Genomic DNA, 264,951 nt, shown 5'->3' with positions numbered 1-264,951 from the left:
GGCAAGCCTTGGGTACGGCTTCGAACCCCTCGATTTGGTTTTTAGTCGAGCATGTGCAATAATCCATAACATGCACAAAGGTAAGGTTTCCAATATGAACATCAATGCCTATGCAAACACAATACACGGTGTCACTTATTGATGTTGAATAAAATAAATGTTGAACAATTACCGCGCCAAGAACATCCAGATCGTTCGTTGTGTCGCCTGCTATTTAGACATGACTTCCACTAACATCGATCGACATATCATGGCCTACTTAATGGACAGTCGGCATCTGTGGTGCAATCGTCTGTCTATGAAGGATCCGGACATGCGGCTTGATCGACATAGGTCATCGTTGGGCTAAAGGGTTGAACTTTAATTTTAAAACGATACTTTTAATATGTAACAAAGTAAAATAAAATTAAATCTACAGAAGAGCATGACTAAGAAATGTGCAGGGTATAATGGTTGTTTTCGGATCATGTGATACCAGTCATGTCTTAAAATGGGAAGAAGTTGTGTCTCTCTTTTGGATTGATCAGGTAATAAATTATTATTTTTAATTCACATTATCCTTACCATCAGCATAGCCAAACATGATAAAATAATATATACAAATGCAGCCAACGCCCTTTTATTACTATAATTTCTATAATTATAATCATTAAAACATAATCGTAATTTTAATCTTCAATGACAATTAATGACCATCATTACCAACTCCTCCATTTACAAGATTAATGTAGCATCAAAAATTGTTTCGTTGTCACTATGTTGTCATTACGCAAAATATCTGCACAATTTGTATTCGTATTTTAAGTTTTAGAAAAGGTTTTACAGCGCATTGAACATGTTGTTATCTAATTAAGAGCCGCTAGCGCATTGATTATTCATATTTATGTGTCTATACTCTTTAGAGGCTATACATGTTAAGGTAAGAATGAACATATTGTTTTATCATTATAGTTGCGCCCCTTTAATAAAGGAAGGAATTCCTCTATCACATTCGCTATCGGTCACGTATTCATTTTTTATTAGGGTTTCGGGCAGTAACTGGGATCAACAGAAATCACGAAAGGACACGTATGTTCGTCTTAATGTATAAACAAATATAGTTTATCCTTGTGAGGTCATGCTATCTTTAGGACATGGGAAGACTGTGGTACCACATTGATTTTCACAAACTTGGTTTGCCTTAGGGCGAATAAGAAGAATAATTATTAAATCATGATTATAAGTCATATGTACGGAAATATGTACACTTTTATCGCAAACTTCAACAATAATTCAATCTTACACATAAACCATTACCTGACATTTAAATACGAAAGAGGACTAAGTCTTCCAAATGGTTTGAAATAACCATAGGGGTTGGTCATTGGGTTTTAACGACGAACTTTAATACGTAGGGAAGTTGTAAATTAATATGGGGCATAATTTTGCAACAGCAATGGGTATTGGTCATTTGATCTTTTTGAAAGCTTTGAAAAGCTGTAGTAGAAAAAGACATTTGGAGTGTTTGCACGCATGCGTTAAGATAAAATTTCTATGAAATGAGGTGCATACATTTTCTTAGGTGCAGGTAAGTTTTATGTCATTTGGTCAGTTAATCAAACAACGACTCCTAACATTAGTGTGAAGTTTAAATTTAATACCTGCAGACGAACAAATGATATGGTGTTGTTGCATACAAAAAAAGCTCAGACTTTACGGTGCATTTTTAGTTTAAAAGCTTTTAAAGAGCACAACATATGATGTCAGTTTTCATTTCTACTTCTCATTATTTCATTAATACAATGGTACACTAAGTATAATTCAAAGTCCTTTGTAAGTTTAATTGCTTTAAGTCCTCCTCGTCTTAAAGATGTCACTTTTAGATGACAAAAACGATATGTTCCATCGGTGAACTCGACACTTGCATTGATCTCTGATGCATCTATGAAAAATTGATTTAACATTCTTTTTTTTATGTGAAATCGCTGATTTTGATTGTAAGCGTGTATATAATAATATCGCATTGGTCATAATGCTACAAAAGAGATCGAGTTAAACGAAACAGTTGTGAACACATATATAACGGTTTGTAGCAATTCCTTTACTTAAATTTCTAACTAAACCAGCATTAAACATTTTCAGACCAGATTAAAAAAAAAATCAAAACGGAAACAAAATGTCGATTAAAAATTAACAAAATATGCTTTACCATAGTCAGAACTGAATGGTATTCATTTAAATCTATCACATTTAGACTAGTACTGTAATAGTGTTTGCTTACACACTATTTGAAAATTAATAGTTAAATCAATTTTTGTTTCATAAAATGGAATTTTAATTGAAGATTATTATTAAAATCAGATTTATTGCATACAATATATATTTGTATTACTGTCGGAATTATGGATAATAAAAAATATTTGCAATATTGTAACATGTGATTTGGGGGGCAAACATATATTTCCATGGTTCAAATATACGATTGGCATTTTATTATGTAATGCTGTAACTGCATATACCTGCAAATGCTTTGAAATGCAAATAAATTCATACAGAGTAACCTATAATCCGATTATTAAGAGTTGAGTTGCTAATGTGTGAGTTCATATCATTCCAACGTGCCAACACTGTATTGTCCTGATTTAAAGCGTCTTGCAAATCCGCTTCACATAGTCAAATATAACGACAACACACTAGGGATTTACACGTTGCTGTACATTGTAACAAATAACGAACTTGAACTAGGGCTTATCGCGGGGCCTATCGCGACGGGGCTTATCGCGTGGCTTATCGTCTGGCTTATCGCCTGGCTTACCGCCTGGCTTATCGCCTGGCTTATCACCTGGCTTGTCCCCTTTCTTATCGCCAGGAAAACATGACATTTTGCCACAGCCGTCGTTGCAGCACGGTCGGCTTCGTGGACAGTCGGCTTCGGTGGTGCATTGATCTTTCTTCGGCTTATCGCCACACTTTTTATCAGGTCTTGGTGTCGGACACACTGTTGACAATATTAAAAAGTATTTTACCAAAAAACATTTTATGTATTCAACAATAATATATATATAATATAGTTTTGACATTACTTACTACAACATTGTTTGATTTTCATGAAGTTAAAAACAATCGCCTTTTGTATTGGTTAACGTAAGACGAGTTCGCAGTTTGATAACATGACGCATTTCAAAATAATTTACAACAATAAATGCATTCTCATCAATATTCAATAAAATATTTGTGAATGTACTGACCTAAGGGACAGCAGACCGACTCAATGCACTTAAAGCCCTCAGTGCACTTCCCGTTACCCTTGCATTCTCCAACTGCACCGTCACATAGCCCCGTAGGTACCGTTGCAGGTTCTGCTGCAGATGCTACCCTTACTACTGGTGCTGCTGTAGCTGCTGGTGCTGCTGTAGCTGCTGGTGCTTCTGTAGCTGCTGGTGCTGCTGTAGCTGCTGGTGCTTCTGTAGCTGCTGGTGCTGCTGTAGCTGCTGGTGCTGCGGTAGCTGCTAGTACAGCAGGTACTGCTGCTAAAATCACACTTTTCAATTCAAACTCAAATAGTATCTCTGATCTTCTCTTAGTGACATTTTTTTATCGTAACTTAATGTAAAGCCTTATGAACAAGAAGCGCAAACGTATTCTATAAAAACATTGCATGTCGATGTATATTATGAATCACTTTTGTCATTTAGATATGCACACTCGAATATGACAATTAAATTAATATTGGTAACCGCAGAATGTTAATTATTTCATTTCCTTTGTTGAGTGGAACATTATTAGATATAGGTGTCGTAAACTTCTCCCGTTTATTTTTGACTTTCTTTCGTTGTAAAACTCTCAAATAAAATGTAATACATTTTTAGAACATCTATAATGTATTCAGAATCTATATACACATTATATTGTACGTACCAGATGAGACCAAAAGCGCCAGCAAAAATCCTTCTCGAACAAATCTCGTCATTTTCCACTCGTAATAATCAAGAGAAGTGACGCTACATGCAAAACAGGGCGTTTATATAGTAACTGCATTTGTGGATGTACGCACTTAACGCTTAGTTTTAAATACCATTTTGACATTTGAAGGAGGGGCATATCAAATGTGTCTTGATAGTAAAGTACGACGTTAATAATTTAAAAATATGTTATTTTCAATGTCTTAAGTATCAACGCCCTGATATATACAAAGCCTGGCACTGATTGACGACGCCGGTTCATAAAGTTGAATAAAGTTGAACAACAAAACAACGGATTTTTTTATTTTAAGCATTCTGCAAATTGGATCAGATCATTTCCCCCCAAGGATATCTAAACCCTTGTTAAATATTGCGTTAATTGGTTTAAAAAACACAAGGCCACAACTCAAATTATACCAAATTTGTAGGTTTTCTTAGAAATCATTTGTTGACCAATCTGTGTGAATTTTGTCAATATTTTAAGGCTATATGAGTGATTTTAAAATGGTTCACATCTGTAGAGGGCGATGCGGAAAGACATGCCCGTTAGGGCAGGGGGCGATGCAATAAAACATTACCGCCAGGACAGGGGGCGATGCGGTAAGACATGACCGCCAGGGCAGGGGGCAATGCGGAAAGACATGGCCGCCAGGACAGGGAGCAATGCGGGCTGACATGACCGCTTGGGCGATTCGGGAAGACATTACAGCTATGGCAGGGGGACGATGCGGAAAGACATGTGCGCAAGGGCAGGGGGCGATGCGGGAAGACATGTGCGTTAAGGCATGGAATGATGCGGGAAGACATGATTGCTAGGGCAGGGGGCTTTGCGGGAAAACATGTTCGCTAGGGCAGTGGTCGATGCGGGAAGACATGTGCGCTAGGGAAGGGGGCGATGCATGTTTTTCAGGAAACCATATGTCTTGCCCAATAATCATAAATGTGTTCATAACTGTTGTCTTGATTAAATCTCGGCGGGTTTGAACTCGAGCATAGTTGCGTAAAAAAATTACCATGTTAATACTTAAAAATCACATCATGGTCATTGAAAAATATTCATTAAACTTATTAAGATAAAACATTTATACAAATCATGTTTTAATCTTATCATAAGAACTCGCACCCCTTAAATATAAATCGTGTATGGACAATAAAATACTCTTGAAAAATATATTTATAGATTTATATAATTTGCAATTCACGGAAACAAGGATACATTTCTTATACGGAAACTACACTTCAAACATACTGAAATAGTATAGCGATCGAAAATACTGTATCTTTATTTCAAGAACGGTTTAGACAGAAAATAATGAAAAACACGCACGATTTAAACCGTATTTCATTTCAATATGATTTCATTTTAAAGATCCACTGTAATTGAAAATTAAACAGGAGGCACGCAGGCTAGAATCGTGTTAAGTTTGGACAAAAACAGTCGAAAATTGCAAAGAAATATGTGTCAATGAGATACTTAAATGTACAAACACTAGCTTTGTTGTAGTAACTTTTTATGCGCCGCAAAAGCGGAGGGATATAGAATTTGCGTTGTCCGTCCGTCCGTCACAACCTTTTCAGGGCTTTGTCTCAGAAATTGTATAATTCATCAACATGAAACTTCATAAGTGTATATACATATGAACGAGGTTATGTGTCAGTCTCAAGACCCATTACCTTACTCTTTCTTAAATAAGATTACTTGCACCTTGTTTTTGTATGATGTTGCTTTGTATGTCCATACCTCAGATATCATACAAGATTGCAACATGAAACTTCATGGGTGTATATACAGTGTATATCGATCAGGAAAAATGCCTTGCACAAAATCCATAACTCTACACTTTCTTAACTTAGAGTTATTGCCATTTGTTGCTTTTATGATGCAACATTTTAGGGCTATATCTCAGATACGGTAAGAGTTTTCATAATGAAACTTCATGGTTGGATAGATATCATTAAGGAGAATTTCAATGCATACAAAAATTACCTTACACTTAGTATTGTTTTCGAGTATATCGTTTATCAAAGGATTTTTACCCATCAATAAACACAATTTATTTATCGGGACGTATCAATTCAACTAATTTGCTTGTTATGATGTAAATTGGGAAAGTAATTGCATTTATAAAGAAGGAACAGAAGTAAATGTTAAGTTTATTAGACTTTGTGGAAAAAAGGAATAAATTCAATATCAAAGGAACAAAAGATCGTCATTTCAAACTTGAGTTAAACAGAGATTCTTTAAGCCATAATGCAACTAGGACCCACTGGGACTTAACTTAGGTTGATGATACATTCGACGTTTAGCTAAAATAATAACCCCAGTTTAACGAGACATTTTAAGTTTACCAAAATTGTAATGAGACCAATAATTCTGTTCGTATACAAAACTTTACAGTTGGAGTTTTTATTTGACATTTGATAGTACATTTGTTATTTCGAGACAGATTCACATTTACATTTGTTAAATGATGTAATATTATGTACAAATAATATTACATATTATGTTCACATCTAATATTAAACCATTTATGAGATACTTTTTGCGTCAGTTCCGGGATAGGTTATTTACCAAAAATAAAATAAAAACAAAGAAACCGATGTTATCAAATATTCGATAAAGATGTTCCTTTTAGTTTTTAATATGTATTTCATGCCATAGATATTTATTACAAATGCTATAATTTATAATAAATTATCGTTGCATTCCTTTTGGTGCATTTATACATGTCAATGTTTCAAGCAAGTTGACTGTTTTATATTCATGCAAATGATTCGTAATGAACAAAACATGATTGATATGTGATCTGATTATAGAGGTTTGAGTTGTAAGTGTATATCATCCCAACATGCCAGACAAAAATGTGTGTGTAACATTGAATTTAAAATACGTCGAAATCCAATATTTCAATAACATAATCTGAAGTTTAGTAGATATCGGAGATTCCACTTTATTTTTAATTAATAAATGGCATTAAACATCTATTTGTGAACATGCCTTTGCACAGTATAAGGGGGATATCCGTGCATCCAGTCCCCTTAATTTATATAACTACAATATATAAGTGAAAGGATTTTAACACATCCGTGTTTGACATGTAATTCCATGTTAAACTGTTTATTTTCGCCCATAACAACTAAACAGTAGTTGAATCTTCCATATTTTGACAAATAAATGGCTTTATTTAGCTCCACGTAGTAATATGCATCATATAAAATGTTTCTCATCGTTACGGCCCTTCTGATTGGTTGCTAAGGTGCGTTACTAGGAACATGTGCTTGTTCTATAAATAGTATCTACATGGAAACGCAAAACTTTGCTTATGTTTTTCTTTGAATAATTTCACAATAACGCACAAATCATAGACCAATAACATATCAGTTAAACCCTTAATCTCACAAACAATCATGTGACGACTAAATTTCAATATCATCGCACTAGACGAATTTAAACATAATCTAGTTTCAACTGAACACCCAAAATCACAATAGGTAGACTTAAAATTTGTAGCATTTTTAGAAGATTATTTAAAGATATCTCATAAATGCAGCTATATTTTAAGTATGATTCAGATTCGTGATTTGTAATAAGCCATTTGGGGTACATCATTCTTTAAGTTTTTGTGTTTGTGAAAATAATCATTTCGACAGTCTGTGAAAACTTTGCAATAAATCAAGACGGTTTTGTCTACAATATCAGCAACTGTCTTATTGTGTGAACTGTTGTTGTTCCTTCGCCGTGACGCTCATCACTGTTCTGGGTTTAACATTCCAAGCTTGTCAAGGTAGGACACGAAATAACAACGTGTGGTTTAGGTACAGCGATTAAATGTAAATTACATTAATATTCAAAAGTAAAACACGACGGCATGCTCTCCCTCAATATTTGTTTTGTGCGTAGCAAAACACATCAGCAATACGAAAACAAACATTGGAACAACCAAGCTTAATAAAAGTTGCTTTATTAGAAGATGTACCATAATTATTTAGCATATATTGGCAGCATTTTCGTTGATGTACAACGAATAATAAAAACTTAGAATGCACTTATAAAATATATAAGCACAACGTTGATTGGTTACATGACAGCTCGTAACCTATAATACTTTGCATTGCATGTGTTATTTGTATTGCCAATGCTCATATAACGTTAACGTATGATGATATTTTTTTACTCCAGTCTTTACAGAAAGATGTCAAACAACTTAGTTTAATTGACAAAAATAATGAAGAGAAGTCAATAAAAATTTGTAAGAATAGTTTATATGAATGAACACATGTAAATATAAATTAACAATTTAGTGTTAAGATATACCTCGGCTATTCTTTGTACGCATATTGATACGTTGCATTTTCAAAGTGTTATCTGTTTTGTATAATATTGGAATAAATAATTCATGGCAACGTGTCATATACTTTTAACAACGGCATTAATAACAACGCCACTTTACCTGACAGATCTTTCAATGAGTGGAAGATATATTTACACGACTTATTTGCTTACAGTGCGAATAATGCTCATAACATACTAAGGCTCAAACATGCAGGTCACGGTGTGTATATCAGGTGGTAAATATATTGCTCCTCTAAGAAATATCTTGACAACAAATTTGACTGCAGTTCCCAATTTAAGGATGGGAGTTTTTAAATAGTATACATCATTTGAGATAACAGCACAGGTTGTATAACAAATAAAAAGGGGGGAAATATTATTATATTAAATACTTTAAATAAGAAACTATTTAGAAGTTGATAATCGAATTATTTATTAAATATGAAAAATATAAATCTGGTTTAGACTAAGATAAAACATGCATTTAATTATAATGATGATATTTTTTATTTATTCATGTTAACAAAGTTTGCCCGAGTAATGAGTGAGACAGGATCATTATTCTATAAGTTCATTTTATATTCATTTTTTCATGTTTTGTGTTTTGCAATCCGTTTTAAATCAATCGATTTAATCGACCAATTATGTAATCATCTTAACAGAAATTGAAATGAATAAAAACCAACTTTTAGTATTTGGATGTCAATAGTTAAATTACAATTTTAATTTCCATATTTTGCTTAATATTAATGTTATTGTCGTAAATAAACAAACATATCCTTAAAAAAAATATCGTACAATATTCTGTCACATGAAAAAGTGACTTCTAGTATGTTGTTTAGTCAATAAAAACAAGTAAGAATACTACTTATATCAAAGATTGTGTTTTAATAATGTTTATTTCATCCTTTGTCGACATAGAAATTAAAAAACAAACATTTAATTACTGAATTATTAGCTGTTTAAAATATGTATAAACAATTTTACAAGATTTAAAATAAATCTGGAAAATATACCAAATGTAAATGAATAATATCTTGTCAAAATATAACTCATTTCAAACTTCTTAATAGTTTACCCTTCAACCTCGTCAGAAAGCAAAAAAATGGAAAAGGAAGTACTATCGAGCAGGCTATAACAATTTCGCTTATTTATTGAAAAGCATGCCAAAATTTACCACTTCATGTTATATACTTGTAGCAACAATTAAAACACAGTTTTTGGTCTACACGTGAAATAATGAAGCGGAAAAAATGCAATCATTCTTTCAAAACTAGTTTCAGCCAAACTTTCCTGTTTTGAAATCAAATACCTTCATTCCCTTTGACAGTGAAAGTGAGATCCACCCAGGAATTAAAGAGTGGTTGGAAAAACAAAATTGTGAGACAATATAATGTATGGTGAACAGCAAACAGACAAACCATTAAAATACTGCCAAACTCGTAGGAGCAGCACCCTATTAAGACTATTTTACTGTGAATGAATTGAACATGCTGTTAGCTGTTATAATTAAGAGCCGCTAGCGCTTTAATATTTCCTATTTATGTGTCTATACTATTTAGAGGCTATACATGTTAAGGCAAGAATGAACATATTGTTTTATCATTATAGTTGCGCCCCTCAAATAAAGGAATGAATTCCTCTATCGCATTCGCTATCGGTCTCGTATTCATTTTTTATTTGGGTTTCGATCAACAGAAATCAAGAAAGGACACGTATGTTCGTCTTAATGTATTAACAAATATAGTTTATCCTTGTGAAGTCATGCTATTTTTAGGACATGGTAAACTGTGGTACCACATTGATTTTCACAAACTTCGTTTGCCTTAGGGAGAATAAGAAAATTGATCATTACATCAAAATTATGCGTACACATATTATAAACAATAACATTTCTACAAGATTCATATTGCGGATGTTATTAAGGTGGGTAATTTCTGTCCAAGATTTAACTACTAGACTATAACTAAACAGTGCTTAATATATGGCATATTACATGAAACTATATGTATTTTAGAAGACCAATAGTGTTATTCTTTTTTTTATTTATCGTCACACCAGAAACGCAAACATGTTGAAGCCAACTGGATTCAAACGTTATTATATACCCTTGTTAACATTTTTAAAGCCTGCGACAATAATTCAAAATATGGTCGTTGATAAAAAAAGTTAAGCGTCTTCTTATTGGTATTGTATATTTAAATGTTTATGTCAGATTAATGGCATGTATTTAATATAACACAATCAAGAGATAATAAATGAGAACAAAAATTAAAACAAAACAACAACAGAGAATGGTCTGTCACATGCTACACGTCAAATATGACATCAAGCAAGTTGCTCTGTTTGTTTTTTTCGGTTTTAAACGCGCTCATTGTTCACGTATTTATTGCAGCGAACAAGCCTTTAACACGCTGAACGCGTGGTTAGGCAGATGTGTATGGTTAATGCTAATGCATATCAGTTTTAATTACGTCAGTTGTCGGCTTAATCTTTTGTTTTGTAAACTGCACTTTCCATGCATTAGTTTAACCTGGTTTTTAAGCATGGTCAAGTACCATACCACTGTTGATGTTTGTAGTTTAATTCGATTGAAATAAATGATATGCTCTAAATTCAAGACTCTTCTCGGATCCCATTAGATACTGTGTATTAAAATACGTGTCGTTAGTATTTAAAAAGTGTAAATTGAATATAATTCCGATTTATTATTATACATCTTATATGAAGAACACATTTAAACATCATTTTAAAACGTAAGAAACATCAACCGAGGATGTTGAAAGGAAATTTATATTTATAACCAATTCAGTATAGAAAGCGACCGCATTTCATCTATAAATTATATTCTTAGCATAATAAAAGGTCACAGCAATTTTGCCAAATTATTTACGTTTCTATAGTCATAATATAGATATGCAGATTACTTTATTTAAACCGCTTGATTTAAACAATTGTGAAAATATTTTTACTAAAAACGTATGTCACTTGCATATGTGAAACTATTTCAATAAGTTTTCTGGTTCTTAAAAAATATATGACTTTCCACGAAACACGCTAATTTGCAGGACTGCGATTCTGACACAAGCTGGAATGTCCGTCAAACTATACTTAGTGAGCTTACTTTTGTCAAGCAAATGGCTTTAATGTTTATTAAATTATAAAGGTATGCTTTTTCTACTTCACTACTGCTTTAAGCAATGATCATTTATATTTTTTGGAACATTGTTCCACTGTTCATGATGTTTTGTTGTTACTATGTTTTCGACAAGTCGGTAACGTTCTTCTCCGTTTATGTAAGTGACTTTTTTTCTGAAGTGGGTCTACGAACTTGTGCTGTGGAGTTATCGCAATAAGTTTCGTTTTATTATAAAAAACAAATCAGTCGAATGCTTAAATAGTTTATCTACCCAGCAAAGTCATGTCCCATGCTGATATTTTGTTCATTTTGATTCAATCATATGTCATATTGTCTTTAATAAAAAAGGAATTTGTACAAATTGAGCTGTAAAGTCATGTCGTTCTTTTTAACAGGAAATGATGCAACATTGGCACATGTTTGCATGTTGTTTCTTTTAATTTCATCCTCTTTAAACATAAAAAACATTAAGCAAAATACCACCATTAAATTGTATTTGTTTAGCAGAAACAGTTTACTATGTAAATATATTTTCTGTAACGGTAAATATAGATAGACTTTAAGCCGACCCTAAATGCAGTCTTAAGCTAGGTATAGTGCAAGCCTAAAATACAGAAGGAAATTTCAACTTTGGTCGATGACAACCCAAATTATTGAACGGCAAACACAAACCGTAACATATTAAGTACAAAATTGGTATTATTGTGCTAAATTGTATTTCAGAGAAACAACGCTTGGTATATGACCATATTCACTAGCCACACAGACGCACATTAATCATACATTAAAACTTTAAACGATGTAGAGAAAATGAGTTGTTGCACGCAAACGTTTTTAAAGAAACAAAATTCTGCAAAGTTGTAGATTAGTTATAAACCGTTGGCAGTGTCTGTGCATGATGACCCCAATGACATGTTTGAAGTTTCCTTGAATGTATGTAGCTGTTACTGGGATGTACAATTGCTTCATTCATAGACGCTTATTGCTGGTAACAATTATAGCCATTGGTCAATTAATATTTAAAAAGACTCTTAACATATATATGTACATACAGACCAAGTTTAATATATGTAATTTAGGAGGAGACATGGGGATTTTAAAAGTAACTGTTAACCTTAAATAAAGAGACATAATGTTGTTTCACTGCAGTTCAGAGTGATGGGTCATGGTATGTGACCTTTCGATATTGAAATGCGCCCGGTTTGAATATATGCAATATTTACGGAAATATGTACACGTTTATCGCAAACTTCAACAATCATTCATTCTTGCACATAAACCATGACCAGACATGTTTAGTACGAAAGAGGACGTAAGTCTTCTCAACGGATTGAAATAACCATAGGGTTTGGTTATTGGGTCTTGACGACGAGCTTGAATACGTAGGGAAGTTGTTAAGTAATATGGTTCATAATTCTGCAAAATGGCTGGTAACAGCAATTGGTATTGGTTAGTCGATCTTTATGAAATCTTTGAAAAGGTTTGGGACATTTAATGACACAAGCTGTAGTAGAGAAAGACATTTGGAGTGTTTGCACGCATGCGTTAAGATGAAATTTGTATGAAAAAGGTACATACATTTTCTTAGGTGCATATAGTTTTATGTCATTTGGTCATTTAATCAAACAACGACCCCTTACACATTTTTTAAGTTCAATTGTAATACATGGAGGCGAAAAAATGATTTTGTGTTGTTGCATGCAGACCAGCTCTGACTAATTTGTGCATTTGTTTAAGTTGAAAGGTTTTGAACCAGCAGTTAATATGATGCCAGTTTTCATTTCTGCTTCTCATCATTAAATTAATAAAATGGTACCCTTAGTATAATTCAAAAGTCCTATGTTTAATTGCTTTAGTTCTTCCGCGTCTTAAAGACGTCACTCTGAGATCACTAACACGATATGTTCCATCGGTGGACTCGACACGTGTATTGATCTCTGATGAATCTATGAAAAATTGATTCAATATTCTATATTTTTTAATACAAAATAGCTGATTTTGATTGTAAGCGTGTATATAATAATATCGCATTGGTCATAATGCTACAAAAGAGAGCGAGTTTAACGAAACAGTTGTGAACACATATATAACGGTTTGTAGCAATTCCTTAATTTTAACTTTTTAACTACACCAGCATTGAACCTTTTCAGACCATAATTTTTTTAAATAAAAACGGAAACAAAACGTCGATTAAAAATTTAAAAACAAAATGCTTTACCATTGTCAGAACTGAATGATATTCATTTAAATATATCACATTAAGACTAGTACTGCATTAGTGTTTGCTTAAACACTATATGAAATTTAATAATTGAATCAAATTTTGTTTCATAAAATGGAATTTTAATTGAAGATTATTATTAAAATCAGATTTATTGCATACAATATATATTTTATTACTGTCGGGATTATGGATAACATAATATAATTGCAATATTGTAACATGATTGGGGGGGGGGGGGGCAAACATATATTTCCATGGTTCAAATAGACGATTGGCATTTTATTATGTAATTCTGTAACTGCATTTACCTGCAAATGCTTTGAAATGCAAATAAAGTCATACAGCGTAACCTAAAATCCGATTATTAAGAGTTGAGTTGCTTATGTGTGAGTTCATATCATTCCAACGTGCCAACACTGTATTGTCCTGATTTAAAGCGTCTTGCAAATCCGCTTCACATAGTCAAATATAACGACATTACACTAGGGTTTACCACGTTGCTGTATATTGTAACAAATAACGAACTTGAAATAGGGCTAACCGCGGAGCCTATCGCGGCCGGGCTTATCGTCTGGCTTATCGCCTGGCTTATCACCTGGCTTATCGCCTTTCTTATCTCCTTTCTTATCGCCTTGAAAACATGACATTTGGCCACAGCCGTCGTCGCAGCACGGTCGGCCTCGTGGACAGTCGGCTTCGGTGGTGCATTGATCTTTCTTCGGCTTATCACCACACTTTTTATCAGGTCTTGGTGTCGGACACACTGTTGACAATTTCAAAAAGTATTTTACCAAAACAATTTATGTATTCAAAAATACTTATATTTATGACATTACTTACTACAACATTGTTTGATTTTCATGAAGTTAAAAACAATCGCCTTTTTTATTTAGTTTAGTCTAAACCTATTTATTTAAGCTCGATTGCATAGAAAGTAATTCCTACTTATTTGAAATGCTCTCGAGTCCGTTTCCTGGGCCTAGAACCAGTACTTGGTGTCTATGTGGGAGATCGAAAAAACGCTCCCACAGCGGGGATCGAACCCGTGACCTCCCGGTCGCTAGCCGGACACCATATCCATTACACCACGGCGACCTTTTTTATTTGTTAACGTAAGACGAGTTCGCAGTTTGATAACATGACGCATTTCAAAATAATAAACAACAATAATTGCATTCTCATTAATATTCAATAAAATATTTGCAAATGTACTGACCTAAGGGACAGCAGACCGACTCTATGCATTTAAAGCCCTCAGTACACTTCCCGTTACCCTTGCATTCTCCAACTGCACCGTCACATGGCCCCGTAGGTACCGTTGCAGGTTCTGCTGCAGATGCTACCCTTACTACTGGTGCTTCTGTAGCTGCTGGTGCTGCTGTAGCTGCTGGTGCTGCTGTAGCTGCTGGTGCTGCTGTAGCTGCTGGTGCAGCTGCAGCTGCTGGTGCTTCTGTAGCTGCTGGTGCTGCTGTAGCTGCTGGTGCTGCTGTAGCTGCTGGTGCTGCTGTAGCTGCTGGTGCAGCTGCAGCTGCTGGTGCTGCTGTAGCTGCTGGAGCTGCTGTAGCTACTGGTGCTGCTGTAGCTGCTGGTGCTGCTGTAGCTGCTGGAGCTTCTGTAGCTGCTGGTGCTGCTGTAGCTGCTGGTGCAGCTGCAGCTGCTGGTGCTTCTGTAGCTGGTGGTGCTGCTGTAGCTGCTGGAGCTGCTGTAGCTGCTGGTGCTGCTGTAGCTGCTGGTGCTGCTGTAGCTGCTGGTGCTTCTGTAGCTGCTGGTGCTGCTGTAGCTGCTGGTGCTGCTGTAGCTGCTGGAGCTGCTGTAGCTGCTGGTGCTGCAGTAGCTGCTGGTGCAGATGTAGCTGCTGGTGCTGCTGCAGGTGCTGGTGCTGCTGCAGCTGCTGCAGGTACAATTGGAGCATCGGGACAGCAGGCATCCCCCAATGCACGAATAAGATGTTGGACAAGTACGTCCTTCCAAGCAGTTCCCTCTCGTACCCCCATTCGGACAATATGGACCTCCTCCATTAACTGTTATATTGAGATGAGAAGAATGAGCATGGAAAAACAAAGTTTCTAAAAAGGTATCCGTAATTAAATGTTATCTTTAAATCTTTCTTCAACTTAAATGTTTTCTTTATTATAAAAACAAAACACAAAAAGTTATAAATCCCGATCTTGAGTACAGCTAATATAAATAATGATTATCTTTCTGAGTTGTTTAAGTAACAACGAGTCTTGTTGGCGGTGTAAGCCTTTTGAAGACGAGTCTGATACATAATTGATAGTATTTTGTGAAAATAAAACATACACTAAAACAGGACCGTTTTATTATTGAAAGTAATATGAACGTCATAAATTGAGCTCAACAAAACTTGCAATCATGGATTGTATGCAGAATGTGCCCGTCGCTCTTTATAGTCCTTATCATGCAAAACAACTTAACTGCAAAATTCAATTCACATTCACGTTTAGTGAACATACTCATTAATTCTTATACAAGTCGCTTAAATCACACTTTTCAATTAAAACTCAAATAGTATTTCTAGTTCTTCTGTAAGTGTTTCAACGGCCTGCCGATTTTGAATTTGAAATAAGAAACATCCATGAATCACCTTAAATTATATTCGTTCTAAGTAAACAAAATAATATGTAGCTGACCTACCTTCTCTTATTTATTGGCGATGTTAATGGACACAGTGACATTTTGAATCGTCATTTAACCCATGTATGCCTAGCGTCTAAAAAAGGCCTTGGCAAACAGCGCAGACCCAGATGAGACGCCGCATGATGCGGCGTCTCATCTGGATCTGCGATGTTTGCTTAAAAGAATTTCTGTAAGTAATATTCTAAATATAGAAATAAATATACCAGACATCCCTAATTTTGAAATGAATTGATCCAATTTAGAAGGATGGGAGAGTCCACTCGGCATAAATGGGTTAATGTAAAGCCTTATGAACAATAAGCGCAAACGTATTCAATAAAAACATTACATGTCGATCTATATAATGAATTACATTTGTCATTTAGATATGCACACTCGAATATGACAATAAAATTTACATCGGTTACCTTAGAATGCAAATTATTTACTTTCCTTTGACGAGTTGAGCATTATTAGATATAGCTTTCGTAAACATTTCCCGTTAATTTGTGACTTTCTTTCGGTGTAAAACTCTCAAATAAAATATAACACATTTTTAGAACATCTATAATGTCTTCAGAATCTATATACACATTATATTGTACGTACCAGATGAGACCAAAAGCGCCAGCAATATTCCTTCTCGAACAAATCTCGTCATTTTCAACTCGTAATAATCAAGAGAAGTGACGCTACATACAACTCAGGGCGTTTATATAGTACCTGCATTTGTGGTTGTGTGCACTTAACGCTTAGTTTTGATTACCATTTTGACATTTGAAGGAGGTGAATCTGTCTTGCTAGCAAAGTACGACATTAATTATTCAAAATATGTTATTTTCAATGTCTTAAGTATCAACGCCCTGATATATAAATTGCATGGCACTGATTGACGACGCCGGTCCATAAGGTTGAACAACAAAACAACGGATTTTTGTTTTAAATTTTATGCAGTCTTCAAATTGGATCAGATCATTTTCCCCCAAGGATATCTAAACCCTTTTTAAACATTGAGTTAATTGGTTAAGAAAAACAAGGCCACAAGTAAAATTATAGCACACTTGTAGGTGTTCTTAGAAATCATATGTTGACCAATCAGTATGAATTTTGTAAATATTTTAAGGATATATGAGTGATTTCAAAAAAAGTTCCCATCTGTAAAGGGCGATTAGCGAAGACATGTCCGCTAGGGCAAGGGGCAATGCGTTAAACATGACCGCCATGGCAGGGGGCGTTGCGGAAAGATATGACCGCCAGGGCAGGAGGCGATGCTGGAAGACATGACCGCCAGGGCAGGGGGTTATGCGGGAAAACATGACCGCCAGGGCAGGGGGCGATGCGGGAAGACGTTACCGTCAGGTCAGGGGGCGATGCTTGATGACATGAATGCCAGGGCAGGGGGCGATGCGGAAAGACATGACCATCAGGAAAGAGGCGATGCGGGAAGACATGACTTCAAGGACAACGGGCGATGCGGGAAGACATGACCGCTGTGGCAGGGAGAGATGCGGAAAGACATGGCCGCCAGGGCAGGGGGCTACTGCTAGTGTAACAACATTTACTGAACAGTACATGTCCGTGCTGTCGTAGGAATATTTTCATTTATACAGTGAGCCATTTTTACAAACTGTCAACAGAGTAATTTAGTGCTTAAATTACGCACTTTGCCCGACAGCGCTGAGACCGTACCAGCTAGGCACAAGCAAGGGAGATTACTTTGCAAGTACATTGTACTTGTTAAATGGGTCAAACAAGGGAAATAAATCTTGATATGATAATCTATAAAGTAGTTCCGAAAATGTGTTGTTTTCACCGGTATAAATAACAATTATTTTTTTCACTGCTGTTATTTCACTGCATAAATGTCATATTTTATCATTAGGTATAAAGAAAAATAATTATTTTATGGTACATCTAATAAAGAAGGTTGCATTTACCTCTATTGTTACAACTTTTGTTTTCGTCTTGCTGATGTTGTATTTTTAACGTACGAAACAAATATTGAGATAGAGCATGCGGTTTTGTATTACATTTTAATAATAATGTTCTTTACATTAAAACGCTGTACCTAAACCACACGTTGTTATTTCGTGCCTTAACTTGACAAGTTTGGAATGTTAAACCAAGAAAAGTGATGAGCGTCACGGCGAATGAACAACATCAATTCACGCAATAAGACAGATATTTTAGACAAAACCGTCTTGATTTAAAGCAAAGATTTCATAGACTGTCGAAATGATAATTGTCAAACTTTTTGTCACAAACACAAAAACTAAAAGAATGATGTACACCAAATGGCTAATTACCACTTATGACAAAGACTCATACTGAAATACAGCTGCGTTTATGATACATCTTTAAGTAATCTTCTAGAAATGCTACAGATTTTAAGTTTTTCCTATTGTGATTTTTGGTGTTCAGTTGAAACTAGATTATGTTTATTCGTGTCTGGTGTGATGTTTATTAAAATCGCTCGGCACATGACTGTTTGTAAGATTCAGGGTTTTAAAGGTTTAAATCATATGTTATTGGTCAATTATATGTGAACATTTGTGAAATTATTCAAAGAACAACGTAACAAAAGTTTCGCATTTCCATGAAGATACTATTTAAAGAACAAGCACATACTCATAATAACACACCTTAACAACCAATCAGAAGGGCCGTTACGATGAGAAACGCTATATATGATACAGACGAGCTAAATCAAGCCATTTATTTGACACAGTATTGGAGATTTAACTACAATTTTGTTGTTATTTACGAAAATCAATATTTAAATATAGAATGACATGTCAAACATGGATGTTTTAAAATCCTTTCACTTATAATTGTAGTTGTATTAATTAAGGGGACCGGATACACGGATACCCCTGCTATACTATGAAGTATTACTGCAAAGAAATGTTTACAAGTAGATGTTTAATGCCATTCATTAATTTAAATTATTGTGGAATCTCCGGTATCTCCTAAACTTCAGATAATTATCGCAAACGTTTTATTGAATGAAATATTGGATTTAGACGTATTTTTAATTCAGTGTTAAACACACATTTTTGCCAGGCATGTTGGGATAATATACACTCACATTCTTATTTATAACTCAAACCGCAATAATTACGGTTATTAAACTGGATACAGCGTCATAAAATGGTTTACATTTTGCTTAGTTATTTCAAAATCCGAATATATATTTAAAAGATTTCGCTTACAGAGTACTTTTTAAGATGTTTTGAAACTGTTCTCAAACCAACTTTGACCTTTGATAACCAATAAATTTGATATTGACGTAGATATATATATATATATATATATATATATATATATATATATATATATATATATATATATATATATATATATATATATTTCCATTTATTTAAACACATTTGAAAGGTAGGTGCCGTAGGTGGCGCCTTTTTTGCAGCCGTAGGTAGTGCCGTCGGAGCAGACGCTGGTGACGTTGTAGGTAGTGCCGAATGTGACGCCGTTGGTGGCGCTGGAGGAAGTGCCGCAGTTTTGGCCGTTGGTGCAGCCGTAAGTGGTTGTGTAGCGTTTAGTTTCGCTTTAAGCAGCGAAGATTGTATAAATGTACCAACCGACATTGGTTGACATTACGTTAGTTAATATATAACGATTTTGACCAGCTGAAAAGTATTTTCATTCATTTGTGTTGCATACCTACGCCCGTCATGTTCATCACTCATCGCAAGTTAACATTTCGAGAATGCGAATAACTGCTCGAGCTGTAATTTTTCTTATTGCGACACAAAAAGAGAACAAAGCAGTTTCGAGAATACTTGCTACCAGACCTGTACAATAATATACCAATAATCTTACAACGAGGAAAATGATTGTGAAAAGGATCTAAACAAAATTATGAAAACAAAAATAAATAAAATATCGTTAATGTTCATTTCATGAATACATAAACAAAAAATCTTGCAAAATACCTGATATAAACATTTTGAATCCATGTAAAGGCAATTCGTATAGTTGTTATGCTATTTATACATAAGCTATTTTTACACACGTCTTCTACATAACGTCTTCTTTTAAATATGAACCAGTTAATTGAAAGCCTTGAATATTTCACAGTAAATGTTACACACTTAAACAATATTGTGTTGTGTTTAAATAATGTATCAAACTTAACTAATCATATCTAAGCATTCGAACAGATTGTTCGTATTTATAATGTTCGTACTAAACGATTATTTGTTGTTCAAGCTACTTTGAAAAATAGCGCTTAGTTGTTACGATACATATACGATGTATTACAATCATCAGACACAAAAATGTCCAAGTCAATAGCAACCTATGCATTTGCCTGATACATTTAATCATGAGAATTATTCAAAAAATGGGTTAATCAGTGAGTGTATATACACGTACACACGTTTAAATTTGTATACATATATATCATTTTAATCGGACATGGAAAAACAAAATTGATGCACTGAGTTTGTAAAGCCTTTTGGGTAGAATGCGTTCGCTCCCTTGGCATCATACATTATTGAGAATCAGCTAAGATCTGTTTGCATTTGGTTATAAAAACTATTTTCTCCTATATCAGCTCATTTCTATAACAAGGTTTATTATGTTGTGTCAGATTCGATTAAAATGAAAAATTTATATTTTTGTACATCTCATATATGTAAAACATCTAAATATAACGCAATAAGTAAAGTTTGTAATATATATTTGAGCATATTTGGGACTGCCATTAACGAGTTTGTGTTATGAAGCAGATGTGTGAAACATATTGTATTCGTTTATAACATAACAAATATTCTAAATACTTTCACATGGGTTCACAATGATTACATCAGGTCTGTTGATTTGTTTGTAAATGAATGACCGAATTTAAGATTCACGATTTGATTTTTGTGTGAGTTGTTTTCATAAAGTTGCTGATAAAATGTTCAAAAACATTGTGGTCGGGGTAAGATTTATCGTCAGATAAAAGTACTTGTTTTTCTTAAGCAAGTATTATCGAAACAACTCTGTTTTGTCATAAATAAGACTGATACATCTAGAGAAAAAATGTCAGCTTCAGATGATTAATGTGAATCAAGGATTTAATTAAGCAACAACAATTATTAAAAATAAATTTCAGCATGTCAAAAACACTGACGTGTATGATCAATCAAAGTCTGCTGGTACATATAAAAACGCCGCTGTTTAAAGCGACATTGTACTTGATAGAACCATTTTGAAAATGAAGAATTTTGTTTTCACAGGATTTATTTTGTCAGTGTTAGGTTTCATCCGGTAAGTACTATATATTGTTTATATTATTTATATATATTTCGTAATTATAATGAACGAATTTAAACTTTCTATTAATAGGGTAACATGAATTATAAAATGCGTTGCGAGTATGTCATATACTTTATACTCAATTGCTAAAGAAATTGTTAAGTCGCAATTGTGTAGTGAATCGCCAAATTTAACTTCAATAATACGAAGGAGGCAGAAAGAAAAGAGTTCACATTTTTTATATACTCAATTTCTTTTATAATTATGAACAAAATCCTATGTATAATTTTCTCAATACGGAACAGGTTTTCGTTGCGAGTTGAGTAATGTTGGTAAGATCAGGAAATATTAAGTATGTTTATAAAAGAATTATCGAATACCATTTTTGAAGATATGTTTCTCCGTTATCATACGTCTCTTCCTGAATAACCAGAGCAAGATGTCTCAATCCTAGTGGAAGATGCTTGCCTGGTGGCAGACCTTGTCAAAAAACTCATACATGCCTCAAGGGATTCTGCTGTCTTTATATTTCAGTTGCAACGCAAGCAGCATCAAGTACAGCAGCACCAACAGTACCACCAACAGTACCTGCAATACCACCTGCCATTGTACCAGCAGCTACAGCAGCACCAGCAGCTACAGCAGCACCAGCAGCTACAGAAGCCCCAGCAGCTACAGCAGCACCAGATGCTACAGCAGCCCCAGCAGCTACAGCAGCACCAGCAGCTACAGAAGCACCAGCAGCTACATCAGCACCAGACGCTACAGCAGCCCCAGCAGCTACAGCAGCCCCAGCAGTTACAGCAGCACCAGCAGCTACATCAGCACCAGCAGCTACATCAGCACCAGACGCTACAGCAGCCCCAGCAGCAACAGCAGCACCAGCAGCTACAGAAGCACCAGCAGCTACATCAGCACCAGACGCTACAGCAGCCCCAGCAGCTACAGCAACCCCAGCAGCTACATCAGCACCAGCAGCTACATCAGCACCAGCAGCTACAGCAACCCCAGCAGCTACATCAGCACCAGCAGCTACATCAGCACCAGCAGCTACATCAGCACCAGCAGCTACATCAGCACCAGCAGCTACATCAGCACCAGCAGCTACAGCAACCCCAGCAGCTACATCAGCCCCAGCAGCTACATCAGCACCAGCAGCTACATCAGCACCAGCAGCTACAGCAACCCCAGCAGCTACAGTAGCACCATACGCTACAGCAGCACCAGCAGCTACATCAGCCCCAGCAGCTACATCAGCACCAGCAGCTACAGCAGCACCAGCAGCTACAGCAACCCCAGCAGCTACATCAGCACCAGCAGCTACAGCACCACCAGACGCTACAGCAGCCCCAGCAGCTACAGTAGCACCAGACGCTACAGCAGCACCAGCAGCTTTATCAGCACCAGCAGCACCAGCAGCTACAGCAGAACCAGCAGCTACATCAGCTACATCAGCACCAGCAGCTACAGCAGCACCAGCAGCTACAGAAGCACCAGCAACACCAGCAGCTACAGCAGCACCAGCAGCTACAGCAGCACCAGACGGTACAGCAGCACCAGCAGCTACATCAGCACCAGACGCTACAGCAGCACCAGACGGTACAGCAGCACCAGCAGCTACATCAGCACCAGCAGCACCAGCAGCTACAGCAGCACCAGCAGCTACATCAACACCAGCAGCTACAGCAGCACCAGCAAAACCTGTAGCAGAAGCCCCAGTACCTGTTGTAGGCCCTGCAGTACTACCTGCAATAGCACCCGCTGTAGTACCATCAGTGTCAACTACCACCGCACGTACTGCAGCACCTATCGCCTAATTGAAACTGGACAGAGTAGATATGCCTTGGCTGAAATTAATAACAGCAGCAATTCATAGAGGGCGTTATTGAACACATTATACTAGTAAATGTGACTAGTAAGTAAGTCTGTCTTAAAGCGGGTATATACGATTTTGTCAAATATTTATGAATTTATATAAACTGTGTAATAAACTTATTATATATATATTAAAAAATTGAAAGTTTCAATATAAATTAAAATAAAAGTTAAGAAGATGTGTCGAAAAATGCGAAATAAGCCAGATATTTAATTCTGAAATTGAAAACGTCTGTACAGCCGAATTCGCCAGCATGTATACCATACATGTACGATGTGCATCTAAACTTTCGAAGGGTGTTCCAGAAATTCGTGGATTTTCGCTATAACTTTCATTTGGTAACATAAATGGACAAACAAATAGCATGTTAAGAATATTTCGTCCTTTCAAAATCTGCTCTCCAAATATCATGGAAATACATAAAACAATATATATATATCAGAGATTTAAACATGTGCACAATGCGCACACCGACGCACGTGTAACGTTTCTGTTCAACGTCAATGACGTTATGAAGTTAACAACTGTCAAATCTTTTCCACATAATCACCTCCAACGCGAATGCACTTTATGCGTCGGGAAATCCACTTGTCAAAAGTGTCTCTATACCAGTCAGCGTCAAAAGACGACACGATTCGCTTTGCCGCAACTGTAAGTTCCTGTTTACTTGCAAAGCGAATACCGCGCAACTGTGATTTAACTTCCGGGAAGACGCGGAAGTCCATAGGGGCCAAATCCGGGCTGTAAGGAGGACTTAGGCGCTGTAACGTGAAATTTGGCGTAAATTCTGTTTATCAACGACATTTAAACCAAATTTAAATTCGCGTAACGCTCATACTTATAATAAAATACACGCGTGCGCCGCATGTCGTTACTGAGGTCTCTATGGCAACGCGTTTCAAACGCGCTTTATGGAATTCATGCATTTTTAGCTTATATATAAAGTCCGTGATAATTGGTTTGTATAATATGTAAATTTCATTGACTTTTACCAGCAAACTAATAAGTTATAGCGAAAATTCACGAAATTCTGGAACACCCCTTGTAGTTCAACGGTTTATAATACAAAGACAAATGCTTCGGTTATTGTAGGAAAATATGTACGTCACTATCGGCTCGGGGCGCTAATTTGTCTATGCTGCATTTTATGAAATTCGGCTTTAATGTATAATTTTTCTTGCCTATTTTGTGTTATTGTAACATATTTTATCAATATATTACAATTAAACACATATAAAAAATCGTATATACCCGCTTTAATGATTGACTGCGACCCATTTGTGCGTTTTTATGCTTTACTCATGTAAACATGTTCACTTGTATTGACTTGCTGTTATTATGAGATATGCAATTTTGTGTCATCCAGTCATTGATAAATGTGTGCAATTTAACCTCTAATTTGCATGATGTGTACACTAAAAATAAAGCGTTTGAAACATTATTATGTTTTTTGTTTGTTTTTTCTTTACTACGATTTTATTTCAATTAATTGCAGTCATAGAAAGGTTGTGAAATTACAGTAGATTTATAACTAAACAATTATTTGAGCATTTTACTGGAAGATTAATTGAACAATAGATTTTAAAAAGAAAATGAAATGAAAATGACTTGTTGTTGGTTTTGAACTTTGACCGACCGACTGAGCCAGTGGTGTCGATAATCTGACTTAATAAGAATTTACCTTTTATGGCAGTTATATGTTTTAGTCATCTTATGTGTGTTTGATTTTGTGCTGTTGCAATACCGATTTACGTGCGAAAAATACACGGCCTTGTATTCATTAAATGCCTAAAGTCTTTCTGCTTGAACTGGAATTCCGCAGTTTTTTAATTGAGTAGAATAAGTGTCTATCAGTATATTTACGAATATTAAGGGAAACTACCCTTGAACAAGTGCAACTTCATTGATACAAAAATACAAAAATATAGCCGATCGATACATTGTTTATATTTGTAAGACTTCATCAGTCGGCCCTTTAAACTCAAAATTATTTAAATGAAAACAATCATCACTTTTAAAAAGAAATCTGTTTAATAAACATTTTCAAGACGATATATTACTTTGAAGCAGTGTCACCTCATTGTTACAAAAAAAGCACGTTTTGTGTTGATGCTCCCAATCCGGGCATTACATTGATTTTTGGTTCTAAAATTATTAAGACATCGTATGTATTGTCTTAGCGCCTAACAGCAACACGAGGTCGAAATCGCAGGTCATCAACTACATGATAATATAGAAAACGGTAAAATCTAGCAAGAGCATTCATTAAAATGCTTAATAACGTTCTAACACCAAAAATATACGTTATTACAATGTATATGACATGGCACACAATATCATGAAATGTACATAACCAAGCAGCGTTCAAATACAAGAACGCATCAGAGTGGACAAGTATACCTTAACATCTTTTAAGAAACTTTAATATATAGTATATAGTAAGGATAGTATGAATATATCGATGATTGTGATATATAAACCAAACATTAGAATAATATAATATATTATTCAACGAAAAACGCCAAACAGTTCAACTACGAAATTTATTACCTTAAAGGTTTGGCATAATAATGTCAAGGCTGGGATTCATTGTATTATACAGGTTCCCTCGAGAACGGCAGGAAATTTAAGTACATAATGTCTATCCCCCGTGACAAGCGGGAAGTGTGTTCGTGGAAACTATGCCTTTACATCACTTCTATTCGTTATCCTAAAATGGTGTTTTCAAGGCCAGAGTTAAAACCAGAGATAAAACTTCACTGAATGTAAAATAACTCTGGAAAATTGTACCCGAAAACAACCAATATTAACAAAAGTTTACTGATCAAAGTCTAGCAAATTCTCTTAACACTGGTACAGTCAATTACGCAGGAAACTGTCGTCGGGAGCCGAACTAAGTAGACCATTGGACAGACTGACGGTGTGCCGTACGCTGTTAAGTCCCAGCCATGACGATGTCGGTTTCTAATGGAGCTCGTAATTCTCGACAACACTGGAATATAACAACAATCTGGCAAGCATCGTGTTACAATAAAAATTAAGTGGGAGGGTGGGTGGTAAATGTAAACTTGTAAACCATAGCGCGACCTACCCTGTGATGCACGGAGCTAGTAAAAGAACGACAATTTGCACGGGCAGTGGTTTTATACTTAGTGGACGAGTCTAAGTGTTAGAGTAGACTTGGTAGGATGGGTTATAAGATTGGGGTTTGGGTTTCGGCGATTCCTTAGGAAAATAGCGTTTGCGTTGAATAAGACAGTTTATTCTTGAGCGAATAAACATTATTATTCGACGACAAACGCCAAACAGTTTAACTACAAAATGTATTACCTCAAAGGTTTGGCATAATAATTTCAAGGCTGGGATCAATTATATTATACAGGTTCCCCCGAGAACGGCGGGAAATTTAAGTACATAATGTCTATCCCCCGTGACAAGCGGGAAGTGTGTTCTTGAAACTATGCCTTAAAAGACCACGGCCGCAGGGAGTGGGCCTTCCACCACACAGCGGCCACGAACACACGCCAGCCTTGACAAGCAATAACGATGAATTAAAATCGGGTTTGGAAAAACGAAACCTTGCTCACATAAAAGGCTAGATTGCTTCGGACAGTGTTCAACATAACGATCCTAACTAGAACTTGTGCGTGTCATCGGATTTGAAAAAGACAAGCGATTCAACAATTTAGGGTTTTTAATAAAGCAACCTCCCGCATCTAGGAATAGTAACGCTATTCAGGAATCTATATTTGTTTTCTTATTTATTTATTTATGTTTACTATCAGCATAGCGCCAGTTTATGCGCGGAAAGATTAAGGAGTAAACTTGGATCGCGTCAGATAATAGCTATTTTAGGTAGCCCACTATGTATCGATAATCATGGGAAATGTGTAACATTGATCGGGGTTCGATTTCGTTACCACCATAAGTGGTGGTCGTTAGCACCACAGGTGGTGGTCAAAAGTACAGCATGTTGATATGTTGATTAAAGGGCAATTGCGAATTATAGGATTATTCTATGTGTTCCAGGCGAATTCCGTCTTTTAAAACCCCACGTGATGTTGATCCCTAAATATTGCAAGCCTAGATCAGAACCGTCTGCCACGTCTACTGCCCTATGATAGGCATCTCATATCATCGGTTATCCGATTATTCATACGTTCCTTACGTGAAATTTAAATTCCCGATTAATATACAGGTTCAGACCACCAGGAACTCGGCCGTTGAGTTTCAAACCTTACAACAAAATGACACGTAATACAGTTTTTAAATGTTACAAGTACATACCACGGCGAACTTAAGTTATGAAATATAACAGAACAGTTAGTCATATATATGTTACGGTTGTATGTACGTGTTTTTTTCAAGTAACTTGTACACGAATCGATAAAAACAAACATTTTAAGTCGGGCTTTCCAATGTAGACCACTTGTTTACTATACACAACTTTTATTTAATATTTGATAAACAAGTATATGTAAACAATACGGCACTGCTAGCCAACTATAAAGCATTAAATAACGACCTTTATTCTTCCGGGAGCAAGTCCCAGTTCAGTAGAGATCCACGAATAATCTATTGATTTGTTGAATACATTAAATTCATCACCAGGCTTTTCACCATAAGCCAAATGGCAATCGTTTTACCACAACTTGAAAACTGGAACTGCGTATCTACCAAGAACCGGATATTTATTCATTTACAGACAAAGATGATCAACGGGCATTTTACCATAAGCCAATTGGCAATCATGTATTCTCCGTAATTTCGGAAATATAGAAGCCCATTTATCGCTTCATTCACCAACCATTTTTGCCGACGCCAAGGTGATGACAATAGCTCATAATTTTTTTTCAAAAAATAGATGAGCTAAAAATGAATAAGCACATTTTGTGCACCATCAACCAACCATGTACCATTATATACAAACACCACAATGTTCTTCCGGGATTAAGTCCCGGTTCCGGTAGAGACACGGGAACGGCGTTATCTACCAAGAACTTGATATTTATTTAATATTAACTTATAGCCAAAAGTGATCACCGAGCTTTTCACCATAAGCCAATTTGGGCGATCGTTTCAACACCATAATTTTGAAAATACATAAGCACATTTTAGTGCACCACCAACCAACCATATACAATTGTATATATAAACCACCTTGTTTTTCTTTTGGTATTAAGTCCCGGTTTTAGTAGAGGCACTGGAACTGCTTATTTACCAACAACCTGATATGTGTTTATTTATAGCCAACGTTGATCTTCATAAGCCTATTGGCAATCGTTTAATCACAATAATTTTGAAAATACAGAGGCGCTTTTAGCGTACCACCACCAAACATATACCGAACCTATTCCAATATAACCAGATTGTTTGATCTCACAGGACTAAGCCCCGTTCTATTATTTACTTAGAATCAAATTTGTGTGCGTCTCTTTTAAACATAAGCCCATCGGTTGTCATTTAGGCAAGTTCAAAAATTCACGAAGACGTACATTTAAGGCACCCCAAACGAATGTATATGAATTTGTATTATCGCAATTTATTGTATATATACATTATTATGTTATTAATGTCTTATATTTTGTTATTATTATAATTATTATATGTATGTATTATTATTATTAATTTTGTAACATGGATTATGTTGTAGACGTATTTCATTGTTGTAAATATATTTAGTTCATAAATATATTTATTCTGAATGATATTGAAGTAAATTATTTTTTAAAGGAAACATTGCTCTGATTGTTCAATGGTTGGACAGAGTAGATTTTAACTGTAAACAGAATTAGTAGCGTTCTTTTGTAGTAGTTGATTAGTTTTCAGTATGTAGAGACTGGGTAGAAAGGTGAACTGTTTTTACTAACATTTTAATACGTTAATTGGCTTGTCAAGCATGAGTTTATTCACTCAACCACATCCGTGTGCATGAATGACTATATCGAATGTCATTCTTTGCATATCATTCATGCTGTCAACCTGTATGTTTATGATATTAAATCATAAATATAATATATTTAGGTAAATATGCATTTTATACATCTTTTATATTCATGTCGGTCGGTTGTATTATTGTAACTATTTTGTTTTAATAGTTGTATTTGTGTATTAATTCAGTTGGTATCTTACTGTCGGAACACATCATTTTATATATAATTGAAATGTATACTTATTATAAGAATGTGATTCTTTGCATATCATTCATGCTGTCAACCTGTATGTTTATGATATTAAATCATAAATATAATATATTTAGAAACCCAAACGTGATGTTCGAAGAAAGAACCCTAAACGCCCATACGGCAACAATTATATTACAAGTGCTGCAAGATACGCACCAACGCACATCAATTAATATTGTATGCAGATACAATTGATTGCTTGGAGTTTTGAATAAAGGCTGCGATTATATTTGTTGTTTGTTGATTTAGTCCTCGTTGCAACAGGGACCCGGGAAATTGCGTTTTACCAAGGTATAATAAGCAATTTCGTTTACGAATCGTTTTGAGTATATTAACTTAAATAAATCAGACTCCAAGTGTAATGCCGACATGCATTAATAAGGCTAGACATAAACCTTTTTTTAAAGATATATATAAATACACCCATGGAACCATACTGAAGAAAATACGTAATGTTCCGTTCGTGTTTATTTTATTAACGTCACACTATCTAATAGTTTTGTCGATTGAGTACGTAGCGAGAACAAAAATTAGCATCCACCGATTGTTGGCGCATAATAATATCCTCTCACGAATGTACAACTTTCATGCGTCAGATTTCCACCCATACTTGGTCAAACTGAATGCAAACGAATAAACCATAACGACATTGATCAGTTTTTGACGCACTGATGCATACTAGTACGCAAGTATTTCTCATTATACTGAAACACGTAAAACATAATATTACAGCTTTAAACAAACAGAGAAAAACGATTTGAATTACGTCTACCCTACAAATCGGTGCACGTGGAATTCTTGATTTTCGCTCTATTGGACATGTATCACCTTACCGATAATAAATACATTTATATCTTTCGAACAGCATTTAAACGGATTGAGATATGGGACACTTGAGAATTTGTTCTGAGGTGACTACGTTTTAAACCTTCCAGAATTGTACGCACTACGCATGTTCGCGTACAGCAATGGAAGTTGTTTATTTTATGTTGCCCTACTGTTGGATGAGCGTATTGACGGATTATAAAAGCAATATATTCGGAAATCTTATTGACTGATATTTAATAAAATAATATATTCGGGAATCGTATTCGTGATTTGAAAGAACGCCTCAAACATTTCTTATGCACGCTGATATGATTAATGCGCCCTTACAGCTAGTCCGTAATTAATTTATTACAGAATTAATGTGTTGACACTATTGCGGAATGGTGCTCTGCGCCCTTTGTATATTCAAAGAGATATTATGGGCATGTTTCACTGTTGAATTGGGATTTAAAGAATTATCAGGTCAAAAGAGTTAGCTAAAATATGGTTACTGGCCAATTATCTGCAACTCATCTTGCTTTCAGTTGTTTATAAAAAAATATATATTATATTCGATATTTTACATGACTGGTGAGTCCTCTAATCCGAAATGATCCGTAAAACAAAATAGTGTCTTTGTGTCGTATGAACGAATATGCACTAAAAGCAAATTTAGATTCACATAGTAAATCGAATTAATGCTGTCGCCAGTTGTCAAACCGAAAGTAAGGTTGATGTTCAAATGCATTTATTGTCTCTTTCCGGGATATTGTTTTGATATGTTGATGCTGCATTAAGAAATATAAGTGTATATGAAGTGAAAACACAAACATAGACAACGGTTGCGATAGACACATATCAACTTATAAATGCCCATAATATCACGTTAAAGCGGGTATATACGATTTTTTATATGTGTTTAATTGTAATATATTGATAAAACTAATACAATAACCATATATAGGCAAGAAAAATTATACATTAAAGCCGAATTTCATAAAATACAGCAAAGACAAATTAGCGCCCCGAGCCGATTGTGACGTGCATATTTTCCTACAATAACCGAAGCATTCGTCTTTGTATTTAGGATCGGAGTTAGTGTTCGTGTGTCGTATGAATAGATATCGTTGCAGGAATTCAAATAAACCGTTAAACTAAGTTTAGATTCACATCGTACATGTATGGTATACATGCTGGCGAATTCGGCTGTACAGCCGTTTTCAATTTCAGAATTTAATATCTGGCTTATTTCGCATTTTTCGACACATGTTTTTCTCAACTTTTATTTTAATTTATATTAAATATATATATATAAAGTTTTTACACATTTTATATAAATTCATGAATATTTGACAAAATCGTATATACCCGCTTTAAACTAAAGATCTCAACGTTCTCTGCACTTCGGAGTTTTTATACAGCAATCAAGTATTAAAACCCACGCTTTGCACGAGAATGACGCGACCTTGTCAGCCGATTCGATTGTAAACAGGTAATTAAATTGACCTACTATTTGTGATTTTAGCATAACACAATTTTCATTCTTCGTGATGCAGTTAGAAATTGCGCATATAGAAATGGTAATCCGAACTTTGTTTTAAATGATTATCTTTCACCAAGACAAACCAACGTCAAATTCCGTTGATCTTTGTGTATATATTTCTTGTTATTTCTTAGCTTGACTGCCCATAAACAAAATAAAGATAAAATTATTGTTTCTACTTCCATAAGTTGTACGTTGTATCGCCATATAAATCATTAACACGTTAAACCAAACGTCTGCAAGTTCAATGTCTTAAATGACGCCGGAAGCGCACCCAATAATTTCTCTATTGCAGACTATTTGCTGCGTTATTTCTAGGCATATTTGTTAAAGAGACACCTAGGAAACAAATTTTCCGTTTGAAATGTTTGTCTCGACTGTAATGATAAATAAAACAACATGTTTAACCGACCTTAAAATCCGCTCAGACGATTCCACGTTTCGTTTTATATAACCGACGCCGTTACCTCCGGTTCGGTTTCAAGTCTATTCTCCGTGCCCATGGCTTGAGACGACAACGCTTCCTTCAAAAGACATCTTTCGACCCGTGGTGGCAATATAAAATAAGAGCAACGCCTTGCGGGCGCAGACCGCTCATGTATTTTTCTTTTTAAGGTTCATGTAGAGGCTTCATTTTGAAAAATGTGGGACCCCTAGCATTGAACTCAAATTTGACTAAAGGAAGAGTGCCACATTGAAAATGTATACATATATGCTTTAAAGGATTTTTCCTTCAAACTGCTACCAATTTTGTACATTAACGTATCATAACATCCACAAAATCAATCAAAATACAAAGCGATTTTAACACTAAAATATACATTATTTTCAAAAAACTGAATCATGTTTCATTAATATCATTAATATTAAAAAAGTTAAAGCCAATGTTAAAGTTTCCGGACGGACAGACGCCATATATTTGACATTTGACCTTGAAGGATGACCTTCACCTTCACCTTTCACCACTCAAAATGTTCAGCTCCATGAGATACACATGCATGCCAAATATCAAGTTGCTATCTTCAATATTGAAAAAGTTATGGCCAATGTTAAAGGGGGGGGGATTCGGAGGGGGGGGGGGGCGTGGGGGATGGTTTGGACGGAGTCAATTGTGGTATGTCAGGTAGGAGTTGTTTTGTCAAAGTATCAATCGAATCTAATCATTAATAAAGAAGTTATGGCAATTTTAGCAAAATTTAATAATTTGACCTTGAGAGTCAAGGTCATTTAAAGGATCAATGTAAAATTCAACTTGCCAGGTACAGTACCCTCATGATAGCATGAAAGTATTTAAAGTTTAAAAGCAATAGCCTTGATACTTTAGAAGTAAAGTGAATCTAAACACAAAATGTAACCATATATTCAAAGTAATTAAGTCAAAAAAAGGGCCATAATTCGGTAAAAATGACAACCAGAGTTATGAAACTTGTCCTTTACTGCCCCCTTATGATAGTTTTCCAGTGTTCCAAGTATGAAAGCAATATCTATGATACTTTAGGGGTAAAGTGGACCAAAACACAAAACTTAACAAAATTTTCAAGTATTAAGGGCCCATAATTCCGTCAAAATGCCAGTCAGAGTTACATAACTTTGCCTGCACAGTCCCCTTACGATAGTTAGTAAGTGTTGCAAGTATGAAAGCAATGGCTTTGATACTTTAGGAAAAAAATGGACCTAAACACAAAACTTAACCAAATTTTCAACTTTCTAAGTATAAAAAGGGCACATTATTCTGTCAAAATGCCAGTCAGAGTTACATAACTTTGCCTGCACAGTCCCCTTACGATAGTTAGTAAGTGTTGCAAGTATAAAAGCAATGGCTTTGATGCACAGTCCCCTTACGATAGTTAGTAAGTGTTGCAAGTATGAAAGCATGGCTTTGAAACTTTAGGAAAAAAGTGGACCTAAACACAAAACTTAACAAAATTTTCAATTTTCTAAGTATAAAAAGGGCACATAATTCTGTCAAAATGCCAGTCAGAGTTACATAACTTTGCCTGCACAGTCCCCTTATTATAGTTAGTAAGTGTTGCAAGTATGAAAGCAATAGCTTTGATACTTAAGGAATAAAGTGGACCTAAACACAAAACTTAACCAAAATTTTCAATTTTCTAAGTATAAAAAGGGCACATAATTCTGTCAAAATGCAAGCCAGAATTATCTTACTTTGCCTGCCCATTCCCCTCATGATAGTAAGTAAGTGTACCAAGTTTGAATGCAATAGCATTAATACTTTATGAGAAAAGTGTTCCTAAACGCAAAACTTAACCGGACGCCGACACCGCCGCCGACGCCAAGGTGATGACAAGAGTTCATTTTTTTTTCAAAAATAGATGAGCTTACAATAAAAATAGTTGTGTTAATACAATCGGATAGAGAACAATGATTAGACAATAACTTCAAATTAATGCAAACATAAAATATCTAAGAATAAAGCTTTGTCTAATAATTAACGATAACTTAATATTAAAATTTACAAAACACAATTTTGAGAAGTATACCATCACGTGGTCGGTCTTTCTTAATTCTAAAAAAAAATTCAACAACAACACAAAAACACTTATGCAATATCATTCCCAAAATTTATAATGATTTTTATGTTATACATATACATTTCACTTAATCACTAAAGTGATACAACTGCTCATAATTATACAAGTTATCCATTTAAATTTTATGAAATCACGTGGTCGGTGTAACCGAATTCTAAAAATGCAAAATATTTCATATCTTCGCCAAAATATATACTGAATGTTATTTTACGTAAATACGCCTAACCAGATACAATTGTCTATTATCAAATAAGTTCTCCTTCGAAAAGAAAGAGTTAAAGACAAATTTATGAAACCACGTGGTTTAAAATGTAAACGTGTAAACCATAGCGCGACCTACCCTGTGATGCACGGAGCTAGTAAAAGAACGACAATTTGCACGGGCAGTGGTTTTATACTTAGTGGACGAGTCTATGTGTTAGAGTAGACTCGGTAGGATGGGTTATATAATTGGGGTTCGGGTTTCGGCGATCCGTTAGGATAATAGCGTTTGCGTTGAATAAGACAGTTTATTCTTGAGCGAATAAACATTATTACATAAGTTTTAGCTCTTACGTTCAAATTAGTGCGGTTTCAATTGCATTAACAGAGTGAGTGTTTAAAAAGAAATACATCGTGGTTTAATAATTAATACATTTTGGTATGAATTCATTAAAAGAGATAAATCAAAATTGTTATGATTTTACTGTGTGGTAGAAATTACAATGTTTATTCTTATTAATGTGAACAACTGTTATTTGGGATGTACAAATTGCTCACCCATTATACTCACTGTTAGGAAAAAGTCGGTTGTAAGATTACATTACATTCATATGGATTGAAATTAATAATTAAAACGTATATTTGAAATGGTTTTATATAATTCTTAAACTTTGTGTCTATGTCCGACTGTTGGCCTCAACTATCATTTTGCAATGATTTAATCGTTTATATGCGTGCTCAAGTGATTGAACTTCGCATATGTATAATTATATGACTTAAAGACACTGTATAGTGTTGCTAACTTTTCGTCACTTTTGATACCTTTAATAACTGCTCAATTCACGCTGGGTATGCGGATACTTTGATAACAGATGGCACTTCGATACCAGATAACAACAAAAGCAACGCGCGAGAGGTAAGTTCATCAGTTTTTTTAAGTTATATCATAAAGATTAGTTTTTTAGACAAGGCGCATGGTCGAGTTTATAAATGGTGTATCCTTTACTATTGCAAAGAAAAAAACCACGGAAGAATGGTAGATTTTCCCCAAAAAAATAGAAAATTCGGTCGGAAAACAGCATGAACTGGATGAATAGTAAACATTTCAACAAAATAAAACTTCTTAGAAATATTGCAAGAAATTGTTTGATATTCTAGCATGTAAAGTAATCACTGTGCTTCAAATCCTGAAATTTTGATAGTATTCAATGGAATATAAACGAAGATAGAGCATGTTTGAATACGTGGTATTCATGAAGTTGCTGATACTTTGATTCCCGATATAGGGCACTTCGGAGAACAGAGACTTTCAACAAATTGTGCACAATGATAACCGGAGTTTTATCTTCTACCTGAAATGCATTTATGACACCCATTATATTTGAAGTATGCAAAGCCGAAAAATATCAAGAGGGTCCGCTATAGAAAAACTTAATATATATTTATATATGTGTTTACTACGTAACGTAAGCTTTCTAATGAAATATAATTTGTCAAAATCGGCCGAGAAATGAAACTATAATTTAACAAAAGACGTGAGTGGGTACATCAAAATGTATAACCTCGGCGCTTCGCTGTACGCTAATTGTAAAAGATCGATAGCCACAACACGGTAAAACGCGCGGTGGTAAAACATAAAATGTGTATTTCTTGTGTTTAACTCGCTATAAATCCATTAATAACAACGGGAATATACTAAAAGTTATATTTTTTTAAAGAGGAATTAATAAGCAACAAGATAACGTATAAACCAATAAAATCGGATAAATAGTTTTTGCATAAGATTGAATTTACTACAGTAAGGGTCAAATACTCGATTCATCTCCTATCAATATACACTCCGTGACATAATAAAATCCTTTGTCATTGGTGTTCATTAGAATCGCATCATGCAGACGATAATAATACGTAACCACAAAATTGAAAAGAGATTGGAAAACTCCCTTTATATTGAGCTCTACTTATAGGAAGCACTTCCCTTTACACTTCCCTTTCCCTTTTATTATCATTTTCCAAAGGGATATGAACATGTTTCGGTAATTTGTTTTTAATTTACGTCAGTACATACATTTTTATTTATTGCCTGCTTACTATAACAGTATTCAACCGCGAATTCTGCATTTCTGATTCACTAAATAGAGTGTGTTATATCTGGTTAAAAGTGTCGCGTTATCTGGAATCGAAGTGCCATTGTTTTTCAGATGATCGGTAAAAGAAGTGTCCATGAAAATTTGGCATCCGACTCTGAAAACATTTGAATTTCCTCAAATACGTTAGTTTACTAAAATTTAACATGTTGTAACATTAATCGACATATTGATCTTTTATTCGATTAGTTGGCACGTTCTTGATTCATTTCCAAGTATTTTTATTTTGATGAAATACGTACTGATCATCGAATTCATGATGATTATCGATGAAATTTTATCTTTTTTTTATAATCCACTGGTTTTTTTTTTCACGAATGTCTTGCTCCGCAATACGAAGTACTATACCATTAATCGACCAAACAATGTTACGTGTCTGAAAACCAAATGAACAGAACATAAATGCAAAAAAGCTGAAGAACTAAACTCTCGCGCGTGGCTTTTGTTGTTATCTGGTATCGAAGTGCCATTTGTTATCAAAGTATCCGCATACCCGGCGTGCAATTCATGTCTGAAGGAACTTTGGTTATTTGTTGAATAATTTCGGACTTTTTTTCCCTAAAAATTTCTTCTCTGTCAATACTTCAAATGTGTTTAGGTCAGTATAGTTGTATATTTACTGATAAATGCAGAATATTTTGTATATTTATATATGCATTCAACTTGTAATTGATTCAGTCTGACTTTTATGGCTGAATAATTTTCGCTACAGAACTTATTTTAGGAATTAGGATTCCTATGTTTTGGTTGTTGCAATCCGAAGTCATTTGGCATTGACAAATCCAATTCCTAAGTCATATCACTGGTATGTGAGAATCATTTACTCTAAGTCCTTAGTGATGGTAAATATAGCCCTGACAAACAACATTTTACATGTTACCGTTTAGTATTGTATGATCATATCAACCTCATACGGTTTTATAAGTTTACTGTTTATAAGTGTATTTTGAGAATTTCGTTTTTAAATACATCTTTGTTGGTTCATTTACCATTCCTATGATAACAGCAAATTAGTTGATATCTCAGTAACGCTTATGTTCTTAGTTGTTGTCATTACTTGCATTGATTAAAGAACGACTGGAACACGTTTTTAAAGCACATTTTTGAAATGCATCATTCAAGTTAAATCCAATCTCGTTCTCTAATTGCTTTGTTAAGTATGACAAGACATGAAAATCACCGAAACAGTATATTTGTACGGATTAATTAGCTTCGAAATTACCATAATTGCCGTAATAAACCATTTTAACAACCTTTTGAAGTTTAGATCTTCTAACAGTGTTATTTAATTGTTATGTTCCGCTTTGAAGTAGTTTTCTAATTAATTACTGAGCATAATTTAAGGGTCTTTTAATTTGTGAAAATTATTAATTCTCACAAGTTACTCCTACTTGAATTCAATGTTCTCATGACAATCATATCCTTTATAATTGAAATCAAATGCGTTGTAATGCGATACTTATGTAACAATATTGCGACTAATTGTTTTCTATTTCTTATAAAACATTCCCTTTTTGCCGACAATATTGTATGGAAATATTTATTTTTTAATTACAACTCTCGCGCATGTTTAAATTCATCGCCGTAAAATTAAATTAAATTTCAATCTCAGACTGCTTTTTGGGTGAATAAAACAAAGAATAAAGAAATAAACAAAACAGTACGTTAAGTAATCTGTTTTAAAATAATTAAAATATATACAAATTGATATGAACTATATGCTAAAAGATCATATATGCCTTAATCTGGCTCAGCGACTTCACGAGCCAGCGGGGTCGATCTGAATATGAATATTGTTAAGAGCCTAGTTTACCAGATCCAGAAAAAACAGAGGATTGCGAAACACTTATAAAAATGTATGTACACTTAAATACATTGTTAATATTCTTGGTGTGTGATGCTTACAACTTCCTAAAACGGATTTAACAAACAATGTGCTTAGCATTTGCTTGTTGATGGTTGTTATTTGTGGATTGTGTATTTGTTTTTGATCTGTGACAATAGCTTGTGTACTCGTTAACGTTCGAAAACTAAAGAACATCATTTGCATTACAAGATGAAAGTCCTGAGGATGCAACTGGATTTCCATGTTGTTTATATTGAGTAGAATATGTTTATAATTGTATGTTAACAAATATCAAGAAGCAATAGTCGATTTGGTTTTGTTTTAAAAGTTATATAGCAAGGCTATGAATGTATATATCGATGATTGCAATATATCAACCTGACATAAGAATAATATACATACATTATATTTCATTTACCTCTTACGTCCAAATAAGTGTGGTTTAAACCGCATTAGCAGAGCTCGTGTTTAAAATGAAATGCATCTTAGTTTAAGAAAAAAAAAATATATTTAACTAAGAAAAACATTATTTTTATGATTAAATAAATTATGGTTTCAGAAGAAATACATTATGGTTTAAGGAAGGAGTATATTTTGGTCGAAGAAGGAAATTTTATGACTAATGGAGAATTCATTATGATTTTAGAAGAAATACATTCAGGTTAAAGAAGAATACATAACTGAATATATATATATATATATATATATATATATATATATATATATATTCAGTTATATTTTCTGTATATATATATATATATATATATCTTATATATATATATAATATATATATTATATATAGGTTAAGATATTCAGTTATATGTATCTGTATATATATATATAATATATATATATATATATATATATATATCAGTTATAGTCTTATATAGGATATATATAGAAGATATATATATATAATATAGAGGATAGATATATATAGATATAGATATATTATGAGATATATATATTCAGTTATATTTTCTGTATATATATATATAGATATATATATATATAGATAGATATATATATATATATCTAGATATAGATATATATATATATATATATTCAGTTATATTTTTCTGTATATATATATATATATATATATATATATATATATATATATATATATATATATATATATATATATATATAAATATATATATATATATATATATATTATATATATATATATATATATATACAGAAAAATAGAACAATCATGCTAAGTTTGATTCGCGATTACTTTTCAAAATATTATTAGCTCGGCTGTTTTCGGAGAAAACCCGAGGTATTGTCATAGCCAGCTCGTCGTGTCTTCCGCCGTCCACCGTCCGCGTCGTGCTAAAACCTTGACATTTTGCTCTAAAATCAAAGTGCTTCCACCTACAATTTTGAAACTTCATATGTAGATGCACCTTGATGAGTTCCACACGCCACACCCATTTTTGGGTCATTAGGTCAAAGGTCAAGGTCACTGTGACCTCTAAAAATATTCTGATAAGCTTTCATTTATTCAAAACTGAACCCGCAGCCGAGCGTGGCACCCGTTATGCGGTGCTCTTGTTTTATGTGTTTTGATGTGGAGTATTAATCAACATGTTTAGTATTAATGATGAGGACATAGCGCTCTAGGTAACAAAACCCAGGGTTCCGCGAGACCCTCGTTTTCCTTCTCCAAAGCTGTAATCAGCAACAACGACGAAGGTAGGGGAAAAGCACACAGACAACATACTTCCACGCAGGATCGGAAGACGCAGTAAGTGCGCACGTGGGCAAATTTTATCCACAGTGCAACCCCTATAGGTGTAAATATTGTTGTAATTAAATGTGATTACTTAACATTTTTTCCCATATGTACAAGACTGTTGAGTAGAGCGTGTCGGCTGGGCCAGAGGGCGCGCCTGAAGAGATATCTCTCGCCCGTGCACTCTGGCTCCGTTGACATGACATCCGTGCACTCTGGCCCCGTTGACATGACATACCCAACATGACAAAAATAAAAATAAAAAGAGAATGGTGACGGTATTTGTTGTTGTTGTTTCCCCAACTGTAGCGTAGGCGATGTGTTCTTGTAGTGTAGTGTAAGTTTTTTCCTTGCATGCCTGTGCCTTGTTACGTTTGACGTTGAATTGTAAACCGTGTATTGCTAACCTGCACGTATTACCCTTGTCACTATGAGGGTCAGATCGAATTAGAGGGATGGTCAGCATTAACATCCCAGATCTATTCCCTCCTGAACAAAATGCACAAATACATATAATTGCCATCTGTGTAACCACTAGCAATATAAACAGAAAGAAGAACGTGCGCTCTCTCTCTCTATCATAGAGAGAGCGAGAAGAGAGGAAGGAGACAAGAAAGAAGAAAAAGAAAGAAAGACCAATCCCTCCCTCCGATCCCTCCCTCTCTCTATCTCTCTCCTCTCCCTCTCCCTCTCCCTCTCCTCTCCTCTCTCTCCCTCTCTCTCTAGCTCGTCTCTCCGTCTCTTTCTCGCTATCTATCTCTCAAAAAAAAAAAGGGCGCGTGAAAAGTGTCTCCCAAAGAAAGAAAGTGTAGAACCAGAAGAAATTGTCATCCCTGTACCCCAAAAAAAAAAAAACAACCAAACCAGTCTACACTCGGTCCAACCACACAAACGCGCCCCTTTTTCTCATTTTAAACTTCAACACTCATGCTGACCCTTGCAACATCATTATTTAAAACACCTGAACAATATCCAATAGGCCACAAACAGAGGAGAGCCCATGTGTGATTTACACAAAGACACGGGCAATAGAGAATATCTGTATAATCTTGTTTGTTACTAACAAGTCCTCGCGAGGGACGTTAAACGGGGGTGCAGTGTATCGGTGCTGTACACCGGGCACTTAAAAGAACCAGGGGCGCCTCTGGAATCGGGGCGCCCTCTGTATCCCGCTCGAACCCCCACTAACACCTCTTGGGGCGGAGAGCACAAAAACCACACACAAACTATAAGGAATTAACATTAATGCCAATAAGGATAATGCTAATCTAGAGATAATAGGAATACTGCAAAAACCATTTTGATAAAAGGCAAACCACTACATAATCCAAAAAAAAAAAAAAAAAAAAAAAAAAAGCATCTAGTCACATTAAGGTCTCATTGGCCATCGTGCTATGATGTATAATATGACCTTATTTTCTCCCCTGAAGGGTCACAGGGGCAGGTCGATACAGCTGTAGACGAGAAGACGCTGGACGACCTGTAAATAAATCTCAAATACACACACACACACACACACTGATGAGGACAACTGGTTTTGTTTGATGTGAAAAAATTAATCCATCATTCTCACTCGATGGGAAAGTAAATGTGATATTACATAAGAGCTAAATAAAATGATATTATTAATTTACATGTGGTGTTATAATCGACATAACCATAACTTGAATTCTGAAACTTAATACCACTGCCCTGCTGCCAACCCTAACAAACATCTTGAATCGTGATTTAATCGTTATTATTCGTACCCAAGTGATTAAAATTCGCATATATATAATACACTGATGACTTAACGGCACTATAAATTGTTGCTAACTATTAGTTAATATGGTTGCTCTCGATTATTCAATAATTCCGGAAGGTAACTTGTTTATCTGTTGCATCATTTCGGAACACAAAATCGTAAATATGTATTTCGTCAATACTTCAAATTTGTTGAGGTCAGTATTTTTGTATATTTGTCTATTGACGGATACATGTAAAAGCTTGCGTTTTTATTTATACACTTTAATTGTAATTTATACATTAAGTGCGAAGTTTAAGTTGAAAAATTGGCGCTGCAGGAGTACTTATAGGTTTCAGACATGTTTTGGTTGTTGCAATCCGATGTCGTTTTGATTTAAATATAAAGTTCCTTGGCCATATCTAAAGTTATTGCGAATCATACATTCTTAGTGCTTAGCGACAGCAGTTACATCTGACAATAAAATCTATTACAATAATATCAACCTAATAAACGATTATATTATTTTTACTGTTAAGTTCGTTTATGACCACTTTATACAATATGATTAGTTTATATTGAGAACTGAGTAAGGCCTTGAGTCTTCATGGTTTCATTTACCATCCTTATATAGTAAGTTCATACAACTAAGTTGTTATCTCACTAACGCAGAAGGTTTCTTAGTTGTCACTGCTGGTATATCACGAATAATGACCGACGTCCATTTAAATATCAAAATTATAAAATGAATAAAGTTTTATCTAATTGCTTGGTTATGTATGATAGCAAGGGCCATAAGAACGGATTAATACGTGTGTTAAGACCAATTATCATCAATATCGCCATAAGTGCCATAATCAACCATCTAAAACATCTTTTGAATTTCAAGTCTTCTTTTACAGTGTTGTTGCATAGTTATGTCACGTTTTTACGTAGTTGCTTATTAATTACGGAGAAGAATTTAAGTATCTTTAAATTTATAAAAATCACTTATTCTCGCAAGTTACTCTTACTTCAATTAATTTAATTAATTTTCAAAACATGACATTTCGCTTGTTTGTTGAGAAATCGTGTTTCTTTTTTGTATGACTGTAATATCCTTCATATTTGAAATCAAAGACCAGACACTGCGACGTATATGTAATAATGTTTCATCTAATTGTATTTAATATCTTATTAAACTATCAATTATTACCAATATTTTATGGACTAGGCTATTTTTGGATTAAAGATATCACGTATGTTTAAATTATTCGCCAGAACATGAAATTGAAGTTCAATGTTCGTGTGGTAACTTGCTTTTATAAGTGCACAAACAAACACACACGCGCGCGCGCGCACACACACACACCGGATCTGATCTAACATAGTCAAAGTAAATTTAAAATTGATTACAAATATATATAAGAAAAATGATCAGATAGATGGATAGACTTTTATTTTCCTCCATTCATGAAGAGCTTAACATATAATACAGATTATAAGCAAGGAAGTACAATCGAGTATATACACATACAAAAGATCAAAATGAAACAAATCAATACAGCCATTAGATTATTTACAAAGATAAGTAACATAACTAGAGTATATATATATATATAATTGTTTATTCCTAAGGAAAATAATCAGATTGAAAAGAGCATAGGAGACGTCCCCTATTTTCAGTGTAACTTATACGCCGAGGATATGTCTTAAAGCGAAAACGAAAATGAAGACTTAAGATAAGTAACACATTTATAATATATATATAAAAGAAAAATGATCAGCTGCCCCATACTTTGCTTTACGAAAATTAGTTGTTACTTTCTCAAAATATAAGGTATTCGATATTTCCAGGCGTTATGATTATTTAACAGATACATAAGAGGAAGATTATGAATGACATACATAGCTATGAAAAGTTAAATTGACATTAAAATATACAAGTTATTGTAAGCTTTAAAACTGGACAATCTGAAACATTGCATTTCCGCTAAACCAAACTGAATTTTGAGAAAAACGGGGAATCACGGATAATCTTATTTTCATGCTCAAATAGCTTATTTAAAAAAAAAACTTCTTAATGTTTGGGCTTCAAAAGATTGTAAGAAAGTAACACAATGGAAAAAAAGGGTTTTTTTTAACACTGGGATTCCGATGATATTACCTTTATCTCTGGACCGTTAGATATAGCGTCATGCATATTATGCATTATGTAAATGTCCACGTGATATCGCAAAATATAACCCACATTCATGCTTAATATCATTCAATTTTAACGCATTAAAATCGTTTCACTTTGATACAATATTCCAAATGATGATAAAACTATCAAAGAAAATGGTATTTTTCGTCGTCTTTATTGTCACAACGTTGTCGATTATATTAAATTAACCATATAAAAATTGGTTTATCGGCGAGCATAGTAAGAATATTGTGATTCTTTGAGAATGTCCGCTTGAAATAAATGGTAACTTTACACTGGAGAAAACGAACTATACATTTGATCGAAAAGCATGTTTAATAGTTTGTGAAAAGAGTCAATGGACGTCAGCAAAGGTAAAAGATAGGAATGCTTTACAATTGATTTTCCAATAATCTTCAAAAATACTTTGCCAAATTTTTAAGAGAATTCGCCCAAATAAGCAAGTGCACTCTGTGGATTTATACATGTGTGTCTGCTGACGCGATTCTGTTCCAACACTTTTATGGCTAAAGATAAAGGTAAATTAAAGTCAAAACTTGGCTAAGACAGCTACGCCGAAATATCTCAATCGATAAGTAAGTATATACGTATATTTATATACTAGTTTTTAAATTATGTAGTTTTATTTATTTATATTCACATATATTAACAAAATCCTTTTAATCCACCAGGAAAGAGCTACAACATAAAGTAATTAAACAATATTAACGCAATACTAGATATGATGAGAGAATTTTCCTTCCAAAGGGTGTCCACGAAAAATTAAGTCCGAATGTTGAATGCTTTCCTTAACAACGCCTTTGCTTTTCTCCGGAACTCCGAGCTTAACCATGCGTAGAAGACAGGATTTGCGACGCACTGGATGATAGGTGATTCTCCTAACATTCGTTTGACCAGTCTCACAACGCCGCTATTCGAATCAGGAATAGCAAGTGCAATCCACATAACAATCCAAGAAAAGACGAATATCATTGTAATTATAAACATGGCAAAGGTCATCCTCCTTATCTTCTCATCCGATTGGCGAATCTGCGCAAGGTTTCGCTGTTTAACAATGTTCAATGCAGACTTTGTGGCAGCTTTTGGATCCACTATGTGAGTAGGGTGTGAAGTATTATCAGCGCCGACGACGCCATTGCTTGGCCCTGCCACAGGCGATAAAGTAGAAATATTCTCATTGATTTGCGCAGCTCGAACTTTATTTTTTAGTCTCAGTTCCCTGGCGACAAGTATGTACGTGACAATGGTTGTGAAGAACAAGACAACAAAAAGAATTGTTAAAATGTATTCCAAAATTGCGCCGATTAATTCTTTTTGGCAGTTATAGCGCGTGTCCGAATATGTACGCGAAACAAATGCAGGTGTACACATGATTATAGTTATAATGCTGAAAGCGATACAGAATACATACGCTCTCTGTTTCGTGATTACATTTTTGAGTGGCCAACATGTTTTTATGTATCGGTCAACTGCAATAGCGGTCAGTAAAATGTTAATTCCTATGCTGGTCGAATAGACAAAAAAGGCGTAGAACCCACAGTAGAGATCCGATGCCACGCTTAGCCAAATTGTTTCACGAACTCGGAGTATCATCATTGGTATGGAACATATCCCAGCAAAGAAATTAAAGGCAGCCAATGCCGTAACAAATACGTCTGTGCTCCCCTTGCGCTTGTTATAATATTGAACCAACAAAATAAGTCCATTCCCTACAAATTCACTTATCAGCATAAGTGTTAAGATTACGATATTAGTAACCTCCAAAGCAAGCAGTGTCTTTCCATTTGCAACGATGAAATTGCTGGTGTTAAGTGAAGAAGAATTGCCAGACTGGCTCGCTCCATTCATAATGAGCTCGGTTTTCTTTAGACTTTAAAACAATTATATACACCGTCGGTTGAACGAACAGATCAATATACATGAATGTTAATAAGTATATGTCAATCATCTAATTCAAAAAAGAAAACCAGACAAACCAAAGTTTGAGGACCAGCCAAGTAACCGAAATACCTCATATTTAAAGCATATAGACGCTTATAATATTCAAATAAAACACCCATAATAGTCATTCCATGAAAATATCCACGAAGCACAAACACACTATTAGTCACACGTATTTACCATGGCTTGCGCTACAGTCGTATTAAAAGTCTTACGTACGCAGTACTTACGAGACAGTAACTTTATGATCAACAAGTCGACTGGACAGCCACTGTATCCTCTGTTACAACGCGATGCCAACGATCTTATACGCTGGAAGCGTCATGGTTTAGAAATATATTATTGGCAATAGGCGGATTAAGAGACGCTGAAGGGGGACGGCGTACGCTCCATCTATAATTTGCCAAGGATCGTATAACTTGTTTCAATCACGCTTATTTATTTAATTTTCTTAAAATATGTTTTGATGCAAGTACCTTTCTCTAAATTGCTCCTTTTCGTTGATCATTTTGTTTTGTTAAACATACTCTATAATATGACAGAATATCATAAGCCAGTGTGTTTAAAATAAACGATCAGACCTTACCCAATCCAGCCTCCTACTACCAATTTACTACTCAAACTACTAACTTAAACTACTCTAGTGTGACGCCACTAACAATACAAATCATTAAAAAATTACACGCCCTTGTAAATTCTAAAATACGTATGTAATCCAGCAAAGGTCGTAAATTGTATCTGATTAGATTTGAAAACAACAGGGCGTGATTGAATTGACATGACGCCTTATCAGTGATCGCTCCGCCCACTTAATCACGTGGCTCAGCGGGAAGAAAACCTAGACAAGCTAACACCAAAATGGCTTCTTTGCCTATAGACTGCATATAGATTTACGCGATATTCCGGATGATTTTATGGACTTGTTTAACACCATATTACACTTGTAAAGGGGTTGATGCCATTTAGTTATTCTGCAAATGCAAAAAAATATACGATTAAAGAGAACATCAGCTATTTATAACGGGTAAATCGGTACATTAAACACGCTCTCAAACGCTTGCGCGCTTACCGAAATCGAAGCCGTTATTACGTGCAATGGTGGTATTTGCAATAAATTAACACTTCACCGGTATTTACCCGTGTTATTAACAAAATTATTACCGAAACATTCCCCCCTACCCGTGTATTTGACACGAAATAGCGCTTTATAACTGGGAATTCGGTGAAGTTTTACGCGCTTTCTGACGCCGGGTGGGTACCTTAATCCCACATGTTATTGCGTATAAAAGTGATATTAATCATATTAAACATTGCTTATGGGACATTTATCAATCACTATAATTTAAAGCGCAAAAACAACACAGTTAGTTTGGACATTGTCTGATATAAAATTAGCGTTGTACGAAATGGAATACGGTCAGGCTATTATAAATTAATAAGGCTACCAATATCAGACGCTCGCGCAGGTACCGACTTCCCCGAAGTTACCGCATTTATTTGTTAACTAATATCAGTAATAATAACTCTTTTACAATAGCATTTATCGATACGTCTTTATAAAAATTATAACAAAATGGTTTTCACTTGTTTCTGACACCCACAGAAACGCGATTTTTAACGGGGATTTCGTAAAGTTACACGAATTGGGTACCAAAATTCTCAATTATTTTACATGCACACGTGACATAATACATACATAATAATGCTTAGTTATTGCTTATATGACATTTCAAGTTTGTGAAATAAATTAATGTTCTATACAGGGGATCTCGGTAATTCTTGAAGCTTCCACTCCTTCTTGTCAAGACCGCATTGCCGCGTTGGAAATGGTATAAATTTAATTCATCTAACTTATCTTTCTGGATACCAAATGTCAGAGTTGCATTAACCCTTTTTACACCGTTTTTGCCATATTTCATTTCCGTTTTTTAATCCGAAGAAAATAAACGAAACTCGTTTAAAAAATGAGATCTAGGCATTCGACCCCCTAGTGTGGATTAAAAGCGTTTATTTGGTGACACCACATGAGTGCAAATGTGTAGATACCGTTAATAAGATAATATATCACATGTCACCTTCAAATAAGATGTATGATGTCAATTAAGTGCATTACTATCAGAGTAATAAAACACAGCATGAATTAGGCTTCATGCTGGGTTTTATTTCTCTTTAAGTAATGCAGATGAACCTCGCTTCTGACCTAGTAACTGATAAAACTATTTTTTTTTAAAGTGAAATATTATGTGATAATCAGATCGATAACATAAACTATTTAAATCTGCTAGTATATCCGATAAAAATATATTAAAATTGTCTTTTACAGTGTTGACGTTCAGTTGTTCGTGGTGACGACCGCATGTATTTATACATCTCTTACACTTCTCAAGATCTCTTTTCGGCTTTGGAAACGATATAAATTAAATGCCACCAACTAATCTTTCAGGATATCGATTGTCCGAGTTACATAATCCCCATTGACACCGTTTAACCATTTTTAATCTTTTTTTAAAGAGGAAAACAAAAGAAACTCGTTGGAATAAAAGTGAACCTAAACAAGTAGCTTGTCTAGAAAATGGCGGACAGGTCGTTGCTAACGAGAGCGCCCGATTAATCGATCGCTGATTGGTGGATCAATTCTAGTGGGCGGAGCGATCATAGATAAGGCGTCATGTCAATTGCAACGCCTAAGGACATAATTTCAATGTCGGGCAGATAAATGCTGCAATCGTCCAACTGACAACGGGTCGATATGAGCATCTCTGCTCGAGACAAACGTTCAGGCAAGCGGAAATCTAAATACTGGCTCAATGGGAATGGGTTGGCAAAGCTCGTGTGAATATCATTTCCAAAACAGTAGTTTCTAAATAATGACTTCATTTATATCATGAACTAATATTCTATATAGTATATAGTATTCCTAACATATAATGTACATTTTCAACAATATTTGTCTATAGTATCAATTGATATATTTACTTTATGATAATTATTATGAATGCATTTATACAGCATCATTTTAGGTTTTAAAGAATATTATAACACCAAGCATTTTCACTTATGTCTTACTGTTACTGACATCTAATTGGTGGGATGCTTCATAAGGTGTTAGACGTTATTTTATACGAAATAAATCTCATTTGATTTAAGGGACCTCCAAACAGAATACATAGATTTGCGAACCTCTGATTGGATATGAAAACTGCACATAATTAACAAAACCTTATAGTATGAACCACAACAGGAACCCCATAAAATGGCAAAAATCTGTCAAAATAAATGTAATTTTATAGATAGCATTTCAGTATTTTGTTTATTTTATACCTATTTAATACAGCTCGATTACATAGAAAGCCTTTTGCTCATTTGACACTCTCTGAGTCCGTTTCCCGGGACTTGACCCTGTACTTTGTGTCTAAGGGGGAAAATTTAAAGAACGGAGAGCTCCCACGGTGGGGATCGAACCCGTGACCTCCGGATCGTTAGGCGTACACCATATCAACTACACCAATACGACTGTTTAATTTGTTTACAGGAAGATTCTTATGCTTAATTAATTTAAGAAACCAATAATTAGTATATAAGTTTGGATAAGCATACGCGACAAAGTCGTGTTATTTGACAATACGCGGCCGACAGTGCGGCATCTTCCCTGGAGTGCTATAATATAATACGATTATGAAACTAAGTTGTGCTATATATCTCTCGCTTGTATTGATACTTTAACGCATACGAAAGTTACAATAAAATTGCTTTGCTTAAAATCCGATCATTCAGGAGTGAAATCGCAATTAAATTATACCGTTTTATCCTTTATAGAAATGTAAAAGATAAATTTGTATTTACGCTGACTGATTTGTGAATATTACTTGTCCAAGTGTGAGGTCATGTCACCTTTAACCCTTTGCATGCTGGGAAATTTGTCGTCTGCTAAAATGTCGTCGGTTGAATTTATAAAATTAGCATTTTCTTCGATTTTCTTCAAAGAATACTATCAGAATAGCAAACAGTTTGGTTCCTGATGAGACGCCACGTTCTGTGGCGTCTCATCTGGATCCAAACTGTTTGCAAAGGCCTTCAAATTCGGTTCCAGCGCTGAAAGGATTAAAACGGTTGTAAAGCTTTTCATCAACTAACCTAAGTCTCATTAACTTGTTGTTTGGCATTTTGTGTTTCCTGTGTCTAAAATTATGCCAATTGGTCACCTGCTTCAAATATAGATCTTGTTTTGATAATGGGAATCATATTTTTCTTATACAACTATACTTTTACTTTGTGTTTATAAAAGGACGGTCACTATACTGAATAAATTAATCCTGCCAAAAAATAAAACCAGAATCCCACAATGCGCATTTCTCAATAAAGCTTCAAGAACAATTACAAAGGAAAGAATATCCTTCCGCTTCAAAACGTTACACACACCAAGAGAAAGCATCCCTTTCAAAACACGAACACCAAAAAGCCAGCAAAACCAATAATAGGTTTATTATAGGAAGGTTTTTGTGCGAATGCAGACTTTACATTGCGTATTGCATCAATTTAATAGCCAGACAGAGAAACATTCAACCGAAGGGCCAGTCAGAATTAAATCATATGCACATCCTCTTATTGAACTAGTGTCGTGTGGATAGGAAATCAATTCAAACGACTAAAGGATAGGGTTTTAGATTGTTAGTATCCAAAACAATATGAAGTCCTCAATAATGCTGTGACGGTTCAACCTGTAATCATTGCGGTGTTTGATTGAAAGGAGATTACGGTATCTCAGGTTCTAATGACGTTTCACGATATGGTTTTACTTGATCGGTATTTATTGTAGAGATTCAACAAAATGCAATTTGCTTCGACGCATGAATCATAATGATGCTCTGTGTCCGCAACTTTGATAAAAAGTGTCATTTCCGATACATTTATTTAGAAATGTTCTTCTTTTGGTCATGAAGCATTTAAATCTTAAAACATAACACTTCAGTCTGATGATCAAAATCAATCAATTTATCATTTGCAAATTAAAAATCTCGGTAGCTTGAGGAAAATTATATCGCATTTTTTTTTGTTTTACATTTATAATATATTGTCTCGAATCATGCTTAAAACCCGAAGCTCGATCGCCGACGCGTTATACTTGAAGCAATTAGTTATCAAATTGGATATACACGAATCGCGCTCTGTGAAAATGGGGTTTATTGCATGTGCTTAAAGCGTCGTCCCAGATTTGCCTGTGGAGTCCGCAAAGGCTTAACAGGGACGACATTTTCCGTCTTCCCTGATTAGCCTGTGCGGACTGCTCGGGCTAATCTGGGACGACACTTTACGCACATGCATAAAACCCCATTTTCAAAGAGCACGGCTCAAATGTAAATAAAATGTTAACATGCGCAAGGCATTTTTACGCTGCTCGTAAGTTGTCTTTTTTCAAAATAGTTTTTTGGGCGGAATGGGAAAGGCCATTTAGCAAATGTAAAATTATATTGCAAAACAAGGCAAACATAAAATCGTCACGATTACAAAGACGCGCATTTATTAAAAAAAAAAATTTATATCGTCTTTATGTTTATCTCGTGGTGTCGTGCAAAGTGTTTCTTGTTTATGTTGACAGGACTGACACATCTGAATTAACATGACTTAAGCGTAGCAATTAAATACTTGTTTATTTAAATGCTTGTTGTTGCATTTCATTAACAGCAACTTTGACATGAGTGTTTCATATCAAGTAAGTTGGTAAATAAGCATTTGACAAGCAAACTTTAGTTTTTTGCAAACGAAATTGCACGATTTACATATTGTGTCAATGTTGTTTGACATCTAAAAACTTCATTTCTATATTTGTATTGAAAACTTAGATATGTACTGCGGTTGGGTAGATTATGTGTGCATGGAGCTTTCGTTTATTTTCAGAAATTTTCAGACTAATAATTTAACGACAAAGATGATGATTCAGGCGTCGTTAAACAACATTGAGTTTTTTCGTAAGGGTCGCTTTAGTTAAGAGTCTAATTAGCTTATATATATATATATTTATATATATATATAGAGTCTAATTAGCTTATATATATATATATATATAAGCTAATTAGACTCTATTTATATATATAAATATATATATATATAAGCTAATTAGACTCTTAACTAAAGCGACCCTTACGAAAAAACTCAATGTTGTTTAACGACGCCTGAATCATCATCTTTGTCGTTAAATTATTAGTCTTCCTCTTCTGGTTCTTTATCAACAGTAGTGATAGGATAAACATGATGTGCCTATGTTCTATTGTATAAAATGAAAATAGTCTGGTAAAAAACCATGTGCCGAATGTTTGTAATATGTTTTGTCAAATTAGTGGTCATCCACTAGAAAGATAATGACCAGAATATATTATTTCTACTTGAGGCAGTTTATATCAACAAACGGGATACTTCATAACTTTGTGACAGTAAACAACCTCCGTTTAATATTTATAGCAGGATATTTACATTACTTTGTATGAGAGTCATGTGATTTATTACTCTGACTTGTTGGACGAGAATATAAAGAGCACCATTGTTAATGACCACGGTAAACAGTACGCCTTGCGGTCAACTTTACCGACAATGGATTATGTTGGCATACTTATAATAATTGTCACGTTATTTGCTGGAGGTAAGTTATAAATGTATTTGTTGTTGTGTTTTGTTTGTAATAAATGTGTTTTTTTATTACAACGAGGATGCTTAGAGTATTTAAGTATTTCAGACTCAAGGTTATTGGCTTGTATAAACGATCCTAATTTTGAATAAAAATTGAAATTAATTTATTTTAGGAGAAAAAAACAATACGGACTATGTCTATCATTAAAAAATAGTAACAGGCGTTGTGCCGTGTTTTCTTTCTAATTACATTATATAATTTCGCTTCGCATATAAGTACGTATAAGTCCCACATTTAAATCAATTTACCAATTAATGGTTTTCTTAACCCATTTATGCATAGCGTCTAGAAAAAAGGCCTTGGCAAACAGCGTAGATGAAGATTAGACGCCGCATGATGCGGCGTCTCATCAAGGTCTGCGCTGTTTGCTTAAATGAATTTCTGTAAGAAATATTCTAAATATAGAAATAAATATACTAGACATTCCTAATTTTGGAAATAAATTGATCAAATTTAGAAGGATGGGAGAGTCCACTCGGCATAAATGGGTTAAATACCGTTGTGTTTGTCCTACCTGCCAACATGTTATTTACGACGCTTTGTATTTATCAATTGCTCTTAATGAATATTAATACAAATATTTTATTAAAAGAACAAAAGATCGTCGAAAAACGGATCTATGTTTTTTGTCTATCCCCTATTTCATTATTCCGCTTTATAAATGTCATACAAATTAATCACACACTGATTTTCTTTTGTTAAAGGTCAGTGCAAAATGAGTGCATGTATACTTTGTTGTCAAAAACTTCGTACAGTTTTTTCATAGATCAATACTTATTTTGTTGTCTTTACAGGTAAATGTGGGATTAATAACGGACTACATCCACGTGTGTCGGCCGGAAACCTGCTGCAAACTGGTATGAGTTTGTTCACGGGGTAACACGTGTAAATATTACTAATTTATGTAATGCGCTGGATGTAAAGTTTAACCCATTTATGCCTAGTGGACTCTCCCATCTTCCTAAATTGGATCAATTCATTTCCAAAATAAGGGATGTCTGGTATATTTATTTCTATTTTTTGAATATTTCTTACAGAAATTCCTTTAAGCAAACAGCGTAGACCCAGATGAGACGCCGCATCATGCGGCGTCTAATCTTCATCTACGCTGTTTGCCAAGGCCTTTTTTCTAGACGCTAGGCATAAATGGGTTAATAGTAACGTTCGTACTATCAACTCATGTAAAGTAACCCGATGACAAAGTGAGATTAATAATGGTAATTTGTTCAAAATGGCGCTGAATAGCCATGTAACAAAGAAATGAACAAGAACAACCAGATTTCCGATCAATACATTTCATGTCTAAGCTAACACATGATAAAATCGTTGGACAAATCATCAAATGCCAACACAGGATACGGTTACAGACAATACAAATAAACAATATTAAGCTGAAATACATGTAAATATACATAAATTGAACTGATGTAGATAAATGTAGCACATTTTTTCCATAAACTCCTTCCTAAGAGTATCAATCATCTTGACAATAGACAATCAAAGCGCTAATGGCAAGGCAGTTGTGCCCTATTGCATAACCTACCACGCAATTCATTTTTTAAATTTAGTTATCATTTTTAAAATCGCAAGTTTAAAATCAACACAACCCATTCAACGTTATTGAGAGTGTGTCTAAACGCAAATGTCGAGATGTATGTGCACTGTTTAGCAACTTCTTGATGTTATGGAGACAAAATTACAAAAACAGTTCCCATTTTACACTTTCTAAAAGCAAAGAAAATATGATGACAAATTTAAAATGAGAATTTTTTATATTAAATAAAAAATATGTGCAATCACCATTTAATTGTTATCGTTGGAATATACATATTTTACTACGGAAAAGTGTGCAATCACCATTTAATGATTATCATTTGAACATACGTATTCCTCTACGACTAGAATTCCATTATGGAAATTCCATTTACATAACTTGTCTTGTTTTAATACAATATAAACTCAAAGTACTGAAAGTACTGGTTTGGCGATTTTGCTCAAAGTTTGTGGTCGTAAAAACACTATACACCGTAATGCCAACCAATCACCTTTGTTTAATAAAACAGATTGAATAAAGGAAGGGTGACAGGCTGTCAACATAATATATGATTTAGCTATTGGGGTTAAAAGTAAATGCTGCTTTTTAAAACAAGTCATTGTCGTATGTGCCAATTTATAACTGCGAAACGTTTGTTAATACAATTTTGATTATTATCATTTAAACTGGTGACCTAGGTTTTTACCCTGACTTAGTGTTTTATCATGCCACGACAGCGCATTTACGTTGGAGACGCTGACATGATATTTTAAAGTGTTATCGGATACCCATCCGATAACAGTTTTAAGCTCCGCCCATCAATATCCGTTTTAAAACTCCGCCCATATTTGGTTTACTCAATGATTTTTTTAGCGTTCCATGTTTTAGCCCCGCCCATTCTGAGAACTACTTTTTTGTAGGCGCGGTATGTCGCTTCTTTGATTTAAATGGAAACAAACAGCGATTCATATTTTATTCAGAAGTTAGAACATTAATAAACCATAAGTTGTTTTTTTTAAACAAAACTAACACTTTATTAAGTATATATCTATAGGGAAATATAAATTAAATGAGCATTAATCAATGGAAAAAAAATAAACAAATACAAAGGTGCACCGCTACCATTCATTGGCTGCAGATGAACACAATTTAAAACAGTAATGATAAACATTTAAAACGTAACACAGATATACTTAACACGTTTTAAATTAAATATCACAGATTTGATCAGTTAAAGAAGAATTTATGACAAATATTCACTAAACATCTCGTCTAAGATTATATATATAAAAAAAATTACTAATTCTTTACAAATGCTTTCCTTTTTTGTGTCATTCATATAAAAAGCAAGGCAAACAGGTGAATAGCATACACAATGAATTAACATTGACAAAGTAAAATAATTAATACTTGATTGAGATGCTTTGCTAATGCCTGCCATGCCTAATAATACATGGCAATTTCAATTTTTAAGTGTCTGAAATCAAACTTTCACAAAAAAAAATGATTCTATCTCCACAACCAAACAGGAAATTTGTGTGGTCAACCTGAAAATAAAATAAAGATTCCTTTAGAAAAAAAAACATCATCAAACATTCATTGCATAACTGCTTTAACCCTTTCAGTGCTGGAACCGAATTTTGAAGGCTTTCGCAAACAGTTTGGATCCAGATGAGACGCCACAAAACGTGGCGTCTCATCTGGATCAAAACTGTTTGCTATTCTGATAGTAATCTTTGAAAAAAATGAAGAAAATGCTTATTTTACAAATTCAGCAGACGACATTTTAGCAGACGACAAATTTCCCAGCATGCAAAGGTTTAAAAATCAGAATCCAGATATATAATTTGTATTAAAATTGAAACTTTATAAATATAGTGACATATAGATTTATAACATGTTCAGATAAAACAATTACATAAATACTCTCAAAAATAAATTTGTCGACAAAAAAGTATTACCTTTCCGGCAAATTAATTAGATGGGTTGATGTGAAGCTGTGCCGGGATGCAGTTGGGGGGGGGGGAATATCTCGAGTTGGTTGAGAGGCAGAGAAAGACTCGGACAAGTGCAACTGACGAGGGTAGAACTGTGCCGCCAAGAATTTTGGTAGATATCATCACCCATGGAATGTGTGGTCGCAACTTTCTGCCATTAAAAGAAAAACATTTCATATTATAATAAAATAAAACAAATCCAACAGGAGATAACATTTCAAAATAGAGTGTTTTAATAACATTTTTATGGCACAACTTGAACAAATTACAACTTTAATAGACACAATATTATTAATACAAAATGATATAAAAATAATTAAGAATTTCTTTTAACTTAAAATATTTTTATTATGGACTCGGGGCTTTTTTTGCTTATTAAGGGAATAGGTGTTTGTTTTCCTAATTTGAGAAATTTGCGACTCAAATTTTCACAATTTAAAGAAGTTCGGGACTCAAATTTTCACAATTTAAAAAAAGTTTGCAACTCATTTTTTCACAATGTTGATCTGTGGGCGACACAATTTTGAACAGTTTTCGACACATGTTTTCAAAAAAGTTTCACAGCGCGCAACTCATTTGTTCACAGTTTTCAACAGTGAATTTTTTGTTGAACAGTGCGTGACTCAATTAGTTCACAATTTTGAACAGTGTGCAACTCATTTTTTAAAATTGTGAACAGTGCGCGACTCATTTTTTCACCATGTTGAATAAACAGTGCGCGACTCCTTTTTTTCCAAATTTTGAACAGTGCGCGACTCATTTTTACAAATATTGAACAATGCGCAACTCATGTGTTTTCACAATTTGAAGAGTTTTTGACTTATTTTTTTGTAATTTTGAATGAACAGTGCCCCACAAAATTGTCTCCCATTTTTGAACAGTGCGCAAATGATTGTTCCAAATTTTGTACAGCGCGTGACATGATTTTTTCACAATTTTGAACAGTGCGCAACTCATTTTTCCACAATTTTGAATGAACAGTGCATGACTTATTTATTTGCAAAAATTTGAACAGTGAGCAAATCATTTTACAAATTTTGTACAGCGCGTGACTCATTTTTTCAAAATTTTATTTATGAAAAGTGTGCGACTCATTTTTCCACAATTTTGAAATCATAATGAACAGTGGGCAACTAATGTTTCCCACAAAATTGCACAGTGCGCGACTCATTTTTTCAAATTTTGGTACAGTGCGTGTCTCATTTTTTCACAATTTCGAACAGTGCGCAACTCATTTTTCCACAATTTTGAATAAACAGTTCGCGACAGTAGAACAACTGGCACTGATCATTGGTTCATCAGCATGAGAATGGGTGTTAAAAAATGGCACAAATAATGAAACATGTGTGTTTAAGCATGCATACATAACAATGCAACTTACCAACCACTCGGCCAGGAAACATATGGTGCAGAAGCTGCGGGATTCAGCATGCTATCCCACTGATATTATGCAGATCAGTGGTCAAACTGGCAGTAGCGATGGGCACAAGGGAGGCAACTGCGTACGGCTCATTTATTACTGAAAAATTCCTGCGCGAAATCTCGTTCATAAAAATAGTGCCGATAGGGGGTCGGAATTACGTCGTTTTTAAAGTGGTTTTCGATTGGATATGGTTAAAATAACCACTAATCATGTAAGTTAATACATTTATGTTCGCGGGCAAACCACTTTCGTTTCCACACAGTTGCGTTGAAGATTAAAAGAAAGCCTCAGAAAATTTCCGAGATCGAGAAAAATAGGTAAGATACATTGCCCACGAGAAAAATTGCTTTTATTTTTGTAGGTTAATCATTCTCCTTTCCATTCATGCCACTGATTGCTTTGCAAAATGCCGTGATTCTGCTGGTTGTTGCTAATGTATGGAACCACTATTGACCCGTTTCATGAATGGCAAGATGGCCGCCGTTGTTGAAAATTCATACGACGTAAATATCAATTGTTCTTTTTTTCCTCTGTAAAGTTGCCAAAAAATGTGTTGTACGTGCTAAACATCATTGAAGGATATATTTATGCCGACCTTATATCGTAATGGTAGATTTCATTCGTATATCTGTAAATAGACGTTTCGATAATACAAAATACAGACTTGCACAATTCGGACAGCAAGTATTTCGGATATAGCATTAATTATACAAGATACAAGAATCTTTATTTAACGTCGGATGTGAACAACAATTCGATACAGTCACTGTATTTTAGTTATATTATGTAGATATATTATTTCTTTGATTTCAATTATTCTTTTTGCAGACAAATGTCTGATACTAATAAGTCAGAGTCTCAGGATTGGGAAGAGTTTGACTCGTAGTCTGACAGTGAGCGTTCGGAGTCTGACAGTGAGCGTGTATCACCGCAGCCAGGTCAATTTACAAAGGATCGGGCTGCAATAGCTGAAAAGTTGAAGCTTCCGCATCAGGTACTAGATAAAAAATAATTTGCAATTTTAACCAATAAATACTTTTCTTAGTATATAAATGACATTTCAGCAGAATGACATTTTGAAACATAAACCCCACGTAATTTTATTTTATGGCAATGTATCGGTCATTTTGAAATACATTTATTATCAACATTAATTAATCATCATTATTGTAATTCACTAATGTTTATGCATTTGAAATATATACTGTTATGCTTTTAAGAAGTCAGATATCACAAAATGTAGTTTAAGAAGACATATATCACATAATTGAGTTTAAGAATACTGATATCACAAGATAAGGAAGAGCAGTCTTTTTTTTTAATTCTAAAGCTGTAGCCTAATCTAGTCTACAATCCCTCAGAAATTTTCATAAAAAGGCTACATCCTCTCAAATTTTTCATTATATTCATGCACTTAACCCAAAAAAAGAAACTTACGCCTGGAAATTTCATTCCCCTATGACTAACATAGCGTGAGTTGTATCCCCAAATTTTGGGTTTCACACACTTTAACCTATATAATATGAAGGCTAAGGCCCCTTCCCCCAACAGCCTTAAAAAAGCCTTGAATGGTAAAAACAATGAACCTTTAAGCTATTTTCCGTTTAAGAAAGTCCCTTCTTAAAGAAAATCCAGTTGAAGCAGAAAGTGTTGTCCCTGATAAGCCTGTGTGGACTAAACAGGCTAATCTGGGATGACACTTTAGGCTCATGCATTAAGCCCCGTTTTCCCAGAGTGCGGCTCAAATGTTCATTTACATGTTACAGAGTACCCCAAGAAGCTGCCGTTTGTGAATGCGCCCCGATGGAGAAGATTGAGGCAAAGAAGCTGAAGGCAGCGGGAGGAAAAGAGAAGAAATCAGGAAGAAATCGCCATAGGCGATAACTGAATATAAGATTTTTTAAACCATTGGATAGGTTTGTTAGTCACCTATCTTAGGAAAAATACTTACAGATACACTGAAGTTCAAATAACTAGTGTTAGGTCTTATTTAAATAAGAAGAATTTTGGTTTTTGAACCTATTTAATGAAGCAAATGATTTTACTTTTGTTAAACATGTGTGACAGTGAACTATTGTCTTCATGTTAACCTTATTTAAGTATTGGCTGTTGTTCTTGTGGTGTATTTATAATTTGAGGACTTATTTTACCTAATGGACAATTTACTTTAATTTAGTGAACAACATATAAAACTTGTCAAAACTATTGAAAGCCCCCATAAGAATTTCACCGTTTTGTAGTGACCACTATGTCTGCTCATGACACTGTCGGTCTGACATGTGAGAGTGCAGTTGAAGTAAATTGATTCATCAATCATCACTTATGAAAAATTTCAATCTTTGGGATTTGTTTTTGCCTATATGCTACCTTTGACTGACAAAAAAAAACACATCAACAATGTTGTTTGTTTTTTTATTTGAACAACTCGTCTTCGTGATTGGGAGGCATGTGTCATTTTAATTCATCATTATGTAATGTGGTGTAATTGGGCATTTCACAAGTATTTATATATTGTGTATGCACAACAAATATAAATTGTGTCAACAAATTATGTGTTAGTTCCACATTAGTTATCATTGAAAATAAAACCTTAAAAAAGCTGCAGAATTGTTGTTGATAGCAGTAAAGACAAAGGCTATTCACGCACATAAATATATATTTGTATGCCCCCTTTTATTCTGCCATAAACTGTGCAGTAAAAAGTGCAAACCAATAAAAAATATTTGTTATTAATATGTTTTAATGTGTTTTATGTCTAAAAAGGCATTCACATAGATAAAAAATAACTTATAAATGGCCAAAATAGCTGGTTAAATGCAAATGTCAGTTGTTTGCTGGCAATGAACCAGATTTTTGGCAGAAAAAACAGCAGAAAAATTCACCTATTTTTTTACGTGTTTTAAAAAAAGCATAAAAATCTATTTTTCATCCAAATAAAAAAAGAAAGACATCATTATGTTTGTTTTAAGTAGTAAAACATCAATGCCAAATATCATTCAAATATTCCCATTTTAAAAAAATCATTACCTCTTGCTACTGGCAGTCAACTTATGTTGGGATTTCCCAATTGTGAAGATATTAACCTCAGCAATCTCCAAACACAAACATGTTCATTTATTGTCACTCAAACAGCAATTAATCCATCATGTCACCCTGACAGTCTCAAAACACGATGCAAAACCAAAGCATTTTCGTTTCGTCTAACACACAGCTGGTAACGTCGCTGAATATTGCACAAAAGCAGCTTCATTATGAAGTTCCAGCGACTCGAAATACACGTTCCCCACCCACTTTGACTTCGCACGTGAAGGCCGATATGGCAAGCCTCGCCTTTTCCTACGCCATATCAGACTCGTCTTATATCACATGATATCAAAAGTCACCAACCATATATTCTCTATATATGTATCTGAGATTTCGTGAAGACAAACGTTATCATAAGGTTTCTATACATCATGTAGATTCAATTATTATTCATATATATATATATATTCAATTTTGTCGACCATATTGCGAACGCAGTTGATTTCTTAAAACGAAAGAACATAAATGCGCTGTATCGGTGTAGATAGTTCAGTATTGAACCGATATTTCGTCGCTGTATACACCTTCCATAGGACTGCGTGTTACTCGGGTGCTAATGCCACAGTGAAAAGACGTTGCCATGGATAGAACGCGCTCATCGGAGCTATTTTGTTTGCGAATGCAGAATCTGGATGCAAAGTGGTTAAATGCAGTAACGGACTACACTTTCCGGTATACGTATATTATGTTACATATGGTTCGAATTGCAGAAGGCAATCGCCCCAAAAATTAAAATATACAATAGGAAAATCGATGAAAAGAAATAATAAATCTTCGATCAAGACTTTTTACTCACTAATTATGTAGTTCTGTAATTCGCCCCAAAATTAAAATATGCAATGGGATAATCGATGAAAAGAAATAATAAATCTTCGATCAAGACTTTTTACTCACGAATTATGTAGTCATAAAGACTTTAGTATTTATGCAATACTGATAACCCTAGCAGTTTCACGGTGTCAACCAGTCCGTGACCTTTACATCGGAATAGAACACACATGCAGGTTTGATATATAGTTGTTTTTGATATGCAGTTTTAGCGATTATAAAGTGGAAGTGGGTTTTGGTGTTCAATTGTTCACCTTTTGTTCGTTGTCTAGTCGTCTATATTATTAACCTTAGTTAACCAGGTCTATTTTATTTAACCATAACATTATATTTAACGTGTTTAGTGTGAATGAAGAAGCATGGATAGTAAAAATTAAGTGTTTCGTGTCAAAAAAAATGTAAAATATAAAACACAATATTATTGTAAATATCGTAATTTACATAAGAAACCGGTGTTAAATCGCTGAACTATGATGACAAAAATGAAAACAGTGGCTAACAAACATCATCAATCTTTATTCTTGCATGAACCATATTATCAACACCACAATGTGGTTTGTCGTTGTTTAAAACGACATTGATCAATAAGTGGCAATTAATCAACTGCAGACTTCAAAAGGCGCATCGTAAGGTTATGTTCAATTAATGTGGTTTGTTGTTGTTTTAAACGACATTGATAAATAAGTGGCAATTAATCAACTGCAGACTTCAAAAGGCGCATCGTAAGGTTATGTTCAATTAATTGACTAAATATTTAAAACTCGCCCGTAAGCTTATGTAATAAAAACCTAAGTAATTAATCTTTTATTTATCGAACATGCTTTTTAAGGCTTATGTTTATAACAATAATAATTATAATTAATTGTAACCATCATCATTGTTTTTTTACATGGTCCAGGAGTTATTGATAAAGTTTCTTATTCTGATGATACTTTTTTTTAGCAAATATTTAAAGTTTAAACGTTAGTGTTATTTAACCGATTGTAAGAATAAAGTAATACAAAGGCGATGTTCATAAACCGGTTGGGATCGAAAACAGATTAATTGACACTGACAGAGTAAATACGCAATAGGGTGAACACCATCTTTGAAAAGCGCACGTCTGGTCAAATAAACAGTTAATTGATTTAATTGTTTTAAGAGCTGGTTTTGTGGCCAGACAGTCTAGGGATTTAACAATTAAGTCCTACAACCATGGTCGGTTGGCAAGTTCGTTGAGAATCTATGGATATTAGTCTTGTCTTAATCTCCAACCACCCTAAATGCGTTTGTCTGAAAATAAATGTGTGTTTTTAACTTCCAGAAAAAATTTCCACATTTCTACGAACATGTCGGGCCACGGAGCGGGACGTGGGTCCGTGCCCATGTGTGTCGGGTTTAGCCGTGTGTCGAGTGACCAAGTGCTGCCGGACGAGATTTGATATATGTGAGTAGATGAGGATTAGTGGCCGAGATTTGATAGAGGTAAGTAGATGGGGCAAAGCGGCCGAGATTGAATTTAGAAGAGTACAAAATGTATATGGAGCATAGGGGCCGAGATTTAATATAGGTGAGTGGCATAGCGGCCGAGATTTAGTTCAGAAGGTTAGATAGAGCATAGTTGCCGAGATTTGAAATAGGAGAGTAGATGGGGCATAGTGGCTGAGAATTAATTAAGGTGAGTACATGAGACATAGTGGCCGAGATTTGATAATAGGTGAGTAGATGGAGCATAGTGGCCGAGATTTGATAATAGGTGAGTATATGGAGAATAGTGGCCGAGATTTGATAAAGGTGAGCAGATGGAGCATAGTAGCCGAAATTTGAAAAAAGGGGAGAAGATGGAGAATAGTGGCCGATATTTGTTATAGGTGAGTAGATGGAGCATAGTGGTCCAGATTTGATGATAGGTGAGTATATGGAGAATAGTGGCCGAGATTTGATAAAGGTGAGTAATGGAGCATAGTAGCGGAAATTTGAAAATAGGTGAGTAGATGGAGAATAGTGGCCGAGATTTGTTATAGGTGAGTAGATGGAGCATAGTGGCCGAGATTCGATAATAGGTGAGTAGATGGAGAATAGTGGCCGAGATTTGATAATAGGTAGGTGGATGGAGCGTAGTGGCCGAGAATTGATATAGGTGAATTAATGAAGCACAGTGGCCGAGATTTAATATAGGTGAATAGATGCAGCATAGTGGCAGAGATTTGATATAGGGGAATAGATGAAAAAAAAGTGGCAAAGATTTGATATAGGTGAGTAGATGGAGCACAGTGGCCGAGATTTGATATAGGTGAGTAGATGGAGAAAAGTGGCCCAGATTTGATATGGGTGAATAGATGCAGTATAGTGGCCGAGTTTGATATAGGTGAATAGATGGAGAAAAGTAGCGCATAGTTGATATAGGTGAGAAGATGGAGAAAAGTGGCCCAGATTTGATATGGGTTAATAGATGCAGCATAGTGTCCGAGATTTGATATAGGTGAATAGATTCAGCAAAGTGGCAGAGATTTGATAAAGGTAAATAGATTCAGCAAAGTGGCAGAGATTTGATATAGGTGAACAGATTCAGCACAGTTGCCGAGATTTGATATAGGTGAACAGATTCAGCACAGTTGCCGAGATTTGATATAGGTGAACAGATTCAGCACAGTTGCCGAGATTTGATATAGGTGAACAGATTCAGCACAGTGGCCTAGATTTGATATAGGTAAAAAGATTCAGCACAGTGGCCGAGATAAAATAGAGGTGAGTTGATCGGGAATAGTGGTCGAGATTTGATCAAGGTGAGTTGACGGAACATATTGGGTTAAAAGCCAAATTAAATGAAAGTTTTTCTTTTAATTTGGTATTCCCCTTAACGTACTTGTCTCCCTAAAAGTTGTTTTGCGAACTGAGTGGTACATGTAGTATATTTGTTTGTTTTGATATGTTCTGTGTTGAAATATATTTCAGCCACCTTTGTCTATTCATACTTCCTGACTAGGCTGATAGCTAAGTGCATATGCCAGTATAAAACACACGTATTACTTGAATTAGATCTAAAGCACCAAATGTTTCATAAATAAAATCATGGCCAAGTGCCGCGCTGGAAATCGAACGTGCTTTTGTTCGGATGACTACTAAACCGATCCACCAACTTCAAGATGAAGTGTTGTTGATGAGCTAATTCTGCTGCTGCTTGGTGTGGTAGTGGAATTGATGATGATAAAAGTAATAGTGAAAATAAAGCATTTGCATTATAAAACGCGTATTAATTGTAAAACGCGTATAGATATTGGTAGCATCAGTCCCAAAACCACTGGAAAAGTAATCGTTGTTGCTGATGATTTGCGGTTGCTGCTGCTTCTGGTGTTTAGTGTTTATCATTCCTTTCCATTTACTTAAATGAACATTGTCTATCATATCTTATATTTTTTTAAACCACCAGTGCAAGTGCCAGAGAGGATCACCTTTCCGCCAATCAGGTTTGATCCCCGACCCGATCCCGACCCCTTTGAACGAATACGCGAGATTGGACGGCAGCTTCCTGGCGTCGGACGCTAAAGTCGGTCCTTTGGGGGCATTGTCGCACAAAATCGGATGCAGCGCTTCAATAGTGGACAATTATCGTTTACTAAACATGTACACGTGAACGACTATTAAAATATTATAAGTTAATTGTGTGCATCATTTTTGTAAGTGTAATACCGTTATATATACGTTTTCGCTAGCACTTTTATGCAAACTATAATAGTATATTTGTTTTCATAGTGTATTTTAACTGTGATATATTTCAGTTTTTGTTGTATCAGCTACATAAATATTTACCGTTAAAGTAAAACCATGCTTTGAAATTGTGTTATTTTTTTATTTATGTGCATCATACACCTTGTTTTAGTTCTCATGTTAACATCGCAGATTTTTCAATATCTAATTTACCGCCATGCAAATTACAACTTTTTGCTTTGCATTGTTTTCAAAAATATATCATCGAAATAAAATATTAAAACATATATTATCATTGTTTTATTGTAAGTTACAAAAATACAAACGACGATTACTTATTTCCTTATAGAATTTACAACTGAAGAATTCTGCACATTTTCGGCAGCCTGTGTACAATTTTTACGCCGGGTGTAGCAGGTTTTAGAAGAACATCCGGTTGTCTGAAAAGAAATTAAACTGTATTATGTAAATAAGAAACTTACCCATTTTCTCCAAACAAAATACATATACTTTTCTTAACGCCCTGCACCCTATATTAATCAAGCATTTCAAGTTATTGAAATGCGTGTCCGCATAAAGCTATATTGCCTGAAACATAACGGTTCCAAAGTGCATTTCCTAACGTGCAGTCGACTAAAATTATTCACGACCAGAATTCACCCTTTATGATCATCTATATTGTATAGTTGTTTGCTTTCGAACAACGTATGTACATATTGATAAGCAAAGCGCTGAAGCCACTACAGTTGTGCGCTACTGTGTAAATATATAGCCGTGCATTACCGCACTTTGGTAACAATCTGAGTTTTGTCAAGAAAACAGAGCTTTTAAGTAATACATGTACACTGTGAAACGAAATGCTCATAGGTCGTAACTGGAACATTTTAGTTCGCCAGTTCAAACAGTATAATCATAGCGCTCCTGCAACCAATTGTATAAATCTGGATAACTCTTATCCAACGGATAACTTTTGGTTATCTTCAATTTTATGATAAGATAACCAAAAGTTATCCGCTGGATAAGAGTTATCCAGATTTATACAATTGGCTACTGATCATCATCGTCGTTGACATTATTGTACATCATTATAATCATCAAAATCACCATCATCATTATTATTATCATCCTAAAATTACCATGTTCATACAATAGCGTCACAATATACATCATAACTAACTTCAACATAATGAGCTGTATTGTTCCCATCACCAGATTATCAATATTGCAATCATCAATCAATACCCATTCGCTCTTATCATAGAAATGTCAGGCATTATCATGTCTAGTTACTAAACTAATGCTTTGATACATGAATGTAATACTATAATGATTTAACATCGTGTATAACACGCTGGTGATGATGATACCATTATACATATATGCCGATGATTAAGATTGCTTATGACGCATACAGCTTGATCGAGAAACGATAGAGATATTTGCGGTGATGATAATGTTAATGACGATAATGAATATGACGTGATGCTGTTGCTGAAGTTGATGATGGTGTTATGCGGCTATTGTTGATGATGGTGGTGATGTTCTGCGGCTAATTTCGATGATGTTTGTGATGTTCTGCGGCTGAAGCTGATGGTGGTTGTTATGTTCTGCGGTTAATATTGATGATGTTTGTGATGTTCTGTGGCTAATGTTGATGATGTTTGTGATGTTCTGTGGCTAATGTTGATGATGTTTGTGATGTTCTCCGGCTGATGTTGATGATGGTGGTGATGTTATGCGGCTATTGTTGATGATGCTGTTGATGTTCTGCGGCTTATTTCGATGATGTTTGTGATGTTCTGCGGCTGATGTTGATGATGGTGGTGATGTTCTGTGGCTAATGTTGATGATGTTTGTGATGTTCTCCGGCTGATGTTGATGATGGTGGTGATGTTATGCGGCTATTGTTGATGATGCTGGTGATGTTCTGCGGCTAATTTCGATGATGTTTGTGATGTTCTGCGGCTGATGTTGATGATGGTGGTGATGTTCTGTGGCTAATATTGATGATGTTTGTGATGTTCTCCGGCTGATGTTGATGATGGTGGTGATGTTATGCGGCTATTGTTGATGATGCTGGTGATGTTCTGCGGCTAATTTCGATGATGTTTGTGATGTTCTCCGGCTGATGTTGATGATGGTGGTGATGTTATGTGGCTAATGTTGGTGATGTTCTGCGGCTGATGTTGATGATGGTGGTGATGTTCTGCGGCTGATGTTGATGATGGTGGTTATGTTCTGCGGCTGAAGCTGATGATGGTTGTGATGTTCTGCGGCTGATGTTGATGATGGTTGTGATGTTCTGCGGCTGAAGTTGACGAAGGTTGGGATGTTCTGCGACTGAAGTTGATGATGGTTGTGATGTTCTGCGGCTGATGTTGATGATGGTTGTGATGTTCTGCGGCTGAAGTTAATGATGGTTGTGATGTTCTGCGGCTGATGTTGATTATGGTTGTTATGTTCTGCGACTGATGTTGATGATGGTTGTGATGTTCTGCGGCTAATGCTGATGATGGTTGTGATGTTCTGCGGCTGATATTGATAATGGCGAGGATAGGATAAGGATTACAAGGGATGATAATGAAGAGTATATTACCATTCAAATCCACATAAATTGTAATGACCACAAACAAGAAACATCGAACAAACTGAACTATGTTTCAATTATTGAAACATATCTAAAAATAGAACGCTTAAGTTTTTAAAGGATGTTGATATAATTAATTTAAAAGGGAATATATGCAGCGTTCAATACAGTATTTAAGTAAATAATAAAAACGATTTTTGTCATTAATTTGAATATTATTAAATATCTTGCACATATTGTATCAATTTAACGCTTTCAGTGCTGGAACCGAATTTTGAAGGCCTTTGCAAACAGTTTGAATCCAGATGAGACGCCACAGATAGTAATCTTTGAAAAAAAAACACGAAGAAAATGCTAATTTTAGAAATTTAGCAGACCACATTTTAGCAGACGACAAATTTCCCAGCATGCAAAGGGTTAAGAAATGTAATCGCGTCAATGACAAATGAATGATAAAACAAGATATGTGTTTGTCAGAAACACTATGTCCCCTACTGCGCCGCTTTGAAGCTATATATTTGACCATTGACATTGAAGGATCACCTTGACCTTGACCTTTCACCACTCAAAAATGTACAGCTCCGTGAGATACACATGCATGCCAAATATGAAGTTTTTATCTTCAGTATTGCAAAAGTTATGGCAAAATGTTCAAGTTGGAGCAAACAAACAAACAAACAAATCAACCAACCAACCAACAGACAGGGCAAAAACAATATGTCCCCCATTATAGTGGTGGGGGACATAAAACAACTTTTAAATGTTGAAGTATGAATAAATCCCTACTTACAATATTGAACAGTTTGGTTTTTAAATACATTTGAAGAAAAAAGCTGCCATGCCTTTTTGGTTGGGTTAATTTAAACATCAACTTTGAAAATCTTCTCCGGAAATATTTCCGTACGCATAAATGCGCAGACAAGTAAAGAATCGAATACTCCGGTAATCATTAAAAAATAAGGGTAACAGTCGAAATACAAACAAACATACGTTTTTTACATGCCATATTAATGGCCAATATGATAAAAAAAACACTCATACATTTCAAGATGATTTCCTATATTCTTCAGATTCAGTATCTTAAAGTAAAACGGCATACCTACTGATTTGAAACATATCAATAACCCGTGCTCGCACACTTTATGGAGAATGTTTCACAAAGACAGTGTCGCAAAAATTGCATACAGTACTTCGGTGTATAAGTTGCATATTTCAACGAGACAATATAACTTTGATCTTGACAGTAGAGTTAGTAGGTTGACGCGTATCATTTATCTATCCGAAAATTGATAACTATACGTAAACATCATATTCAGGGAATTCATGACTGTCGTGAACAAGACTTTCATCAATTAAATTTAAGAACAGTGTTTGTTATCATTCTTTTAAACAGACAAAAATGATACATTTTAAGTATAATATATGATAAATTCACTGTAGAATATGATATTGAATAAATGAAACTTTTCTTTGCGAGTTCGGATGATAACGTTAATTGTTGTATGTGTATATAATATAATTGTCATGTTGCTGTTACAGCTGAGGTTTCCCTTTGGTTTTACATGTATTAGAAGACATGTTGATCAATTGAACTATGATCAAAACAACAATATTAACTGGGTATAAAATGAGCTTTTTCATGGCGATTATGTTAAGGTGTAAGAACTGTCAATCGACATTTTGATATTCAGTGATTTTCGTTGTTTTACTGTTCTGCAATCCTTATTCAAAATTGCTGAATTATTTACCGAACAAATAATGATCCTCACACATTCAAAGTAAACACCTTTAATTTTTTTACCCATTTTATGTTAACCCATTTATGCATAGCGTCTAGAAAAAGGCTTTGGCAAACAGCGTAGACCCAGATGAGACGTTTCATCAGGGTCTGCGCTGTCTGCTTAATGGAATTTCTATAAGAAATATTCTAAATATAAAAATAAATATACTAGACATCCCTAATTTTGGAGAAAAAAAGATCCTATTTAGAAGGATGGGAGAGTCCACTAGGCATAAATGGGCTAACCATTGTTTTAGTTCTCAATCTTAGGGACACAAATATTCACCAAGATTTATTTTGGCATTAATTTAGACAGAAATGCATCATATATGTATTAATGAAAGTAAAGAAAATGTACCAACTGGAATAGTGAGAATATAAGCACACGAGTATTGTTCTATTTGCTCTAAAATCCAGAAAGAAAAAAACAATCTCTAGTCGTCAGTCATTTTAAACATATTTTTTTACAACAAAGAATTGTAAAAACAAAATAAGTATTTGAACATTAAATCTGTCCATTACTTTCATTGAATGAAACAATAGACACATATCTTAGTTTAACAAATGACACATTTTAAGTTCCAGAGAAATATGTATTACTATGTATATCTATACAACTATGATAACCTGCTTACAAGTATGAATAGCATGCAGTACATCATTTGTTAACGAAAGCATTCGGGACCGAAATAGTTCATATTGCTCCGTTATATTGATCACCTAAGACCTGATATTCTGGATAACCGTTACATAGTTTCCATAAAGAACAGTTCAATTCAGCAGACTTAATTATGTTAATACATGTGAACATCGAGATTAGAAAATATCCAAGATGACACATGTCAGTTTTACAAAGCCTTTAGGTTGGGCAAACGTACGATATAACAATACCATCGTTATGTTTCCATGGATGTTTTGGTATACATGTTTATGGTATCTCGAGCCAGACACCTATTAAAATAGCGCTGTCCAATGAAAGACCGTCGCCCCGGTGAAGTTTTCGGGGAATAAATGGGAACATACGCCCCGTGTGGAGGACGTGACAACGAGAGATGTAAGAATTAAAACAATATGCAGGAACGATATGAGCTTTGATCTCGGAAAAATGGGCTTAATGCATGTACGTAAAGTGTCCTAAAGGATTATCATATGCAGTTCACGCAGGCTAATCAGTGACGACACTTTACGCTTTATGAACTTTTTCGTCTTAAGGAAGTCTTCAAATGAAAATCCAGTTTAGACGGAAAGTGGCGTACCTGATTAGGTTATGTGGACTGCACAGACTTATCTTGGGACGACACTTTACGCACCTGTATTAAACCCAGTTTTCCCAGAACTCGATACATATAGTATAAACGCCAAATTGTTGCAAAAAGGTACCAAGTGTGAATAAAATGTAATGGTATATGGTACCTTTTTGCACTAATGGGGCGATATATAAGTATATCTCGTACCTTTTCTTTAGTGGCGGCTCCAGTTCGGTAGTCAGGTTGTAGACGGAACAGATGCCCCTGAGTGCGGGCGTGCCGGTGAGAGAGGGCAGCAGTAGCATGACGTCCGCCTCGCTACTCGACAAGCTCCCTAGTGAACATTAAACAAACACCCTTTATGAGTCAAGCTCTGGGGAAACGGGACCTAATGCGTGTGCGTAAAGCGTCGTCCCATATTATCCTGTGCAGTCCGCACAGCCTAATAAGGGACTATACTTTCCGCTTTTTTTTGTTTCTTTTTGTAAGGAAAGTCTCTTGTCAGCAGAAAGCCTGACAAGGTTGTCCCTGATGAGCCTGTGCAGATTAAACAGGCTAATCTGGGAGGACCCTTTACGCACTTGTTTTAAGCCCCGTTTTCACAGAGTGCGGCTCATATTTTATTGTTCATTGTTGGCGTTGATATGAGCATATCGGTAAATCTACGCGTATTTAGTTTTATTTTACAAAATACGAGTGTCAAGGTAATCGATTAACTTTCTTTATCTCAATTATTCTTTCAATAGTTATATCATACGATATACGTGTAAGTTCAAACTACGCGTCACGACGGTTCAAATCGCTTTACGTTTACTTCGTGTTGTTTTCAAATAAGCTCCAATACAGAGCGTCACAAGTAAACAGCGTTTAGATAAAAACTGAAGGTCGCGCGTTCTGGAAGAATGAGTGGTAGACCGCGAGAAATTAACGTTATCTTAAGTTTCTGAGCGAGAAAAATAAAACGCAAAATGAACAGCATAAACTGCATAATGGGCGATTTAAACTGTGAATGAGCGATATAAAGATTAGAATGATCAATATCAAATCGAAAATAAGTTATAAAAAGTTATCTATTGCTCGAAGAAAATCTGTAATCTCAGATCGACGTAAAAGTATTTCCTTATATCATTTGATGATATTTAAACTTGCAGTATTTAGTTTACAAAGAAGTCCTTCTACGAGATTGATGTATGCAGTTATCTCCGATATAATTCTTTATTACTCTAAATTTCAGAAACTAAAGAATATTACCAATACGTCTCGACTCTTGTTTCGGTTTTGTTTTTTCGGGCGTTTTATCACTGTTTGGACTTGGAAGGAGAAGCAATGGTTTCGGTGGTTTCAAACGCGGGAGCAATGGCACGTGATCAAACTCCGTGTCACGTGATACCTCTGACGTCATTTCCTGTCTGACCGGAAGATTAGTTGATTTGGAATCGAGGGTGATTGTTTTGATTGTAGCCGGTCGTTTATGGAATCTGCAAAATGGGAATAAAGTTCTTAATCAAATGGTAAAGTAAACATTTCGAGTTGATATATATTTCATTGAATCAAATACATCCTGTTATCGTGCTGATTACATTTTGTATTTTAATAATATCTACATATAACACTGACAGGTTTTAAAAGGTGTTTGATGTAGTTGTGGGTGAAACATCTAACGTGCGGCTTTCTTATAAACAAAGTAATATCCATTTTGCCGGCGTCTTAACATGGCAAGCGATACAAACGATGTAAACGATTGTGTTCAGCTTATAGCACCTTGTACGAAGGACATTCTTTCTGTTCAGATCCCGGCTTGCATATCTACACATCGATCTAGATATTTACATTTATGAATATGGTGAAACCCTTTGTTTTGCATCAAGATGATGTAGAAGCCTAAGAACTAATACTTTCTTGCTATGTGAGGTAGCTTTTATAGCGACGCGGTACAGTGTGTGCCTGCATAAGAACCGGGATGTCCCGGGATCAATCCTCATTGTGTTCGGGATTTTTCTTACAGGGTTACAATAACGACATATATTTGTTATTGTAGAGGATCAAATATGTGCTGTGAATCATGACTATGGGCAAAGTTGTTTATCTTTGTATCTGATCAACCCTATGCATCTTATCAAGATCAGTCCTCAATTTCGCAACGGACGTACACTATGTTCTGCAACATGACGAGATATCGATGCTTATTACAAAGAACCTGTTATTTGCCACACAGGCTAATCAGGGACGACACTTTCCGCCTTAACTTGATTTTCGGTAAGGAGGGACTTCCTTGAAAATATAAATATCATATAAGCGGTATGTGTCGTCGGACTGCACAGGCTAATCTGGGACGACACTAAACGCACATGCAGTAAGAACAATTTTCTCAGAACAAGACACATATGAATATCGACATATCCTTTTACAGCGCACATGCAAATGCATTTCCCTAAGATCTTTAAGCACAGAGGCACACTAATGTGACTGAATAATCAAACATAGGTGTCCATGTGCCTGAATTTTCATTGTTTAGCCCTAGAGAAATTCAACACATAAAATTGATAATATAATCAAACCAAATGGATCCACATACCAATGTTGTCAGGTTTGGTTAATCAAATATATCTGGTACCACATATACACGTTGTTCTAAATCAGATGTTTTTCAGCTTATTGATAGAGTCGCTGTTTTTATTTGATCCAATGTTGTTTATTCAAATGGACCCTTTATACCTACTTTGTCTGTACCACGTTAGAACTACTCTAACACTTATGTTCTTACCGCTTACCCATTTGTTCTGGATCATATTGGTGTAACGTATATGTCTCGACCTATAATATCTGACAACGGAACAATCACCACGCCATATGTTCTGCACGCACGGACCGTTTCGTGGGTAGTTACAGTACATGATGTCTTTGGGAGAGATCTAAAGAACGCTCCCACAGTGGTGATCAAACCCATGAGCTCCCAGTCACTAGGCGGACAACACATACCCTTTATTCTGCATCATGTAGATCTCGGCCTGCAGGATGGCGATCTGGTGGCGCAGCGCCGCCTCCTGGTAGCAGAACTTCAGGTACTCTGTCTTCAACTCCGCGTACTTCATGGTTGTCTCGCGGCTCAGCGTCGTCCGTGGGTTCTAAAGGCAAAATGGGAAAGGTTCGGGTTTATAGTCTAATTTTGATAAGGGTACATCGTCAGCCGACTTTCACAATTTACCCCCGATCACTAAGATATATTTTTAGTCTGATTTTGTACAACGCTTAGGTTCATATTCAGCCGTCTGTCACATCCTACCACAATATTACGGCCCCACACGGTCTGGGAAGAAAGCAAACATGAAGTGCTTGTGAGAGGAAAGAATTGTTTATGATAATCGTGTACACGCAAAATGCAGGGTAAAGGTTCGATTATTGCAATCATCAAACACAGCTACATAAGGAGCACAAAATATCATCATCACAAGCAGAAGCAAATCTTAGGCATCTTAGCTGCCTCGAATATTATCATTTTGAGCAATATTATCATATCCATGATATAATTGTTTTCATATTTATCATCATCATCATCATCATCATCATCATCATCATCATCATCATCATCATCATCATCACCACCATCATCATCATCATCATTATCATCATCATCATCATCATCATCATCATCATCATCATCATCATCATCATCATCATCATCATCATCATCACCACCATCATCATCATCATTATCATCATCTTCATCATCATCATCAATAGTATCAACACCATGAGCATAATATTCTTACCATAAGATTAGTTGTTGTTATTTTCTGTGTCAAGAATCTACTTTATCAAACCGGTATGGTACGCTACTTGCCACTTTTTTCATTCCTTCTATGACAACTTGCCATTTTGATTTTGCTAAAGAACAAACTACGAACAAGGAAACGTAAGATAAAAATAAGATAATAGTTCATGAAGATTATCATTTCATTGACTGCTTGTGCAGTGTGTTGGCAGAACATAAACGTAGCTAATTGCTTGCCTTTTTTCCTATTTCTTTACTCAGGGTCTCGAGCCTGCTCCCGCAGTTGAGTCGCTTCTTCAGAACGCTGTCATACATGCTCTTTTTCTCTTCGAAAGTTACCATAGAAATGCTGCCCGGCTTCCAATCGTTTTTGCTTTTGCTGATGTCTATCAAATCTTGTACCTGCTTGTTGCAGATGTCATGCTGGGTTTCCTTACTTTTTGGTTCCATTTCCGTCTGCACTGTTGTTGCATGTGAGTTATCCTTTGCTTCGTCCAATTGCGTGGACTTTTTGGATGTGTTGGCCTCATTCGCTTTTTTCGTTTCGCACGTTTCCATGTGCCTCGCCTTTGATTTTACTGAGCGATATTCACTCTTGTATTTATGGGCTTTCATCTGCCTTTCCGAAGACTTCTTTTTCTTTTTCCGTGCCTTCGAGGGACCCTTGTCCTGAATAAGCTCGTTTCTCGCGTCTTTTAGTCTGTGCTTCAGGCCCTCGAATATTGCTTCATTGCTTCGGACGCTAGGGATATGTGTTTGGCTCGTGGATTGCGCTTGTTCGTCTTTTAGGTCCTGTTGTTTCTTACGATTTTTAATGGCAAATCGCCATAAGCGTTCAGACGGTGGAACGCTAGCGTTATTGAGGAAAATTACATCCTGGTCATTAACGCTGCATTCGCTACGCGTCGCGCGGGAATATAACTTCGCTGACTGTCCATTTTCGGTGTGTTTGTCGTTTGGAGTTTTGTCCGCTTTTGCAGTTTTAGCGGTCTCGTCTTCCATACGCTGTATATGAAATACACGTCAGGAATGTTGATAAAGTGTTCAAACATGTTATTCAGCAAACGTCTTATTCTTTTATTATTTTATTTAGTTTATTGGGATATTTAAAATGTAAATTCTTCATTTTGACAATTCAAAGCAGCCTTAAAGCTATCTGAATAAACATTGTGTAATACATGAACGAAAAACAAAGAAAAAAAAAGAATCATGATCTTAAAAGTTAAATTAAAAGTTATTGCTAAGCGTTTCAAGTACGATTAACAAACTTACATATTGTATTTGCATACACGTTTTTTTTTCGTTGCAATTGAGCCGCATTTAACACTTTACATAACATAATATCAGTTATAAAACCGTAATACATGATTATGAATTATTATTTCCGGTGTTGTGAGTTTGTCTTATTAATAAAGATTAGTTACACACATCCCGCAATATTTAAGAGATTTATGTTAACATGAATTATACAATAATTCAAAACGTCATATGCTGAAATTACTCTAAGTGTTCAGACACTCTTAATCTCTTACACCTCCTTTTTAAACAAAATAATTATTTTTCGTGACTCTAAATGTTCGGCTACAGGGGGTTTTGTCCATTATTAATGACTGAATTTTGAACATAATTTTTTACAACGCTACTTTACCATGTTTTTGTCCTGTTTTTGCTCATCTGGTGTCACTTTGATCATGCGTTTTTATGACCGAATTCAGGCTATAAAAACCTAGCTGGTGAATGCCTTAGGGTAATGGACAATGAAATTTGCGTTATAGGGTAAATACCCATGTGTACCGGTAATGAACACAGTTTCACTTTAGAAAGATAACTGTGAAATCACTAAACGCTCAATAATGTAATGGATCCTATTGCGAGCAATACAAAACCTTGTAGTTGTAAGACAACGACCGATGAACAAATAATTAATAGTTTGCAGATATAAACGTTATTGCAATAATTACATGTTCATTCTTGAGTATCGGTAAATCAAATGCTTATATCTAAACCCGTTGGTTGTCTCTACATTTTCTGACACAGTTGTATTTTTTTTGCTATGACCAGAGTAAAGTCGTCAGGTAGGGCGCGTGATTACTATAACAGATTGTAATGGTTTGGAAAGGCGCGTGTTTACTGTAACCAGAGTGTAGTGGTCAGTGAGTACGCGCTATTACTATAACCAGATTGAAGTGGTCATGGAGAATGCGTGATTACTATAACCAGAGTGTAGTGGTTTGGAAGGGCGCGTGTTTACTATAACCAGAGAGTAGTGGTCAGGGAGGACGCGTGATTACTATAACCAGAGTGTAGTGGTCAGTGAGTACTTGTGATTACTATAACCAGAGTGTAGTGGTCAGTGAGTACGCGTGATAACTATAACCAATACAGCGTAGTGGTCAGTGAGTACGCGTGATTATTATAACCAGAGTGTAGTGGTCAGGAAGTACGCGTTATTACTATAACCAGAGTTTAGTGGTCATGGAGGGTGCGTGTTTATTATAACCAGATTGTAGTGGTCAGGGAGGGCGCGTGTTAAAAATATAACCAGAGTGAAGTGGTCATGGAGGGTGCGTGTTTATTATAACCAGAGTGTAGTGGTCAGGGAGGGCGCGTGTTAAAAATATAACCACAGTGTAGTGGTCAGGGAGGTCGCGTTATACTAATACCAGAGTGAAATGGTCAGGCAGGCCGCGTGATTACTATAACCAGCGTGTAATGGTCAAGGAGGACGCGTGATTATTATAGCCACAGTGTAGTGGTCTTGGAGGGCACGTGTTTATTTTAACCATAGTGTAGTGGTCAAGGAAGGCGCGTTATACTAGTACCACAGTGTAGTGGTCAGGGAGGTCGCGTTATACTAAAACCAGAGTGTAATGGTCAGGAAGGACGCGTGATTATTATAACCAGCGTGTAATGGTCAGGGAGGACGCGTGATTATTATACCCAGAGTGTAGTGGTCAGGGAGGGAACGTGTTTATTATAACCATAGTGTAGTGGTCAGGAAGGGCGTGTGTTTATTATAACCGTAGTTTAGTGGTCAGGGAGGGGGCGTGTTTACTAAAACCAAAGTGTAGTTGTCAGGGAGGACGAATGGTTACTATAACAATAGTGTGGTGGCCATGGAGGGAGCGTTATACTATAACCAGAGTGTAGTGGTCAGGGAGGACGTGTGATTATTATAACCAGAGTGTAGTGGTAAGGGAGGACGCGTGTTTATTATAACCAGCGTGTAATGGTCAGGCAGGACGTGTGATTATTATAACCAGAGTGTAGTGGTCAGGGAGGACGTGAGATTATTATAACCAGAGTGTAGCGGTCAGGGAGGACGTGTGATTACTATAACCAGAGTGTAGTGGTCAGGGAGAACGTGTGATTACTATAACCAGAGTGTAGCGGTCAGGGAGGACGTGTGATTGCTATAACCTGAATGGAATGGTCAGCGAGTAAGCGTGATTACTATAACCAGAATGTAGTGGTCAGGGAGGACGTGTGATTATTATGACCAGGGTGTAGTGGTTAATGAGGAGGTGTGATTGCTATAACCAGAGTGAAGTGGTCAGTGAGTACGCGTGATTTTTATAACCAGAGTGTAGTGGTCAGGGAGGACGCGTGATTACTATAACCAGCGTGTAATGGTCAGGGAGTACGCGAGATTACTATAACCATGGTATAGTGGTCAGGGAGGACGCGTGATAACTATAACCAGATTGTGGTGATCACGGAGTGCGCGCGATTACTATAACCAGATTGTGGTGATCATGGAGGGCGCGTTATTTCTATAACCAGAGTGTGGTGATCATGGAGTCCGCGTGATTACTATAACCAGTGTAAAGTGGTCAGGGAGGACGCGTGATTATTGTAACCAGAGTGTTGTGATCAGAAAGGACGTGTGATTATTGTTACCAGAGTGTCGGGTCAGGGAGGACGCGTGATCATCATAACCAGAGTGTAGAAGTCAAGGAGGACGCGTGATTATTATAACCAGAGTGTAGTAGTCAAGGAGGACTTGTGATTATTATAACCAGAGTGTAGTAGTCAAGGAGGACGTGTGATTATTATAACCAGAATGTAGTGGTCAGGGAGGGCGCGTGATAACTTTAACCAGCATATAGTGGTCATGGAGGACGCGTTATTACTATAACCAGAGTGAAGTGGTCAGGAGGACGCGTGATTATTATAACCAGATTGTAGTGGTCAAGGAGGACGCGTGATAATTATAACCAGAGTGTAGTGGTCAGGGAGGGCGCGTGTTTATAATAACCAGCGTGTAATGGTCAGGGTAGACGCGTGATTATTATAACCAGAGTGTAGTGGTCAGAGAGGACGTGTGATTATTATAACCAGAGTGTAGTAGTCAGGCAGGACGTGTGATTACTATAACCAGAGTGTAGTGGTCAGGGAGGACGTGTGATTACTATAACCAGAGTGTAGTGGTCAGGGAGGACGTGTGATTATTATAACCAGAGTGTAGTGGTCAGGAAGGACGCGTGATTATTATAACCAGAGTGTAGTAGTCATGGAGGACGTGTGATTACTATAACCAGAGTGTAGTGGTCAGGGAGGACGTGTGATTATTATAACCAGAGTGTAGTGGTCAGGGAGGACGTGTGATAATTATAACCAGAGGTTAGTGGTCAGGGAGGACGTGTGATTATTATAGCCAGAGTGTACTGGTCAGGGAGGACGTGTGATTACTATAACCAGAGTGTAGTGGTCAGGGAGGACGCGTGATTACTATAACCAGAGTGTAGTAGTCAGGGAGAACGTGTGATTACTATAACCAGAGTGTAGTAGTCAGGGAGGACGTGTGATTACTATAACCAGAGTGTAGAGGTCATGGAGGACGCGTGATTATTATAACCAGAGTGTAGTGGTCAAGGAGGACGTGTGATTATTATAACCAGAGTGTAGTGGTCAGGGAGGACGTGTGATTATTATGACCAGCGTACAGTGGTCACGGAGGACGCGTGATTATTATAACCAGAGTGTAGTGGTCAAGGAACACGTGTGATTATTATAACCGGAGTGTAGTGGTCAGGAAGGACGTGTGATTATTATGACCAGAGTGTAGTGGTCAGGGAAGACGGGTGGTTATTATGACCAGAGTACAGTGGTCACGGAGGACGCGTGATTATTATAACCAGAGTGTAGTGGTCAAGGAACACGTGTGATTATTATAACCAGAGTGTAGTGGTCAGAAAGGACGCGTTATTATTATAACCAGAGTGTAGTGGTCAAGGAACACGTGTGATTATTATAACCAGAGTGTAGTGGTCAGGAAGGACGCGTGATTATTATAACCAGAGTGTAGTAGTCAGGGAGGACGTGTGATTATTGTAACCAGAGTGTTGTGGTCAGGGATGACGTGTGATTATTATAACCAGAGTGTAGTGGTCAAGGAGGACGTGTGATTATTATAACCCGAGTGTAGTGGTCACGGAGGACGCATGATTATTATAACCAGAGTGTAGTGTTCAGGGAGAGCACGTGATAACTATAACCAGCGTACAGTGGTCATGGAGGACGCGTTATTATTATAACCATAGTGTAGTAGTCAGGGAGGACGCGTGATTACTGTAACCAGAGTGTAGTGGTCATGGATGGTGAGTGTTTACTGTAACATGAGTGTAGTGGTCAGGGAGGACGCGTGATTATTATAACCAGAGTGAAGTGGTCAAGGAACACGTGTGATTATAATAACCAGAGTGTAGTGGTCAGGAAGGACGCGTGATTATTATAACCAGAGTGTAGTAGTCAGGGAGGACGTGTGATTATTGTAACCAGAGTGTTGTGGTCAGGGAGGACGCGTGATTATTATAACCAGAGTGTAGTGGTCAAGGAGGACGTGTGATTATTATAACCCGAGTGTAGTGGTCAGGGAGGACGCGTGATTATTATAACCAGAGTGTAGTGGTCAGGGAGAGCACGTGATAACTATAACCAGCGTACAGTGGTCATGGAGGACGCGTTATTATTATAACAATAGTGTAGTAGTCAGGGAGGACGCGTGATTACTTTAACCAGAGTATAATGGTCATGGATGGTGAGTGTTTACTGTTACCAGAGTGTAGTGGTCAGGGAGGACGCGTGATTACTATAACCAGAGTGTAGTAGTCAGGGAGGACGTGTGATTATTATAACCAGAGTGTAGTGGTCAGGGAGGACGTGTCATTATTATGACCAGCGTACAGTGGTCACGGAGGACGCGTGATTATTATAACCAGAGTGTAGTGGTCAAGGAACACGTGTGATTATTATAACCAGAGTGTAGTGGTCAGGAAGGACGCGTGATTATTATGACCAGAGTGTAGTGGTCAGGGAAGACGGGTGGTTATTATGACCAGCGTACAGTGGTCACGGAGGACGCGTGATTATTATAACCAGAGTGTAGTGGTCAAGGAACACGTGTGATTATTATAACCAGAGTGTAGTGGTCAGGAAGGAAGCGTGAATATTATAACCAGAGTGTAGTAGTCATGGAGGACTTGTGATTATTGTAACCAGAGTGTTGTGGTCAGGGAGGACGTGTGATTATTATAACCAGAGTGTAGTGGTCAAGGAACACGTGTGATTATTATAACCAGATTGTAGTGGTCAGGGAGGACGTGTGATTATTAAACCAGAGTGCAGTGGTCAGGGAGGACGTGTGGTTATTATGACCAGCGTACAGTGGTAACGGAGGACGCGCGATTATTATAACCAGAGTGTAGTGGTCAAGGAACACGTGTGATTATTATAACCAGAGTGTAGTGGTCAGGAAGGACGCGTGATTATTATAACCAGAGTGTAGTGGTCAAGGAACACGTGTGATTATTATAACCAGAGTGTAGTGGTCAGGAAGGACGCGTGATTATTATAACCTGAGTGTAGTAGTCAGGGAGGACGTGTGATTATTATAACCCGAGTGTAGTGGTCAGGGAGGACGCGTGATTATTATAACCAGAGTGTAGTGGTCAGGGAGAGCACGTGATAACTATAACCAGCGTACAGTGGTCATGGAGGACGCGTTATTATTATAACCAGAGTGCAGTGGTCAGGGAGGACGTGTGGTTATTATGACCAGCGTACAGTGGTCACGGAGGACGCGTGATTATTATAACCAGAGTGTAGTGGTCAAGGAACACGTGTGATTATTATAACCAAAGTGAAGTGGTCAGGAAGGACGCGTGATTATTATAACCAGAGTGTAGTGGTCAAGGAACACGTGTGATTATTATAACCAGAGTGTAGTGGTCAGGAAGGACGCGTGATTATTATAACCTGAGTGTAGTAGTCAGGGAGGACGTGTGATTATTACAACCTGAGTGTAGTGGTCAGGGAGGACGCGTGATTATTATTACCGGAGTGTGGTGGTCAGGGAGAGCACGTGATAACTATAACCAGCGTACAGTGGTCATGGAGGACGCGCTATTATTATAACCAGAGTGTAGTGGTCAGGGAGGACGCGTGATTACTGTAACCAGAGTGTAGTGGTCATGGATGGTGAGTGTTTACTGTAACCAGAGTGTAGTGGTCAGGGAGGACGTGTGATTACTATAACCAGAGTGTAGTAGTCAGGGAGGACGTGTGATTACTATAACCAGAGTGTAGTAGTCAGGGAGGACGTGTGATTACTATAACCAGAGTGTAGTGGTCAGGGGGGACGTGTGATTTTTATAACCAGAGTGTAGTGGTCAGGGAGGACGTGTGATTACTATAACCAGAGTGTAGTGGTCAGGGCGGACGTGTGATTACTATAACCAGAGTTTAGTAGTCAGGGAGGACGTGTGATTACTATAACAAGAGTGTAGTGGTCAGGGAGGACGTGTGATTATTATAACCAGAGTGTAGTGGTCAGGGAGGACGTGTGATTATTATAACCAGAGTGTAGTGGTCAGGGAGGACGTGTGATTATTATGACCAGCGTACAGTTGCCACGGAGGACGCGTGATTACTATAACCAGAGTGTAGTGGTCAAGGAACACGTGTGATTATTATAACCAGAGTGTAGTGGTCAGGAAGGACGTGTGATTATTATAACCCGAGTGTAGTGGTCACGGAGGACGCATGATTATTATAACCAGAGTGTAGTGTTCAGGGAGAGCACGTGATAACTATAACCAGCGTACAGTGGTCATGGAGGACGCGTTATTATTATAACCATAGTGTAGTAGTCAGGGAGGACGCGTGATTACTGTAACCAGAGTGTAGTGGTCATGGATGGTGAGTGTTTACTGTAACATGAGTGTAGTGGTCAGGGAGGACGCGTGATTATTATAACCAGAGTGAAGTGGTCAAGGAACACGTGTGATTATAATAACCAGAGTGTAGTGGTCAGGAAGGACGCGTGATTATTATAACCAGAGTGTAGTAGTCAGGGAGGACGTGTGATTATTGTAACCAGAGTGTTGTGGTCAGGGAGGACGCGTGATTATTATAACCAGAGTGTAGTGGTCAAGGAGGACGTGTGATTATTATAACCCGAGTGTAGTGGTCAGGGAGGACGCGTGATTATTATAACCAGAGTGTAGTGGTCAGGGAGAGCACGTGATAACTATAACCAGCGTACAGTGGTCATGGAGGACGCGTTATTATTATAACAATAGTGTAGTAGTCAGGGAGGACGCGTGATTACTGTAACCAGAGTATAATGGTCATGGATGGTGAGTGTTTACTGTTACCAGAGTGTAGTGGTCAGGGAGGACGCGTGATTACTATAACCAGAGTGTAGTAGTCAGAGAGGACGTGTGATTATTATAACCAGAGTGTAGTGGTCAGGGAGGACGTGTGATTATTATGACCAGCGTACAGTGGTCACGGAGGACGCGTGATTATTATAACCAGAGTGTAGTGGTCAAGGAACACGTGTGATTATTATAACCAGAGTGTAGTGGTCAGGAAGGACGCGTGATTATTATGACCAGAGTGTAGTGGTCAGGGAAGACGGGTGGTTATTATGACCAGCGTACAGTGGTCACGGAGGACGCGTGATTATTATAACCAGAGTGTAGTGGTCAAGGAACACGTGTGATTATTATAACCAGAGTGTAGTGGTCAGGAAGGACGCGTGATTATTATAACCAGAGTGTAGTAGTCATGGAGGACGTGTGATTATTGTAACCAGAGTGTTGTGGTCAGGGAGGACGTGTGATTATTATAACCAGAGTGAAGTGGTCAAGGAACACGTGTGATTATTATAACCAGATTGTAGTGGTCAGGGAGGACGTGTGATTATTATAACCAGAGTGCAGTGGTCAGGGAGGACGTGTGGTTATTATGACCAGCGTACAGTGGTCACGGAGGACGCGCGATTATTATAACCAGATTGTTGTGGTCAAGGAACACGTGTGATTATTATAACCAGAGTGTAGTGGTCAGGAAGGACGCGTGATTATTATAACCAGAGTGTAGTGGTCAAGGAACACGTGTGATTATTATAACCAGAGTGTAGTGGTCAGGAAGGACGCGTGATTATTATAACCTGAGTGTAGTAGTCAGGGAGGACGTGTGATTATTATAACCCGAGTGTAATGGTCAGGGAGGACGCGTGATTATTATAACCAGAGTGTAGTGGTCAGGGAGAGCACGTGATAACTATAACCAGCGTACAGTGGTCATGGAGGACGCGTTATTATTATAACCAGAGTGCAGTGGTCAGGGAGGACGTGTGGTTATTATGACCAGGGTACAGTGGTCACGGAGGACGCGTGATTATTATAACCAGAGTGTAGTGGTCAAGGAACACGTGTGATTATTATAACCAGAGTGAAGTGGTCAGGAAGGACGCGTGATTATTATAACCAGAGTGTAGTAGTCAGGGAGGACGTGTGATTATTATAACCCGAGTGTAGTGGTCAGGGAGGACGCGTGATTATTATAACCGGAGTGTGGTGGTCAGGGAGAGCACGTGATAACTATAACCAGCGTACAGTGGTCATGGAGGACGCGCTATTATTATAACCAGAGTGTAGTGGTCAGGGAGGACGCGTGATTACTGTAACCAGAGTGTAGTGGTCATGGATGGTGAGTGTTTACTGTAACCAGAGTGTAGTGGTCAGGGAGGACGTGTGATTACTATAACCAGAGTGTAGTAGTCAGGGAGGACGTGTGATTACTATAACCAGAGTGTAGTAGTCAGGGAGGACGTGTGATTACTATAACCAGAGTGTAGTGGTCAGGGGGGACGTGTGATTTTTATAACCAGAGTGTAGTGGTCAGGGAGGACGTGTGATTACTATAACCAGAGTGTAGTGGTCAGGGAGGACGTGTGATTACTATAACCAGAGTGTAGTGGTCAGGGAGGACGTGTGATTATTATAACCAGAGTGTAGTGGTCAGGGAGGACGTGTGATTATTATAACCAGAGTGTAGTGGTCAGGGAGGACGTGTGATTATTATGACCAGCGTACAGTTGCCACGGAGGACGCGTGATTATTATAACCAGAGTGTAGTGGTCAAGGAACACGTGTGATTATTATAACCAGAGTGTAGTGGTCAGGAAGGACGTGTGATTATTATAACCAGAGTGTAGTGGTCAGGGAATACGGGTGGTAATTATGACCAGCGTAAAGTGGTCACGGAGGACGCGTGATTATTATAACCAGAGTGTAGTGGTCAAGGAACACGTGTGATTATTATAACCAGAGTGTAGTGGTCAGGAAGGACGCGTGATTATTATAACCAGAGTGTAGTAGTCATGGAGGACGTGTGATTATTGTAACCAGAGTGTTGTGGTCAGGGAGGACGTGTGATTATTATAACCAGAGTGTAGTGGTCAAGAAGGACTTGTGATTATTATAACCAGATTGTAGTGGTCAGGGAGGACGTGTGATTATTATAACCAGAGTGTAGTGGTCAGGGAGGACGTGTGGTTATTATGACCAGAGTGTAGTGGTCAGGAAGGACGCGTGATTATTATAACCAGAGTGTAGAAGTCAGGGAGGACTTGTGATTATTGTAACCAGAGTGTTGTGGTCAGAGAGGACGTGTGATTATTATAACCAGAGTGTAGTGATCAAGGAGGACGTGTGATTATTATAACCCGAGTGTAGTGTTCAGGGAGGACGCGTGATTATTATTACCAGAGTGTAGTGGTCAGGGAGAGCACGTGATTACTATAACCAGCGAACAGTTGTCATGGAGGACGCGTTATTATTATAACCAGAGTGTAGTGGTCAGGAAGGACGCGCGATTACTGTAACCAGAGTGTAGTGGTCATGGATGGTGAGTGTTTACTGTAACCAGAGTGTAGTGGTCAGGGAGGACGTGTGATTACTATAACCAGAGTGTAGTGGTCAGGGGGGACGCGTGATTACTGTAACCAGAGTGTAGTGGTCAGGGAGGGTGTGTGTTTAATATAACCCGAGTGTAATGGTCAGGAAGGACGCGTGATTATTATAACAAGAGTGTAGTGGTCAGGGAGGACCCGTGATTATTATAGCCTCAGTGTAGTGGTTAGTGAGTACGCGTGATTACTATAACCCGAGTGTAATGATCAGGGAGGACGCGTGATTACTATAACCTGAGTGTAGTGTTTAGGGGAGGGGGCGAGATTACTTTAACCAGAGTGTAGTGGTTAGGGAAGGCGCGTTTTTACTATAACCTGAATGTAGTGGTTATTGGGGGCGTGATTACTTTAACCAGAGTGTGGCGAGTAGGGAAGGCGCGTGTTTACTATATCCAGAGTGTAGTGGTCAGGGAGGGAGGGTGTTTTATTAAGACGATTAATGTTTATAGAAATGTAATCGAAGGAGTGGACCAATATAGTCCATGATGAAATTACCTATATAATATCAATTGCAACAATTTTACAAATAAAACAAAACCATGGAATATGAATTAAAATGAGTTTTATTTATTTTTTTCACTTGCATTTAATTATACAATCGAAAAATGTTATATTAATAAACATTATTTAAACAATATTGTACATGCATCCGTTACACGGTCTTATTTCAAATGCATGCGTGCTCATTTAAATTTTGACAGAAATTATCAGTTTTACAGAATGACCCATGAGAATTTAACATCAGAACAATGAGTATGATTGGATAAAATAATTATTTCACGAGCCTTTATGGCACATTGTACAAATGACGAAATTCGCAAAAAAGGAAATGTATATTATGTAAAAGAGAGATAAAAAATGCCCTGTACTACAATTGTTTTCAATTAGCGTCCTTCTAAGTATTTTAGCGCAGTTGATTAAAGCCTTGTTTTATTTGCATTTTAATGTGCTAAGACGTTTTTGCTATGTGTTGTGTGTTCTTCATGTACATGTTTTTATAAGGCGAATTTCGGTCATAGATACTCATTTAGACATTTACAGTGCATAGGCAATCATATTTTTCGACCACATACAATTGTATAATTTATGAAAATATACGAATCTCGTCCCGTCGCAAGCTGATTAATACCAGTAACCTTCTGCCGAGTATCCGCAGTGTCTTTAACGTGAACTATGATAAGAACTTACGTTATTAACTTCCGCTTCCGCTTTCGCTCGGTGCTTAGATTTCTTGGTCCGTCCTGATCTCCAGAAATGTTCGGACGCTCGTCTGCTCACCACCGGCTGGAAGTGCCTGCCTTTCCTGAGATGTTCTTCACTTTTTCCACCATTAATCTTTAACAAAAATACTTAAGTGCTTAAAACGCTTGTTAATAATTATAATTGAACACGTCCCACGTGACTACTTAGCATACAAGCCTATACGGACGATTGTGAAGCTCTCAAACACGCTGTAGCTCTGTATAAATACGTTTTAAGCTCCATATGGTCCCATTGGTGCAAAACGGTACCATGTGCCTTCTTATTTCAATGACACATGGTACCTCTTTGAACCAAGGGAGCGATTATTATGGTCCCAAATATGTGTTAGAAAATATCAGGTCATTCCGGAATGATTATTTGTAGCCAGAATCAGGCCCATGCGGGATGAAAACAATTAAGCATAGAGTAAGCTCATTTTAGTGACACGAGTTCTGTCTGGGTGGATATAAATTCTATCTGAACTTTTCAGAGTCGGACCAACGTCGGAACTCCATTTTTAACCCTTATATAAAAATCCTTAAGGGACCCAACTTATGGGTGGTGGTGAGGTGGTCGACGGATAACACTCTGGTCTACCATTCCAGAGGTCTCCGGTTAAATGCCAGGTCGGGGCATTGGACATTTCAGAAATGCTTCAAGTGTTTTCCACCCAACTAGAGATGTACTGGTATGAAACCCAGGTAATTGCATGTATCGGTGCTATACACTTAGCACGTTAAAGAACCAATGGATCTATTCGCAAAGAGCTAGGGTATTGCATCCGGACTCCTTGTATCCCAATATTGTCTCTTCTTCGTGCTGTATCTTCAGCAAAACCAAAGGACCCCATTGGAAATAAGTGCTTGCACTTTCATGAGCTATCTTTGACTGCAAGGTCAAAAGAAAACATACATACATACATACATACAACTGTTTCGTTATTGGGCCAGATAGAGGTTTATGTGTTATAACAACACCCAATAAATACAAAACACTAAATACTTGAAGACAATTTGAATTATAAAAAATGTAAAATGTTTCGCATTATTATTGAAGGCGCATATATCATCACTATAAACATATCATTTAAACTGCACGTAAAACATTCACTGCCAATAGATTTCTGTACATCTTCAATGATTAATACTAAAGCCTCACGATCACAAATCGGGATCTTTAAACAAAATTTATTTCCAAAAGCAAATATTGACATTGCGCATATGCATGGGCTGTGCTCCGTGAAAAGGGGGTTTAATGCATGTGCGTCAAGGGTCATCTCAGATAAGTCGGTGCGGTGTGCCGTCCTCACAATCCAATCAGTGACGACACGTTTCGCCTTAACTGGATTTTTGCTAAGAAGAGACTTTCTTTAAACGAAAAATAACATAAAAGCGAACAGTCGTCCCTGAATCTGGGACGACCCTTTCGCACATGCATTCAACCCAATTTTCACAGAGCGCGACTCATTTGTCCATACATTCATAATGGAAAAAGGGTAAGGCCTAAACATTATCGGGGGTCTTTACCTTGCGATAGTTTTGAATATATTACGATGGTGACAGACATACATAAATTAAAATGATGTCATTTACACAATATACAATATAACATCTGGTACCTTTTTAGCGGGAGGTGTCGGGCTCTTGGCTTCTTTCGTGACGCATACGAGCGCGTGTCCTCTGCAGAGCGTCGATATGGCAGCGTTGTGCCGTTGCCGGCGTACGTTGTCCCGACAGGAGTGCAGCAGCAGATTCTCCACAAGCTCCCAGAATGAATCCGGCTCCAAAAGCCCCATTAGATGTTTGCTAGTAACGCCAATTTGCTCATCGCGTCTAAACGCCATCTTTCCAACGCAAGACTTGGACTAGCAAATGGTTGAGGTTCCTAGATATGCTGCCTTCATGTTATGACTCCGAAGACTTTCTAATTTTATAGTATCAGCGGGATTTAAGTTTTATTTTCACGCTTTGTGAAAATCTGATTTTTTTTCTGTACGCATGCAGTTGATACTTATGTTTTTCTTAAAGTGAAAGCGTTAACTGGTTTTGATACAACGTCTTCCTGTTGCTAGCGTTCAATACTAACGGCGTTGTATTATGACGACATGAAACGTCGTGTTTTAACTGCATGACGTCGTTGAAATATTGTAAAACGTCAATTCTGTCCAAGTGTGTCGCTTCTCGCCTAAATGTGCGCCTATGCGATGAGCATTACAGAAAGTAAAACTTAATGTTGCGCCCACTTGTGCTTAATAGGCTTCCATTTAACATTTGCTTAAAAAGCCTTATTCGTTAAGGACGTAACTATGAACATGTACATACATTTATATATTTATTCAGTTTGTTGTTAAAATAAAAACATAGTTTTATAAAATCCCGATTACCGTTTTTACTCTTAGTTTTCGGAAAACTCTTAGGCCAAAATTATTATTTTTGTGACTCAAAATTTTCGGACATACGGTTTTTGGTCCATAATTAATGACTGCAAAATTGTCGGGAAGTTTGTTTTACAGTGCATTTCTAATGACACATCATCGATCACGTGTTTTACAACAGGATTTGCGTTACTGGGTAAATAGATATGAATACCAATAAAAGGCACAGCTTTAAGTGAACATATCTACCAGTAACATTATTTAATATTAAACGGCGAGTTATTTACAAGCACGTGCTATCATTCGTTGAAACATTTGACGCTATACACTTTGCAAACCCGAATCCGATCAATGCACTATTTTTAGTTTCTCTTTTGTTTCGAAAACCTGTATTTTTCAAATATTTTTATCTAAATATTCGGACACGGAAAATTGATTATTTTCAAGTGTCCGAAAATTTAGAGTGATTGACAAAACCCAAGCAGCATTTCGCGCGGGATGTTCTACCGTCGATAAATGTTTATTTTACCAAGAAGTGTTCACAAATATTTAGCGAAACCAGGCGAAAGAAGTAGTATACTTTTAATGAAACACACGAGGACTAATCCATCAAAGCCTGTTTTTTAAACTTAAGATAAATGGAGTAAAGGGAAGATATTTAATGTTTTAAGTTCAATATTTTCAAATCTGAAGAGTTGTGCTCGCATTCAAAATAAAGATGGGATTAACAAACGCGGATCGTAGGAAACTGGGATGTATTTAATTTCGGAACTGCAAATTTTAAACGAAATTGGAGACGCGTAAAGGGGACGTAACTATTACTCTCCTATTAAACTTACATATTTATGCGTCACCTCGCTTTTAAAGAAACCGTGGTCATCGTGGTATATTTCTTGCTGATCATATACCGATTTTAATATGTATTATATTCGATGGCAATTTTGTGAATTGCGCAGAAACCACTGTTACCGGTTGTTTAGCAAACAAAATATCCCAATTACGCGGAAAGACATGTAAAACAAATACATAAATAAGTGTGCTTGGAAATGGGGACCCCTTAACATTCGTATGAAAGCTGGAATTACAACGATGTATGTTTATGCGTAACTTCCCTTCTATAAATATATTGGATTGTTGAAAACACCACAACTATCGCGAACAAATGTCAATGTTAAACTAGCAAGACAGGCAACAAAATATAGTAATGCCATACAAACTTATACGACTTCCTTAAGGGGAATTTCTCATACAATAATATATAAAGTTACTTGCTGCGCGCCTTTGAATAGTCCGATATTATTCAAAAGTACGTCTGCAAAACTGCAGGCAATAAATAGGTGTAGATCAATCTACAAGTTTTTCATTGTGTAAGATTGCCCCTGTGTTTTGAATACCATACTAAAAGCAACAAGAAATATCTTTAAAAAAGATAAACGGCGTTGATAGTTCAATGAATGAGATCAATGATAGCGAATGTCTTTTTCTTTGCAGTTCATAGCTGCATCACTAGCAGTAAGCGATATTACGCGGAGTTTTCGCGGCTTATTTTACAGTATTACATATTGCTGGTCATAAACCTTTAGATACAAAACAGATAACCAAAAGAAGAATGGAAGTTGAATTAAAACATACGAGTCAACCGGCCACACGAGAAGTATCCGCATTTATAGGCGCGTTCTTCGAACAAACCTGTTTTAGTGGTTTGTCGGACATTGCTATATGATTCGATTATTAACAGTTTCGAGAATCATCACGCTCATGCTTAATACAATAGTCAATATGGTGGAATAATTATTGTTAAATTAATCTAAAATAATATTTATCGTATTGTTGAAAACACATTAATAATCTATTATTGACATATCATAATTATATTGCTGGATATCTTCATTTAACATATTTCTGGTCTAAAGAAAATTCCAGGTCACCTAGTTCACGGATAGAGTCTTTATTATATAACGATTATTTTACTGGCTGCGTACTCCGGTGATGAACTGTATATGAACTCTGACTTTCACACACTGGCCGCGAATTGACCCGAAACCTCGCTGGTTGAAATGCAATGCATTAAAGTGAGGCCTCGCTTCCACTGCTCTTTATACTTTTACGTGTTAACATGTTGACATGAATATGGAAGTAAGTACTAAATATGAGAACATAGCCTTTAGTATAAACGCTTTTGCGCGGGTAATTCTCTGAAAATAAAAGATGCACGCAAAAACTGTATTTATGTCGAGAATTGATTGTAAAACTGTTCTATCTATTGAGCCTTTTAATTAGAGATAAAATTGTTTCATGCAGTAAAACAGTGTTACAATAACGCGGATATGTTTCCAATGTTCTGGTGTTATACTCAAATCAGCCAATGGAATAAATGAAATGTATTCATTCGTACCTAGCCGCGGGAAATTTTATTTGAATTTTATTGGGCACTTACAAAGGTCAGGCTAAGGTGAAAAGCTGGCTTAATACAGCACGCCGAAAAAATATCGTTGTAAACTTTCTGCATGAGCCTATTCATAGATACGGTTCCTAATATACTGTTATCTCGAGCTTAGAGGTCATGATAGGGAGAATTAACTGGAAAACTTTGTAAAAATGCTCTACCGATTTGGCTTTGGTGTAGCTTGGCTTAGCCGAGGAATTATGGATGTTAATGTATTTGTAAACGTTGTTTAAATCGATATTTTGGGAAACTACGAGGATTGCTTATATAGCTAAACAATACCTCCGTATTTTTCGTGAGCGTGGATGGTCGAGTGGTAAAGTCAGGAGACAATTTACTCCAAGCTTCCATGACTCTAGGGGTCAGTGGTTTGAGCCATGTGGAGGTACACGCTTTTTCTTCTTATTTTTAAATTGTATTCTTATTTTTTACTGGAGATTTTTAGTTCAAATGTTTAAATTTATCAATATAAAGCATTTAAAGCATTTAATGACAAGCTTTAATACATGTACAGTCATGCCAAAATCTGTTGGACGGCCCCTTAAAAGCAGCGTTGACTGGATTGTACAAAAGACGATTGACATATATAATAAACTGAATTGCCACGATGTGATAAATATAGATGCTTTAAATCTCATATTACTCCGGTAAAACGTATGTCCTTATTTGTACCAGTTAATTGTACAAAAGCATTTTCTATATTTAGATATTCTTACCACAAATTATCAATCGAGACAGGTAAGCATGTAACGTATAGTAATACAAACGTTGAAAAATTGGACAATTTTATGGCGACATAAACACAAGTTACAGATATATGGATTTTATTGTTTTGTTTTCAAATTCTTTAGTTATAAAATCTACTATTGTGTACATGCTTTTGTAAAACATTATATAATCGGCCCGGTGGCCTGTATTTAAGGTAAAATACTTTTCTGTTTTGTTCTGTTTTATACACACTTATTGGTAAAGGCTTTTCAAACAACTTTGCTCTTCAAGTTGGGTAAACGTATTATATCTGTACATATCGTTTTGCGTTTTTCTAGAATGTCCTGTTATGCATGTGTTAAACATTTTGTTCAATAATATGCGTTAAAATATTCCGTTTATAGCAGCCATTTGATATTTTTACATTATAGACAATATTGTTTAAGTTCTTTTTTTAAATTTGCAGTCAAATAATTGATAAGTTGTCCATTTCCTAAATAGAGCATAACTTATAAATGAATCCGAACCTACCTAAGGTTTTTGGTTACAAAACTCGACATAAGCATTTTGTTCACCCGATGTTGATAAATACACGAAACACACTAAAAATATACGAACGTCAATTTATTCTCTCTTGCTTACTATGTGGATTAAAACAAGACCACAAGTGTGTATGAAAAAAATACATCTTTCTTCTAACAGCGTTGTCCGCCTATATTTAGCGGCATGAATTATGGCATTAATTATAAAACATAGGATGTCATCGTAAGAACTAAAACTTGTGTAAGAGTTGTATAACATTTTCTTGCTGAAGCTTTTTCCGGACGATGACGTAAGCCCCTGTCTCGATCACCCCCTTCGTAGTATTGGGTCAGGAATAGGTGGGATAGGAAAAATAGGATCCCGGATGACTGGCGGAATGATGACTGGAAAAAAGTATAGTAAGATATACATGAACACTATTAATGTGTACCTAGAAATTGTTAGCGTCGCAGTAACAATACGAAGTGCTTTTGGATTACGCATGCAATTAGGATCGTTTTGAGATACACTAAATATATACACAGAATCATGGTTATTATATCGGCATCTAGGAAATCAATGCACCATATGCTGCCTAATAAAATATACACGTAAAACTTTCTTACAATTTTAAAAGAGTGCTTGTTAACAAAACAAACATAAGAAACTTTAGAAAATTACCCAACAATACAGTTTGTTATTAATATACTCCATATATATATATATATTGTTCAAAATAATGGAAATCAATACTTTGACAATAAAAGACAAGTTTGCAGCGCATATTTAACATACCAACGTCCTCCGTTTGTAAACCTATTTATCATCAAGCAAACACCAATATGTCTAATTACTATAGAAATGAAGCATTTTTTCACAGTTTATAACATGTTAATGAAACATTATTTCAAGTACATTTTGATATTAATTGTTAGCTTAATCGTACAAACAAGGACCACCATTAAAGAATGTTGAACTTGACAAACAATATCACCAGCTTTGCAAAGCCGTCAAAAAAGCTCCGACGCATCGTTCACGATAGAAGTCGGGCAGTACGCCTCAAATAGAAGGGGAATCGTCAGGTGGGCCTTCATTTCACAAGAGAAGTTATTTTTATAGAGGTTTCTGAATGCAAGGTGTTACTATAGACACAGAGTCGTCTCTGTAACGGAATGTCGTGTGAATGTGTAGATACCACAATCACCCATCACCCTCGGAACCCACCCACGTTTGCTCGCATACAGTATGCGCCTTGTTCGCAACCACCCACGTTAGCTCAAATACAGTATGCGCCTTGCTCGCACCCACCCACGTTAGCTCAAATACAGTATGCCCCATACTCGCACCCACCCACGTTAGCTCAAACACAGTATGCCCCTTGCTCGCACCCACCATCGTTAGCTCAAATACAGTATGCGCCTTGCTCGCACCCACCCACGTTAGCTCAAATACAGTATGCCCCATACTCGCACCCACCCACGTTAGCTCAAATACAGTATGCCCCTTGCTCGCACCCACCATCGTTAGCTCAAATACAGTATGCCCCTTGCTCGCACCCACCCACGTTAGCTCAAATACAGTATGCCCCATACTCGCACCCACCCACGTTAGCTCAAATACAGTATGCCCCTTGCTCGCACCCACCCACGTTAGCTCAAATACAGTATGCCCCTTGCTCGCACCCACCCACGTTAGCTCAAATACAGTATGCGCCTTGCTCGCACCCACCATCGTTAGCTCAAATACAGTATGCCCCATACTCGCACCCACCCACGTTAGCTCAAATACAGTATGCGCCTTGCTCGCATCCACCATCGTTAGCTCAAATACAGTATGCGCCTTGCTCGCACCCACCCACGTTAGCTCAAATACTGTATGCCCCTTGCTCGCACCCACCCACGTTAGCTGAAATACAGTATGCCCCTTGCTCGCACCCACCCACGTTAGCTCAAATACAGTATGCGCCTTGCTCGCATCCACCATCGTTAGCTCAAATACAGTATGCGCCTTGCTCGCATCCACCATCGTTAGCTCAAATACAGTATGCGCCTTGCTCGCATCCACCCAAGTTAGCTCAAATACAGTATGCCCCATACTCGCACCCACCCACGTTAGCTCAAATACAGTATACCCCATACTCGCACCCACCATCGTTAGCTCAAATACAGTATGCCCCATACTCGCACCCACCCACGTTAGCTCAAATACAGTATGCCCCTTGCTCGCACCCACCATCGTTAGCTCAAATACAGTATGCCCCTTGCTCGCACCCACCCACGTTAGCTCAAATACAGTATGCCCCATACTCGCACCCACCCACGTTAGCTCAAATACAGTATGCCCCTTGCTCGCACCCACCCACGTTAGCTCAAATACAGTATGCCCCTTGCTCGCACCCACCCACGTTAGCTCAAATACAGTATGCGCCTTGCTCGCACCCACCATCGTTAGCTCAAATACAGTATGCCCCATACTCGCACCCACCCACGTTAGCTCAAATACAGTATGCGCCTTGCTCGCATCCACCATCGTTAGCTCAAATACAGTATGCGCCTTGCTCGCACCCACCCACGTTAGCTCAAATACTGTATGCCCCTTGCTCGCACCCACCCACGTTAGCTGAAATACAGTATGCCCATTGCTCGCACCCACCCACGTTAGCTCAAATACAGTATGCGCCTTGCTCGCATCCACCATCGTTAGCTCAAATACAGTATGCGCCTTGCTCGCATCCACCATCGTTAGCTCAAATACAGTATGCGCCTTGCTCGCATCCACCATCGTTAGCTCAAATACAGTATGCCCCTTGCTCGCACCCACCATCGTTAGCTCAAATACTGTATGCGCCATACTCGCACCCACCCACGTTAGCTGAAACACAGTATGCGCCTTGCTCGCATCCACCATCGTTAGCTCAAATACTGTATGCGCCATACTCGCACCCACCCACGTTAGCTGAAACACAGTATGCGCCTTGTTCGCATCCACCCACGTTAGCTCAAACACAGTATGCCCCTTGCTTGCACCCACGTTAGCTAAAACATAGTATGCGCCTTGCTCGCACCCACGTTAGCTCAAACACAGTATGCGCATTGCTCGCACCCATGTTAGCTCAAATACAGTATGCCCCTTGATCGCACCCACCCACGTTAGCTCAAACACAGTATGCGCCTTGCTCGTAGTTTATATGATTTGGTGATAGCGCAATATAACATGGGGGTTGTGACGATGATCCCCACAGCCGAACTAAAACGGCGAATATGCCCATATGGAAGATCTCCGATGCAATCGATATAAATGTTATTCAAATACGAGTTTCGCTTTCCATATATGAACATCGCTCTGGAAAATCTGGACTTAATACTTGTGCGTAAAGTGTCGTCCCAGATCAGTCTGTGTCGTCCGAACATAAGAAATTATTTGTTTAAAGAAATTCTCTTCTTAATGAAAATCCTTCCTTGGCGGAAAAGTGTTAACCCTGATAAGCCAATAATTACTGCGCTGACTAATCTGGGACGACACATTACGCAAGTGCATAACGCTCCTTTTTCCCCAGAAAGAGGCCCTTACATACAAAAACGGACTTTACATTTCTCGTATGCTAATGGCGTTCGATCGAATCTTATAACAAAAACAGGTCGCTGTGTATGTACTCACTTCTGTCGATGTTCAGAACACAGCACTTCAGGCCCCGGCACACCCCGTAGGAGGGACATGGGCAACGTCCTGCATACTTCTCATAGCTCAAACACTGGCCGAACCAGGGGAAATAGGCTGAGAAATAAAGGGGAAATAGGCTGAGAAATAAGAATACATATATAGCAAGCGAAACTCGGATACGAATTTATATACAGCATTAAAACTATGTTCGACGATGGTGAATATATATGTTAAGCCTCTACTGCCCTAAAACAGTGACATAATATTCAATTATTGTTTTATGTTTAATGTTGTGTAGTTGCAGTATGTATTGTAAATTATTGATCTTCAATAAAAGACCAATGGGTAGAAACGCACATCTCTGATCTGATAATGTTTGTAGACCTATCTTATGTAAATGTATTCCAGACATATTCCGATTCATTGTAATGGTGCAATATTGTCAAGAGTTACAAATTAACCCATTTATGCCTAGCGTCTAGAAAAAAGGCCTTGGCAAAAAGCGAAGACCCAGATGAGACGCCTCATGATGCGGCGTCTCATCAGGGTCTGCGCTGTTTGCTTTAAGGAATTTCTGTAAGAAAAATTCTAAATATAGAAATAAATATACTACACATGACTAATTCTGGAAATAAATTGATCAAATTTAGAAGGATTGGAGAGTCCACTAGGCATAAAAAGCCGCACTATATTACCGTTAAGCGCGAATGGAGAAAACATCGGAAATCATTATTGACATCAACAAAACATTTAATCTAAATATTAAAGCAGAAAAAGTATATACCTGTCCCAACTAAATCTTTATTTAGCACAACCGCTGAATCACCGTGTCCTGTAAATAGTGGTAAAGAATAAAAATCAGTGTAATGCATTCATTCATAAAATTTAAGAATTAAATGGCGGGTAAACTTGGGTTACCAAGTTTTATGAATGATATAGGTAGGATTTCGACAAGGATAAAGAAAGAATTGGTTCAACCCACACTGTCCTCAATTATGGTCTTGAACACCGAAGTTGGGTTGATACAACTGAGCGGTGCAAAAAATAAGTTATATATGTATATGAATCGTGTTTTGAGAAAATGGGCATATTGCATGTGCGTAAAGTGTCGTCCCATATTAGCCTGTTTATGTTTGTTCGTATTTGTTTTTGTTTTTTTCTCCATTCAAAGATATTGTTTATATATATATATATATATATATATATATATATATATATATATATATATATATATATATATATAGAGAGAGAGAGAGAGAGAGAGAGAGAGAGAGAGAGAGAGAGAGAGAGAGAGAGAGAGAGAGAGAGAGAGAGAGAGGAAGGAACAACTCTCTGTATTATCTGTATAGATATATTTTGTAAACATGATGTATTATGGGCCGGAGGCCTTTGTTTACAATAAACTTACTTACTTACTTACTTACTGTGCAGTCAGCACAGGCTAATCAGGGACGACACTTTCCGCTTGTATGACATTTTTTGTTAAAATGAAGTCTCTTCTTAGCAAAAATCCAAGTTCTGCGGAAAGTGTCGTCCCTGATTAGCCTGTGCGGACCGCACAGGCTATTCTGGGACGACACTTTACGCACATGCATTATGCCCAGTTTTTTCAGAACGCGACTCACATATATACACAGAGTTTATGTATTGGTACACCGTATAATTATCATATGCACAACAGTTGTATTTAAGAAATGTAGATGTCGTGGTATTAAACACTTTACGAAATAGTAAAATTGTCTTACCTCCAGAAATGATGACTAATATCACAAGGACCGAAATCGAGGCAAATGCACTCATTATTAAGTCTTTAATCGCCTTGACCACTTTGTTATTTTGATAAGAAGCGCTGAAATCAATCTCGACTGTTTTCTTCTGCTGACCAAACATGGCGTTTAAATACAGATGTGAAACCGGAAACCTGGTGCAGAAATTGTCCAGTTATTGTGGGAGTGTGACAATAAAAATAACCAAAATTACTCATATCCTTGATCAACATTTTATATCAGCACGATTTTCCTTCAACCCATGGCTGAATACGTGACTTTTTATTTAGACAGATTAACCGGTCCGTTAAAATATTTTTTAATTGAATCGGTCGATTGTGTACATTTTCGAATTTTTCGTCACTTTAAAGCTGCCTGGAATTTGCTTTGCTTCCATTGTACCATGCTGATAATCTCAAAATTGATCTAGGCAGTAATTTTGTCAATGAAAATTATTGTTCCGTATTTCAGATTTTCATATATTTCATGCATTCATATTTCATATTTCCTACGTGGTTTGAGCAGTTTATTTTTATGGTAGAACAATCAAGCAAGCATCAACGAATGGATAATGAAGTGATGTTCTGGCTATGTATGGGTAGGCGTTTTATATATTCAGGGATTTTTTGACTGGGGGCCCAACCCGGGAGGGTACGTCACAGGTCTCCTCTTCCGAATATATATATTTTTTTAATTTTGCGCTTTTCAGTGTGAATTTTAATGCTTATTAAACCTTATTTTGTTATATAAATTAATGGAATATAAAAAATCGTTATGGCGAAGTTTACTTGGCGGCCGCGCTTGTTTTGGAGTTTTTTTTAGCAAAGGGCGTTTATTAATGTGACGTATTTGTTAAAGAGACAAAATAACTTTAAAGAGTCGCAAAACTTCCGATAGATACTGCTATATAAAACCTTTTCTACATTTATATTTACAAGTTTTACAAAGTTACATGCATTAAGCACTCACATCAAAATTGGCGGAGAATTACAAAGCTTAGCTGTAAGTGGAAATTGTACTTCAGTTACACTCAGACTAAAGTTTCAACGTGAAATCATATGATATCGGTTTAAACATGAGCAAAACAACTAAACATGTGTTGTTGTTTTTTTACCTTGTAACGAAAAGTCGAAATACAAACTTTTTAGAGATTACAGTGAAAACTTGATACAACATGTTAACGTGAAATCTAACGATCTTGGTCAACACATGGTAGCAACGCTAAAACATACGTATTTACGTATTAATACAGTATGAACTTATGTTTAATTTACTTTAAAAAAAATCCTCGATTTGTTTAATACGAAACCAGTTCGTTTGAGAGCTAGTCTAGATTACCTGCCCCTGTCACTTTGTAATATTATAGCACGACGGGAACCAGAATAGTTCAATTACGCATGCTTGTTTTTCAGTGCGTCAGGCACGTATGATTAAACAAATCAAGCATGCGATTTGTACAAATCACGCCAATGCCGTGCACAATGTCACAGGTTAATGAGCAATAAACATCATATAAACACTCGCGCGTCCGTTTGACACATGCCTGAATGAATTCGATCTACGAACAACCCCAACATTAAATTTCGCGTCAATTGTTTTATCAATGTCAACTAATATTTTAATACGCATTCAGTCTCATAAGTCATACAAGCGTTAAAGTAAATCGGGTAAAGTGAATCATGTTTATTTCTGTACGTCGTTCACCATAACACTGTCAGTTGTCCCTTTCTTAAAAACAAACAAAATATTTGTTTAGTAGTAAAAAGATTTTATCACTTTAATATAACGGTTTAATGCGCTTTTTCGTTTTTTATTGATGACATAAATCTATTAAAACGAGTTCACTTAATTTGTAATATCAATATTTCAGGACTGCAGATTCTATGGCATGGTATGATACTTTTGTCGTTGTAAAACAATATTTTTATCATACGGTCACTTACATTTTAAGGGATTAGCCTAACGTCAAATTTGTTCATAATGAATTTTTACGCGTTGACTTTGTTGCGAGCTACTGTGATATGAGATGGTTAAAGTGTGTGTATTTCGGAGTGTGTGAGGTCCCTCCGCGTCTGAGGCTGAAATAATGAGGACCCGGAGTGTGTCTCATATCTCGTCCCTATTAAATGGTGTTATATTTAAAAAAGCAGTGACGAAGTTTGAAAGTTTGAATTATAACTGCAAATTACAACTATTTGGTTATACTGAAACACATTCAATTTTAGCGGGGTCTTGTGCTTTGGAGGGAGGGGGGGGGGGGCAGCGGAGTACATCCCACCTGTCCAGTATGGCGATCATATGCGTCGGGAGAGGACATTGAACCCGGATCGCCTAGGTGAAAAGCGCGTGTAACAAGCAATGGGCTTACCAGCCAGACCCATAGTAAAAGTGAAGTCCCGCGAGCTATTAGTTCAATATTTACATATCGAGGTCAGTGATGATTCAAATAAGATGATTCGATTGGTTCTTGCTATCTGCATAAAAAGCCAATTAAATCATCGTTTATTTTCAAACATCAAGAAAAGCATCCATTATTTAACGCATGGTAGAAATGAATATCCTCGAGTTATTTGTTCAAATTTTGCGTGAAACGTCAGACATAGTCATTCAATTGATCCTATTGGTTCGTTCCTATCTGAATAAATAGCCAATACTATCATCGTTTATTGTAAATAGAAGATGATGTCACCTTGCTCCTTAACGCATGTTTGGTTGTAACAATTGAACATTATTTCTTCATTCTATACATAGATGGTGACGTCACTAAGTTAAGACCGGTGTGACACAATGTTATTTCTTTAAATTAGGAATGTTGGCGAATTTGCGGGTAACGTAACCAGAAAACTTTTTTATTTGAACGAAAATATTCTTTTCACAAGCGAACTAGCCGCTTCAAAAATTTCATTCTCGCTTTTTCAATGATTTCTTTTACAAAAGATTTATCCCATTACCCATTAGATACGTATTTTTACGCATTTATAGTCCCTTAGAAAGTTCAATTTAATTTAAGACGTTTATTCCTAAATTCAAGTTTTAAAGGCTTAATTTTCAACCCTTAAATACGGATGAGCAGCAAACAGCATACAAACTGAACAGACTGCGTGTTACTTACACGCTGTTCTGGTTTTGTGCTGGTTTCATATAGCCATTTTCACTTTACTTCTGAGTGGGAAACGGATAATAGTTGTGACGGTATTTATTTGAAGGAATTCAAAAACGCAAACATTGTTCCATTTCATTTTATTCCACTTTAAACCACGATAAAAGCAACAAAACATTTAAACAATATACATAATTCAGCGATACAATGGAGAGTTTGCAACTGACATTTTTTTTAAATATCTAGGTAGTAGATAATTTTAGCAATATATTTGTTAAAACATGGTCAATTTCTTGTGGGTTAAATTCTTTAGGGGATGAACAACAATGTTGTCGCAAAATGAGTATGTACCTACATATTAACAGAAACACTGTATTTCACTCACATACACTTAGTATTCGGTGCAATGCAATAACAATGTTTTTAATAAATATACCGATAGTTTGGAAATTTAAAAGGATGAATTCTCTGTGAAATGTATAAGTTATCACAATCTTTGACATAAGCAAGCTCCGAACTCAAGACAAGCAAAATATAGAGTGGGTTTCACTTTCTTGAAAGGGTCTTGTTCAAAGTTAAACTTAAATAAAACAATTTGCGAAAACTGAACCTGTCCCTTGTATGTTATATTTCACCTGGTGGATATACATGGGTTTTAAATCAACTTATAAAAGAATAATGACATATCAACATTAATTATGTTCTGCAATCCACCAACAAGACAGTATAACAGTTAAATAATCCTGAATAATTCTACAGGCTCCTTTTAATTAATTTTTTCAGGGGGGGGGTCTTCATGTTCCAAAATATGAAACTATTCCTTTTAAGTCCCTCCTAGCATTGCATTTCATAACGATCTAGAAATCCCAAATAAAGATAATAGATTCATAAGCTCTTCTTACCACAGCCTCTACACCCCTACACCAACCCTCATTGATTATATTCAGGCTTTCCATGTTCCTCTCTCCTACTATTAGGGAAATCTCTTCCCATTTTGGTTTTACATCGCACACAAATCAATGACACTCCACGAAACCTACAGAATCAAAGTCAACATCGTTTACTGCATTAAGTAGGTTTCTATATAAGAGAGTAGGTTGGCAATTAGTTTTCTGTGTATTATATGTTTTGAGCACTTTTCTAGTCAACGTTTAGGGTTTCTCAGCAATTTTTGATGTAAAGTCCCCAATGTTCAGTCCCATTCTTCCAAATGTTCCTCATCTCCATCAGGCCCTTGTCCCGCCTCAGCCCCTGCCCCCTGGCCCCCCTCCTCAGGATTCCCCACCCGGATGTTGTTCATCAGGTCCCTCATGGCGTCCATGAGTGCCCCCACTCCCTGACGTAGGGGCTGGCCCTCGCCACCCACCGCTCCGTCGGGAACTGCCTCCTGATCGAAATTACATCATTTATGTTGTAAAGTAATGTAAATAAGTTTATGAGGGTTGCTCAGCGAAAATGAGATTTTATGCATGTGCATAAGCAGTCCGCACAGGCTTATCAGGGAAAAATCAAGCATAGGCGGAAAGTGTTGTCCGTGATAAGCCTGTAAAGACTGCACAGGCTAATCTATGATGACCATTCAATTAAAAGGACACATGTTTACACATAAACTGGACTTTGTCAGCAGTCACAAATTGCGCCCGACCCTGCATGAAGAAATATGTTATGAGTTGTAACAATGAAGAATCAATATACCCCTATGTTTCAAATAGGGGCATTATATACATTTGAAAATATCTTCCACTTCTTAAAAAAAACAGGAAAAATCCCATCATTTAACATTATAACTTTTTTAATATTTATGCACCGTCAAAAAAAGTATATTACTCACATTTGGGTTAAAGTTTGGCATCAGAGATCGCAGGAACATTGAGAATGCACTACTTTCTGTCTGGGCTCGACTAGGTCTAAAATTAAATGGATATTACATATAAGTACTTTAACCCTTTCCCACTCAGAAGCAAAGTGAATGTAAATGCTAATGTATATAAGGGTTGGGAATGAAGCCTTAAAAACTTGAATCATGCAAGAAAGGACTTAAATTAAATGTAACATTCTAAGAGACCACAAATGCGTCAAAATACTTATCTAAGTGGTAAAGGGTTCAAACATGTTTGGTTGAAATGGTTTGGCAACTATTGACTTAACATGAAAAGCAAGATATCTCAAAAAATAATTTTACATTGACTTGTGGCTGTATATGGTAAACTTTACAAGCAATCAAAATTAAAAGAAATTTTGATCACAGGTTACAGAAACTAACAAGCACTGTAAGATGTGTTTCGCAATCATGGTAAAGAAAATTAAACAAAAAACAACATGAAACAACATCCTTTTAATATGCAAAAAGCAAAGTAAATTTTACATGATGCATCTACCTTTTTCTTTTTAATATTTAAAACACAAAGTAATTTATAGAAAATGTGGAGAATACCTAGAGGGGCGTTTATATGCTTCCACAGAATCCAGGGGTGGAAGTGGGTCATAACTCAAAACCGTGCTGGCCACGTCCTGCAATGTACCATACAAAAAGAGGTTTAATGCATGTGCGTAGTGTCAACCCTGATTAGCCTGTGAAGATTGCATCGGCTAATCTGGGACAACACTTTACGCTCAGGCTTTAAACCCCCTTTTCACAGAGCACGGCTCATTTAAATTGAGGTATAATTTTGCAATTTTTCTTAGGATTATTAAAATTGCACCAGCACAACTTAACATCATAAGATCATAAGGAACAATGCTCAAGATCTTGAATCCATGTAGTATGCTTTTTAGAGCTATTGCAAACTTCATTAACAATCAAATAAATGCTTGCTTTGCAAAATGAACATTCACAATAGTAGGATATTGGCAATTTTTAGAATTTCTGAAAAACAAAAATTTATGAATACAGGTAACATGTGTAACATGTCGAACATATACCTGAGGAAGAGTTGCTGTTGCTGAACGAATTTCAGACACCAAAATATGGCGGTATATGTTCCTTGGTGTGCCTTTGTATCGGGACAACCGTCTGTGAAGATAAGTGTACAACAACAATTTATAAACAGCATCAACACACAATGAGAATTTAATATTTAACAATGGTGTGAAATTCTGTGAATTAACAGATGGATATGTAATATTGGAATTATCTGGATTGGAACCTTACATTTTGCCAAATACATATATACAACAACAGATTTTTAAAAACACGTAAACCCACCCCTCTCCCAGCATAAATATTGTTTAAATGGCTTGCATCCAATGCAGTTTGACATGTATCAGTTAATAACACAAATTGCAATATGGGTAATATAACAGGCTGCAACAGATTTTTTTAACAAAAACATTACAATCATGTGAAAATGCATTAATGCATGTACTGCTGCCTACCCCTACCATAATATATCTAATGATTAATTTAAGAGTAAAATGTTCTGATGGTGTTTTATCACAATTGAAGGTATTTCTTAAGATATGTTTTTATGAGTGTAAAAGTACTTAAAATTTATTATGTAGTTTCATGTGAAAAGCTACTTTGACCTTGACCTTTGGCCTGTTAACATCAAAATGTATAGACCTCTTTCTTTGCTACCAAGAAACCAAGCTATCAATGTTGATGATGGTAGGTCTAAGCAATTTTATGATATTGTCAAAAAAGAAAAGGTCTTTGGAACAACTATTCAACTGACTGATGGACAGGTTCAAAGCTAACACCACAGCTTGTTTGAAGGAGAACATTATAATACTTATGCATGGGTAAAATAAACATGTACTATCAAATTTATTTAAGTATAAAAGTGATATCAATTGGTGAAAATAAAAAAAAGAAGAAAAGATAATGACCTTTTAAGGGAATCATAGTTTTAGATTGATTCCTAAACAACTGCACAACTAAACATGAATTTTTAAACACTACACACTAGAATTCAATATAACAGATATGCTTAACAGGACCTCATGTGTATGTGTTTTAAAAGGCCTGTGTAAGAAAAGATCATTAAGAATAACTCAAAAAAAGGCAAAACAACATTGTCTTGTTTGAATAATTGCCATTTTTGGGAAAACTGTAGCCATTTTCTCAATATAGTTACAATTGGCAGCAATGGCGTGGCGCTTGATAGCCAAAACTCTGCATTACTTTGTTTTGTATGTTTCCACGAGAGGATCTTTCTGTGCGACTCGTGCCAGCACTGCCTTCACGTTCCTCTCAAGCCACTCCATGACGTTGGGAACCTTCCAGCACACGTGACAGCGGCCAGCGTACAGCGCTATCAGCTGCTTTAGGGCTACTGGGTCACTAAAGTTTATGATGTCACATGTATATGAGCCTTGTTCTGGGAAAACTAGGCTTAATACATGTGCGTAAAGTGTTGTTCCAGATAAGCCTGTTTAGTAGGCACAGGCTAATCAGCGACAACACTTTCCGCCTACACTTAATTTTGGTTAACAAGGTACTTCCTTTTAACACAAAAGTTAATAAAAGAAGACAACGTCATCCCTAATAAACCTGTCCCTACTGCACAGGCTAATCTGGGATTACAATTTATGCACATGCATTAAGACTAGTTTTCCCAGAATGAGGCTCATATCACTTATGGGTACAGTGCTACCGAGTTACTAGAACAAATGACAAGTGGGTACAGTGCTACTCAGTCACTATAATAAATGGCCCATAGCTAGAGTGATACTGAGTCAAAAGAATAAATGACCTATGGCTTAAGTGATACATTGATAATAGGTCACTAGAATGACTACAGTAAGACTGGGTCACTAGAATAACTGACCTATCACTATAGTGCTAGTGTTTTTTTTAGGAGGGCAAAGGGGCATGGCGCATTCCTTTCAAAAAGGGCATTTTAACGCGCAGTTAGGCAAAAAAAAGTCAAAAACGTTCCGTGAATACCTGCTTTTAGGAGAAACATTTAATCAGAGGCAGGTGTGCGAAACAAAAAAAATATAAACACGCAGATTTAATGGTAATTGATGTATTTAACTTACTTTAATTAATATTATTTAATATATATACCTTGCAAGTTCCATGCTGTTTCAAACTTTCAGTAAACTGTACAGCACGACAAACATAATAAAGCAATATATGCATATGAATCTGATTATAAACAGATCCACTAACATATAAGTGAAACCATGTTTGTCTTATCCCGTTTTCTAATGATAATATTGTCAGATTTTTAACTTTGCAAGTAAACTGGCGCTAACGATTTGCAAACACTCGTTTCCATGGCAATCATCTACTGAGTAGATTACTAATAAATATGTTGTTGGTATCGAACACGTTTTGTGCATCGTTGATTATTATAGGCATTTCATTAATCCCGTCTAAATGTATGATCTCCATTGTTAATTCGATCATTATTTGCCATTTTTGCCGATAGGCACAATTAATTTTCTTTATAGTCCGCCATCTTGTAAAGTTGTTAAAATGATGTAAGCGACAGTTGTGCATAGCAACGTAAATTCGTATACGTCCTCCTTATTCTCGATTCGCTTTTTGTTTAATTAGTATTCGTTACAGTTATTGTTTCAAAAATAAATTATCTTAAAGACGATAACAACCAAGATAAAACTTTTTTCAAAAATTTATTATGCCCAAAAATAAATGTTTTGATATAAATGAATAATGCATGAAATGCATAAGTTTAACGAGGATAACTTCGAGTTTTCATTACAAGTCTCCGAAATAACTGTCCAAGATTTTATCGTGGTGGAGTACACATTACGGGGTGTGTGTGCTTGTTACAACAAAGCCACTGAGATTATCGATTGATATTGACACGGGGTTATTCACGCATGACTAATTCACAACCGCGGGAATCTTCGCTGCCTTAGGGCCATACTCAGATACATTCGGCTTAGAAGTATGGTCAAGCGGCGATAAAGATGTTATCAATAAGGGCGCATGGCGGCTTTTAAGAGGACGGAAAACAGTGGATGCTCATGAAAGGGCAGGGCTGCGGCCTTTGGAAAAGGCAGCGTGGCGCTAAATGGCTTTGAAAGGGGCAGCGTGGCGCGGCAAAAAAAGGGCATGGCGCCGCGCCACGCTAAAACGGCCTGGAAAAAACACTAAGTGCTACTGGGTCACTAGAAAAATTGGCATATCACTAAAGTGCTACTAAGTCACTAGAATAAATGGCATATGGGTACAGTGCTACGGTTCAATAGTATAAATGACATATCACTACAGTGATACTGGGTAACTAGAATAACTGACCTATCAGCACAGTGCTACTGGGTCACTAGAATAAATGACCTATCACTACATTGATACTGGGTCACTAGAATAAATGACCTATCACTACATTGATACTGAGTCACTAGAATAAATGACCTATCATTACATTGATACTGGGTCACTAGAATAAATGATCTATCACTGCATTGATACTGGGTCACTAGAATAAATGACCTATCATTACATTGATACTGGGTCACTAGAATAAATGATCTATCACTACATTGATACTGGGTCACTAGAATAAAATTTAATGACCTATCACTACATTGATACTGGGTCACTATAATAAATGACCTATCACTACAGTGCTACTGGGCACTAGAATAACTGACCTATCACTACAGTGCTACTGGGTCACTAGAATAAATGACATATAAGTACAGTGCTACTGGTTCACTAGAATAAATGACATATCACTACAGTGCTACTGGGTCACTAGAATAAATTACATATGAGTAAAATGCTACATGTTTCACTTGAGTAACATCAAAATATGGTAGGTTTAATCTGTTTAACTTTAAGTTCTCTTATTCCTATTTTTTCAATATATTTTCCACATTAATTATTCATGTCATAAGTAATATATAACAATATGCCACACAGTTTAAAAGCATGTTATTATCATAAACTTAAACATCATGTACATGTAAACAATACCAATATTTAGGTATGGAGCAGGTTGACCTCAACCTGCACATACCTATGAGCAAGGTAAAAACCGATTTAAATGAAAATTTGGAAATCTTATTACACTGAACATTAATCTTGAAAACAGCAGCTTAGTGAAAATAGCTTTCTGAAATCAAAATAAAACCAGAACAGCCTGCAAGTATCCTGCAGTCTTTTCAATTTGTATGCTGTTTACTGCTAATCAGTATCTGAGGGTTGGAAATGAAGGCTTTAAAATTTGATTCAAGTAAGAAAGGTCATATATTTAATTTGATTTCCTGGGGAACATCAAATTCATCAAAGTGTGTATCTGAGAGGTAAAAGGGTTAATCAATGCCCCTAAAGGTTGAAGAAAAGCCCTACTCATATTCGGCTTGTTTGAAGAATGCATGTGTTGCTGAAGCGTCCGCCTGCACTCCACACTTGTCCAACAGAGGGGCCAGCACGCCTGGGAACATGAGGAGGCTTTCCTGAAGCTTGAAGCAACAAACAAATAAGCCTGGTTCTATGAAAACTGGGCTTAATGCATGTGCGTAAAGTGTCGTCCCAGATTAGCCTGTGCAGTCCGCACAGGCTAATCAGGGACAACACTTTCCGCTTTTATGGTATTTTTTGTCTCAAGGAAGTCCCTTTTTACCGAAAATCAAGTTTAGGCGGAAAGTGTTGTCCCTGATTAGCCTGTGAATCCACGACACGTGTTGTTTACCTGGTATCGAGACGTCACATCCGAAAAGTCAGAGTACTCGATTGCATTAGGCAACAGGCAAACAAAACTTTGAAAATTTGATTCACTGAACATATTTATAGAAACTGAAACAGTAATTTATCTTTTTTTATAACTTCTGTTTACCACCTAACAAGTTTCAATTTTATTGGTCAATCTTCTTTTGAGCAAGAAAAGTAAAAGTGCTCAAGAAATGCAAAAATGTTTGCAATATGTTCAAATAAAATTTAGGCATAATATGTTACTATAAACAGATATGATAAAATAAGCATCCAATCCAGACAGGGTATACCCATTGAGGATGTGTATATTGTCATGTCAACTTTTTCGTGATGTGTGCCCACAGATTGTCCCATGCAACATTTTCTGAGAATCGGGAAAAAGTAAAATATTTTTCTTTAAAATAAATCAAATACTTGAAAGTGTTGTGTTTACACTAGCGCTATTGTCTGCCTTACTTTGCAATTTTATTTATGAGAAAATTTAATAAAGAGGACAGAACAAATTTAATTGAATAGGGTTAAATTTGGATTATTTCAGTTGAAGTACTGAAGTACCTTTTTGTCTGCTTTTTCTATAAGTGTTGCATCCCCTTCTGTCTGCAGAAAGTAGGCCAGCGGCAAAGAAAATGCAAAGTTTGGAAGCTGTGATAAGTTTCTGTGAGCCTGCAGAAAAAAGCATATACAGAATTAAAGTGATATTATGGGCATCTAACAGTTTATATGTCTATCGCAACCGTTGTTTATATTTGGTGTTTTCACTTCATATACACTTATATTTGTTAATGCAGCATCAACATACTAAAACAATACTAAAGCAAGATGAGTTGCAGATAATTGGTCAGTAACCTCAGTTAAACTAACATTTTTGACCTGTTAATTCTTTTCAGCTCAATTCAACAGTGAAAAATGCCCATAATATCACTTTAACTCAGTTATGAACCACACCCTGCTTTTATAGTTTAAGCCTAAGGTCTCTTTGTTCATTTTGAAATGAAGTGTGCACAACTTTAAATGAAAACTGTAAATCAAATAAACAGCATGAATGCAATAATGCATAATACAATCCACATTTAAATCTTAAATCAGACTTTCATAATACTTTGAAATCAAGGCCAGAATTCATGTTCATATGAATAACCTGTCCGACATCCCTGATCAGCTGGGATCATCCCGGACATGTAGTATCATAAGTTTCTTGGAGTCCCATAATTGAAAAGACATTATATAGCTGTGAAGGTGTATGTTAAATCAATGAATTCGATTAAAATAATGTCCTGCTTATCTCTGAAAAAGTCCCACCTCCCACTCGTTGTAAAGCCGTATCAGAAACTCGTAGTCCGTGGCCCGAATTGCGTAGAAATCAATCATCAGCAGCGCACACAGTGGGTCCGCGTCGGGGTCTAGACTGGGAAAGGAATGTTAACATAATGCATACAAATCTCATCACCAACGCGCACAGTGGGTCTGCGTCGGGGTCTAGACTGGGAAAGGAATGTTAACATAATGCATACAAATCTCATCACCAATGCGCACAGGGGGTCCGCATCAAGGTCTAGACTGGGAAAGGAATGTTAACATAATGCATACAAATCTCATCACCAATGCGCACAGGGGGTCCGCATCAAGGTCTAGACTGGGAAAGGAATGTTAACATAATGCATACAAATCTCATCACCAATGCGCACAGGGGGTCCGCATCAAGGTCTAGACTGAGAAAGAAATGTTAACATAATGCATACAAATCTCATCACCAACGCGCACAGTGGGTCTGCGTCGGGGTCTAGACTGGGAAAGGAATGTTAACATAATGCATACAAATCTCATCACCAATGCGCACAGGGGGTCCGCATCAAGGTCTAGACTGGGAAAGGAATGTTAACATAATGCATACAAATCTCATCACCAACGCGCACAGTGGGTCTGCGTCGGGGTCTACACTGGGAAAGGAACGTTAACATAATGCATACAAATCTCATCGACAACGCGCACAGTGGGTCTGCGTCGGGGTCTAGACTGGGAAAGGAATGTTAACATAATGCATACAAATCTCATCACCAACGCGCACAGGGTGTCCGCATTAAGATCTAGACTGGGAAAGGAATGTTAACATAATGCATACAAATCTCATCAACAACGCGCACAGGGGGTCCGCATCAAGGTCTAGGCAGGGAGAGGAATGTTAACATAATGCATACAAATCTCATCACCAACGCGCACAGGGGGTCTGCATCGGGGTCTAGACTGGGAAAGGAATGTTAACATAATGCATACAAATCTCATCGACAACGCGCACAGGGGGTCCGCATCAAGGTCTAGACTGGGAAAGGAATGTTAACATAATGCATACAAATCTCATCACCAACGCGCACAGGGGGTCCGCATCAAGGTCTAGACTGGGAAAGGAATGTTAACATGATGCATACAAATCTCATCACCAACGCGCACAGGGGGTCCGCATCAAGGTCTAGACTGGGAAAGGAATGTTAACATAATGCATACAAATCTCATCAACAATGCGCACAGGGGGTCCGCATCAAGGTCTAGACTGGGAAAGGAATGTTAACATGATGCATACAAATCTCATCACCAAAGCGCACAGGGGGTCCGCATCAAGGTCTAGACTGGGAAAGGAATGTTAACATGATGCATACAAATCTCATCACCAAAGCGCACAGGGGGTCCGCATCAAGGTCTAGACTGGGAAAGGAATGTTAACATGATGCATACAAATCTCATCACCAATGCGCACAGGGGGTCCGCATCAAGGTCTAGACTGGGAAAGGAATGTTAACATGATGCATACAAATCTCATCACCAATGCGCACAGGGGGTCCGCATCAAGGTCTAGACTGGGAAAGGAATGTTAACATAATGCATACAAATCTCATCACCAACGCGCACAGGGGGTCCGCATCAAGGTCTAGACTGGGAAAGGAATGTTAACATAATGCATACAAATCTCATCACCAACGCGCACAGGGGGTCCGCATCAAGGTCTAGACTGGGAAAGGAATGTTAACATGATGCATACAAATCTTGCCTTCCTATAAACGCCAATCAACGTGGTAGAGGAAGTATTCAATGCTTTTACATACTGTAAAATGTGCCTTCCATATATTGCCAAGCAACATGGTATAGGAAGTTTTTTTAATTCATTAATACATGTATACTGTAAATTGTTGCAAATAAGGCACACTATTTTATCATCAAAACAGTTTTTAAAAACTTGGGATTTATTTATTTAGTTATTTTACTTTAGTATTGATATATTTCACATTTATGGATCATTTTCATTCATGAGCGATTTCTTTCAATGATTTAATAAGAGGGGCAATAATATATTGAAATATTATGTATGCCAATTTGACAAAAAAAATGTAACAATTGATGCTTCTTAGATAAATCAATTAAAATTGTGGACAATGTCAGGTTAAATTGCAAACAACACAAATTCACAAACTTACCATTTAGCTTTTGTATTTACCTCAACATAAGTTTACAGAATTCTAGAGCCGTTCTGTTGCATCCACGGTTCCCAAGCGAGGCAATGTGCTTGAACATCGCTAAGAACAAGCACCTGAAAAATATGTTCACACTCAAAAATACGACCCTTATACGAGGGTGCGAGATCACGTGACTTTCCTTGATTCCAAATTAAACTTGAATGGATGTAAACATGCCAGTAAGTGCTGCTTTTTTTCAAATAACTTTATAAAACCATTTTTCTTAAGAGTTTCAACTGGTGCATAAAAGACAGTGAAATACATCAGATTACTTTATTTAATAAGACTGTGTTCTTGGTAAAAAAATCTACGTATACTGCACAATTATGCTTCACGCAACATGAAATTTTGTCATGGATTTCACATGTATTCAAGGATTTATTCTTATACCTTAAGACATCAGCACAAACTGCAAGAAAAACGGTCTTTTATGCACTAAAGAGTTTTTCAAATGTATTTAATAACTTCAGATATTTGCTAAGTTCTTAACGGTGTGTTTACATTCTGTCCAGCCTGTGTGTAAATCCCTGAAAAGGCTGTTAATTCTGCAACCCTGATACATGGTTTACGTAAAAAATATTTATTATTTTCATCGTCTTCATCAACTAATTTCACCTGCCATACACTAATCTTATGGCTTATTAAAAGGGAAATGGGCATTATAATGTATTTGTTAGAGTGGGAACATTAGTTTTTTGTATTTGATTTTTTTTTAATTTCATTGATTGTTCTAATGTGGTGATCTCAGTTTATAACATTTTATGCTTTTGTTATGTTTATGTTGGTTTTGTGTTCTAAAAGTTGAGGATAAAAACAAGAATTTCTCTTCTGATAATAGTTTTTCAAGTTTCATTGTTTGTTTTGTTATTAATACCAGTGAATTGAGTGTACAATGTATGGTTTTATTAACCTTTTACCACGTAGATACCCGGTACATATTTTAACGCATTTGTAGTCCCTTAGAAAGTTATATTTAATTTAAGACCTTTCTTACTAGATTCAAGTTTTTTAGGGGCATCTCCAAACCTTAGGTACAAATGAGCAGCAAACAGCAAAAAACCTAAACAAACTGCGAAGGCTGTTCTGGTTTTACGCTGTTTGCACAGAGCCATTTTCACTTTGCTTCTGAGTGGGAAAGGATTAACCCACCTGTTTTCCCTGTATCTATATTCAAGGCGACATGTGCCGGTGGCAAGGTTAAACATTGGGTGAAAACTCATCTCCATTGCGTACATGGAACGTTCTGTGAAAGATAAATAGAAGAATTGAGAGCTACATTACCTGTATCAATATAAACAATAAGATATAAAATTGCTGATGTGAAGAAAAAATACGGAATATTAATCAAAAGTGATAAATAATATTCATTTTCAAGAGCTGTCAGTAGACAGCACGCTCGACTTGACAGTATAACATAAGCCATCATGGGGACATTGTTCATATTCAATAAGGTCAAGGTAATATAGTCATATTCTAAGTGAAAGAGAGGACCATAATTGAAACATATTGATTGCTTATGTTTTAAAGAAGTTGTACTTTATCGACGATTCTAAGTTCAGGTATATTTTCCACAATCTATTGAACATTTGTGAAGACATAAAACAAACTAATAAGATTTTATTTTAAGTTTGATCGCAATAGCTAAGCTTGGGTGGAATGGTTGGACGGTCCTTCAAAAAATGAAATAAATATTTGTTTCTGTTTTTACCATGTTAAAAAAAAAACTTTTTTTTACGGGTGGGGGCTGGGGGGTCGGACAGGGGGTATAATGTGGGGGTGTGGTCATCTATTAGATGATCTTTCAATAAAAGCAATATGTCAAGGTGGGGAATGGGGGATGGTTGGGGTGGAGTCCATTGTGGTATGTCAGTTAAGTGTTGTTTTGTCAAAGTATGAATCATATCTGTTCATAAATAAAGAAGTTATGGCAATTTGAGCAAACATTTTCAAAAATAAAATGATATAAATAAATATTATTATTTATTTTTTTACCATGTTCCAAAAAAAATATATGTGTGTGTAGGGGGGGGGGGGGAGAGGGGGAATAATGTGGGGATGTGGTCATTTATTAGATGATATTTCATAAATAAGAAAAACAAGAGACGTGTTTGTCAGAAACTCAATGCCCCCTACTGCGCCGCTTTGATTGATTGATTTATTTTTTATCGTTTGGCAGGTTCAGATAATTATCTCCCTTTAAAGCTATTACTTCCCTTAGATTATTTTTTGTTGACCTTTGACATTGAAGGATGACCTTGACCTTTCACCACTAAAATGTGCAGCTCCATGAGATACACATGCATGCCAAATATCAAGTTCCTATCATCAATATTGCAAACTTTATGACCAATGTTAAAGTTTTGGGACATACAGACACAGTGACACACACACACACACACACAAAATGACAGACAGGCCAAAAACAATATACCCTGATCATTTGATCCGGGGGCATAAAAAAGGGAAAAAAAAAACTTCATTTTGTGTGTGTGTGTGGGAGGGGGGGAATCAAATCTAATCCTTAATAAAGTAATGGAAATTTAAGCAAACTTTATTCACTTGACCTTGAGATTCAAGGTCATTCAAAGGTCAAGATCAAATTCGAACTGCCAGGTACAGTACCCTCATGATAGTAAGAAAGTATTTGAAGTTTGAAAGCAATACCCTTGATACTTTAGAAGTAAAGTTCATCTAAACACAAAATTTTACAAAACATTCAAAGTTACTAAGTCAAAAAAGGGCCATAATTCTGTCAAAATGCCAATCAGAGTTATGCAACTTGTCCTGTACAGTCCCCGTATGATAGTTAGCGGGTGTTCAAAGTCTGAAAGCAATAGCTATGATACTTTAGGAGTAAAATGGACCAAAACACAAAACTTAACCAAATTTTCAATTTTTATGTATTAAAGGGGCCATAATTCTGTCAAAATGCCAGTTAAAGTTACATTACTTTGCCTGCACAGTCCCCTTATGACAGTTAGTAAGTGTTGCAAGTATGAAAGCAATAGCTTTGATACTTTAGGAATAAAGTGGACCTTAACACAAAACTTAACCAAATTTTCAATTTTTTAAGTATAAAAAGGGGCATAGCTCTAAAAATAATGCTGACAGAGTTATGCAACTTGACATACACAATTGTTTTTTTCCATAAAGAAGTATTCCAAGTTTGAGTTAATTATCTTTGACTGTGTAAGTTATTTTACTTTACAAAAAAATTTAACCGTCGACCCCGACGCCGGGCAAGTAGTATAGCTCTCATTTTTCTTCAAAAAGTCGAGCTAAAAATGTTGCGACTTTTATTCATTCCTGTTGTTGTAACAGCTCTAAAACTAAGCCACATTGCAAAAAAAGTTTTAAGAACAGTGCAGAGAAAGTATTTGGCAAAATGAAATGGATTGTTTAACATATTTTAAATTGACATGTTTAAGGAATGGAACAGCCAATACTCTTTAAGATAAAATGTGTATTCATAACTTTAAAGTTTGAATTTGTGTTATAATTTTAAACAAAATCAGGGATAATTTTAGGTCTGGGTCCTGCGTCCTGTTCGCATATAAGTCGCAGGGGACGCAAACATTTGCTATATATGCGAAACAATTTTTTTATTGTATCCCTTTAAAAAATATTACTTCCCTTGTGAAAAAGGATCTGTAACTGCCAAATGATATAAAATAGAAATTATCTCCCTTTTAAGCTTGTTACTTCCCTTGGATTTTGTTTTTTTAACTTTGACCTTGAAGGATGACTTTGACCTTTTACCACTCAAAATGTGCAGCTCCATGAGATACACATGCATCCAAAATATCAAGTTGCTTCAATACTGCAAAAGTGATGGCCAATGTTTAAGTTTTCGGACGGACGCACAGACTGACAGACGGACTTACTGGGGGCATAAAAACTTGCAAGTCGACCGAAAATGGATGAATAATGAATAATCCGGGTCACTGGAAAGCTTAATTTTGTATTCAACAATAAGAAGCATCATTATGATACGGAGCATGGGTTGCATAGCACTATATCTTTCAGACAATTTTGTAATTATCTAGCAACAAATTAACAGTCCTCGTACATTTCATGTTCAACATGCGAAAATAAGAAATCATGTAATTCTTTCTCGGGGTAAGCCTGGGCTTTTAATTTGAATGATGAATAAAAACTCGTAGTGCTTTGTTTAAAAGTGGAAACTTTTAATGTTAATTACGCTGCATCTTAATGGCTACAGTCTTTGAGATATGTCAGTATTGACGTAAAACTGCTCACCTATTATAATGGTCATGTGGGGTTATTGTTTGTCACACTACACACGCATTAATGTGATGTACAATTGCCTGTTTAAGTCTTGAAAATAATCTAGCCATAAAACTTTTGAGTTCAGGGGACAAAAATTCCACTCTTCAGCTCGTATTGACGAGTGAAATCTTGAAAGGACAAGTGAATTTCCCTAAAGCTCTCGTCCTACAGGACGAGTGAAAAAAAACTGATGTTAAAATATGTATTTTCTGACCAGTAAGACTCTTTTTCATTAAATAAAATCATTTCTTAAAGCATATCTATTCCAAAAGTAGAACAAGAATGAACCGGAAATCGTAATTGTAAATTTCATACAGCAGGTGCGCGTTGTTATGCGAGACTGTGTCCCGAGTAAATATTGGCTTTTTGGTGTAAACTTTGCGCGTCCATGTTGACAGGGACCCATCTGACTTCATTCACTGTAAGTATTGATTTTTTTAAAGAAATATTTTACTGCGAAGTACGGTTTTAAACCAGTCTGAATTTCATCTGAAAAATGTCTGACATACGAGCGTTCTTTAAAGGGGGCAGGAGAGATGTTCAACCATCCGAAATGGAAAGCACGCAAGCATTAGAAAAAGGAAAAATCAAATTTGTCTTCATTTATTTATTTTGTGTTCCTCATAAATAAAGTAAGTTAACATTTCTTCTGTGATCAGCTGGCATGAATAACTAAGTAAGCAGCATTTTAGCAGTGATATAGGAAACATTGTTAGTCATATCAGTCCTTTGCAATCTTTCTTTCACACATATTTGAAGGACAAGTGCATGTGTTTGCAGGACGAGTGAACATTTTAATGCACTTGTCCTGCAGGACGAGTGCAATTTATAAATATTTTTGTCCCCTGGAGTTGCCTTTTGAAGTTTCCTGTTTAATTGCGACTACATAGCCATGTGATGTCATTAAAATGTTGAAATACCCTGATTCACTATGTTTTTCTTCTGCTCATAGATGGGACCAGGGTTTTACATTCATGTCAAATTTTAGGGGGCCCTAGGACTCCTGTTATTAATTTTCCGGGGTCCTGTCAATAAAAATGGGGGTCCCAATATAACTTAGTGATAAATTAGTAGAATAGCACACGTGAATGGTCCTTTATTCAAGGCAAGTATTGTTTGCTTGTTTTTCACAGTACATCAAATCATTTCTGAATGTAAGCCATTGATATTTATTAAGCCATTCCGGCAAAAACTTTCGAGCCTTTTTAGTGGCAGAAGGCATTGTTTCAGTCCCATAGGAACCTTGCTCTTGTGTGGCTGATTCTGCATCTTTTGAACTACTTTGAAAGAATGCGAGTAAGTCACCTTGTTTTGACATTTTTGCAGACAAAAAGGGGAATTTTAAAATGCATGCCATTTGAGTTACAAGCAGCGAATGTATGCTAAATATGCTGGCTGTGTTAAAGTCAAATAGTTAAAACTTTAAGTATAGTAATCCATTATTTACTTAAACAAAAGCCGCGATTTAACACACACCTATAAAATTAAATATTGTATAATGTATTTATTTTTACAGTTTAATCTTGCTTGCCAGATAATAAGCTATCGTGACTTCGATAAGCTTTTCTTTCATAGCGACATAAAATAGCTCGCATTTATGAATTGTAATCTCAATTCGGGACTTTGCACCTAGCAACAGCAGGTGCGCGATAATACGAATGGTCGTTAAATCAAACAAGCGAGACAATCCTACATCCTTCTAGAAAATTACGTACTGCAGTTGTCTTTCAGATTTTCTTGTTGATATTACGAGAACCAATACATCTAATTAATTGTGCATTTTATGCGTATTTGACGCAGAATATCGCGTCCCGTAAAACCCTGCATGATTAGGACCCATACTTTTTCTACGGGACCCATAGATTTAAAACCTATGATGTCCCACAGGGACTCATGCTTTAGATATCTAAAATTATCGCTGCAAAATAATGTACTATATGAATCTGGGGCTTTTTCTCATCATATGACCTATACCTGTGAAATTTGGAAGTTTAGAGTCAATGAATTAGGAACAATAATATTATTTAATTTATAACTTTTTAACAATAATCAATATAACTCAAATAAAACAGAATTTCAATATAATAAACATATCACTAAAATGGATATTAAAACTTCAAAACTTTTTATGTCTACACTTAAATAGCTCAATTTTTAAATATGTGAAAGTCCAACCAACAATTTGGGAATTTTTGTGAGCGGATTTGGAATAAAAAAGATTCTTTTTGCCATTAAGAATATTAAAGAAAAACAGCTATAAAATCAGATTCAGTAAAAAACAAGAGCTGTCACCATAGGATGACTAATGCCCCCTATAAACGCTTGATAGAAGTTATGAGCTTTTTTCGAAAACCTAAACGCAGATTGCGAAACCTAAACGCGGACCCTAAGTTCAAGGTCAAGGTCACAGGGGTCAAAATTTGTGTGCGCATGGAAAGGCTTTGTCCATATACACATGCATACCAAATATGAAGGTTATATCTCAAGGGACATTTTTCGAAACCTAAACGCAGATTTCGAAACCTAAACGCGGACTCTGACTTCAAGGTTAAGGTCACAGGGGTCAAAATTTTTGTGGGTATGGAAAGGCCTTGTCCATATACACATGCATACCAAATATGAAGGTTATATCTCAAGGGACATAGAAGTTATGAGTATTTTAAACCTAAACGCAGATTTCAAAACCTAAACGCGGACCCTAACTTCAAGGTCAAGGTCACAGGGGTCAAAATGTTTGTGTGTATGGAAAGGCCTTGTCCATATACACATGCATACCAAATATGAAGGTTATATCTCAAGGCACATAGAAGTTATGAGCATTTTTCGAAACCTAAACGCAGATTTCAAAACCTAAACGCGGACCCTAACTTCAAGGTCAAGGTCACAGGGGTCAAAATTTGTGTGCGTATGGAAATGCCTTGTCCATATACACATGCATACTAAATATGAAGGTTATATCTCAAGGGACATAGAAGTTATGAGCATTTTTCGAAACCTAAACGCAGATTTCGAAACCTAAACACAGACCCTTAGTTCAAGGTCAAGGTCACAGGGGTCAAAATTTTTGTGCGTATGGAAAGGCCTTGTCAATATACACATGCATACCAAATATGAAGGTTATATCTCAAGGGACATAGAAGTTATGAGTATTTTAAACCTAAACGCAGATTTCAAAACCTAAACGCGGACCCTAACTCCAAGGTCAAGGTCACAGGGGTCAAAATGTTTGTGTGTATGGAAAGGCCTTGTTCATATACACATGCATACCAAATATGAAGGTTATATCTCAAGGCACATAGAAGTTATGAGCATTTTTCGAAACCTAAACGCAGATTTCAAAACCTAAACGCGAACCCTAACTCCAAGGTCAAGGTCACAGGGGTCGAAATTTGTGTGCGTATGGAAAGGCCTTGTCCATATACACATGCATACCAAATATGAAGGTTATATCTCAAGGGACATAGAAGTTATGAGCATTTTTCGAAACCTAAATGCAGATTTCGAAACCTAAATGCAGACCCTAAGTTCAAGGTCAAGGTCACAGGGGTAAAAATTTGTGTGCGTATGGAAAGGCCTTGTCCATATACACATGCATACCAAATATGAAGGTTATATCTCAAGGGACATAGAAGTTATGAGCATTTTTCAAAACCTAAATACAAAGTGTGATGGAATGACGGACAGACAGACAGACAGACAGACGGACAGACAGATGGAAAATTCGATCACTATATGCCCCCTTTTCTTCGAAAGGGGGCATAAAAACACTAGAATCACATGAAGCAGAAAGACATGACAAATGGAAAAACTGTTTACCAATCATTTTGGTTGTCATGACTACTGGCAAGACTACTTACCAATAATTTCTGTTGCCATGTTCATGTCCTCATTCATACGAAAGATCTCACTCAGCTGAATAAGGCCATCTATATGATAGGGGGCCAACTGTATAACGTCCTGTAAGAAAACACTATACTTTTTTTTCCATTAAAAATCAGGTCCAGTATTCGGTTCTATTCCCAATTGAAAAATGTATATATTTTTTCCCAAAATGTAACCTAAACATTCCCAATTGAAGGTTTCCAAAAAATATATATATATTTTTTTATTTCAAGAAGTCAAAATGCCAATTTTCCCAATCCAAAGGGACCCAACCACATTCCCAAAATGGTGGAAAAAAAACAACACTGCTGCATGTATAAGTATGATTGACAACACAACACTAAGACTACAATTATTCCTAAATATGCATTGATCGATTGATGTAAATGATTTATTTTCTTTGATGCAAATATTTTAAGTCTGAGATTTTTATCTGAGGGACATTTTTCAAGTAATTAATGTAGAAATGGTTTGAAAGATATATCTTAATACAATATTGGTGTCTTGAAATACTCATTGGATCTATTACTCAATTGATGTACCAGTTGTTTATTTTCAAAAAATGTTTATAAAAAGTAATTTTCAAAATATTTGTGTAACATTTGTCAATTTTGTACCCAAAGCAGCTACTTTGCTACTACTATTGCTAACATTGATACATTTCTCACCAAGATTATCTGTGAGTTACATGGATACAGATTTCTCAACAAGATATTCTGTGAGTTACATGGATACAGATTTCTCACCAAGATATTTTGTGGGTTACATGGATACAGATTTCTCACCAAGATTGGGTTACATGGATACAGATTTCTCACCAAGATATTATGTGAGTTACATGGATACATATTTCTCAACAAGATATTATGTGGGTTACATGGATACATATTTCTCACCAAGATATTTTGTGGGTTACATGGATACAGATTTCTCACCAAGATTGGGTTACATGGATACAGATTTCTCACCAAGATATTCTGTGAGTTACATGGAAACATATCTCTCACCAAGTTATTTTGTAGGTTACATGGATACATATTTCTCATAAAGATATTTTGTGGGTTACATGGATACAGATTTCTCACCAAGATTGGGTTACATGGATACAGATTTCTCACCAAGATATTCTGTGATTTACATTGCAACGGATTTCTCACAAATACATTATGTGTGTTACATTGCAACAAATGTCTCACCAAGATATTCTGTGGGTTCATGGACTCTACGGCGTCACAGAATTGGAACTGAACTTTCTGGTATGACTGTGAGTGCTCAAACAGGAAGTACTGGCAACCAGCCTTCTGCTCCAGCAGACGCATTGAAAGGCCTGCAAAAAGGGGAAAATTATAAGTTCTTTTGAGCGGGCTGTATGCTACAGGTGGATTATTTGAACCCACAAGAGGGGCAGAATGATTTTGATTTGCAAAATATGGGAATTATTTTGATATGCAAGAGGGGCGAATGATTTGGTTATGAAAGAGCGGGGACTTAATTGGGTATGCAAGAGGAGGGATTATTTTGATATGCAAGAGGGGGGATATTTGGATCCGCAAGAGGGATACAATTATTTGTACTTGCATGATTTAAAAAAATATTTGGATACACATGAGTGGTAAAATTATTTAGATGTGCAAGAGGGGTAAAAATATTTGTAACATCAAGAGGGGGAAAATCGTTTGGATATGCAAGAAAGGTAAAATTATTTGTACTTGCAAGACAGGAACAATTATTAAGAAACCATAGAGTGGGAAATTGTTTGGACCAGCATGAGTGGGAGATTTTATTGGATAAGCAAGAGGGGGATTATTTGGACCAGCATGAGTGGGAGATTTTATTGGATATGCAAGAGGAGGATTATTTGGACCAGCATGAGTGGGAGATTTTATTGGATAAGCAAGAGGGGAATTATTTGGACCAGCATGAGTGGGAGATTTAATTGGATTAGCAAGAGGTGGATTATTTGGACCAGCATAAGGGGGAGGAGAATAATGAAGTCCTGAAAAAGGTGTTAAACTCTTGAAACATGCAAGAGGGGAATAATTTTTAACAAGAGATGTGTTCGTCAGAAACACAATGCCCCCTATTAGGCCGCTTTGAAATTATTAATTTTTTTTTACCTTTGACCTTGAATGATGATCTTAACCTTGAACTTCCACCACTCAATATTGCAGCTTCAAGAGAACGCCGCTTTGAATTATTATAATTTTGACCTTTGACCTTGAAGGATGATCTTGACCTTGAAGGATGACCTTGACCTTGAACTTCCACCACTCAAAATGTGCATCATGAAAACGCCGCTTTGAATAATTTTTGGACCTTTGACCTTGAAGGATGACCTTGACCTTGAAGGATGACCTTGACCTTCAACTTCCACCACTCAAAATGTGCAGCTTCATGAGAACGCCGCTTTATTTTTTTACCTTTGACCTTGAAGGATGACCTTGACCTTGAACTTCCACCACTCAAAATGTGCAGCTTCATGAGATACACATGCATGCTCAATATCAAGTTGCAATCTTAAATATTGAAAAAATTATGGCCAATGTTAAAGTTTTCGGACGGACAGATGCCATATATTTGACCTTGAAGGATGACCTTCACCTTTCACCACTCAAAATGTTCAGCTCCATGAGATACACATGCATGCCAAATATCAAGTTGCTATCTTCAATAGTGAAAAAGTTATGGCCAATGTTAAAAGTTTTTTTCAGACGGACAGACAGACTGACATGCACACATACACACATACTGACATACTGACTGACAGACAGTTCAACTGCTATATGCCACCCTACCGGGGGCATAAAAACCTGCATGAGAAGTACAATAATTTAGACCTAAAAGAGGGGTTAACTTATTTAGACCTAAACGAGGAGTAAAATAGTTTACACAATCTGTTAGAACTGCAAAATTATTATGCATGAAAAATTTGGACCTGCAAAGGGATATTTTTTTAAAATAAAAAATCAATAAAATCAAATATAATCCCAAGTATTCATAAAATCTTAATTAATCAATTAATTATACCCAATGAAAAAAGAAAAAAATCATATAAAAATTAAATGGACATTTGCAGACATTACCAAATGTAGCAATATAAATCTGATTACACTGTTAAAAGAAGTACAACATCACAAATAAAATTTAATGTGAAGGTATTAAGGATATTCTTTTTAAATATACCTGTATTATGTTTGTTTCCTATGATATCACACAGAACAAAATTATGTTGACATTTCAACTTAAACAAAGAAGAAACAAAGCACAAACACTCACCAGTTTTACCAATTGGTGCCCAGGAGTCTTTTGGCGTTGTCAACCAACATAACTTCTGTCTTCTTCGACCCTGATGTCGTCTCCTCCTAGACGATGTATGAAATATGAGCCGCGTTTTAAGAAAATGAGGCTTAATGCATGTGCAAAATAAGCCTGAGGAATCTTCACAGGGTAATCAGGGACATCACTTTTATCCTCAACTGGATTATCCCTAAGAAGAGACTTCCTTAACTCTTTCAGTGCTGGAACCGAATTTTAAAGGCCTTTGCAAACAGTTTGGATCCAGATGAGACGCCACAGAACGTGGCGTCTCATCTGGATCCAAACAGTTTGCTATTCTGATAGTGTTCTTTGAAAAAATATCGAAGAAAATGCTAATTTTAGAAATTCTGCAGACGACATTTTAGCAGACGACAAATTTCCCAGCATGCAAAGGGTTAAAAGAGAACTGCACAGGCTAGTCTGGGCTGACACTTGATACATGTTCATTGAATCTCGTTTTCCAGGTGTGGGGGGCCTCATATATTAAACACAGTTTTCTAATTTGATTTGTTAGTAGCAACAACTTGTTTAATTCTTTGTACCCAGAAATAACTTTGTGATAAATATTTGAAATTACTGTCAACCAGTATAGATTCAATGGTTTTATGTGTATCTCTGAGGGTTTGATGCTGTAAAAGTTTAACTTGCCACATGATAGCTTCTTGGTATTAACTAGATAGATGCCTGTCTGAAATATATCGAGCCCATTTTCAAAAATGCTTGTAATTTTTTTTACTAGCAGCATCATATGCATGTTTGACCTTAACTGACCTTAAGACTGACCTTGACCTTTGCATGAGGATTGCAGAGGTGGTTTGCATATGACACATCTTCACATTATGAGCCTGTGTGGTGAATTATTTTAACAAGAGGGCCAAGGTTTCCTTTGATTGCTAACATGTGATACAAATTGTTGCTAGTTTCCAACCTTTGGGCATGATTTGAACAATCTTCGTAAAGGAGCATAATCTATGACATATAACAAATAATAATGCTGTGTGCGGTGTGGTTTGGAAGTTAATACTATATGGGCTGTTGGCATTTGTGGCAAGTTATTTTAAAACTGCATGATAAATAACAAAGTAAAAGTCCTGACAATCAGTTGAATGGCCTTAATTGACCTTTGACCTATACGAAAAACCTTTACCTTTGAGGTAAGGACATTGCAGTCGTTAATCATGCACTCACATACATGTACACTCAAACATTTGACTGCTATATTGAGCTTTCTGCAAGAAGACTCGATAAAATGACAACAGTTTTTACAATTGGGCGAATATGGTTGCACTAAAGAACAGTTTTCAGTGAGAGCCCGTCAAGAAATGCAAACTTACATTCCTTCTTCCCGTATGACCCGTGAACCAAATATTCTCTTCAGCTCTGTGTCAGGGTTGAGATTCCTGTAAACAACACATTTAAAACTTAACAAAGGCTGTTTGTAAAACATGCATGTCCCCCATATGGGTTGTCAGTTGTAGTGGCAGCCATTATGTGAATACGGTTTTTGGCACTGTGACCTTCACCTTTGACCTAGTGACCTGAAAATCAATAGGGGTCATCTGCCAGTCATGATCAATGTATCTATGAAGTTTCATGATCCTAGGCGTAAGCATTCCTGAGTCATCATCCGGAAACCATTTTACTATTTCAAGTCACTGTGACCTTGACCTAGTGACCTGAAAATCTATAGGGGTCATCTGCCAGTCATTATCAATGTAAGTATGAAGTTTCATGATCCTAGGCCTAAGTATTCTTGAGTTATCATCCCGAAACCATTTAACTGTTTCAAGTCAATGTGACCTTGACCTTTGACCTCGTGATCTGAAAATCAATACGGGTCATCAGTGAGTCATGATCAATGTACCTATGAAGTTTCATGATCCTAGGCCTAATTATTCTTGAGTTATCATCAGGAAACCATTTTACTGTTTTGAGTTACTGTGACCTTGACCTTTGACCTAGTGACCTGAAAATCAATAGGGGTCATCTGTCAGTCATTATCAATGTACCTATGAAGTTTCATGATCCTAAGCCTAAGCATTCTTGAGTTATCATCCCGAAACCATTTAACTGTTTCAAGTCAATGTGACCTTGACCTTTAACTTAGTGATCTGAAAATCAATACGGGTCAACAGCAAGTCATGATAAATGTACCTATGAAGTTTCATGATCCTAGGCCTAATTATTCTTGAGTTATCATCAGGAAACCATTTTACTGTTTTAAGTCACTGTGACCTTGACCTTTGACCTAGTGACCTGAGAATTAATAGGGGTCACCTGTCAGTCATGATCAATGTACCTATGAAGTTTGATGATCCTAAACGTAAGCTTTCATGAGTTATCATCCGGAAACCATTTTACTGTGTCGAGTCACCGTGACCTTTGACCTTGTGACCTGAACATCAATAGGGGTCATCTGCCAGTCATGATCAATGTACCTATAAAGTTTCATGATCCTAGGCGTAAGCGTTCTTGAGTTATCATCCTGAAACCATTTTTTTGTTTCGAGTCGCTGTGACCTTGACCTTTGACCTAGTGACCTGAAAATCAATAGGGGTCATCTGAAAGTCATGATCAATGTACCTATGAAGTTTCATGATCCTAGGCGTAAGTGTTCTTGAGTCATCATCCGGAAACCGTTTAACTGTTTCGAGTCACTGTGACCTTGACCTTTGACCTAGTGACCTCAGAATCAATAGGGGTCATCTGCCAGTCATGAGCAATGTACCTATGAAGTTTCATGATTCTAGGCCTAAGCGTTCTTGAGTTATCATCCGGAAACCATCTGGTGGACGAACAGAATGACCGACCTACCGACATGAGCAAAACAATATACCCCCTTTTCTTCGAAGGGGGGCATAAATATAGACAGACTATTATACTTAGCATTCAGTATGAAACGTTATGCTAAAAACAAATAAAAAACAAGAGCACCGCATAACGCGTGCCACGCTCGGCTGCGAAAGCGTGTAAGAATTATTTTTTTTTAAGAGGTCACAGTGACCTTGACCTTTAACCTAGTGACCCAAAATGGGTGTGGTGTGTAGAACTCATCAAGGTGCATCTACATATGAAGTTTTAAAGTTGTAGGTGGAAGCACTTTGATTTTAAGCGAATGTAGAGGTTTTTGTTAAAGTTTTATATTAGAGGTCACATTGACCTTGACCTTTTACCAAGTGACCCAAAAATGGGTGTGGCGTAAAGAACTCATCAAGGTGCATCTACATATAAAGTTTCAAAGTTGTAGGTGGAAACACTTTGATTTTAGAGCCTATTTTAAGCTTTATATATGAGGTCACAGTGACCTTGACCTTTGACCTAGTGACCCAAAAATGGGTGTGGCGTGAAGAACTCATCAAGGTGCATCTACAAATGAAGTTTGAAAGTTGTAGGTGGAAGCACTTTGATTTTAGAGCCTATGTTAACGTTTTATATTAGAGGTCACAGTGACCTTGACCTAGTGACCCAAAAATGGGTGTGGCGTAAAGAACTCATCAAGGTGCAGCTACATATGAAGTTTCAAAGTTGTAGGTGGAAGCACTTTGATTTTAGAGCCTATGTTAATGTTTTATATTAGAGGTCACAGTGACCTTGACCTATGATCTAGTGACCCAAAAATGGGTGTTGCGTGAAGAACTCATCAAGGTGCATATACATATGAAGTTTCAAAGTTGTAGGTGGAAGCACTTTGATTTTAGAGTCAATGTTAAGGTTTTAGCATGACGCCTACGGCGGACGGCGAGCTGGCTATGACAATACCTCGGGTTTGCTCAGAAAACAGCCTAGCTAATAAGTGAGACAATAGTATTCATAAGTATGATGATTTATAGATAATGGCCTAAAATAAAAAAAGTCTATGGTTCAAATACAAAATAAATATTATTTTAAACATTCTTCTTTCTTTCAAAAACAAGAATCAGATAAATAAAATATAATGTATATCTAAAAGGCATAGATTGCCATTATCATTGTTGTTATTGTGGTACTAATAAAGATCTTCTCACAACTTAAGTTTATTTATAGCTTAATATTTATATCACTTAACATGTAACAACCACAGCTCAAATTTTTAAAACCATATTCTGAAGTATTTAAAAACAAGAGATGTGTTTGTCAGAAACACAATGCCCCCTATTGCGCCGCTTTGAAATAAAATTGTAATATATCATTTGGCAGGTTTAGAAATTATCTCCCTTTAAAAGCATATTACTTCCCTTGGATTGTATTTTTTACTTTTGTCCTTGAAGGATGACCTTGACCTTTCACCACTCAAAATGTGAAGCTTCATGAGATACACATGCGTGCCAAATATTAAGTTGCTATCTTCAATATTGCAAAAGTTATGGCCAATGTTAAAGTTTGCGGACGGACGGACAGACGGACGGACAGACGGACAGTTCAACTGCTATATGCCATCCTACCGTGGGCATAAAACTGTTCACCCATGATCAGTGTTCTTTTTTATTTTCAAAATCAGGGCCGGATAAAAGTATTTATTTTTTCTCAATTGGGACATAAAAATTCCCATTTGAAGGTTTAAAAAAAATATTTATTTTTTTAGATCAACATTAAGTTTATGTCCCAACCAGCTTTATAAATATGATATTTAAAAACACTTTTATTCTCATTTTTGAAGCATTTGTTTACAAAAACACTCATTTCACAATTTTGGTTAAACGACTGAGATTTTTCCCAACCCCAAATGACCCGTACCATGCCCAGAATGATGAAAAAACCACTGGTGTTTTGCATCTTAAAATAATGATACAAATGTGCAATACATGTACTAAATCATTATTGTACCTGTGTTCCACATGTAACAATGGCTTGTTGCCAGAACTTGGCAAGCTATGTGCGTCCGACGCAACATTCCTCTCTCCAATGTTATGGTTGTCCAGGAGACGATTGACCTCTCGTATGCTGGCATCGATCTCATCTTCTTCCTGTATTATTTAAAGGTTTAGAGAAAGGTCTAGTAACACAATACCTACAGGCAACAAATGTTAGTTGGCAGTATGTTATGTGCACAAATAACAATCATACTATTTATGCCTTTACAAAAATGTAACTGGTATAACTGATTGCTTCAGAAGGTAAACTGGTTAACCTGTTGCAGCCCTAATTAAAAGCTAAAAGCTCAAATTTCACCATTTCCCACTCAGAAGCAAAGTGAAAATAGCTATGTGCAACAGCATAAAACCAGAACAGCCTGCCTGTAACTCGCAGTCTGTTCAGGTTTTATGCTGTTTGGTGCTCATCAGGGTACCTTAGGGTTGAAAATGAAGCCTTCAAAACTTAAATCTAGTAAGAAAGGTCTTTGATTTAATTAAACTTTAAAAGGGACTACAAATGCATACAAATACATATCTAAGTGGTGAAGGAATACTATTCTCGAGACGATTTTTAAAGAATGTGAAGTTTTAAGTATGCTTTTAAAATAAAGAACATTTCTGCACAAATAAATCACAACTATTAAAATCATTATGTCAAATTGTTAATTGCTGATAAGATCAAAATCTACAAATTTGTAGCCAGTCTACCTCAATCTGAGCAGTTTCAGTAACATGTTGATCTTTATTTTTCTTCTTTTTCTTCTTCCGTTTCTTTTTACTACCAGTGTTTTCGACTGGTGTCTCATCTTTCTCAGCTGTTTGTTGACTGGTTTTATCATCTGTTGGCTCCACTTCTTCATCAGCTTTGTCATCAGCATCTAACTGGAATGAAAAAACATAAATGGGCCTTACTCTGGGAAAAGTGATCAATGGTTGTGCTTAAAGAGTTGTCCGCACAGGCTAATCAAGGACCAAACTTTTTGCTTTCAATTTATAGAGTCTCTTCTTAGCAAAACTCCAGTTTAGACGGAAAGCGTCGTCCCTGATGAGCCTGTGCAGACTGCACTGAGAGAAAATTTGGCAGTTTAACAGTAAGAATGTGTTAATGTTCACGCTTTGGCCTTACTGCAGTGTTTTTTCATCATCTTGGTGCCGGGTCCCTTTGGATTGGGAAATTTCTGGCATTTTGACTAAAATTGGGAAATCGATGTTGCATGCAAAATTCATCTCCCTAACTCAAAGCTCATAGTCATACTTTGAGATCAAAGTCAAATGTGGACATAAGATTAAGACATTTTGTCCACACAGTTTCTTTGTCAATTTTCATGCAATTTAAAAATAAACTAGAAATGACGCGGCAGAAGCCGACGCTTATCCCCACGCAGAGTTAATAATGGGGCCATGCAAGGTTGAGATTGACCGTATTGTCATAAAAAAAGTTCAGTATCAATTAGAAGTAAATTGTAGAAATGAAGAAATTATAGTAAAAGGCAATTTTGGATGGGCGTGGCCTATGTAGTTAGGGTGCCCCAGGGTTGATAATTGGGCCATACATACTGTAGTTGAGATTGACCGTATTGTCATAAGAGAGGTTCTGTATCAATTTGAAGTAAATCGGAGTAGAAATGAAGAAATTATAGTAAAAGGCAATTTTGGGTGGGCATGGCCTATGTGGGTGGGGCACCCCAGGGTTGGTAATGGGGCCATGCATAGTTGAGATTAACCGTATTGTCATAAGAGAGGTTCAGTATCAATTTGAAGTGAATCAGTGTAGAAATGAAAAAATTATAGTAAAACTGCAATTTTGGGTGGGCATGGCCTATGTGGGCGGGGCGCCCCAGGGTTGGTAATGGGGCCATAGTTGAGATTGACCGTATTGTCATAAGAGAGGTTCTGATCAATTTGAAGACAATCAGTGTAGAAATGAAGAAATTATAGTAAAATAACCTAAAACAAGAAATGTGTCCAAAGGACACGGATGCCCCCAACTGTAACTTTGTCACTACATAAAAGTATAACTGTGTAAACGCTTGGTAGAAGTTATTAGCTTTTTTTCAAATCCTAAACGCAGATTTCGAACCTAAACACGGACCCTAAGTTCAAGGTCAAGGTCACAGTGGTCAAAATTTGTGTGCGTATGGAAAGACCTTGTCCATATACACATGCATGCCAAATATGAAATTGCTATCAGAAGCGAAGTTATGAGCATTTTTCGAAATCTAAACGCAAAGTGTGAAGGAGAGACGGACGGACAGACGAACGGACAGTCCGATCACTATATGCCCTCCTTTGGGGGCATAAAAATGTCTTAGAATATCAAAATAAATCAAAAAGCCACATAAACTAGAGAGCGGACAACATGCTTTATCCTTGAAATGCACTAAGTGACCCCGTGACCTAGTTTTTGACCCGGCATGAACCATATTCGAACTTGACCTAGATATTGTCTTGATACAACTTCTTACCAAGTTAAGTAAAGATCAGATGAAAACTACTTCAATTAGAGAGCGGACACCATGCTTAATCCTTGAAATGCACTAAGTGACCCAGTGACCTAGTTTTTGACACGGCATGACCCATATTCGAACTTGACCTAGATAATGTCTTGATACAACTTCTGACCAAGTTTAGTAACGATCAGATGAAAACTACTTCAATTAGAGAGCGGACACCATGCTAAATCCTTGAAATGCACTAAGTGACCCCGTGACCTTGTTTTTGACCCGGCATGACCCATATTCGAACTTGACCTAGATATTGTCTGGATACAACTTCTGACCAAGTTTGGTAAAGATCGGATGAAAACTATTTGAATTAGAGAGCGGACACGAAGTGTGACCGACCGACCGACCAACCGACCGACGGACAGTGCGAAAACTATATACCCCATTTTCTTCGAAATGGGGGCATAAAAAATGAGTGAAAATCTCTGACCCGGCCCGCCCCAACCCCCATAACTTTTGACCCAAGGGTCAGATCAAAATTCCAAATAGTGCAGGGTCGCACATAAGCTCATAGCTACCATCTGTGTAAGTTTCAGGGTTCTAGTGCTTATAGTGTAGGAGGAGATTGTGGCCAGGACGGACAGACAGATGGACAGACCGACGGCGGAGATAACCACAGTATCCCCACGCTTTTAAAAAAGCATGGGGATAAATATCCACGATGAGGAGATGAAATAATGCCTGTTCGTCTGTCTCAAAGCTTAAAATGTCAAGGTCATACAGGGAATTAAGAAGTTAAAGGTAAAAGGTAATTTGGCAAGCTTTCTCGAACTGTTGTGATTCATCAAGAGATTTCAAAATGACATACCAGAAATGTTCACCATGTTCAGATTGCACATAGCACGTAAAACCTGTCTTGCTAGCACAAAGGTCTTGCACACAAGAATTTTGACCTTTGCACAAAGTTCAAGGTCATACTTATTGGCATTTTTGACAATGGGCTTTATATAGTGTTTACAATAATCTAGTTACAAATATTCATGAACTGGGGTATTGGTTCAAATTCGGCTCCGGGGAACCCATAACCAATGGAAGCAAGAGCTGTCAGAAGACAGCGCTCGACTTTTTGAGTGCTTGACAGTATAACGTAAGCTATCATGGGTAAATTGTTCATATTCAAAAAGGTCAAGATAATATAGTCATATTCTAACTGGTAGAGGACCATAATTGTAACATAATGATTGCTAATTTTTAAAAGAAGTGGGACATTACAGACGATTCTGAGTTCAGGTTTATTTTCCACAATCCACAATCTATTGAACATTTGTAAAGACATAAAACTAATAAGATTATATTTCAAGTTTGGTAGCAATAGCTTGGGTGGGATGGTTGGACGGTCTTTCAAAAATAAAATACCGGTAATAATAATAAATATTTGTGTTTTTTTTTTAACCATGTTTCAAAAAAAAAAATTCTTTTGTGTGTGAGTGGGGGGGGGGGGGGTGAAGAGGGGGAATAATGTGGGGGAGTGGTCATTTATTAGATGATATTACTAAAATAAGACAAAACAAGAGCTGTGTTCCTGAAACACAATGCCCCATACTGCGCAGCTTTGAAGCCATATAATTGACCATTGACCTTAAAGGATGACCTTGACCTTTCACCACTCAAAATGTGCAGCTTCATGAGATACGCATGCCCATGCCAAATATGGAGATGCTATCTTTAAATTGCAAAATCTCATCTTGGTCCTTGAAGGATGACCTTGACCTTTCACTACTCAAAATGTGCAGCTCCATGAGATACGCATGCATGCCAAATATTGAGTTCCTATCTTCAATATTGCAAAATTTGACCTTTGACCTTGAAGAATGACCTTGACCTTTCACCACTCAAAATGTGCAGCTCCATGAGATACACATGCATGCCAAATAGCAAGTTGCTAACTTCAATATTGCAAAATTTGACCTTTGACCTTGAAGGATGACCTTGACTTTGACCTTTCACCACTCAAAATGTGCAGCTCCATGAGATACGCATGCATGCCAAATATCAAGTTGCTATCTCCAATATTACAAAATTTGACCTTTGACCTTGACCTTGAAGAATGACCTTGACCTTGAACTTTCACCACTCAAAATGTGCAGCACCATGAGAAACACATTCATGCCAAATATCAAGTTGCTATCTTAAATATTGCAAAATTAGACCTTTGACCTAGACCTTGAAGGACGACCTTGTCTTTTACCTTTCACCACTCAAAATGCGCAGCTCCATGAGATAGGCATGCATGCCAAATATCGAATTGCTATCTTGAATATTACAAAAATTGACCTTGACCTTAAAGGATGACCTTGACCTTTTATTACTCAAATTGTGCAGCTCCATGAGATACGCATGCATGCCAAATATCAGGTTGCTAACTTCAATATTGCAAAATTTGATCTTGACCTTAAAGGATGACCTTGACCTTACACCACTCAAAATGTGCAACTCCATGAGATGTGCAATAATGCCAAATATCGAGTTGCTATCTTCAATATTGCAAAATTTGACCTTTGACTTTGAAGAATGACCTTAAAATTTCACCACTCAAAATGTACAGCTCCATGAGATACACATGCATGCCAAATATCAAGTTGCTATCTTCAATATTGCAAAAGTTATGACCAATGTTAAAGTTTTCGATAGACACACAGACTGACGGACAGTTCAACTGCTATGTGCCACCCTACTGGGGGCATAACAAAAGCTGTCAGAAAACAGCGCGCTCGACCATTCACCTGTTTGACAGTATAACATAAGCCATCATGGGGAAATTGTTCATATTCAATAAGGTCAAGGTAATATAGTCATATTCTAAGTGGAAGAGGAACTTATTTGAAACATATTGATTGCTTATGTTTTAAAGAAGTTGTACTTTATATTAGATTCTGAGTTCAAGTATATTTTCCACAATCTATTGAACATTTGTAAAGACATAAAACAAACTAATAAGATTTTATTTTAAGTTTGAAAGCAATAGCTTGGGTGGGATGGATGGACGGTCCTTCAAAAATGAAATAAATAAATATTTGTGTGTGTTTTTATACCATGTTTCAAAACAAGGGCTGTTTGTAAAATATGCACGCCCCCCATATGGGATGTCAGTTGTAGTGGCAGCCATTGTGTGAATACGTTTTTTGGCACTGTGACCTTGACCTTTGACCTAGTTACCTGAAAATCAATAGGGGTCATCTGCCAGTCATGATCAATGTACCTATAAAGTTTCATGATCCTAGGCGTAAGCTTTCTTGTGTTATCATCTGGAAACCATTTTACTATTTTGGGTCACCGTGACCTTGAACTTTCACCTTGTGACCTGAAAGTCAATAGGGGTCATCTGCGAGTCATGATCAATGTACCTATGAAGTTTCATGATCCTAGGTATAAGCGCTCTTGAGTTATCATCTGGAAACCATTTTACTATTTTGGGTCACCGTGACCTTGACCTTTCACCTAGTGACCTGAAAGTCGATAGGGGTCATCTGCTAGTCATGATCAATGTATCTGTGAAGTTTCATGATCCTACGCAAAAGCGTTCTTGAGTTATCATCCGGAAACCATTTTACTATTTCGGGTCACCATGACCTTGACCTTTGACCAAGTGACCTGAAAATCAATAGGGGTCATCTGCGAGTCATGATCAATGTACCTATGAAGTTTCATGATCCTAGGCATAAGTGTTCTTGAGTTATCATCCGGACACCATTTTACAATTTCAGGTCACCGTGACCTTGACCTTTGACCTAGTGACCTCAAAATCAATAGGGGTCATCTGGGAGTCATGATCAATGTATCTATGAAGTTTCATGATCCTAGACACGTTCTTGAGTTATCATCCGGAAACCAGTTTACTATTTCGGGTCATCGTTTTTCGTGACCTTTGACCTAGTGACCTAAAAATCAAAAGGGGACAAAATAATACGATGGATGGTTAAGCAACTTAAAAATGTCAAAGGGCCATAACTCTCTAAATAAATCGTCTAACCAGAACCCACTAATAACATGCGCATCTCCTCAAGGTATTTAAGCTTCCCATAAAGCTTCATTGCATTCCAGTCAGTTGTTGGGGAGAAATAGCCCGGACAAGAATTGCACTATATGTACAGTTTATAGAAAATTTCAAAGGGCCATAACTCGGTGAAAAATCATCCGACCATAACCAGCTGATAATATTCACATCTCCTGTTGGTAGTGAAGATTCCCATAAAGTTTCATTGAATTCCCTTAATAAGTTGCTGAGAAATAGCTCGGACAAGAATTGCACTATATGTACAATGGAAAATTTCAAAAGGCCATAACTCTGTGAAAAATCATCCAAAGAGAACCGGCTGATAATATGCACATCTCCTCTTGGTAGTGAAGCTTCCCATAAAGTTTCATTGAATTCCGGTCATTAGTTGCTGAGAAATAGCCCGGACAAGAATTGCACTATATGTACAGTTAATGGAAAATTTCAAAGGGCCATAACTCTGTGAAAAATCATCCGACCAGAACAGGCTGATAATATGCACATCTTCTCTTGGTAGTGAAGCCTCCCATAAAGTTTAATTGAATTCCGGTCATAAATTGCTGAGAAATAGCCCGTACAAGAATTGCACTATATGTACAGTTAATGGAAAATTTCAAAGGGCCATAACTCTGTGAAAAATCATCCGACCAAAACCTGCTATTAATATGCACATCTCCTCTTGGTAGTGAAGCTTCCCATAAAGTTTCATTGAATTACAGTCATTAGATGCTGAGAAATAGCCTGGACACAAATTGTGCATGGACGGACGGACGCACTGACGGACGGACAGACAAGCTGCGACTATATGCTCCCCCCCCAACAATTTTGGGGGAACATAATAATTTTTTTTAATAGGGGGGGATGGGGTGGGGGTGGTGATGGGGTATAATTTGGGGAGTCGGTCAGGTCATTTATTTATTGATATTTCCAAAATATGAAAAAAAGGGGGGGGGGTTAAGGGGTGGATCGTGGGGTAGGGTTTGGGTGGAGTCCATTGTGGTATGTCAGGTAAGTGTTGTTTTGTCAAAGTATGAATCAAATCTCATCATAAATAAAGAAGTTACAGCAATTTAAGCAAAATTTATCAAATTGTCCTTGAGTCAAGGTCATTAAAAGGTCAAGGTTAAATTTAACTTGCCAGGTACAGTACACTCATGATAATAAGAAAGTATTTGAAATTTGAAAGCAATAGCCTTGATACTTTTGAAGCAAAGTGAATCTAAACACAAAATTTAACACAATATTCAAAGTTACTAAGTCAAAAAAGGGCCATAATTCCATTAAAATGCCAACAAGAGTTACGCAACTTTTCCTGTACAGTCACCTAATGATAGTTAGCGAGTGTTCCAAATCTGAAAGCAATAGCTATGATACTTTAGGAGTAAAATGGACCAAAACACAAAACTTAACCAAATGTTAAATTATCCAAGTATAAAAGAGACCATAATTCTGTCAAATTGCCAGTCAGAGTAACATAACTTTGCCTGCACAGTCCCCTTTTTATAGTTCGTAAGTGTTGCAAGTATGAAAGCAATAGCTTTGATACTTTAGGAATAATGTGGACCAAAACACAAAACTTTACCAAATTTTCAATTTTCTAAGTGAAAAAAAGGGCCATAATTCTTACAAAATACATGATACAGTTGTATGCTCTTGTTTATAGATAGGGGTCACGTTGGAGTATGCAAAATATGAAAGCAATATGCCAAGGGACATAGAAAATATTTGAGGTGGTACGCAGACTTTAACATAGATTTATCAATAATATGCATATTCTAATCAAAAAATAGCCATAATTCTTACAAAATGCTTGATACAGTTGTCTGCTTTTGTTTATAGACTGGGGTCATGTTGGTAAAGAAGTATGCAAAATATAAAAGCAATATGTCAAGGGACATAGAAAATATTTGAGATGGTACGCAAACTTTAACACGACGCCGGGGTGAGTAGGATAGCTCCACTATATATAATTCATATATAAAAGTCGCGCTAAAAAGGAAAAAAATATTTAATTTTTTTTGGGGGGGGGGGTTCTGGGAAGGGAAGTGGGGGATGGTTTGGGTGGAGTCCATTGCCGTATGTCAGGTAAGTGTTGTTTTTGTCAAAGAATGAATCAAATCTGATCCTAAATAAAGAAGTTATGGCAATATAAGCAAAATTTATTAATTTGAACTTGAGATTCAAGGTCTTTCAAAGGTCATATTCAAATTCAACTTGCCAGGTACAGTACTCTCATGATAGTAAGAAAGCATTTGAAGTTTGAAAGCAAAAGCCTTGATACTTGAGAAGTAAAGTGGATCTAAACACAAAATTTAACAAAATATTCAAAGTTACTAAGTCAAAAAGGGCCATAATTCCGTCAAAATGCCAACCAGAGTTATGCAACTTGTCTTGTACAGTCCCCTTATGATAGTTAGCGAGTGTTCCAAGTCTGAAAGCAATAGCTATGATACTTTATAAGTAAAATGGATCAAAACACAAAACTTAACCAAATTTTCAATTTTCTAAGTATAAAAGGGGCCATAATTCTGTCAAAATACCAGTCAGTTGCATAACATTGTCTGCACAGTCCCCTTATGATAGTTAGTAAGTGTTGCAAGTATGAAAGCAATAGCTTTGATACTTTAGGAATTAAGTGTACCTAAACACAAAACTTAACAAAATTTTCAATTTTCTTAGTATAAAAGGGGCATACCTCTAAAAATAATGCTGACAGAGTTATGCAACTTGACATACACAATTGTCTTGTTGCCATAAAGAAGTATTCCAAGTTTGAGTTATCTTTGATAGTGTACCTAAACACATAACTCTAACAAGAGCACCGCCTTGCGGGTGCAGACCCCTCATCTATTTTTCTTTTTAAAGGTGTAGGGACCTATCTAAATTTCAATCACAAAGGTGGGAGGAGTGGAGTGGAGAGGGTGTATAGTGTGGGTGTGTGGTCATTTATTACATTATCTTCCAAAAATGCAAAAAAAAATGATTTTTTTTATATTTTATTTTGGGAGGGGGGGGGGGGGGGATTCTTGGGTGGGATATTTGGACGGAAATTCAAAAATAAAATAATAATAACAAGGGACAAAATTGTCACAAAACCAGGTTTTCATTGTGGAAAAAAAATCTGATAAAGGGAGAAAACTCAAACTGAACTTTTGAAATGAACAAACAAAATTAACCCCCTTTGTAAGTTTGTTTAAAAAAAATAAATCTATTTTTAGTCGTGGCGACCTTGACATTGGAGATATTGACGTGATTCTTTCGTGCGACACACCGTTCCATGATGGTGAACAAATGTGCCAAATGATTTTAAAATCTCACAATGAATGACATAGTTATGGCCAGGACAAGCTCATTTATGGCCATTTTTGACCTTTGAACTCAAAGTGTGACCTTGACCTTGGAGATATCGACGTAATAATTTCGCGCGACACACCGTCCAATGATGGTGAAAAAATGTGCCAAATGATTTTAAAATCTGACAATGAACGACATAGTTATGGCCCGGACAAGCTTGTTCCACCAGCCCGCCAGCCAGCCCGCCCGCATTCGCCAATCTAATAACCAGTTTTTTCCTTCGAATACGGCCACTCTCCTGCGCAGTGATCTCCATAATTCTATAAGAGACCAGGAGCATGCCGCATTTTAAACATTCGGCCCGACTGTTTGACAGTGTACAGACTGGTTTCTTTATTTTTACAATCAGACGGAAATAAAAAGTATCAAAGTAAGATAATCAAAACCAATCTACCTTGTTATTTAAGACGACTTTAATGGTTAAAAATTGAACTTTTTTTTTTTAATCTTCACCAAAGGATCAGAAACCCGAAGCTGTGAGCAGTCCACCTCCCAAAAAAACTAAGAAAGATTATGATAAAAAATATGATCTAAGTAAACGCACCAGAACTTTTCAAGAAACTTGGCTAACAGATTTTCAATGACTACCAGTTGATGATAATCAAATTGCTACCAGTAGCGAAGCCTCAGTCTGATGAGGTCCACATATTGGACTAGTTTAATTTGTTAAGATTACGATGTACTATGTTCAACACATGTTTTAATAACACTAGCTTTGCAAGATTAAAAGTTTTAGAAAGTCTTTATATTGTTTATAATATACTGCTATAATGAATGTACTATTGAAATACAACTATAAACAAAACTAGCAAATCATACTCATTTTGGTATATTCCACATTGTTTTACATTAATCAATAAATGCGTTTATAATTTATATAAACATTAACGGACAAGTGTTGTTCAGCAATGGACAAGTTAAATTTCCTAAATGGTTGTCCGTGGACAAGTACAGTTTTTTGAGATTTCGCCACCCCTGTGAAGGATGGCCTTGACCTTGAAGGATGACCTTGACCTTGAACTTCCACCACTCAAAATGTGCAGCTTCATGATAACGCCACTTTGAAATTATTATTTTTTTGACCTTTGACCTTGAAGGATGACCTTAACCTTGAAGAATGACCTTGACCTTGAACTTCCACAACTCAAAATGTGCAGCTTCATGAGAATGCCGCTTTGAAATTATTTATTTATTTTTTGACCTTTGACCTTGAAGGATGACCTTGACCTTGAAGGATGACCTTGACCTTGAACTTCCACCACTCAAATTGTGCAGCTTCATGAGAACGCCACTTTGAATTATTTTATTTTTTTGACCTTGAAGGATGACCTTGACCTTGAACTTCCACCACTCAAAATGTGCAGCTTCATGATAACGCCGCTTTGAATTTTTTTATATTTTGTTTGACCTTTGACCTTGAAGGATGACCTTGACCTTGAAGGATTGACTTTAACCATGAACCTACACCACTCAAAATGTGCAGCTTCATGATAACGCCGCTTTGAATTTTTTTACCTTTGACCTTGAAGGATGACCTTGACCTTTAAGAATGACCTTGACCTTGAACTTCCACCACTCAAAATGTGCAGCTTCATGATGACGCCGCTTTGCAATGTTTTATTTGTTTTTTTACCTTTGACCTTGAAGGATGACCTCGACCTTAAAGGATGACCTTAAACTTCCACCACTCAAAATGTGCAGCTTCATGAGAACACCGCTTTGAATTATTTTTTATTGACCTTGAAGGATGACCTTGACCTTGAACTTCCACCACTTAAAATGTGCAACTTCATGAGATACACATGCACGCCAAATATCAAGTTGCTATCTTCAATATTAAAAAAGTAATGTCCAATGTTAAAGTTTTCGGACGGACAGACGCCATATATTTGACATTTGACCTTGAAGGATGACCTTCACCTTTCACCGCCCAAAATGTTCAGCTCCATGAGATACACATGCATGCCAAATATCAAGTTGCTATCTTCAATATTGAAAAAGTTATGGCCAATGTTAAAGTTTTCGGACGGACAGACACCATAAATTTGACATTTGACCTTGAAGGATAACCTTGACCTTTCACCACTCAAAATGTGCAGCTCCATGCGATACACATGCATGCCAAATATCAAGTTGCTATCTTCAAAAGTGAAAAAGTTATGGCCAATGTTAAAGTTTTTTTCGGACGGACAGACAGACTGACATACTGACGGACAGTTCAACTGCTATATGCCACCCTACCGGGGGCATAAAATGATCTTTAATTAAAAAAAAAATAATGGGGGGGATTCAGAGGGGGGGGGGCGGTAGGGATGGTTTGGACGGAGTCAATTGTGGTATGTCAGGTAAGAGTTGTTTTGTCAAAGTATCAATCGAATCTTATCATAACTAAAGAAGTTATGACAATTTTAGCAAAATTTAATAATTTTACCTTGAGAGTAATTCAAAGGTCAAGGTAAAATTCAACTTGCCAGGTACAGTACCCTCATGATAGGATGAAAGTATTTAAAGTTTATAAGCAATAGCCTTGATACTTTAGAAGTAAAGTGGATCTAAACACAAAATGTAACCATATATTCAAAGTTACTAAGTCAAAAAAGGGCCATAATTCCATAAAAAATGACAACCAGAGTTATGCAACTTGTACTTTACTGTCCCCTTATGATAGTTTGCGAGTGTTTTAAGTATGAAAGCAATATCTATGATACCTTAGGGGTAATGTGGACCAAAACACAAAACTTTACCAAATGTTCAAGTATAAAGGGCCCATAATTCCGTCAAAATGCCAGTCAGAGTTACATAACTTTGCCTGCACAGTCCCCTTACGATAGTTAGTAAGTGTTGCAAGTAGTATGAAAGCAATAGTTTTGATACTTTAAGAAAAAAGTGGACCTAAACACAAAACTTAACCAAATTTTCAATTTTCTTAGTATAAAAAGAGCACATAATTCTGTCAAAATGCATGCCAGAGTTATCTAACTTTGCCTGCCCAGTCCCCTCATGATAGTTAGTAAGTGTACCAAGTTTGAATGCAATAGCATTGATACTTTATGAGAAAAGTGTACCTAAACACAAAACTTAACTGAACGCCGACGCCAAGGTGATGACAATAGCTCATAATTTTTTTTCAAAAAATAGATGAGCTAAAATTAATGCTGACAGAGTTATGCAACTTAACATACACAATGAATTGTCTTGTTGCCATAAAGAAGTACTCCAAGTTTGAGGTTTTTTTTTACAGTGTTCAACTTATTTGACTATATAAAAAACTTTCACTAACGGCAACAACGGGGCGAGTAGTATAGCTCTCATTTTTCTTCGAAAAGTCGAGCTAAAAAGTATATTTCGGTATTTTTCCCAAATGGGACCTAAAAATTCCCAATTGAAGATTTTCACACAAAAAACAATTTTTTTTTTAATTCATCATTTAATTAATTGCAAATCCAATTCTTTAAGTTGAACCTTAATACATTAATTTTAATATTGAAATCACTTATATTCTAAATTTTAAAGTATTTGTTAGCAAAAAAATCAACAACACTTATTTCCCATTTCAGTCAATATGATGCTGTTTTTCCCAATGCTCAGGGACCGGTCCCCATTCCCAAAACAGTGGGAAAAAAACACTGGGTATTGAACAATCATTTGTTCAAAACTTTTTTAGTGAAAGTTTTGGTGTATTATTTTTATTTCAATAAGACACAAAGTGAATACACCTTTTGTTGTTATGTGCAGCTACTCTCCCAATCAGACTCAGTACGATTATCTTTAAGTGATTCAATCAATCCATATTTATTCTGCTCAATATTTCCTTAAATGACATAAGGCACTGTTTACCAGCTGCTTTACAACAGTCGTGATTTCAATACTGCTGAACGGAAAATGCTGACAGCCCCAAAGTGGCTTGTGAAGGTGATAATTAACTGGGATAAGCGGGGTGTGGTTGCAAGTTAACTAATTGGACATCTGTTTTATTGCTTCAGATATAAGACAACCTTGAAATAGACCAACTTTGCACTAAGTGTTATACAAATCAGGTTAAGGATGGTTAGGCTGACAACCATAACAATCAAAAAGATAATTGATTGATTTTTAAAAACTCGCAGTGATAAGTTAAACATTTTACATTGATGGGTGCTATATAAATGTTATATAGTTTTTCTGATTTACTCGTCAAAATGGCAAGTTCAGAGTGCATAAAGCATAGTAAAAAGCAAAGGTTAGTTTCAGAATTAGATGATTTTTAGGCTCCTTCAAAAATGCCCACAAAAAATATATATTTACCAGCTATCAGAAATTTCAAAGACAGTTGGAAATCATAATTTCTGTTCCTTCAATATTATTCCAAACACAAAATCAATACTGTGTGAATTCTGTATACCCGGTATACTCAAAGCTAAGCAATTCATTCAATATGGGATGAACTGCATTGAAAAAGGAGAATGTTGTTAAGCACCTGAAAACTAAAGATGAGATTTACTTTGTACATAAATACTAAGCTTATTTCACTGTGCTGTGTTTGGGGCACTATAGTGTACGGTAGTATAACACATGTATTTCCTTTATATGCTTGAAATGAATTGATTACTGATATTATTGATATTGATTACTGATATTTTAATATTATATGTTCTTTCTTGTTTGATCAGATCACCAGAAAGCTGCTGAAGCAACCATACTGTGGCGACATATGCAGACTGCTTATTTAATAATCTTTTATTACATAAACTTGTTAAATGTGTTGTTATTAAATAAATTTAATAAGTCTCATATTACTTAGTCCTTCTTAAAATTACAATATATTGCCGGCTAGGAGGTCCTATAATCATGCAGCCTTTGCGGGCCCGGACTGATCATTTCCGGCCCAAAAATAAAAATGATTATTAAAGACGAAAATGATATTTTTAAACAATATTATATACAGGTCTGTCAATACTATATAAACTGTACGCTGAAGTTTCTTTAGCTACTACAAGCTAAGATTACTTTTAATATGTATAACTTACTAAATCGTACAAATTCTCCACTTTGGCCTTTTTCTTAGTTTTTGATATTCGACTTTTCGCCACATAGCCAGCTGCTTCATCGTCGTCGCTCTCAATTTCAGGGACATTTAAGTTTTCCCGGTCATCACCATGCAGTTTGCGTAAAGTTCTCATGGACATTTTTATTTTTTTACAATTTTTAGTTTGATATATGTATAAAATACGTAGATTTAAATAAAATACCGTGGAAATTGCAACAGGACTAGAAACAGGAAGTTGTTTGATGGTCGTGTTGTTTATCGCGATTCTACTGTCCTTTGCTTTATTCGATTAAATCTTTGCAATTCGGTGGCTAGATACTACTAGGGATCTATTTGTTTGTATAGGTCATTGATATTACTTATGTCATAAGACATGCGTACAGTTCAGATCAATTTGTTGTGTATAACTGGTGTAGTAAAAACATTCAATTGTCTAAAGAAATATAGTCGTTGGTATTTCATTAGCAAATGCCAAGGGTACTGAAAATGTAGGAATCTACCGGAATCTACCAAAATAAATCAAAATAACACCAAAATCTATTATTGAAAGTTATATTAACTGTTAGTGTATATTAAGATAATATACATTAAGATACCACAAATAATTAAATTTATTAATTCTCTTTGTTGAATACATCAACAAACAAATATAGAACATGCTGTAGTGCCAGTGACCATCTGGTTACACACCCCCATGCAGTGTTGGCACCCAGATTGCGACACGCACATGCGGCCGGGTCATGCTGCTTGATGTGGAGACGTGTGACCAATCTGATGGAGGCTGATGCTTGCTGGGAGCGTTCTCGATGACCCTGGCCTCTTCCTACCCAGACTGCTGACGTGAGTAGATGTGTTGCCCTGAGGTGAGTATTGCCAGGAGGAAAAGTGTGGACCTGTGACCCGGAGCCTGTGACTGTGAGCCTGTGCTTAAGGTAGTATACTTGTATTGAATTGTATTTGCCCCCAGGCCCAATTAATACCATTGTCCCTGATGAGATACGTTTTATGTTTATATGCAATAAACCCAAGAAAAGCTAACCGGGGAGTGAACACTTTAATGCAAATAATTGTACATCCATAAAGAAGCTATATGTAGAACAAGAGCTGTCAGAAGACAGCGTGCTCAACTTTTCGAGTGCTTGACAGTATAACGTAAGCCATCATGGGGAAATGATTTAAAAGAAGTGGTACATTATAGACGATTTTGAGTTCAGGTATATTTTCCACAATCTATTGAACATTTTTTTTTTTGAGGGGGGGGATTCTGGGGTTGGGCGTGGGGGATAGTTTGTGTGGAGTCCATTGTGGTATGTCAGGTAAGTGTTGTTTTGTCAAAGTATCAATCAAATCTGATCCTTAATAAAGAAGTTATGGCAATTTAAGCTAAATTTATTTATTTGACCTTGAAATTCAAGGTCATTCAAAGGTCAAGGTCAAATTCAACTTGCCCTCATGATAGTTAGAAAGTATTTGAAGTTTGAAGAAATAGCCTTGATAATTTAGAAGTAAAATGCATCTAAACACAAAATTTAACAAAATATTCAAAATTACTAAGTCAAAAAAGGACCATAATTCCATCAAAATGCCAACCAGAGTTATGCAACTTGTCCTGTACAGTCCCCTGATGATAGTTAGCGAGTGTTCCAAGTCTGAAAGCAATAGCTATGATACTTTAGGAGTAAAATGGACAAAAACACAAAACTTAAACAAATTTTCAATTGTCTAAGTATAAAAGGGGCCATAATTATGTCAAAATGCCAGTCAGAGTTACATAACTTTGCCTGCACAGTCCCCTTATGATAGTTAGAAAGGGATGCAAGTATGAAAGCAATAGCTTTGATACTTTAGGAATAAAGTGAACATAAACACAAAACATAACGAATTTTCAATTTTTTTAACTATAAAAAGGGGCATAACTCTAAAAATAATGCTGAAAGAGTTATGCACCTTCACCAAAACAATTGTCTTGTTGCCATAAAGAAGTATTCCAAGTTTGAGTTAATTATCTTTGATAGTGTTAAAGTTATTTGACTTTATAAAAAACTTTAACCAACACCGACGCGGGGGCGAGTAGTATTGCTCTCATATTTCTTCGAAAAGTCGAGCTAATAAAATGGATATAAACCTACATTGAAATGATTTACCATGTGCCCCCACTCCCACACCCACTATATATATATACACATATAAATGAAATACTTCAGGTAAATAGTATATAATTGTTCATAATTTATAACTTTTAATATAAACAACATTTACACATGTCCATACATACATTCATAAATAATTCTATATGATTATACAATAATGTTATAAATGTTTATCGCGCTATTTCATGAAGAATGAACACACATATTCAAGTGGCTTTACAGTGTCAAAATCTAAGATTTTGGCATGTATTGAAGCTTGTCATTAAATGCTTAAAATGCTTTATATTGATAAATTTAAACATTTGAACTGAAAATCTCCTGTACAAAAAAACAAGAATATAATTTTAAAAAAGTAAACCTCAACAGGGCTTGAACCACTGACCCCTGGATTCCTGGAGTAAAAAGCCCCTGCCTAGGCCACTCGACCATCCATGCTCATGATTTAAGCGGATGTATTTTATAGCTATATAAGCAATCCTCGTAGTTTCCCAAAATATCGTTTCGCGTTGATACGATGCTTTATCTGTTGAACGGCCCCTTTAAAACATACATACATACATCAATATTAAACTATCTTTTTATTTATAATAGGCATTAAATTACAGAACACAACTATTCAAACATACATAGATATAAAAATATAACACAAACTACAAAATATTTATCAATAAAGCTTGCAACATTCGTTCACTAAGCTTTTGATCTACACTATGTTTGTGTGCTTTTCATTACTTATGTAACTTATTTATCATTTTGCGTAATTACAATGTGTTTCCATACAAAGATTATGTTATTTGATTTTTACCTTACTTCATTTTTCAGGCTCTTCTGGGTAGTGGTTTTGACATTTATTTTGCTTGTAAGAGTACCATTTTGGTTTGCCTTTCATCTAGGGGCAACAGTACCGACCTGACCATAACGGACCTAACCAGCTTAGTGGATGAGACATTGTATTTTCGTGCAATTTGTTGTATAGACCATTTCATTCCTCAGTTGACATACTAATCCAGTCTGACTTGGTGACCGTTAAGAGTTTGCATGAATCCGCTAGTATCAAAGTTCTGCTACCCAACAGAGAACGTTTAATTTCCTTTAATTGGGGCTAAATCAAAGTATGCAGCAACTGAACAAACATAGTCAAATTTTGTGTTCTCCCATTGACAGTTTGTTTAGGGAAATGATTGTATTTACTCACAATTATTATTTGTCCAATTAAATTGTACCTTTCGATTTCTAACAGGCTGGCTAAGGTTTTGACATTTTTTTTGTAAAGTAGGTTAAAAATCTTGTTGAAATTTGTGAACATTCTATTTCATTTTAGGCTTTTTGAGGCTTTTTATGAGCTCGAAGTTAGTAAGTTTATGTCAAATATTAACTCCAAAGTAAAAAAAAAGTGTACCATGGAATGTTTTTTATTTTTAAAACAGATGCTAAAAATACTAATCAATATGTATTGAAAAATGTATAATTTTTAAACTCAAGTATATTAAACTTGACCCCCTGTAAGATATGAACTATCAAGTAGAAATGTAAACACATGTATACAGAATACTGTAAAAATAATAAGGGTCTAGAATGATCGTATGCACGTTTAAAAAAAATAGCTCTACTGCTTAAAATCTATGAAGACTGGAATATGACAACGAAGAAAATACATACAGGTCATACAGTTGAGATCTTATATTATACATTAACTTTTTCATGATGCACAATGCATACATGTGTAGCAATGGTAACAATTATTAATGTGTAATGATGATAATGATGTTAAATGTTCAGAGATTATAACAATGATAATGTGAAGCAATGATAACAATAATAAATGTGTAGTGATGATAGCAATAATATATGTGTAATGACGATAACAATGATAAATACGTAGCGATAAAAACAATGATAAATGTGTAGTGATGCTAACAATGGTAAATGTGTAGCAATGATAACAATAATAAATGTGTAATGATGAAAACAATGATAAATATGTAGTGATGATAACAATGATATATGGGTAGTGATGATTACAATGATAAATATGTAGAGATGATAAAAACGATAAATGTGTAGCAATGATAACAATGATTAATGTCAGAGATGTAAAAATTATAATTGATATAGCAATCACTGGAACTGCTATAACAGGAATCTCTTATATTTTTATTTTGTTAGTTGAACAATTACAGGTTTCTAGAGTAAAAGTGACGCTAAGTAACAAAACTAGTATTAATATTTATATTAATAATACTAATATTAATCTCAGACATTATTTTATTCTTTAAGAAACTATTGTAATATTTAAGTTCATGTTGACCTTTTACCATAACCAAAAAATACAAGTACAAATTAATCTAATATGAAAAATATTTTATGATTTCAGGAAGTTGAATGAAGTTTTTAATAAGGCGCTATAGGCATTTGATAAAAGGCCAGGTTTTCAAATAACATTCTGACACTCAACAAGTTCAATCACTATCGCCATACAGTTCCCGGTTGAGAATGCAAAGCTGTCGGATGAAGCCGTCATTCGGGTGGATCTTGCGCTTCGGTCGGATGGTTCTCATGGCAGACATCAGGTCCATGTTACATTTCATCATCAGGTAGGCGATAACAATGGTGGGCGAGCGACTAACACCCTTCGAGCAATGCACGAACACTTTACCTTGAAAACATATATGAATATGAGGTGCACTCTTGGAAAATGGGGCTTAATGCATGTTTGTAAAGTGTCATCCAAGGATAGCCTGAGCAGTATGTACAGGCTTATCAGGAATTTTTCGTTTTACATGGAAGTCTCTTCTTAATGAAAGTCCAGTCTTAGCAGAAAGTGTCATCCTGACATCCATAATTGACAAATGATATTGTATTTATAATTGGCAAATGATATTGTATTTATAATTGACTAATGATATTGTATTTATAATTGACAAATGATATTGTATTTATAATTGACAAATGATATTGTATTTATAATTGACAAATGATATTGGATTTATAATTGACAAATGATATTGTATTTATAATTGACAAATGATATTGTATTTATAATTGACAAATGATATTGTATTTATAATTGACAAATGATATTGTATTTATAATTGACTAATGATATTGGATTTATAATTGACTAATGATATTGTATTTATAATTGACAAATGATACTGTATTTATGATTGACTAATGATTTTGGATTTATCATTAACCAATTATATTGGATTTACTATTAAACAATGATATTGGTTTCATAATTGAAAAATAATATTGGATTTATAATTGACAAATGATATTGGATTTATAATTGACAAATGATATTGGATTTATAATTGACAATTGTTTTTGCATTTACCATTTACCAATTATATTGGATTTATAAATAAACATAGATATTGGTTTAATAATAGAAAAAAAGGATTTATTATTGACCAATGACATTCGGTTTATAATTGACTTATGATAATGGATTTATATTTTACTCAAAATATATAAGATTTACAATTTATCTGATTCCAGTTGCTCAACAGTTAAGTTTAGCAAACACAAGCTACCTGTTAGATCAAGTAATTTAATTTAAATGTTCACACTTTAAACAAGAGCTGTCACCATAGGATGACTTATGCACCCTATAAACGCTTGATAGAAGTTATGAGTTTTTTCAAAACCTTAACGCAGATTTCGAAACCTAAACACGGACCCTTAGTTTAAGGTCAAGGTCACAGGGGTCAAAATTTGTGTGCGTATGGAAAGGCCTTGTTTCATAAACACATGCATACCAAATATAAAGATTATATCTCAAGGGACATAGAAGTAATGAGCATTTTTCGAAACCTAAACGCAGATTTCGAAACCTAAACGCGGACCCTAAGTTCAACGTCAAGGTCACAGGGGTCAAAATTTTTGTGCATATGTAAAGGCCTTGTCCATATACACATGCATACCAAATATGAAGGTTATATCTCAAGGGACATAGAAGTCATGAGCATTTTTCGAAACCTAAACGCAAAGTGTGACGGAAAGAAGGACAGACAGACAGTCCGATCACTTTTTGCCCTCCTACAGGGGGCATAAAAACTACTTCATGTAAAATAAATACAATCTTAGTGTGCTCAAAAGGTTTTTTAACATTTAATAAATATATTGCTTGATTAATTTATTTTATTTACATCTTAAGTTTACAGTCAGCTTAAATTTCTGTTAACATTAACACAACTGGGACCTGATTTATTTCAGACAATCACTGTATACATCACATTCTGGTAATGTTTAACCCATTACCACTTAGATACATATTTTGACTCATTTGTATTTTCTTAGAAAATCAAATTTAATTAAAGGGACTGTCAACCACGAAATGACCAAAAAAGGAAAGTTCTAAAATACCGTCTTGTTTTACAATTATTAGTTTATATTGATTAAAATATCACAACTGGCGTATTACATTACTTGAAAAAAAGTTCATATTTTCAGTATATTCGGTAATAAAATTTTGCGATGTGAAATCGAAAGTACATCGCAAAAATTGGTGACATAACGATATACACGCTATAAATAACACAAGTAGATTGATCATTTTATTTATAAAATATATTCAATTCACTACGCATGCACAATGTGCTTTCCTGGGTTTACACCGTGACGATGATGATCAATCTACTGGAGTTATTTATAATTAACTGGTAGTGACCTGGTTGACATACCCAGTAAAATTTGTTACCGAATATACTGAAAATATGAAAAATTAACAACTTTTTTCAAGAAATGTAATATACCAGTCGTGATATGTTAATCAATATAAACTAATTATAGAAAAAAATACTGCAATTTACAACTTTTTTATTCTTCATCGTCGTGGTTGACAGTCCCTTTAAAGGTTTTATGGCTTCATTTCCAACCCTTAGATACTGATGAGCAGCAAACAGCATAAAACCTGAACAGACTGCGAGTTACTGGCAGGCTGTTCTAGTTTTATGCTGTTTGCACATAGCCATTTTCACTTTGCTTCTAAATGGAAAAGGGTTATGAAAAATGTTTGTCAAACAACAAATCACTGAAAACTATTACGTATTTGTGTGACTAAACCCCATGATCTGATGGATATTTACCTCCAGACTTCAATGCTTTGTCCATAAATTCTACAGCTTCCTTGTAAAAGATCGTCATATTGAAAGTTGGCGAGTCCTGAGCCTTAATGCCATGGAACTTGATCCCAGCTGGCTGGTAGAACATTGAGTCTGTGTTTGTTTCACTGCTTCCCTTACCCTGAGAGCAGTTGATTATGTGGGTGATGCCTATCTTGTTCAAATGTTCGTTGTCTAGCGCTACTTTCCTGAAGGATACCATACACAGTGTTTAACCATATCGGTCCCCCTTTCGGATGAAAACGCTTTATCGGTACCCCTCTCGATGCGGTACCGGTCATTCTCGGATAAAAACATGGTTTTGTGTGAATGGTCTTCCACTAAACAACAATTTATTGTTAAAGAGTCATTCAAAGTTAGTATTGCACGGAACATTAGAACCATGCTGCTTTGTAGTTTTATGTTCAACTTCTTTGCTTCGTTAGTGAATAATTATATATAAGCAACACATTCAAGGGATGTCCCGCTATTAAATATGAGTTTGATTATTTCAAAATGATTTTGGCGTGTATAATGTGAATATCGGATCGCCTTGATTAAATTAGTTGTATGAAATAATGGTAGATATGGTTTAAAATGAGAACAGACAATTGACATTGTCAACAATATTGAAAAACTGTCAGCTTTCTGTTTGTACGAAGCACGGGTATCCCTTTCCGATGTGTGATCATACCTTCACAGGCAACCTCTCAGATGGAGTTGGTCTATAGAAACTCCAAATTATGATTCCTTTTAATTATCAATTATTAAGAAAGATTATTGTTCATTTTTTATTTTAATTCTAACAATATTTTAAGCATTTGCAAAAATAAGCTTGTCATTATAACACGTTATTTAAGGTTTTAGGTGATATGAATTGGTATCTGCAAAACAGGGTTTGACTTTAAAAAAACTGTTTCAGTAAAAAAAAAAAAAATTTCAGGGGCGGTAGGTCAGCATTTTATAAATAAATGAGAGTGCAAAATCAATTTTAAACATCAAACAAAGCCCACATTAAGCAAATGCATACATGTACAATGGAAAGACTACCCTTGCAAACACACTGTTGTCAATCTTATTCTGCATGATACTTAACATTTGATTGAACCAAATGCATGTAACCAAGTCCATGCTTATAACATGTTTGATAGGTGTAAAATCTCACTTCCCGATGTGTTTTTTTTTTAAAGTATGCGCAGAAATAATGATTATATGTTTTTGTAGACAAAATCCGATAATGTTATAAATCTAAGACAAGGAATGCCAATGATGGTCGGTCCGGCGATCTGAAACACGACAATTTTGTATAGTGTACACACAACAATAACCGGCGCAATAACTTTGCGAAAACAAAACTATTTAATTTCGCATTCGCAGACATGGGAATGCAAACTGAAATTATTATATTTTATTTTTAGGAGGTTTGGCTCCGCATCTTTGGGTTCAGTCTAAATTTGAACCGAGCGAGGATGAAAAGTCGGAGTCACCATAACTTGGCAGTGTACCTGATCTGCATGCGACGCAATTATGGAATCAGATACATTTTTTGCGGCTGCAAGCGGAGAAAGGACGGAGTCATTTCTGCCTGTGGAGGAAGATCCGATTTTACCTATATGTTGATTGAAAGTTTGAGTGTAAGGTGTGTGGAAAACGACATTCTTATTGTTTACTTACTACAGTGGAGTATGTGCAAACGGATTAAATTATACAACTGATTAAAATGACCATTTTAAAACTCATATGACAAAATGTAAAACATATCACTGTACAATTTGCTCAAGTTCATTCAAAAGTCGATGGAGCTGTAAAAGATATACAGGCGTATGCAGCAAAGAGGCAAGTTTCAAATGTGAAACATGTGGAAAAACTTTTTAAAGCAAAGCGATACTTAGCAGAGCATCGCCTTAAACACACAGAATGTGACAACGTGTAGCAATATATAGTTTGTGGAAACACCTTCAATCACCACAGTTCACAATATCGCCGCAGTAAAAAGGACACTATTAAATAAAGTGAAAGGTACAACAAAAGTATTGCGCCTCTTCAACCACTGAATTTAAGTGTTCAGTGACACTACATTATAGTCTAAGATGTTGATATTGTTTATTGCGCTCTAATTATGCATATTTATAGTTATTATTTTTTGGGAAACACATTTTGGGACCACCAATTTGCAGCTAAAAGATAGTAGCACATATCCCTAGTTATTGACTGTATAAGCATTCACTTAAAAATATGTGTTTAATTTTTTATTTTGTTAATGTCAAGATGTTGATTCCTTGGGAATTCATGCAATTTATACTCAACATGATTTGTTTCTACCGGAGCATGTTATATGCCCCCTGTACCTAATTAAAATATGTCGCTCTTGTTAACTGACATAATTTGATGTTGAAATGGTATGATTATATAAATACTATTAACTTTCGTTGGAACAGGCTTACATAAGGTAATGTGCCTTGCTAATTTTTTTTTTGTTTAAAGGTGTTTATCTACTCCCTTACCGTAATGGTCTGATGTTCGATTGTGTTGAATAAAAATTAAATGTTACTTGTTTTGTTAAAACGTCTTTATTGAAGAGTAATTTACTTTTTTATTATCTGCTTTTTTTCCCGGCCAATACCGGAGGGTTATTGTTGCTGGTGTTGTCCGTCAATTCGTCCGGAGATGTTTGTGAATAACTGCTGCATGACATTTCAAGAAACGTACAATAAATGTGTATCATCATTCTTCGGTGGTGCAGGCGTAAATAAATTTACATTGCCGTTCTTCGGTGGTTTTTATACAAGTTTTGCTAGATGACTTGGACATGTAAGAGCTATAGTCCTTTAATTGATTGAACTTTAATGATTTGTTTTTCAGATTTTAGGTGCATTATTTCCATAGACCTGTGGTTTACCCAGGCGTTTTCGTTTGCTTTACACTTGTAAGTAAATAACAACTTTTGCACAATCAATAATATTCGGCGAAGGATGTTTATTTCTAGCATTTGTTTGATGATCAAACTTTTCAGGAAATAAATTTCCGCTAAAGATACCGCTATGTGTTGCCCTATGCTTAACAAATAACTTGCATTACTTCCATTACATCATCAATCAGATTTTATTGAAGCATATATTATTACTATTATATAATAATTAATATATTCAGTTAACGTTATTGCTTGAAAAAGTACAACATACTAATCGGTTGCTTTATGAACAAAGACCTGTACATAATTAACAGTTAAAAAGGACATATCGACGAAATATCTACTCTACGAAGGCATGCATAACAAAACAAAAATATTCCATATTTGCGAATTTATATTACTAGAGATAATACTACATTGATGTAATCTCATAGAATAAATGTAAATATTACGTTTGCCCCAATGCTTAAATACTTGTTTTCAAAGAAACTTTAATAAGAGGTTTGTGTTTTAAGCTATCATTTATAGTAAATACTTAAAATTCATAAAATAATTCCTGAAATTAAATATTGTATTGCCGGCGGTACGCCCTTTAAAATTTGGTACATATATATGACATATATAGATAAGAAAACATTTTTTTCAACATGTTCAATGTTAAGTTCTACAAATTGCTCAAGTACAGTTCATTTTATTATCAAGATCCTGTAGCCCAATACCACGTCTTCTAGAAGGCAAAACTTTTGTTTCGTCGCACTTGTTGGTGACACCCTCTCGACACGCCAGAGAGCTTTGGTACGTCTGATCTTTTTCATTTCCTCTGCTTTTTTGCGTCGTCTTTCTGGCAAATCAAATGAATTTTCCCTGCCCAGTGCGAATCCGTTGCAGTGGATGTCTGGGATGGCTCACGTCGCTTTGATTGATGAAACCATACTTCGATCGTCTTTTACGTGATCGTGATCTGAAGAAAAAGTATTTATTTATTTATATTTATAGTTATATATACGTAACTTCGCAATTGTTACTTAAATCGCGTACTAGTAAATTTATAAATTAAACAATTATTTTTAATTCAGCTGAGAAATATGGCAGTTTATGTGAATAAACAAACTGCACTTAGTGAATCGAATCCGAGAGGTTGCCTGTGCGCTGAAATCCAATAAAAGAGAGGGATACCTGTGCTTCAGGTAAACCAAAAATGACGATTTTCTGAACATTTTATATTCGTTACAGTTATACATATGAGTTTAAAATATTCCTTAGTTATAACGGATTTGCCTCTGATATAAATTTTAAGTGAATTGTAGCGAATGGAAAGTCATGTTAACAACACAAAGATGCGTTAGTCAACAGTGCAACATGAAACTGTGTGGCTTATATCTATAGTCAATTATTGTAATGTTCCGTGCAATACTTACTTTTGACGTACTGCGTTTCCTTCATGGTACAAAACACTATTTACTGACCACTCTCCATCACAGAATCATGTTTTTATCCGAGAATGACCGGTACCGCATCCGAGAGGGGTACCGATATAGCGTTTTCATCCGAGAGGGGGACTGATATGGTTATACACCGTGCCATACACACAGATAAGGTTAACACAGTGATATCTGATGAATTACAAACTTTTCTAAGGAAATCTAATTAAGGTGCCTTTTGACTAAACTATTGCACAAATGTATTGCCACCATGAAAAGTAAATATTTTGTACAACTGATTATATTAAACATTTTATATGATTGACTGTTCAATATAAGATCTATATAAGCCAAATTAAGACTGTAGACATATACATGTACAATGTATCCATGATAAAAAAAAAAAAAAAATTAAAATGCACAAGTTTTTAAGTTATTACAAAGTATAAATGTAATTATGTACTACAAACATGTTTTGTATGTACCAGCAGCCAAATCAATTTCAAATGATGATACAAAATGCTACAGAAATTTAAATAAATCCTTACCAAAATGATAGTTAACAGAACTTTTCACAGTTTGGTAAAATGATGATTTTCAAACAGTTGTCATAGATTCAAATAATGTTTAAAAAAGTAAAATAACACTCCTGACTAAGAAAAAATGTGTACAAATATTGGTTCATTAATGGATGAGCATCATTTGAATTGGGTAAAATAATAAAGCGCTTGTAATGCTTTTCCACTATAATTTTGAAAGGATGTTTGGTACTTACCGTACATAAAGTTAACGTTTTACTGATAAATACTGATGTCTGCGTGGCACAGTGGTAGAGCATTAGCTTTTACTTCCAGAGGTCAAGAGTTTGATTCCGAGAAAGGCAATAATTTTAATTTAACTTTTTTCATTGTATTTTAACCCTTTACCACTTAGATACGTATTTTGATGCATATGTAGTCCCTTAGAAAGTTAAATTTAAGTAAATACCTTTCTTACTAAATTCACATTTTCGGACATTAAAAAAACAGACAATCTGTGAAGAAGTACTAACAAAGAATAATACTACAATAAACATTCATAAGCAATCAATTTTTTATTTAATTATTGTGTCCATGGAAATCAAATACCTAACAAGAGCACTGCCTTGCGGGTGCAGACCGCTTACTATTTTTCTTTTTAAAGGTGTAGGGACCTATCTCAATTTCAATCACAATGGAGGGAGGGGTGGAGTGGAGAGGGGTGTATAGTGTGGGGGTGTGGTCATTTATTACATTATCTTCCATAAATGCCAAAAAAAAATGCAAAAAAAAATAAAAAAAATTTCGGGGGGGGGGGGGGATTCTTGGGTGGGATGGTTGGACGGTATTTCAAAAATAAAATAATAAAAATAAATATTTGTTTTTTTTAACCATGTTTGAAAAAAACAAGAGATGTGTTTGTCAGAAGCACAATGCCCCTCATTTTGCCGCTTTGAATTTTTTTTTACCTTTGACCTTGAAGGATGACCTTGACCTTGAACTTCCACCACTCAAAATGTGCAGCTTTATGAGAACGCCGCTTTGAATTGTTTCTTTTTTTTGACCTTTGACCTTGAAGGATGACCTTGACCTCGAAGGATGACCTTGACATTGAACTTCCACCACTCAAAATGTGAAGATTCATGAGAACGCTGATTTGAAATTTTATTAAATTTTTTTACCTTAAAGGATGACATTGACCTTTAACTTCCACCACTCAAAATGTGCAGCTTTATCATAATGACGCTTTAAAATATTTTATTTTTTGACCTTTGACCTTGAAGGATGACCTTGACCTTGAAGGATGACCTTGACCTTGAACTTTCCCTACTAAAAATTTGTAGCTTCATGATAACGCTGTTTTGATTGTTTTTTTTTACCTTTGACCTTGACGGATGACCTTGACCTTGAAGAATGATATTGACCTTGAACTTCCACCACTCAAAATGTGCAACTTCATGAGAACGCCGCTTTGACAATTTTATTTTTTTTTACCTTGAAGGATGACCTTGACCTTTAACTTCTACCACTCAAAATGAGCAGCTTCATGATAACGCCGCTTTGAATAATTTGTGTTTTTTTTAACTTTGACCTTGAAGGATGACCTTGACCTTGAAGGATGACCTTGACCTAGAACTTCCACCACTCAAAATGTGCAGCTTCATGAGAATGCCACTTTGAGCATTTTTTTTTTACTTTGAAGGATGACCTTGACCTTGAACTTCCACCACTCAAAATGTGCAGCTTTATGAGATACACATGCATGCCAAATATCAAGTTGCTATCTTCAATATTAAAAAAGTTATGGCCAATGTTAAAGTTTTCAGACGGACAGACGCCATATATCTGACATTTGACCTTGAAGGATGACCTTGACCTTCACCTTTCACCACTCAAAATGTTTAGCTCCATGAGATACACATGCATGCCAAATATCAAGTTACTATCTTCAATATTGAAAAAGTTATGGCCAATGTTAAAGTTTTCGGACGGACAGACACCATAAATTTGACATTTGACCTTGAAAGATGACCTTGACCTTTCACCACTCAAAATGGGCAGCTCCATAAGATACACATGCATGCCAAATATCAAGTTGCTATCTTCAAAAGTGAAAAAGTTATGGCCAATGTCAAAGTTTTTTCGAACGGACGGACAGACTGACTGACATACTGACGGACAGTTCAACTGCTATATGCCACCCTACCGGGGGAATAAAAATTATTTTTTTTGGGTGGGGGGAAGGGGTGGGGGGTATAGTATGCGGGTGTGGTGGTCATTTATTAGATATTCTTTAATTAAAAAAAATATAATGGGGGAGGGGGGATTCGGGGGGGGGGGGGGGGGGGTGATTCGGGGGGGAGGGGGGGGGGGGGGTGCATGGGTGATGGTTTGGGTTGAGTCTATTGTGATATGTTAGGTAAGAGTTGTTTTGTCAAAGTATCAATCAAATCTAATCATAAACAAAAAAGTTATGGCAATTTTAGCAAAATATAATAATTTGACATTGAGAGTCAAGGTCATTCAAAGGTCAAGGTAAAATTCAACTTGCCAGGTACAGTACCCTCATGATAGCATGAAAGTATTTGAAATTTAAAAGCAATAGCCTTGATACTTTAGAAGTAAAGTGGATCTAAACACAAAATGTAACCATATTTTCTAAGTTACTAAGTCAAAACAGGGCCATAATTCCGTAAATATTACAACCAGAGTTATGCAACTTGTCTTTTACTGTCCCCTTATGATAGTGTGCGAATGTTCCAAGTATGAAAGCAATATCTATGATACTTTAGGGGTAAAGTGGACCAAAACACAAAACTTAACCAAGTTTTCAAGTATAAAGGGCCCATAATTCCGTCAAAATGCCAGTCAGAGTTACATAACTTTGCCTGCATAGTCCCCTTACGATAGTTAGTAGGTGTTGCAAGTATGAAAGCAATAGCTTTATTACTTTAGGAAAAAAGTGGACCAAAACACAAAACTTAACCAAGTTTTCAAGTATAAAGGGCCCATAATTCCGTCAAAATGCCAGTCAGAGTTACATAACTTTGCCTGCATAGTCCCCTTACGATAGTTAGTAGGTGTTGCAAGTATGAAAGCAATAGCTTTATTACTTTAGGAAAAAAGTGGACCTAAACACAAAACTTAACCAAATTTTCAATTTTCTAAGTATAAAAAGGGCAAATTCTGTCAAAATGCCAGTCAGAGTTACATAACTTTGCTTGCACAGTCCCCTTATGATAGTTTGTAAGTGTGGCAAGTATGAAAGCAATAGCTTTGATACTTAAGGAATAAAATGGACCTAAGCACAAAACTTAACCAAAATTTTCAATTATCTAAGTATAAAAAGGGCACATAATTCTGTCAAAATGCAAGCCAGAGTTATCTCACTTTGCCTGTCCAGTCCCCTCATGATAGTAAAAAAGTGTACCAAGTTTGAATGCAATAGAATTGATACTTTATGAGAAAAGTGGACCTAAACGCAAAACTTAACTGGACGCTGACACCGACGCCCAAGGTGATGACAATAGCTCATAAATTTTTTTCAAAAAATAGATGAGCTAAAAATCAATTTGTGTTATGACATTATTCCCTACTTGGTAGTTAAAGCATTATTCAACTTTTAATATGATTGAGCTGGAAGATGTTTTGCTGTTTATATTAACACAAGGTCACTTACAAAGCATAATGATTTAGTTGTGTTAAATGCTTTATCCCTTTACCACTTAGATACGTATGTTCACGTATTTGTAGTCCCTAAGAAAGTTATATTTAAGACCTTTCTTACTAGATTCAAGTTTTTAAGGCTTCTTCTCCAATCCTTAGGTACTGATGAGCAGCAAACAGCATAAAACTTGAACAGACTGTGAGTTGCTCGCAGGCTGTTCTGGTTTTATGCTGTTTGCATATAGCCATTTCCACTTTGCTCCTAAGTGGGAAAGGGTTAATTTACTAGGGGAGTAGGCTTTCATGGCCCAAGTAGATGTCAGATTTATGAGAAAACTGGGAAAATGATTTGAACTAATTTATCTGAGATTAATCTGCTAGTGGCGGCGGGGAAAAAAGAAGCATTTAAAATCTTACATGTCACCGCAATAAACACCAGGATAAACCTCATCATAGCTGTTGGTTGGAGCCTGGGGTGGAGTAAACATCCAAAAGGTGGAAGTGTTGCCACTAGATGACTTGTTTCCATGGAGCTGTTCATCCGTAGATGTTATCATATATTCCCGAACTCTTGAGTAGAGCTTAAGAGAGAAGCTCATCATTTGGCCTCTTCAACTGCAAAAAATAATATGCATAATAAGTAATACGTACATGCTGTTTTAAATTACTACTTTAATACTGACCTATGTTTTTAATTTGAAACTGCAATCTCTGGGAAAGTGCTACTTTGCAATAATATGTTTCGGCAATATTCCCTACGGTGTCTTTCAACTCCCTAAAAATTTTAATAAACAATTTCCCCTAAATAAATTAATCATTGTATTGGTAAGTGTTAAGGCTGAATATTATGCTTGTCTAAAGGACAGTACGTTGATAGCAACTGATATATCTGGAAAAGTTTAATGCATAAAAAAGATATTTGAAAGTATTACATTTTTCAAAGGAAAAAATCACATTCATTAAAAGAATGCAATAATGCACCTTACAGGGTGAATATACTTTTAATTGAACAAACCATGAAGGAACTACACTACTACTCTTCTTAAAAGCCAATAAACACTCAAAATCAAAGAATATTTCATACAATATTTGAAAAATAAAGTTAACACATAAAAAATCAATGTTCCTTATAGCAGTAGCAGAAATCTCAACGCTAGATGTGGTCTGGGAACATAGACTTAACATAGATTTAACAAGATACAAAATGCTCTTTTTTTTTATTTGTTGGAAAAAATATGTAACACATGTTCATGTAACAGATTAGTGTTCATGTGTCATGATATAGATAGATAATGTTGCGGGAAATTCAAATGGAAAACTAGCTGTTGTCCATTGGAAAATCATCCACATTTTCATGAACTGTTTAATCAGTTTTTAAACTTGGATTAGCATCATTATTCTAGGAGCACACCATCTTACGCAAGTTGTTTTTATTTGCAAATTAGGGATGCATTTATGATCTTCTTGTGTTTATTTTGGCCAGAAAATAGTTTTAATTGCTCATACAACCAATGAAAGTGTTGCCTGGTTTACAGGAGGCGAGTTTGTATGAAAAAAGCCTTTAGGAGTTGCAACTCTAAACGACCCGGAGGGTCAGTAGCTGGGAGTTGGATTATTGCAATTAATAAGTGAACATGTAGGCCTGTTTGGGAATAAGAACTCTGAGTCTAATTAGACCTACATATTATATAGGATATATAAGTGAATAAGAAACTATTTAAAACTTGACACTTTTAGAATCATCTTGTATCCGAAAATATTACATCCGGATAAGCTGTTTCTATCTATCTATCTTTAAATACTGCCGGACTCCCCTCGCGAGTATTACTGGCAGGTGCGCATGTCAGTGCAAGATAAAAGTGGTTTAAAAGCATTGAAAGGGAGACTTCAAAGCATGAAAGTGAGGTGAAGAAAAAGTGTGATAGTGTTAAACAAGAAGAAACGTATTCATAGGTTAAAAGTTGTTAAAAACACTGTTTTGTGCATTCAGGGACGACTGGGGAGAAGAGTAGGGCTAAGGCAACGCTTAAACCCCTCAAGGTCTGACTGCTGTACAATTGAGGCAGGTAGGCCGTTCCAAAGCACTACGGTGTAAGAAAAAAAGGAATATTTAAAGTAGTTGGCTGATGTGTGGACTTGTCTGAATGAGAGTGGATGCATATGACGAGTCATCCTCATGGGCCTCTCAAGATATGACGGCAGCGAGATGGCTACCAGGCCGTACACAATCGTATAAAACATGGTCAGTCGGTAGAGGTCACGTCGGTCAGTTAGTCTGCCAGCCAAGCTCAGTCTGCACACTGGTGACACTGCTGTAGGATGAGTAGTTGTTTTTCACCCAGCGGACTGCTCTACATTGTGCTTTTTCTACCTTGTCGATATTATATTTGGTATGCGGGCTCCAGACAGAGGAAGCATATTCTACCTGGGGTCTTACTAAGGTCTTATAGGCTACTTCTCTGATGTTTTCATTTTTAGTTTGAATATTCCTGCGGATGAAACCAAGAGATTTATTAGCATTTGTTGTAATGTTGGTACTAATATGTTTGTTCCAACAAAGATCATCTGAAATAGAAACACCTAAATATTTAGCACTGTCTACCACGTCAAGGATTTGCCCATGTAGCCTGTAATTGAAGATGAATTTATGCTTTTTCTCAGCGATAATAAGGACAACACATTTACAAGGTTTGAACTCCATGTCCTACAGGTTTTCCCAACGTACTAGTTTGTCTAAATCATTTTGAAGGGAGGCGCAGTCTTGCAAGTTGTTAATAGCCAAGTATACAGCGCTGTCATCTGCAAACAAACGAACTTGAGAGGAGATAGAGTTAGGTAGATCATTTATGTATAAAAAAAGAGTAAGGGACCAAGTACTGAACCTTGTGGCACGCCGGATGTTACAGGGACTTCTGATGAACATTCTCCTTCCAGTACAATTGTTTGTAATCTACCTATGAGAAAAGACTTGATCCAGGAGACTGTAGATTTGTTAACTCCATGTTGCTGTAATTTAAAGAGTAATTTAAGGTGGCTGACTTTATCGAAAGCTTTGCTGAAATCTAGAAGTATGAGATCTGTTTGATGACCATTTACAAGATTGTGAGCCAGTTCGTCAACAAGTTGGATAAGTTAACCTTCGCAGGATCGACGTTCCCTGAAACCATGTTGAAGGTTATACAAAATGTTATGTTTGATAAAATGAGCTGTGAGGTTGGAAGCTACAATATGCTCTTTTTTATTAGCCTCTAAACCTATAAGTTCGTGCACCTTAAACTTCAAAGGCATATCCTTCATGAAAAATCATTAGACAATAACTAAACTTGATATATACTTTATGATTTATCTTTTGTTTAACAAATAACGAGTGAAATATGTTGGTTGACAGATAATAAAAATGGAGTTACGTACCTTTAAACATTCATGTACATTGTAGTCTGCGTCACACCTATAAGTTCGTGCACCGATATTGATGACGCCACAGCGAGGCCTTGGGATGTGTTTATAATAACCGATATATGTTTTTGTGAATATGTGTTTATTTGTATTAAATATGTGTTGTTTTAGATGAATTTCGTGAATAAACTGTATTGAAAAGAATGGTTTAAACAAAACTGGTCTTCATAAAAATGAAATATGAACTGTGATAACTGAATTCAGAGGTCTAAATAAAGAGTATTTACTAACGGAAAATAGCTAAATAAAATTCTATTCACAATTGGGGCATTAAAAGCTGTAACCCCTTCTAATGACAGTTGTTTTGTGACAAAATTCCAAATTCACGCAGTAAGAACATTTATCTCAATAGGCCGGTCACGATCTTAACGTATGGTCTCGTGTCATCATTTGGGGGTAAAATTTTCCGCATACACAGCATACTTTAATTGTATTGTAATGCAGGGACCTATACAAACAATATTTGTTTGTATAGGTGTAGGTCCCTGTGTAATGCAAAGTACAGAGAGCACAATACAAATTCGAGACGGGCCTCCAAGGGAAACTACTCTTACAACGTTTTACGATCAAAACATTGACAAACATAGCCGTCTGGTGAAGGAAATGTGCAGATTTTAAACATTGTTACGTCTATTTCTATGGAACGAGGTCAGAAAAACTGACAATTAATATCATGTTTATTGTTTTTTCCTCGTGATTGTTGTCTTATCGGCTGTAGGAATTCTCGCGTTACAAAAGTGAACAGTTTTGGGCAGGTGCGTTCGAATGTTGCTTAGAAGTTTACGTCATAAAAAAAACACGATCTTATAGGGCTGCACGAACTTATAGGTTTAGAGGATACCTTTTTTGAACAGAGACAGTTACAAGAACACAACTGCGAGAACAGTGGGCGAAAAAGAAATGTTTTACTAACCTTCATGCTCTCACTTCAACTCTTTTTGTGATTATTTTGTATCGTGCAAAAACACAAAAAAGTTTTCTAACAATGAGCATAATCATTATACCGATATTGTTTTCATTATTGTTGTTGTTGTTATTTTGCAATGTTTCGGTAACCATTAAAGGGAGCAGCTATTAAAGTAGTATGTTTAGGTCAACCTCAACATCAGAATTTCCTTTCACAACACCAGTTTTCAAAGCGAATGTGGAAATATATAGGTTGTCGGTTTAAAATAATCAAGTATAGGTTATAATAACAACAATTAATTAAAATATAATGCAATGTCTAAGGCGTTCGACTGTCTGCCACACGATTGACTTCTACTAAAATCGAAATTTTCTTTAAACTTAATAGATAGCTACTTAAGCAACAGAAAGCAATATGTCAAAATAGGCCCTCTAACTTGTGATTTTAAAGAAATATATAAGGGTGTACCACAGGGCTCCATATTAGGACCTGTCCTTTTCAACATCTTCATCAATGACATTTTTCATTTTGTTAATAATAGTAGTTTGTACACCTATCTATAGATGCAGACGATAACACACTGTCTCGAATTCTGATATCAAAAACGTGGTAAAGACGCTAGAAGAAGATATCATATGTCTCTTACAAATTTGTTTCAGAACAACCCAATGAAAGCTAATCCTGATAAGTTCCAGGCAATTGCTATTGGTTATAAAACCAAAAAAGAAAACATAACATTTAACTTGATCTTGATGTGTTATGGTGAAACATTGAAAAACGTTTACTCACCGCGCGTGCGTCAAGTAGCTGTGAAAACATACTTAGTTTTCGAGCCCCCCTCTAATTTGGTTTATAAACATAGAAACAGGGTCATTAGTAGCTGTTTGATATTTGCGAATCAAGTCCGGAGGAAGAGAGTTCCAGTCACATATTGTGTTTGGGATGAAACTGAACTTCAGTACGTTTGTCCTTGTCGAAATTCTGTTAAAATGTACATTATGCATGTTTTTGGTAAAACGAATAGGTCGATGGAGTTGATCCAATGGTAAATTTGCACGTGAATTAAGTCCTTTACATAGTAATATTAGTCTATTTTGTTTTCTTCTTTCTTTCAAAGGTTGGAGTTCTAATTCTTTTAAAATTTTAGTCATGGATCCTGGTTCATAGTCCCGATAATAAGAAGTGATGAATCTAGCTGAACGCTTTTGTACGCTTTCAAGTTTTTCTTGTAAATAAATTTGATGCGGATCCCAGGCCGCGCTGGCATATTCTAGCACTGGGCGGATTAAGCCTTTGTATGCCTGAAGTTTTACGTCTTGAGGACACATGGATAAATTTCTTTTGAGAAGACCTAACGTTCTGTACGATTTGTTGCATACTTCATTTATATGTTTGCTCCAATTCAGTTCACATGTGCTATTCAATACAAGATAAGAAGTCTAGACGAGTATTTTTCAATGTGTAGTCAAAATTAGTTTTCTTCTTTTTACGTATCGTATTGTATTGTTATGTCTTGGTAGGCTCGTTTTCGTAAACCCCTTGATGTGTGAGTTATTAAACAACGCATTTTAACGCCCGGTTTAAATAGCAAGTCCCTTACCTTAAAGACCCAGTTCAAATTATATAATTCATGTCAATAAAACCGTTGCCCAATACGGATAGGTGGTCACTATTATTTATTTTACACCAATATTTTACTAAGCATATATATAATTGGAGTAATAATTGGTATCTATAAAATTCGCTCTAAACGGCTACAATTGAACTTGATTTTATGTCACCAAAAATAGCTTTGCAAACTTCTAGTACTTTTTTCTAATTGCTTCGCTTGTGGAAAACCCATAACTGATGCAATAATTCAGTATTTGAAGAAAACAAAGCATCACATAGATACTAACATACATTTGTTTCACAAATATACGTTTTCAATTAGTTGGGTAAAAATGTGATTGATTCTTTGAGGTCCTTATAGTATTACCACGAATTTATAAAGTACTTCAGAATGTCTATGTAATTATTTTCATACTTCAACATCGCATTTCGTTTAGTATGGCATAGATATGGTTTTCGGTATGTTAACATAGATGCGCCAGGTTTTACAATTATCTAATAAACAATCAACAGACATGTGTAAACGTGCTTGCGTTTAAGATACTACACCCGTATTGTCTGCAATCAGAAATAATATCAAACACATGATATTTATTCCCGTAATTTGGCTATTGAAAATCCATTTTAATATCGGTAACGAAAATAAAACAATAGTATTGTCGATGTTATCTACATTATATTTAAATGCCTAAATTATGTATTGCTAACTCTAGTTCTTTTTTGTGATTGGCTTTTAAATAAATATTTATATAATGTACATGTTTATGCCATACATGTAAATAAAATTTTGTATTTGCACAATAAATTGAACAATCTTTTTCCAATTTTATTTTGTACTGAAAATGTCAATTTCTTACTGAAATGATAACTTAAATGACATAAACACAATAATATATTAGAAAAGAATCTTGCAGTCCGTCACTCCTTTCCTGAGTGACACATCCATAAATCAACGCATCCTTACGACTGCATTAAACATTCTTGTTTTTATTGTAGACCATATATTGTAAGAGGAGTGTTGAAATCTTTTCACAAAAATAGCGTACACAATATAGGTTAATCATGTGGTTGAAGAAAAAGATTCGAAAGACAAATGTTAATGTTGCGAATGTGTGACATAACGGTATATGCATATTGTTTATTCTTATGATGGAAATTAATAAGAAGATATTTTAATAATATGTATATGCAATGTTAGGATGAAGTTTGAAAAATTGATTATGGAAGCATGGTTTCATTTCTCCAATGTAGTTCAATTATCGGGAACATCTGTTGATTTGTCTTAGTTCTTAATTAACAATTTGGCTCGTAGGTCAACATTACTTCAAACCAATACATTACAAGTCCCAATTCAGATATGATATATAATGAAATTAAAATAATTGATTATATAAGCGTAATTCCAATTTCCCAAGGTACATAACGGAAACAAGTTCGGATTGAATGTGTATCGGGGTTTACATAATTGATTATAGAAGTGTTAGGTTTCATATTACCAATGTGGTTTGTCCATAGAGAGCATCTGTTTGTTTGATCAAGTATGCTTATGAAATGAGATCTCCTGTTCCCAAAGTGATAATTGTGTATTGCACTCTTCTGCTGTGACATGTGGAAGATGCATGAGCAATCCATCCAATCAACAAGGGTTATTCGAAGGGGTGGGTTTAGTAAATCGGATGAAGAGTAACAGTCAACCAATCGAGAATGTGATAAGACATATCTAAATTTTATGTTTATTTTCCTGAGAATAAAATGCTGTGTGGTTGTTGTAAAAAATTGATTCTGCGGGTAGATTTGAAAGTCTGCGGTGAGAGTTGTCAGGTTTTCTTGACGGGGCGGCCATGTTGGTCGCCGCGCTGTAAAATTGTACTTAATGAACATTAGAAGCGTTGTGTTAGAAATTATTTAACAGAAATTAATCTCGATGAAAACAGAAATGAACTTTGGTTGTTACTGTGTGTTATCCACAAACGATGTGTAATTACGCTACAAATATTTCGGGTGCCATTGAAACTTTTGTCCCAACGCGCATAGATAAAATGATGTACGTAAAGTATGTAAGGATAACCACTTATGTTAATATAAATTAAATAATGGTCTTTATTGGAAATCCCTTTATCTGCAGCAGGGATTGATCGTTTAGTGTTTCGCAGCATTACTGGCTTCTTCCTCTGTTTTTCAAAACAGCAATCAATCTCGGTATTAGCTTTCATATCGGAATCAGCACTAGTTTTTCGTTTATTTAATTTGAGACTTGTTTCCAAAATATCCATCACGTCTGCGAACTTTTTTACGTAACTGAATTCAGGCTCTGTAAATCGTACTCGTACAGCGTGACATGCGCAATGTCTTCTTCAGTGATTGGTTTTGAAACATGAGCTTTAGATTCGAACACCTCAGAGCTGTCATTTAGTTCAAAAGAGAAGTTGTATAGCTAATTGGAAATCGCTTGTATTTGTTTGCTGGCTTCTATCATTACGCAAGCGTACAAAACAAGATACGTCAATGAGATTCAACATAGCAATATTGCAAAAATCCTTTCATATATTATTCTCCATATGGATTTTTCAAACCTTTTCTTTGTCTCACAAAAATGAATGGTTGTGTAAGTTTCGTTCTTATTTGTCATCTTTTTGGTATTTATTCCACACCATATGGTCCCCGGAAGTGCCAGAAGTATCGGATATGCAAATGCTAGTTAAGGGTTCATCTACTTCTTGAAAGACTGACATACCTTGCAGTATCGATCCACGGATATCACTAGAAATGCCAGACAGGACGACGAGGCGCCGAATATATTGAAGAAGCATTTGATCTTGCACGGGACCAGGTCTTCGAAGGCAAACTAGTGTTGTTGCTTTACCATCTCAGCCGGTATAAGTGTCCCGCACGGAATACTATCAATGGCCGCCAGTGTCAAAACGAATACCTTGAAATTATTCCGTTTGTAGTCGCGACTGGTTGAAAATACTATAAAAATTCATAAGTTTTCTAGAAATCCAAATAAAGTAAAGAATCTGAAAGTAATATTAAGCGAAAGACATCAGCATAAGGGTTGTTTAAATCGTCCAACGACTCCACTTCGACAACCGTTACATTTCTCGGAAATTCCATTAAAGAAAACTTCTTTTGTATTTCGCTGATGCTCATTTAAGCTTGGTTAATTTCAAATAACACACAATAGACCTATATACGTACTTAGACAAGCCTCAACTATCTTTTTTGCACACTAGTGGCGCGCTCCAATGGTTTTCAATGCTCGGTGTAACGCCAGATAATTGGCTTTCGATAAGAGCGACCATTTTCCTGGAATATACTATTATCTGTGATGCACACTCTTAAGAAAGCCAATCCAGTGTTATAACATTTCACATAATGGTTCAAAAATCAAATAACTTGATATAACCCAGCCGCCTTAGTAAAAGCTATAGCAATACATACATATAATGTTAGGCAGAATACTCCATTTGTGGAAGACAATCCACATTTCAAAACAGGCCACAGTTTCAAGGGATCAAATGCAAATCATATAGGTTTGCTACCTGAGAAGGCCAAACAAATAACTAATACATTTAAACGAAAGAAACCGTTCACCGCTAAATATTGATACTGCTTAAACATTATTTAATCAGCTTTTTTACGATTACCACGAACTTAAAACAAACTCTCCTGAAAGCGTTTTGTTCATAAGTTAATTCTTTAAAATACTGTCCCATGACTATTTTTTTCACAGGGTGCGGAAAATAGAGAATATATTGTGCATCTGTTGTAACAAATTTATCAAATTACCCATTCATCAGCTTAGTGCAGTCAAATGGACAGTGTTATATTTCCATCTGTCATCGATGCATTAGTATCAATATATCAAGATTAAGATTTTTATATGACTCATGAGACAAATGGGAAAATACCGTAAATGGTCTCCATATTACTCGTATTTCAATGTTCATTTAGCATTATAAAACTTAACAATCCAGAAGGGACATAGTCAAAAAATGTTTTAATAAAAGTTGAGAATTATTTTAATGACTGGAACAGGATACACTATTTGTGGAAGACAATCCACATTTCAAAACAGGCCACAGTTTCAAGGGAGCAAATGCAAATCATATAGGTTTGCTACTTGAGAAGGCCAAACAAATAACTAATACGAAAGAAATCGTTCACCACTAATTTTAGTGTTAAAGCATCGCATTGATAAAATTGCTTGTACAAAAACAAAAACAAAATGCTATAAATACTGATAGAAACATATCCATTGTTCTACGTTTGCGTTCGCTAAATATTTCCTGCAAAAATGTACAGTCCTATAATGGTATTCGATTTTACTACTGCCTTATATTCTTCTTGAAGTCTTTATCTATCTAATGTGTAATTTGTTAGAAAAATCAACATTCGAACGGAGTTTAATTTCTTTAAATGTTTCAAAACATTGAATATTATTGAACAAACTTAACCCAATCATAAGGAAGGTATGTTTGCACATTCTTTCGCACACAGCCTAAAAAATTTCCACGAAACTTTTTCTTACACACTAGGATTGATAATATGATATACGACATATTCTGTAAACAAACGAAGAAACGACACAGTCATATGGCTTCATCTATTCAATTGTGTCAACGTTCAATGATTAAACACAAGGTATGAGATATATTATTAAGGTAACGCACCCGTAATGATTTCCCGCGATTTCTTCGAAGATTGAAGAGCCTTTTTACCTGTTTACTTATTGATATCTAATTTAAGCAGGTACTAGTGTGAAGTTCCCGTGGCCGAGTGGTAACGGCGATAGACTAGAAATCTTTTGGGATCTTTCCGCGCAGGTTCGAATCCTGCCGACAACGCATACTTTTTGAGAGGCGTTTTATTTCTTTTCTTACATATTTTGATTTAATATAGCATTGTGCTTTGTTTATTGTTAAATATGTTGCAATTTTTATGCACATTCTTCAAATTTAAAAATTAAAACAACGTTATGGCTAAATTGGGTGATTTACTGCTGAAAATACGAATCATGCATGTCGCACTTTTATTTTTATTTCAAAAAGTATTCTATTTCTTGGTGTTTTTGCTGTATATAGTGTTTCTATAAAAACTAAGTTCAAAATATTACTTAAATGATACTATTTTGAATTTTATGACACTTTATTTTTAACCAATTTTTTTTTATTCAATATAAAACATACAATATATACATGAACATGATCATAAAACAAAGTGATACAATGTAGCAGCAATAATGTTCAATCATGTTATACAAGATATGCTAATATTTTGTTTTGACCTTGTGGTTTCCTTTTGAGTAAACAAAAAGGTTAATATGTATATTTTTTCTTTAGTTGTTTGTTATAGGTGTGTTTAAAAAAAAGAATAGTTATGAATAAGGATGAGTTACATAAAATGGGAAGAAAGCATACTGGACTTGCTTATGAAAGTTTTATATGTTTCCATTTTTGTTCAAATATATGAAGTGTATTATTGTTTAGGACCTTTTCTTTCTCAATTTGAATCTTAAGTTTAAAAAAAAAGATAAAACAAATTATTGTGGGTATTTGTTTTCTGTATTTCATGCAAAATATAAAATATTTAATAAATATAATTATGTAATTCGCAGCATTATTTAACTCTTGTATTTTGAAGGTGTTTACCACTAAACTGATGTCTAAGAGAGATAGCTAAACATTTAATTGTTGTTTTTCTAGAAAGGTTGTCAATTGATTCCATAGAGATTGAGTATGTTTACAATCCCAGAAAAGGTGTTCTATTGTTTCAATATGTTCACTACAGATATCATATAGGTTTGTGTTGGATAGAATGCACTAAAAAAGATATTTATTTGTAGCTATGATTCTTTCGATGTATTTATATTGAACATTTCTTAGTGTGGTATCAGTAGTTGATTTATATGGCATGAGCAATATTTGTTTCCAATTAAATTCTTTTTCTCTAATAAGGTTTTGCCATTTAGTTTGAGCTTTAGAGATTTCGGCAGAGGTTTTAATTTGAAGTGTGTAAAATATTTTGTTTGTTTTGTTTTCTTTGCAATTATGTTTTCTACGAATGTTTTTTGAGTACATGGTGTGCTTTTTATATTGGTAACAGCTTTAATATGTATTGGTATACTTTTGATCAATGTGTAGTACATCAGGAAATTACTTGATGGTATTCCGAATATGTAGCATAAGTTATCAAAAGAATAGAAGTCGTCGTTTATTCTGTAGTCGTACAATTGATCTACATATTTTATGTTTCGTTCGAACCAATGTTTATATAAAAACGTTTTTTTTGTAGCAGTTATGTCTTTATTGTTCCATATAATGATTTTACTGTTTATATTGGTTGTTAAATAATGAGTAACTTTACACCATGATGCTGGTAGAACATTCGATAAAAATATGTTTTTGGTTGAAATTTCGTGTAAGATATTATTGTCGATATTACATTCAAATAGTGAAGAGTCACCATATGTTTTAAGAATTTTATGATAGAATAATTTACATTGACTTGTATTGGTAGTATCTAAATATCTTTTAACCCAACTGCATCTGATTGCATTCAGGAATGAATCTATATCCGTTAGTCTGATACCTCTGTATTCTACTGATTGAATTAATTGAGTTCGCTTAATTTGATCACGTTTGCCGTCCCATATGAAATTAAATATTTCTGATTTTATATCTTCAATTATATCGTTTGGTGGGTTTGGGAGAACTGTTAGTGTATAAATTAATTTAGGGAGTGCAAACGTTTTCAACACGGTGTTTTTTCCTATTAGTGTAAGTTTACGATGCTGCCATGATTTTAAACATTTTTTTTTGTAATTTAGGCAATATGTTTTTTAGAATTGTTTCATTCTCATTGTTTGTAAAGGTTATTCCTAACGTTGTTGCTTCATCTGATGTCGCTGAATTTCATTTCTTGTTTAAGATGAATATTACTTTGTTTACATTTACCTACTCGTATCACAGTGCATTTACTTTTGTTTAGTTTAAGACGCGATGCCATTCCAAAAAGGGTTAGTGATTCTATAAGATTATTGAATGAGTCACTACTGTCATTTATAAAAAAAGTTGCATCGTCAGCAAATAGGGACTGTTTAATTTCTTCGTCAGGTTCTAGCGATATTCCCTTTATATGTTTATTTGATTGGATATAGTGAGATAGATACTCGATGCATAAAATAAATAGCGAGGATGAAAGTGGACATCCTTGCCTTACCCCTCTTTCGATGTAAAAACTGTCTGAGAAAAAGCCATTGTAAATAATTATACTTTAAATATCGGTATAAAATAGTTTGACCCATTTAATATTTTCTAAGCAAGAGAACATAAACGAATGGTCTAATGAATCGAAAGCCTGTTCGAAGTCTTCAAAGAGAATGAGGCCAGGATTGTTTGGTTGGTTGAAATAATTTATGCATTCTTGTATCAGACGTACGTTTTCACCAATGTAACGTCCTTTAATGAAACCAGATGGAGATCTTGAAATGATTGATGGTAATATTTAATTCTTTTTGATATACTTTTAGGTGCAATTTTATAATCATTGTTCATTCAACTAATCGGGCGCCAGTTTGATAAGGATTCTAAGTTTGTTCCAGGTTTTGGAATGAGTGATATTATACCTTGTTTTTGTAGCGTAGTTAAGTTTTCGTTGTTAAATGAATAGTTAAGTGAATTAATTAAATGTGTTTTAATATCATTCCAGAATATTTTATAAAATTCTATTGTGATGCCATCAGATCCTGGACTTTTGTTATTTTGCATTTCCTTTAGTGCAAATTCACATTCATATTCATTAAGTAATCCGTCGCACAGTAGTTTTCCTCTTGATTTAAAGCATGATGTGTATTTTTAAAAAGGGTGTTATTTCAAAATGTTTTCGTTTATAAAGGGTTTCGAAAAATTAACGTTGTTCTTCTAGTATTTGTGTTCTGTTAGTTATATCTTCGCCATTGACTAATAATTTGTGTACAGTATTTTGTTCACTTCTACGTTTTTCGATGTTTGCGAAGTATTTTGTATTTTTTCATTGTGTTCAAAATGCTGTGCAAGTGCTCGTAGTATTATTCCATTGAGATGTATATGATAAATTCCTTCTTATACTTCTTTTTTTAATGTTATTTCATTTTCAATGGCTTTGGTATCGTTTGTGTTTGTTTCATGTAATTGATTTTTAAGTGTTTCAATGATTTTGATGGTTTCAGTTTCAAGTGTGTGTGTGTTTCTTTTTGTTTAAATGATGTGTGTCTTATTGTTGTGTTTCGTATATTTCCTGTAATTACTTACCATAAGGTGTTTGTGTTCTTGTTTTATTTGCGTTTGATATTGTGTATCTAATAGTATGCTGTTATTAATTTTAAAGTATCCTGGGCCTCTTTCAGGTTGTATTTTGTGAAGTTTAAGTTCAACTAGAGAGTGGTCAGTCATAAATCCTGGTTTTATGCTACATGAATCAATAATGTTGCAAAGTGACTCAGATATTAAAAATAGTCTAATCTACAAAATTATTATTGGTTTTGTGTTTGAGTGCCAGGTGAATTTGCTTTCGTTTGGATTAACTGTACGCCAGATGTCTATCATATTTAAGTTGTCAATTATGTTATTCAAAATGTTTCTATTTTTAGGATAAGTATAAAGGTTTCCCTTCTTTTATCTAATAATGGGTGAAGAACAGTATTGAAATCACCACGGATTATAATGTTTTTATCTTGGTTATCAATTATAAAGGATTAATTAATTGTTTCTTACAATGTGGAATAATCTATGTTAGGGCCGTAAACGTTGATTAATGTTAATTGTGTTTCGTGTATTTTGATATTTATACTTGCTAGTCTGCCAATTATTTTTTCGTTAATGTTATTGACTGTTATCCCTATATCCTCTATGTGCCTAATTTCGATCAGGTGCCTAGGTTCGATCAGTTTTTTATGACGTATTTTCGAATACCAGCACTTACATCACGCGCCAGCCTTCCTGCGAAAACTCATAACAGAAGTCGTAATTCCGTCAATCTCTCGTACAAATGCGGTTTAAACAGGTCTTTATGAATAACAAAGCTTAAATTATGTCAATTATCGATACCTCATTTTTCATGAATTTATCGCACTTATATTCTTTAAATCACTATTAAAATTATAAAACATCCATCAAAATACTCTTTTCTAAATTGCCAGGGACGCTGCAGTATTCAGGGGAGGTAAGACAATTCTCCGTAAATAAGCTTTTGTTTACCTGGGGCTCATAAGGGGGCATTCATAAATTAGATCGACGCATTACATTTTAAGATAATAGACGTCCAATTAAGAATTGTTAAGTTTAAGCTCTTTACTGCAGCACAATTGCCACGAAAAACTGGCTATTAGAAGGGGTGAGACATTCCTATGTCCACATTGTGTTTAGGAAAAATATCGTATTAAAATGTGTTGTAAATATGTTTGGTAATTTTACAAATGTGTGTTTATGAGTGTTTAATGTTCTTTTCTGTTACCTTCTTAATTGTTAGTTGTTGTTAATTTAAATACATATTTAAGAAACACATTACAATAATCTTCAAAATATATGACTAACCTTTCTTTTCTAAAAAAACAACATTAGAATGTCTCGCTCCTAGCTTAAGTATAGTGTTAGCAAATACCTATTTATCTACCCCATGTGAGCCCCCATTTGTGACGTCATGAAGACAGCTGGTCAAACTTGGGAGTGCTTCTAAGTGACGTATATCATGTGGGGTAATAGATAGTTTTTAACCGTTTACGACCGTTTTGTCTGTTTATATTTCATTTTTTGGCAGATTTGGATACACTTTTGAATACTCTTTCTAAATACCATAGCAAGTTTTCAGTAATCGTTGTTGATGTCGAACATGCGCAGGGACAAAGTTTAAGGTGATCGTGACTTAGGCACACAGAGCATATTATTTTTTATTAGAAAGGCAATGCCTTGTTTATTAGTACATGTATGTTGTCCACTGAGATAGATGTCTCCGTCCCATTCATCTTTTAAGGTTTGTGCTAAAGTATGCGTCAAGCAGGGGCGTAGCCAGACATAAAGGAATGTTACGCACAAATGAGGGGGGTGTGGGAGGGGGTGACCCCCTCCCGCTTATGGGGGTTTGGGGGCCTTCCCCGAGAGACTTTTAAAATCATAACTTAAATTGTAGGCGCTGAGATGTATTTGAAGGAATTATTGACCACTTAATATAACATCCTGTAATTTATCTGAAAAAAGCTTACACTTGTTGTGACAGTCAGACCAAGAAGTCATGAGACGTAATAAACTAATAATGATAATAGTATGTTCGCACTTTATTTCTTCTATTTGACTTTGCGGTTTAATTTATCAGATGATAAACATTTATGTCATTGCCATCTAGCTTGGCTTGTGTATAAATCTACCAGTTCAATTGCTATGAAAGATAAGTGCCAAACGCCATTTCATTTTTTGTGCAAATAGGTCAACAAGTTGCGTTCAGTTCCCTATCCCTGTGAACGTTCATGAGACCAAGTCCAGACATGCTTTCAGTAGTCATAGTTGACTTCAAGTAGGTTTTAAGACGTCTCATGGTACTGAACGAGCGTTCTTCTGAAGCAGTTGATACTGGCATCGCAAGCAACAGGTGGAAGCACCTAGCAATATTCGGATACAAGTCTTCCGATAGAGCGAGCAGCGTGGTTCCCAGAGAAGGCGTAGATGAAATATGTGTCTGTTCACAGCGGAATTTTCAACGCTGACATTCTCTATGAAATGTTTCCATGTTAACTCCAAGGTCCGCCTGTGCTGCCGAGAAGATTGCATTTGTTCGTTGATCAGTGAGGTCTTGGGCACGATCTGGTAATAGGTTCTATATGGCATATTTTTCATTTTCTTGTAAAAGCTGTTGTTGAAGCTCTGCATGTAAATGGTCCGCAAATGGTAAAAACATATAATTGATCCTCAAGTAGTCAAATGCGGTAGCAGCCGCTGCATTAGGGCGGTTCTGCTGTCGCCCTTCGCGTGGAAATGTAGGTTCAACATCAACGGAGCTTGCCATGTCAACGGCTGTTTTAAACAATGCCTGCCATAAAAGGGGATCGATGCGTTCTGCATCGACTTGTGTTTTACGACCTCAGCTTCAATTGCAGCTTGCAGAAGATCGCATGCAGTAGCCTGAAGTAGTTTTGAGAGCGACACACACGCAGACAAAACATGATCTACAAACACCCGTGTAATAATGAAACTAAACCGTATAATAGCTGCTTTAAAAGCGCCAGCCTTTGCATCATTGTTTTAGGCTATATCTTCAAGTGTGCACACAACCGTTTCAAATGAAGCCTTAAATGTGAAAAGGGCCTCGGCTCTGGCCGCCCACCGGGTCTCGCACAAAGTTTTGAGTTTGGTCCTTCTGTTCATCTCAACCCAATCCTCATCACTATTGCTAAGGAATTCTTGAAACCGAAATAACCTCTTGGCTGAGTACTGAAAACAAAATGCTATTTCCCGGACGGTCATTATCATGTTTCTTGCACAGGGCTCTTTGGACGCCTGAATAATAGCAAGATTCAAGGAATGCGCTTTGCATTGTGTATAACGTGCTCTTTGAGCTTCTTGTTGAATGCGGGCTTTGACACCGCGATGACAACTAGACATGTATGCGGCCCCGTCGTACCCTTGGCCTCTCATCATTTCAGATTCAAATGACTCAAAGAAGTCTCGTAAATTATTGCTTTGATTTGCCAGATTTGTGGAGATCTTTAATTATCATGGCCATTAAGGTTAACCTCCTAATGCCATAGCCGTACACTTTTAAGCCTGTTTTGCAATGTTTACATTTTTATTTTTCTAAATGATGTTACGCACGTGCGTAAGTGCGTATCGCTGGCTACGCCGCTGCGTCAAGTGACTTTCTTGTAATAGGCATATACATTTTTTTTCATCTAACCATTTGAAGATTTTTATGCGTTTGTCTTTATTGTTTAGTCCTTTTACATTTTAAGTATATAATTTAATCATTTAAAGAGGTGGAGGGTGATGTAAGTGATAATTTGTGTGTGCTTGTTCAGTAAGTTTCTATTTTAGAACATGTCCAGTTGGTTTCTATTATAAGACAAAAGATGTTATACATACAACCAAAGAAAAGATCACAAAAGTTAGGGATCCAAAAGAATGAATATTCCATAGAAATGAAGAAGTAAAAAGAAATATCACAAAAGTGAGAAAAAATCAATAAACGAGGGAAAATGATAGCTTCTGCCTTATAGATGTTAGAAATTGTTGAAAAGGTAGTCTAATTTCAGGTAGATACAGAGAGGTGAGTTCAAGTAATGGTGAACAATAAGTTTGTATCGTAAGTAAAGGTATGTGCAAACAAATTTACAAAGAAAAACAAAACAAAACAAGAGATGTGTTCGTCAGAAACGCAATGCCCCCTATTGCACCGCTTTGAAAAAAATAATATTTTTTTACTTTTAACCTTGAAGGATTACCTTGACCTAGAACTTCCACCACTCAAAATGTGCAGCGTCATGAGAACGCCGCTTTGATTTTTTTTACCTTTGACCTTGAAGGATAACCTTGACCATGAAATTCCACCACTCAAAATATGCAGCTTCATGAGATACACATGCATGCCAAATATCAAGTTGCTATCTTCAATATTGAAAACGTTATGGCCAATGTTAAACTTTTCGGACGGACAGACGCCATATATTTGACATTTGACCTTGAAGAATGACCTTGACCTTCACCTTTCACCTATCAAAATGTTCAGCTCCATGAGATACACATGCATGCCAAATATCAAGTTGCTAACTTCAATAGTTAAAAAGTTATGGCCAATGTTAAAGATCGGACAGACGCCATATATTAGACATTTGACCTTGAAGGATGACCTTTACCTTCACCTTTTACCACTCAAAATGTGCAACTCCGTGAGATGCACATGCATGCCAAATATCAAGTTGCTATCTTTAATATTGAAAAAGTTATGGCCATTAAAGTTTTCGGACGGACGGACGGACTGACATACTGACTGACACACTGACGGACAGTTCAACTGCTATATGCCACCCTACCGGGGGCATAAAAAACACACAAACAACAAGACTATTGGCAAGCAAAATAAGTCCCCTACCGGCTCCACCATTGTCAGAAATTACAGATTTTTTTATATATATTTGTTGCCATAGCAACCGACATTTTTTATTTAGGAACAAAATGAAATGACGTGCATAATGTCCATATTGCCATCTATCTATGTTTCAAGTTCATGAAAAAATATTAGGAACTTTAAAAATTATTGCAGGATCCAGAAAACCACCATTTTCAGCAGTATTTCTAGTCTATTTGTTGCCATAGCAACCAGAATTTTTGACGTCGGAACGAAATGAAATGACGTGCATAATGTCCATATTGCTATCTATCCATGTTTCAGGTTACATGAAAAAATATTAAGACATTTAAACGTTATCGCAGGATCCAGAAAACTGGCAACAAATAATTTTTGACGTAGGAACGAAATGAAATGACGTGCATAATGTCCATATTGCCATCTATCCATGTTCCAAGTTTCATGAAAAAATAGTAAGAACTTTTAAAGTTAAAGCAGGATCCAGAAAAGTGTGACGGACGGACGGAGACAAAACCATAAGAAACCGGTAGGGGACTAAAAAGTAATACAAAAGGCAATTGTAAACTGCATGCACAGGCATTGATCAAATGTTTAAAGTTTACAATAGTTACATGGTAACATTGTTAATTTATTTTTGCTTTTTTGTGCAGAGTGAGTATTCTTAAAATGAAAGATTGCGTAATTTAAACAATTTTTTGGATTATATTCGTCTGCCAATACAAACATGGCAGCAACATTAAATGTATATTTTATGTTCCTAAGATAAGTATATAACAACATTTAATATCAATAAAACTATCATGTCTTGCTTGCTATTTAAATATACTATATCATTTTATTAGGTTAAAAAGTATTCAACTGCAAATACCGTACATATATAGACATAGGCATAAACGTCAAATTTAAAAATGCATTTTGCATGAGCTACTGGTAGTATGCCAAACATGATGAAACAAATGAAAGCTTGCGTGAGTAAGACCTTGTTTGGATTATATTCGTTTGCCCATACAAATAAAGCAGCAGAAATAAAATGTATATTTGATGTTTCTAAGATAAGTATTAAACAACATTTAATATCAATATAACTTCTCTGTCTTGCTTGCTATTGAAATATACTATATCATTTAACTAGGTGATTTCAAAAAGTATTAAATAGTATTAAACTGCAAATACCGTACATATATAGACATTGGCATATACGTCAAATTTTAAATGCATTTTGTATGAGCTACTGGTAGTATGATACAGCATATACAGTTATTCTTACACATTTCCTACTTTGCACATTTATTGTATTTATGTGTGCAGCAAATTTACAGCCACTTCGAACGTCTATGTATTACATAGGAAATATTGTGTTGCTTTAAAGTTATAGAAATAACATTAATTGCAATAAATAATTAAATTCCCAAAGCAATCAACCGAATTAAACACTTAAAATAGTTTACAGAGTTGATTCATCAATGGAAAAAATTGTTTTGCTTTAAAAACAATAGAAAGAACATTAATTGCAATAAATAACAATTAAATTCCCAAAGCAATCAACCGAATAAAACACTTAAAATAGTTTAAATAGTATTAAACTGCAAATACCGTACATAAATAGACATAGGCATAAAAGTCAAATTTTAAATGCGTTTTGTATGAGCTACTGGTAATATGATACAACATATACAGTAATGCTTACACATTTCCTACTTTGCACACATGTTTTTGACGATGCTGGAACAGCATCGTCCAAGGTATCATTACCATCCAATTTGTTTTGACAATGGCGACCTATGAAAAAAAAGACCGAGCCAGTCCGATTGAGATAACTCGATTTTTCAGTTACTTCCCTTTTGCATTCGCCACTGCGTAGGAGATTGCTCGTCATTGATAACATTCTCCTAGCAGAGTTGTCGTTCGTGTTTCAACATTCAACAATGGCCGCCCCCAAGAGAGTCTCGATTCAAAACTTTCTTACTGCATAAATTGGCTTGTTTCGCTATTTAGAAGCCGTCATTTAGGATATATGAATTATTTATTCACTAAATCTCCGCTTATGACAACAATAGTTTGAATTCGAAGGATATATACTCGATGTGAATGAAGGACTTTCTGAATCGTAACAGCTTGACACGGCAAAACTGACACACTGGTATTTTTAGTTATCAATATAAGTCACATTGTGCTTTATAAATTGTATTCGAGCATTTTGCGACTTATTGAATGACTATGATACCCGATATCAACATTTCATCGGGGATTTGCAGATCACAAAGCTGTCCTGAAATATCATTTTTACCTTTTTATCATTTTAAAGTTAAATGAACTGTGTCACAGTAAAAGAGACATTAAGGCGATTGTGGCCAGTTTGGATCTAGATCAGCCTTCAGTCGCTTGAAAGTTGTTTGCTTAAAAGCGTTTTTCTGACAATAACAAATAATTTAATTGGATACTGATTTGACTGCGCTTTTCCTGTGACCTGGCTCAAATAATAGAATTGTCATTAATCAAATTATTTATTTCAAACATTAATCAATTGTTTTTCTTGTCCCTCGGGATCAATGACTCCAGCACTTTCCTGTTGAGAATTGAATACTGCTAAAGGCGATGCTAGGGGGCGTGAGAGATGTTGCACCTTCCATTATCGCTCGATTGTTCATTGTCGGCTCGGGTACTCCGTACATGTACCCCGGGTACTCTTAAGTATACTTACATGTATTCCGGGTACGGTAAATATATTAAAATGTACCCGGGAAATTTAATCCTAAATCAGTCGTTGTCGACTATTTTTTTGTAATAATTATATATACACATTTATGTCAATTTTCTGTAGATGGCCTCTATATTATCGGAACACATACTCAAAAAGCATGTTGATGCAGTGTTTTTTGAAGAGAAGTGTGTTTAAGATAATCGGTTGCGCGTTTAACGACATCGGATTTTGGGCGCGAATACAACTCGGGTACAGTCTAATATGGATGAGGACAATTACGTTTATTTACCGTACCTGGGGTACATGTAAGTATACTTAGAGTACCCAGGGTACATGTAAGAATACTTAAGAGTACCCGGGTTACATGTAAGTAGTACCAGAGCCGACAATGACCAATCAAGCTCCATTATCCCTCATGAACCGACTTAAAAAACCGAGTCGGCAATATTTGACTTAATTTTTGGTTTGGTTGCTCTCGAGGGATCGAAAATTTCAGAATCTTTCTAAAAGCCCTACGGGTTTGATCCCCAGAAGCGACATTGAAAACTAGCATACTTTGTTATCTAAAAGGCTGCTAAACCTGATATACAATGATAATGTGAATTTTCTCTTACATGATGTTCATCAGTCATATTATATAAAAAACTTACAGCAGTAGTAAATAACTGGACAATAATTAATGAACGCATCTTTCATTTGTCTTTGACACTTTTATTTTGACATGGCCTAGATTTAAATATGTGACTGGACTTTACCAGCACTCTTGTAACAGAGCTAAAGTTTAAATGTACCATTGCAGATCACCTAAATCCAGATTTGCTATTATAGAGTGTGAAAAGTTTTAAGGGTGTGACAAGTAAGCAAAAATTGTTCATTACAGGCCACAACTGATCTATGACTGTATTAAAACAATAAAAATCAGTGCCTGATTTAGATTTCCTTAGATAGTTCAATAAAAACTAATTTCATAAGCCTGGTAACATTTTAACGGTAATGCTACCAATGTGTCACACCTGGGCCTTGAATTTGAAATCTAGGACATGCATGGTCATTTCTTCATGAAATCAGGACACAAAATTGTATTTTAAGTCCTTAATTGACCTGGTTATAGTTCTCAGATTATTATAAGCTCAATCAGTATATTTATATCATTATTTATGCTTTGTGTATTGTAAACATATACACAATCATGCAGTTACATGATAGCAATAAATAATATCAAAGCTACCCATACTATAAAGGTCATTGACAAAGCCTATGGTCAAAATGTGAACACATTGAGTGTAATCGCCCTCTCGTGCCAGCAAAAACAACACGTTGACAGGTTGTCATTTTTGACAGTTCTACTTTCACTTTCATTTTGTGATATCAAACTATTAACAGTTATGTGGCTGAGAAAAATATCAACATTGCTTTTTATGCCCCCGGTAGGGTGGCCTATATCAGTTGAACTGTCAGTCAGTCAGTCAGTCAGTGTGTCAGTCTGTCCGTCCGTCCGAAAACTTTAATGGCCATAACTTTTTTAATATTGAACATAGCAACTTGATATTTGGCATACATGTGCATCTCATCGAGCTGCACATTTTCAGTTGTGAAAGTTGAAGGTCATCCTTCAAGGTCAAATGTCAAATATAAAGCGTCTGTCTGTCCGAAAACTTTAACATTGGCCAAAACTTTTTCAATACTGGCGTGCATGCGTATCTCATAGAGCTGCACATATTGATTGGTGAAAGGTCAAGGTCATCCTTCAAGGTCAAGGTCAAAGGTCAAATTTTGCAATATTGAAGATAGCAACTCCATATTCGGCATGCATGTGTATGTCATGGAGCTGCACATTTTGAGTTGTGAAAGGTCAAGGTCATCCTTCAAGGTCAAAGGTAAAATATATGGCTTCAAAGCTACGCAGCAGGGGGCATTGTGTTTCACAAACACAGCTCTTGTTTAATATATTTTCTGCACATTCCTTCAAAAAACTTACATCAATACGCGATTTTCTTCGTTAAGGTAGTGCACCTCTAATGGGCACATATCCAAATATAATCTAATTAATTATTTTCTTAATCAGCATCATTTCACTGAACTACATGCAAATTTGTAGGTAGGCTTTCCATGCTTTTTAAAAAAATATACCGATTTTTTCAAAACCACCCCCACGCTCGGCTTTTGTCCAGTTTATTTTCACCCCTGGGGTATATAAAAGTTCCATAATTCATTCAAATTTCCAAATATGGGCATGCAGTTGGTGTGTACAGATGCTGTAAAGGTGTTTAAAGTTTAAACAAGATGAAATGAGTATTCTTTTACAGACATTTATTTTTTACAAATTTTTATCTATGGAACAGCACCATGAAATGTAAGTGATTTCAGCAAAGTAAAAATTGGGTCGGTTAAAAACAAAGTGTCATAAAATTCAAAATAGTATCATTTAAGTCATATTTTAAACTTAGTTTTTATAGAAACACTATATACAGCAAAAATACCAAGAACTAGACAGATTTACCGTTTACTTTTTGAAATAAAAATAAAAATGCAACATGCATGGTTCGTATTTTCAACAGTAAATCACCCAATTTCGCCATAACGTTGTTTTAATTTTAATAATTGAAAAATGTGCATAAAAATTGCAACATATTTAACAATAAATATAGCTTATATGCCATATTAAATCAAATTACGTTAGAAAATAAATAAAACGCGTCGCAAAAAAGTATACGTCGTCGGCAGGATTCGAACCTGCGCGGGAATATCCCAAAAGATTTCTAGTCTATCGCCTTAACCACTAGGCTACGGCACCTAATAGTAGGCTCTTCAACCTTCGAAGAAATCGCGGGAAATCATTAGAGGTGCACTACCTTAATTCAATCATTCCTGACAGACTTGTGTACATATTTCGCTTACATTTTGACGCGCGTAGGTAGGACCGCATTACCGCTTCCGAAATGTGTATTCATACTATTGCCTTCGAGGAACTTATCTGATGTTTGACGGAAAAGGCCGAAAATGTGCGAGTGTGGGTCAAGTTCCCCACAGGTACTACTTTCCCGTTCCCCCAATTTTTTTTCCGTACCTAAAATTTTTCGTACCCAATTTTTTTTTCGTACCCAATTTTTTTTCATCCCGAATTTTTGTTCGTACCCAAATTTTTTTCAGTCCCAATTGTTTTGTTCCCAAATATTTTTTCGTACCCAAATTTGTTTTCATACCCAATTTTTTTTTTCGCAAAATTTGTGTACCAAATTTTTTTTTTCCGTACCAACATACACAATTGTGGTGATTGTGGTGATGTAGATAAACTTAACTTGATGCTTTTATATCCATCCTCTCAAAAGCATCGTCACACCAGTACTGTCAGTACTTTGATTTATGTATGCAGCAAATTTACAGCCTCTTCGGACGTCGGTATATAACATAGGAAATATTGTGATGCTTTAAAGTTATAAAAATAACATTTATAGCAATAAATAACAATTAAATTCCCAAAGCAATCACCCGGTTTAAACACTTAAATTAGTTTACAGAGTTGATCCATCAATGGGAAATATTTTGTTGTTTTAAAACCAATAGAAATAACCATTTTGTTCCTTTAAAAACAATAAAAATAATATTAATTGCAAAACATAACAATTAAATTCCCAAAGTATTCAACCAGATTAAACACTTAAAATTATTTACAGAGTTGATCCATTATTTAATTACAATTTTGCGTTTTGTATAATAATTGTTTTACATATGCATTCTTATATGTAACTGTTTATCATAGTATGTTTTTATACATTAACAATTATTCATATGTTTTGCCTTAGTTTAATTCATGTTCTTTATTTACGGTATTGTCAACAACAATTTTTTTTAATGGTATTTGTACTTTAATTTTGTCAGAAGGCTAATGACAAATTATTATTTAACCCATTTGTAAGACATATCTGAGTATTTAATAATAAAGACAAACAATTCTAAACATTTAACTAATAAGCTATGAATTGCTTTTTTTAAAGCCGAAATCTATTAATTAGTTTGCAATTATTTAATTGGCCAGCATTGTCACAGTTCGATCCTGTGAAGAAGGCTGTTTTTCATTTTGCCTACAATTGTTTCGATCATATTTTCTAGAGAGCTGTCATCCTTTAGCATTACTTTGGACAGCTTGACATTTATTTCTCTCAATTGTTTTGAGATATCAACAATGTTAATGTTTTTTGTATCTTTGGTTTCTTTTACTTTCTGTTTTTTTTTTGTGTTTTGCCTTTTTCTTTGCTTGCTTTTTCCTTTCAGCTTTTGGTTCACTTATACTAAGTTCATGTTCGCTAACACAGCTTATGTATTTGCGTTTGATATTGTCCTGACTATCACATTCTTGGTTACTATCAGATACTTCTGACATTTCTAGGTCAATTTCTCCTGGTTCAATTGACTGAGTTGTCTGTGTTGCCATATCTTTTTTGAATAGTATATAAACAATGCTTCAAATTTTCAAATAAGGCTTTGGTTTCTTCATTTATAACATGTTATTTATATTCATACCTTGTACCATCCAGTATCTATTAAACAATATCACTCATTTTATTATCACCAACTTTCCAACACTAAACTTTATAAATCCTATTGCATTTTTATATTTTCACTCCCAAAGAAAAAACACACTTGCTCACACAAGGGAGATAACCAAGTTAGTCAAGTCAACCCAATTTCTACTTGGCTGAAACTACTTACATTTCATGGCGCTCGTCCATAGATAAAAAGTTATAAAAAATAAATGTCTGTAAAAGAATAATTATTTCATCTCGTTTAAACTTTCAACACTTTTACTGCATCTGTGCACACCATCTGCATCCCCATATTTAAAAATCTGGATGAATTATGGAACTTGCATATACCCAAGGGGTTCAAATAAACTGGACAAAAGCCGAGCGTGGGGCTGGTTTTGAAAAAAATCAGTATATATTTTTTTAAACATGGAAAGCCTACCTAAAAATGTGCATGTACTTCAGTAAAGTGATGCTTATTAAGAAAATAATACATTAGATTATATTTGGAAAGGTGCCCATTACGGGTGCGCTACCTTACACGAATGTTGTGAAAATAAACAAAAAAGCAAGTTGTCCTTGGTGTGACACACGTTTTGTGAATTAGGGTTAAGCTGTTAAAACTTTAATTATACGACTGTCTGTGGCAGAATGCTCCATAACGCAACATCGTCTTTCAGAATCCGCGGACCGAAATATGTCATATGACTGTCAGTTGTACTGAACGTGGGCTGTTGACAAGAGTATTCATATGGACTAGGAGCCTTAACGAAACCGGAGCTTTTGGTGTATGTATCTTGAGTTTCAAGTTAGCTATTGACCTAAAATAAGCAAACCGAAATATTCGTTCTTTGGTTGTGTCATCTCATTTAGTTGTCTATATGCTACGAGGATCGAACAACTTTAACGTATCAAATTTGCGCACGAAATGTCATAGACGTTTTATTAAATGACCACAACGAATAATAGTAAAGGTTTACCATACCTGCTGGCTAGTGTCGTTGTGATCTACGTAAATTCAACAAACACCGACGTTTACAAGGGACAACGTGACCAAAATAGAAGTACACCAATTGTTTGGCTAACTCAGCAATAATAAAAGTAAACAGGTAAATATACGCCACTGTCAGAACGAATTATTTGAAGTCTTTAGGTCGATATTCTTCAATAAACGAAGTGTGTATTATCCTCGCAAACGTTTAGACGTCTAAAATTCTAGAGAGCGATAACAATCATATTTGTTTAGACAAATGTTTGGCAGGTTACAAGGTGATTCTGTGCCAACTTTTACACTTCGTCGTTTACGTTTGAGTAACATCTTTTTTACGATATAAGTATTTGGTATGTGTTTCAAATTCTTAACTACCTTTCATACAACATATTTTTATCGCAACTTTCATGTTTCAATATAGTATAAAGCGGCATTGCCTGTGTATCAGCGTGGTCCTAAAATGTTTTCCACCCACCGTTTTCATGGAAGTTGTGTACAGTTTAGTGTCAATTAGGACAGATTGACCACAATGCATTACTATAGTAAACACATAGGAAGTAAACTTGCTCGATAATGATATGTATTATTAACTACTGGTCAGATTGCAATTGTAAAAGAGGATGTAAGTTATAAAGATGATACTGTCATAATTATGCTAAAATTATAATGGCATCTGAGTTGCTCTCATTACTACAATTGAATTAAATAATGTATTAGACAAAATAACACGTGGTACTCCGTATGTTTTGTATAAATACTTAAACAGCATGCATGTGTGGCATATATGCCGAAAGGCTTTAACAAAACTCGTCATTAATGTATTTATATGTTCATTCTCGCCATTTGACTGATTGAAGTAAGGCAAATGTCAGAAAATAACATTCGTACGTGCGATTAGTACTCGTAAACAGTCTAACCAAGGATATGTGGTTAGGGTAGTGACATGACTGATATACTGTCTAACCAAGGATATGTGGTTAGGGTAGTGACATGACTGATATACTGTCTAACCAAGGATATGTGGTTAGGGTAGTGACATGACTGATATACTGTCTAACCAAGGATATGTGGTTAGGGTAGTGACATGACTGATATACTGTCTAACCAAGGATATGTGGTTAGGGTAGTGACATGACTGATATACTGTCTAACCAAGGATATGTGGTTAGGGTAGTGACATGACTGATATACTGTCTAACCAAGGATATGTGGTTAGGGTAGTGACATGACTGATATACTGTCTAACCAAGGATATGTGGTTAGGGTAGTGACATGACTGATATACTGTCTAACCAAGGATATGTGGTTAGGGTAGTGACATGACTGATATACTGTCTAACCAAGGATATGTGGTTAGGGTAGTGACATGACTGATATACTGTCTAACCAAGGATATGTGGTTAGGGTAGTGACATGACTGATATACTGTCTAACCAAGGATATGTGGTTAGGGTAGTGACATGACTGATATACTGTCTAACCAAGGATATGTGGTTAGGGTAGTGACATGACTGATATACTGTCTAACCAAGGATATGTGGTTAGGGTAGTGACATGACTGATATACTGTCCAAACGGCAATACATCATAATAAACAAAGGAATACAACTAGTGTAAACGTGTTTGACAGCATGCGTTACGGGACAGTAATCAAAATTACATTAGATAATAATGATGGATGTGCCCTTCAGGAAAACCGCGATAGACCAATTCATCAACCGAAATGGGCCTCGTTAATATATTCATATGTTCAAATTATTTGTAACATTACACCGGCCCAACAGAAAGTTGGCCCAAATAAGTCCAAAGATAGCGCAATGAAGCAAGCGTCTGCATCTATATTATTAGAATGCCGTTGGCCCACATATCAGGTGTTTGCAGTGCTCCAGCTAGGCCTAAATTGAAGGGCGAATTGCCCTGCCCTCCCGAACCTCCGCCCTGAAATTATTTTTTTTACATATGATGATTAATACTCTCTTATTACAATACATTGTAATTAATTTATTCCTCATTGTAGACATTATATTTGAATTGTTTAATAATAATGGGAATATATTCTAACAATTATTAATAACATGTAAATTAACATGCAAGAGGAAGCATTCCAGAAACGCCCGCGCGCTCGAAAGTGCCCTTTTGACAAAATACTGCGCGTCCAAAGTGCCCTTTTGACAGAAAAGCCCTCCTGCCCTTTTCAAATCCTAGCTGGAGCACTGGCGGTGTTTGGTATACACTTTCATCGCCCAAAAAGTAGGTTGGTCGGCAAACCATTTTGTAAAAATTGAAAAAAAATCTACACCTTAAAATATAAACAATGAAGCAAATTTTTGAAATCGCTTTACAAAATATTTGCATTACAGGTAAACATAAACGTTCTTCATTAAGTTGCTAATTGCAACAAATGGACAGAGTCATTCTCCATTTGTGCATTGTAATGTGTGCATCAGTGTCAGTATGAATGTATCCATAGTAAGCGTGTTACAAGATCCACGCGTTCATGAATGTATCCATAGTAAGCGTGTTACAAGATCCACGCGTTCATGAATGTATCCATAGTAAGCGTGTTACAAGATCCACGCGTTCATGAATGTATCCATAGTAAGCGTGTTACAAGATCCACGCGTTCATGAATGTATCCATAGTAAGCGTGTTACAAGATCCACGCGTTCATGAATGTATCCATAGTAAGCGTGTTACAAGATCCACGCGTTCATGAATGTATCCATAGTAAGCGTGTTACAAGATCCACGCGTGCATGGGACCTATGGGGAAATGCTTTTAATATGAGTTTCAAAATATTACCTTTATCGCATACAGCCTTTAAAACAGGTATTGTATGTCCGTTTTGACGAAACAACTATATTATTGAAAGCAGCTGGACAGAGTGACATTCCTTTCTTTGAATTTTCATGTATTCATGAGTATCAATTGAGCGTCTTATATATTGCATTCTCTAATAAGACCCTTGGGCCCCAACAAATCGATTAAATGTTCTTCGGATTTGCCGCACCTAAAAATCTTAAAACGGAATAAAAATATTTTATTTTTTCGCACGCAGCAACAATTTTGCTGCGCACCTATTAATTAAACGTGGCATGTTATATAAACATCATAGACAGAAAGCTGAGATTTGCGAACGTTTACGTTCGAAAAAGTCAACAACGTATTAATTGCAAATTTGCGCTGCTCTTACATTATGCACATATCGAGGTCTATTCGTACTAGAAAATTACAAATAAATACATATCCTTTGGCCGTTAAGTATGTGAAAGACCAACACGAGGAATGAGACCGATCTGCGTAAGAGCATGTATATATATATATATATATATATATATATATATATATATATATATATATATATATATATATATATATATATATATATATATATATATATATATATATCTGTATATTTCATCACCAGATATGTCAATGTTATTGAGCTGCAAATATAACGAGTTTGGCGATAACAATGATTGTCGAATTAAGATACAACAATATGTGTTTTCTGCGTTATAACGTTGCTCGGTTTTGGTTGTATTTTATCATCTTCAACTTGGCATGTATTTCTACAAAGCAACACAGCGATAATGTTTTAGATTATAATTATTAGCACGTTCAATAATGGCTAACATTGACCGTTTCAAAACGATGACACCAGCCTTATCATTTAAATAGCGTATTCTTTGACTAACATATATGCTATATACATGTATAGTATAAGAATAGCTGACCGTAACTAGAACAACTGTCCTAATTTATAATGATGTTTATTATTAAAATTTGATATGTCCTCATTGTGATGGAAGGGAAACGTTTAAATTGATCTGTTGAAATTGCGATTTTAATTAAGAAACAATTTATCGAATAAATAATTTGGAATAATGACTTCCCCATGGTTTCACCCTATTAAACTCACATTAAACGATTTAACTTTCTTAGATGAGTAAAAATGATTCGTTTTCAATAACCTTTACTAAAAAACTTACTAGACTTGTTTTTATGACAATGCATCATACGAGTAAATTTAAGCTTGAGTTAAATTTGTTTTTAATTGTTCCAGGCTTGTATTATAATGTTTTATAAACCAAACCTCAAATGTTTAACTGTGGTCGTTTAAATAGGTTCCTTCATTACCATACAGCTGACAAAGTCTGTTTTTCATGTCTTTTAAGGATGTTAGCTACTGGACCCATTCGTATAGATGGCTGTACATCTGAACGGTGTATTTAGACTTTAATCCTGTATTAAACGTCTGACATACATGTAGGTCAGTGTTAGATTTGTTATGTGTAATTATTAATAATAATGGTAATAGTAATAACAACAAAACACTTGAATTTTGAAATTTAAACTAACTGTGGCCAAATTAGTTAAAAGGAGAGTAACAAGTCAGCTGATAGAAATTAAAAGGTTAAAATAAACGATTTGTTTGATAGACAATTCCTTCCATGGCCAGTCAGTGCTGATTTTTATATTACTATTACTTAAATACGCTAAACAGTTAAATCAGTACATGCATATACATTTGTCATAAATGTGCTATATATTAAATGTGCTTCTTTATATTGGAATTTAAAGAATAAAACAGGACTGGATACCTTTTAATTTTGCTTAGCTGGCCGTCAATTTTCTTAAATTGTGCAAATCAGCCAACCTGTCGTATGCAGCAAGTTTGGGTATGTCCCTTCACTGGCTGCTTACCACATATCAGAATATTTATGTGTGAAAAATATATAGAAACCATTTTGTTGCGTTAGTGACTAGCAATTTTGTTTTTCATCGTACGAAGGTATATAAAATAAATTATAAATTTCATGGTTGTGTTGTAACGAGAGTTCGTGAAATACAACGTCAGACAATAAACTCGTCTGTGAAGTCGGAGGGTATATGTTACGAGAGTTCGTGAAATACAACGTCAGACAATAAACTCGTCTGTGAAGTCGGAGGGTCAGACAATGAACTCGTCTGTGAAGTCAGAGGGTCAGACAATAAACTCGTCTGTGAAGTCGGAGGGTCAGACAATAAACTCGTCTGTGAAGTCGGAGGGTCAGACAATAAACTCGTCTGTGAAGTCGGAGGGTCAGACAATAAACTCGTCTGTGAAGTCGGAGGGTCAGACAATAAACTCGTCTGTGAAGTCGGAGGGTCAGACAATAAACTCGTCTGTGAAGTCGGAGGGTCAGACAATAAACTCGTCTGTGAAGTCGGAGGGTATAAAGGCAACACATGGTTGAGCTTTATTAAAAACCTCAACCGTATGGTCCTAATGAGCCAATAACGTTTAAATGCATAATTGGTATGTTAGTCCACTAGAATTACATGTTATTCAATCGTTTAACATACTTATAAATTAAACTCCAACTAATTTTTGACTGAATCATACATATACATAGTTACATATTAAAAATAATGATTGTCTATTATTTAATACGATGCCATATAATTTGGACACACGTGAACCCGATATAAATTTGATTTGCATATTGTCAAAATAAACACACGCACCAAGTTTTATCACGCTCAAGTTATACATGTTTCCTTCAAATTGGTAACAAGGTTATTCTAAGTTTTGATCTGGCTACTTAGCTTTCGAGCGCACGTAACCAAGATTCTTACATGACCTTTATTTTTATGGGAATACATTCTAAGTTCCAGAATAATAAGATTTTAACTGGTGACTAAAATGGTTTTCATATTTGAACCGTTGATCATTTTTGGTTGCACACGAACAAGATTTAAACTTGGCCAGGATTTAGTCCAGATAAATATTTATGAACAAATTATATTGAGATTTAGTCATACATGTGTCTTCTGGAGTGGTTAAACAGTTTTTTCTGTTCACAAAATGTGTGTGCGTATGAAAAGGCCTTGTCTATATACACACGCATACCAAATATGAAGGTTACATCTGAAGCGACATAGAAGTAATTAGCATTTTTCGGAACCTAAACGCAAAGTGTGACGGACTTTCAGACAGACGGACGGAAATGCGCTCATATATGCCCACCGTCGGGGCATAAAAAAGAAATTAAAACGCATTCAATTTAATTGCCATTTAATTACTCAATGGTAGGAGGGAGACTAGAGCAAAATAGTTACAACTTTTGAGTAACGATGAAATGAAATTACGAACAAGTGTCAACTACATCTCTTCTTTTTACAAAAGATTTAAGAATATAGCTTCGTGTAGTTAATATATCAGATCGGCATCGTGCAAATACAGGAAGAAGCAGCAATTTTGGGTGTAACAGATCCATATTACATATCTTGGAAGCCGGACATAGACTTATCACAAAAGCCCCCCTGGTGCGTCTCGTGATTGGATTAGCCTAATGACTGTTATACCGGTTTTCTTTACTAAAGCAAGTTTAAATTAACAATTTTGAAGGAACAATGTGATCATGTTTATAAGTTACATATATCACACTATTGATTTCTCGTACAAATAATATAAAACAATTCTTACAGTGCCAACAGCTATAAGCTTCTTGTTAAACACCTTCACAGCTTTTGTCTTCAATGGACCTTGAAGCTCTATTCTTCCCGTTTATATTTAGATCATATCAGGTTAATCATCACCTTTTCGTCGGTTCCGGCGGACTACACAGGCTAATCTGGGACGACACTTTCCGCACATATATCGAAGGGATCTTTTCACAGATTTGGCATGTATTGAAGTTTGGCATTAAATGCTTTATATTGATAAATATAAATATTGGATCTTTTAAAGCTCCAGTAAACGAAAAGAAGTATAACATTTAAAAAATAAAATAAAAAAGTAACCTTCAACTGGGCTCGAACCACTGATCCGTGGAGTAAAAGTCTATCCTCGTGGTATCACAAAATATAACCACAAAAACAAAACTCTCCAAATTATTCAATCGTTTTGCGTTGCAACGCTTTATATTTTCCACCTTTTGAAATCGTCAAAAGATGCATATAATTGATATTTTAGAGCATGGTAAATGTTCAGTATTACTGTTTCCTCACAAATATCATAACTACAACGAAAATTTGCGAATCTGTAACAAAATATTTATAAATTGTGTCAATTTACCAAAACTTGAAAGGCCCCTTTAAATCCCTTTTCACAGAGCACGGCTCATTTTTTTCATGTTGGCAATCCGCAGATGCAACAGAATTTCCAATACTTTAGGTTTACATTATAGCAGGATCTTGTTGAAGGTTTTACAACAATGATATTTCTGTAAAACCATTATAATGTCGACTGTCTTGTCTCCTAATATTTTTACTATAATGTATGAGATCAATTTATGGAATGTTCGTGCTTTATGGAATTCGAGCATTCCTTTGGGGTTACTAAGCAACTTACAAAGGATTGCGAAAATACACGACCGAGTAGTAGTTCTTGATTTACATATTCACCAAATGACAAGTTTTAAAACGTGTATGTCGAATAGATACTAGGAAAGAGGTACTGAACAATCAACTTAACCTAAAAAACCAACAACCACGCAGATGCCTGAATATTGTAATACTAGTTTACATTTGTGTTGCTTTATAGTGTATATCGTGATACGTGGATATTTACAAACATAATATCTGTTGCAGCAACTTTAAAAAAATGAAAGCTCTATTAATGATAACTTGATTGCGTGAAAGTCTATGGCTTCTTGAGACACTCACTAGTCAGTCTCATGGGTAGAATCAGTCGTTGATGTCCGAGCCCTGGGACAGGAATCGAATGAAGAACCTCCCAATCGCATATAAACTATCCCACAACACTTCATGTTCGCCTTAAGTTCACGAGACATTTGTAAACGTAATTGACAACGGCGTAAGACGTCATTTCGCAGGTGAAACTAAATAATATTTCCGAAATTGCAAGCAACAAACAAAAATATAAACAGTTGGCTAATGAATATGCATGTATTTAAGAACATAAAAAAATGTCGCTTCAGTGGGATGAGATTATTTCATGTTCGTACTAAACAGACATACATGCATGATAGAGTAACATGGTAAACATATAAAATAAACATAAATATTTATTTAAAGTAACAGCACAATGGTCAACAACAACAATTCATTTATTCTCATATTTAAATACACATTGCTTTGCTTGAAAACAATTATAACTAATACATTGTCACTTGATGTGCACAACGTTGCATAATTCTACGTTGCATTTTTTTCACAAACAGTTAAGTATGGTCGTTTAAACGGCAATCTCGATTTGCATCACTCAACTTCCGAACATTGTGTTATTTAGTGCGACAAGTTCTTTCAAGAATCCGTCGTTAGGCATGATCTTGCGATGTTTGCGTACTTGTTCCAGTGCCGTCATTAGAGGCATCCGATGAACAGAGAGCAGGAACTATAGTTGCTGATCGACTGACGCCAGACACACAGTGCACGTACAATTTTCCTGAAAATATGCATTAATGGCGGTTACCTAAATGCTATCATGGTCCTTATTATGGGTAGTTTTATGATAATATTAAAGGAGAATTACGTAAAACACGTAGCTTATCTATTTAGTTACAGTTCCGGGTTGAGTGGAACCTCAAGCTAACACTCTTTTCAGTTTGACATAAAATATTATTAGAAAGAAAACGTTAATTAATCCACTGAAAAGAATTTTCAGCACACATACTCGCCTAGAACGAAACAACAATTTGAAATGTTATCGTTAAATTTGCACAAAAAAACTTAATCACACATTTTGCGACCTGTAAACGTCAGATATCAATACGACTAAATTAACGAAGAACGACTTCATCAAACAAAAACATACCATTGAATTCTTACTATTTATTTACATTTAAAATAATGTTTTAAGTTTTAAATGTAATAAACATAAATAAAATTACCTAAAGTGTAATCGCTATTAAGTTTAATTGTCGTTAAAAAAAATTAATTCGAAGATTTTTTTAAAATACAAAATGTGCGTGTGTATTTAAGTTCGCAACTACAAACGAAAATATGAATCATCGAAAGAAAGTGAAAAACAAGTCGCGGTGGCGTGGTGCATATGGTTGGTTTTCGCCTAGCGAACAAAAGGTCAAGGGTTCGATCCCATTTCTGGATGCGTTCTCGAGATTTGCTCTACCAACATCAAGTACTGGTTCTTCCCAAAAACGGGATCGAGTGTACTAGTATCTCAATATGCTTAAGTCTTTCGATACAATAAAGTTTAAAATCAATAGGTTTCAATTAAACTACTTTAAATGCAACTGGGAGGACATTACTCATAAGATATTGATATGAAAAATATCCCCATGACTCATCTATAACATTAAAGTGACCTTTTCACAGATTGTGGCATGTATTGAAGTTTTGTAATTAAATGCATTATATTGATAAATGTAAACATTGGATCTAAAAAGCTCCAGTAAAAAAAAACAATAATAAAATTAAAGAAATAAAAAGTAACCCTCAACTGGGCCCGAACCACTGACCCCTGGAGTAAAATACTATTGTTAGATCACTCGGCCATCCGTGCTCATACAATGAGTTTTGTATTTTATACTTTATGTAAGCAATTGTCGTAGTATCACAAAATATAACGACAACAATACAACTCCCTAAATTATTCAATCGTTTTGCGTTGCAACGCATTATAATTTTCAGGTTTTTAAATCGTAAAAAGATGCATATGATAGATATGTTACAGCATGGTTTATGATCAGTTTTACTGCTTCCTCACAAATATCATAACTAAAACAAAATATGCGAATCTGAAACTTTTTTTTCAAATGTTGTCAATTTACCAAAACGTGAAACCCTTTAAACTTGGTAAATATTGCATTATGGACTGCGTATTCATATTAAAATATTTCACCTATCACTCACCACCACCATCTAAAGCGTCTTTCATGAACTTTGACGCTGCTTCGAAATGCGGCGCCATCTTAAACGTCATTATATCTGTCGCTGCTATTCCGTGGAACTGTATGCCGGATGAAGCAAAATCTTCAGCACTTGTGTCGACCATGTTAAATCGTTTGCCACAAGCGCAGTTTACAACGTGAGTAACTCCCAACGCTCTGAGCTCATCGGCAGATTTAGCAAGGTGGCTATTAAGCGATACATAAATTTATCAGGTAAAAACCTTACATTTAGAAGGTTTCTTTCCACGGTCATCATGTATATCAGCACATATGATAGAATCCAATACGAATTCAAGAATGACATATTATTGTCCGATTTTACGTGGGAACTAAAACTTAAAACTACAGTTTGTGTACATACCATTTTCGGCATTTATTTTATGTAGCTTATACTAGATTTCTAAAGTAAAAATAGAATCTTCTCTTGTATTTAATTTAAGGGAAGAGAAACACTAACGATGCATACTTACTCATCACCAAGAATTATATTTTGATAAACTTCGTTGTGATGGTCGTTTGGTGGGGCCATTAAACACATCCATACACTCTGCTGCGCCCCATGCGGAACTTTCTTCCCAGGCTTGTGCATATCCGCAGCAGTCATCAAAAAGTCTTTAGCTTGTTGGTACGAACATAACTTTTGCCCGTTTTCCATGTTAATAAGTGGTTCTGAAAATTGAAACAAAAACTAAGAAATGTAGCCGGTGTTTGTAAATTAATAATACTTTTTCTTCTGATATTTTTTCTGGGGTTTCAGTATGAATTCTTATAGTGTTAAGCTTAAAAATTACAAAGTGTGACATGTTAAATATGATAAATTGTCATTGATTAGCTCGTGAAAATATGTTTAGATAGTTTGTAATAAATAATGAAAAATCGACGGACTCCAGTATTTTAGAGTCAAACGTTTGGACACTGTCCCTGTTTATTTGGAGTCAGGTCACGGCGGCCATAATCTATTTTGGCACATGATATTGACAGCAAAAACAATGATGGTTCAAGCGACGAGAATCATCCAAATATTAAATGGTTATGGTAATCCCGTTTGATCATAGACACCGACGCGAGCAAAATAATAAAAACCGGTATCATTCGTAGCTTGTAAGTAGTTTTTTTTTATTCTGTTGTTAATTCTGCAAACAGCTTTATGTGAGGCTGGGAGCGAGAGTTTGACCCATCTGGTCAAAAATGAATTTTAAGGCATAACTTAGTATTGTTTTTCTCGGAAACGACGTCAGTGCCAAATAAGTCAAAGTGTCGATCCCCGCCACATATACATATCTATCGCGCATATACATATACTTTAATAATTCATAATAATTGGAATTCATTTTATTTATCTCCTGTAGTCCTCAGCTAAGTTCTAGGTCGTCGTGGATTTTGATCGGCTTTACCCGCGTTAGCTAATTTATATATGTTACAACAGTCAAGTCGGTAAGGTAATTATACAACATATTGATTAAAAACAAGCTTTACAATTATGTTTGTTACTTACTTTGTACTTCCAATCGTCTTATATGGTTAAAACAGTCATGGTAATTAACGGACTAAATGAATAACAAACAATATATATATATTTAAGCTTGACAAAATGAATGACACACATATCTATATTTAGACATGTCATGTATGTTTACAAAACATGGGACAAGTTGTTATAAACTATATGTTTTTTAAACCGAATGAATCTTGATAAATAATTCGAAAGCCTATAAAACATGACAGATTGGATATGTCATGTGTTTAAATCATATTCACATTTGAATAGCGAGGGTCCTCTGCTGATCTCTGTCGTTAAGTAATTAACTTGAATATACACTCTGACCTCCTGCGTTAGCAACAACAACAACAACAACAACCTAAACCCCGGAAGTGGAAATCAGCTGCAGCTAAAACAAAGATGGCGACGTCCCAAGATGCAGAGACTATTGAGTCGTTTACTTGTTCAATTTGCCGTGAAATCTTCAAAGATCCAGTGATATTACCATGTGGAAACAATCATACGTATATACACTCTTTAAAATAATGCCGTTGTCAAGGCAAACTGAAAGAATATTTGACTTAATTGACCTTATTTCACTACAGTAATTAAGTCCTTGGTCTACTTTCTTTTTATAAATAAATAAATGTATAAAATTACACGAAAGTTGTGGAATCCTTTGGAATTTCAAGACTTCACTTATATCTAGCATTATATTTTACAATGATAAGCATGTATTTTTTGCTGTAACTTTGTACGTATGTGCAGGGGTGGCGAAATCAAATGTCCGAGTTGCCCGAGTCGTACATTTGCTTGTCTGGGCAACTGATTTTTTTCAATGAAGTTGTCCGTGGACAACAAGTTTTTTAAAAGTCGCGTACATTGTATTAAAGCCGTAATTAACAGGGCTAGCGCTGGCCCAAAATTTCTTTGAGCCAACCAGATTTCGTTTTGCGGCGCACGAAAAGTGGTTTTAAAATAATAATATATAATATCAACTTGTTCATATTTCTTTTTATGACAGCAAGGGCATATCACATATAATATTACATGCAGTTTTCAATATAGAAGTAATTATTATGGTACTTTTCAAAGTACAAACATAAGTAATTTGTACATGTACACTTAACAGTGGAGTAAGTTGTCCCAAATTTGAAATCCTGAAAATAAGGCCGGGGGTCGTAGACCCAGGAACCCAACAGGAATAAAGGGCAAAGCCCCCCACCCCACCCAGAGACTTACAAATTGTTCTTTGTGATAGTCTTTCCAATTGCAATTTCAAGTGATTACAATTCGAATTAATATAAACCATATCGTCTGTATTACCGCATGTGTATTCGGCATTCTACTTCTTCTGGATTTAAATGGCGGATAATTTCAATGAAGATTTGCGAGATTTTATCATTTTCGCAAATCAGAATTTTCTTGAGCCAATTTCTCAATATTTTCGCAAATGGCTCAAATGGCGAACGACAGCGCGAGCCCTGATTAAGTTTTACAAAACCTGATGTTGACACGCGATTACATTGTCAGTGCTATTTGCGGAGAAATCAAGCTAAAATACTTGCACTCTCCTGCGCAGTGATCTCCCTGTTTCTATAAGAGACCGGGAGCATGCCGCATTTTCAACATTCGGCCCGACTGTTAGACAGTGTACAGACTGGTTTCTTTATTTTTACAACCAGACGGAAATAAAATGTATCAAACTAAGATAATCAAAACACTGTCTACCTTGTTATTTAAGACGACTATAAAGGTGAAGATGAAACTTTTTTTTAAATCTTCAACAACGGAGCAGAAACCCGAAGCTTTGAGCAGCACACCTCCCAAAAAACTAAGAAAGATTATGATAAAAAATATGATCTAAGTAAACGCACCAGAACTTTTCAAGAAACTTGGCTCAGAGATTTTCAATGGTTACCAGTTGATGATAATCAAATTGCTACCAGTAGCGGTGCAGAGCCTCAGTCTGATGAGGTCCACATATTGGACTAGTTTAATTTGTTAAGATTACGATATACTTATATTCAACACATCTTTTAATAACACTAGCTTCGCAAGATTTAAAGTTTGAGAAAGTCTATATATTGTTTATAATATACTGCTATAATGAATGTACCATTGAAATACAATTATAAACAAAACAAGCAAATCATTCTCATTTTGATATATTCCACATTATTTAACATTAATCAATAAATGCGTTTATAATTTATATAAATATTAACGGACAAGTGTAGTTCAGCAACGGACAAGTTAAATTTCCTAAATGGTTGTCCGTGGACAAGTATAGTTTTTAAGATTTTGCCACCCCTGATGTGGGCAAATTGAAACATAACGCACACATAACGCACATTGGGGCTTGATTGAATTTATATAAAAATCGAAATTTGTACCAAATTTCATAAATCTTAAATAGGCAGCCACCTAGATCAACATTTCAGTAGCCTCGGGTTATCAAACGTCAAAAAGAACCGGGCACGAATTTTTGCTTACCTTATAGTTATGTGTCAATCTTCGGTCAATTCCGTACATATTCTTTTTGTGTTTATTCGTTATGTGTCCATTGCATATATCATATATATGTTGCAGACAAGTGGCTTTACATACGGCCAATCAGAATTAAACACACATAATCAAATTAAAGTTGCAGACACATGACTTTACAAATGGCAAATCAGAATTGCACATGTTAAATCAACTTCTTTTTAGCCAGTCTTAGGAGGGCAGCCAATAAAAAAGGTGCATTATTGCTTGCTGTCGCGGGCAGGGCCCGTTGTGGGCTTCATATGTCTTAAATTCGACAAACATTTAAAAACGTTGTGTTTGGTTCAGAAGCAAAAATAAGACACATAGAAATCAGAATTGGACTCTGTCTACGTTTACATGTACTGTGTTTCTTCAACAATCTACAATACACAAATATGAATAAGTGATTCATTGCAAATATATTCCAACTCCTAGCTATTTATCATCCGGGTCGCTGAGAGTTGCAACTGGTAACAAGATAATTAATACATGTAGAAACGTGCTGATCAGAATCTGGGTGGCACTTTAATTGGTAAAATTAGCATCATAAACTATTTTTCTGACATGAATAAACACTAAAAGATCATATATATATATATATATATATTATATATCACCAATGTGCAAATTAAAACAACTTACAGGCTTTTTTTTCCTTCTTTGTGACCCGCCGAAAATCGGCCCTTTCCCCTCCGATTTTTTTAACCCCTCAGCTGGTAAATTTTCCCCTATATTTCATTTTCCCCTCCAAACAAATTTTTTTTTTTTAAACCTTTAAATATATAAGTTAACCTGATCCAGTGTAGAAAATAGAAAAATATTGCATAATTTAATTTTCTGTTTCCTTGAATTTGTTTTAAAAACAGTAAAATATGCTGAATTGATTATTTATGACTTTCCTTATTTTCCCCCAAAATCCGGCGTTTTTTGTGATTTTCCCCCAAAATCCGGCGTTTTGCGTGATTTTTTTCCCCTTAAAAAAGGCAAGGCCCTTTCCCCAAAATCAGATAAAAAACCCTGACTTAATACGTGATATGGTATGCACTCATAGTAATGATATTAATCCAAAGTTTTAAACACGTAAAATGTGTAAGTCTTTGCGATGGAAAACGTCGAATGTTCCAATTTTGAAGATACACATGTACGCTATCGACTTTCTCCGTAAGCCTCCCGTATCTAATCAAACAATCATAATACACCAACTTTCTCCGGAACCTCCGTAAGATAGATCGAATCATTAATTCAAAACTTAGGCTTTTTGTTTAAAATGGTTTTTGTTTAAAGTTTTAGTTTTGAGTTTTTTCCACAAATGACTCGCAAATTCATGCAGGGCTTAACACTAAGGCACGTCCGAACGACATTCACTGCCTGTACCTAGGTCTGGGCTAGCCAACGTCCCAGGAACATGCCCGACCGGTCGTGAGTATTTTGGGCGGGATTATGTGTTTTATATCAATAAACTGCGTTTTAAATAAGTTTTTCAAAGATGCAAAAATCTTAATACAGTATGATCAGATGACAATTAAATCCCAGAGTGAAGTCGGAGACAACAAACGGATTGTAACTCTAAATAGATTTGGAACCCCCTGATTGCAATCAAAAAGAGGCCGACGATTCAGAAAATCCCCGGCGGTTTTCCTGGTAAAACACGTCAGTACCTATTTTTAAACGGAATCCCGCTAGATACGGTTTTGGATTGGTTTTCTTGAAGTGACGGTTTTCTCAATAAAAATACGTTTTAAACTAAAAGCCGGGATTGCCCTGGCCCTGATCGTCTGGGATCGATGAAGGTATAAAACTCAACATTAACACAAAGTTTCTGTAAAATTATTAGTTATTTATCAATTTTAAATCATTTTAATTTGTTTGATCGATTAGAAGTGTTTTGACAATCTTTTTTACGCAATTCAATTAGCAAAACTAATATTAATGGTCGATCACGGCTTTTAGTAGAGAGTTAACCCTGTACAATTGTTACGACTACCGTAACACGTTATTTTACAACACCTAAGATTCACTTACCGTTTGTTGTCAGACAGCAACCGCGGCAATCTATGTAAAAAAAGTTTTAACGTTTCATGTCGTTGTTTAAATTTGGCTTTATCGATGGGGATGGGGGTTCCTCAAATAAGAAAAGAAAAGGGTAGGAGGAAAGTAAGAGAAAGTATTAGGGACAAAAAAACAAGGAAATTTCTCCCGAAAAGGCGTGAAGATTACAAATAGATGTCTTAAGTAGATGAATATTGAATTCATTAGCATAAGTAAAGCAAGCTAATAAGAATGATTTAATCATAATTGCGCATCTCCACGCACAAGGAAATACAAGTTGAATGATAAATATAAAGGTTTTGATAATACTTGGGTCAGGGCACATGAAAGATTGGTCAGGGCTAGTAGGTTCTGCATTTACTAGCCCGAATGGGGTAGTTGAAAAAAAAGTTAGGGTTAAGCCCTGCCATGTCAATGAGAATACGTATTGTGTTTGTCACGATATATTAGATTATATAGTTTTATTGAAATCGATTTTATAGACCTATGTGAGAAATTATGTTTTGACATTGAATTTGGTCTACCGGTAATCAAGAAGAACTCTTGGCTGTACCTATGTACTCATAAAAGCTCAGAACTAGATTAGTGATAAAATAGTAATTGTGGCCATTAAATAATTTGAGCTGCATTTGATTAAAACCTAGCTTTACAATTCCTAATTCCAGGACTTAAAGGTTTTATAAAACTTTATCTTAATAAAATAAATAATTTTAATTGTTTTAAACTTCGTTCATTGATGTGAAGGGTTGCAAATATGAATGTCAAATGTAAAAAGTCGCAGATTGATTTATCCACCTTTCTAATAAGAATTCTGTTTGTTGATGAAACAAATGTCTGATCATTATTTACAATAAAATGTATCATATTTAGGACAGGCAGTGAAGTAATGTTCTGAAAAAATTCCAAAGAATACCTGGTATTTGTCTCTTGGCTTACAGAGTTAAGGTCAGTCCAGCTTTGAAAAGAAAGAAAACTGCATATCCTAATATGCTCTCTTATTCTGTTTGTTTTGCTATTCTCAATTGAAACCAGTTGCGTACAAATCAATACAAAATAATTAGTAGTCAGAAGATTAAAAATCATTATGATTTAATTGATAAGGTTTTAATTGAATGTGTTTGTGCCTAACCAAGCAGAAAACTGACGCTATGATTCCAGAGATAGGCTGTCATTTTCATTCTATACTCATCTGCAACAATAGTCTAATAAGTGATCTAATTGTAAACAATTCCCTTGGGTCATGTTTGAACTGATTTAATAAACTCCATAAAATGTATGAAATAGCCTGACTTCTTAATGCACATGATGTTTTTGTCACTTGCGTAGTACCATCAAAACATTGTCTTTTGATAACTTTTTTTAATGCCCTCCTTTGACGGTTGGCTGCAAGTAGAAGCGGCACTGTACGTCTGTGTGAATCTCTGGATATCTTAGCAATAACTGACTTATATTGATTGATTTCAAAATGACAAGGCAAAATGTAAACCTTTATGCAACATGTTGCATTTAACACCATCTTTCTACCTCAAAGATCAAGGTCACACATAGCGGTCAAAGGCCAAAGTTGGTTATAAGCAGCATGTCTGGAGATGGGTGTAACTGTGTCATTTGTCATCCTATTATTTTACTACAAATGACCTTAATGAATTTTTTGCAAAACTAACTCTTCCATCTTCATAGCCCATGTGGCAATTAATAGCCGAAAGAAATTTTGCAGAGCCGAAAAGAATATTTCCTCTGTTTAGATGCTTTCTCATTGATCATATGATCCTACAAGGACAGTGCTAGTTTATGGCAGTTATTGTTGAAACGGTTTACTTATTCAACTTAGACAGACCACTTATACAAAACATAATCTTTTGCTAGGCAGCCAGCATCAATCAATGTGATAAAAATTACAAACCAAGTTACAATTATTTTGTCATGTTATAGCTATCAATAGCAAAAGAAAACACACTTTGTAATTACATAAAATGCTGAGCACTATTATTTCTTTGTGTATTTTGTCATCAATCTACGTATAATACATTTTCTGTTAATCATAATGTACAAACCAAGAGCCTGATGTTATCTTTCTCTAAGGATCTAAGGGTAATCAATATGGATTTAAAAATTGTAAAAGAAGATATGTCAAGGGATATTACGGAATACATTTACTTGTAAAATGTGTAAATTAATTAGTTTTGCCCCCGAAGGAGGGCATATAGTGATCGCACTGTCTGTCTGTCTGTCCGTCACACATTGCGTTTAGGTTTAAAAAAATGCTCATAACTTCTATGTCGCTTCAGATGTAACCTTCATATTTGGAATGTATATGGACAAGGCCTTTCAATACTGACACACATTTTTACCCCTTTGACCTTGACCTTGAACTTAGGGTTCGCGTTTAGATTTCGAAATCTGTATTTAGGTTTCGAAAAATGCTCATAATTTCTATCAAAGCGTTTTTCGGGGGCATATGTCTTCCTATGAAGACAGCTCTTGTTGTTGGTTTATTTTCAAATAGTACATTCATCACAAATTTGGCAACTGAAAAACAATATATGTTTCCTCCAGTTGAGATTATCATTTGATCACATTTTACAATCAAGCAGGGAGATTATTAGCAAGGCTGTTTTTGGAGAAAACCAACGCTATTGTCATAGCCAGCTCGTCCGCCGTAGGCGTCGTGCTAAAACCTTAACATTGGCTCTAAAATCAAAGTGCTTCCACTTACAACTTTGAAACTTCATATGTAGTTGCACCTTGATGAGTTTTAAATGCCACACCCATTTTTGGGTCACTAGGTCAAAGGTCAAGGTCACTGTGACCTCTAATATAAAACTTTAACAAAAACCTTAACATTGCCTCTAAAATCAAAGTGCTTCCACCTACAACTTTGAAACTATATATGTAGATGCATCTTGATGACTTCTACACGCCACACCCATTTTGGGTGACTAGGTCAAGGGTCAAGGTCACTGTGACCTCTAAAAAAATTTATCTGACAAGCTTTCGCCGAGCTTGGCACCAGTTTTGTGGTGCTCTTGTTTTGAAAATTGCTATGAGGACATGGCAAGCCGTGTGTAACTCCTTGCCTCTGCCTCCAAGGTCAAGGTTGCACTTTGAAGTCAAAAGTCAAATATGGCCATGCATCAGCTTGTCTGAGAGGTATCTTTAATTTTTTTGTTTGAATGTATACAATGTGAAAAATATAGAAACAACATGCACAGAGAATACAATATGAAAATACAATTATAATATAATATATTAGAATTCTACTGTGGTTGTTACCCAACTTTGTGCATTGGACATAAAACACGTCTAATAAAAGTTAGATAAGAGACATATAAGACATGTTACTTTGGATGTAATAAATCCTATATACAAAGTCATTGAATAACTTACAACTAATGGAAGCCATGAGGAGAATGTGTCAAGGTCACGCTTAGAGGTGAAAAGTCGAATTTGATCATGAACAGCCTATAATATAAAGCAGAATATATTAGAATTCTACTGTAGTTGTTACCCAACATTGTGCATTGGACATAAACCACGTCTAATTAAAGTTAGATAAGAGACATACAAGACATGTTACTTTGGATGTTATAAATCCTATATACAGTACACAGTGATTGAATAACTAACAGCCTTTTTGACATATGTGGAGTTTTCAGTAAAAGCGAATGGTTGGGGCATGCCCTTTGAAAAAATTTCTTGTCAAAATAATTTGTGTGTGTTTGATACACACTTGAATGTAGATGAAATTTTAAACATAAAAAATTTGTTGATTTCATCATTGTTTCTTTATATTTCAGAATGTGCAGGGATTGTGTCTTACCATTGCTGAAAGAAGAAGTCAAAAAGTGCCCAACTTGTCGCACAGATATAACAAGCGTTAAAGGAGTGAAAAGAAATTCAGCTTTAAAGATCAAAATGAGAAAGACACATCTCCCATGCTTTGGGTGTAATGAACAGGTAATTTATGCACTTTCTTAATTTGTATTATTTTCAACAAAAGTAACAGGTTCTCCAAATAAAAAATAAAAAATTATAATGGAAAAACAACGAGCAATTTGTATCTACAAACATCTATTTAATTTATGCACTTTCTTAATTTGTATTATTTTCAACAAAAGTAACAGGTTCTCCAAATAAAAAATAAAAAATTATAATGGAAAAACAACGAGCAATTTGTATCTACAAACATCTATTTTACCAGACCACATCTGGCGTTAAAATTTTGGCAATTGCCATAAGGAACACTGATTTTTTAATGGTTAAGTTTATTTTACGAAATATTGTACGAAATTTTCGTTGATTTTTAGTAGTATTGTTACTTTAACTTTTATTTCAGATTTGTGTAAACAATATGAACGAACATATTGCAAGCTGTGATAGAATCGACAAAAGGATCTCATACTTCAAACCTGTGAAAGAAACTACTCAGATAATTCCAACGTAAGCATATTTAAATTCACATGTGATTCAAGTTAAACATTTGAATGGATGATTCCAAGGATAACTGGTCGATTATTAAGTTAACTCTTGCATTCTGCTCTGATTTGGTCCTATTGGGTTGTTCATTTGTATTGATCAAAACATGAACTGGGGCTTAATGTTGTAATAACGTTAGATATTTTGTTTAAATCATTCTGGTTTTAATGGGAAAAATAGAAGAGACAATAACTGTGACTCTAGACCATTTGGCGCTTACTACAATGAGATCTTTTTTGTGACCGGTCTTTGTCTGTCTTCCGTCCGTCCGGCGTCCACATTTGGTTTGTAAACACTCTAGAGGCCACATTTCATGTCCGATCTTCATGAAACTTGGTCATAAAATTTGTCCCAATGATATCTCGATCAAGTTCCAAACTGGGTAATGCTGGGTCAAAAACTAGGTCACGAGGTCAAAAAAAAAGAAAAACCATGTAAACACTGTTGAAGTCACATTTCATGCCCAATCTTCATGTAACTTTGTTAAAATGTTTGCCTTAATAATATGTTGGTCGAGTTCAAAAGTGGTTCTGGTCCGTTGAAAAACATGGCCGCCAGTGGGCGGGGCAGTTTTCCTTGTTTGGCTATAGAGAAACCTTGTAATACTCTAGAAGTCACAATTTTTGCCCAATCATCATGAAAGTTGGTCAAAACATTGGTTTAATTGATATCTGGGACAAGTTCGAAAATGGTCCAGATCGGTGAAAAACATGGCCGCCAGTGGGTGGGGCATTTTTCTCTATAGGTATATAGTGAAAACATGTGAACACTCTAGAAGTCACATTTTGGCCCAATTTTCATGAAATTTGGTCAGAACATTTTTTTCTTTGATATGAGAGTTGAGTTTGAAAATGGTTCCGGTCAGTTGAATAACATGGCAGCTGGGGGGGGGGGGGCAGTTTTCCTTATTTGGCTATAGAGAAACCTTGTTAACACTCTAGAAGTCACAATTTTTGCCAAATCATCATGAAAGTTGGTCAAAATATTGGTTTTATTATTATCTGGGAGGAGTTCGAAAATGATCCAGCTCGGTGAAAAACATGGCCGCCAGTGGGCGTTGCATTTTTAACCAGGTTTTTAACCAGGTTTTCCGAAGGAAAAAACTGGTTATTAGATTGGCGAATGCGGGCGGGCTGGCTGGGGGGCTGGCGGGCGGGCGGAACAAGCTTGTCCGGGCCATAACTTTGTCGTTCATTGTGAGATTTTAAAATCATTTGGCACATTTGTTAACCATCATTAGACGGTGTGTCGCGCGAAAAAATTACGTCAATATCTCCAAGGTCAAGGTCACACTTTGAGTTCAAAGGTAAAAAATAGCCATAAATGAGCTTGTCTGGGCTATAACTATGTCATTCATTATGAGATTTTAAAATCATTTGGAACATTTGTTCACCATCATGGGACGGTGTGACGCACGAAAGAATCACGTCAATATCTCCAATGTCAAGGTCGCCACGACTAAAAATAGATTTATTTTAAAACAAACTTACAAAGGGGGTTAATTTTGTTTGTTCATTTCAAAAGTTCAGTTTGAGTTGTCTCCCTTTATCAGATTTTGTTCACAATGAAAACCTGGTTTTGTGACAATTTTGTCCCTTGTTCTATATATAGTGAAAACATGTGAACACTCTAGAAGTCACATTTTTGGCCCAATTTTCATGAAATTTGGTCGGAACATTTGTTGTTTTTTTATATGAGAGTTGAGTTTGAAAATGGTTCCGGTCAGTTGAATAACATGGCAGCCGAGGAGGGGGGCAGTTTTCTTATATTTATATAGTAAAAAAAGCTTGTGAACACTCTAGAAGTCACAATTTTTGCCCAATCATCATGAAACTTGGTGCAAAGATTGGTTTTATATATATCACATAATTAATGCCATAATTATTCCCCTTAGATTGTCCAAATTTTCATTATATCATACAAAATCCTTGTTAACACTCTAGAGGTCACAATTTTGTTTCAGATTTTATGAATCTTGGTCATAATATTTATTTTTGTAAGCAAAGTTTGATGTTTGGTAAGGGGGGGGTCAACTCAAAATATAGGTCACCAGGTCAAATCTTGCAAAAACAAAAACACTCCATATGCCAGAGTTTTGGTTCAAGTATGATGAAACTTGACCAGGATGTTTGTCTGGACAATATCTAGGCCAAGTTTGACGTTTGGTAAAGATTGAATGAACCGACTCCTCTCAGGTGAGCAAACTAGGGCCATCTTGGCCCTCTTGTTTTAAATGTACTCACAGGGATTGTCAAGTTTTTACCTTAAGTTTTAAGTTACCACTGAAATGTGTTGCATCAATATATATAGTAGTTAATATACACATCAATATCAATGCTATGTTACTAAAATGAATGGCACTTAAGAGATGCAGAAAAAATGAAAGCAATTAAAAAAAAACAACAGAAAAACAACAGAAATTAGATATTTTGTTGCATATCTTATACTCTTAAGTTAATGGCTTACAGCACTTCTTTGCCCCAGCAGTTTATACATTTCTGATCATCAGTTTAACAAAAATTAAGTGAACATCACTGAAGGTCTTCTGGCCTTTTAGTGATTAACCTGTTAGCCCTCAAATATAAAGTGGATTGAAGCCTAAGGCAGGAAACTGTTAAGACTGGAAGGTCACTCTTTCGCACTCAGAAGCTAAGTTAAATGGCTATGTACAAACAGCATATAACCAAAACGGCCTGCGAGTGACTCGCAGTCTGTTCAGGTTTTATGCTGTTTGCTGCTCATCAGTTTCTTAGGGTTGGAAATAATGCCTTCAAAACTTAAATCTAGTAAGAAAGGTCTGCAATAAAATGTAACTTTCTAAGGGAATACAAATGCTTTAAAATACGTATTTAGGTGGTAAAGGGTTAATGGTCAGACAGCTCAAAGACTAGAGGTGTTTACTAGTTCTTATATTAAACCACACATGTATGTCATATTTTCAAATGAATTGAATAATCTAGAAAGCTAAATAAAACAACAAACTACAATTTTCACATGACATTTGATTGATTTGATAGATCAACAGATTTGATGCACTTTGGAAATTAAGTTGAGTGCAGCTTATAGATGGATGTATTTTCAGTGCTAGCTAACTTATTTTTAATCACTGACTCTTAAGAATTTTTTTAAGCACTTGCACTAAAGAACAGACAAAATCCATCTCATCTTGTTTAAACCTAAGCCAATATTTTAATATTGTATTGAATACTTTAATTTTTCTGTAAGGTAGGCAAAGCGCGTTGTTAGTGTCAGTCCTTGACAATTATTTGCAATGGGAAAAATACATTGATAGGCTACATACCATGAAATGTTCAGGTGGCCTGAAGCTCAGTTGGTGACCAGACCTCAATTTATCTGTAGAACCATGCAGATTTAAGGCCTCATATAATAATAAGTTTATGCAAACAAAAATGGAGCTAATGTCTGGTGTAATATTTTTTAAAGAGCTTGTCGTTATTGCTGTTATTCAGGGATCTTCCCAATCGGTGCACCTTCAAGTGTCCGTACTGTGATGTCAAGAATCTTGAAGCAAGGGGTTTGAAGGAACACTGCATCGAACATCATCGTTACGATTCACAACAAGTGGTAATTGACGTACACTCTCAATATTCTTATTTGCAAAGTTTTTTTGTGGTTAGCCTTTTTTCCTTATGTTAGTTATCCTATCTCCGATTGATGGTAAATTTTGTTAATTTAATGTGCATAAAACGTATTGAATAATTTATGCTCTCAAAGTTGTTATGTTCCAAGTGTTTTTCATCCGAATTTTAGCTCACCTGATTGCTCAGGTGAGCTTTTGTGACCAGTCTTTGTCCGTCGTATGTCCGTCCATCCGTTAACATTTGCTCGTAAACACTCTATAGGCCACATTTCTTTTCCTATCTTCATGAAACTTGGTCAGAAGCTTTGTCCCAATGAAATCTCGGCCGAGTTCGAAACTAGGTTGTGCCGGGTCAAAAACTAGGTCACTAGGTCAAAAAAAAGAAAAACCTTGTAAACACTGTATAAGTCACATTTCATGCCCAATCTTCATGTAACTTTGTCAAAATGTTTGTCTTAATGATATCTTGGTTGAAATCAAAAGTGGTTCCGATCCGTTGAAAAACATGGCTGCCAGTGGGCAGGGCAGTTTTCCTTATTTGGCTATAGAGAAACCTTGTAAACACTCTAGAAGTCACAATATTTGCCCAATCATCATGAAAGTTGGTCAAAACATTGGTTCAATTGATGTCTTGGAAGAGTTCAAAAAGATTCGAGATTTGTGAAAAAACATGGCCGCCAGTGGGCAGGGCATTTTTCTCTATATGTACATGTATATAGTGGCAGTTTTCCCTATTTGGCTATAGAGAAGCCTTGTAAACACCCTAGAAGTCACAATTTTTGCCCAATCATCATGAAATTGGTCAAAACATTGGTTTTATTGATATCTCGGACAAGTTCGAAAATGGTCGGGATCGGTGAAAAAACATGGCCACCAGTGGGCGGGGCATTTTTCTCTATATGTATATACTGAAAACATGTGAACACAGTAGAAGTCACAATTTTTTGCCCAATTTTCATGAAATTTGCTCAGAACATTTGTTTCCTTGATACCAGAGTTGAGTTAAAAAATGGTTCAGTTGAATAACATGGCTGATGGGACGGGGGCAGTTTTCTCAGTATGCCCCCCCCCTTTCGAAGAAGAGGGGGTATATTGTTTTGCTCATGTCTGTCCGTCCGTCAACCAGATAGTTTCCAGATGATAACTGAGAGCGCTAATGCCAAGGATCATGAAACTTCATAGGTACATTGATCATGACTCGCATATGACTCCTATTGATATTCAGGTCACTAGGTCAAAGGTCAAGGTCACGATGACCCGAAATAGTAAAATGGTTTCCAGATGATAACTCAAGAACACTTATGCCTAGGATCATGAAACTTCATAGATACATTGATCATGACTCGCAGATGACCCCTATTGATTTTCAGGTCACTAGGTCAAAGGTCAAGGTCACGGTGACCCAAAGCAGTAAAATGGTTTCCGGATGATGACTCACAAACGCTTATGCCTAGGATCATGAAACTTCATAGATACATTGATCATGACTCGCAGATAACCCCTATTGATTTTCAGGTCACTAGGTCAAAGGTAAAGGTCAAGATGACCCGAAATAGTAAAATGGTAACCGGATGATTACTCAAGAAAGCTTAGGCCTAGGATCATGAAACCTCATAGGTACATTGATCATAACTCGTAGATGACCCCTATTGTTTTTTAGGTCACTAGGTCAAAGGTCAAGGTCACAATGACCCGAAATAGTAAAATGGTTTCCAGATGATAGCTCAAGAACGCTTAGGCCTAGGATCATGAAACTTCATAGGTACATTGATCATGACTCGTAGATGACCCCTATTGATTTTCAGGTCACTAAGTCAAAGGTCAAGGTCATGTTGACCCGAAATAGTAAAATGGTTTCCAGATGATAACTCAAGAACGCTTATGCCTAGGATCATGAAACTTCATAGGTACATTGATCATGACTTGCAGATGACCCCTATTGATTTTCAGGTCAAAGGTCAAGTTCACCGTGACCTGAAATAGTAAAATGGTTTCTGGATGATAACTCAAGAACACTTATGCCTAGGTTCATGAAACTTCATAGGTGCAATGATCATGACTTGCAGATGACCCCTATTAATTTTCAGGTCACTAGGTCAAAGGTCAAGAACACGGTGACCTGAAATAGTAAAATGGTTTCTGGATGATAACTTAAGAATGCTTATGCCTTGGTTCATGAAACTTCATAGGTATATTGATCATGACTCGCAGATGACCCCTATTGATTATCAGGTAACTAGGTCAGAGGTCAAGGTCACAGTGCCAAAAAACGTATTCACACAATGGCTGTCAAGTTCACAGTGACTCAACTTAGAAAAATGGTTTCCGGATGATAACTCAAGAATGCTTACGCCTAGGATCATGAAACTTCATAGGTACATTGATCATGACTCGCAGATGAAATAATGATGAAACTTGACCAGGATGTTTGTCTGGACAATATCTAGGTCAAGTTTGACATTTGGTAAAAATTAAATGAACCGACTCTTCTCAGGTGAGCGACCTAGGGCCATCTTGGCCCTCTTGTTAATTATTTTGTCAGGTCTGTTATCCAATGGCAGAATGCCCCTGGATCAAATGATCTGGGGTATATTGTTTTTGGCCTGTCTGTCTGTCATTCTGTCCCAAAATTTTAACCTTGGTTAACATTTGGCATGCATGTGTATCACGTGGAGCTGCACATTTTGAGTGGTGAAAGGTCAATGTTAAGGTCATCCTATAAGGTCAAAGGTCAAATATAATTGTATTTTTCTTTCCTAAAACTTTAACCTTAATTAAAGTTTGGTCATAACTTTTTGAATATTGAAGATAGCAACTTGATATTCGGCATGCATGTGTTTCTCATGAAGCTGCACATTTTGAAAGGTCAAGGTCATCTTTCAAGGTCAAAAGTAAAAAAATGCCATCCAAGAGAAGTAATAAGCTTTAAAAGAGAGATAATTTCTAAACCTGCCAAATGATATATTGAAATTTTATTTCAAAGCTGCTCAATAGGGGGCATTGCGTTTCTGACGAACACATCTCTTGTTAAATTTTAATTTAATGAACACAATACATTTTACAAGTTATAATTTAAATCTGTTGCTATTAACAACAATTTTTATTCTATTTATTCTATTTCATATGAATTATTTTCTATCCTTAATACAAAGAGTTGTCTATTTGTTAATAATTAATATACGTATAATGCCAACATTATTTTGATTCAAACATGATCTGGCATATTTATTATACCCCCATTACTGGTAATGGGGGCTATACAGGAGTCACTTTGTCTGTCCTGAAAATTTCATCCGATCTTCACCAAACTTGGTCAGAAGTTGTATCTAGATGATGTCAAGGTCAAGCTTGAATATTGGTCATGCCGGGTCAAAAACTAGGTCAAGGGGTCACTTAGTGTGTTTCAAACAGAAAGTTTGTCCGGACCATAACTATGTCATTTATAGTTAGATTTGAAAATGACTTATTACATTTGTTCACCATCATGGGACGGTGTGTTGCGCTAAAGAACGACGTTGATGTCTCCAAGGTCAAGGTCACACTTGGAGTTCAAAGGTAAAATGCTTGTCCAGGCCATAACTTTGTCGTTCATTGTGAGATTTCAAAATCATTTGGCACATTTGTTCACTATCATTGGACGGTGTGTTGCGCGAAAGAATTATGTCGATATCTCCAAGATCTTATTCACACTTTGAGTTCAAAGGTCAAAAATGGCCATAAATGAGCTTGTCCGGGCCATAACTATGTCGTTCATTGTGAGATTTCAAAATCATTAGGCACATTTGTTCACCATCATTGAATGGTGTGTCGCGCAAAAGAATTATGTTGATATCTCCAAGGTCAATGTCACACTTTGAGTTCAAAGGTCAAAAATGGCCATAAATTAGCTTGTCCGGCCCATAACTATGTTGTTCATGGTGTGATTTTACAATCATTTGGCACATTTGTTCACTATCATTGGACAGTGTGTCGCACTAAAGAATTATGCCAATATCTCCAAGGTCAAGGTCACACTTTGAGTTCAAAGGTCAAAAATGGCTATAAATGATCTTGTCCGGGTCATAACTATGTCATTCATTGTGAGATTTTAAAATGACTCTGTACATTTATTTTGTTTACAGTCTTTGGACGGCATGTCATGCAAAAGAATTCAAGAGTTCAAAGATCAAAATGGCCATAAATGATAATGGAATAATAATTATTAAAAATCGCCATAAATTAGCCTTCTTGTTTTGTGAAGACAGCCTGCAAAATAGTCTGTGTCAATGCAGCATGTGGGAGTACACGTCACGTCTGTGACAAAGCTCTAGTTGCAATGTACATTTGTTCGTTCATTTTTTTATTGGTTTGCACTATAATCCCAGTTTTAGGTTTGTCTACAGTTACTAGACAAGTCTTTGTCTTTTAATCTATAAACTACTATTATAGATAACAAGGTCATAAACAAGAGTGTCAAATAATTGTGAGTTTTTACTATGTTCCCATATCAAGCTTTGTCCATTATTTTCTATTTCAAGGTTATTCGATCGGAGGGCATATTGTTTTTTCGCCAGTCTGTCTGTCATTCTGTCCCAAAACTTTAACCTTGGTTTAAGTTTTGCGATAACTTTTGCAATATTGAAGATAGCAACTTGATATTTGGCATGCATGTGTATCTCATGAAGCTGCACATTTTGAGTGATGAAAGGTCTAGGTCATCTTTCAAGGTCAAAAGTAAAAAAATACAATCCAAGGGAAATAATAAGCTTTAAAAGGGAGATAATTTCTAAACCTGCCAAATGATATATTGAAATTTTATTTCAAAGCGGCGCAATAGGGGGCATTGTGTTTCTGACAAACACATCTCTTGTTTATCATGTTCCCATTTCTAGGTTTGTCAACACTAAACCAATTCTAGGTTTGACAAGGACTTTCTTATATCTATCTTAGTCCACCACTTTCCCATGTATAGGTATGTCCACCACTTTCCCATGTATAGGTTTGTCCTCAACTTTCCCATTTATAGTTTTGTCCACCACTTTCCCATTTCAAGCTTTTTTGCCACTTTCATGTTTTGGTTTGTTAACCACTATCCAAGTTCTGGGTTTATCTACTAGTTTCTCATTTCTAAGTTTATCTACCAGTTTCCCATTTTAAAGTTTATTCACCACTTTCCCATCGGCTTATCAACCATTTTCCCATTTCTAGGTTCATCCAACACTTTCTAATTTCGATTTTTTTCCACCAGGTTCTAAATTCAATTTTTATGCGCCCGGATTGAAAGATAGAGGGTATATTGTTTTTGGCCTGTCTGTCTGTCACTGTGTCAGTCAGTCATTGAATGTGTGTGTCCCAAACATTAACCTTGCTCATAACTTTTGCATTATTGATAATAGCAGCTGCACATTTTGGGTGGTGAAAGGTCAAGGTCATCCTTCAAGGTCAAAGGTAAAAAAAACAAAAGCAACGTAATAGGGGGCATTGTGTTGCTGACAAACACATCTCTTGTTGAGCACTATTTTCCTATTTCCAGGTTTGTCCCATTTGTGCCTCAATGCCATGGGGGAACAAGAATCAAGCAAGCTCGGACTTTCTCAAACATCTCGACATGAGGCATAAGTTTGAATATGACACCTATGTTGTAAGTTGATGTAAAAGATAATTGTGTTGCAATAGTGAAATGTACAAGTCATATTATTTTTATGCTCCCCAAAAATTTATTTTGGGGGCAGCATATAGTCGCTGCTTCGTCTGTCCGTGTGTGCGTCTGTCTGTCTGTCCGTGCACAATTTTTGTCGGGCTATTTCTCAGCAACTAATGCCCGGAATTCAATGAAACTTTATGGGAAGTTTCACTTCCAAGGGGAGATGTGCATATAATCAGCGGGTTTTGGTCAGATGATTTTTCACAGAGTTATGGCCCTTTGAAATTTTTTATTAACTGTACATATATTGCAATTCTTGTCCGAGCTATTTCTCAGCAACTAATGACCGGAATTCAATGAAACTTTATGGGGAGCTTCACTTCCAAGGGGAGATGTGCATATAATCAGCGGGTTTTGGTCAGATGATTTTTCACAGAGTTATGGCCCTTTGAAATTTTTTATTAACTGTACATATATTGCAATTCTTGTCCGAGCTATTTCTCAGCAACTAATGACCGGAATTCAATGAAACTTTATGGGGAGCTTCACTTCCAAGGGGAGATGTGCATATACTCAGCGGGTTTTGGTCAGATGATTTTTCACAGAGTTATGGCCCTTTGAAATTTTCAATAAAAAATTATTGTCTCCCAACTACTGTGCCCTCAAGACGTTTCCTTTTATCTGAATATATAGTGCAATGTTGTGACAAAAAAAAACTTTGGGGAGCATCACCTGTCTCCAATGGTTTCTTGTCTTTTTTGGTTATAACAATTTTAGATTGTGGAATGTTGTTGTACAGTAATGTGTTTTATGTTGGTGTGTGTTGAAAAATGGCTTTGAACTTGTTTGCATCTGCTACTTCCCCCACTTGATTTCCTTCTTTTATCTCAAGAAAACATGTGACATGCCATGTTAAGAAAAATAATCTTGCCTGCTGATGCGGCTTAATTTTCACTTTGTTCATATGTGTATTCTTTCTCATGTTGACAATCAGCCCATCAATTGACAAAGCCTACAATTGGGGAGCATCTGACAATTTCCCATTCAAGTCTAACCCGTTCCAGCTCAGTAGTAAAGTGAAAATACCTTTAAGCAAACAGCATAAAACTAAAACAGCCTGCAAGTTACGTGTAGGCTGTTCAGGTTTTATGCTGTTTGCTGCTCATCAGTAAATGAAAGCTTTAAAAATTTAATCTATTCAGAAAAGTATTTAATTGAATTGGATTTTCTTTGGTACTACAAATGAGTTGAAATTCAAATGCATATCTGAGCGCTAAATGGTGGAGACAACAGTTTTACTTGTTTGTTGTTGAATGTTTTCATTCATTTGTTTAAGACCACAGTGTTATGTGTTTGTTCATGAATGTTTAAATGCATATCTGAGCGCTAAATGGTGGAGACAACAGTTTTACTTGTTTGTTGTGGAATGTTTTCATTAATTTGTTTAAGACCACAGTGTTATGTGTTTGTTCATGAATGTTTTCAGGATTACAGCCAAGATGATGACGCCATGCTCCAGGCAGCCATCAGAGCTTCATTGCAAAGTTCTTGAGATGCCATGGAATATGACATTTTAACCTCCAAAAATATTGTACTTTACCAATTAAGTGATGATTTTCAGAATCTATTTTTACCTTGCCACTTTTACTGATGCTAAACTGAAAGATAAGCATGCCCTGTAAAGATTATTCACCATTTTTTTATAGTTTGTTCTATTCATTTCCTGGTGGCTTTGACCCCTCAAAAAAGGATCTTGACAATATCTTAGCCAAGTTTAAATCTTGGTCACGTGCATAACAAATCTTGGTCACGTGCATAACAAAAAGTTATCATTCTAAACAATATACAATTTAGAAAGAGTTGATCCCGAGCTTTAAATTCCATTTGTTTAACCCATTTATGCCTAGTGGACTCTCCCATCTTTTTAAATTGGATCAATTTATTTCCAACATTGGGGATGTCTAGTATATTTATTTCTATATTTAAAATAATTCTTACTGAAATTCCTTCAAGCAAACAGTGCAGACTCTGATGAGACGGCACATCATGCGGTGTCTCATCTGGTTCTACGCTTTTTGCCAAGGCTTTTTTTCTAGATGCTAGGCATAAATGGGTTAATGTTAAAGGTTGAACTGGGATGAATGTTAAGAATACTTTTAACTAGTCTCAAATCTTCCAACATTTTCAGCTGCAGCTTTGCTAGCACAAACCATTATGCAAAATCCCTAACATGGAAACACAAGAGACTGAAAATGTCAGACAATTACAGCATCTTTTACTTCAACTATTGTTAAGCCACACAAGTTGTTTGTCTTAACAAATGCCATGTTATTGTCTCTCATCTTACCGTGAGTGTGTTTGATGTCCAATCTTCATATGAAATCAGTGTTAGGAGTACTGTTGTTGTAATTTTAGTGAAGTAGTTTAAAATTAATTAAAGTCAATGTGTATTTGAAGTGCTTTGTGTTATATAATATCGGTTGTGCTCTGTAAAAAGAGGGTTTAGGCCTGTGCATAAAGTGTCGTCCCAGATTAGCATATGCAGTCCGCAGACGCTTATCAGGGAGGACACTTTCCACTTTTAAGATTTTTTCGTTAAAAGAAAATCTATTAAAAATCCAGTTTCGGCAGAAAGTGTTGTCCCTGATTAGCCTGTGCGGACTGTACTGGCTAATATGGAACAACAATTTACGCACATGCATTAAGTCTCCTTTTCACATAGCACGGCTCATATGAGGAATATTACGCCTCTCATGTGATACGGCATAACACTCGGCTCTTGACTGATTTGTACTCTTTTAGAACAATTGACAAGTGTAATATTCCTTAATATCACACCATGAGCAGCTTAACAAACACATATTGAGTATTATTATTATTATATAATATTGTTAACATGTTCAATTCCATTCTGCATTCATACAGATCTTTTTTTGTTCTTTTTATGCCCCCCTTCGAAGAAGAGGGGTATATTGCTTTGCTTATGTCGGTCGGTCTGTCCGTCCACCAGGTGGTTGTCAGACGATAACTCGAGAACCCTTGGGCCTAGGATCATGAAACTTCATAGGTACATTGATCATGACTCGCAGATGACCCCTATTGATTTTGAGGTCACTAGGTCAAAGGTCAAGGTCACGGTGACCCGAAATAGTAAAATGGTTTTTGAATGATAACTCAAGAACGCATACGCCTAGGATCATGAAACTTCATGGGTAGATTGATCATGACTTGCAGATGACCCCTATTGATTTTGAGGTCACTAGGTCAAAGGTCAAGGTCACAGTGACCCGAAATAGTAAAATGGTTTCCGGATGATAACTCAAGAACGCATACGCCTAGGATCATGAAACTTCATAGGTAGATTGATCATGACTTGCAGATGACCCCTATTGATTTTGAGGTCACAAGGTAAAAGGCCAAGGTCACGGTCACCCGAAATAGTAAAATGATTTTCGGATGATAACTCAAGAACGCTTTTGCCTAAGATCATGACACTTCATAGGTACATTAATCGTGACCCGCAGATGACCCCTATTGATTTTCAGGTCACTAGGTCAAAGGTCAAGGTCACAGTGACAAAAATCGTATTCACACAATGGCTGCCACTACAACGGAAAGCCCGTATGGGGGGCATGCATGCTTCACAAACAGCCCTTGTTTTTTTATTAACATTGGAGTATCATTTTGCTTTAGTGTTTTATGATGAGAATTGTAATGAGATATATTTTCCTATGATGTTTACCTGGGGATGTATTCCTTTAATGAAAAGCATTGTTATGAAAGCATACTCATTTAGATTTATATTCTGTTCTTAGTAGCAACACCTACCTTATGTTGATAACATGAAGGGGAGCTTGGATAAATTGTCATATAGGTTAGTAAAATAACAATATTTTGATCACTGTTTTCTCTAAACCTACATAATAATGCAAAACATTACTTTTTGTATCATAGTATTTTCTATATACCAGGTAAGTATTTTTGAGCATACTTGTGCGCATTGTTATTTTATGTTAAATTTTAAAGATTTTGGCATATCTGTAAAATTGTTACATTCTGTTTGTAGTTCATCTCTCATAATCAATAACTCTAAAAAGTACAATGGTAAACTTTAAACAGTTGCTTACCAAAACAGTAACAATACTTAGATAGGGAAGCTTCTGATGATAGAAATTCTCATTGCACATGGTTCCAAATATTTTACTAAATGCATGCATTCAATTAAATCATTACAAACTTTGTGGCTGCAGAGTATTCAATTTAACTGGAATACTGACTGTTTCAATTGCATTTTAAAATGTTCACTATAGTTTTTGCTACACACGTAAAATATGCGTGTGTGATTGTACTTTAAGAATTGATGCATTATCATGAAAACAAACTGTTATTAAATGGCAATTTTTGTACATTTTATACCTCAGCAAACAAATATGATAGGGGGTTAATTGAAGTCACTCTGTTGGTTGGTTTGTTGGTCATATAGTCTGTATAAAATGTACTCAGTTTGTGGAGAAAGCTATTTCCTTATTTCTCAAATGATGATATTTAAACTTTAAATATGTCCTGGTTATAAAGTGTAGATATAAATACCTGTTATCATTATCCACATTTCCCAAGTTATTTGCCATTGAACATATCTGACAAAGCAGTTCGGGATATTAGTCACACTGGTAAACACAGGATGCAGGATCACATAACTCTGTGGGGTTCCCAGTTAAACATTAATGGATGTAAACACACTGTTTAGTGGTGTAATTTTTTAAAATAACTTTTTTAAACCATGCATAAAAGACAGATTTTAATGCTGCTGATGGCAATTTGAAATACATAAGAATTACTCAATTTAAAAAGCCTGTGTTCTTGTTTAAAAATGCCTTGTGTACTGCACGGTTATGCTGCACACAACATAATATTTTGTCACCGAATTCAGTTTTATTCAAGGATTGATTCTTATACCTTAAGATATCGTCACAAACTGCAAGAAAAACTATCTTTTTTGCACTAAAGATTTTTGCGAATGTATTTCAATAACTTGAGATATTTGCAAACATAAAGTTCTTAATGGTGTGTTTACATTCTGTCCAGCCCGTGTGTAAATCCATGAAAACCCCGTTGATTCTGCATACTGGTTACATGGCTCTATTTTGTTTTGCATGGTGTAAATATATTTCTCTTTTTTATGTCTATACTATGTCATATTTTAACATATGTTTAACGTCCATCATACAGTTATTTGTTCTGGCAAATGGTTTGGCTTAGTACTGTTACAGATTTATTTAATTGTTTTATTGTTATGCATGTGTGCACATTATTATTAAACATATGCATGTATGCACATATGTAAAGTCTTTCTATTACACACCAAAATAGAAAATAAATTTTGGTAGACAATTTGGACTTGTTAAGTGCATGTATTTTGCTTTGTCTTCATTACCAACAAGTAATAACATGGAATTTTGGTCTGTTGTTTCATAGAAAGCTTTAATACATGTACTTTCATGAAAGTCTTTCAACACTATTAACTCTTTATGATGCAAAGTAAATATGGCTTTTGCAATCAGCCTAAAACCAGAACAGCCTGCGAGTAACTCTCAGTCTGTTTAGGTTTTATGCTGTTTGCTGCTTATCAGTATCAAAGGGTTGGAAATGAAGCCTTTAAAACTTGAGCATAGTAAGAAAAGACTTTCATTAAATTTAACTTTAAGTGACTACAAATGCATCAAAATACGTATCTAAGGGTTCTTCTTCATTTGGGCTTCAGACTTATGCAGAAGTTTAGAATTATGGCTTAACCCTTTACCACTTAGATACGTATTTTCACACATTTGTAGTCCCTTAGAAAGTTGTATTTAATTAAAGTCTTTTCTACTATATTCAAGTTTTAAAGGCTTCAATTCCAACCCTTAGATACTGATGAGCAGCAAACAGCATAAAACATGAACAGACTGAGTAACTCACAGGCTGTTCTGGTTTAATGCTGTTTGCACACACCGTAGCCATTTTCATTTTGCTTCTGAGTTGGCAAGGATCAACTCAAAATGAAGTCTAACATCAAAAGCGCTATAGCTACAAAGCTTTGATATTTGCATTGAGTATGTCTTTGAACACCTGACCTCAATTACCATGACATTTACTTCCTATTGAACCGATTCAAATGGGTTAATAATTGAATTCTTAGACAGTATCTTGTTTCCTCTATTTTAAATGAAGTATAACTTTGTATGACCTTAATCCACAGGGTCATGTATTGTCATGAAAACTTTAGTTACCTAAAATCTATTGTCAATATGTTTATATTCATGTGTATAGCATCGAAATTCCCTTGCCCATGTCAGTTTAAAACAGTAGAATTGATCATTGTACAAGGACAACCATGAATGTAAACATTTGTATTTGTACCTGTTGTATTCTACTACAAATAAATCGTGGCTTTAACCCTTTCCCACTCAGAAACAAAGTGAAAATGGCTTTGTGCAAACAGCATTAAACCAGAACAGCCTGCGAGTAACTCTCAGTCTGTTAAGGTTTTATGCTGTTTGCTGCTCATCAGTATCTAAGAGTTGGAAATGAAGCCTTGAAAATTTGAATTGAGTAAGAATGGTCTTTAATTAAATTAATTTTCTGAGGGACTACAAATGTGTCCAAAATTTAATTAGTGGTAAAGGGTTTAAATCCTCTCAAACTGACACCACATTAAGATGGAAAGATGTCTTCATGAAATAGGTCAGTAACCTGAAAGGGAAGGTGAGAGGAAATCACAGCTGAAGAAGAATACATCCTTCAATTCTACAATTAGTATTGGGTTGCAGGAAATAGGACATAGTGGTACCAAATTATATATTAAATAGAATATATTTATGATGGATTATTGCACTCAACATCACTTGAATGACATGTTACAAAATGAGTTAATACTACATGTCTATCAGTATAAATGGCAGTCTTTAGAAGTGATATATCATAAATAACAAAAACATAAATGTACACAAACAGAACAATGAGAAAAATTATCGCAGTTGCTGATGGAGTTTCCCTGTTAATATATACAATTAATCATTCAATTCAAATATACACAGTTGACATCACTTTACAAAAGAGATTTATGTTTAAACAGCAATAGAATGCTTTTTGATCAATTATTAATTATTTTAGTACCATATCTCAACCTGGAAACCTGTATATATCTGCATTTAGCATTTGGCATCATAGTTTCTATGTTAACAAGCAAATTCGTGGAAATGATATCCCCCGCCAATATGCTTCTGGACACAAAAGTGTTATATTTGACTCTCAAAAAAGCATTTTTTCAAGATACAAAGGGCCATAACTCCGTTATAAACAGATGGTGTACAATGCCATTTGGTGTGCATCATTCTCTTATCCATATATGTACTCGTACCAAGTTTCAATGAAATCCGCCAAAGCACTTCCAAGATATGACTCCGGATGGATGGAAAGACGGAAGAATGGACGGACAACGCCAAAACAATATCCCTCCGCCTATGGCGGGGGATAATAACAAACTAAGATGTATCTTATTTTCGTTGATCAAGTCATTAAAATGACGATTTTCACAATATTTCTCATATATTAAAAACAAATTCATGTATTGTTTTAAAACAAGCTTAAAACACTAAGTATTGACTAATTTTTTTTTTTAAATATTGGTTAATTATCGGATAATTATCATTCAAAATCGGTTTTGAATACTTAGATACTTAGATACTGATGAGCAGCAAAAAACTTTAAACCTGAATAGACTGGGAGTTACTTGCAGGCTGTTCTGGTTTTATGCTGCTTGCACAAAGCCATATTCACTTTGCTTCTGAGTGGGAAAGGGTTACATGAGAAAGTTTTATTATTCTTGATTACATCTGTTACAGTGTAATATAACAGATTTATTACTTTTAAGTGTATATGAATCACATAAGCACCATGTAACCATGGTTCTGTTAACAATTAATTTTGTTATAAAATTTCATATAAGATACATTAAAGTGACACTTATAACAAAACTTTAACAGTGTTTTCAAAGCATATCAGTCAATGACAATTAGTCATTATAATGTCACATTTATAATGTCAAAATGTACAAATAAATATGATGTTTGACATTGTAGGATGACCTTGACCTTGTGAAGGATGACCTTGACCTTTCACTACTCAAAATGTGCAGCTCCATGAGATACACATGCATGCCAAATATCAAGTTGCTATCTTCAATATTGCAAAAGTATTCATAAAATAAGCGATTTGGGCCACATATATTTGACCTCTGACCTTGAAGGATGACCTTGACCTTGACCTTTCACCACTCAAAATGAGCAGCTCCATGAGATGCACATGCATGCCAAATATCAAGTTGCTATCTTCAATATTGCAAAAGTATTCATACAAGAGTTCCGCGGTCGGAGATGACCGCATTGAAGCCGGATTTTTTATTTAAATGACAGGAAAGTACCTTTCGTGTTTTTGTCAATGCAATACTTAAATTACTGAAACAGTGACCTTGACCTTCAAATGAATGACATTGAAATGAGCAGTGGTGATCTTCTAGTACTGGCCAACCTTTATGTCAAGTTTGAAGACTCTAGGTACAAGCATACCAAAGTTATAACATGGAATAAGAACTTTAACATTTTTACCAACCAAAGTTATAAGAACTTTAACATTTTTACATTCAAGGTCACAGTGACCTTGACCTTAGAATGAATGACCTTGAAATGACCAGTGGTCATCTAAGTGTGCTTGCAAACCTTCATGTCAAGTTTGAAGACTCTATGTCCAAGCATACCAAAGTTATAACAATTTTAACATTTTAACATTTAAGGTCACAGTGACCTTGACCTTCAAATGAATGACATTGAAATGACCAGTGGTCATCTTCTAGTACTGGCCAATCTTTATTTCAAGTTTGAAGACTCTAGGTACAAGCATACCAAAGTTATAACATGAAATAAGAACTTTAACATTTTTACATTCAAGGTCACAGTGACCTTGACCTTCAAATGAATGACCTTGAAATGTCCAGTGGTTACTTACTAGTTCTGGCCAACCTTCATGTCAAGTTTCAAGACTCTAGGTCCAAGCATACCAAAGTTATAACAACTTTAACATTTTTACATTCAAGGTCACAGTGACCTTGACCTTCAAATGAATGACCTTGAAATGTCCAGTGGTTACTTACTAGTTCTGGCCAACCTTCATGTCAAGTTTCAAGACTCTAGGTCCAAGCATACCAAAGTTATAACAACTTTAACATTTTTATATTGAAGGTCACAGTGACCTTCACCTTCAAATGAATGACCTTGAAATGACCAGTGGTCATCTGTTAATCCTGGCCAACCTTCATGTCAAGTTTGAAGACTCTAGGTCCAAGCATACCAAAGTTATACCATGAAATAAGAACTTTAACATTTTTACATTCAAGGTCACAGTGACCTTGACCTTCAAATGAATGACCTTGAAATGACCAGTGGTTACTAACTAGTTATGGCCAACCTTCATGTCAAGTTTCAAGACTCTAGGTCCAAGCATACCAAAGTTATAACAACTTTAACATTTTTTATATTGAAGGTCACAGTGACCTTGACCTTCAAATGAATGACCTTGAAATGACCAGTGGTCATCTGTTAATCCTGGCCAACCTTCATGTCAAGTTTGAAGACTCTAGGTCCAAGCATACCAAAGTTATACCATGAAATAAGAACTTTAACATTTTCGAGCACGCCGCCACCCCGCCCGCCCGCCCGCCCCCCCCGCCCGCCCGACAACATCAATCTATAAGCCGAGATTTTTTCGAAAAAAATCCGGCTAAAAATGAGCGATTTTGGCCACATATAATTGACCTCTGACCTTGAAGGATGACCTTGACCTTTCACCACTCAAAATGTGCAGCTCCATGAGATACACATGCATGCCAAATATCAAGTTGCTATCTTCAATATTGCAAAAGTATTCATAAAATGAGCGATTTTGGCCACATATATTTGACCTCTGACCTTGAAGGATGACCTTGACCTTTCACCACTCAAAATGTGCAGCTTCATGCGATACACATGCATGCCAAATATGAAGTTGCTATCTTCAATATAGCAAAAGTTATTGCAAAATGTTAAAGTTGGCGCAAACAGACAGACCAACAGACAGACAGGGCAAAAACAATATGTCCCCCACTACTATAGTGGGGGACATAAAAACTTGTTTACTTGTGACTTATAACTTATATATATATTCATGTACCAGTAAATATATATGTAATGTATTGTAAAGGTAAATGAAATATTAAAAATCATATCTGTTAAAACACAATTAATTTAAATTACCGTAATTACTTAAGTTTTTAGACACTCGGACAACCCCGTTTTAAGCCACAGTAATTTTTTTCAAGACTCTAAATTTTCAGACATGGGTTTTTCTCCATAATAAAGGACTCTAAATTTTGGACAGTTTATTTTACAATTTGTTTACCACAATTCTGCCCTGTTGCACTGATCTGGTGACACTTAAAATACGTATTTACAAACAGATTAAGGTCATAAAGCTGGCAGGCAAAGGCCTAGAGTCATTTGTCTATAACATTCATGTTATTGGGTAAAAAAAACATGTTTACGGGTAATAGATAATGGTTTAACCCAACGGCTTAAAGTGAAACATATATACAATGTACAAGTAATTTATACAATACGGTTTAGTATTTCACATAAACATGCTGTAATTTGTAAAAATAACTTATTATTTACACATTGCATACACATATTTGATCGTAAATACAATATTTTTGTAGTGTCTCTAAATTGTCTAACACCTGTATTTTGTGTCTCTAAAAATTTGGACACCTGTATTTTTTTTTCATCTCAATTTTCCAAAAATTTAGAATAATTATTGATAGCTGCATTTCATTTTCAAAGGCAAGGACAAAAAGCATTTTCTATATATCAATAAAAAAAATCCAAGTGTTAATCTATTCAATACACAACTAAAAACAAGTACTATATGAACTGTAAAATGTAGTTCACATAGTAACTGCAGAATATGTTGTAAGAAAATAGTATTATCAAAACAAGTTTTTCTCATGATTGTTTATCAGTAAATAAACAAAGATTTTCTTTAATGACACATCTCGGCCCAGTGCACTTGTGGTTTCACTCTTAGCACCATAACATAACATAACGCACATGAGAACACTTATTTGTATGTATAAACAACAACATACGATCAGTTATGATGAGGAATGCATAGAAAGAGAATAAATTGCATATTTCCAATTAAAATTCCATATATATTTATACATTTTACAAACATAAAACAACTGGACTGATAAAAAACTGATCAGTAAGACAGCGGAATGACTGACAGATGCACAGGCATAACGGAAACTATGTCTTCGTATTTGGGGCGTTAAAACAAATAATGTTACTGGCATTAGCATAAGAAGCACCTGTTCATAACATGAAAAAATGTCAACAACAATTATACTTTTCTCACAGTCCCAGCGCTACTATCAACAGTATTATTGCCATTACCACCTCCAGTCAAGACACAAGGCACAACGGAAACTATGTCTTCGTATTTGGGGCATTAAAACAAATAATGTTACTGGCATTAGCATAAGAAGCACCTGTTCATAACATGAAAAAATGTCAACAACAATTATACTTTTCTCACAGTCCCAGCGCTTCTATCAACAGTATTATCGCCATCACCACCTCCAGTCAAGATCGGATTTGTTCCGCCATAGGTGACTGTATTTCCCCCTGTAGCTTGAGGCGGTGCATCATAATCCACGTATTCATTAGGTTGGACCAGAGGCTGCAATAAGTAAACAGTATATATTTTGGCTGTGAATATTTTCTGTGAAAAAAGAGGTTTAATGCACATGTGTAAAGTGTCGGTCCAAGATTAGCCTGTGTAGTATGCACAGGCTAATCAGGGACGACACTTCCAGCTATTATGGTATTTTTCATTTAAAGAATGTCTCTTCTTAGCAAAAATCCAGTTAAGGCGTAAAGTGTCGTCTCTGATTAGCCTGTGCAGACTGCACAGGCTTGTCTGGGACGACACTTCATGCACATCCATTTTTGACAGAGCACGGTCCATTTTAAGTTGTATATTACTAAACTTATGTGAGTGTTTTTTTCTCTATTTTCATTTCCGTCATTTAAAAAAAATGAAAACAGAAGAGAAATGTTTGTTTACCATACCGGTAGTTGACTTTGCAAACTGAAACTAAATTGTATTGCATTACACATACAAATTTGTATAATCAGAGTGTTCTTGGAATGCACTCAACCTGTTGTATGAAAATTAAACGATTATTTTACCATTCAGAATCTATGTACAAGAACATGAAGGATTTCTTTCTCAAGTGATAGTTTCAAAAGTTTTTAAATGGAACTCCAATTAAAATCAGTTATTGAAAATTTTATTCAGGTAGACCATCTGTCAAATTGTAATAAAATGATCATTACAAATCTATAGTGGTGGGGGACATAAAAAACTCCTCTTCAATTTTTATAGAGGTCACAAATGCTTTTTCCAATCATTATATGATTTAAATGTAAAATCTTCAACTTTAAACAAAAAACGTAAACACTTTGCACGTACGGACCCTCATAACCATATCTTTTTGCAAAAAGCGTTCTAAGCTGAATTGCTTCAAGCAATAAAAAAGACATGTCATGACTTTGTAAGAAACTACTCAACACATAACAAAGTTTGCTGTTTTTTTTAATATATAAATATTTTACAGGCGGCATACTATGCTTCCACAAATGTTAAAACAAGAATATCCTTCAATGTAAAACAGGTCTTCCAATCAATATTAAATTATATTTTTAGAGAGTACATCTCATTCAATTAGTGTAGTTTAATTTAAAACATAAATGATATTTACCAATCTCTTAACAACTCTATTTCTCTGTAGATTTATTTTCTACTTTTAGGCCTCGTCTGGAAAAACCAGACTAAATGAAAATGTCCAAAAGAAGCCTGTGCAGTCCACACGGGATTATCAGGGACATCACTTTCCTTTTGGGTAAATCTTTTCTAAACAAAAATCCAATCTAGACGGAAAGTGTCATCCCTGATTAGCCTGTGCAGAATGCACAGGCTAATCTGGGATGACACTTTACGCACATGCACATTTGGTCCCAGTTTCCCAGAGCCAACTCATTTACTTACCCTTCTTTCCTCCGAGTTTTCTAGCTTTTTCTTTACACAATAAATGATTGAAGCTGTCAGCACGACAACTCCTAGCACCATTAACCCAATCTCAAGACCAAGGATTAATTTCAAGGGTGTGAAAAGCAGATCCTCCAGTTTTTTGGCACTTGCATCATCAATGGCTGCATTCTGTATAAAACAAAGTGAACTCATCATCGTCATCGTAATCAACATCATCATCAATCATCATTATCATCATCATCATGATTGTCATCATCATCATAGTCGTCGTCGTCGTCGTCGTCGTCATCATCATCATCATCATCATCATCATCATCATCATCATCATCATCATCATCATCATCATCATCATCATCATCATCATCATCATCATCATCATCATCATCAATCATCATCATCATCATCAAGGAGGGACAAAGACACAGAGATATGAACTAGGGCTTTAGTTTTAAAGCACAACAGACAAATAAAGTCATTGTCTTTGTTACTGATTTTGACCTAGGAACAAAATTAAATGACGTGCATAATGTCCATATTGCCATCTATCCATGTTTCAAGTTTCATGAAAAAATATTCAGAACTTTTAAAGTTATCACAGGATCCAGAAAAACCTGACTGACGGACTGACAGACTGACGGACGGACAGAGCGCAAACCATAAGTCCCCTCCGGTGAAACTGGTAGGGGACAATAATCAAGCATAGATAGCAAACCTTTAAACTACCTTGCAAAAGTAAATAAGTAATTGGTAAGTGTTCATGCTGAGGATGTGTTGGCTTTATTTTGCTTTTTAATAAATTGATTAAAATATTCTTTATCAAGTAAACCGTGTTTTTCAACACAAAAATTGGATATAATTATATAAATAATCCTAAATAGAACCTACCTCGTCAAGCCACATGATTGGCAAGAATACAGTTGTGATGTTGAGGGTTTCCCTAGAAAATGTAGAGAATACATGCAGTTGTGATAACAAGCTAGTCTCAAGTCTTATATAACTATCAACATCATTTGTACAGAAAGTATATCTTACAATATTTTCAGTTTAGTGTTATTTTAGAAATCATCACCCCTGTCATAATTATTATCATTTTTGACAACATGGCAACAAGGAAAAAGACTTAAAGGAACCTTTTCACAGACTTTGGCTTGTATTGAAGTTTGTCATTACATAATTTATATTGATAAATGTAAACACTGGATCTATAAATCTCCAGTAAAAAACAAGAATAAAATTAAAGAAAAAAAAAAAGTAAAACCTCAACTGGGCTCAAACCACTGATCCCTGGAGTTAAAGTCTATTGCTAAGACCACTCGGCCATCTGTGCTCATGCAATTAGTGATGTATTTTATACTTCATATAAGCAATCCTCGTAGTATCACAAAATATAATGACAACAACAGAACTCTCCAAATTATTCAATCGTTTCGCGTTGAAATGCTTTATAATTTTCAGGTTTATAAAAGATGCATATAATGAATATTTAAGGACATGGTAAATGTTCAGTATTACCGTTGTCTCACAAATATCATAATTACATGTACAATGAAAATTTGCGAATCTGAATTTTTGTGTGTGATTTTGTCAAGTAACCAAAACTTGAAAAGGCCCCTTTAACAGTATAGCAAGCAATATTGCCCTTCATCTGTACATGTTTATAATGTTTTATACAGAGATCTGACTCAAAGTTGTCATTTCCTACCATATTTTATTCAAGTTTAGGAAATCAGCAAGCTTGCATAAGACTTTCTTTCTTACAAATTCCTTGACTGGTTTAATAAAGCATAATTTGAAATGAAAACAAGTGTCAATTTTTTTATTATAAGACTTTAAAATGTGCAACAAAAAATAAATAGATTACTTAATGTCAAGATAAAAACATGAAAGGTTTTGCATGACATTACTAGACGTTTGAATGTTATTTAAGTTAACACGATGGTTTAGTCAAACTAATTGCAGCCAATGAAAAAAAAAGCTTTATTACACACTTTTGAGATAAAAAATTATGTTTAATGGTTGTGAAGTCTGCACAGGAAAATCAAGGATGACATTTTTTGCTAATAATTTTGTTTAAAGAAGGTCTCTTCTTAGCAAAAATCAAGTTAAGGCAAGAAGTGTCTTTCCTGATTAGCAGACTGCACAGGCTAATCTGGGAGGTCAATACACAAATACATTAAGCCTAGTTTTCACAGAGCAAGGCTAAATTGACCCTTTACCACTTAAATACGTATTTAACCCTTTAACACTTATATACGTATTTAACCCTTTACCACTTAGATACGTATTTAACCCTTTACCACTTAGATATGTATTTAACCCCTTAACACTTAGATACGTATTTAACCCTTTACCACTTAGATATGTATTTAACCCTTTACTACTAAGATATGTATTTAACCCTTTACCAGATAGATACATATTAAACCCTTTACTACTTACATTTGTATTTAACCCTTTACCACTTAGATACCTATTTAACCCTTTACCACTTAGATATGTATTTAACCTTTTACCACTTTAGACACTTATTTGACCCTTTACCACTTAGATATGTATTTAACCCTTTACCACTTACATTCGTATTTAGCCCCTTACACTAAGATAGGTACTAAACCCTTTACCACTAAGATACGTATTTAACCCTTTACCACTTAAATTCATATTTAACACTTTACCACTTAGATAAGTATTTAACCCTTTACCACTTAGATACGTATTTAACCCTTTCCCACTTAGATACGTATTTAACCCTTTACCACTTAGATACGTATTTAACCCTTTACTACTTAGATACGTATTTAACCCTTTACCATTTACATTCGCATTTAACCCTTTACCACTTAGATACGTATTTAACCATTTACCACTTAGATATGTATTAAACCCTTTACCACTTACATTCATATTAAAACCTTTACCACTTACATTCATATTTAAACCTTTACCACTTAGATACATATTTAACCCTTTACCACTTAGATATGTATTAAACCCTTTAACACTTAGATATGTATTTTACCATTTACCACTTACATTCGTTTTGAACCCTTTACCACTTTGATACGTATTTGACCCTTTACCACATAGATACGTTTTTAACCCTTGACCACTTAGGTATGTATTTAACCCTTTACCACTTAAATAAGTATTTTTACGCATTTGTAATCCCTTTGAACGTTAAATATAACTTAAGACCTTTCTTACTAGAATCAAGTTTTAAAGGCTTCATTTCGAACCCTAAGAAACTGATGAGCAGCAAAACCTGAACAGACTTCGAGTTACTCGCAGGATGTTCTGGTTTTATGCTGTTTGCAAATAGCAATTTTCACTTTGCTTCTGAGCGGGAAAGGGTTAAAAGATACTATGTAATAACCTTGACAACTCATGTAAGAATAAAAATTTACTTTAGCTTCTTTCAAGTAAATAAAATCTTCATAAAACCAATTGCACTGACTTACGGGACATTGGCTATTGGCTCTAGATGCACATTCACCTGTAGTCGTTTGTTGGCTTGTAAGACCAAACCTGTGTACTGGGAGAAAGGACAGGAAGAATTAGCTGTGCAACTAAGCTGCATTTGAGACACACTCTGGGAAATCAGGTCTCAAAACATGTGCATAAATTGTTGGCCCAAATTAGGCTGTGGAGTCTGCACAGGCTAATAAGAGACGACACTTTCCACCTTACCTGGATTTTTGCAAAGAAGAGACCTCCTTTCATTAAAAAATAATAAAAAAACTAATTGTCCTTCCTGATTAGCCTGTGCAGTCTGGAACAACATTTTACCCACAAGCATTAAGCCATATTTTTCCAGAGAGCCCCTTATTTTAAATGTAGACCAAGAAAAACTACGCCTATGAAAGCTGGGGAGATTCTTACAAGCATTATAAGGTCCATTATTTATTGCAAGTTATTTTTTAGTTTTATAGTTTTGTTACTGGTAATATTAACTCAAATTCATAAAATCTCAAAAATAAATAAAATGCACATTTTTGGCATAATTTATATGAAAAGAAGGTAAATTAAATAAGTCAGTTCAAGAGATTTAATACATTTAGTACAAGGGTTAGTAGAAAACAATAATAGAACACGCTGTAAGGCATTGAATACAGGTTAGTTTGTTTTCAAAAAAATATCTTAATTAAAAGAGCCCTGTTCTGGGAAAACTGGGCTTAATGCATGTGCATGAGGTGCCCTCCCAGATTAGCAATTTGCAACAGGCTAATCAGGAACAACACTTTCCCCTTTTAAAATATTTTTTTGTAAAAAGGACATCTTTTCTTAGCAACAATCCAGTTCAGGTGGAAATAGTTGACCCTGATTAGCCTCTGCAGACTACACAGGCAAATCTGGGACGACACTTCACGCACATGCATTAAACCCTGTTTTGTCACAGGGAGGCTCAAATTTAAACAAAATCTTGATTTGAAAGAAGACATCCCTTTCACACTCAGAGACAAAGTGAAAATGGCTTTGTGCAAACAGCATAAAACCAGAACAGCCTGCGAGTAACTCGCAGTCTGTTCAAGTTATATGCTGTTTGCTGCTCATCAGTATCTAAAAGTTGGACATGAAGCCTTTAAAACTTGAATTAAGTAAGAAAGGTCTTTAATTAAATTTAACTTTCTAAGGGACTACAAACATGTCAAAATACGTGTATCTAAGTGGTAGAGGGTTAATAAAATGAATAACGGCAAACATACTGGCTCAATGTCAAGGGTGGTTTCGTGCAACTTTTCATTGGGGGACAGTCCTACCACGGCATGGAGGTATCGGGGGTCAGCGTGCAGGAAATGGGGCAGCGATGTGGCCGAGGGCAGGTTGAAAAAGTCCACTGAAACACAGAACCCTTTTTTGTCTGTCTTTTGCCTTTCAACGCTTGAACCGAATTTTAAAGGCCTTTGCAAACAGTTTGGATCCAGATGAGACGCCACAAAACGTGGCGTCTCATCAGGATCCAAACTGTTTGCTATTCTGATAGTATTCTTTGAAAAAAATCGAGGAAAATGCTAATTTGAGAAATTCAGCAGACAACATTTTAGCAGACGACAAATTTCCCAGCATGCAAAGGGTTAAACGCAGAATATAAATGACCATATGCAACCAGTGAAAAGCCAAACCAGCCTAAAAATAACTTGCAGGCTGTTCATATATATATATATACAGATGGACGGACAGACAGACGGACGAGTTATGCTCCAGACAAAAATTTACTTTAAAATTATATAAAAGGGGAGATAATTTAAAAACTAAGGTAGATAGAGTTATGGTTCTTGGTCACTGCACTACTCCTTGTTTCCATCTTATTTATATTTCAAGTTTCAAGTAAATCTCTTTAGTCGATTTAGAGTTATGCTCCGGACAAAAAATAACTTTAAAATTATATAAAAGGAGAGATAATTCAAAAACTAAGGTAGATATAGTTATGGTTCTTAGTCACTTTTCCTACTTGCCATCTGTTTATATTTCAAGTTTCAAGTAAATCCCTTCGGTAGATTTAGAGTTATGCTCAGGACAAAAATTTACTTTAAAATTATATAAAAGGGGAGATAATTCAAAAACTAAGGTAGATAGAGTTGTGGTTCTTGGTCACTGCACTTCTCCTAGTTGCCATCTGTTTATATTTCATGTTTCAAGTAAATCTCTTTAGTAGATTTAGAGTTATGCTCCGGACAAAAAATAACTTTAAAATTATATAAAAGGGGAGATAGTTCAAAAACTAAGGTAGATAGAGTTATGGTTCTTAGTCACTTTTTCTACTTGCCATCTGTTTATATTTCAAGTTTCAAGTAAATCCCTTCGGTAGATTTAGAGTTATGCTCAGGACAAAAATTTACTTTAAAGTTATATAAAAGGGGAGATAATTCAAAAACAAAGGTAGATAGAGTTATGGTTCTTGGTCACTGCACTTCTCCTAGTTGCCATCTGTTTATATTCTAATTTTCAAGTAAATCCTTTCAGTAGATTTAGAGTTATGCTCCGGACAAAAATTTACTTTTAAATTATATAAAAGGGGAGATAATTCAAAAACTAAGGTAGATAGAGTTGTGATTCTTGGTCACTGCACTTCTCCTAGTTGCCATCTGTTTATATTTCAAGTTTCAAGTAAATCCCTATAGTATATTTAGAGTAATGCTCCGGACAAAAATTTACTTTAAAGTTATATAAAAGGGGAGATAATTCAAAAACTAAGGTAGATAGAGTTATGGTTCTTGGTCACTGCACTTCTCCTAGGTGCCATCTGTTTATATTCTAAGTTTAAAGTAAATCCATTGAATAAATTTGGAGTAATGCTCTGGACAAAGTTTCGGACGGACAGACAGACGGAAGGACGGGCGGACAGGACAAATTACTATATCCCCTCCGAAATTTTTTCGACGGGGATAATAATCTCTGTATCGTCGGTAAAACTAAAACAAAATCTCATAATTCTCATTATAAAATATTAAACTGTCCTAAACTATCCATGCAGCTAGGATGTCCATCAACCTCCTAATTAGAAAGTATATTTATTCATAGCATAAACTATGTTGACTCTGTGTAAGTCTTCAATTTTTGTGGAAAACAAGAGATTGCTTAAGCAATATGGTCCCCATGACGTGCATAATCACCATATTGCCATCTAATCATGTTTCAAGTCTCATGAAAAAATATGAAGAACTTTTAAAGTTATCGCATGATCCAGAAAAGTGTGGCAGACTGACTCACAGACACACAGACTCACGGACACACAGAGTGCAAACAAGAAGCCCTCTTCGGTTTCACCGGTAGGGGACAATTACAAGGGTAATCCCTACAACTATAATTTCTAAAGTATTGTTTTGACCCAAACAAGTGATATTGACCTAAGTTGGGGTCAAAGATACAAGTTTATTTATTGAATACTCTGCTCATCCCTAAATGCCCTCTATCAATATCTTATTTTTCATTAGAATCTCTTTATTACTTCCTCTTCGTTATACACCACACAAAACATGAACTTTACCATAATTTGCCAAGGGCAATAACTCCAAAAATAATAAAAGGAGAGTTGCGATTCTTGTACTTTGCACTTCCTCTCAATGTCCTCTGTCCATGGACCAAGTTTTATCAAAATACCTTCAATACTAAGTGAGTAATGTTCCGCACAAGAAAATTAAATGAGGGGTAATACATGTAACTATGTAAACCCTACTAAGTATAGGTTCTTTTACTCTGCATTTTTCCTTAATTCCAACTATCCCTTAATGAAGTTTTATTTGAATCCCTTTATTTCCCTAAGTTATACACCACACATACAATTGGCGATACAAAACTAATAAGCCAAGGGCAATCACTTAATAAAATTGATAAGAGAGTCATTTTTCTTGTATTCTGCACTTTCTCTCAATGAGACCTTAGTATCAATGTATCAAGTTTCATTTAAATGCCTTAATATACCAAGGGAGCTATGCTCGGCACCAGAAAATTAACTAAGGGACAAAATTCTATAAATCCTTACGCATACATGCCAAAATTTTTCAGACCAATTCCCACTCTGGATCAGCAGACGATTTATTTCATAAATCAATCTCAGGGTTAATAGTCGCCATCTTTCGAACTACTTTCAAAAGTACAACAACAACAATAACAGTAGAAGACAATTTTTATTGCGAAAAGTTTAAAAATTGAGTACATGTGTCACGGTTGTTGAGTGGAATAGTGTTATTTTCAACTGTGTACGAAGCATGTGAACTGGTAGTGGAATAACCGAATTGTTGGTGGAAATGGATTTTAGAAATATCTAATAATTCATCATTTTTCATGGCACGATCGTGTAGAATTATCATCAGCATCATTTCTGTGGAACATTGCAATATTCAAAATACAAGTGTTTCATAGCTATGGTGCTTTTGACATAGTTCACTAACCACCGAGACTGAAATGATTCATGCACACAGGTAAAGTAAATAATTGAATTTGTGCAGAATGTTTATTTTTTACAAATTATTATTTAATTTAACCAATTTATTTTAGATAGATTGCACTGAAACTCAAAGTCTAAAGCTTAGTAAGACACCAAAGCCAGTTTTCTGAGAAGAAACAATACTTGTTCAGAGTATAGCAGGCTAATGCAGCCTCTGGTTTATTTATTTGGCCTCGGCCTTTAACCTGGGTCGCTTTGATTTCAGGTGTTTAGCCCTCATATCAACAAGGCTTTCTCGACCCTATATGTACTTATTCATATTGCTTAAAGATTTTGAGAACCCTCGCTCAGTGCCAGTGGGGATAAAACAGGGACCTTCTTATAGCTAGATGAATGCATCAAATATGCCAGCAACACTTTATAATCAATAACTTAATAATCGATGATTCTGTTCTTTTAACTACATTACTAATTTACCAAAACAATATGAAACACATTTTTATGCTCCCAAAGGAGGGCATATAGTGATCGCACTGTCCGTCTGTCTACCCGTCACACTTTGCATTTAGGTTTCGAAAAAACGCTCATAACTTCTATGTCGCTTCAGATGTAACATTCATATTTGGTATGCATGTGTATATGGACAAGGCCTTCCCATACACACACAAATTTTGACCCCTTTGACCTTGAACTTAGGGTCGGCGTTTAGGTTTGGAAAAATGCTCATAACTAATATCAAAGCGTTTATCGGGGGCGTATGTCATTCTACGGAGACAGCTCTTGTTTTTGCTACTGTCCTCTGCACAAACCATGATATATCTGCATATATGCATCCAACCAAATCAGTAAAACTATTTGTCACTTAATTACAGTAAACTTATTGCATGTTAACTTTTCAACAATATATATATATATATAAATATATAAATATATATATATATATAGATATATATATATATATATATATATATATATATATATATATATATATTATATATTTATATATAACAGATCTTGAAAAAAAACACACATCAAACTTCAAATTGTTTTAGTAAATTATAGGCTTTAATTGGTATTGTGACATTGACAACACTCATGCATGCGACTATACAATTATACAACTATGGAACACATTATTTATGAGAAATTCCAATACATCAACATAACGTCTCAGATTTAAGGCAGATAATCTAGTGCTTTTTTGCTGCCATTTTTACTATTACACATTTTTTCATTTTATGTTATGATGCATTGATCTTGTTTCTAAATTAACCAAGCAATCATGTTAAACTTTTGAAGAAAGATGTTGTCTGATAAATATTGATAAATTGAAAATATAATCACTACAACGTGAACAAAATTCAGTTGAATACTGTGACCAACGAAGATTTGCCAAAGAGCAATTCAGATCATGATTTAAATTAAATACAAGTAATATGAAAGTCTGCCTATTGGATCCCAGTTATGACTTATTTGTCAAATCTGCACATTAATTTGCCCTTGGCCATGTAGAATTGGGGACTAAATACCATCAAGTCATGTAAAAAGGAGCAGGGTATAGCACGCTGCTATTGATCTCTTGAGCTTTCACATGAATTTTACGGGTAATTTTCATACAACAAATGATATTATATAGTGTAATGATAAAGCATTGTGAGCACAAATTATATCTCTTACTAGTGGTGCAAAAATCAATTAAGTGTCACATTTCATAGAAAATTTATATAAAAAGGTATTATTAATTGTTAAAACGTTATAAAAGTTATTTCTATTCACTAAAGCATTTAATTACAAGAACAAGTGCATTTTATGTCCATTACAATACATGTAACAGTATTCGCATTGTATTTATCTGCATTTGATGTGCATTTAATACACTTAAAAATGCAGACCAGACACACTTCTAACAGAAACAAATGTATTTTTTTCTGCATTTTTCCAGCATTAATACTCTTCAAGTGTATTTTTTATCATCCCAAATACACTTTACCATGAAAAAGGTATGTTAAAATACATTTTTAGTTTGTTTTAAGTATATTTTCAAATGCATTAAGACACTCTTTTGCAAAAAATGTTGAACAAAAACTTAAAAATATTTAATATACTAAAGTGAAGTAATAATTAAAGCTTTGTATGAGCATCAAAAACAGTGTCAAATTCATACCAGTGCCTATTTAGTAGCAGTAGGCCTTATATGGTCTACTTGTGGTAGAAATAATTCATTTTGTATAATACAACATACATAAATTAAAAAATATAGCTGCCCATACAGTTCAATACAATGTTCAATTAACTACACTATGCAAAGTTGAAATATGACATCAAGCTTGGAATAATCTTTTCAATAATGTATAATATGCTCTTTTAATTTATAAGTGAAATAGACACTTGCATATAAAAACTGATTTTAAATCAAAACTAAATGTTTAATTTGATTTTTAGCTCCACTGGCCAAAGGTCCTGTGTCCATCGTGCGTCCGTGCATTAACTATTCCTTTAAACATCTTCTCCTAAACTACTGGTCCAATTCTGATGAAATTTCTTAGGAATGTTCCTGGGGTGATCCTTTTTCAAATTTGTTCAACTAATGCCCCTGGGGTCAAATTTGACTCTGCCCCGGGGGTCACAAAATTGAACATTTGCTTATATAAGGCCTATTTTGTGAAAACTTTCAAAATCTCCCGTCCATAACCGTTGGGCCTAGGGCTATCAAATTTGGTATGTAGAGACATCTAATAGTCCTCTACCAAATTTGTTCAAATTATGCCCCTGGGGTCAAATTTGACCCTGCCCCGGGGGTCACAAAATTGAACATATGCTTATATTGGGTATATTTTGTGAAAACTTTACAAATCTTCTCGTCCATAACCATTGGGCCTAGGGCTACCAAATTTGGTATGTAGTGGCATCTTATAGTCCTCTACCAAGTTTTTTCAAATTATGCCCCTGGGATTAAGTTTGACCCTGCCCCGAGGGTTACAAAATTGAACATATGCTTATATAAGGCCTATTTTGTGAAAACTTCAAAAATCTTCTTGTCCATAACCATCCGGCCTAGGGCTATCAAATTTGGTATATAGTGACATCTTATAGTCCTCTACCAAATTTGTTCAAATTTAATCCCTAGGGTCAAATTTGACCCTGCCCCGGGGGTCACAAAATTGAACATATGCTTAAATAATGCCTATTTTGTGAAAACTTAAAAAAAAAATCTTGTCCATAACCATAAGGCCTAGGGCTACACAATTTGGTATGTAGTGACATTGTATAGTCCTCTACTTAGTTTGTTCAAATTATGCCCCAGGGGTCAAATTTGACCCTGCCCCGGGAGCCACAAAATCAATTATATGCTCATATAGTGCCTATTTTGTGAAAATTTTAAAACTCTTCTTGTCCTTAACCATAAGGCATAGGGCTACCAAATTTGGTATGTAGTGACGTGTAATAGTTCTCTACCAAGTTTGTTCAAATTATGCCCCTTGGGTCAAATTTGACCCTGCCCGGGGTCACAAAACTGAACATACGCTTATATGGGGCCTATTTTGTGAAAACTTTAAAAATCTTGTTGTCCATAACCATTGGGCCTAGGGCTACCAAATTTGGAATGTAGTGACATCTAATAAACCTCTACCAAATTTGTTCAAATAATGCCTCTGGGGTCAACTTTGACCCTGCCCCAGGAGGTCACAAAACTGAATAAACGCTTATAAAGCCCCTAATTTGTAAAATCTTTAAAAATCTTCTTGTTGAAAACCATTCGGACTATGGCTACCAAATTTGGTATGCAATAACATCGTATAGTCCTCTACCAAGTTTGTTCAAATTATGCCCTTTGGGTCAAATTTGATCCTGACCCGCGGGTCACAAAATTGAACATTATATACGCTTATATCTTGCTTATTTTGTGAAAACTTTAAAAATATTCTTGTCCTTAACTCTAGGACCTAGGGCTACCACATTTTGTATGAAGTGAGGTATAGTAGTCCTCTACAAAGTTTGCTCAAATTATGCCCCTGGGGTTAAATTTGACCCAGCCCAGAAGGTCACAAAAGTGTACATGTGCTTAAATAGGGCCTATATTTAAGTATTTGCACATGCAGAGAAATTTGTTTCAGCCTTTTTTTCAGCAGTGGAGCGATACAGGGCCATCATGGCCCTCTTGTTTAAATACTCAAAAAATAAAACCGTGTTCATGCTTGCAAAATCAAAGCATACACATGTATATAATGTGTATATATATATATATATATATATATATATATATATATATATATATATATATATATATATATATATATATATATATATTAGTTAAACTTAAATTGATTGACCATCGATAAAAAGATATATATATATATACTTGTAAAACTAAAAATTAAATATGTATGTTTCTATTACATCATTTAGGACTTATATTTTCAGACAAAGTAGAGTGAAGCTTAAAACAGTATCCAATCATAACAGTCAATTTTGGGAAAATCAACCTTATAATTATTTTCTGTGATGGTCAATGTCATAATTGGTTTAAAACTATATTGAACTGGAAGTTTTCTTTATTTTAAATGATAACATTTGCTTGGTCAGCCATAATTGTCACAATCAAGTGGTCTTTTTACACTGTAGTTTTCTCACTGACTATGGGTTTGTTCTGAGAATGAGCCACACAAAGTATCGTTGGGGAGATGAGGTGTCAATTTTATGTTTATCAGTCTTTCATAATCCAGTATACCTGTAAAAAGTGAATTTGTAACTAATAATCACACAATATACACAATTAAAATTGTATGCATTTAGATTTATTTAGTACTGCACATTAATCATTTTCCAAAAATATGTAGCAACATTATATTATATAATGCTGCAATACTAAAGTAATTTACTAATTAAAGGTCGCTGATGTGTAATGGATGTGGTGTCCACCTAATGATCTGGAGGTCACTGGTTTGATCCCCAGTGTGGAAGCATTCTTAAGAAATCTCCAAGAGACACCCAAGTACTGGTTCTAGGCCCAGGAAACGAACTCAAGAGCATTTCACATACATGTATGTAGTTAGTACTTTAAATTTAATCGAACTTAAAATTGAATAAAAATTAAAAACTGAAACCCTTATTAATACATTTTATTTTGAATCAAGCAAATGTGGAAATTCATTAAAAATAATGAGAAAAATTTAAAAATTCTACTTTAAAGTAATCATGATAATTTAGATTATTTTCAGAATATTTAATGATGATAATGATACAATCATATATTACCTAAATGATAAAAATAAACATGTAATGTTAATTTATGAAAAAAACGTTTTAATTTTATCAATATCATGGTAATTACAACTAGATACAGGCAATTAGATCAGAAACGTGCATTAATTATATTAATGATCAACCCAGACATTTGTAGTGATTTATGGTCACTATTTTGATGTTGTTTACAAAACCAACCAAACCGAAAGTGAAACTGAATGCATTGCGTTTCGCGATGTAAACATTAAATATTTGTTCAGTTTGAGGAAGCGAATCGATAATAGACGTTGGAATATGTATGCAATACAGACTATCATTGCCGAATGTAGTACTGGCTAAAAAATACCTTTTATGACAGGTCATGTATAGAACGTTAATGTCTGGGTTGTTCATTAACCCATTTATGCCCAGTGGACTCTCCCATCCTTCTAAATTGGATCAATTTATTTCCAAAAGTAGGGGTGTCTGGTATATTTATTTCTATATTTAGAATATTTCTTACAGAAATTTCTTTAAGCAAACAGCGCAGACCCAGATGAGACGCCGCATTATGCGGCGTCTCATCTGGGTCTACGCTGTTTGCAATGTCCTGGGTTAATATAATTAATGCACGTTTCTGATCTAATTGCCTGTATCTAGTTGTAATTACCATGATATTGATAAAATTACGTTTTTTTCATAAATTAACATTACATGTTTTATTTTTATCATTTAGGGAATATATAATTGTATCATTATCATCATTAAATATTCTGAAAATGATCTAAATTATCATGATTACTTTAAAGTAGAATTTTTATACATTGTAGTTTACTCATTATTTTTAATGAATTTGCACATTTGCTTGATTCAAAATAAAATGTATTAATAAGGGTTTCAGTTGTAAGTTTTAACCCATTTTTAGTTTGATTAAATTTAAAGTACTAACTACGTACATGTATGTGAAATGCTCTTGAGTTCGTTTCCTGGGCCTAGAACCAGTACTTGGGTGTCTCTTGGAGATTTCTTAAGAATGCTCCCACACTGGGGATCAAACCAGTGACCTCCAGATCATTAGGTGGACACCACATCCATTACACATCAGCGACCTTTAATTAGTAAATTACTTTAGTATTGCAGCATTATATAATGTAATGTTGCTACATATTTTTGGAAAATGATTAATGTGCTGTACTAAATAAATCTAAATGCATACAATTTTAATTGTGTATATTGTGTGATTATTAGTTACAAATTCCCTTTTTACAGGTATACTGGATTATGAAAGACTGATAAACATAAAATTGACAACTCATCTCCCCAACAATACTTTGTGTGGCTCATTCTCAGAACAAACCCATAGTCAGTGAGAAAACTACAGTGTAAAAAGACCACTTGATTGTGACAATTATGGCTGACCAAGCAAATGTTATCATTTAAAATAAAGAAAACTTCCAGTTCAATATACATTTTATACCAATTATGACATTGGCCAACACAGAAAATAATTATAAGGTTGATTTTCCCAAAATTGACTGTTACAATTGGATACTGTTTTAAGCTTCACTCTACTTTGTCTGAAAATAAAAGTCCTAAATGATGTAATAGAAACATACATATTTAATTTTTAGTTTTACAAGGATATATATATACATACATATATTATAATATCTTTTTATCGATGGTCAATCAATTTAAGTTTAACTAATATATACATACACATTTTATACATGTGTATGCTTTGATTTTTTTCTATTGAAGCCAAATTAATATCCCATTAGATAGATAGATAATATCACAGCAGTATTCCTATTTTGTCTGCAAGTACTGCAGAAATCATGGATTATTATTTTACTGAGTCAGCCTTAATCTTTATATTATAATTGTTAAAACAGATTAAGATGTGCATTATACAACTGAGGATGCATCAAGATTAAAAAATGGTACATGTATAAATTAATAAAGAATCAATAACAATCAGAAACTGTGCATTTTTTACAGTATTGTGTGAAAGGATTTGAAGTAATGATGTGTTTTTGAAATATGATTTATGTGAATTTGAATAAATATATAAAATTTAGTGATTTTCTCAGACAAAAACTGTTAATTACATACTAAAGTATTCAGAATGTATTATTGTAATATTCATTCGAATTTTTTAGTACAAAAAGCACTTTTCCCTGGCATTTGTATTTATAGTAATTGCATATTTTATAATTCTGACAGCATTTATAAACTGTGTTCATGCAAGCATGAACACGGTTTCATTTTTTGAGTATTTAAACAAGAGGGCCATGATGGCCCTGTATCACTCCACTGCTGAAAAAAAGGCTGAAACAAATTTCTCTGCATGTGCAAATACTTAAATATAGGCCCTATTTAAGCACATGTACACTTTTGTGACCTTCTGGGCTGGGTCAAATTTAACCCCAGGGGCATAATTTGAGAAAACTTTGTAGAGGACTACTATATCTCACTACATACAAAATGTGGTAGCCCTAGGTCCTAGAGTTAATGCCAAGAATATTTTTAAAGTTTTCACAAAATAAGCAAGATATAAGCGTATATAATGTTCAATTTTGTGACATGCGGGTCTGGATCAAATTTGACCCAAAGGGCATAATTTGAACAAACTTGGTAGAGGACTATAAGATGTTACTGCATACCAAATTTGGTAGCCATAGTCCAAATGGTTTTCGACAAGAAGATTTTTAAAGATTTCACAAAATAGGCGCTTTAAAAGCGTTTATTCAATTTTGTGACCCCCCGGGGCAGGGTCAAAGTTGACCCCAGAGGCATTATTTGAACAAATTTGGTAGAGGTTTATTAGATGTCACTACATACCAAATTTGGTAGCCCTAGGCCCAATGGTTATGGACAACAAGATTTTTAAAGTTTTCACAAAATAGGCCCCATATAAGCGTATGTTCAGTTTTGTGACCCCGGGCAGGGTCAAATTTGACCCAAGGGGCATAATTTGAACAAACTTGGTAGAGAACTATAACATGTCACTACATACCAAATTTGGTAGCCCTATGCCTTATGGTTAAGGACAAGAAGAGTTTTAAAATTTTCACAAAAAAGGCACTATATAAGCATATAATTGATTTTGTGGCCACCGGGGCAGGGTCAAATTTGACCCCTGGGGCATAATTTGAACAAACTAAGTAGAGGACTATACAATGTCACTACATACCAAATTGTGTAGCCCTAGGTTATGGTTATGGACAAGATTTTTTTTTAAGTTATCACAAAATAGGCATTATATAAGCATATGTTCAATTTTGTGACCCCCGGGGAATGGGTCAAATTTGACCCTAGGGATTAAATTTGAACAAATTTGGTAGAGGACTATTAGATGTCACTATATACCAAATTTGATAGCCCTAGGCCGGATTGTTATTGACAAGAAATTTTTTGAAGTTTTCACAAAATAGGCCTTATATAAGCATATGTTCAATTTTGTGACCCTCGGGGCAGGGTCAAACTTGACCCCAGGGGCATAATTTGAACAAACTTGGTAGAGGACTATAAGATGCCACTACATACCAAATTTGGTAGCCCTAGGCCAATGGTTATGGACGAGAAGATTTGTAAAGTTTTCACAAAATATACCCTATATATGCATATGTTCAATTTTGTGACCCCCTGGGCAGGGTCAAATTTGACCCCAGGGGTATAATTTGAACAAATTTGGTAGAGGACTATTAGATGTCTCTACATACCAAATTTGATAGCCCTAGGCCCAATGGTTATGGACGGGAGATTTTGAAAGTTTTCACAAAATAGGCCTTACATTGTATTTAAGCAAATTTTCAATTTTGTGACCCCCAGGGCAGAGTCAAATTTGACCCCAGGGGCATAATTTTAACAAATTTGAAAGAGGTACACCCCAGGAACATTCCTAAGAAATTTCATCAGAATTGGACCAGTAGTTTAGGAGAAGATGTTTAAAGGAAAAGTTTATGCATGGATGCACGATGGACACAGGACCTTTGGCCAGTGGAGCTAAAAATCAAATTAAACATTTAGTTTTGATTTAAAATCAGTTTTTATATGCAAGTGTCTATTTCACTTATAAATTAAAACAGCATATTATTCATTATTGAAAAGATTATTCCAAGCTTGATGTCATATTTCAACTTTGCATAGTGTAGTTAATTGAACATTGTATTGAACTGTATGGGCAGCTATATTTTTTAATTTATGTATGTTGTATTATACAAAATGCATTATTTCTACCACAAGTAGACCATATAAGGCTTACTGCTACTAAATAGGCACTGGTATGAATTTGACACTGTTTTTGATGCTCATACAAAACTTTAATTATTACTACACTTTAGTATATTAAATATTTTCAAGTTTTTGTTCAACATTTTTTGCAAAAGAAAAGAGTGTCTTAATGCATTTGAAAATATACTTAAAACAAACTAAAAATGCATTTTAACATACCTTTTTCCGGGTAAAGTGTATTTGGGATGATAAAAAATACACTTGAAGAGTATTAATGCTGGAAAAATGCAGAAAAAAATACATTTGTTTCTGTTAGAAGTGTGTCTTGTCTGCATTTTTAAGTGTATTAAATGCACATCAAATGCAGATAAATACAATGCCAATACTGTTACATGTATTGTAATGGACATAAAATGCACTTGTTCTTGTAATTTAATGCTTTAGTGAATTGAAATAACCTTTTATAACGTTTTAACAATTAATAATACCTTCTTATATAAATTTTCTTTTGAAATGTGACACTTAAATGATTTTTGCACCACTAGTAAGAGATATAATTTGTGCTCATAATGCTTTATCATTACACTACAAAATATCATTTGTTGTATGAAAATTACCCGTAAAATTCATGTGAACGCTCAAGAGATCAATAGCAGCGTGCTATACCCTGCTCCTTTTTACATGGCTTGATGGTATTTAGTCCCCAATTCTACATGGCTAAGGGAAAATTAATGTGCAGATTTGACAAATAAGTCTTAACTGGGATCTAATAGGCAGACTTTCATATTACTTGTATTTAATTTAAATCATGATCTGAATTGCTCTTTGGCAAATCTTTGTTGGTCACAGTATGCAACTGAATTTTGTTCACTTTGTAGTGATTATATTTCCTATATTTATCAGACAACATCTTTCTTCAAAAGTTTAACATGATTGCTTGGTTAATTTAGAAACAAGATCAATGCATCATAACATAAAATGAAAAAATGTGTAATAGTAAAAATGGCAGCAAAAAAGCAATAGATTATCTGCCTTAAATCTGAGACGATATGTTGATGTATTGGAATTTCTCATAAATAATGTGCTCCATAGTTGTATAATTGTATAGTCGCATGCATGAGTGGTGTCAATGTCACAATACCAATTAAAGCCTATAATTTACTAAAACAATTTGAAGTTTGATGTGAGTGTTTTTCAAGATCTGTTATATATAATTATATATACATGTATATATATATTGTTGAAAAGTTAACATGCAATAAGTTTACTGTAATTAAGTGACAAATAGTTTTACTGATTTGGTTGGATGCATATATGCAGATATATCATGGTTTGTGCAGAGGACAGTAGCAAAAACAAGAGCTGTCTCCGTAGGATGACATACGCCCCCGATAAACGCTTTAATAGAAGTTATGAGCATTTTTCAAAACCTAAAAGCCGACCCTAAGTTCAAGGTCAAAGGGGTCAAAATTTGTGTGTGTATGGGAAGGCCTTGTCCATATACACATGCATACCAAATATGAATGTTACATCTGAAGCGACATAGAAGTTATGAGCATTTTTTTGAAACCTAAATGCAAAGTGTGACGGATAGACAGACGGACAGTGCGATCACTATATGCCCTCCTTTGGGGGCATAAAAATGTGTTTCACATTGTTTTGGTAAATTAGTAATGTAGTTAAAAGAACAGAATCATCAATTATAAAGTTATTGATTATAAAGTGTTGCTGGCATATTTGATGCATTCATCTAGCTATAACAAGGTCCCTGTTTTATCCCCACTGGCACCGAGTGAGGGTTCTCAAAATCTTTAAACAATATAAATAACTACATATAGGGTCGAGAGCCTTGTTGATATGGGGGCTAAACACCTGAAATCAAAGCGACCCAGGTTAAAGGCCGAGGCCAAATAAATAAACCAGGGCAGAGGCCGCATGAGCCTGCTATACTCTGAACAAGTATTGTTTCTTCTCAGAAAACTGGCTTAAGTGTCTTACTAAGCTTTAGATTTTGAGTTTCAGTGCAATCAATCTAAAATAAATTGGTCAAATTATAGCTAAAGAAACTTCAGCGTACAGTTTATATAGTATTGACAGACCTGTAAAGTCGCGCCAGTCAAAAATCATAAAAAGCGACATTTAAAGTTATGGTAGCCAGAACTAGTCAAATTGAATAATAATTTGTAAAAAATAAACATTCTGCACAAATTCAATTATTTTTTTTACCTGTGTGCATGAATCATTTCAGTCTTGATGGTTAGTGAACTATGTCAAAAGCACCATATCTATGAAACACTTGTTTTTTTAATAGTGCAATGTTCCACAGAAATGATGCTGATGATTATTCTACACGATGATGAATTATTAGATATATTTCTAAATTCCATTTCCACCAACAATTCGGTTATTCAACTACCAGTTCACATGCTTCATACACAGTTGAAAATAACACTATTTCACTCAACAACCGTGACACATGTACTCAATTTTTCAATTTTTCGCAATTAAAATTGTCTTCTACTGTTATTGTTGTTGTTGTACTTTTGAAAGTAGTTCGAAAGATGGCGACCATTAACCCAGAGATTGATTTATGAAATAAATCGTCTGCTGATCCAGAGTGATCTATTAACGTCAAATTAAACATTACTACTTCCGTTACTAGATACAAGCCACGTGTTTTCAGTGTAAGCGTTCTAAACATAGATGGTGACGTCACTGCGTTATTGTTATTAAGACCGGTGTGTAACGCGTTGTTGTTGATACGCCTTTATTCATTTATAACATTTATATAATAAAAAATACAACAATACAGTACCGTTAGATCGTCAACTCAAATCGATTCACAATACATACAACCAATTACAATAAAACAAATACAACAAAACAGTACCGGTAGATCGTCAACTTAAAATCCGGACAGTCACATATTAGTGGTTAAACGTGCGAACATAAACTGCTTTTAATTTTTTACTCAGCGTTGTTGGACTTCAGATGTGTGAACAACTATCCTTTGCCCTTACGCAGCGGGAAATAATGACGTAGTAGATTACAGTCAATTAAAATCCACATTAAACAATGCCGCCTTTTCGGTTTGACCGCTAACGTGAGACAATCGATATGATAACAGGACCCCTGTTAATTGATCGATTTTTACATGTAGCGTAGTCTGCCTATTCGGGTAGGCATTGTCATGGAGACGCTGCAGATATATACAGATTCGAGGTGCAGTTAAGCCTAAGATAAGGTACATGTATATATGGATTTTGTACATTCCGGGACATTTGACAGATTTCCGGGACAGCGGGACAAGTTCTTCATTTCAGGGACTGTCCCGGACAATCCGGGACGTATGGCATGTATGCCTTACGAGCTTTGGTTCCGTTACTCTGCACTTGTCGTTCATGCCCTCTATAATTATAGGAAGTTTTAATTGAATCCCTTCAATTCTTATGCTCTTTAAAAGCAGGAAAGAACGACAAACAGAAGAACAGACTATGAGATTACAGTATGTCTCCTTTTGGAGTAAAACATCTATAATATTTTATTGACACTTAGAAAATACTTTTTCAATGTTCACAGTAATACAACTAATTCATGGTTTTCTTTATGTCCTTTGAAGAAATGGCCCAAATATCCACTACTAGGTAAATAATAACATTTGCCCACAATTATTTAGACCATTGCTACACCAAAACCCAGCTTTTGTACTATCAAAGTTCATTTTCCGCCCCCAATACTCACCTCCCTGGCAGTTTGTGATGTTATTGAGCCCAGCACCAAGACAGTTATCCTTGGGCGTACAGAAACCAGCATTGTCAGGATTTTCGGTGGCGTTTTGCAGGGAACTAGTGGGTCCTATGAACCTCCAGAGCTTAATCCCTTGACTTGAACTTACGTCTCTCGAATACATGCCCGGGACACTCCTGTCAAAATAAAATGTTTGTAACAGTACTGCACTGTAGTTAAACCTTTACAACTTAGATACGTATTTTCACACATTTGGAGTCCCTTAAAAGTTCAATTTAATTAAAGACCTTTTTTTCTAGATTCAAGTTTTAAAGGCTTCAATTCCAACTCTTAGATACTGGTGAGCTGCAAACAGCATAACATCCAAACAGACTGCGAGTTACTCGCAGGCTGTTCTGGTTTTATGCTGTTTTCACATAGTCATTTTCACTTTGCTTCTGAGTGGGAAAGCGTTAACTCCACATAAAAATACAACTATCTATTGTATTTAAGATAAGGACAAAAACACAAAAGAACTGAACAATTACCTGCAAATATCAGATGAAAACACATGCGTCACCGTGTCTTTTGGAAGATATGGCGGGCCCAAGGTACCATCTACAGGACAATATTTATTATTGAATATTCAAGAAGATTAACCACTGATGATTCTCCCAAAAAGTTACCAGATATCAAACTTAAATAACAAATATATTGAAGTAACTTTTTGATCAGCACATTGAGGTTTCATACTGACATCCCGTATCAGAATAATTCCACTTTATCATGTTCATATTTGTAAAACAGTTACCTATATTGATTATATTTATGGTTCCCTGCTTCATGATATCAGTTTTGTAAAACAGTTACATTTATTCACCATATTTATGGTACCCAGCTTGATGATATCAGCTTTTTAAAACAGTTACCTTGATCCATTAAATTTATCTACGGTATCGGTAAGTTTCAATGCAATTTTAAATGCAGTATTCTTTTTGTTTTCTAAAGTTTTGACACCAAGATGACTGCTACACACGCACAACTTTGTCAACTCTTTCCAAGGCACATAACCCAGGAATACATGTATGTGGATCACTGGGGTTGGTGAAAGGCCTTGCACATCTACACTTCATCATGATGACATAGTTAAAGTTTGAATTTAGTCGCTTAAGCCTTTAACACTAAGATACATATTTAGACGCATTTGCAGTCTTTTAGAAAGTTAAATCAAATAATAGACCTTTCTTACTATATTCAAGTTTTAATGGTTTCATTTCCAAACCTTTGATACTGATGCAATTCACACAGGCTTATCAAGGACAACATTATTCACAGAATTGTTTGCTTCAAGGAAGTATCTTCTAAGTGAAATGCAGATTTAGTGAAAAGTGTTGTCCCTGATAAGCCTTACCCACATACATGTACCTTATACCTCATTTTTCTTGAGCAAGGCTTACCGTAATTACTCTATGTTTTCGGACACTCTAAGTTTTCGGACACCCCGTTTTTTAGCAAAAATAATTATTTTTCGTGACTCTTAATTTTCGGACACACAAGTTTTCGTCCATAATTAATGTCTCTAAGTTTTCAGACAGTCTATTTTACAGCGCTATTTTACCAATTTTCGGTCCTGTTTTCGATATATAATGACACTTCGATCATGGGGTTTTACAACCAGATTAACTTCATAAAACATGACAGGTGCATGCCTGAGGGCAACGGACCATTACATATGCGTTATAGGGTAAATAACCCTGTAAACCGGTATGAATCAATGGTTTCGCCCGATAGCATAAGTGTTATGACAATTACCAGGGGTAGTGCCAGTTAACATGAGTGAATCCACATGAGTGAACCACGTGACCTATGTATCGGTCAGCTTAGCAATTAGTGACGTCACAGCAGAACTGTGCTATTATCTACCGCAATGGTACTTCCCCTTCTCAGTAAAATAACTGACAAATACTAAACGCTTCAAAGTGTGATGCTCCCTTTTGCAAGTTTTACGAACAATGGAAGGTGTAAGACAACAATTATCGGAAATGAACAAACAAAGAATTCATTGTTTTCTTTTTTGCGTTAATTACAGGTTCATACTAGCGAGTATCTGTACATTACATGCTCATCTTTGAACTCGTTGGTCAAAGTACAACCTTGTAGTAACGATCTGTCAAATAAATTAAGCATTTAAAATTATTTAAAATGCAGTGCAAACACATATAACTGTAATTCATACTATACGGCATGGTATTTTACAAGCGCGTGCTATTACCCGTAGTCGTTGATACAATTGACGCAATTTCGGACACTTCAATTTTCGACTCTAAGTTTTCGGACACCTGTATTTTGTGAATATTTTTCTTATCTAAGTTTTCGGACACGAAAATTTTTTATTATTTTTAAGTGTCCGAAAACATAGAGTAAATTACGGTAATTAATTAAGCGCATTTATATGCTCACCAGTTCCATTGATCATATTGGCCCATACTGTGCTCCAAAAATTCAAGTAACTGAAAAAAGTTATAAAATTAATGTCAATGTAATTAATAATACCATCAACCAGATCACTTTCAAAAGGATAATGAATTTGAGGTTGCCATGGCGTAGTGGATATGGTGTCTGCCCTGCAACCGGGAGGTCATGGGTTCGATCCCCATTTGAAGCGTTCCTTTGATCTCCCCAAAAGACACCCGAAGTACTGGTTCTAGTCCCATAATAACAGACTTGAGAGCATTTTAATAAGCCTAAGGCTTTAGATGTATTGGGTTAAAATATATAGTTTTAAACTTAATGAATTTGATCATCTCTGACATTAAAACAAAAAAATAATCATCATAACATAAAAAAATCCTCATCACAATATTGACACTATACTATGTGCATTGGAATATGACAACAAACTAAGAATGCACATTATTTTGGTGAACTTTTACAGCAAAACAGTTCATTTCATTTTTTGAAAGTGTTCTTCCAATATTCTGTCCATACATTTAGTAAATTTACCACTTTTCCATTATTTTTTCATAAACAAAAGTTATTGTGTTTTTATTATTTTAACTGCTTGGAACTGTTACCCAGCTTCATGATATCAATTTTGTAAACCTGTTATCGTATCCATTATATTTATCTATGGTACCCAATTTCATATTATCACTTTTGGTCATACTGTTTCCTTGATTTATTATATTTATATATGGTACCCAGCTTCATTAAACAGTTACCTTGATCCATTATATTTATCAATGGTACCCAGCTTCATAATGTCAGTTTCTCCAGTGAACACTGTGTACACTCCATCATTTGTATTATTTTTCTGAAAATTGTATTGAAATTCTAATAAACATGGATAAATTATGATTTACAATAATACATAACCAACCCGCCATAAACTAAACATGCCATTATTTTAGAATGTGATATACACGTACCCAAACCAGGCTATACTTTTTAATACACCCAATGCACAAATCTAAAAAAGTTACATAGGTTCTCCCAAAATTATGTAAAGATTAAAAATTGGATGGAACTTATTAAAATGTTTTTTACAAATAAATAAACATGTATTAAAGTAAAACCCCCTTATAACGGAATGCGTCCCATTTGTTTATTATTGATTTCCACAAAGATACCACTTTATATATTACAAGATGACTCAACATCATTTGACACAGCAACAATAATGAATCATAAGTTTTCAAACATTTGTCCTTGATGTTTTGTAAACATGTATTCCACCTAGTTGAAGTCATAAACCCATGTCTATGAATCACTTTAGCCTTGTGAAACAATAGCAGGCATGTGATCCTGAAGGCAATTTACCAGTGTGCTACACAAGAGGCTGTTGTTGTTGTTTAGAGGTTAATAAACAAGGCTAGGAAAACAGCTGTCCAATATGGCTGGGCCACAAAGCATGCAATTTTTGTGAAATAATGTCAAGTTAAATTGCAAAACACAATTAATAAAAAATTCTGCACACTATTTGCTGTGTAAATGTGTTGATTATTCAAGTTTTCTTTTACTTTACTAGGTCAAAATCAACCATCGACCAGATAGTGCCCATTTTTTCAAGGTTAAATGTAATTTTATATCTTAACATTTTAATTGCAACAAATGAATTTGAAAGACATTTCTTAAACCCATGAAAACCAATAAATAGCTTATGGGGGATGGCATTATAGTTACAAATTGGAATGTCTACATTCTTAGTACATGCATAAAGATCTCAAGAAGATTTGTGTAAAACCATAATCACATACATAAAGAACCCATGAAAATCTCTGTATAACCATTCTCAAATTCATAAAAAAAAACATGAAAATCTGTGTAATAAAACCATACTCACATTCATAAAGAACCCAATAAAATCTGTGTAAAACCATTTAGGGTCTATGGCCTTTGTAACGTTGAGCAGTGGGTCGTGATAGCCCCAGATCAATTCTTTAAAAGGGCGATACATCAGCGGATGTTCATCGAATAACTGGGTTGCGATGTAAATGGTTTCCCTTACCAATGGGTACTCGTATTTGAGTGCATTGTACAGTGACTGGAATAGAAACACAGACGAATGAGAGCTATTATTTTATCAGGATTATGTCAACTATCTCAAAAGGTATTAATAATGCATCTGAGTAAATTTACAATACACATAAAACTCTTAAAGTTACAATAAAAATAAAATCTATGCCATGCAATTCTGTCAATTACAGTACTGTCATAAGGAATCATCCTTTTAGAAAAAGATGTTCCAACTCCTGATTATTATGTCAAGTATCTACACGGATGCAGTTGGATAAAATAATGCACCAAAAGAATAAACTGATTAACATGTAAACTGTGTAAAGAGCAAAAAATCGATGAGGGTGTGTGTCATCTTTCAAAATGTTTTTTTTTTTGGTAAATCGGTGGTTGATAGGAAACATATAAATAGGTATTTAAAAAATCCAAGTTTCTTCTTTGCTGTCACAATATTACAAATTGACTATTGATATTTCAACTTTAAAATTTGTAGTCACTATGGTCAAATAACAGAATTTCATGAAGAGAATATGCTCATTAACAATACACATCTAGGATTTGTCACAAGGCAGATTTCCTTTAAGTTCTCACAGTGAATGTAATTTTAAACACATTAATTTACCTAAATGTATCTTCACTTAAAATTTCTCTTATATGCAAAACTGAAACATCTCCTGGCTCTTTACAGGCTGTTTCCCAATTGAAAAAAAGTTTAACAAGAGTGTCAAACTGTCACAAGATACGCCTGTTTGAAGGTTTTGGACAACTTGATAACTTTACCATGACCCATATTTGAACTTGACCCACATATCATCTAGACACAACTTCTGACCAAATTTGGTGAAGATCAGATGAAAACTACTTCAATTAGAGAGCGGACACAATGCTAAATGCTTTAAATGCACTGAGTGACCCTGTGACCTAGTTTTTTACCCTGCATGACACATATTCCAACTTGACCTAGATATTGTCTATATGCAACTTCTGACCAAGTATGGTGATTATCAGATGAAAACTACTTCTATTACAGAGCGGACACCATGCTAAATGCTTGAAATGCACTAAGTGACCCCGTGACCTAGTTTTTGACCTGGCATGACCCATATTCGATCTTGACCTAGATATTGTCCAGATACAACTTCTGACCAAGTTTGGTGAAGATCGGATAAAAACTACTTCAATTAGAGAGCGGAAACCATGCTAAATGCTTGAAATGCACTAAGTGACCCTGTGACTTAGTTTTTGACCCGGCATAACCCATATTCGAAATTGACTTAGATATTGTCTAGATAAAACTTCTGACCAAGTTTGGTTAAGATCGGATGAAAACTATTTGAATTAGAGAGCCGAAACTGCTGTGGACGCCGCCCGCCCGTCCGCCGCCAAGGTAAAACTAAAACTTTTTTTAAAACGGGCGTATAAAAAGGCTGTTTCCCAATGGCAAAACGTAACATTTTTACACAAAAATCTGACCAAAATTTCTCAAACTATATGCCAAACTTTTCCAATAAACTCAATAATTGGTTATTGAGTTAATTATACAGCAATTTAATTCCCTAGCACTTTATAATATAAATTTTAAAACGTAGTTAAACATGCACTTATTAACAATTGGTACAGTGCATCATGTTATTTATAATCATATTAATTATGTTGTTATGGACTATAATGCCTTTTTTCCCAATCAAAAAGGCACAGTCTGTAAAATATCAAGTGCCAAAAATCACTGCAAGAAGGTCACATGATATGGATAAAAATAAGTTGTCCTCTGGGAAAACTGGGCTCAAAGTGTCATCCCAGATAAGCCTAAGCAGTCCACATCAGCTTACTAGGTATGACACTTTCAGCTTGTATGGTAAGTTTGTAAGCAGTCCACATCAGCTTACTAGGTATGACACTTTCAGCTTGTATGGTAAGTTTGTAAGCAGTCCACATCAGCTTATTAGGTATGACACTTTCAGCTTGTATGGTAAGTTTGTAAGCAGTCCACATCAGCTTACTAGGTATGACACTTTCAGCTTGTATGGTAAGTTTGTAAGCAGTCCACATCAGCTTATTAGGTATGACACTTTCAGCTTGTATGGTATGACACTTTCAGCTTGTATGGTATTTTTCGTTTAAAGGAGGCCTCTTCTTAGCAATAAACCAGTTTAAGCAGAAGTGTTGTGCCTGATAAGCCTGTAGGGACTGCACAGGCTCATCTGGGATGACACTTTACCCATATGCATTAACCCTTCACCACTCAAATACAGATTTTGTCTCATAGTCCCATAGAAAGCTAAATTTAATTAAATGCCTTTTTGAACAAAATTCAAATTTTAAAGGCTTTATTTCCAACCCTTAGATACTGATGAGCAGCAAACAGCATAAAACCTGAACAGACTGCGAGTCACTCGCAGGCTGTTCTGGTTTTATACTGTTTGCACATAGCCATTTTTATTTTGCCTCTGAGTGGGAAGGGGTTAAGCCAAATTTTACCACAACGAGGCTCCAATGCTCACCCAGTAGACTGGATTGGCCGTGCAGTAAATATCATCTTCGGACAGACCTTTTCCAGACTTTTCCAGTATGAATTGGAATGTTCGATTTTGTCGATACGTTACTGTTCCGTTAGGATTGAACTTTATATCATACTTCACTCGTCTTTCGCTATAATTGAACAAGATTGTTAATGTGAAACATATTTTCATTATAATTTACCTTAGGAAGTGTCTTTGAGTGAATTTGAAAAGCTGTTAGAGAACACATCTAGTTAAATCTAGTTACTGCAGATACTTAAAGACTGTGCTACAGCTTTATTGAGTAAATATTTAACATTAAAGTTCATATCTCTTGATTACATGCACATACCAAAGGTAGAAAAATTATAGAAATGTTGATGAAGAGTGAAAACAAAGGAATATTTCATTGCCCATATGTACTTTAACTAATTAAATACACATTAAAATGTCATCAGTTCTAAAACAGAAAATGATATTAATTTCACTGAAAAATATTTTTTTAGTAAGAAATACATTTAATTATGGTACTGTGTATATACTTGATTTAATCTATTTTTATAGTAACTATTTGATAGATATTAACTAAATTGCATGTATATGACAGATTTTAATGCATTTTTTAATGAATATTTTTGTTTGCCATAATAAACTATTTCTGCACAGTGTTATTATAATTAAATATAAGTTTTCTAAGTAGACAAAGTATGAGAAAGTAGGTACACTGAAAGGCCTGCATGCAAGCTACCTGTATGTATATGGCCCAACTATTCAAGCTACCTGTATGTATATGGCCCAACTATTCAAGCTACCTGTATGTATATGGCCCAACTATTCAAGCTACCTGTATGTATATGGCCCAACTATTCAAGCTACCTGTATGTATATGGCCCAACTATTCAAGCTACCTGTATGTATATGGCCCAACTATTCAAGCTACCTGTATGTATATGGCCCAACTATTCAAGCTACCTGTATGTATATGGCCCAACTATTCAAGCTACCTGTATGTATATGGCCCAACTATTCAAGCTACCTGTATGTATATGGCCCAACTATTCAAGCTACCTGTATGTATATGGCCCAACTATTCAAGCTACCTGTATGTATATGGCCCTACTTCCTGCAAGAACGGCCTTTTTCCCTCCTGTATGAACTCTATTGGATTGGTCACATTGAACATGTAGAGTTGCAGATATATCGGCACCGGAGGATCTTGCCAGAATGCGTACACCGGACTGTCTGTCCTGATTATCACAGTCTATAAAAATATCACATTCACATGAATTGTTTTCTGCTGTATGATTTACCCTTTACCACTTAGATACCAATTTTTACACATTTGTTGTCCTGTAGAAAGTTAAATTTTATAAGATACTTTATTACTAAATTCAAGTTGTTAAGGCTTCATCTCCAAACCTTAGATACTGATGAGCAGCAAACAGCATAAAACTTAAACAGACTGTGAGCAACTCGAAGGCTGTTCTGGTTTTATGCTGTTTGCACATAGCCATTTTTAATTTGCTTTTAAAAAGGAAAGGGTTAATGAGTGGATAAATATCAGAGATTTGTATCATTTTTTCTAAGGGACCAGTTAAAGGATAAATGGGCATTGATCTGTGAAAAAAGGGTTTAATTCATGAAAAGTGTCGTCCCAGATAAGCCTGTGCAGTCCGCACAGTTTCTTTTACAGAAAGTCTCTTCATTGCAAAAATCCAGTTAAGGCTAGAAATGTTGTCCCTGATTAGCCTGTGCAGACTGCATAGGCTAATCTGGAATGACACCTTACACACATGCATTAAACTCCCTTTTCACAGAGCATGGCTAAAATGAAACATTTGATCATTTTATGTAGGCTGATACAGAACATTTTTATTTTGTTTAGAACTTCTTTTTAAAATGTTTATTGTATATAAATTAAGTTCAATTACTAAATGTAATATACAATACAGGAATACAGGAAAGAGGTTATATTAGGACCCACGAGCACACGTAGGGCTACTATTCTAAAATTGGCTAATGAACCAGTGAATATGAAAAAGTGTTCCTCTCCTTCTTTTTCAAATTGTCCACTTTCTTTGGTCCTAAATGAACCCCCTGTATAAGTATGCAACAGAAAACAAAACACAAATGTAAATAAAAGAGAAAGGGCTTTGCCTTCCATCTGGGGGAAAAAAAATCAACACAACTGAGAAAAGGGAACAATGGCCAAAAGTAAGCTTGAAATTTGGGGAAAATTGCGTCATTTTAAAGAAATTCTCGTAGGGTAAAAGGCCTTTATTTTGGGGTAAGGGGCTTATATAAGGACCTTGCTAAAATGGAAAAAAAAGCCCTACATAAGAAAGATTTTGAAAAGCTACCAGCATGGGGATTTGTTCTCGGGCCCCCCGGTCACAAGGCAGAAACCCTCGGCTGCGGGTCTAGGGACTGTTTCAATAAACATTGTAGTAAACATTTACAATACGATGATTGCTAGTCCATATCATATGATTATAAACTTTCAGTACTCAATTAATTACATTGGCATCTCAAGTGCCGTATATATTTGACGAGCATGGCAAGCTAGTTCGTCTACTTATTAAGATTACAAAATTCTCTCATAAGTTTAAATTGCCGTACGATCGTATATGAAACGGCCCCCTGGTTTCTCAGTTATATTGACGTGACTGAATCGTATGTTTTTAATGTTATTAAAATTGTTTGCTTGAAAATGTTTAATATTCACAACGCCTTTAAAATTAACTTTATTTACAGACTGTTACCATAACTGGGGGTTAAAGTTTTAGCAACCTGGTCCTAAAGGAGACCCAAGTGTGATCATCACTGCAGAGGATGCATTCTCAAGATCTACACATACTTGCACCACTTATCAATAAAGATTGATTGACAAAATTAAACACTGTATATTCCCTGTTAATCCTTTAACACTAAGATAGGCATTTCGACTCATTTAAAGTCTCTTAGACAATCAAATAAAATTAAAGACCTATATTAACAGATACACTTAGTTTTAAAGGCTTCATTTCCAACTTTACTTACGGGCAGCAAATAACATAAAACTTGAACAGACTTACAGTTACTCACAGACAGTTCTGGTATCATATTAGTTGCCTACAGCCATTTTAACTTTCACGTCCTCTCTTGTCCTTTTTTCAATTAATTCTTTAACTTAAAAGCTTAATAAATGATTCATTTTGCTTTAACATACCATGCAAAAACATGATGCATGTAAAGCTTTGGCTAAAATGTTTGCATATTGAGGTTCATTTTTTTTTTACCTCGAACAGTAGTATATATAATAGAATTGGATAACATTCATGTGTATTAAAGGCCCTCTGTCCCCCCCTTATTTCCTCCAAAGGAAAGTATAAGGCTTTGGGGAGTATATCAGGAAACAAACAGTACTTACCCTTTCCACTTTCTTCTTCACTACCCATTCCAGAATTGGAATCAAACATGCGCCGAGTATTAAGAGGAACCAACCCACACCACAGGCTACGGCAATGCGAGTCTTTGGCTTGCAAGCCATTATCAGTTAGTATTCCTTCGATTGCCGGAAGCGGGAATCTTCATTATCCTGGAATGAGGCGGGAAATTTCCTTGTTTTAAAATAAACAAGTACTAAGATATACTGGTAGTATAAAATGGCAACTCAAAACAATTCTTCCCAAATAATTATATTTATCATTTAAAACTATATAAAAAAATCCACCCTAATATAGAATCATCTGTATTTAGAAAAAAACACAAATAAACACAAAAAAAGAATCATCTTTAACTAGGATGTAACACCAATGAATGCTCACTAGTTTATATTAAACGTAATAATAGATTTTAACATTTAGGATGTATGATATGTTAATGTATCCTTCAATATTTGTCAATCCTGGTATCATTTCAAACACTTAAGCAGTCACATGAAGTTAACACTTCACAGATCCTGTTCACTTTTCAACAAAGCAACACCAAGAGTTCATTAATTCGTGCAACTTGTATGCATGCAGAGTTACGCAGAACTTTAGATATTTTTTTCTAAGTTTACATGATTTGTCATATTATGAATGTGCTGACATTTGTTACATTTTGGATTAAATCATGTTTTTAATACAAAAAAACATGATTTATATTTATTAAATATATATATAAAGAAATACTACTATCTTTTAAAATAGCATTTAACATTTATGGAACCAAATGCATTTTCCCACAAACATTAATTACACTGTACTGATATTGCGCAACACAAACAACTTAAAGCCAGCTGCTGCTAAGATATTGACATCCACATACAATAATTCACATGTGACTTAAATTCATCAAGAATATCAAGGACCAACAAATATATCATCATGTGATATCACAAACAAAGTTTACATTGTAAAGTAAACAATGCTTACATAATGTTTAAGATATTTAATGAAGTATGAATGTAATTGTTTTCTTTCCATATTGCATCTTATTCTTTACAACAAAATAAATCTCCCTTACATTATGTAATATAAAGAGAAAACTTAAGTATCATATTAACCCATTTATGCCTAGCATCTAGAAAACGGCCTTGGCAAACAGCGTAGACCCAGATGAGACGCTGCATGATGCGGCGTCTCATCAGGGTCTGAGCTGTTTGCTTAAAGGAATTTCTGTAAGAAGTATTCTAAATATAGAAATAAATATACTAGACATTCCTAATTTTGGAAATAAATTGATCCAATTTAGAAGGATGGGAGAGTCCACTAGGCATAAATGGGTTAACGCCCACAGCTTAGAGAAGGCCACTGTGCAAAACAAACCTGTACAAAATAACAACCTTTTTAAAAGATGATGTAAATGAATGAAGTTATAATTTAAAAGGATAATCAAATCCAGATTCTAAAATGATGTAAAAACCCAATTTACATATGAATACATTTCAACGCTTACTTTTTTATTTGTAACATAAATGTTTTACTACCTGTATCACATAGTTATCCAGAAAGTTATTTTTATGTTTATGTAAAAGTTTCTTCTGTACTATTTTGTTACTAACTATTTAAATAGCGTTGATCACAGCATAACTTAACAGACACTTCTTACACACGTATATGACTCAATATTTTAATTAACCACAAGGTAAAAAACTTATTAACATGAAATTAAAATTCTTAAAAATTGGAAACGACAAAGGGTTTTCCAAACCAACAATACCATTCTGTACCTTCTTTTACCAAATAACTTCAAGGGACCATTTCACATTTTTGTAAATTGACAAAAAATGTATCAGATTTGCAAAATTATGTTTGTTGTAGCTATAATATTTGCAAGGAAACTATAATACTGGAGATTTACCATGCACTAAAATATCCATTATACGGTATGCATCATTTAGCAATTAAGAAACCTGATTAAAATTTTTTATAAAGACTTAAACACGCAAAACAATTGAATAATTTGGAGAGTTCTGTTGTTATATTTATATTTTGTGGCATTACGAGGATTGCTTATATATATATAATAATCTAAGACTGTGTTTGGAACGATGGCAAAGTGGTTTAACTGCTAAACTTTTACTCCAAGGATTAGTGGTTCGAGCCCAGTTGTGGATTAATTCTTTGTCTTTCTTAAATTTTATTCATGTTTATGCTGGAGCTATTTAGTTAGAGTGTTTACATTTCTCAATTTAAAGCATTTAATGACAAACTTCAAATCATCCAAAAATCTGTGAAAAAATCCCTTTAAAATACAAGTTAGTTTCATAAGAATTACAATTGATTTCTGTGCAGATGTCTAATTAATTAGGCATTGTTCTGGCAAGGACTACTTGAGCTTTATCTGCAATGAACACTTCCCAAACAATAAAGCATGATGTAAGCTCCAGCTATGTCCGCCATTGTATAACTGCTTAGTTGAAGTATCTGCAGGACTTTATCTCCACTTTGTAATATGTTTGTTGTATTCCTTAAACAGGCAGACAGAAGTTTATTGAATAATGACAAGCCTTAATATTGACCTTTGTGTTGCCTTTACTCTTAACCTTTGGACCAGGGTCATATGCACCCGAACCCCCAAAAAGCAAGTGTCTGGATTTAAGTGCTCTTCAACTTTTTGTATACAAGTTGCATGCCTTTTTTTTAATAAACACAATAATTTCTGTTACCTGGTACTTTAAAACACTTATAAATAAATATACAGGTTTTACATGTACTTACTAATCAATTTATAACCCATTTTGACATTTTTAGCACATTTATTTAGTTTTAATCATAGTGACCTGCATGTAATACATTGAATTTAAAATGATAAAGTCCGTACATCATGAGCACATGTACAAACAATACAAATTAATTATCAATAAATTGCTTATGAGTAGTAATTGCTGCTTGACTTTGACACATTTAACGTAATTGGGTTAGTTGTTATCAGGACTGATAAATAGATTGAATTGTTCAGTCTCCACTATAAATTTGATTTCATAACTTTCATCGACCATGACATACTATATGTGCCAGGCTCTGTGAAAAGGGGGTTTAATACATGTGCGTAAATATCGTCCCAGATTAGCCTGTGCAGTCCCCACAACTTATGGGGGACGACACTTTTCGCACAAAAACTGGATTTTTGCTAAGAAGAGTTTCTTTAAACGAAAATTATCATAAAAGCTGAAAGTGTTGTCCCTGATGTGCCTGTGCAGA

At 35.4% G+C, this 264,951-nt stretch overlaps 10 protein-coding genes and 3 long non-coding RNA genes across 25 annotated transcripts in view; 3 read left to right on the top strand and 10 right to left on the bottom strand.

Annotated features, from left to right (window-relative positions):
- Nucleotides 1–2,448: 2,448 nt before the first annotated feature.
- On the bottom strand, nt 2,449–16,986 carry LOC127870961 (nematocyst expressed protein 3-like). Of its 2 annotated transcripts, none has more exons than XM_052413561.1 (3): nt 16,884–16,986; nt 14,854–15,658; nt 2,449–2,977 (listed from the first exon to the last, which is right to left on the bottom strand). In XM_052413561.1, exons 2-3 carry the CDS (start codon nt 15,653–15,655, stop codon nt 2,721–2,723), a joined length of 1,059 nt encoding a protein of 352 aa, XP_052269521.1. In that variant the 5' UTR covers nt 15,656–15,658; nt 16,884–16,986; the 3' UTR covers nt 2,449–2,720. The 2 variants fall into 2 exon arrangements, with proteins under 2 accessions (XP_052269521.1, XP_052269522.1); XM_052413562.1 differs by lacking the exon at nt 2,449–2,977 and adding an exon at nt 13,374–14,400.
- Nucleotides 16,987–22,024: 5,038 nt separating this feature from the next.
- LOC127872481 (mRNA decay activator protein ZFP36L3-like) lies at nt 22,025–24,690 on the bottom strand. Its single transcript, XM_052415814.1, has 2 exons — nt 24,664–24,690; nt 22,025–23,349 (listed from the first exon to the last, which is right to left on the bottom strand). The coding sequence occupies exons 1-2, from the start codon at nt 24,688–24,690 to the stop codon at nt 22,060–22,062; spliced, it is 1,317 nt and encodes a 438-aa protein (XP_052271774.1). The 3' UTR covers nt 22,025–22,059.
- Nucleotides 24,691–25,941: 1,251 nt separating this feature from the next.
- On the bottom strand, nt 25,942–32,996 carry LOC127870960 (uncharacterized). Its single transcript, XR_008045019.1, has 2 exons — nt 32,360–32,996; nt 25,942–26,404 (listed from the first exon to the last, which is right to left on the bottom strand). It is a non-coding gene; the product is annotated as an uncharacterized LOC127870960 (long non-coding RNA).
- A 19,729-nt stretch (nt 32,997–52,725) lies between these two features.
- LOC127870956 (uncharacterized) lies at nt 52,726–65,769 on the top strand. The gene is made up of 4 exons (XM_052413560.1): nt 52,726–52,920; nt 53,763–53,825; nt 63,138–63,260; nt 65,244–65,769. Exons 1-4 carry the CDS (start codon nt 52,872–52,874, stop codon nt 65,357–65,359), a joined length of 351 nt encoding a protein of 116 aa, XP_052269520.1. The 5' UTR covers nt 52,726–52,871; the 3' UTR covers nt 65,360–65,769.
- On the bottom strand, nt 55,903–57,987 carry LOC127870958 (uncharacterized). Its single transcript, XR_008045017.1, has 3 exons — nt 57,881–57,987; nt 56,464–56,650; nt 55,903–56,049 (listed from the first exon to the last, which is right to left on the bottom strand). It is a non-coding gene; the product is annotated as an uncharacterized LOC127870958 (long non-coding RNA).
- Nucleotides 58,112–60,403, top strand: LOC127870959 (uncharacterized). The gene is made up of 3 exons (XR_008045018.1): nt 58,112–58,239; nt 58,751–58,916; nt 59,689–60,403. It is a non-coding gene; the product is annotated as an uncharacterized LOC127870959 (long non-coding RNA).
- A 39-nt stretch (nt 65,770–65,808) lies between the features above and the next one.
- On the bottom strand, nt 65,809–89,513 carry LOC127870955 (uncharacterized). Its single transcript, XM_052413559.1, has 7 exons — nt 89,031–89,513; nt 87,359–87,505; nt 75,145–75,912; nt 74,115–74,260; nt 72,387–72,613; nt 71,343–71,469; nt 65,809–65,961 (listed from the first exon to the last, which is right to left on the bottom strand). Exons 1-7 carry the CDS (start codon nt 89,253–89,255, stop codon nt 65,874–65,876), a joined length of 1,728 nt encoding a protein of 575 aa, XP_052269519.1. The 5' UTR covers nt 89,256–89,513; the 3' UTR covers nt 65,809–65,873.
- A 4,036-nt stretch (nt 89,514–93,549) lies between these two features.
- Nucleotides 93,550–99,032, bottom strand: LOC127871270 (uncharacterized). Its single transcript, XM_052414025.1, has 4 exons — nt 98,868–99,032; nt 97,907–97,954; nt 97,120–97,236; nt 93,550–93,866 (listed from the first exon to the last, which is right to left on the bottom strand). Exons 1-4 carry the CDS (start codon nt 99,010–99,012, stop codon nt 93,790–93,792), a joined length of 387 nt encoding a protein of 128 aa, XP_052269985.1. The 5' UTR covers nt 99,013–99,032; the 3' UTR covers nt 93,550–93,789.
- A 3,081-nt stretch (nt 99,033–102,113) lies between these two features.
- On the bottom strand, nt 102,114–144,603 carry LOC127870954 (transcription factor 25-like). The gene is made up of 18 exons (XM_052413558.1): nt 144,525–144,603; nt 144,305–144,487; nt 130,155–130,328; nt 129,418–129,557; nt 125,949–126,014; nt 124,573–124,658; nt 122,493–122,623; nt 121,272–121,371; nt 114,274–114,367; nt 113,106–113,198; nt 110,921–111,026; nt 110,177–110,284; nt 109,259–109,371; nt 106,112–106,270; nt 104,911–105,001; nt 104,423–104,499; nt 103,820–103,895; nt 102,114–103,375 (listed from the first exon to the last, which is right to left on the bottom strand). The coding sequence occupies exons 2-18, from the start codon at nt 144,461–144,463 to the stop codon at nt 103,181–103,183; spliced, it is 1,968 nt and encodes a 655-aa protein (XP_052269518.1). The 5' UTR covers nt 144,464–144,487; nt 144,525–144,603; the 3' UTR covers nt 102,114–103,180.
- Nucleotides 144,604–147,035: 2,432 nt separating this feature from the next.
- On the bottom strand, nt 147,036–164,636 carry LOC127870953 (dual specificity protein phosphatase 3-like). Its single transcript, XM_052413557.1, has 4 exons — nt 164,468–164,636; nt 160,516–160,713; nt 151,568–151,791; nt 147,036–149,130 (listed from the first exon to the last, which is right to left on the bottom strand). Exons 2-4 carry the CDS (start codon nt 160,698–160,700, stop codon nt 148,934–148,936), a joined length of 606 nt encoding a protein of 201 aa, XP_052269517.1. The 5' UTR covers nt 160,701–160,713; nt 164,468–164,636; the 3' UTR covers nt 147,036–148,933.
- A 30,576-nt stretch (nt 164,637–195,212) lies between these two features.
- LOC127870952 (dual specificity protein phosphatase 13-like) lies at nt 195,213–199,098 on the bottom strand. Of its 2 annotated transcripts, none has more exons than XM_052413556.1 (4): nt 199,016–199,098; nt 197,728–197,926; nt 197,220–197,443; nt 195,213–195,792 (listed from the first exon to the last, which is right to left on the bottom strand). In XM_052413556.1, the coding sequence occupies exons 2-4, from the start codon at nt 197,910–197,912 to the stop codon at nt 195,665–195,667; spliced, it is 537 nt and encodes a 178-aa protein (XP_052269516.1). In that variant the 5' UTR covers nt 197,913–197,926; nt 199,016–199,098; the 3' UTR covers nt 195,213–195,664. The 2 variants fall into 2 exon arrangements, with proteins under 2 accessions (XP_052269516.1, XP_052269515.1); XM_052413555.1 differs by lacking the exon at nt 199,016–199,098 and adding an exon at nt 198,753–198,884.
- The window catches only part of LOC127870950 (E3 ubiquitin-protein ligase RNF166-like), a 194,950-nt gene continuing 129,095 nt past the window's right edge, over nt 199,097–264,951 (top strand). The window contains exons 1-7 of one of the 4 annotated variants that reach the window (XR_008045016.1): nt 199,097–199,261; nt 207,113–207,272; nt 207,652–207,755; nt 211,262–211,376; nt 216,905–217,012; nt 218,502–220,291; nt 220,437–222,406. Coding sequence is in view for 1 of the 4 variants with exons in the window: in XM_052413550.1 (XP_052269510.1) it covers nt 199,158–199,261; nt 207,113–207,272; nt 207,652–207,755; nt 211,262–211,376; nt 216,905–217,012; nt 218,502–218,567 (657 nt within the window). In the remaining 3 variants the exon portion in view is untranslated. Of the gene's footprint in view, nt 199,262–207,112; nt 207,273–207,651; nt 207,756–211,261; nt 211,377–216,904; nt 217,013–218,501; nt 222,407–264,951 lie in introns of those variants that run through there. The other 3 variants (XR_008045015.1, XR_008045014.1, XM_052413550.1) reach the window with 3 other exon arrangements.
- Nucleotides 227,451–264,951, bottom strand: part of LOC127870945 (lysosome membrane protein 2-like) — a 48,187-nt gene continuing 10,686 nt past the window's right edge. For 2 of the 8 annotated variants that reach the window (XM_052413544.1, XM_052413542.1), the window contains exons 2-14: nt 261,693–261,860; nt 259,384–259,544; nt 258,287–258,434; nt 255,613–255,813; nt 254,492–254,583; nt 253,731–253,780; nt 251,819–251,888; nt 251,286–251,467; nt 234,904–235,034; nt 233,659–233,732; nt 231,086–231,137; nt 230,198–230,368; nt 227,451–228,826 (exon numbers count right to left, since the gene is read on the bottom strand). In XM_052413544.1, coding sequence (XP_052269504.1) covers nt 228,668–228,826; nt 230,198–230,368; nt 231,086–231,137; nt 233,659–233,732; nt 234,904–235,034; nt 251,286–251,467; nt 251,819–251,888; nt 253,731–253,780; nt 254,492–254,583; nt 255,613–255,813; nt 258,287–258,434; nt 259,384–259,544; nt 261,693–261,812 — 1,611 coding nt within the window. In that variant the 5' untranslated portion in view covers nt 261,813–261,860 and the 3' untranslated portion in view covers nt 227,451–228,667. Of the gene's footprint in view, nt 228,827–230,197; nt 230,369–231,085; nt 231,138–233,658; nt 233,733–234,903; nt 235,035–251,285; nt 251,468–251,818; nt 251,889–253,730; nt 253,781–254,491; nt 254,584–255,612; nt 255,814–258,286; nt 258,435–259,383; nt 259,545–261,692; nt 261,863–262,057; nt 262,332–262,504; nt 262,584–264,468; nt 264,627–264,951 lie in introns of those variants that run through there. The other 6 variants (XM_052413545.1, XM_052413539.1, XM_052413541.1 and 3 more) reach the window with 6 other exon arrangements.

This window comes from Dreissena polymorpha, chromosome 3, assembly GCF_020536995.1.
Source record: "Dreissena polymorpha isolate Duluth1 chromosome 3, UMN_Dpol_1.0, whole genome shotgun sequence".
Taxonomy (NCBI): domain Eukaryota; kingdom Metazoa; phylum Mollusca; class Bivalvia; order Myida; family Dreissenidae; genus Dreissena; species Dreissena polymorpha.
This window is presented reverse-complemented; position numbering and strand designations above follow the sequence as displayed.

Excerpts from the sequence above, each read along its gene's own strand:
- LOC127870954 (XM_052413558.1), bottom strand. The coding sequence starts at position 144,463 with ATGTCCATGAGAACTTTACGCAAACTGCATGGTGATGACCGGGAAAAC. Across the intron at positions 126,015-129,417 it reads TTGTTACATGTGGAACACAG|GAATCTCAACCCTGACACAG; the intron begins GTACAATAATGA and ends TGTTGTTTACAG. Across the intron at positions 104,500-104,910 it reads CAACAGCAACTCTTCCTCAG|GACGTGGCCAGCACGGTTTT; the intron begins GTATATGTTCGA and ends GGTACATTGCAG.
- LOC127870961 (XM_052413561.1), bottom strand. The coding sequence starts at position 15,655 with ATGGAGGAGGTCCATATTGTCCGAATGGGGGTACGAGAGGGAACTGCT. Across the intron at positions 2,978-14,853 it reads GTCGGTCTGCTGTCCCTTAG|TGTGTCCGACACCAAGACCT; the intron begins GTCAGTACATTT and ends TATTGTCAACAG.
- LOC127872481 (XM_052415814.1), bottom strand. The coding sequence starts at position 24,690 with ATGGGTCGCAGTCAATCATTAAAGCGG. Across the intron at positions 23,350-24,663 it reads GCAGTCAATCATTAAAGCGG|GCGATAGGTGCTGCAGTACG; the intron begins GTATATACGATT and ends AGTTTCAATTAG.
- LOC127870952 (XM_052413556.1), bottom strand. The coding sequence starts at position 197,912 with ATGGAAAACGGGCAAAAGTTATGTTCGTACCAACAAGCTAAAGACTTT. Across the intron at positions 197,444-197,727 it reads AATATAATTCTTGGTGATGA|CCACCTTGCTAAATCTGCCG; the intron begins GTAAGTATGCAT and ends ATCGCTTAATAG. Across the intron at positions 195,793-197,219 it reads AGACGCTTTAGATGGTGGTG|GAAAATTGTACGTGCACTGT; the intron begins GTGAGTGATAGG and ends GCATATTTTCAG.
- LOC127870955 (XM_052413559.1), bottom strand. The coding sequence starts at position 89,255 with ATGGCGTTTAGACGCGATGAGCAAATTGGCGTTACTAGCAAACATCTA. Across the intron at positions 74,261-75,144 it reads GTAAAGAAATAGGAAAAAAG|AACCCACGGACGACGCTGAG; the intron begins GCAAGCAATTAG and ends TTTTGCCTTTAG. Across the intron at positions 65,962-71,342 it reads GAGCCGCCACTAAAGAAAAG|ACAACCGGATGTTCTTCTAA; the intron begins GTACGAGATATA and ends ATTTCTTTTCAG.
- LOC127870956 (XM_052413560.1), top strand. The coding sequence starts at position 52,872 with ATGGATTATGTTGGCATACTTATAATAATTGTCACGTTATTTGCTGGA. Across the intron at positions 52,921-53,762 it reads TGTCACGTTATTTGCTGGAG|GTAAATGTGGGATTAATAAC; the intron begins GTAAGTTATAAA and ends TTGTCTTTACAG. Across the intron at positions 63,261-65,243 it reads CCGGACGAGATTTGATATAT|TGCAAGTGCCAGAGAGGATC; the intron begins GTGAGTAGATGA and ends TTAAACCACCAG.
- LOC127871270 (XM_052414025.1), bottom strand. The coding sequence starts at position 99,012 with ATGTTTGGTCAGCAGAAGAAAACAGTCGAGATTGATTTCAGCGCTTCT. Across the intron at positions 97,955-98,867 it reads ATTAGTCATCATTTCTGGAG|GACACGGTGATTCAGCGGTT; the intron begins GTAAGACAATTT and ends CACTATTTACAG. Across the intron at positions 93,867-97,119 it reads TGTTCTGAACATCGACAGAA|TCATCATTCCGCCAGTCATC; the intron begins GTGAGTACATAC and ends ACTTTTTTCCAG.
- LOC127870953 (XM_052413557.1), bottom strand. The coding sequence starts at position 160,700 with ATGATGAGCTTCTCTCTTAAGCTCTACTCAAGAGTTCGGGAATATATG. Across the intron at positions 151,792-160,515 it reads GGTGTTTATTGCGGTGACAT|GAAAGTAGCGCTAGACAACG; the intron begins GTAAGATTTTAA and ends GGTATCCTTCAG. Across the intron at positions 149,131-151,567 it reads CAAAGCATTGAAGTCTGGAG|GTAAAGTGTTCGTGCATTGC; the intron begins GTAAATATCCAT and ends TATGTTTTCAAG.